A 288,358-nucleotide genomic window follows, 5' to 3' on the forward strand; every position below is an offset into this window, starting at 1 on the left:
GTTTGATTTCTTTTTTACACTGAGATAATGAGCCAATGCATATATGGAATAAGAATGGGCAGGGTTATATAAATTTGCTATAAACAAGAAAGAAAAGCAATTTAAAAGAAATAGTATTTAAAACCCAGAAAATAGGCTTGACCTTCTTCTAGAAATTAGGAAATTTGAATGAAAATATAAATAACATCCAACTTTAATATTTCACTTTTATTAAAAAAAAATAGGAACTTTTAGGATTGTGTTTACTTTCATTTTAACCACCGTCCTCCTCCCAAAAGAATTAACAAAGTTACAAACAGTGAGTTATACTACAAAAGTAACATAAAATCACATATAGAAAAAAAGAACGAGTGAGAATAAGATTTATATTGTGCACAAATTTAAACTATCTACTTCTGAAAAAAGCTCCTCTGCTCTGATTCATTCCTAGATGGAGTTATAGAAACTATGTTCCACTCCCTCGTTTCTTTTAATTAAATAAATGCATATAATATGTAAAAATATATATGTGATATCACATATGTGATAGCTATAATGGTATATGCTTTCATTATACATTGTCATATTTTTAAAGATTCAGAGAACGTATCTTTACAAACCTCCATTGTATGAAAACTTTTCTAAATTATCATCATGCCTATATTCAAGCAAGTTAGGAGAGAAATATTTCAAGAAACGGAACAGTCATTCAATATTGCTCAGGGTTCTTACAAATAGTAGAATCCATCTGGCAACTCAATTCTAAAAAATCATTAAAAAACAGTAGGCTTAACTTCACAGAATCAAAAGCAGCAAACACTTCACAAGAATCATGATAAAACTAACATTAGGGTGCTTTTTCTTTCTCATATGTAAGTAAGTAAAATACAGTATCTCTTAAAGCCTCTTTTATTCATGCTATTCATAGCCAGTTCAAAAGCTCTTGAAAGTCCATTTGATTGGACGAACAGCAGTTATTTGCCTACATTTTAGCTACAAAGAATACTAGGAGAGTAAATTTCCACGATTCTATTTTGGGAAGCCTGGATTTTAAGCAATAACAATGACAGATGTCCACTACAATCTATCCATTGTCTCACCAATATGAGTGACCCCAATGTTGTCCAGCTTGAATTCGGGACCTCCGGGTGATGCCTGTAATCCTCTCATGTAGATATCACATTTATATTCTCTCCCGAAGTTCAAAGTCAAATAGCATATACATGACATAGGTTGATTAACAAAGTTATGAGAATGGAGAACAAGGAAGGAAAAGTAACTCATCCATAAGCAAATGCACATCACATCAAGGAAGAAAGTAAGTTTGGTTATCCTCGTTCTTATTTATGAAGTTACTTACAGGGAATTACCAATGTTAATAACCTAAATCAGGTTCCTTTCTACCCAGCAGGAATCTCAGTTTTTTGTTTGTTGTGTGAATTTTCAGGGTGAACAGGACCTTCAAGCTGAAAGAATCTGTTCCTCAGTGGCCCTAAAAGTAGAATTTACTTTAGCTTTTAATTTTTTCTGCTTTAATCATGGAAATAATCACAATTTTCTCAAATACACTTTTCCTTTGAAGGCTAGCAACTATAGTCCCCCTCATCACTAAAATCAACCGCAAGAGACAATACGTAACTACTTTTTTCGGTTTTTTTTTTTTTTTGGCCTCAACAAGTGGTTTGAGAAAACTTAAATGGTCAGATTATTTCTGAATCAATGACAGTATTGCTGGAATTTCTTTGTTAAGTTCTATGATTTTTCAATAAGCCCTTCCTAGGGATAAGAAGTTGGACAAGACTGAAACATCTTAGCACACACACACACACACACACACACACACACATACACAGGGATAAGGAAGAAAACATTTCCAGCATTTTTTAAGGATTGTAATTGCAGAAGGTGGTATCTATATTTACCTCTTCATGTCTGAGCTCTTTTATATTCTTTATGGACGAAAAGAAACACTTATTTTCATTAGTTCAGGACATATAGCATATCCTATAGTAGATCACAATTGAATTGTCCGTTATTTTATCCCAGCTAGTTCCATATACATGTCTTTGGTAGACTGTCCAATAATTCTACAAGGCTAGAAGCTTCTGAGTGATGGAAAGTGTGGTGAGATCTGTAACATAAAATGTTTCTTATTCAGAAGCAATGTTGTATGCTATAATGCATTCATAAGTATTAAGTATAAAAATGTTGTCATGGAAAATTTATGCTAGGTAGAGAATAAATTCCATATACAGAATAAATGTTTAAATCAGTGTGAATAAATTGAGCAATCTTGATGATTAGCAGGGGTCTAATTTGAGCAATATGCCTCACCTCAGGGGCTTAATATAAAACTGGGAGTTCAGTGCTGACTGCAGCCAGTTTAGCTCCAGGAAGAGGAGGACCTGGAGCTTGAGTCCATGTGTAGTTTATATTCTCTGTCACTGTGGCCACCACTGTTGGGCCATTAAGCAAGCTTTGGGGTGAATGTCATGCACAGGTAACTCTCATGATTATTAGAGTCACCTCCTCATTGGAGTATTTTGACGAGAACTCATTTAGGATATAAGTACTTCAACATTCTAGACTTATTTTAAAGATTTCCTCAACAGTACTCTTTCCCAAACTTCTCTAGCACAAATTATTTTATTGTAAATCTTATCCTATCATATCCTTTCCAAATCCCCAAACAACTGGTGAAGTCATGGGTTACTATACAGCAGGTCATTTTTTCTTTCAAGAAAACTGGCCAGGGAAGTATACTACCTGAAGTTCTGATCAATGAGAGGCCACTCAAGCATCACTGGGCTTTTAGGATGCTCCTGGGCTCAGCTGTAGTACTGTAAATGTCAGGGTGTTGACATGCGGTGTACTGCTTTCTGTAAAACAGACTCATTTCAAACAATTATTAATAAACTTTATAGTTATATGTAACGCTTCACATGGAAATATTAAGATCCACAGGAAGTGTGTTTTAGGGACCACTTCAGTCTAATTCCGTGATAATAAAGTGCTTCTGGATAAAACACCCAGTTTTCATATGGATGTCAGGTCACAACATACATGATGTCCCAAAATGAGAAATTCAGCCTCTAATATGTAGGCAAATTCGTATTGTTTATCAACATAAGGATAGTTATTTGTCAAGTAATTTGTTCTAAAGCTTTATTATCAGGCTGGCATTATCTGTATTATGTTCATCTAAATTGCGAAGTGAAACCCAAACAACACTGGCTTATAGGAGGTTGTAGATGCAGACTTCCCTTTCAGAAATGGTGCACTAGCTTAGAAAAACTTTGAAGTGGGAACAAAAATAAATTTGTTTGGAAGCACAGGAGAGCTCTCATGGACTTGTAGTGGCAAGATGCTAATGATAATTAAAGCCAAAAAATAAGAGTTCAATGTGTGGAATGACTTCAATTGATTTGGAAGCAATAGCTATGAGAATAGAACACTTTGGAGGTTCAAAGTGCTGGAAGGAAAAAAAAAAAGACAAACCTAGTGTAAGGGGCCAGTGCAGAAAGGAGACATTGTAAATACTCCAGGCTTTCCTTTGAAGATTCAAAAGTTCTGGCATAAGAGTAAGAGCAAGCTATAAATAAAGAAGGCTTTAAAATAAATGAAACCAACCTTCAAATACATTCAATATCTGATTGAATTAAGATAACTTCCTTGCAAACTGTTAACCAGAGGCAGAAGTTAATCCTTTTAGATAGAAAATGACATCACCAAAGCTTTGAATTATTTAGAATTTTTCACCTAGGAGGACTGTCATTAAAAAATAAAGTAATACAAAATGACTGTGGGAATACTATAAGTAAGTTGAAATTAGGAAGAAAGACAAGCGATGGAGGATGATACACAGAAGTTCTAGATGTTCTAATTTTCAGGCATGAACTTTAAAATTAATTGATTAATATTTCAAGAAAGAATAAATTGATGAATTTTAGCAGTAAACTGGAAGTCATATTAATACTAAATATAAACTTATATTATTCAATAAGTGCAAAAGACACACACACAAACACATATACAGTTACCAAAGAGAAATATAATAATATCTTAATAGCATTAATTTCAATGTAGAAACAGAGCAAATACTCATCAATAATATAGCTAAATAAGTGATGATGAATTCATAAAATCAATTAGTTATAAATATTAAAAAGACCAAATTATTGCTATATACTACAAATATATACATATTTTTGAGCAACCAGATTCAAAATAACAGTCACTCCATAGTTTCATTTATTAAAGTTCATAATAGCCCAAAACAAAAGGATGACATGCATTCATCTCTCCATGAATGCTGTGGTATATATTACATTAGAGAACAAGACATTTTCATCTTTAGTTTTTCCTTATGCATAAATTCCATTCACAAGATCATCTTCAGAGCCAAAAGTGGTTGCTCCAGGCACAATATCCAAAGTCTAGCCAATATGAAGATAGAAAGTATAGGAGAAAAGACACAGAAACCTCTTCCTTCCTTTGTGGGCCCCTGCTAGAATTTGCACATATTACTCACCATCAACCATTAGCTAAGTTCTGTTATAAGGGAACTTAGTAACGCAGTATTTCTTTTATGTGGGGACATGTTGACTTAAACACTGACACTTTCACTTATATATATATAGAAGACCAAAGACAGAGACAATAAATGAATATTTTAGCATAGTTATCAATTCCTAACACAGTGCATCACTTTGACCACCAAATATCTACACATACCCTTTCCTAGACATATAAAACACCCCTTCTCCAAGGGAATCATTATTAAAGTTCCAGTTATTCACTTTATTCACCTTAAAGTTCAAGAAATGTGTATGGTCATGGGTCCTTTTCATCAGATGTGTGCATAGTCCTGATTAACAAATAGACACGTTGCTTAAAAATGCAACTATAGGGAAAAAAGAGAAAATACACAATAACATAATAAAGATTCTTAAGAGAAAAAGACCTTTGAAATAAAATTAATCTGCAAAAACTATGAGCTCATTTTTTGCAAATAAATTAGAGAATATCCTAGGGAAATTCAATTTTCTAAAACAACACATTAAAGATAAAAAATTTCAACTTGTAAATTTTCCTTGGAGATATTAAGAATGTTATTAAAAAAGTACCTCAGGAAAGACCAAAAGGGCAAGGTGGTATCACAAAAGAATCTACCCAATCTTAAAGGCCAAATTGTCTCAAAGTATCATGAATTATTTCTAAATATAACATTCATACCTAAACCTGAAAAGATTGTGCAAAAGAGGAAAAAATATATTAATATCATTTACAAATACTGTAACAAAAATTATACAGTAACTAAAAGTACATACTGAACAAAAATAAATAGAATCTAGTATCACAGTAAGAAAATGATATATTAAGAGCAAATAAAATTATTCAGGAATTCAGTTGTTTTGGTATTAGTAAATATGTTTATGTAATGTTACTGTATAATGTAATATACTATGTTAATACTTAAGGGAAAAAATTACCTAAATATCTCCATAGATCCTGAAAAACCTTTTGAGGAACTTCAATATTCACTTCTGATTTACAAAAATAAAAGCACAAGAGAATGAGAAATAATTATTTTCTTCTATGATTATATGCAGTATATCTTAATCCTAAATACACTAACTTACTTTTGGGGAGAAACCAGGGGCATTTTCACTAACATCAGAAACAAAGTAAGGTGTCCATTATCTCCAGTACTATTCAGTTAAATAGGAAAGCTAATTAGAATAGCAAATAGATGACATGCAACAAACTGATCTCTATGTGCAGATGGTCCATTCAGGTATCTGGAAAATCTCAGATACACAATGATAAAATTAACTCACATAAGAAAAGGATTCAGTAAACCACAAGAAGAGGCCAAGTGGAAGTCAGTATCTCAAGTGAGTTCCCAACCAAAACACTTCAGTACAGAGGAGGCTTTAACAAGAGGGTATTCATGCATGATGAAGCTGCAAGGCCACCCGAGCTCAGCAGAAACAACAAGTGCAGAGTGCTGCTTCACTCTACATTCTTGCAATTTATGACGCACAATCAAGAAAAAACACATACATTTTTAGAAAACAATCTGAAACAGTCATGTCTACAAATGTTCTTTGCACAGATAGAAAGTGTGTGAAAACTAGATCTTTTTACATGTTAGAGTTAGCTGAAATGCTCAAACAATACTTAAAAAGCTAAAAAATTCAATGAAAAAACTTCAGTTCAAGATTATAATTTTACATATAGGGGTTTTATAAGTTTTCTCCCTCTTAATAGGAAATCAGCATTTTCCATATACATAAATAATAGTAGATACAAGAGAAAAAGTTAGTATCAGAATGGAAGAAAACAAACTAAAAGGGAATTTAACAGAAAATGTGCAAAATTTTTATTGTATGAGTAAACTTTTAAAACACTTTTGAATGACATTAAAATGAAGTATTAGGAATAGCTGATTCATTAGAAAAAACCCTGATGCTGAGAAAGATTGAAGGCAGGAGGAGAAGGGGATGTCAGAGGATGAGATGGTTGGATGGCATCACCGACTCAATGGACATGAGTTTTAGCAAGCTCTAGGAGATGGTGATGGACAGGGAAGCCTGGCGTGCTGCAATCCATGGGGTCCCAAAGAGTCAGACACGACTACGTGACTGATAACAACAACAACAAAAATAGTAGGAAGATATTTCTTACTCTTAGATATGATAATTCAAAAGAGGACTCAGATTCCCTAAATTAATTCATAAATTAAACATTAATATGTATTTTATTGGCACTAGAGTCTGATGTAAACATTCATATGAATATCTAAACATTAAAGAATAACCAAGAAAACACACTACACCACATACACACACACACTTTAAAAAATCAATTCAATTGGCTCCAATATCAGATAATAAAACACACTATGAAGCCTCTATAATTAAAGCAGTGTGGTACTGACACATGAATATATAGCTAGACCTTTGCAACAATATAGAAAGTCCAGAATTTCCAAATAGAGATGGAATTTTACATCGCAATAATAGATTTAGGCAAGATACAACAATGGATGCTAAACTAGTAGGTAGACATTTGAAGAGCAACAAGATACTTTGTCTCTACATATCTCTTCACAATAACTATTAAACAGAAAAGGGTTAAAATAGTAAAACGCTGTGCAAAAAGTCAATAGACACTATCTGAACCAAGGTATTAAAGTTAACAGGAATAGTAACAGGATTAAGGAGTAATAGTAACAGGACTGACATCCGTGTCCAGTTATAAATCACTGAGGACGCAGAATCACTTCTGAGGTATTCCTGCCAAAAGCATATACCTGAATGCAATTACAGGGCAGTATTACACAGATAGAACATGTACTGGCCTGCGCTCCTAGAAAACATAGTCATGAGATATAAACAAGCCCTCGAGCAAATTTGCCAGATTAAAGAGACATGTGATACATGAAACTGAATGTAATGCATGATGTTAGATTTGTTTTGCTATCAAAAATATTGCTGGGTTACTTGATGAAGTTTGATTAAAGTCAGTAGATTATGTAATAGTATCATATTGATACACATTTCCTGATTTTGATAATTTTACTATGTATGATAGTAACAAAGAAATACCTATTGATCTATTTAACTAAAGGGGCATCATCAGCTTTCAGTTAAGGACCATGTATGTGTGTCAACAAACAAACACATATGGTAAGGAGAGAAAGAATCAATAAATGTAATAACATCTTAAGATTTGGGAATCTGGGGGAAGGATGCATGGAAGTTCTTTGTGCTGTTCATGCAACTTGCCTGTAAGGTCTGAAATTATGTCAAAATTAAAACTTAAACAAATCCTGTGATGTAGATGTTATCCATTTTTTAAACCAACACTAATACTAAGACCAGATAGTACAAATTCCCAACAATATACATGGAATCCTGACCCATTATGTAGTAAATAAAGAATGCACTTCAAACAACCAATATTTTTATTAACCCTAAAGCCCTCAGGTTGCCCAGCACTTTCTAATCCATAGTTCTAACTCTAAAATGGAAAGAAATTGAAAGGAATAAACTAGAACAGGTCACTCTTTTCAGAATATGTGACTTAGAAATTTAATAAAAATAATTCTTCCTGAGCTAATACCAGACTAGCTCCTAGGAATGTATGGGGGCAAGGACACACATAGAGTATGTGTTTTTCCATATTTATGGTTGGAAACAGAAACAAATTAACAGGTACCCTATCTTTATTATTTTAAAATATATTTTGTTTTCACGCTATGTCTCTTTAATTTTTGAGGGACCATTGACACAGTTTCAGAAAATAGTCATGTCTACCAGTGTCCTTTGGCCACCAGATGCGAAGAACTGACTCACTGGAAAAGACCCTGATGCTGGGAAAGACTGAAGGCAGGAGGAAAAGGGGATGACAGAGGATGAGATGGTTGGAAGACATAACCAACTTGATGGATATGAGTTTGGGAAGCAAGCTTGGGAACTGGTGATGCACAGGGAAGCCTGACGTGCTGCAGTCCAGGGGTCGCAAAGAGTCAGACATGACTGAGCGACTGAAATGAACTGCACTGAACTGAACAAGTGTCCTTGGGTCAGGTAGAAAGACTATGAAACCCAAATACTTATCTATGTTAAAAGTCAGCTGTATTTCTCCATCTATTAGTGTCCTCTTTGATTTCTTTCATCAGTGTTTTATAGTTTTCTATATATAGGTCTTTAGTTTCTTTGGGTAGATATATTCCTAAGTATTTTATTCTTTTCGTTGCAATGGTGAATGGAATTGTTTCCTTAATTTCTTTTTCTACTTTCTCATTATTAGTGTATAGGCATGCAAGGGATTTCTGTGTGCTGATTTTATATCCTGCAACTTTACTATATTCATTGATGAGCTCTAGTAATTTTCTGGTGGAGTCTTTAGGGTTTTCCATGTAGAGGATCATGTCATCTGCAAACAGTGAGAGTTTTACTTCTTCTTTTCCAATTTGGATTCCTTTTATTTCTTTTTCTGCTCTGATTGCTGTGGCCAAAACTTCCAGAACTATGTTGAATAGTAGTGGTGAAAGTGGACACCCTTGTCTTGTTCCTGACATTAGGGGAAATGCTTTCAATTTTTCACCATTGAGGATAATGTTTGCTGTGGGTTTGTCATATATAGCTTTTATTATGTTGAGGTATGTTCCTTCTATTCCTGCTTTCTGGAGAGTTTTTATCATAAATGGATGTCGAATTTTGTCAAAGGCCTTCTCTGCATCTATTGAGATAATCATATGGTTTTTATTTTTCAATTTGTTAATGTGGTGAATTACATTGATTGATTTGCGGATATTGAAGAATCCTTGCATCCCTGGGATAAAGCCCACTTGGTCATGGTGTATGATCTTTTTATGTGTTGTTGGATTCTGATTGCTAGAATTTTGTTGAGGATTTTTGCATCTATGTTCATCAGTGATATTGGCCTGTAGTTTTCTTTTTTTGTGACATCTTTGTCAGGTTTTGGTATTAGGGTGATGGTGGCCTCATAGAATGAATTTGGAAGTTTACCTTCCTCTGCAATTTTCTGGAAGAGTTTGAGTAGGATAGGTGTTAGCTCTTCTCGAAATTTTTGGTAGAATTCAGCTGTGAAGCCGTCTGGACCTGGGCTTTTGTTTGCTGGAAGATTTCTGATTACAGTTTCAATTTCCGTGCTTGTGATGGGTCTGTTAAGATTTTCTATTTCTTCTTGGTTCAGTTTTGGAAAATTGTACTTTTCTAAGAATATGTCCATTTCTTCCACTTTGTCCATTTTATTGGCATACAACTGCTGATAGTAGTCTCTTATGATCCTTTGTATTTCTGTGTTGTCTGTTGTGATCTCTCCATTTTCATTTCTAATTTTATTGATTTGATTTTTCTCTCTTTGCTTCTTGATGAGTCTGGCTAGTGGTTTGTCAATTTTATTTATCCTTTCAAAGAACCAGCTTTTGGCCTTGTTGATTTTTGCTATGGTCTCTTTTGTTTCTTTAGCATTTATTTCTGCCCTAATTTTTAAGATTTCTTTCCTTCTACTAACTCTGGGGTTCTCCAATTCTTTCTTTTCTAGTTGCTTTAGTTGTAGAGTTAGGTTATTTATTTGACTTTTTTCTTGTTTCTTGAGGTATGCCTGTATTGCTATGAACTTTCCTCTTAGCACTGCTTTTATAGTGTCCCACAGGTTTTGGGTTGTTGTGTTTTCATTTTCATTAGTTTCTATGCATATTTTGATTTCTTTTTTGATTTCTTCTGTGATTTGTTGGTTATTCAGAAGTGTGTTGTTCAACCTCCATATGTTGGAATTTTTAGTAGTTTTTCTCCTGTAATTGAGATCTAATCTTAATGCATTATGGTCAGAAAAGATGCTTGGAATGATTTCGATTTTTTTGAATTTATCAAGTTTAGATTTATGGCCCAGGATGTGATCTATCCTGGAGAAGGTTCCATGAGCACTTGAAAAAAAGGTGAAATTCATTGTTTTGGGGTGAAATGTCCTATAGATATCAATTAGGTCTAATTGATCTAATGTATCATTTAAAGTTTGCATTTCTTTGTTAATTTTCTGTTTAGTTGATCTGTCCATAGGTGTGAGTGGGGTATTAAAGTCTCCCACTATTATTGTGTTATTGTTGACTTCCCCTTTCATACTTGTTAGCATTTGTCTTACATATTGCGGTGCTCCTATATTGGGTGCATATATATTTATAATTGTTATATCTTCTTCTTGGATTGATCCTTTGATCATTATGTAGTGGCCTTCTTTGTCTCTTTTCACAGTCTTTGTTTTAAAGTCTATTTTATCAGATATGAGTATTGCCACTCCTGCTTTATACCATGTTCATGGATCGGAAGAATCAATATAGTGAAAATGAGTATACTACCCAAAGCAATTTACAAATTCAATGCAATCCCTATCAAGCTACCAGCCATATTTTTCACAGAACTAGAACAAATAATTTCAAGATTTGTATGGAAATACAAAAAACCTCGAATTGCCAAAGTAATCTTGAGAAAGAAGAATGGAACTGGAGGAATCAACTTGCCTGACTTCAGGCTCTACTACAAAGCCACAGTCATCAAAACAGTATGGTACTGGCACAAAGACAGAAATATAGATCAATGGAACAAGATAGAAAGCCCAGAGATAAATCCACACACCTATGGACACCTTATCTTTGACAAAGGAGGCAAGAATATACAACGGAGTAAAGACAATCTCTTTAACAAGTGGTGCTGGGAAAACTGGTCAACCACTTATAAAAGAATGAAACTAGATCACTTTCTAACACAGCACACAAAAATAAACTCAAAATGGGTTAAAGATCTAAATGTAATACCAGAAACTATAAAACTCCTAGAGGAGAACATAGGCAAAACACTCTCTGACATACATCACAGCAGGATCCTCTATGATCCACCTCCCAGAATTCTGGAAATAAAAGCAAAAATAAACAAATGGGATCTAATTAAAATTAAAAGCTTCTGCACAACAAAGGAAAATATAAGCAAGGTGAAAAGACAGCCTTCTGAATGGGAGAAAATAATAGCAAATGAAGCAACTGACAAACAACTAATCTCAAAAATATACAAGCAACTTATGCAGCTCAATTCCAGAAAAATAAACGACCCCATGAAAAAAATGGGCCAAAGAACTAAATAGACATTTCTCCAAAGAAGACATACGGATGGCTAACAAACACATGAAAAGATGCTCAACATCACTCATTATTAGAGAAATGCAAATCAAAACCACAATGAGGTACCACTTCACACCAGTCAGAATGGCTGCGATCCAAAAATCTGCAAGCAATAAATGCTGGAGAGGGTGTGGAAAAAAGGGAACCCTCCTACACTGTTGGTGGGAATGCAAACTAGTACAGCCACTATGGAGAACAGTGTGGAGATTCCTTAAAAAATTGCAAATAGAACTACCTTATGACCCAGCAATCCCACTGCTGGGCATACACACCGAGGAAACCAGAATTGAAAGAGACACATGTACCCCAATGTTCATCGCAGCACTGTTTATAATAGCCAGGACATGGAAACAACCTAGATGTCCATCAGCAGATGAATGGATAAGAAAGCAGTGGTACATATACACAATGGAGTACTACTCAGCCGTTAAAAAGAATTCATTTGATTCAGTTCTGATGAGATGGATGAAACTGGAGCCGATTATACAGAGTGAAGTAAGCCAGAAAGAAAAACACCAATACAGTATACTAACACATATATATGGAATTTAGGAAGATGGCAATGGCGACCCTGTATGCAAGACAGGAAAAAAGACACAGCTGTGTATAACGGACTTTTGGACTCATAGGGAGAGGGAGAGGGTGCGATGATTTGGGAGAATGGCATTCTATCATGTATACTATCATGTAAGAATTGAATCGCCAGTCTATGTCTGACGCAGGATACAGCATGCTTGGGGCTGGTGCATGGGGATGACCCACAGAGATGTTATGGGGAGGGAGGTGGGAGGGGGGTTCATGTTTGGGAACACATGTAAGAATTAAAGATTTTAAAATTAAAAAAAAATAAAATTAAATTAAATTAAAAAAAAAAAGTCAGCTGTACAAGCCCAAATAATAATGGAAGAATTAAAAATTCAAAGACAAATTTAAGACATTCAAGCAGTTTATTTTCAAGTTCAAGAGTTTTGTTAACTTTCTCCATAGCTAATAAAAGAAAATAAATCTATGTCATTAACATTTTATTTTCAAGTAATTATATGAGTAAGATTTACCTCCTGTAATGCATTTGTAATGCAGTAAAACATTACTGTAATGCAATTTTTTTAATGTATAAATTAAAACTATAAGCATGACACTGTAGCTATTCTCCATAAAATGCCAGGGAAACAGAAATTATTAAACAGAAACATGATGTGAAGTATAGTCATCAGAATGGCTTGATTTCACTTATAAATGAGTAAGCAACTCGATATAATGTACGTTTCTTTTTTAAAAAATAAGAACAAGAAAACCTATCCAGAATTATTTATATATTGTAATTTTTATAAAGAAGGATATCAAAATAATTCAAAAATCATATTAATTAAAAGAGTAACTAAAATTAGTGGTGGGAAAATATTTTAATCTTATTTCGATAGCTGAGGAATTATGCTCATACATGCACACACAACTTTTTTTTGGTCAATCAAGCAGCAAGAGTACTTGTTATTGACATATCACACACTGAATGATCATCAGCATAAGAATATACAAGTTCAGGGTTTTTTTTTTCTAGAACCTATTAATAGTAATTCCAGTTACCTTTCTGTCATACATACACATATACACACACACATACACAAATCCTTTTTAATGTACATACATACCTATGGTAAAATTTCATTTATAAATTAGGCACAGTATGAGACTAATCATGACTGAGCGACTTCACTTTCACTTTTCACTTTCCTGCATTGGAGAAGGCAATGGCAACCCACTCCACTGTTCTTGCCTGGAGAATCCCAGGGACGGGGGAGCCTGGTAGGCTGCCGTCTATGGGGTCGCACAGAGTCAGACACGACTGAAGCGACAGCAGCAGCATTATAAAAATAGAAAATTTCTAACCATATATGGTAACAAACGTTATGAGAATCTGTTCTCCCTGTCAAAATATTGTACAAATTTAATTCCTTTTCTGCCGTAACTAAGCACTAATCATATGCACGGAGAAGAATCATATGCAACTCACTCCAAAATCCTTGCCTGGAGAATCCCACGGACAGAGGAGCTTGGCAGGCTATACAGTCCATGGGGTCGCAAGAGTCAGACACGACTTAGCGACCAAACCACCAAACCGACCAACCAACCATATGCACTGTGGTCGAAACTTTTGCAGTTTGAAGTGCAGTAGCAAAACTAGCACAAATTCCTTTTTCCTTCTTCACTATTTAAATAACAGAAGGTTTGTTCTTACCTTAGATCTTGGAAACTTCAGCATACAATTTTTGTCCTTTCTTTATTAAATCAAGAACTTTTACATTTTCACATAAAGGAAGGACTTCATGGTTTCGCTGTGGCATATCCGAATTGCCAGTGTCACTCCTCTTGTATTTAGGGGTTACTATTAATTAAATTAAGGGTCATTTGAATGCTCACTGCAGTACCTTGACGGGCATTCCGGTACTCAGCATGGCTGTCTAGTGACCAACAGGTGTGCAGCTCCTACAGCGGGGTTACTCTGGCTTACTCCAGAGTAGGATGGAGTTGATGTCACGAGAGTTCATCATGCTACTTAGGAGGGTGTGCAATTTTAAATTTATGAACTGTTTGTTTCGCAATTATCCATTTAAAATTTTCCAACCATAGTAACCGAACCTGTGGAAAACTAAACTTCAAATAAGGGAGACTACCGTACATTTATATATAATATACATTCATATATGTACTTCTTATTTCTACTTACATATATTCATAGTAATGATAGATTTATAATTTTCAATTAAATAGATACATTTAAATAGATGGATAAAACATTTTAGTTTATGATTCATTTTAATTTACTAAGAAGCATAAAACTTTAGTAGACAGAAAATATTAGATAACTGTATTACCTAACCTAAACAAAATCTGTCTAAACATCTTCAATTAAGTGAATAATGATGATATTATTGGGCTTCCCTGGTGGCTCAGAGGGTAAAGCGTCTGCCTGCAATGCAGGAGACCTGGGTTCGATCCCTGGGTCGGGAAGATCCCCTGGAAAAGGAAATAGCAACCCACTGCAGTATTCTTGCCTGGAGAATCCCATGGACAGAGGAGCCTGGTGGGCTACAGTCTACAGGGTCACAAAGAGTCGGACATGACTGAGCGACTTCACTTGTATTACCTAAGCTAAACAAAATCTGTCTAACCATCTTCAATTAAGTGAATAATGATGATATTATTAAAAATAGAGTTTGAGCAAACACCAGCAGATAGTGAAGGACAGGGAAAGCCTGGCATGCTGCAGTCTTTGGGGTCACAAAGAGTTGGACATGACTAAGTGACTGAACAACAAATTAAGCAGATACAAAAAACACATTCATTTTTTTTAAACAGTAGAAAGTAATGTGTACTAGGATGATAGAATTTACCAATTAAAATAATTATAATGATAGGTATTATGTGAAAATATATTTGTATATTAATTTATCTACATTAAAAATATTTGCCATCACTTATAATAGAGGGTTTTGGCATTTAAAGTCAATATAAATTCTAATAAAATTATATTTCATTTCTAAATATTTTCAATAAAATATATCTTAAATTTTGGAGTTAGAAGTTTCAAATAATTCTATTCAAGTATAATATCACATTGAAGATAATTTCAATTATAGCATATATACAAGAGTTGTTAATAGTGAATCAATCAAGAAAATAAATCAATTTTTGACTCTACCATTTGCTAAATCAGTTATATTAAGTAAGTTATGTGACATTGTTTTTGTTGTTGTTCTTCAGTTTCTTTGGCTATAAAATGGAAATTATAATACATAGTAAAAGTGATTGTTCTAAGGATTAGCTATAACAATAAACTAGAAGCTCCATGCACAAAGTCTTACACAGAGTAAAGTGAAAGTGGCTCAGTTGTGTCCAACTCTTTGCGACCCCATGGACTATACAGTGCATGGAATTCTCCAGGCCAGAATACTGGAGTGGGTAGCCATTCCCTCCTCCAGGGGATCTTACCAGGGAAGCCCAAGAATACTGGAGTGGGTAGCCTGTCCCTGGTCCAGCAGATTTTCCTGACCTAGGCATTGAACCCCAGAGGGTCTCCTACATTGCAGGCAGATTCTTTTCCAGTTGAGCTGCAAGTCCTTAGTATTTGAGAGCTAATATTATTGCTATTAACATAATTATTTTTAAAATGGTATTCCCCAAACCAAACAAATCTAGGTGTAAAAGTGACCAGGGAAGCAATTATTTTAGTTTTGAAATGGGCCAATTTAGTAATCTTGCTACATCACTTTCCTGTAAACATCATTAATGTCATGTCAGTTATTTCTAAAATGTTACCTAAAGATAGAACATCTTTATTTGTTATCATTGGTGATGTTCCCTTTTGATGAAATGGAATTCCCAGCATTATATATTGAAATAAGAGCATCTCAGATTTACATCTATAACATCAAGATAAAATTAACTACACAAGCAAATTTTACTTCATGGATTATCTGAATTGAAGGATTCAGTGTGTTGACTAATTTCAATGACTTGATTATAATCAAAGAAGATATAATCTTCATGGAAGATAACACAAACATCATTTGAACTGCACCCAATAAGGATTATAAAGTGATGCATCTTTTCAGTCTGTAGGCCAGTCTTCTACCTAGAATGTGATGGAAGGGTAAAACCTGACAAGAGAACTCTGCATTCTCATGCGCTGTTGGTCATGAGAAGAGCAACGTATCTTCTCTGTACTATGGGGTGGTACTTTCCAGAAAACGGCTAAAGGAATTTGAAGTGAAAAGCTTTAGAAACCACTGCTTTCTTCTACTCTTTTACTCTCAGGTATTTTCAGGGATCATGCATGCATGCACGCTCAGTCTCTGTCATGTCTGACTCTTTGGAACCCCATGGACTGTAGCCCACCAGGCTCCTCTGTCCTTGGGAATCCCCGGCAAGAATACTGGAGTGCTTTGCCATTTCCTTCTCCAGCGGATCTTCTCCACCCAGGGATCGAGCCTGAATCTCCTGCATTGCAGGCAGGTTCTTTACCACTGTGCCACCTGGGAAGTCCCTTAAGGGATCATATCAGGATCCAATTGGCAAAGAGATGGAGAGAATCTTCATTTTCCAGTGAATCTTCAATTTTCACTGTAAAGTTTTTTTTTTTTTTAAATCTTTCTTCTTTAGCTACAGTGATGAAAAAAAAAATCACACTACAGGGCCTTGGCTGGGAATTAAGTGAATAAATTTACTAGAGTATATCTCATGGTTTTAATTTCTTAAAAACTTGTGTTATGTGACTCTTGCTAGAACTTAAGAATTTTGAGAAATCTGTATGCAGGTCAAGAAGCAACAGTTAGAACTGGACATAGAACAATAGACTGGTTCCAAATTGGGAAAGGAGTGCATCAAGGCTGTATATTGTCACCCTGCTTATTTAACTTATATTCAGAGAACATCATGTGAAATGTTGTGCTGGATGAAGCTTAAGCTGGAATCAAAATTGCCAGGAGAAATATCAATAACCTAAGTATGCAGATGACACCACACTTATGGCAGAAGAACTAAAGAGCCTCTTGATGAAAGCGAAAGAGGAGAGTGAAAAGATGGCTAAAAGCTCAACATTCAGAAAACTAACATCATGGCATCTGGTCCCATCACTTCATGGCAAATAGATGGAAAAATAATGGAAACAGAGACTTTATTTTTGGGGGGCTCCAAAATCACTGCCGATGGTGACTGCAGGTATGAAATTAAAAGACGCTTACTCCTTGGAAGAAAAGTTATGACCAACCTAGATAGCATACTAAAAAACAGAGACATTACTTTGCCAGCAAAAGTCCATCTAGTCAAAGCTATGATTTTTCCAGTAGTCATGTATGGATGAGAGGGTTGGACTATAAAGAAAGCTGAGTGCTGAGGAATTGGTGCTTTTGAATTGTGGTGTTGGAGAAGACTCTTGAGAGTCTCTTGGACAGCAAGGAGATCCAACCAGTCCATCTTAAAGGAAATCAGTCCTGAATGTTCTTTGGAAGGACTGATGCTGAAGCTGAAACTCTAATACTTTGGCCACCTGATGTGAAGAGCTGACTCATTTGAAAAGACCTTGATGCTGGGAAGAATTGAAGGTGGGAGGATAAGGGGATGACAGAGGATGAGATGGTTGGATGGCATCACTGACTCATTGGACATGAGCTTGATCAAGCTCCAGGAATTGGTGATGGACAGGGAAGCTTGGCATACTGCAGTCCACGGGGTCACAAAAGTTGGACACAATTGAGTGACTGAACTGAACTGAAGAATTCTAGGCAGTTAGGGACAGAGATCATAAACTCAGCTCTTCAAGATTAATACAATATATCTATATATGTAATTAAATATACATGATTAAAGCTTTAATCATATGAACTGAATTTTCTCATTAATGATGCCTATTAAAACCTGTATAGTTAACTCAGTTGCAGTTGTAGATAACTGGAATGGCGAGGATGACCAAGTTGACTATGTCTTACTTGCAAATTCTGTGAATGAAGCCTTGGCTTAAGTTCTAAGAGGGAATGGAACAAATTCCACTGGCAAACACCTTCAAAATTATTGCTTTTCCAACTGTGCAATCTTGGTTACATTGTTTCAATGCTATTTGCCTCATTTTTTTTGGAAAATAAAGGCAACAACTTCTACACAATGTCAATGTGAATACTGAATGAGACAAATATTTGCCAAGGGACATACTGGGTTTCTGGTATTTGTATTTCCTATTTCCTGTCCTTTCCTCTCAAAGTAGAAATGGCATACCTCATAAGGAAGAAAAAAAAATTTGACATGGCTATAAATATTTATATTTTTCATTACCCTTTCATTGCAAAATAATTATTGAGCAAATTTCATACAAACACTTGGGGATGAAATGATGAACAAAACTTACTAGGGCTCGTTGTCATGGAGATTACATATGAAACACTCTGAAAACTTTTTAATTTATACTTTTATCTTTGTAATTGATATCATTTGGATCTCTTCTCTTTTACTACAACATCCCTATTCCCAGAAAAGCTATACATCATATAATTAAACTCAAGTGGGGTTTTACACATTTTGATTTTTTAAGCCACTTTTGAATTAATATCATTCATTTTTATCATAGTATCAAATACAGACCTGGAACAAATGAAGATTACAGGACTAAATGCTAAATTTTGATCTCTAATCTGAAAGATCTTTAAACATAAAATAGTGAAGTAAAATATTTTTTAATATATTCTGGAGTTGATTTGAAAGATTAGGTACTGCTTCTGAAGTTAATTACATATTTAACTTGATAATTATTTTCACATAGAACCCTTGATAAACTGGTTACCTGAAGATATTAATGCTGGTCTCAATATTTCAAAGCAAATAAATAACTATAATACTACTTTATATTGCTTTCTTTGTAACTCTATTCAAATGGTAAAATAGTGTGTAATTAAATTTGATATGGTCTACCTGTTTTATATTTATACATATAGATTGAGTCTGTCAGCTACAGAATGCCTGAGATGGAACATGATTTGCCGAGTTAATCAGTCTACCACTCAGCAAACAATGGGTCTCCTAAAATTGTATTGGCATTCACAGTAAGCATTTCTTAATTATATATTTGACAGAGGACAAATAAATTGTTCTCAGAAATGAAATGAAGTATAAATAGGCTACATTTCAGGTTACAGTTTCCATAAGATGATATGAATGTTAATGATGCTAAAACTCTTTAGTAATAAAATGTAATTAATATATGAAGGAAAGGAAAAGAGAAAGGGATTGAAGTGAAAGAAAGTGTTTGTCTATGTATATATAATCAAGAAAGAGAAAGAAAAACATATATTTTCACTCATGTATCTACCGAAACAAGTCTACTTTAATGCTACATTAAAAAAAGAAACAACTATTTTACAGTTACTTAAAATTATATGTAAAATATGGGGCTGGTGCACTGGGATGACCCAGAGGGGTGGTATGGGGAGTTAGGTAGGAAGGGGGTTCAAGAAGGGGAACACGTGTATACCCGTGGCAGATTCATGTGGATGTATGGCAAAATCAATACAATATTGTAAAGTAATTAGCCTTCAATTTAAATAAATTTATTAAAAATTATATATAAAATACATATTTTAATTAAATTTTATAAATCACATCTTAATCTTTGCTAATTCATAAAACATAAGAAATTTATTATATCCTCATTCAGCATTCACTGTATGTTTTAAACTTCCATACTTGACTTCAATAGCTTTCTCATAATCATGGGATGAATATCATCAGTTTAAAGCTGCCTTTACTTTTAATGTTATCATTTGTTTACTATTATTAAGAAAAGTAGGGCTGTGTCTGTTTTATGACCTGCTGGGTCATCATCATTTACAATTCTTGTAACAGATAATTACCTGTTGGGTGACTGAAAACAAGGTAATCAATATAAGTTCTCTTTGTACATTCATGTCTATCTTATTGTCATGAAGTCCAGTGTAGATCTGTGAACTCAACAGCTTGTGAGTGGGTTGAAAATCCATTTATATCTGTGGCTTCCAGAGATTGTGAACCACTTCCTAGTCCATATGTAGTTTTTAGCAAAATACTAAAAACAGTCAGTGAATTCTCCAAACCACTGCATATTCCCAGGATAGGTGTGCCCATGCCCGTATCCCATCGTTCTGGGTTGGCTTGCCACAGCAATTTTGTGCTATCTGGTTGACTTGTGACTTCAACTATGTGATGAGTTCAAAAAAGAGTTGTTTTGTTTTTCAGAAAAAAAAAAAGTTTACCCAGTTTTTCTTTTTCTTAAATTAGGGAAACTCTCACTACTGTTTTCTACATCTGAGGTATAAGAGGAACACGAACAGTCTCAGCTACTTTAAAGCTATTAGTCAACTTTCAATTTATTACATGAGATGTAATTCAAGATTGTATTGGATTGGATTATGACTAAACTAATCTAGTTTAGAGAAAAGAACATATAGAGAAGAGAATAACTTGGTCATCAAACACTTCCTTTTAGTGAGAAGAGTGGAATTGTATTATGTAAGAGGACTTTTTCACTATATTGTTATAAGCACATTATTTTCAAATTTATGAGTGGGAGGATATATTTCAAAACTAAGCAACCCAGATGGTGGGCTGTGGTTTTTGAGGACAATTGGCAGTCAGTCTCTATTTTTCAAACAAATGAAAACTTCTGGAGTTTCTTGTCGTTAAGAGTCTGTGAGTGAATTTTTTCAACTGGAAACACTTAATGGCATTTGGGAAGTACAGGTGACTGGAAATGTTTTCTTATTTTTGGAGACATGGGAGATTAGAAGCTGGCCAGGGTTGCTGTGAAGTGTTGTCAGACTTCTTGGAAATGGAAAAGTGGTTTCAGATATAGTGAAGGTAGAAAAATATTTCTCATCTCTGCTATGAAGATGTAGTTTAAAACTCAGGAACCCATTAATAGCTGTGGCAACCTGACTCTAGGTCATTCAGAAGGTGGTTTTAAAACCCCACAATTCATAATCACCTAACTCAGCAATACGTGAACTGAGAACTTCCAGATGTTCAAGCTGGTTTTAGAAAAGGCAGAGGAACCAGAGATCAAATTGCCAACATCTGTTGGATCATGGAAAAAGCAAGAGAGTTCCAGAAAAACATCTATTTCTGCTTTATTGACTATGCCAAAGCCTTTGACTGTGTGGATCACAATAAACTGTGGAAAATTCTGAAAGAGATGGGAATATCAGACCACCTAACCTGCCTCTTGAGAAATCTGTATGCAGGTCAGGAAGCAACAGTTAGAACTGGACATGGAACAACAGACTGGTTCCAAATAGGAAAAGGAGTACGTCAAAGCTGTATATTGTCACCCTGCTTATTTAACTTCTATGCAGAGTACATCATGAGAAACGCTGGGCTGGAAGAAGCACAAGCTGGACTCAAGATTGCTGGGAGAAATATTAATAACCTCAGATAAGCAGATGACACAACCCATATGGCAGAAAGTGAAGAGGAACTAAAAAGCCTCTTGATGAAGTGAAATAGGAGAGTAAAAAATTTGGCCTAAAGCTCAACATTCAGAAAACGAAGATCATGGCATCTGGTCCCATCACTTCATGGGAAATAGATGGGGAAACAGTGGAAACAGTGTCAGACTTTATTTTTTGGGGCTCCCAAATCACTGCAGATGGTGATTGCAGCCATGAAATTAAAAGATGCTTACTCCTTGGAAGAAAAGTTATGACCAACCTAGACAGCATATTAAAAGCAGAGACATTACTTTGCTTTAGTAAAAGGTCCATCTAGTCAAGGTAACGGTTTTTCCAGTGGTCATGTATGGATGTGAGAGTTGGACTGTGAAGAAAGGTCAGCACTGAAGAACTGATGCTTTTGAACTGTGGTGTTGGAGAAGACTCTTGAGAGTCCCTTGGACTGCAAGGAGATACAACCAGTCCATCCTAAAGGAGATCAGTCCTGGGTGTTCATTGGAAGGACTGATGCTGAAGCTGAAACTCCAGTACTTTGGCCACCTCATGCGAAGAGTTGACTCATTGGAAAAGACCCTGATGCTTGGAGGAGGGATTGGGGGCAGGAGGAGAAGGGGACAACAGAGGATGAGATGGCCTGATGGCGTCATCAACTCAATGGACATGAGTCTGGGTAAACTCCGTGAGTTGGTGATAGACAGGGAGGACTGGTGTGCTGCAATTCATGGGATCGCAAAGAGTCGGACACGACTGAGGGACTGAACTGAGTTGAACTGAACTCCCAGATTAAATGCTTTTCTGCTGGAATATACAGAAAATATTTCTCACTGCTCACAGAATCAGCAATTTAACAACAATGTTCAGGTGACATTATTGTAGTCTCTCATGTATTCTTATCAAACCCTGTCTCTTATGTCTTATTATCTCTCATTACTGTGAGGACTCTAGAATGCATTGAAGAGGTTCAGTTCAGTTCAGTGGCTAGTCGCGTCTGACTCTTTGCCACCTCATGAACTGCAGAACGCCAGGCCTCCCTGTCCATCACCAACTCCTGGAGTCCACCCAAACTCATGTCCATTGAGTGGGTGATGCCATTCAACTATCTCATCCTCTGTCATCCCTTTCTCCTCCTGCCTTCAATCTTTCCCAGCATCAGGGTCTTTCCGAATGAGTCAGTTCTTCACATCAGGTGGCCAAAGTGTTGGAGCTTCAGCTTTAGCATCAGTGCTTCCAATTAACACTCAGAACTGATTTCCTTTAGGATGGACTGGTTGGATCTCCTTGCAGTCTAAGGGACTCTCAAGAAACTTCTCCAACACCACAGTTCAAAAGTTATTTGGCACTCAGCTTTCTTTATGGTCCAACTATCATATTCAAACGTGACTACTGGAAAAACCATAAATTTGACTCTATGGATCTTTGTCAATAAAGTAATGTCTCTGCTTTTAAATATGTTGTCTAAGTTGGTCATAGCTTTTCTTTCAAGGAGTAAGTGATCTTTTAATTTCACGACTTCAGTCAGCAATCAGCAGTGATTTTGGAGCCCAAGAAAATAAAGTATGTCACCGTTTTCATTGTTTCCCCCTCTATTTGCCATGAAGCGATGGGACTGGATGCCATGGTGTTAGTTTTTTGAATGTTTGATTTTTAAGCCAGCTTTTTTACTCTCCTCTTTCACTTTCATCAAGAGGCTCTTTAGTTCCTCTTCTGTTTCTGCCATAAGGGTGGTGTCGTCTGCATATCTGAAGCTATTGTTATTTCTCCCTGCAATCTTGATTCCAGCTTTTGCTTCATCCAGTCTAGCACTTTTACATGATGGACACTGCATACACATTAAATAAGCAAGGTGACTATATACAGCCTTGACATCCATCGACAGATGAATGGATAAAGAAGTTGTGGTATATATATATAGACAATGGAATGATAACTATAAAATGGAATTCATTTGAGCCAGTTCTAATGAGGTGGATGAACCTATAGGCTATTATACAGTGTTATGTAAGTCAAAAAGAGAAAAATACTGTATATTCAAGCATATATATATATATATATATATATGTATATACACAACAGGGCCATTTATTGCCACCCTGTTTGTTTAACCTATATGCTGAGCACATCATGAGAAATGCCAGGCTGGTTGAGTTACAAGAATCAACAAGATAGGCGGGACAAATATCAACAACCTCAGATATGTGAATGGCACCATTCTAATGGCAGAAAGTGAAGAGGAACTAAACAGCCTCTTGAGGAGGGTGAAGGAGGACAGAGAAAGAACCAGCTTAACACCAAATATTAAAAAAAGCTAAGCTCATGGCTTCTAGCTCCATTACTACATTACAAATAGAAGGGGAAAAGCTGGAAGTAGTGACAGATTTCCTCTTTGGGGGCTCCAGAATCACTGAGAATGGTGACTGCAAACATAAACTCAGAAGATGATTGCTTTTTGGCAGGAAAGCTATGACAAACCTAGACAGGGTGTTGAAAAGCAGAGACATTACTCTGCCGACAAAGGTCTGTATAGTCAAGGCTATGGTCTTTCCAGTGGTCACGTATGGTAGTGAGAGCTGGATCACAAGGAAGGCAGAAGGCCAAAGAATCGATGCCTTCAAACTGTGGTGCTGGAGAAGACTGTTGAAAGTCCCCTGGACAGCAAGGAAATCAAACCAGTCAATCTTAAGGGAAATCAACCCTGAATATGCATTGGAAGGACTGATGCTGATGCTGAACCTCTAGGATTTTGGTCATGTGATGCAACTGGAAAAGTCCCTGATGGTGGAAAATATTGAGAGCAGAATTAGAAGAGGGTGTCAGAGATGAGATGGCTGGATGGCATCACCAATGCAAGGACATGAACTTGGATAAACTTCAGGAGATTGTGAGTGACAGGAACACCTGGCATGCTGCAGTCCATGGGGTCGCAAAGAACTGGACATGACTGGGTGACTGAACAACAACAGCAAAGCATATATATGGAATCTAGAGAGATAGTACTAATGAACCTATTTGCAGGACAGCAATGGAGACATAGATATAGATAACAGACTTGCGGACACAGTGGGGGAAGGAGAGAGGGATGAACTGAGAGCGTAGCACTGAAACACGTGAAGTACTATATGTACAATAGACAGCCAGCGGGGGTTTGCCACATGGAATAGGGAGCTCGAATCTAGTGCTCTGTGACAACCTAGAGGGGTGAGATGGGGTGGGAAGTGGGAGGGAGGTTCAAGAGGGAGGGCGGCATATATATACTTATAGGTGATTAATGTTGCACTATGGCATAAAACAACACAATTTTGTAAGGCAATTATCCTTCAGTTAAAAAATAAATAAATATTTTAAAAGGCATGGAGAGGTGCATCAAAGCCTGCAGGGAAATTCACAGCATTTTAACCCACTCCAGCCACTTCTCATCACCAGCACATCACAGTATGATCAGGAGAAAATTCACAACTCGCAGCTTCTTCCTTAGGAGAAGAGAAGGGACTATGTACCTCAGGTTCTTCATTGTGTGGCAGAGCTGCCCCAGAGACAGGTTTTCATATCATCTGACTTGGAGCTCTGACCGGAAGTGTGGTTTGGATGCCAGGCTGAGGAGACTGAGAAAGAAGGTACGGACCACTGCCGCTTACGACACAGGAGTGACTGTAGCACCGCGGGCGAGAAGAAGAGGCTATGAATTTCAGAGAAGAAACAGGCCAACCCTCTTTAACTGGGCAATTATAAATGGAACAGGGATGATAAATCCCAAGTAGATTTGAGAGGTCCCCAGAAACTCTATCTGGACAAACTGGTGAACGGCCCTTATCTGTACAGTCAGTCTATAGAGACAGGAAAGGGTGGCTTTTTAAAATTTATTTTAAAAGCAGTTTCAGTTTTAGAATAGAATTAAGGGAAGGTGAGAAATGCTGGGCTGGATGAAGCACAAGCTGGAATCAAGATTGACAGAAGAAATATCAATAACCTCAGATATGCAGATGACATCACCCTTATGGCAGAAAGTGAAGAAGAACTAAAGAGCCTCCTGATGAAAGTGAAAGAGGAGAGTGAAAAAGTTGGCTTAAATCTCAACATTCAGAAAACTAAGATTATGGCATCTGATCCCATCACTTCATGGGAAATAGATGGGGAAAAGTGGAAACAGTGTCAGACTTTATTTTTTGGCGCTCCAAAATCACTGCCGATGGTGATTGCAGCCATGAAATTGAAAGGAAAGTTATGATCAACCTAGACAGCATATTAAAAAGAAGAGACATTACTTTGCCAACAAAAGTCCATCTAGTCAAAGCTATGGTTTTCCCAGTAGTCATGTATGAATGTGAGAGTTGGACTTAAAGAAATCTGAGAGGTGAAGAACTGTTGCTTTTGAACTGTGGTGTTGGAGAAGATTCTTGAGAGTCTCTTGGACTGCAAGGAGATCCAACCAGCCCATCTTAAAGGAAATGAGTCCTGAATATTCATTGGAAAGACGGATGCTGAAGTTGAAACTCCAATACTCTGGCCACCTGACGTGAAGAACTGACTCATTTGAAAAGACCCTGATGCTGAGAAAGACTGAAGGCGGGAGGAGAAGGAGATGACAGAGGATGAGATGGTTGGATGGCATCACGACTCAAAGGATATGAGTTTGAGTAAACTCTGGGAGTTGGTGATGGACAGGGAGGCCTGGCATGCTGCAGTCCATGGGCTGGCAAAGACTTAGACATGACTGAGTGACTGAACTGAACTGAAGGGAAGATGAGATTCCCAGGAGACTCAGTGGTAAAGAATCTACCTGCCAGTTGAGGAGACAAGGATATACAAGTTCAATCCCTAGATTGGGAAGATCCCTGGAAGGAGGAAATGGCAACACACTCCAGTATTCTTCCCTGGAGAATTCCATGAATAGAAGAGCCTGGAGGGCTAGAGTCTATAGGATGACAAACAGTCAGACATGACTGACCATATACACATAAAGGGGAAACAGATTTCTCATATATCCCATACCCCAACACATGTATAGCCTCCCCATTACTGCCAAGGTTGTACACATTTGTTTTAATGATGAATCTACACTGACACATTATTACCTAGAGTCTATAGTCTACATAAGAATTCATTCCTGATGTTGTATATTCTGTGGGTTTGGGAGATTCATAAAGACATAAGACATAAGACACAAAAGAGTCTGAACTGCAGCACTTGGATGCAATCTCAAAAATAACAGAATGATCTCTGTTTGCAAAGCAAACCATTCAGTATTATAGGACTCAAAGTCTATGCCCTGACAAGTAATACTGAGGAAGCTGAAGTAGAATGGTTTTCAGTTCAGTTCAGTTCAGTTCAGTTCAGTTTAGTCACTCAGTCGTGTCTGACTCTTTGTGACCCATGAATCGCAGCACACCAGGCTTCCCTGTCCATCACCAAATCCCGGGGTTCACTCAAACTCATGTCCATTGAATTGGTGATGCCATCCAGCCATCTCATCCTCTGTCGTCCCCTTCACCTCCAGCCCCCAATCCCTCCCAGCATCAGGGTCTTTTCCAATGAGTCAACTCTGCATGAGGTGGCCAAAGTACTAGAGTTTCAGCCTCAGCATCAGTCCTTCCAATGAACACTCAGGACTGATCTCCTTTAGGATCGACTGGTTGGATCTCCTTGCAGTCCAAGGGACTCTCAAGAGTCTTCTCCAACACCACAGTTCAAAAGCATCAATTCTTCGGTGCTCAGCTTTCTTCACAGTCCAACTCTCACACCCATACATGACCACTGGAAAAGCCATGGCCTTGACTAGACAGACCTTTGTTGACAAAGTAATGTCTCTGCTTTTGAATATGCTATCTAAGTTGGTCATAACTTTCCTTCCAAGGAGCAAGCATCTTTTAATTTCATGGCTGCAATCACCATCTGCAGTGGTTTTGGAGCCCAGAAAAATAAAGTCAGCCACTGTTTGCCCATCTATTTCCCATGAATTGATGGGACCAGATGCCATAATCTTCATTTTCTTAATGTTGAGCTTTAAGCCAACTTTTTCACTCTCCTCTTTTACTTTCATCAAGAGGCTTTTTAGTTCCTCTTCATTTTCTGCCAGAAGGGTGGTATCATCTGCATATCTGAGGTTATTGTGATTTCTCCCGGCAATCTTGATTCCTTCTTGTGCTTCTTTCTGCCCAGCATTTTTCATGATGTAGTCTGCATAGAAGTTAAATAAACAGAGTATCGATATACAGCCTTGACATATTCTTTTTGCTATTTGGAAGGAGTCTGTTGTTTCATGTCCAGTTCTAACTGTTGCTTCCTGACCTGCATATAGGTTTCTCAAGATGCATGTCAGATGGTCTGGTATTCCCATCTCTTTTAGAATTTTCCACAGTTTATTGTGATCCACACAGTCAAAGGCTTTTGCATGTCAATGAAGCAGAAATAGATGTTTTCTGGAACTCTCTTGCTTTTTCAATGATCCAGTGGATGTTGGCAATTTGACCTCTAGTTCCTCTGCCTTTTCAAAAACCACCTTGAACATCTGGAAGTTCATGGTTCACGTACTGCTGAAGCCTGGCTTGGAGAATTTTGAGCATTATTTTACTAGCATGTGAGATGAGTGCAATTGTGCAGTAGTTTGAGCATTCTTTGGCATTGCCATTTTGGGGATTGGAATGAAAACTGACGTTTTCCAGTCCTGTGGCCACTGCTGAGTTTTCCAAATTCATGAAGACCTAAAAGACCTTCTAGAACTAACACTCAAAAGAGATATCCATTTCAATATAGGGGACTAGAATGGAAAAGTAGGAAGTCAAGAGATACCTGGAATAACAGGCAAATTTGGCATTGGAGTACAAAATGAAGTAGGTCAAAGGCTAATAGTTTTGCCAAGAGAACACACTGGTCAAGCAAATACCCTCTTCCAGCAACAGAAGGGAAGACTACACATGGACATCCTCAGATGGTCAATACCAATATCAGATTGATTATATTCTTTGCAGCCAAAGATGGAGAAGCTGTATATAGTCAGCCAAAACAAGACTGGGAGCTGACTGTGGCTCAGATCATGAACTCCTTATTGCCAAATTCAGACTTAAATAGAAGAAAGTAGGGAAAATCACTAGACCATTCAGGTTTGACCTAAACCAAATCCCTTATGATTATACAGTGGAAGTGAGAAATAGATTCAAGGGATTAGATCTCATAGACAGAGTTCCTGAAGAACTATGGATGGATGTTTGTGACACTATACAGCAGGCAGTGTTCAAGACAATCCCCAAGAAAAAGGAATGTAAAAAAGTAAAATGGTTGTCTGAGGAGCTCTTACAAATAGCTGAGAAATGAAGAGAAGTGAAAGGCAAAGGAAAATGGTTGTCTGAGGAGCTCTTACAAATAGCTGAGAAATGAAGAGAAGTGAAAGGCAAAGGAGAAAAGGAAAGATATACCCATTTGAATGCAGAGTTCCAAAGAATAGCAAGGAGAGATAAGAAAGCCTTTCTCAGTGATCAGTGCAGAGAAATAGAGGAAAACAAGAGAATGAGAAAGGCTAGAGATCTCTTTAAGAAAATCAGAGATACCAAGGAAATATTTCATACAAAGATTGGCATGATTAAGGACAGAAATGGTATAGACCTAACAGAAGCAGAAGATATTAAAAAGAGGTGGCAAGAAAACACAGAAGAACTGTACAAAAAAAGATCTTTATGCCCCAGATAACCATGATGGTGTGATCACTCACCTCGAGCCAGACATCCTGTAATGTGAAGTCAAGTTGGCCTTAAGAAGCATCACTATGAACAACACTAGTGGAGGTGATGGAATTCCAGCTGGGCTATTTCAAATACAAAAAGGTGTTGCTGTGAAAGTGTTGTACTCAATATGCCAGCAAGTTTGGAAAACTCAGTGGTGACCACAGAATAACAAAAGGTCAGTATTCATTCCAATCCCCAAGAAAGGCAATGCCAAAGAATGCTCAAACTACCACACAATTGCACTCATCTCACACACTAGCAAAGTAATGCTCACAATATTGTTAATATTAGTTGGATCATTGAAAAAGCAAAAGAGTTCCAGAAAAAATATCTACTTCTGCCTTACTGACTATGTAAAAGCCTTTCAGTGTGGGTAGATAACAACAAACTATGGAAAGTTCTTTAAGAGATGGGAATACTAGACCACCTGATCTGCCTTCTGAGAAATCTATATGCATGTCAGGAAGCAACATTTAGAACTGGATATGGAACACCCAACTGGTTCCAAATCAGGAAGGAGTACATCAAAGTTGCATATTGTCACCCTGCTTATTTAACTTATATGCAGAATACCATATGAGAAATGCCGGGCTGGATGAAGCACAAGCTGGAATCAAGATTGCCAGGAGAAATATCAATAACCTCAAATATGCACTTGACACCAATCTTGTGACAGAAAGTGAAGAAGAACTAAAAAGCCTCTTGATGAAAGTGAAAGAGGAGAGTGAAAAAGTTGGCTTAAAGCTCAACATTCAGAAAACTAAGATCATGGCATCCAGTCCCATCATTCCATGGCAAATAGCTGGGGAAATAATGGAAAGCATGACAGACTATTCTTTTGGGGCTCCAAAATTGCTGCAGATGGTGACTGCAGCCATAAAATTAAAAGATGCTTTCTCCTCACAAGAAAAGCTACGATCAACCTAGATAGCATATTAAAAAGCAGATACTTTGCTTTGCCAACAAAAGTCCATCTAGTCAAAGCTATGGTTTTCCCGGTAGTCATGTATGGATGTGAGAGTTGGACTATAAAGAAAGCTGAGCACAGAAGAGTTGATGCTTTCGAAATGTGATATTAGAGAAGACTCTTGAGAGTCCCTTGGACAGCAAGGAGATCTAACCAGTCCATCCTTAAGGAAATCAGTCCTGAATATTCATTGGAGGGACTGATGCTTAAGCTGAAACTCCAATACTTTGGCCACCTAATGTGAAGAACTGACTCATTTGAAAAGATCCTGGTGTTGGGAAAGATTGAAGGCAGGAGGAGAAGGGGATGACAGAGGATGAGATGGCTGGATGGCATCACCAACTCAATGGACATGAGTTTGAGCAAGCTCCAGGAGTTGATGATGGGACAGAAGCCTGGCGTGCTGCAGTCCATGGGGTCACAAATAGTTGGATATGACTGAGGGACTGAAGTGAACTGGTAAAGGCATATATCCATGGTCATTGTTTCCTACAGAGTATTTGCACTGCTCTAAAAAGCCTTTGTGTTCAGGTACATGGGCTTTTTGCTTCCTGATCACCTTTCCCACCAAATGTCTGGAAACTTCTGTTGTTTTTACTAGCATACACTATGTAGCTTTTTCTTATTGGTTTGTTTTACTTAGTAATATGCATGTAAGTTTTGTCCATGTCTTTTCATGGCTCAAGAGCTTATTTCTTTTTAGTGATGATTAATATGCTGGGAGGGATTGGGGGCAGGAGGGAAAGGGGATGACAGAGGATGAGATGGCTGGATGGCATCACCAATTCGATGGACATGAGTTTGAGTAAACTCCAGGAGTTGGTGATGGACAGGGAGGCCTGGCATGCTGCAATTCATGGGGTCGCAAAGAGTCAAACACGGCTGAGCGACTGAACTGAACTGAACTGACTGAATACTCCATCACATGGATTTACCAGAGTTTGTTTATCCACTTACATACTGAAGGTCATTCCAGGTTTTTTTAATTAATTAATTTATTTTAATTGGAGGCTAATTATTTTACAATATTGTAGTAGCTTTCGCTATACATCGGCACAAATCAGTCACAGGTGTACATTTTGGCAATTATGAATACAGTTGCTATAAACATCTACGTGTGGATTTCTGTGTGGATGTGATTTATCAATTTATTTGGGTACTTATTGTCTATGCCACAAAAAAAAAATAAAAAAAAACAGGCAAAAAAAGCAAAAATACACAAAAGACTTTGTGTCTATGCCACAAAAAAAAAAAAAAAGGCAAAAAAAGCAAAAATACACAAAAGACTACCAAAAAATTCAAAAAATTCCATGCATCAAAGACAAAAACCAACAGAGTGAATAGAAAATCTATACAATAGATAGAGATACTTGCAAATCATATATCTGATAAGGAATTCATATCTAAAATAAAGAACTCATACAACTCAGCAAAGAGAAAGCATATAACCCAAATAAAAATGGGTAAAGGACTTGAATAGACATTTCTCCATAAAGATATATAAAAAGTTAACAAATATACTAAATGAATCTCAAGATCACTAATCATTAAAAAGAATACAAATCAAAACCACAACACTGTCACTTCACACTATTGGCATTAGAGTGGCCACTACTAAAAAACAAACAAACAAACAAAAAAATAGAATGGAGGGAGAAAATGAAAACTAGACAATAGCAATATTGACAAGGACACAGAGAGACTGGAACTCTTGCACACTGTTGGAGAGAATGTAAAATGGTGCAGCTGCTATGGAAAATAGTATGGTGATCTCTCAAAATGTGCAAAACAGAATTACACTGTCATCCAGAAACCTAATGCCTGGGACATGTCTAAAAAAAATAAAAATATAAAAAAAAATTGAAAGCAGCATCTTGAAGAGTTATCAGCACACTACTTTGCCGACTAAGTTCCTTCTAGTCAAGGTTATGGTTTTTCCTGTGGTCATGTATGGATGTGAGAGTTGGACTGTCAATAAGGCTGAGCACTGAAGAATTGATGCTTTTGAACTGTGGTGTTGGAGAAGACTCTTGAGAGTCCCTTGGACTCCAAGGAGATCCAACCAGTCCTTTCTGAAGGAGATCAGCCCTGGGATTTTTTTGGAAGGAATGATGCCAAAGCTGAAACTCCAGTACTTTGGCCACCTCATGTGAAGAGTTGACTCATTGGAAAAGACTCTGATGCTGGGAGGGATTGGGGGCAGGAGGAGAAGGGGACGACCGAGGATGAGATGGCTGGATGGCATCACTGACTCGATGGACGTGAGTCTGAGTGAACTCTGGGAGATGGTGATGGACAGGAAGGCCTGGCGTGCTGCGACTCATGGGGTCGCAAAGAGTTGGACACGACTGAGCGACTGAACTGAACTGAACATGATCACTGAAGCACTATTCACAATAGAGCTGTGAAGCATTTTCCTGAGAGCTGGAAGCAACACAAAATATTCATAGACTGATGAATGGATGTAAGAAAATGTGGTATATACGTACAGTGAAATATTAGTTAGTTATAATAAAGAAGGAAATTCTGTCATATGCTACAATATGGATGTACCTTAAGGAATATTATGTTAAATAAAATATATTAGTGACAGAAAGTCAATACCATATAATTCCATTTATGTGATATATCTAAAATAGTCAAACTCCTAGAAGCAAAAAGTTGAAATGAGGTTGCAAGGGGATTGGGGAAGGGAGAAATGAGAAGTTGTTGTTAATGGGTATAGAGTTCCAATTTAAAAAATAAAGTTCTAGAGAATCATTGTGCAACAATACAAATATACTTTGTACTACTGAACTGAACAGTTAAAAATGGTTAATGTCAATTTTATGTTATGTGTTTTTCTAACCACAATTATTATAAAAAGCAACACATTTGCATGGAGGGATGATATGTGTATAAATTTATCTTTGTGTAGTTGATATCACACCTACAGGAAACTGATTCTTACCCTGAGAAAAGCTGTTTTTGTGAAGAATATTTTCAGGAGACAATAGGAGGACAGCATGTAAATGTGAGACTTGAAGGGCATAGTAGGATTTGTAAGAAATTATCTGGTTGGGATAGACATATTCGTGTCCAGAAAAGGGTCTATTGGGTAAAAAAGCACAGAGAAAGTTTACAGAAAAAGTAATACTTTTGTGACCCTTGTTTTATTGTGAAGGATGGGATTGGTACTTACCATCGTAAAGCCTAGAGGTGACTTATCCTTTACGTCTAGCAATTTTCAGTGAATACATTCACTCATCATTGTTCTAAATTTTGTTTCAAGCCTTTGCCAATACTTTGTCTTACTCCTAAATCGTACACTTCCATTTTTAAGTATTGCTTTTAAATGGTTGTAATTTCTTAAAATTTCATTTCAGAGTGAGTAAACAATTGATAGATTTAATCCTGGTAGAAGAAGAAAAGAATCAATATTTTCCTCCTATTTTTTAAACAAATAGATTAGTTTAGGAATCTGCTACTCAGAATTAAATGCCTGTGTGAAGTCTCTCACCTAGCAAGTGTTGGGGCTGGAATTTATATGCTTTTAGTGTCTATGTTTTTTTTTTTTTCTCCCATTTGTATGCCCAAGGCAAAGACATTTGTTGTTAAAGTGACAATCTTTTTTAAACCAAACAGTCCTGGAAACAAGCACATTTTGATTGTATTGTCACTATTTCCTTTTCTAAATAAAAGAAAATTAATTATAGTTTTCATTGCCATACAGTCTGGCCTTTACTTACAATTTTTTTTTCCTACTTTTTTTTCTTTCTCTAAATAGGCTGTCAGAATACTATGACCAGGAGTTATTCCAAGGCTAGTCTTGTGGAAAACAAACAATCTGCATTCTACCCAGAGCGTAAACTGCAGAAACAAAATTTAACAGCAATTCAGTGCAATAATAAGTCACTTGGGGAAAAATAAGGGGATTCAGTAGAGGACTATTTTAACTGTGATTATTACCAGATACAATCAGGGCTGTATCTGCAGTTAACAGGGGAAAAAAGCTGAACTTTCCTGTATTACGGGAAAATACAAACTTGTGTATCCATACATCTCATTACCTTTCGAATCCTTCTGTGATGATCACTGAGTGACCTGTTTTCCTATTTAAGGATTAGTTCACAGGACCATTCAAAAACTATACAAGCCATGATGATAGCAACGATATATTATGCTTTGTTCAATTTGATTTGAGCTCCTAGCATTCACATGTTTCCATGCAATATGTATGTCTTATCAACTTTATTGAGCTATAACTGACATAAAACCTAGTACATAAACTTACAACCTGATGAGTTTTGTCTTCAATATACACTAAAAATTACTACCACTATCAATATGGTGAACATACTCAGTGCTCTCAAAGTTTTCTCATATCCTTTTTGTAATTCTAAATCCGCAGGCCATCAGTGATCCACTTTCTGTCATTATAGATAAGTTTAAATATTCTAGAGTTTAAACATTTATAAAACATTGCATTATTTACATGTAAATACATAATATATAAACTTGTAATATACATAGTGTATAATTATTTTTTATTTTAAAAAAAGCCCATTGCTTTTTCTAATATTATACTTACTTTGGTCACTTTTTAAAAAATTTATTTATTTTGTTTGGAGGCTAATTACTTTACAATATTGTAGTGGTTTTGCCATACATTGACATGAATCAGCCATGGGTTTACATGTGTTCCTCATTTTTGTTTGACTTCTCTCAATCAACACAATTATTTTGATAGATGATACCAAAGAACCATCCATAAAAAAAGTGATAAAATGAATTTCATCATAATTAAAATTTTCTGTTCTCAAAAAAAATCATTATTGGGAGAAGGCATTAATAAATCATATACCTTATAAAAAAAACTTTCATCCAATATAAAGAATTCTCAAAATTCAATAAGAAAATGAACAACCAAATTTTTAAAATGAGCAAATTATCTGAGCAGAAACTTCAACAAGAAAAATAACATAGCAGCAGACGGATGGAAGTTTATCACCATGAATAAACAGGGAAACACTATTTAACCCCCTTAACCTTACATCGGAGAAGGCAATGGCAACCCACTCCAGTACTCTTGCCTGGAAAATCCCATGGACAGAGGAGCCTGCTAGGCTGCAGTCCATGGGGTCGCTAAGAGTCGCACACGACTGAGCGACTTCACTTTCACTTTTCACTTTCATGCATTGGAGAAGGAAATGGCAACCCACTCCAGTGTTCTTGCCTGGAGAGTCCCAGGGATGGGGGAGCCTGTTGGGCTGCCATCTATGGGGTCGCACAGAGTCGGACACGACAGAAGTGATTTAGCAGCAGCAACCTTACATCACTGCACATATATTAGGATGGCCAACATTCAAAACACTGACAGTAAGAGTCTCAGTAAAAATGAGGAAGAATTGGAATGATCATGCCCTGTTGACAGTATAACATGATAATTTTTTTTTTGAAAAAAAATTGCAGTTTATTTTTAAAAGTTGAACATTTTCTTGCATAGGATCCAGCAATTTCACTCTTTGTTAATTTCAGGAAAATAAAAAAGAAAACATACGAAAGTTTTTGTTCAAAAACTTGAACAAAATTGTACATATCAGCTTAACTTTTAACAGACAAAACACTAGAAATGACTCAAAGTTCCCTCAACAGGTGAATGGATAAAGAAAAATATGGTGAATCCATATAGTGGAATGCTACTTAGCAATGTAAGTAATGGACTATGGATAAACAGAAGTATCAATAGGAATTTCCATAGTCAGAAATATTTTTGGGGGTAAAAAACAGCAAGCATGTTATAAGTGCAGGTGATGTAGAAATATTTTTTTATTAAGATTTTCATATTTGGACCTTCAAAAAAGGGCAGTCTTAATTTCAACATGGATATACACAGTGAAAATACCTATGTAGTGCAACAGTATATACTCTAAAACAATATATTAAGATTTGCAGTTCAAATTCCAAAAAGCTATTTAAATTGATGCTTCATATTAACCATTATATCTCACATAATCCTCTATGTTTATTAGACAATAATTAAAATGATATTTATTTATTTCATTATTCTCCAATTGGGGATGGAGTAGCTTGGCTGTGTCAGCTATGTCATCCTTTTGACATCTCCAAACTGTCCAGTTTGAAATCTCCACTATATACTGAGGCACCAGGTTCAGAGTCTCAGCAGAGGAGAGAGACGGTGAGGATTCAGGCTTCTGACTCTTAAATACCTAATGAGCTTATTCTCTGCTGAACCTCAGACACATCTCTGTGTTCTGTTCCCTTAGCCTAGTCAGACTGAATCCTACATCTCCAGGTCCTCATGTACGAGGACCATAGGAAATCACACTCTACTGCAACCGTCTAGTAAAGTCATGGGCTAGTAAAAACCATCTAGTAAAATGACTGTGACCTCTGGATCTTCACTGCATCCTGATTGGCTCTCAGGTTTCATGGGATCTGAGGTTGTGGCAGCTAAAATTATTTCGTGTGCCTTCTACTTTCTTATAGGGCTTCCCTGGTGGCTCAGTAGTAAAAAAACAAAACAAAACAAAACAAAAAAACCTGCCTGCCAATAGAGGAGACCTGGGTTGGATCCTTGGGTCAGGAAAATCCCATGGAGAAGGAAATGGCAACCCACTCCAGTATTCCTGTTGGGAAATTCCATACATGGAGGAGCCTGGCGGGTTATAGGTCATGGGGTCACAAAGAGTCAGACATGACTGAGCGACTGAGCAACTACTATTTCCTTGTACTCTCTAGGCTGTTACCATGTTACCTGTATTCTAACCTGTATTCTTTATTAACTCATTATTGACTGGGGGATTTTTTTCAGAAGCTAATATCTGTGGCCGGTGATTTGTTAAGTAAGTGAATATTGAAACATATCCGGTCAATAACATTCAGATAACAGAAGACATCCTGATAGGCCTCTGGTCAATAAAGTGTTAAGTATTAATAACATGTTTGCATAGCTTTTTTCCCAAAATTCACTAGGGAATAGGTTATCAAAGAACTTTATATTGAAATAATTTTAGTAAGTCTTTTTCAAAATATAAATTTAGGATAAAATCTAAACATCAATTTTTTTTTAGTGAAACTGAATTTAGTGTCACTTCTCATATCTCCACAGTGTTTTCTGTAACACAGCGTTACCAATACAACTTTCTCACCCAGTAGCATTGAAGAAGCCTTAAATTAAAAATGCCCAGAATCAAATCACACCAAACAGCAAAATATGCTTTTATTAGGAGCTTTCCATAGTTGTTTCTAGCCAATCTTAACAGGATAAACTAATATTCTTAGTTGTTTGAAAACACTCCATGAATTCTGACTCCTCTTTTTTAAATTCTTTGACATGTTTTCCTTCCTTGAAAGAACATATAACGCATATTTTGGGCTTTGTCCTAGTAACTTTTGATTTCTATCATGGAACTCAGTTGGGTCCAACATTTTGTGACCCCAAGGGCTGAAGCCCACTAGGCTCCTCTGTCCGTGGGATTCTCCAGGTAAGAATACTGCAGTGGGTTTCCATTCGTTCTTCAGGGGATCTCCCTGACCCAGGGATTGAATCTGCATCTCCTGTGTCTTCCTCATTGCAGGTGGATTCTTTACAGCTTAATCCACTGGGGAAGCCCTTTCTATGACCACCCACTCACTTTCTTCTAGTCATCTTTCAGATTAGTCATCTTCAAAATATGTAGTTATATTTCTGGTTTCAACTTACTGTTCTCTCAAATTTAGAATCTGTTTTCTTTAGAGAGTTGGCTGTATTATGGTTGTTCAATTATTTTTAAGTTCCTGTAATTGGAGAAGTAGTAAAAAAAACAATCTCTTAGAGATTCTTGCCAGAGAACCTGTGTAACTTCTCAAGTACAGAGACAGCTCACAGCTGCAGAAGTCGAAAGGTGGACTTTGCATTTTAGAGAAATTTCCCTTATGAATATGATGTCACTCATAATTATATTTGCTAGAACATTATTTGGCCTAGGATAGATCTGCACAGAGCAAGTCTATGGGCCAGTTCTTTCTTGCTGTAAACATTAAGTTTCCTGAATGAGTTATATCCATTCACTTAATTATTCCCAACATGGTAGTGATTTTTTTTCATATTAACTGTTTCCTATTAAAGAGATCTTTTTAAGGTTTTAACAAATTTATATTAAAAATTATATACCCCTTAAAACAGATTTCAAATTGAATTAAAATATGCTACAGTTAAAAAAATTTCATATTGAATTGAAATATACCACACTTAAAAAGATATGCATAGATACATTGAAATATCTTAATAACATAAATAGTGTCATCTAGTTTATAGTCTATGGGACCTTGAACAGAACTTATATCCTACTATTGGGTGAAAACTGTATAAATCTTAGTTATGTTGAATTGTTTCATAGTGCTTTTCAGGTCTACTATATCCTACTTCTCTGTATATTCATCCTATTAATTTTTGATTGATATTGAAACTCCATGTAAAAATCTTAATTTACCTACTTAATTGTAATATATAAGTGAACAATATGTAACTCTGTTCTGTATTTTCCAGGTCTCCTGTAAATGTGCTATCATACTTTCATAATTTAAGAAAGAAAATAATTTGTTTGAAGGCAAACATTAATGGCAAATGGGCCTTTATAATATTTACACTGAAGCAAGAGAATGTGTCACCCAAGAAATTGACATAGCTGCTTAAAATTATTCTAAACAGCCCTTATCAAATGTTTTAGGCATCACTGAAAATGCTTGTCACTGGAAATATAAGGCCTGTTCATAGACCGTTTGTCGCCTATTGTCTGAATGTGTGACTCTCCAAATTGACACCAAATTGCTATCTTGTCAACATGTAACAGGATGGATCACTTTATCTCCTGACTGATGAAGTTTCAAATCCACAAAGCACAGGCCGTCAGTCCTTTGAGGTGATTATGATGCCTCAAACCTGACAGCCTGCCCTGACAGCTTTCACATATTCCTGAAACCAAATTGTTTCTGCTTCTATTAGAAGGCAGGTGTATAAAACCTAGAAAAAGAAGACGGTAAATAGGAAAGAAAATTGTCTTCATGTTCTGAGTAATTATAAAAAGTTGTTTCCAGGGAAAAGTGTAGGTATTGATTTTGCCTCTCCTAGTGATGTACACAGAGAGACACAAAGAACCCATATGGGTCCAAGGTTTGCCAGGAAAAGGAATGTCAGGATAAGCAGATGGCAGCCCCATTGCCATATGGCTCCTCAGGAATAAGTCCATGTTATGGAGCAGTGCCACAAGATAAGGCTAGAAATATTTTCATGCTACTATTTTAAAATAGCACAGAGAATGAATACCTGGTTTGCTGACATGAAAAATCATTAGAAAAAATGACAGGAGTCTTTATTACATGCACTTCCACTAACTGGCTCTTTGACTGAAAAGGATCAAACTGATAAGGTTTCCTATATTTTGGATACAAAATTATGTGGATAACACAGCAGATTTTTTTTTAAAAAATCTAACCAAAAATCCTGGTCATAGAAGTTAAAACATTTTTAAAGGCTTATGTTATAACCAAGGCTTTGATCCAGAATTTCTACTGTTTACAATAATAAATAAGCTAAATATTACTGGGAACATTACCAGTTCTCATGTAAACTTGATGTAAAATGACAACTATTAAATTTTCATTTAAAATTCGTTTCTAGTTTTATTGAGTTTTTCGTGTGTGCTAAATCACTTCAGTTGTGTCTGACCCTTTGTGGCCCTATGTCTGCCAGGCTCCTCTGTCTGTAGGATTCTCCAGGCAAGAATACTGGAGTGGGTTGCCATGCCCTCCTCCAGGGGATCTTCCCGACCCAGGGATTGAACCTGAGTCTCTTATGTCTCCTGGATTTGTAGGCAGGTTCTTTACTACTAGCATTACCTGGGAAGCCCCTTTATTGAGCTGTAGTTGATGTATAACATCTTAATTTAAGATGTACAATATGGTGATTTGATATATGTATATACTGCAAAATGATTAACACAACAATAAGCTTAGTTAACTTATCTATCACTTCACATGATTATTGCTGTTCTGTCAGTCATGTCTGATTCTGCCACACCATGGGCTGTGGCACGCCAGGTTTCTCTGTCTTTCAATATCTCCTAGAGTTTGCTCAAACTCATATCGATTGAGTTGATAATGCCATCCAACCATCTCATCCTCTTTCATTCCTTTCTCCTCTTGCCTTCAATCTTTCCCAGCACCAAGGTCTTTTCCAATGAGTCAGCTCTTCACACCAGGTGGCCAAAGTATTGGAGCTTCAGCTTCAGCATCAGTCCATCCAATGAATATTCAGGATTGATTTTCTTTGGGATTGAATGATTTAAGTTTAAGGTTTAGAAACTGAAGACAAAGGTCCATGACCTGGTAAGCCAGGTCCAGGCCAAGACAACACTGAGAAATCAACCCATCCAAGTTTCACTTTCCTTCTCTGGAAAAGGTTTATGTGTGATGTTACTAGGGAAAAGTGTGCTGTGAAGAACGTAGTAACTTGGGGACCCACACAGAACTCTATTCCAGTTTACCTTCTTCCATTGCTAGTTTTGCTATTATTTTTCTTGAAAGCAGTTAAGACATTAAACTCAATTTGCCTATCTGAAGGAGGAGGCTGACAATATAGAAATCACAGGGCTGTGGTGAGAAGTCAAGGAGGTAATTTCCAGGTGACTCTGGGTTATCAGACTAAAGAAAGGAGCAAGATGAATCTAATGACAGCACATGGGTTAGGAGGGAGTGAAGAGAAGTGAGTGGGCCACCTAGCTCACTGGCAGCATTTTTTCTGCCTGAGAATACTTTGCTCCATTCTTGGACTTTCTCTTTTCATACTGTTCATGGGGTTCTCAAGGCAGGAATACTGAAGTGGTTTGCTGTTCCCTTCTTTGCCAAATCACTGCAGATGGTGACTGCAGCCACGAAATAAAAAGATGCTTCCTCCTTAGAAGAAATGTTATGACCAACCTAGACAGCATATTAAAAAGCAGAGACATCACTTTGCCAACAAAGGTCCATCTAGTCAAGGCTATGGCTTTTCCAGTAGTCCATTAGTCCACTAGTCCATACATGTGTGGATGTGAGAGTTGGACTGTGAAGAAAGCTGAGCGCCGAAGAACTGATGCTTTCGAACTGTGGTGTTGGAGAAGACTCTTGAGAGTCCCTTGGACTGCAAGGAGACCCAACCAGTCCATCCTAAAGGAAATCAGTCCTGAATGTTCATGCTGACTCACTTGGAAAGACCCTGATGCTGGGAAAGATTGAAGGCAGGAGGAGAAGGGGACTACAGAGGAAGAGATGGTGGGATGCCATCACTGACTCAATGGGCATGAGTTTGAGTAAACTCTGTGAGCTGGTGATGGACAGGGAGGCCTGGCATGCTGCAGCCCATGGGGTCACAAAGTCAGACATGACTGAGTGACTGAACTGAACTGGACTTCTCTAGCCTAGAGATAGATCCCTGGCTGCAAGGTTCCAATGGAGCCACTTATTTCATGTGGGCTAAAAGCTTCCCTGATCTGACCTTCCTGGAGAAGATGATGTGACCCAAGTTTCACAAGATCCTCACAAGTCTTAACATCTCATTGAAGGAGCAGCTCGCATCCTATTTGGCCTAGAGCTTGAGGCATGACCAAATAAGGCAGACATTCATAGTGCCAGGTTGTTCAAAGAAAGCCTTGTTGGGGATGGACAGAGGTGACCCACTCTCCTCCAATGTGACCCCACAATCCAATCTTCTAATTTGTTGTTGTTTTTCAGTCACTAAGTTGGGTTTGACTCTTTGCGACCCCATGGGCTACAGCATGCCAGGCTTCCCTGTCCTTCACCATCTCTCAGTTTGCTCAAATTCATGTCCTTTGGACTGCAAGGAGATGAAATCAGTCAATCCTAAAGGAAATCAACCTTGAATGTTCACTGGAAGGACTGACACTAAAGCTGAAACTCCAATACTTTGGCCAGCTAATGCAAAGAGCCAACTCATTGGTAAAGATTCTGATTCTGGGAAAGGTTGAAGGCAAAAGAAGAGGGTGGCAGAGGAAGAGATGGTTAGATAGCATTACCAACTCAAATATTCTAATCATGGTATCATTGCTTTTTATTGTTTTCTCTTTCATTTTTAATAATTCTGAAAATTTAAGTAAAACACTTTTCTTTGTGTATCTAAAAGCAATACATCAACATGAGATCATTGCATTCTTTGTAATATCCTTTTCTCCTGTGTTTCTCACTTAATCTGTCTATCAAGCCCGTGAGGGTAGCAGTATCAGCCTCCCTTCCCCCTAAACATATAAACCCAGACACACGATATACAGACAGATACATTTAAGTTTTTACAAGATACGATCAACAACAGCTAATTAGTAAGCAGTAGAACTAGAAGTAGCAAATTATCTAGTAAGAATAGACATGTATTTCCATAATAGTTATAAAGGCTGATATAAGTTAGTTTACTTTTATAGATATTTGCATTAAATTATCAGATGCAGGAAAAATTCCCACATTATTCTCCCAAGTTTTTTTCAAAGGCTACAGATACATAATTACACAGACTATGCTGAAGTATATCTTCTTTTCTATAATATTATTTCCAAATATTCTGTAATCAGATAGGAAATAAAAAACTGATAGAAAATTTCATTAAACAACACTATATGTAAAATTACACTCCTGAGAGAGAAGATAGCTATTAATGGTAACAGGAAGGTCAAGAGTAACTCTTCACAGAAAAATGAAAGAAGGAAATAATGAATGAATAACTGAGATGAAGCTTGGAAAGAATTATACAACTGACTTTTTGAAATTGGGGTCTGTGATATCTGCTGAACTGTGATGGATGCTAAAGAGTACACAGATATAGTATACTCTCTAGAACTTCAAGAATGAATTTTTAAAAAAGAAAGAAAACCTGGCAGTGATGTTGTGGTAGCTTTACAATTTGATGGCACTTTGCTGAGTTTAAAGTACTCCTAACTAAGAATCTGAGGAGGAGAGTCAGCCAGACACCACTGGAGGACCTACAACTCAACAGTTCCCAGGCATTCAGTTATTAGTAGAATGAGATGAATGTAAGCGGCCTCGCCTCTGACTTGGGATTTTATATGCATATCAAATAAAATGTTTTACCTGAAAATATTTCAAAAATGTTAACATTGTTTATTGTGATACATAGATTACTTTTAGTCACCTCCTTCACAGGGGAACATTTCATGCAAAGATGGGCTTGATAAAGGACAGAAATGGTATGGACCTAACAGAAGCAGAAGATATTAAGAAGAGGTGGCAAGAATACACAGAAGAACTATACAAAAAAGATCTTCATGACCTAAATAATCATGATGGTGTGATCACTCACCTAGAGTCAGACATCCTGGAATGTGAAGTCAAGTGGGCCGTAGAAAGCATCACTACGAACAAAGCTAGTGGAGGTGATGGAATTCCAGTTGAGCTATTTCAAATCCTCAAAGATGATGCTGTCAAAGTGCTGCACTCAATATGCCAGCAAATTTAGAAAACTCAGCAGTGGCCACAGGACTGGAAAAGGTCAGTTTTCATTCCAATCCCCAAGAAAGGCAATGCCAAAGAATGCTCAAACTACCGCACAATTGCACTCGTCTCACAAGCTAGTAAAGTCATGCTCAAAATTCTCCAAGTCAGGCTTCAGCAATATGTGAACCATGAACTTCCAGATGTTGAAGCTAGTTTTAGAAAAAGCAGAGGAACCAGAGATCAAAATGCCAACATCCGCTGGATCATGGAAAAAGTAAGAGAGTTCCAGAAAAAACATCTATTTCTGCTTTATTGACTATGCCAAAGCCTTTGACTGTGTGGATCACAATAAACTGTGGAAAATTCTGAAAGAGATGGGAATACCAGACCACCTGACCTGCCTCTTGAGAAACATGTATGCAGGTCAGGAAGCAACAGTTAGAACTGGACATGGAACAACAGACTGATTCCAAATAGGAAAAGGAGTACGTCAAGGCTGTATATTGTCACCCTGCTTATTTAACTTCTATGCAGAGTACATCATGAGAAAAGCTGGGCTGGAAGATGCACAAGCTGGAATCAAGATTGCTGGAGAAATATCAATAACATCAAATATGCAGATGACACCACCCTATGGCAGAAAGTGAAGAACTAAAGAGCCTCTTAATGAAAGTGAAAGAGGAGAATGAAAAAGTTGGGTTAAAGCTCAATATTCAGGAAACTAAGATCATGGCATCCAGTCCCATCACTTCATGAGAAATAGATGAGGAAACAATGGAAACAGTGACAGACTTTATTTTTGGGGAATTCAAAAATCACTGCAGATGGTGACTTCAGCCATGAAATTAAAAGAGGCTTACTCATTGGAAAGAAAGTTATGACCAACCTAGACAGCATATTAAAAAGTAGAGACATTACTTTGTCAACAAAGGTCCATCTAGTCATGGATATGGTTTTTCCAGTGGTTATATATGGATGTGAGAGTTGGACTATAAAAAAAGCTGAGCACTGAAGAATTGATGCTTTTGAACTGTGGTGTTGGAGAAGACTCTTGAGAGTCCCTTGAACTGCAAGGAGACCCATCCAGCCCATTCTAAAGGGGATCAGTTCTGGGTGTTCACTGGAAGGACTGATGTTGAAGCTGAAGCTCCGATACTTTGGCCACCTGATGCAAAGAACTGACTCATTTGAAGACTCTGATGCTAGGAAAGTTGGAGGGCAGGAGGAGAAGGGGACAACAGAGGATGAGATTGTTAGATGGCATCATTGACTCAATGGACATGAGTTTGTGTAAACCCTGGGAGTTGGTAATGGACAGGGAGGCCCGGCGTGCTGTGGTTCATGGGATCGCAGAGCTGGACATGACTGAGCGACTGAACTGAACTCACAATTCACAGGGAAGATGAGAAATGGAAATGAATTAATCAGGGTTATCATTTTCCAAGCAGGAAAAAATAGATGTTCTTCTTTTAGATCCAAAAAGCAGTTATAGGAAAGCTGCCCTGGAGTAAATATATTGATGTAGGCAGCAAGAAGGGCAGGAGCGAAAGTATGATCCCAGGTCAGATCAGCAGAAAAGACAGGTTGTGTGTTTTTTTTTTTTTTTTTAATTTAAATTTATTTATTTTATTTGGAGGCTAATTACTTTACAATATTGTATTGGTTCTGCCACATATCAACGGGGAGGGAGGTGGGAGGGGGGTTCGGGATGGGGAACACTTGTACATCCGTGACGGATTCATGTTGATGTGTGGCAGGTCACGTTCTGTAGTGGAGAAATGTGGATGCACTTTAAGTATAAAGAGGACTGAAACGCATGGAAATAAAATGTTCTTTAGAAGGATGCTAAATGATATTTGGGGGATTATAGACTTTTATTGAGCTTTTCTATCATGTTAAATCTGGGAGTTGATTGAAAACTACTCTTAATTGAGATGATGCTGTTTGTTGAAACAGATAAACCCCCAAAACTCAGTGAATTGGCATAGTAAGTCTTTTTCTCATTCAGGTAAGGTCTTATCCAGTGTGTGTTCACATTTGCGGGTGTCTGCCCGCTCAGCAACTTAAGCTGACAGGGAGTTGCCATTTTCACATTGTTTCCAAGGTGATCCTGGGTGTTAGGGCCACTCAAGTTACCAGGAAAAAATGGATAGATGACTACATGGAAATTTTTTATTATTTTGTGTGCATGCGTGGGAGAAGGCCGTTTACTTAAAAGTGGAACACAGCACGTATTTATACTTCATTTACCAGAATTCAGTCACAAGGACATTAAAAAGAAGAATGAAAAATAGGCTGTAGTTGTGTGTCTGAAAAATAAGGACATGAAAACTTGCACCCACATGCTGTCATACTCTGCCTTTCTGTTCACCAAGCAGATATCTATCTTTTTTTTTTTTTTTTTTTTCGGTCCTAACCTAGATCCCACTCATCCCCTCTCCCAAACTCCATTTAGGCCCTGACTCAGATCTACTTGCTCTTTGAGCTAAGGAGATCTGTAAATTCAAAAGACAATTTGTCTAAAAACAAATATATAATAAAAAATAGTGTGTGAAACCACCAGGACAATGCTATTCCACAAAAGAAACAAACAGGAGGGACACACCTCTCAGTGGCACAGCTTGCAGCCCCACACCTGGGATAATACAAAGCCTTGACTAGAACATGGATCTGATTTCTGCAGCAAACCTCAGAGCAGTGACCTCCTGTCCTGGCTTCACCAGGTGGATGGATTGTACTTATTCATCCACTTCAGAGCTTCCCTGATAGCTCAGTTGGTAATGAATCCACCTGCAATGCAGGAGACCCCGATTTTATTCCTGGGTTGGGAAGATCCTCTGGAGAAGGGATAGGCTACCCACTCCAGTATTCTTGTGGATACTTCCCTGTGGCTTCCCCTGTGGCTCAGCTAATAGAGACTCCACCTGCAATGTGGTAGGCCTGGTTTTGATCGCTGGGTTGGGAAGATCCCCTGGAGAAGGAAAGGCTACCCACTCCAGTATTCTGACCTGGAGAAGTTCATGGACTGTATAGTCTATAGGGTTGCAAAGAATTGGACACAACTGAGTGACTTTCACTTCACTCACAACAAAGGTGAAACTGAGAAGGATGCCTACTTGAAGGCTATCATTTTATAAAATTTATTTTTAATTGGAGGATAATTGCTTTAAAATGTTGTGTTGGCTCTGCCATACATCAACATGAATCAATCATAGGTATACCCAGGCCCCCCTCCACACCCTTGAACCTCCTTCCCACCTCCCATACCATCCCACCTCTCTAGGCGGTCACAGAGCCCCGGGTTTGAGCTCCTTGCCTCATAGAGCAAATTCCCACTGTCTGCTTTGTATATGGTAACACATATGTTTCAATACTACTCTCTTAATTTGTCCCACTTTCTTCTTCCCTCACTGTGTTCACAAGGCTTTTCTCTATGTTTGCCTCTCCATTGCTGCCCTGCAAATAGGTACATTCAGTTCAGTTCATTTCTCTCTTTTTGACTTATTTCACTCTGTTTAATAGGCTCTAGGTTCATCCACCTTTTTAGAACTGACATCATTTTTGAAACTGAAAACAGAAAAACTGAAAAAAAAAAAAAAAGGAGATTGAAAACAAAAGTACACAGGGTAGATTTTGGCTGTCATAGGTCTATAAGCCTTTCATTTAATAAAATGAGAATCTTGCGTGAGGCATATTGGAAGGAAAGGAAAGAGTTTAGTGGTAAAATTGAGAAATGGAGTCTAGACACTTCTAATGCATAGTCATGAAGCCTGGAAAATAAGTTCAACTTGACTATGCAAATATTAGAGGAGGTATTTGGTTTGATTCAGGAAAGTGCTTTGGCCACCTCATGCAAAGAGTCGACTCATTGGAAAAGACTCTGATGCTGGGAGGGATTGGGGGCAGGAGGAAAAGCAGACGACAGAGGATGAGACGGCTGGATGGCATCACTGACTTGATGGACATGAGTTTGAGTGAAGTCTGGGAGTTGGTGATGGGCAGGGAGGCCTGGTGTGGTGCGATTCATGGGGTTGCAAAGAGTCGGACACGACTGAGCGACTGAACTGAACTGAACTGAACTGAAGAGCTTAAAGTCAAAGCGCTCCTTTTGTGAGAAAAAAGAAGTTCAAACAAATTAACCTGGAAGAAGAAAGAAAGGAGTCTGAAAGATTTTTCCATGAAGGAAGTAAAGACAAAAAAATCAATCTTCCTCAAGAACAGTCCCTACAGAGAGAGGATGTATTTAAATGAGGAACATATCAAATGCAAAGAGGCCACAGAAGAAAACCTGGAGAGAAGTTGGCATATTATCTACTCCTTCTTACAAAGTAAATAAAAGGGGGGTCAGGTAAAATATGGAAGTAAGTTCATGTGAAATTGTGAAGATTTGACACTTCTAAGTGGACTGGGATTTATTAAGTCTACTTTCCCTTGACCAGATTTGGGACTTTGCCTGGAGTTATCAGGCAGCAGCATTTCCTTTACCAATCTGTGTATAATAACAGAAGAATTATATCAGCTCTGGGTGATGCACTAAAAGGAATTTAGTGTGAACAATAAAAGGTTCAGGTTATTTTATTTCTAAAGTCATTCAGTCTTTTCTCTGCCTCTACAAAAAACAACAACAGAAATTCGCGACATTCGCAATGGAATTAATGGTTGTCTGAATTAGGCACTCTATACTAAACCCTTGCTAAAATTCTCTCAACACATTCTAGAATGTTATAATTTTTTTAAAATAAGAGAATGATGATCAATTTTGAATTAAAACATGAATTAAAACATGATTAAAACATGATTTTTCAAGACTTTAAAGATGAGTTTGTAAAATTTATTATGTCATGTCTCTGCTCCCACAAACATTCTTGACTATTTTAATTAATTTTATAGCAAATTTTATTCTTCTGATTATTAATAAAGTAATTTCAATCAGAAGACTCTAGGGTAAAAGTTCTTTAAAATTAAAATATTCTATAAATTAATATGTAAAGTCATGTATTTTATCACCTTATTAGAATACTAATAAAACATATTTCCATTACATTGTAGTTCAGGAAACTTTTTTTGTACCATCCTTTGATATTTTCCTTTTTCAATGGGTAATTTTGTAGCATTTTAGAAATATAACCTCTTTAACCTTGAATACAGAAATGTACTTGTGAGAAGGGTTGATAATCACACCAATAAATTATTAGTTTATCATTACTAGCTACACTATTTAATTTTAATAATGTTTATGCTTCTTACAGCAGAGCTGCATCAAATTTCTTGAATGCTTTTAGATACAGGCAATATATAAATCATGCATCTTTAATGAGATGAATTATAGGTATAGAAGTATCTTGTGATTCTTTTTTGAGTCCTTAGTACTGTGCTTAGGGTACAGAGTTATCACAAAGAATCAGTCAGAAAAAGAATACAAAGATCCAAAACAATCATTTATACTTCATCCATTTTCTCTTCCTAATAGATGAAAATTACTTGTTTTGAACTATTGGCCTTAAGCTTCCTCTAATAATCTCAGAACCCAGAATGTCTGTAGAGGGTAGAGAGGTGAACAAGTAAGGTGGAGTGAAAAATAATGTGACATGTTCAGGCAATTTACTTCTTGAGACTGGAGGCAGAAAAGCAAGTACGATGCTTATGTACCACTCTGATTTATTCCACCAAATGGCTGTCACTGTCTACTGTGGTCATGGGATGATTCTTGCTGAAATCTTTGGGAATAGATAAGAAGTTCAAAGGACAATCAAAACTTATTTTCACATTTTATTCTTATACAGATTATCCCAACATAAAGGGCAACAGCTGCTGTTTCTCACTTTCTCTCATTATTCCTAACTTTTCTCTTATATTCAGTATGCTTTAAAAAAAAAAAAAAAATCCTTCCGCTCCTTTGGTCATTACTATTGAGTGGGTGGTTGATTATATGTACTTTTACAAAAGTTAGAACTTTACATATCATTTCATTACAATTCTATACTTCTGTAAACAGCTCAGTGGTGGTTTTATGACTTCTACCTTTTCAATTAATTGATGCTTAATGGTTTTCCCTGGTGGCTCAGACGGTAAAGCGTCTGCCTGCAATGCGGGAGACCCAGGTTCGATTCCTGGGACGGGAAGACTCCCTGGAGAAGGAAATGGCAATCCACTCCAGCACTCTTGTCTCGAAAATCCCATGGACAGAGGAGCCTGATAGGCTACAGTCCATGGGGTCACAAAGAGTCGGACACGACTGAGCGACTTCAATTTCACTTAGTGGTTTTCTGATATTTATCTGCAAATAAATGCATACAGGGAATACATGAAGAATAAAATAACAAGTTCTTTAGGATCAAAGACTCCATTCTGATACTGCAAGTTTAACTAGTAAAATATGAGAGGAGATCCCTGAATTTTAGGGATTCTCTGAGAAAAGAGAATTCTAAGTGAGGAAATATAATGGAAATTTTCCATTTCGATGTCTGGTGAGAACAGCCAAGGCGGTAACATTGTAACTGGATATGAGAGGTGGCCCTTCTTAATCCCCTTCTTTATGATTTTTGTGTTTTTCAAAGACCTGAAGAAGTCTAACATTTACTGATGAACTTAGAAGCCAGTAATAGTTGAAGTGTGCATCATCATCCCCTGAGTCAAAGAACAGCATGTTAGAAAAATGCCTTATAATGTCCCTCCCTCAGAGTAGCTAAAATAAGTGGCCAAACACACCAGGAAAATCAGAGGTTGCACCCAGCAAATTAGAATGAATCACTTGCATTGGGCCACTATGAGTGAAAGTGAAAGTGTTGGTCGCTCAGAAAAGAATACTGGAGTGGGTTCCATTCCCTTCTCCAGGGGATCTTCTTGACCCAGGGATTGAACCTTGGTCTCCAAAGAGATAGAAAATCAGGGGCTGATGCCAGCCCAGAACCACTGTACTCAGAAATACAATGAACCTGTGGTCCCTTCTAATGCCCACCACTGGCATGTGCCCAATTCTGTAAGTCCATTCTTCTGGAGGCTGTTTTGGTAGGTCCATGTTCTTCTGCAGGACACTAATATCAGGGAATTCTTAAAATGAAGTTTCTAAATTGACTATCATTAATTTATATAACTCGAGAAGACTATTTAATTGAAAGCCCAACTGTCTAGATTAAATTCTCTGCCATGAGGCAAAATCAAAGTTAAAAATTAAAGTCAGTTCTAGAAATACAGTTTTAAAATTACATATCTGAATGTGCTTGATCCAAGAAAATTTGCAATATTAAAGTTCCTGCACATCAAATACTATTCCAGTCAAGTTGGCTTCATTAGCAGAACAAATTTTATTTTTTATTTTATTTTTTTTTTACTTTTTTTTTTCGACAAGGAAGAAATTAGAAGACACCATATCATTCAGGAACCGGAAATTAAGTATAGACAGTTCACATTAGGTCTTATTCTTGAGCTGTAAGAACCAAGTCTACGTTATCTCCTGCAGAGTTATGGAGTCGCTCATCACAGCATCTTCTCATGTGTCTGATTCATTTTCCTCTATGAACAGATGAGCACCATCTGATTTCGACTCCAGTTGGTCACGTGTCCTTATGGCTTCTCCAAAAGGCACTCTAACTGACAACTTTAAGAAAATAAACACATACACTCTCTGGCTTCCGATGTGTGATGGATCTAACCTGCCAATGTGCTCATTCCAAATGTTTTCTCACCATGGGTTAGTCATCCACCATGGTCGCCTCAGCTGTAATCAGTTGAGTTAATCCATTAGGCACACAAATGGTCTACACATGTACCCTTTCTGAGGGGCTGTGGATGGGCACAGATTACTTTGGGAGGCATCACAGGGTAGTCACAATTATTATAGAAAGACAAAGTACATGAAAATACTCATTTCATCATTTTAAAAAAACCTTTAAACAATTTTCAATAGTTCTTAAAATCCACTCAATATATACATTCATGATAAATTTTGATTTCAGAATTGACTGCCTTCATGCTAAATTTGCTCTTCTAAAACAAATGAAAAATCACTTTCCTAACTTTCATAGATAAAAGCTCATAATTAAGGGATGCATAGGACTGATTTTTAAACAAAATTTAAAAATGTGGTCATTGGGCTTCCAGAATTTAAGGATGAATCCTTTCCCTAACTCATTAAACTATCCACTAATCTTTATTTCAATACATACTGGAAGCTTTCATTCAGTAATTGTATACCAGAATTTGAAAATTGGTATTCATATCACATGGGAACAGTGTTGAACCTTAAATCACATTCTTTCTTCAGGTGACATCTTATAACATTGAATGATGGTATAATTTTCCTATCAGGGTTTCTTCAGTCTTAGGACTCTTGAGTTTTTTCTCTTGGTTTAAATGACACAATTACAGCAAGGACAAATTTAGTGTTTTGCTCTTTTGGTAACATGTTCTCTAAATAAGAACATCTGTTTTACAGTCACTTCCTGTTTATAGGGTAAGCTATTGTAGTTAAATTTCAAAATGTCAAACTCAATCAAAAATACTGATCTGTTTCAGTGCACAAGCGAAATGGCTAATGTGTGTAAGGAGCCAATAAAATCTTGTGGCAAGAATACTCTGCTGGGAAAAGGGAGGATTGTATTCTATTCCCAGCTCTCTCATGAATTATTGGCCTTGTCTATGAAGGGGATAAAAAGGTATTCCAAGGACAAACAGGCTCATGCATGCAGGCAAGAACCTGCTATATGAACGGCAGGCTCTGATTGCTCTGAAGAAGTGTTTACATGCTCCCTGAAGGTCATACGTGGCTACACTCCTTTAAACACGGCTGCATTTCCTGCTATGTCTTTGAGTGTTCATGACACACAAGACATTAGCTAAACATGAAAAGGGATTGACTCAGTAGAATAGAGCAGGTTCTAGTATATATATATATATATAAGCTTCTTATACACATTAGAAGGCTAAGCACTGAATTGACGCTTTTGAACTGTGGTGCCAGAGAAGACTCTTGAGAGTCCCTTGGACTGAAAGATCAAACCAGTCAATCCTAAAGTCAATCAAACTAGTCAATTTGAATATTCATTGAAAGCACACATGCTTAAGCTGAAGCTCCAATACTTTGGCCTCCTTATAGAAACAGCCAACTCATTGGAAAATACACTGATGTTGGGGAAAATTGAAGGCAAAAGAAGAAGGGGGCAACAGAGGATGAGATGGTTAGATAGCATCATTGACTCAATGAACATGAGTTTGAGAGAGTTCTCAATGAACTCTGGGAGATAGTGGAGGACAGAGGAGCCTGGAGTGATGCAGTCCATGGAGTCACAAAGAGACAGGACTTAGCAACTGAACAACAATGCGTGTGTCTGAGTGTATCCATTCAACTTGAGGGAACCAAGTCCAGGAAGGCTAAGAAACATGCAGGGGGTGTACAAAACCACAAAAACAACAGCAAAATTCTAATACCTATGGATTTTCTCTGAGGATATAAAAAAGCCTCTTTTTCAGCAGTAGGAACCTCCTAAAACTGAGAGGCTATGTATTTCCCCTTTTATTCCTGTTCATAATTAATGATTCCAGAATCTCTCTGACAGCTATTATAGAGAAATTTAATCATCTGTGGTTTAACTACATGATAACATGATTCTAGATGACCAAAAAGTATTAGTTGGCTCATTCTGAACAAATTGCCCTGCCAGATGTGTAATCACAACCTCAATGTGTGTGTGTGTGTGTGTGTGTGTGTGTGTGTGTGTGTTACAGTCAGCAGCAGAGTGTGTGAGCCTGGCTTGACTAACAGCTGTGAATCACAAATGCATATATATCTTGAGTGAAATTTGAGTTAGATGATTACTTAGTAAGGCAAAAATATCTTACTTTGTACGGTTTTAAATAGACACTTAGAGCAGCAAAGTAAAACAGAAACAGGAATAAAAACAGAACAAAAACAAATATGTAAATAAACCCAGAAAAGATGGAGCGTTTTCCTCAAAAGAATTTAGGATATTGACATTGATAAATACTATTGTCCTGTCCATTAGGTTTTCCTCATTCCTAACCAGCTGCTGTTGGGGATAATCAGTATATTTCAAGTTGATATAAAAGCTGATACAGGGAAAATTAAATCTAAATTCCAGGAAGGATCTGATATGGGATCCTTGTTTCTGGTCCAGTCCCAAATCATACAATAACCTCTTATTTTTCAGGTAGCACCCAGACATTCTCCTATATTTACCTCTTCAGATGACTGTCCCTGCTAGAGATAGCTTTCCCCTTTTTTGTCACAGAGATCACTCCAGAAAATGACCTTAAGCTCGCCACGATGATGGCTTCTTCTCATGTAACACCACTTGTGATAAAGTGGACAAAGGAAAGGATTTCACAATCACTAAAGTTAGTGCTTTCTTCTTTCAGAAATTCCTCTGTCTTGGGAGTTAAGGAAAATTGGTTTCCCTTAAAGGGCAAGTCCAGGATAAAGGAAGAACTCCTAATTCGATGAAAGACCCTTTGTGATTACCGGTTATTGCAGTTGGATCTGCTTAGATATGGTGGTGCAGGGTGCACCCTCCCCCCACAACAGGCTCCATCACTGAATTCTGGTGGGACATTGCAGGCCCACATGACAGCCTCTCCCCACCACCCTGTTATTGCCCCTACCATCTCCCATCTTCCTCCTTACAGAAACAACTGTCTCCAATTTGCCCGCAGTAAGACAGAAAATAACCCATGCTACTGACTTCCTTCATGTTCAGTGAATGGTGGTCACAGTAAGATGGGATGATGCTAGCTGAACTTCACCAGCTTTGCAGTTCCTTACGCACAAGATGGAGCTTCCCTTGTGGCTCAGCTGGTAAAGAATCCGCCTGTAATGCAGGAGACCCGAGTTCAATTCCTGGGTTGGAAAGATCCCCTGGAGAAGGGAAAGGCTACCCACTAAAGTATTCTGGCCTGGAGAATTCCCTGGACTGTATAGTCCATGGGGTTGCAAAGAGTCAGACATGGCTGAACAACTTTCACTCCACTTCACTTCATGCACAAGATGAAGAGAGGGAACCAGGCTGCTCCTGTTAGCAGCGTTCAAAGAAGGACGGTGCGTCTCAGATTTTATTGGGCATACAAACTATCTGGATGCCCTTTTTTTTTTCTTTTGAACTTTCTATTTTGTATTGGGCATAGCCAATTAACAATGTTGTGACAGTTTCAGGTGAACAATGAAGGGACTCAGCCATACATATGCATGTATCCATTCTCCCCCAAACTCTCCTCCCATCCAGACTGCTATATACCATTGAGCAGAGTTCCCTGCACTATCCAGTAGGTCCTTGTTGGTTATCCATTTTAAATACATTGATATTTCTGACCAACAATCATGTTTTCCTATATTTATTTTTCTGGGTCTTCCAATAGACAATTATGTCTCATTGTCTTTCTGCTAATTTGAATGAACTAAGTAGTATTTAATCTAACTGAATAACATGGATAATATCTAAAAATAAACATGTATTAAACATTTTCCAAGTAGCATTCTGATAGACTATAACAATGAGAAAAGTGATAATAGAAGTATTATTATTATTCTTATATAATAATATAAGAAATAGGATGCATGCCATCATATAGGGTTTGGGACTTAAAAATATCTTCACTGCATTACCTCTGTCATCTTACTTAACTGAAACTGGTATCCCACACTGTAAATATTACCACCTACCATCCCTGAAAACTTAAGCAACTCTGCTCATTTAAGAAACTAAAATATAAAAATAAAATCAAATTGATCCTTTCTATCTTTGCTACCAGAATTTATTTATATGTAATCACATGTGTTTATAGCATTTATATTTTGTACATGTCCATCCCAAACTCCCTAACTAACCCTTCTTGATAAAATGCGTACTAAAACTCAGGAGATCTGGGTGGAGCCTGAGAGGCCGCTTTTCTAAAAAACAAACAAACAAAAATACCAGGCAACACCAGGACTGTTGATTTTGTTGAAATCAGTTTAGTTCAGTCGCTCAGTCGTGTCCGACTCTTTGCGACTCCATGAATCGCAGCACGTCAGGCCTCCCTGTCCATCACTGACTTCTGGAGTTCACTCAGACTCACGTCCATCGAGTCAGTGATGCCATCCAGCCATCTCACCCTCTGTCGTCCCCTTCTCCTCCTGCCCCCAATCCCTCCCAGCAGCAGAGTCTTTTCCAATGAGTCAACTCTTCGCATGAGGTGGCCAAAGTACCGGAGTTTCAGCTTTAGCACCATTCCTTCCAAAGAAAGCCCAGGGCTGATCACCTTCAGAATGGACCGGTTGCATCTCCTTGCAGTCCAAGGGACTCTCAAGAGTCTTCTGCAACACCACAGTTCAAAAGCATCAATTCTTCAGCGCTCAGCCTTCTTCACAGTCCAACTCTCACATCCATACATGACTACTGGAAAAACCATAGCCTTGACTAGACGGACCTTAGTCAGCAAAGTAATATCTCTGCTTTTGAATATGCTATCTAGGTTGGTCATAACTTTTCTTCCAAAGAGTAAGCATCTTTTAATTTCATGGCTGCAGTCGCCATCTGCAGTGATTTTGGAGCCCTCCAAAATAAAGTCTGACACTGTTTCCACTGTTTCCCCATCTACTTCCCATAAAGTGATGGGACCAGATGCCATGATCTTCGTTTCCTAAATGTTGAGCTTTAAGCCAACTTCTTCACTCTCTTCTTTCACTTTCATCAAGAGGCTTTTTAGTTCCTCTTCACTTTCTGCCATAAGGGTGGTGTCATCTGCATATTTGAGGTTATAGATATTTCTCCCCACAATCTTGATTCCAGCTTGTGTTTTTTCCAGTCCAGCATTTCTCATGATGTACTGACAAGCTTTATTTAGCTTGCTTTTGGGGCCTTAAATAGGGTGTTGATTAATCAAGTCTTTGCGTTATTTTGCAGAGACAGCACTGCTCATGTCTTCAGTTGTTCAGTCGGTCAGTCAAGTCTGACTCTCTGCAACCCAATGGACTGCAGCATGCCAGGCTTCCCTGTCCTTCTCTGTATCCCAGAGTTTGCTCAAACTCATGTTCATTGAGTCAGTGATGCCATCCAACCATCTCATTCTCTGTCGCCTGACCCCTTCTCCTCTTGCCATCAATCTTTACCAGCATCAGGGTCTTTTCGTCAGGGTGACTCACAAAACCAAGAATCTCCAGGCAACAGAACTAAAGAATAGGAACGTTGCCACCTGAGCCCTTCAGAAGCAAGTCCTTCAGTCAGGAAAATCCAGCCTTCAGCAGTGCCAGTGACTTAGAAGGACTGAGTTACAACTAGCCAATCATCTTTCAAGTTAAAATTCCCCCAAACTCTCACATTTGGCTCCAACCCTGAATCAAGGAGATGTATTTGAGAGCCTTGTCTCCTATCCCCTTGACTGTCAAACTCCAGAATGAAACTCTTTTCTCAGAAGTTGCTGCCATAGCATTGGCTTCTATGCACATCTGGCAGTGAGCCCTTGTTCAGTAAAACATTCAGCATGAAAACCTAGGAAAAAATACCTCCATTCTTATTGATGGAGAATTTAGAGAGATACCCTGATAAAATTACTCTTAATTATGACTTAAAATCATAATCAAGAGGTTTATTATATTTTAAATCCAAATATTTAAAGAGTTAAAAAGACAGAGCTGAGCAGAAAAATCCTCTGCATTAGACACTGGATTTCAACTCTGTGAAACTCAATGCCCCATTTTTATCAAAACTATTTTTATATGCCATTTCTTACTATGAAATAAAATTTATAGCAAAAAATGTATACATACACAGTTTTTAAAGAATCAATATAGTCATGATTATAATATAAATGAAAATAAAAGGAATATATCATAGAATTAGGAGGATTTTAATATGTAAATTTATAGGCACAATCAGCTATTAGACATTAATCACAGGTGCTGAGAAATCCACTCCCTCAAAATTTCAGCATTTTGAGAAGGGAAAAAAGTTCATAGAAACTTCATAAAGTCTTTTCTCTGTTGCACTTTGTGAAAATGTAAAATTTTTACATTTGATGTTTTTCTCCATATAAAGGATGAGTTGAAGTGAATTATCAACTTGACATTTTCTGTAATTCAGAAGTAAAATAATACAAGGGTGGTTCTAGAAGAAAACTTTTCCCATTTGCAAGAGACCTTAGAATTATTTCAAAATGAGAATCATCAAAAGGCATTTGGTTTTAAATAATTTTTGAGTATATCTATCTTCAGAGAAAAAGAGAATGTATCATTTTTTCACAAAATCTACGCAGAAATATGGATTATGAATCATTTCATTCCAACTATGTCCTATTAAAGAAAAAAAAAGATCTAATGGGAAGTGACAATTGCCCAATATAGTAGAGAAAACGTGTATCTTGATGAAGGTGAGGGATAAAGTTTTCCATCCACTGGAATGAAGCAAAACACACCAAATTTAAGCTAGAATGGGAAATGATGGTATGAATATTAAATATATTTATTTTTTAAAAAATCAAAGCACCATGTAAAATTATTTGGTACTTCTTTATAATTAGAGATAGATTTTAGGGTAGTTCCTTTCCTTGTAGATGAATTACCCCTATGAGGGTAATAACAATAAGTGAGCTGTGTAATAAGCTTGCATGCATAGCAGCAGAACTGGAAGGATATGCTGGTTGATTGTGAGAATATTTCTAGACCTTTTCTCATATGTCCTCTCTGCAGTGGCCACTGGAGCAAACTAAGTCGGACACGACTGAAGTGACTTAGCAGCAGCAGCAGCCATCTACCAGCCAGGAAGAGGGCCCTCACCAGACACAAATCTGCTGGCATCTCACTCTTGGACTTTCCTGTCTCCAGACCTGTGAGAAATCAATGTCTGTTCATTAAGCCATGTAGTCTATGCTGCTGCTGCTGCTAAGGCGCTTCAGTCATGTCCAACTCTGTGCGACCTCATAGACGGCCTCCTACCAGGCTCCTCTGTCCCTGGGATTCTCCAGGCAAGAACACTGGAGTGGGTTGCCATTTCCTTCTCCAATGCATGGAAGTGAAAAGTGAAAGTGAAGTCGCTCAGTCGTGTGCGACTCTTTGTGACCCCTGGACTGCAGCCCACCAGGCTCCTCCGTCCATGGGATTTTCTCAGCAAGAGTACTGGAGTGGGGTGCCATTGCCTTCTTTGCATGTAGTCTATAGTATTTTGTTAATATTAGGATGACTAAAACACCACAGAACTCTTTATAGTAATGGACTTGTGTTATTGGAGTTAGGGAAATTCATCTTTAAATATGACATTTCAGCACGGTCGTGGTCCTAAGGTTTATACAATTTCATCTGTGTGGCAAAGTGAACTGGTTTTTACTGAGTTTATGCAGGCAGAAGGAAAAGCAATGGTAAAACACTCTGTGTAATGTTTATCTATCCACTTGCTCAGCTTTGTGGACACGATAAATCATTTTTGGTCAGAATTTCCCGTGGGTAATCATAGACTTTCCTGGTGGTAATATCAAAAAATATGGTTTGTTTATATATATAAAGTTAGAATTAATACAATTTTTTCCCAGTATAACTTATTAATTTTGAGATTTGATCCATGATAGCAGATTCACTCTGGTTAACCTAGAAAAAAGATACCTTTCTATTTACTTATATGACCTATTTTTCATAAAACATGTCATTTCTAATATACCTAGTGTTGAGATAGTTTCTACATAACGCTATAGCAGCAGGTATATCCATTCAGAGGGACCAAACATCTGGGCAGGCCAGTGTAATAAATGAATAGAATATATAGCCATTCTAGCCAGAGCTCAATAATAAGTAAGACATATTCCCTTTCCTTTCTTGATGCTGTCATGTATGTGTAGAATATTGGAAGCATTTGTAAAAATTAACGGTGGTTATAATGACAAACCTAGATAGCGTATTAAGAAGCAAAGACATCACTTTGCCAACAAAGGTCTGTATAGTTAAAGCTATGGTTTGAACAGTAAAATAGATGTGAAAGTTGGATCATAAAGAAGGCTAAGAGCCAAATAATTGATCCTTTTAAACTGTGGTGCTGAAGAGGACTCTTGAGGGTCCCAAGGACAGCAAAGAAATCAGACCAGTAAATCCTAAAGGAAATCAACCCTGAATATTCATTGGAAAGAATGATGCTCAACTGAAGCTCCAATACTTTGGTCACCTGATGCAAAGAGCCAACTCATTGGTCAAGACCCTCATGCTAGGAAAGATTGAGAGCAGGAGGAGAAGGGCATGACAGAGGATGCTCTGATATCACTGACTCAATGGACACGAGTTTGAGCAAACTCCAGGAGATAGTGAAGGAAAGGGAAGAATGGCGTGCTGCAGTCCAGGGATTGCAAAGAGTTGGGCACCACTTACCAGCTCAACAACAACAGCAACACAGTTTACAAATGGACCATCCCAGAAGTTAGTGGGAAGCTCCATCTATCCTGTTTTCACTGTTTAAGTGGAACTAATCTGATAAAGAAGTCAACTGGACTTTATCAGTGTGAAAAAAGAGATTTGTTATAAGGCAATATCTATGAAAAGTCATTTCCTGGACTTCCCTGGTGGTCCAGTGGGTAAGAATACACCTGCCAATGCAGGGGATGTGAGTTCAATTCCTGCAGGGAAGATTCCACATGCCATGAAGCAACCAAGCCCTGCCACAACTACTGAGGACTCCTCATGCTGCAACTAGTGAAACCCATGTGCCTGAAGCCTACGCTCTGCAACAAGAGAAGCTACAGCAATGAGAAGCCTGTGAACTACAATGAAGGGTAGCCCCTGTGCACTACGACTAGAGAAAGCCTGTGCACAGCAACAAAAATGCAGTGCAACCTGAAATAAAACAAACAAACAAAAACAACAAAAAAAGTTATTTCTGGTAAAGTTAAATTCTAATGAGAAAAATTAAAATAAAAATTATTATATTTACAAAATATAGATGGTATAACACATGGTTATATCTAATTGAATGCTGGTAGCAAAGATGGAAAGAACTAGTTTCATATTTTTTTATTTTTAATTTATCTTTTAGTTTATCTTTTATCTTTTAGTTTAGCTAATTTAAGATGAGCTTAGTTGCTTAAGTTTTCAGAGATAGTTGAAACTTTTGGTAGGCATATTTACTGGTAGGATACCAGTTTCAGTTAAGTTAAATGTCAGGTAATGTGGTGAAGATATTTTTAAATCCCCCAAATTATTATGATAGTAAATGCCATATTTCTCTATAACTACTATTATTACATTTCCCATTGTTATATTCTATTAAAATGCTACTTGGAGAAATGTTTGATGTATGTTTATTTGTAGATATTATCCACAATAATCAGTTAGATTAAATACTACTTATTTCATTCAAATTAGGAGAAAGACAATCATACATAACTGTCTATTGGAAGACCCAGAAAGATAAATCATATGAAAACATGACTGCTTTGGTCAGACATGCCAATGTCTCCGGCTTTTATGTTCTCAGAGAAGTGAATAAAAACTCAATTTGCAAGAAAGAAATGGTACATGTCCTGGTGCAAATTGTCACAGGCTCATAACTATGCATGGAATCAATATGGAAGTTCAGTGGTGACACCTTATTAAAAAAAAACAAACTCCAAATTTTTCTCACTATTGTATATGGGCGGTTCACCATCTGTAATATGTCTTAAAAGGAACGTGAATATGGAGTATGTGCAAGATTTGAGTGTGTCCTATTTACAAAACAAACTGGCAGATTGCATTTGGCTTGTTCTGGAAAACCAAAATAAATATGTTCTTTTAAATTTTCATTTATTCTGTGTTAATGAACTAAAATAAAACCATATTAAATATCTGAAAGATGAAATTAAACACAAATATCAAATTTGAAAACTTGGAAGGTGAGTTTTCAAAATGAATTTAATTGCATGTTTTATAATTTTTTCTTCAAAATTATATGTCACTCTTGGAAGAAATTCAGATTAAAAGGACTTGTTCTGTGTACATATATACTATCCAGAAAATGTCACTAATGCCAGCAATGTTTTTTGTTCAAGTTTACTTGTTTTCACTGGTATAATTTGACCAGAAAATTAAATGCTTAGAAGCCAACATGGATTTAAACAAATTGTATAAACATGGACTGTTTTCTTAAAAATGTACATCTCAAGAAATCAATTAAATCTTCGTTGCATTCATTATCTCTGCTTCATTTTGCCATGCACTGAATCACCTTCACTTTTTAATAATTGATTAATGTCTATTCTTTAATATAATTCATCCAGAAATTATATTTGTAACAGACATAAAATTTAAATCAATAATTTAATCTTATGAATTACTTGGCAGTTGTATCAAGTGCTGTTTATGAAATAATACTTCTTAACCACTGAAAAGAAAATTCAAATATATCAACTAATAAATATATATATTTAAATTTTCCCAAGTTCCCAATTTATTTGTGCAATTTTGCAATATATATATAGATTATATGTATGTATGCATGTATATATATTTTAATATGTATTTTATTCAAAAATGTTTTGTGTATGTGAAGTTGGATTTGGGAACTGTATTCTAAACTGTGGAGCATTCCTGCAAAGAAAATGTATGTAGAACACTATTCTCTGTCTAGCATATAGTAAACTCATAATAACTATTAGCTATTATTATTTGAAAAATAAAAATTTGATAGAATTTGAGGCTCCTGAAGGCTGTTAGGCAGTGGATACAAAGAGGAAGACACCATGTTCTGAGAAATTTGTGGACATTTGGGACTTGATGGTATTTCCTACAGCTTCTTGAAAGTATAATTGTAATAGAATCAATTGTACTATCTAAAATGTGTAATCTGATATCTATTGAAAAATTGATAAATACCTATTATAATACTACCACCACGATTGAGTAAATCAATATATCCATCACTCCCGAAATTTTCCTCATGTCCTTCTCTTATCTCTTTCCCTACTTCCCCCACTCTCAAGGCACCATTAATATGCTTTCTGTTACTGTTGATTAGTTTGCATTTTCTAGAAATGTATGTGAACAGGATTATACAGTATGTCAGAACATACTGTATGGTTTTTGGTGTGGCTTCTTTTGTTCAATGTAATTGTTTTGAAATTCATTCAGGCTGCTGATTGTATCAAAACTTAGTTCTTTTTTATTGCTATCTAGCATCTTATATACTGATATGCCACAAACTGTTTCTCTCTTCACCTAATGGAGAATTTGTTTTTCCTTTCCAGTTTTTGACTTTTACAATAAAGTTTCTAAGAACAGTAATATGCAAATTGTAGGGTGGTCATGTGTTTTCATTTCTCTTAATTTTTCCTGCCTCTCAACGAATCACTGACAAGCCCTGAACAAATCCTAACAACTGTTTGTTCATATACTTTGTGCTGTTTCTTACTTAAAGCAGAATGGTGAATTTAATTTCAGTTATTCTCTCCTGGCTGAAAGTGGGTCTTTATCCTATATTATTCTAATGACATATTTTCCATCAATTACCAGTTATGGTTTTTCTTTTGGCAAGAGGTTAAGTTTTGTGAAGGAAACAATTTTTCTTTCTGCTTTGTTAACTAATATTTCATGTATTTCTACGATTCATGTATTTCTTGAATTAATAATATATGGAGTAACAAAAACATCAAGTAACAGGGGATAAAAACACATGGAAATTTATTTTTTAACCACAATCCATGAGTCAAAAAGTGATCTGCAGACTCAACAAGAACCTGACTTTTTACATCTTTCTGCTTCACTAGCTTCAATACACTGAACTTTTATCAACAGGCTTATAACCTCATGATTGAAAGAAGGTGCTATAGTTGTACACTTTGGCACTCACTTTATCTCATCTAAAGGGAAAATACGGTGCAGAGAAAAATAAATAGGGAGACCTTAATTATTGGGCATGCATTTTAATTTTTTCATTGTCCTAAATTGTTTACTGGGGTTCCCTAGTGACTCAGTGGTAAAGAATCCACCTGCCAAGGCAGGAGATGTGGACTTGATCCCTGGGTCCAGAAGATCTTCTAGAGAAGGAAAGGGAAACCCTCTCCAGTATTCTTGCTGGGGAAATCCCTTGGACAGAAGAGCCTGGCAGGCTATAGTGTATGGGATCGTCAAGAATCAGATAGGTATGATTTATTGACTCAATAGCAGCAGCAGTAAATTGTTGATTAGGTAAGAATTTTAAAGATTATTTGTGGACATATCTTTAATCTAAGAGAAATACCTTGCTGAAATCCTTCAATATTACTTCTACTTAGTTTTGTCTCATTGGGCAAACATAGTTCCATGCATACACTTAAGAATGTGGTAGCTAGAAAATCCTTACCTTTTTAATCCCAAGAATGATAGTCAATCAATGGAAATGAAATATGGAACCAACTGTTCAACTGTTTCATAGCCACCTATCAGTGTCTGTGATAGCATGTTTGCCTTTTCTGTGTATATTATTTTTTAATAACTTGATAATTCTTATATGTTTATTTTTATGTAAACTAAAATAGGAAAAGGAGTACGTCAAGACTGTATGTTGTCACTCTGCTTATTTAACTTATATGCAGAGTACATCATGAGAAACACTGGACTGGAAGAAACACAAGCTGGAATCAAGATTCCTGGGAGAAATATCAATAACCTCAGATATGCAGATGACACCACCCTTATAGCAGAAAGTGAAGAGGAGCTAAAAAGCCTCTTGATGAAAGTAAAAGAGGAGAGTGAAAAAGCTGGCTTAAAGCTCAACATTAAGAAAATAAGGATCATGGCATCCAGTCCCATCAATTCATGGGAAATAGATAGGGAAACAGTGGAAACAGTGTCAGACTTTATTTTTTTGGGCTCCAAAATCACTGCAGATGGTGACTGCAGCCATGAAATTAAAACACAGTTACTTCTTGGAAGAAAAGTGATGATCAACCTAGATAGTATATTCAAAAGCAGAGACATTACTTTGCCGACTAAGGTCCGTCTAGTCAAGGCTATGGTTTTCCCTGTGGTCATGTATGGATGTGAGAGTTGGACTGTGAAGAAGGCTGAGCGCTGAAGAATTGATGCTTTTGAACTGTGGTGTTGCAGAAGACTCTTGAGAGTCCCTTGGCCTGCCAGGAGATCCAACCAGTCCATTCTGAAGGAGATCAACCCTGGGATTTCTTTGGAAGGAGTGATGCTAAAGCTGAAGCTCCAGTACTTTGGCTGCCTCATGCGAAGAGTTGACTCATTGGAAAAGACTCTGCTGCTGGGAGGGATTGGGGGCAGGAGGAGAAGGGGATGACAGAGGATGAGCTGGCTGGATGGCATCACTGACTCAATGGACGGGAGTCTGAGTGAACTCCGGGAGTCGGTGATGGACAGGGAGGCCTGGCGATCTGTGATTCATGGGGTCGCAAAGAGTCGGACATGACTGAGCAACTGAACTGAACTGAAAAAATCATCTACTTTAAAATTTTAACTTTTATTGAAAATTCACTGAATCTGTGTATTTATACTATAGTGAAAATGAAAGTGTTAGTTGCTCAGTCGTGTCTGACTCTTTGTAACATCATGGGCTATAGCCCACCATCTTTCTGTCCATAGAATTCTCCAGGCAAGAATATTGAGTGGGTAGCCTTTCCCTTCTCCAGGGGATCTTCCTCACACAGGGATCAAACCCAGGTCTCCTGCATTGCAGGCAGATTCTTTACCATTTGAGCTATATATTATACTATTTGAGCTATGAATATTTATACTATATATTTATCAAATTGCACCTACTTTCTTCACCTAATTTGTTCAAACCTTCTTCCATGCCTTTCATCAAGATTTGATTTTATTTTCAAATTTTAGTCTCCAGGTACGTAGTTTTCAAAGAGAACATACAATGATTTATTTTCAGCTTATATAATTTTACCATATTTTAATTCAAAAGAATTTTATTATAACTTTTGGGTTTTATTCTTAAATATAATCAAACCATCAATAAAAAGATATAGTTTAATTTTTCTTTCATGAAGCTTCAATTATTTTAAAGTAATTTTATTGTGTATTTCATTGTCCAGAACCTCAAAAAATTGAATAATAATAGTAGGCAAGCATCAAATTCTTTACATAACTGATAAAATTAGTGTTTCACCATTTAAAATATTGTTTTATCTTGTTATTTGTTTAATAGATTTATCATAGTTAAATACTTAAGTAGTTACTTATTAATCCACTGAGTTCTACTCAATACTGCTTTATCGATCTACTCTATTTAAACTCCTCTGTCCCTTCTATCCTTGTGTACACCTTTTCTGTACCACCAAGTACTAAGCATTACAGTTCTGTCATGTGTTGGATACTCCTTGTGGATTTTTGCATTAATTCTGCAACATCAATAAAACAGCATGTGCCACCCTCAATGATAAACCCTTGGAAACACCCCAAGAAAAATCAATACATCCTTCCTCTGAATTATTTCTTGCTTCCTCTAAATTGTTTATTGCTCATTCTTCTTATATCACTGCTTTTATAATAACACCATTACAGTGTCTCAGTGTTTCAAGAATGACTGGCCTCTCACCATTGCTTAGAGAGAAAATTTAAAGGGCAATGTCAGATATAATTGACTGTATGAGACTCTCCATTCTTTGTCATTTCTTTTCAATTTTTAGCACAACAGACAAGAGGCTTAATATGTCATATTATTCACACACCTAACACATACATAAAGGATTCTCTTAGGAAGTATGCCAGACACATGTAGAATTAACCTGTGCTTATAAAATATGAGAAAACTACTAGCTTAGAAATGTACTAAAAAAGAGAATTTTTTTTTTTTAAGTTTTATGGTGAAAACATACAGTTCAATTCAACAAATATCTGGAAGAAGAATAAAAAGGGATTTGTGACACACCAGATGAAAGAGCAGGTATGGAATAAGACAGGAAAAGGAGGGCTTAAATCTATATCAAGAAAGGTGATCAAAGCAATTTTTCTCAGCAAGTAATATTTGACTATATTTTGAGGCTGACAAGTATACTAGATAGAGGGTAATATTCCTGTGGCTATCTACACAAAGATGTACACAAATGTTGCCAAGTGCAGATATATGTCTCCTGATTAACAGCCACTTACTTTAGCATAAAGGAATATGTTTTATGTAATGAAATCTGCGGAGAAGACAATGGCACCCCACTCCAGTACTCTTGCCTGGAAAATCCCATGGATGGAGGAGCCTGGCAGGCTGCAGTCCATGGGGTCACTAAGAGTCGGACACGACTGAACGACTTCACTTTGACTTTTCACTTTCATGCATTGGAGAAGGAAATGGCACCCCACTCCAGTATTCTTGCCTGGGAAACTCCACGGAGAGAGAAGCCTGGTGGGAGACAGTAAATCGGGACGCAAAGGGTCTGACACAACTGAGCACACACAGACATGTACCATGCTAAACACCTACAAATGGCAATCAGAGTACAGTAGACGTGGTGATGTGTGGCAAGGTTTCCAGAGTTTGAAAGATGACATTGACTATAATGCAAATAATTTGGGGAATGTGTAAAAGGAAAAGAGTTAAGTCGCTCAGCTGTCTGACTCTTTGGGATCCCATGAACTGTAGCCCACCAGGTTCCTCTCTCCATGAAATTCTCCAGGCAAGAATACTGAAGTGGGTTTCCATTTCCTCCCCCAAAGGATCTTCTCAACCCAGGGATCAAACCCCTGTTCCCTGCACTGGCAGACATATTCTTTGCCACCAAACTACCTGGGAAGTGCATCCATGCTGCTGCTGCTAAGTCGTTTCAGTCGTGTCCGACTCTGTGTGACCCTATAGACGGCAGCCCACCAGGCTCCCTGGGATTCTCCAGAGGTGGTGTCAAATTTAGTAAAGGAGAAAAATACATTCAGAATGAATATGGATGAGAAAGCCTCAAATTGTGTTAAATTAATATGAAAAAAAGCAATGGGTTGATAACGTTTGTTGTTATATGCCTAGAAATTGGTATTTAGAAAATTAGCAATTTTGATCATATTTGGTATGGCCATCATTCTGTTGGTGGTGTGGTAGATGGGAGGCAGGAAATACAAGGTACTTTTCCTACTTTCCAAAGTTGGTGAGCTCTTTTTGTCTTTCACAAAAGTTAGCTATTTAGGCTTCTAAACAGCCTTTCTAAGAAAAGGGGGGAAAAAAAAAACCTCTTTCAAATCATAAAATGTGCCTATGGAGACCTGTTTTCAGACACTATTGTGGATTCTTTTTACCAAAGAAAGTAATCTTCATAGCAGAACTCCAAGCTTAAAAGTTATCTTGCTTTTAGGTTCATCTCTGAATGTTGCTATGCTAAAAGAAACTTACAAAACAAGAATAAAGCATTTAAACTTCACACATAGCTACAGGGAAGCCTTCCTCATGCATAGCCACGGGGATACCCAGGGCTTTAATGCTAAGAAAAAACGAGCAAATCCCTCAACCCATCACACCATCTGGAGGACATTTACTACACTCTACACACACATGTGTGCACACACACACACACACACACACATGCTCACACACCTGGATAACAATCGATGATTAAGGTTGGCTGAGGAATAACTTGGAAAAACTTTTTTTTTTTGTCTTGTTGGAAAGTGTAACTCCAATTCTAGCTATGATATACATTTTGGAATGCTTCGGAATCTACCTTATGGTTTTTCAAATTTTAGGAATTTATTCATTGAATCAATGTAATTTTAAAATAATCACAGAAAATTGAAATTTACAGAGAGTCTCTAATTATATAGGCTATTTAAAACCCATAGCCAGCAGCAGTTACTAAGTGAAGCCACTCATTTACCTAGCTGTAAATTAAAATTTAAGCATTTACCAGCTAGTTTGTATATTCACATCTAGGGAAATCAGTGAGTGAAGAACATTTTGTGCAGATAAAAACCACTGATTTTCACAAGAGGATGGGTCATTTGAAGGACTTAAGAAGTTCAATGTGGAAGCACTGCGTTTGAGTGAGAATAGACAAAAATAGAAAAATAAACAGGATCCAAATTAGGAAGGATCTTCAAGTCAGATGACAAGGATTTAAATGCATCCTAAAGTCAGGGGAGCACCTGAAAAGCTTTAATAAGAAGAACCAGTCTGATTGCTTATTAGCTAGCATGACATGAGAAAACCAATCAGACATTTCCTCCTGGAGAAACTTGTGGAGTGAGATATGAAGGGGCATCTAGAAAACTTTTAAAACTCTGTGAGAAGAAGCCCAGAAATAAGCAAAGACAGTCAGAGATATAAGCAGAAGCATTCACCATCACCTCCTTCTTATCTTGAACTCATAAATGGATTTTAAAGAATTAATATACTGCCACCATCACTGTTATTCTGGTACTGCATTCAGGTACATGAGTTCTTAGCGACTACACATCATGACTTTTCAGAGCCTGAGAATACTGGAATCCAGTTCTTACCCTGACCACCCCCAGACCCCACAAGATATGTGACACAGTCTCCCAAAAGAATACCCTTATTTCAGACTCCAGTTGTACTTTGGGGGTACTTAGGCCATTGGCATTTCTGAACAGTTGGCTATAAATCTGGGGTACTTGTGACCATCTTAGCTTTCATAATTCACTAGAATTAGCTACAAAATAAGATTTTCATTATAAAGAAACAACATAAGGAGAGAACATCTGACAATATCAACTATTGGCAGAAATACAGAACAGTTTGGACTTTCAACCACTGATAAGAATGTACACTGAAACAATTAAAATAAAAACAGTATAGCGTCACTACAGAGTTTAAGACTTATATTCCTACAGATGCAATATTTCCAGTTCTAGAAATATCTTCAGGAGTAGTGACTGCTTATGAGCATAAAACTAGAGCAAAAAAAAAAAAAGCCCTCACCACTGTTTTTATTAGCCATAAACAGAGAATTGCTCAGTAACTCAATCCATTCGTTTTTTCCCCTTTCTATTCTACTCTATTCTGGTCCATCCTATTCTGCTCTACGTTTATAATACAAATGAATACTATATAGCAATGGAAAAAAATCTATATTTATGCACTAAAACAAAAATCAATTGAAACATCATGATGGGTGAGAGCAATCACAGAAAATTTCCCAATAGATGGCTTCATGTACATACAGTAAAATAGCAGTAAATCTATTCTCTACAATGTAAGTATATCCAGGAGGTACCATCCTCAAAAAGCAGAATGTGATTGCCGTAAACATCATGATGGTGGTTGCCTAAGGGTTAAAAGAGTGCAGGTAATTGGGAAAAGTTGTTCTAAGTGACTCTGGCAAATTGACAATGTATTATTTCTTGACTATAATGATGGTTTCAAGGATGTTTGTTTTTTTAATTTATTACACTGTTCATTTACAGTAAGTGTATGACACTATATATATCATATTTCACAATTAAAAAATTGAAAGTCACATCATCACATCCATAACGTCAGCGCTTCATATCCATGCATCCTGCCTCAGCAGATTCAACTAACTGCAGGTAAAACATATTCAAAAAAATTGCAGAAGTTCCAAAAACCATACTTGAATTTTCCACACATAGGCAACCATTAACATAACATTTACATTATATTAGATATTATAAATAATCTAGAGATGACTTAAAGTATATAGGAGGATGTACTAAAGTTATATTGCAAATACCAACCCATTTTATAAAAGGAAATTGAGCATCTTGGGATTTTGGCATTTCATGCAGGACTACCAGGAGTTGACTATACTTTGAAACACAAATTTAAATAACTTATTATCTATTTTTAGATAGCAAATTGAACAGGTATAGGAGAATAATTTGAAATGTTTGTCAATGTCCCATGCTTTAGTAAAAGCACCATACATTGTAATTAGCATTTATTGTTACTAAGTAAATATATTGTGGATTCTAATAATGAGAAGTGAAGTGAAGTCATTCAGTCGTGTTTGATTCTTTGTGACTCCATGGACTGTAGCCTACTGGGGTCCTCCATCCATGGGATTTTCCAGGCAAGAATACTGGAGTGGGTTGCCATTTACTTCTCCAGGGGAACTTCCCAACCCAGGGATGGAACCCGGGTCTCCCGCATTGTAGGCAGACACTTGAAGAACAACACAATTTTTATTGGCAATTTTGCTTCATGGATATTTGCAGTATCATTGCTAGCAGCACCCTTTTCTAGGCATTGTTATAGGTAAAACTTTGCTTAAAATGAAACAAACCCACTTTTTTCAAAATGAAATAAACTGGCTTTTATGAAATTTGGAGTTTTACCAATGAACTCTTATTCGAATCTTCTATCTTTCCATGAATTATTTAAGAAGTGAATTTATTTTGATTAGAATGCAAGTTTTTTTTTTTTAATATCAAGCAGCTGTTCATCATTTTCATCCTGGTAAAATTTCCGTTATTGACAGATTTTATTTGTGTGTTTTACTTCAACAAAGCTACAACAAATACTACAGTAAAATGTCAGAAATACTTGGTCTAATTTGAACCAATTAAAAAAGGAAATCAGCTAGAATTGATTTACATTCAATGTAATTTGGAATGATGCTTTTTTTTTTTTTCCCACAAAATAATATTCCTGAAATCATTTTATTCTAGAGGAGAATCACCTGTACCCTGGTTTCATTCTCCCCTATGGAGAGGATTCCATTGGAAGAACACTCTTGGCCCAAGACCCAGCTGTTCTGTTCCTGCCCAGGAGTAGGGCATGCAATGGGCACAGAAGGCATTGGGAAGCAGCTGCAAATATTCAGATCTGAAATAACTGGAGCATCAAAATGAACAAAGATAGTATGATCACCTAAAGAATAAAATAAATTATTTTTACTTAACTCTATATGATATAAATGAATAAGGAAGGAGGGAAGAAAGGAAAAGGTAAATCCAAGTAATTGATGTAGATAATTTCCACCACAACTCTGGAATGTTCTGCACCAGAAGGTGGAGCTCAGTCCCCTTTGTGTGTGTTTATCTGGGATCCTACTGTATATTCCCTCACCCAATCTTACAATCAGCCATTTCTCCAAGGACCCCCGTTCCTTTCACTGGGGACTTGCACTTAGAAACCAAGATGTAGGTAACTGCTCTTTTTATGCAGGTGCTGGCGGGTCCTCCCAGGAGACAGAGCCAGGAACTCTATGTCAGTGTGTTAACTCACGTGTACATACACGTGTCTGTAATTGGTTCAGCTGAACATGAATTCTGCTGATATCTCCGACTCTAAATCAGTTTTACTCAAAATCTAAGCCAAACTAACTCCAAGATTCAGTTCAGTTCAGTTCAGTTCAGTTCAGTCGCTCAGTCGTGTCCGACTCTTTGCGACCCCATGAATCGCAGCACGCCAGGCCTCCCTGTCCATCACCGACTCCCGGAGTTCACTCAGACTCATGTCCATCGAGTCAGTGATGCCATCCAGCCATCTCATCCTCTGTCGTCCCCTTCTCCTCCTGCCCCCAATCCCTCCCAGCAGCAGAGTCTTTTCCAATGAGTCAACTCTTCGCATGAGGTGGCCAAAGTACTGGAGTTTCAGCTTTAGCATCATTTCTTCCAATGAAATCCCAGGGCTGATCTCCTTCAGAATGGACTGGTTGGATCTCCTTGCAGTCCAAGGGACTCTCAAGAGTCTTCTCCAACACAGTTCAAAAGCATCAATTCTTTGGCACTCAGCCTTCTTCACAGTCCAACTCTCACATCCATACATGACCACAGGAAAAACCATAGCCTTGACTAGACGGACCTCAGTCGGCAAAGCAATGTCTGCTTTTGAATATGCTATCTCGGTTGGTCATAACTTTTCTTCCAAGGAGTAAGCATCTGTTAATTTCATGGCCGCAGTCACCATTTGCAGTGATTTTGGAGCCGCAAAATGTAAAGTCTGACACTATCTCCACTGTTTCCCCATCTGTTTCCCATGAAGTGATGGGACCAGATGCCATGATCTTTGTTTTTTGAATGTTGAGCTTTAAGCCAACTTTTTCACTCTCCACTTTCACTTTCATCAAGAGGCTTTTTAGTTCCTCTTCACTTTCTCCCATAAGGGTGGTATCATCTGCATATCTAAGGTTATTGATATTTGATTCCAGCTTGTGCTTCTTCCAGCCCAGCATTTCTCATGATGTACTCTGCATATAATTTTAAAAAGCAGGATGACAATATACAGCCTTGACGTACTCCTTTTCATATCTGGAACTAGTATGTTCCATGATCAGTTCTAACTGTTGCTTACTGAACTGCATATAGATTTCTCAAGAGGCAGGTCAAGTGGTCTGGTATCCCCATCTCTTTCAGAATTTTCCACAGTTTATTGTGATCTACACAGTTAAAGGCTTTGGCATAGTCAATAAAGCAGAAATAGATGTTTTTCTGGAACTCTCTTGCTTTTTCCATGATCCAGGAGATGTTGGCAATTTGATCTCTGGTTCCTCTCTCTTTTCTAAATCTAGCTTGAATATCTGGAAGTTCATGGTTCATGTACAGCTGAAGCCTGGCTTGGAGAATTTTGAGCATTACTTTACTAGCATGTGAGATGAGTGTAACTGTGCGGTAGTTTGAGCACTCTTTAGCATTGCCTTTCTTTGGGATTAGAATGAAAACTGACGTTTTCCAGTTCTGTGGCCACTGCTGAGTTTTCCAAATTTGCTGGAATATTGATTGCAGCACTTTCACAGCATCATCTTTCAGGATTTGAAATAGCTCCATTGGAATTCCATCACCTCCACTAGCTTTGTTCGTAGTTATGCTTTCTAAGGCCCACTTGACTTTACATTCCAAGATATCTGGCTCTAGATTAGTGATCATATCTCTGGGTCATGAAGATCTTCTTTGTACAGTTCTTCTGTGTATTCTTGCCACCTCTTCTTAATATCTTCTGCTTCTGTTAGGTCCATACCATTTCTGTCCTTTATCGAGCCCATTTTGCATGAAATGTTCCGTTGGTATCTCTAATTTTCTTGAAGAGATCTCTAGTCTTTCCCATTCTGTTGTTTGCCTCTATTTCTTTGCATTGATCGCTGAGGAAGGCTTTCTTATCTCTTCTTGCTAGTCTTTGGAACTCTGCATTCAGAAGCTATATCTTTCCTTTTCTCCTTTGCTTTTTGCTTCTCTTCTTTTCACAGCTATTTGTAAGACCTACTCAGACAGCCATTTTGCTTTTTTGCATTTCTTTTCAATGGGGATGTTCTTGATCCCTGTCTCCTGTACAATGTTATTAACCTCATTCCATAGTTCATCAGGCACTCTATCTATCAGATCTAGGCCCGTAAATCTATTTCTTACTTCCACTGTATAATCATAAGGGATTTGATTTAGGTCATACCTGAATGGTCTAGTGGTTTTCCCTACTTTCTTCAATTTAAGTCTGAATTTGGCAATAAGGAGTTCATGATCTGAGCCACAGTCAGCTCCTGGTCTTGTTTTTGTTGACTGTATAGAGCTTCTCCATCTTTGGCTGCAAAGAATATAATCAGTCTGATTTCGGTGTTGACCATCTGGTGATGTCCATGTGTAGAGTCTTGTGTTGTTGGAAGAGGGTGTTTGGTATGACCAGTGCATTTCCTTGGCAAAACTCTATTAGTCTCTGCCCTGCTTCATTCCGCATTCCAAGGCCAAATTTGCCTGTTATTCCAGGTGTTTCTTAACTTCCTACTTTTGCATTCCAGTCCCCTATAATGAAAAGGACATCTTTTTTGGGTGTTAGTTCTAAAATGTCTTGTAGGTCTTCATCGAACCATTCAACTTCAGCTTCTTCAGTGTTACTGTTTGGCGCATAGACTTGGATTACTATGATACTGAATGATTTGGCTTGGAAACGAACAGAGATCATTCTGTCGTTTTTGAGATTGCATCCAAGTTCTGAATTTCGGACTCTTTTGTTCGGACCCAAGATGGGTGGGTCATGGTGGAGAGGTCTGACAGAATGTGGTCCACTGGAGAAGGGAATGGCAAACCACTTCAATATTCTTGCCTTGAGCACCCCATGAACCGTATGAAAAGGCAAAATGATAGGATACTGAAAGAAGAACTCACCAGGTCAGTAGGTGCTCAATATGATACTGGAGATCAGTGGAGAAATAACTCCAGAAAGAATGAAGGGATGGAGCCAAAGCAAAAACAATGCCCAGCTGTGGATGTGACTGGTGATAGAAGCAAGGTCCGGTGCTGTAAAGAGCAATATTGCATAGGAACATGGAATGTCAGGTTCATGAATCAAGGCAAATTGGAAGTGGTCAAACAAGAGATGGCAAGAGTGAATGTCAACATTCTAGGAATCAGTGAACTAAAATGGACTGGATGAATGGGTGAGTTTAACTCAGATGACCATTTTATCTACTACTGCAGGTAGGAATCCCTTAGAAGAAATGGAGTAGCCATCATGGTCAACTCCCAGATTGGTTACATAATTAAAAGTAAATAATATTATCATTAAAAAGCCAGAGTAAAAAACATAGGCCAATAATAACTTGTTGTCAACTGGGGGAAATGTTTTAAGCAGAAGACCCCAAAATTAGGGAAAGAAAAATAAAGGAAAGGAAACACACACTTACAGAAATTCTGAATAACAAAAGTATAAGCCTGTATATTCAGAAGAGTAGGATAATGACTAACTTTCAAAGATGATAAACTCACGTTTAACCTTTTAAATCAAAATAGCCCCTGTGAATAAATCATGTGATAATACTCTAATAAAATAATAAACAAAATTTGTCACAGACTATTCAACATATAACTGGTCAACAGAAAAAATACTTCCATCAAATTATAAAGCAATTTACTGTTATAATAACTCACATTATTGAGAGTAAAGTGAGATATTGTTTTGTGAAGTGAAAGTGAAAATCACTTAGTCATGTCTGACTCTTTGTGATAACCCAGGTCTTCTGCATTGCAGATGAATTCTTTATTAGCTGAGCCATAAGGGAAACACAAGAATACTGGAGTGGGTAGCTCATCCCTCCTTCAGTGGATCTTCCCTAACCAGGAATTGAACTGGGGTCTCCTGCATTGCAGGTAGATTCTTCATCAACTGAGCCATCAAGAGGACTTCTCTAGTGGCTCAGTTGTTAAAGAATCTGCCTGTAATGCAGGAGACTTGGGTTTGATCCCTGGGTTGGGAAGAGCCCCTGGAGAAGGAAATGGCAACCACTCCAGTACTCTTGTCTGGAGGCTTCCATGGACAGAGGAGCTTGGCGGGTTACAGTCCATGGGATTGCAGTGTCTATATGAATCACTTCTGAGTTAGTCACAAAGCTATTTCTTTAATAAATCAAATATGCAAATTGAACATCCTTTTCTGAAGGCAATATGGTCTTTCCAGTGGTCATGCATAGATGTGAGAGTTGGATTGTGAAGAAAGCTGAATGCTGAAGAATTGATGCTTTTGAACTGTGGTGTTGGAGAAGACTCTTGAGGGTCCCTTGGACTGCAAGGAAATCCAACCACTCCATTCTAAAGGAGATCAAGCCTATTATACAGAGTGAAGCAAGCCAGAAAGAAAAACACCAGTATAGTATACTAACACATATATATGGAATTTAGAAAGATGGTAATGATAACCCTGTATGCGAGACAGCAAAAGAGACACAGATGTATAGAACAGTCTTTTGGATTCTGTGAGAGAGGGAGAGGGTGGGATGATTTGGGAGAAGGGCATTGAAACATCTATAATATCATATGTGAAACAAATCGCCAGTCCAGGCTCTATGCATAATACTGGATGCTTGGGGCTGATGCACTGAGATGAACCAGAGGGATGGTACGAAGAGGGAGAAGGGAAGGGGGTTCAGGATGGGGAACACGTGTATACCTGTGGCGGATTCATGTAGATGTATGGCAAAACCAATACAATATTGTAAAGTAATTAACCTCCAATTAAAATAAATAAATTTATATTTTAAAAAAATAAATAAAGGAGATCAGCCCTGGGTGTTCTTTGGAAGGAATGATGCTAAAGCTAAAACTCCAGTACTTCGGCCACCTCATGCGAAGAGCTGACTCATTGGAAAAGACCCGGATGCTGGGAGGGACTGGGGGCAGGAGGAGAAGGGGACCACAGAGAATGAGATGGCTGGATGGCATCACTGACTCGATGAACGGGAGTCTGAGTGAACTCTGGGAGTTGGTGATGGACAGGGAGGCCTGGTGAGCTGCGATTCATGGGGTCGCAAAGAGTCGGACACGACTGAGTGAACTGAACTGAACTGAACTGAAGAAAATATTTTGCAATGTTCACATATTTAAACACTAGAAATATATATTAAGGAAGTAATTAGCTGTGAGGTTACATATTAGATTCAAATATATTGTTGTTTAGTTGCTAAGTAATATTTGACTCTTTTGTGACCCCTATGGGCTGTAGCCTACCAGACCGATGGGCTTTCCTAGGCAAGTATAACTGCAGTGGGTTGCCGTTTCCTTCTCCAGAGGATCTTTCCAACCCAGGGATCAAGCACTTCAGTATGTCTCATTAGTAAGAGGAAAGGTTCTTTTACAACGACAAAATTAACAGCAACAATTACACCAATGTTTAAAGAGACTGAACCCAAACTGGCGAATCAAGTATATACAGATAAATATTATTTAACTTTTGTGCACCCAGATCAAATTGTAAGCGATAGCATATTTTATTTTATTTTATATGTTAATGATCAGATTTTCTTTCTAAAGGAAGAATAAAGAAGTTTAACTAAATGTAGTCTTGAGAAACAAGACTTTGTCCTGGACTTTTCAAAATCCTTTTTGTGCAGGATTTTCCTACCAGAGTTCTGTTCCTTTCCTGTGTCCCACCTCAGTAAAAGACTTGCTGATCGATCCAAACCACTTCTACGCTGGATGGGTCACTTCTGTGTCAGGACTGATTGAAACTAATTGCAGAGAAGCATCTGTCTTTGTCTGCTCTTTTTTTTTTTTTTCTTTAGTTAAGACTTTAAAGAACAGAGAATATCCGTTGAATCGCTTCAGTGTGCATTGCTTCTGTTTTTATTTATTGGCGCATGGATCCCTGTGAATGTAGGAACACGGAGATATGACGTTGTTCTCTAATAGGCAAAATGACTGCTTTGAAAGTCCCTTCTCTCCCTCCGAATTGCTGCACTGGGAGGAGTTTTATCAATTTTTCTGACATTTGAAGGAAAATAAAAAACTTCTGATCAGAGTTCTACAGAAAGTGTCTCTTCAAATCTTGCAATGACCTTTAAACTACAATTACTTCCTTTGTGATTCTTTCAAATGTCTCTTAATAGCAGCAGGGCTGGTTGAAACTGTCCACTTTTGACTCACTAGGTTTTGCTTTTTAACTGAAAATGTGGTACAAAAGCAAAATACAGCAGATTGTGCATTGATTGCAGTTACCGAAAAATGTTTGTTTGGGCCTCTTGTGGCATCTGGCTAGCACTGTGTGATATAACTTACTCAAATGCCAACTAAAATAGATACAAAGTGAAAATAACTAAAAATGTTGAACATTTTTAAATATCTAAATGCTATGACCTTTGGGGAAACGAATAATATTACGAGTAACCTATCTGGGATTTCTGCCAGGTTTCCTTTCATGAAGTAGAGATTTCTAAAGTGGAAAAAAAGAGCAGGATGTTAATTCTTGCATTTCTCAGAATATGTCTGCTGACTCCAAATGGGTTTCATACTTGTTAGAAATGGTTATATCTATATTAAAGAGAAATATACACATAGGGTAAAGAAACCATATATCATATTATTTCATCTTTATGAAATGTTCAGAATAGACAAGTTTATAGAAACAAAATTAGATTAGTAGATTGCTTAGGGCTGGATGAGAGAAGGAAGTAGGTGGGTGATAGCTAAGGGTATGGACTTTTTTGAGATGAAAAGTCCTAAAATTGACTGATGATGGTTCCACATATATGTCAATATACTAAAAACCATTGTTTTCTACACTGTAAATGTGTGAACTGTATAGTATATGAAGTATATCTCAATAAAGCTGTTGAAAGGAAGGAAGGTAGGAAAGGGCAAAGGAGTGAGGGAGAAAGCAGAGGAAGAAAGAAAGAAGGGAAAGCGGGCTCAAAACTCTGATAGAAAGAGCACGGAGCCTCCAGCGCAGTCACTTAGTTCACAGAGAAGACCCAAGGTCAGAGAGCTGAGACTGATCTGCTTTCAAACAATGTTTCAAAATATTAAAAAATGAATTTCAAAGATTCATTCAAAATGACTTTCAAAACATTCATATGTATTTCAAAAAGGCTCACAGCTAGTTGCATCAATGGAATCAGAATTTGATGCTAGGAGGACAGACCCAGGCAGAGCAGTGAGGTGGCGTGTTGAAGTTCTCACACACAGTGAGGGACAGAGAAGCTGCAAGAGCTCAAGCACCCTAAATAAACAAGTAAGCACAGCACCTACTTCTGTGCCTCTCTTCTCTGACCCTCCTAGAAAACTCAGGTCAACTTTCTGGATCTCTGATACATACTAATTGCTCTATTCTCCCTCCAGTGTAGATAGAGTTGCATTCTAAGCCCTGAAAAATGTGAGTTCTTAGTGTCCTTCCACTTGTTGATGCAAAATGATATTTTTACTTATTTTAACATATTTCTTTATACATCCTATCCATGATTAAACTGATACCCATGCATAAAATTCAAAAACTTTAGAGGGGACGTTTTAAATGACATATTCTAATTCATTCCCCATACCTGGAATAATTTCACTAGTGGATGAAGAATATCTATAAAACTGCCATTCCTTTTATGAAGGGCTTTTTTGGGAAATTCTTTCTTAGAGAAGACTAAAAAAATAACTTCCTGGTATTTCATACCTGTGTATTCCAGTTCTGCTTTCCAGAAAAAATAATAAATGCATTATCTTTGGCAACGCGTAGCTGTCAGATATTTGAATAGAACTATTACAAATGTCTGTGTCTTCTAATTGCTGTATTAAATACATGGGCTACTTCAGTGCCCCTTCTGTTACTTTCTTTTCCAGCTCTTTAGTCTTCTGGGAAACCTCTTATGGCCCTACTTCAGATTGTTAGCTTCTTTTTTCATAACATTTAAAAAGTACAAAGTTCAATGTGACTATTACCTTATTTGAGAATGACACTGCATTTGGAATTAACAATGATACAGCATCCTTCATTTAAAACTAATTTGTGATCAAGTTAAATCTCCATATCAAAGTGTATTATATAAATTGCAATTAACCTATTGTTTCCAACATACATTTAAGCAATTGAGATTTTTAAAGAAATACAGATTGTTAATTTGTGGAAGTGATTTATAAGCATCAATGTCTGAAATATGCTTGTGTGAATTATAATGAAATTTCAAAAGATCACTTTAAATTTGGCATCACAGTGACTCTAATTTTAGGTCAATAATGTAGACAAAAAGGACAACATACTTAAGGCTATATTTTTTGGTTTGAATTAGAAAACATTGACATTATCTCGTTGATGGTGCAAAGGGTGAGAAACAAGTTTGTGGGGGAATTGAGTTGAGTTCCGAACACACTGAGCTTGAGTGGCTAGAGAGATTTCCAAGTGAAGAGGTGGAACAAACAGTTGAAGAAAATATCAGACAGAAAATGTAGTAAAGATAAGATGGAAACTCAAGAGTAGATATAAGAGATTAATGAAATCTCAGATTTGGGAGAAATTTCACATATCCGTGCACACAAATTTTAAGTTATCTATACAAAGTGAGTTGCTAATGTACTTTGTCTTATTTAAATGTGTACAGAGTAAATGTGTAAATTCACTAATTTTAGTAGAGTGAATTGTTAATTTAGTAGTACGTACAGTGCTCTCCCTGTCATGGATTACTGCCTCGTCATCCCAAAGGGGCTTGTGTAACTCAGTGGAGCTATGAGCCATGCCATGCAGGGCCACCCAAGATGCACGGGTCATAGCATAGAGTACTGATAAAATGTGATCCCCTGGAGGGAAAGGCAAACCACCCCAGTACACTTGCCATGAGAACCTCATGAACTGTATAAAAGGCCCAAAAGATATGACACTGAAAGATGAGTCCCCCAGGTCTGAAAGTGTTCAATATGCTACTGGGGAAGAGCAGAGAATTACCAATCGTACCAGAATGAATGAAGCAGCTGAACGAAAGTGGGCATGATGCTCAGTTGTTGATGTGTCTAGGGAAGCTTCCCTGGTGGCTCAGATGGTAAAGCATCTGCCTGCAATGCGAGAGACCTGGGTTCAACCCCTGGGTTGGGAAGATCCTCGGGAGAAGGAGATGGCAACCCCCTCCAGTATTCTTGCCTGGAAAATCCCATGGACAGAGGAACCTGGTAGGTTACAGTCTATGAGGTTGCAAAGAGTCAGACACGACTGAGCAACTTCACTTTCTTTCTTTACTTTGCTGATGTGTCTGGTGATGAAAGTAAAATTCAGTGCTGCAGGGAACAGTATTGTATAGGAACCTGAAATGTCAGGTCCATGAATCAAGGAAAATTGGACATGGTCAAACAGGAGACGGTAAAAATAAACATCAACATCCTAGGAATCAGAGAACTAAAATGGACAGGAATGGGTGAATTTAATTCAGATGACCATTATATCTACTACTGTGGACAAGAATCCCATAGAAGAAGTGGAGTAGCCCTCATCATCAACAAAAGAGTCCAAACTACAATACTTGGGTGCAACCTCAAAAATGACAGAATGATCTTGGTTCATTTCCAAGGTAAGCCACTCAATATCACAGTACTCCAAATCCATGCCCCTAATACCAATGCTGAAGAAGCTGAATCTGATTAGTTCTATAAAGACCTAGAAGACTGCCTAGAACTAACATCTAAAAAGTTGTCCTATTAATCATCGGGGGTTGCAATGCGAAGATAAAAAGTCAAGAGATACCTGGAGTAACAGGCAAGTTTATACTTGGAGAACAAAATGAAGCAGGGCAAAGGCAAAGTGAATTCTGCCAAGAAAACTCACTAGACATAGCAAATACTCTTTTTCAATAACACAAGGGACAACTTTACATGGACATTGCCAAATGGTCAATAAATAAATCAAACTGATTACATTCTTTGTAGCCGAAGATGAAAAAGCTATATACAGTCAGCAAAAACAAGACCTGGAGCTGACTGTATCTCAGATCATCAGCTTCTCATGGCAAAATTCAGTCTTATATTAAAGAAAACCAGCAAAACCACTAGACCATCCAGGAAGGACTTAAATAAAATCCTGTATGAATTCATGGTAGAGGTAATAAATAGATGCAAGGGACTAGATCTAAATAACAATGTGCCTGCAGAACTATGGACAGAGGTCTGCAATACTGTACAAGAGGTGGTGAACAAAACCATCCCAAAGAAAAATTACAGCAAGAAGGCAAAGTGGTTTTCTGAGCAGGCTTTATGAATAATGAAAAAATGAAGAGAAGTGGAAAGCAAGGGAGAGAGGGAAATATACATCCAATTAAATGCAGAGTTTCAATAAATGGCTAGAAGAGATAAGAAGGTCTTCTTCAAGGAACAGTGCTCAATAACAGAAGAAAACAACAAAAGGAGAAAGACTAGAGATCTCCTCAGGAAAACTGGAAACATCAAGGGAACACTCTGCCCAAAGATGCACACAATAAAGGATAAAAATGGTAGAGATATAGTAGATGCTGCAGAAATCAAGAAGAGTTGGAAAGAATACATGGAACAACTGTATAAAAATGATTATAATGAACAGGATTACTACGATAGTATGGTTAGTCACCCAGAGCCAAACGTTCTGGAGTGCAAAGTCAAGTGGGCCTTAAGAAGCACTGCTGTTAATAAAGCCAGTGGATGCAATGAAATTCCAGCAGAACTATTCAAATCTGTAGAGGATGATGCCATCAAGGTTTTGCATTCATTATGTCAGCAATTCTGGAAGACCCAGCAGTGGCCACAGGACTTTAAAAGGTCAGTCCTCATCCCAGTTCCCAAGAAGGGCAGTACCAGAGAATGTGGTAACAATTGGACAGTTGCACTCATCTCCCAGGCTAGTAAGGTCATGCTTAAAAACTTTCATGCTAGGCTTGAACATTTTGTGAACCAAGAGCTTCCAAATTTCCAAGCTGGGTTTAGAAAAGGAAGAGGAATGAGAGATCAAATTGCCAACATTCAATTTGGATTATAGGGAAAGCAAAGAAATTTTAGAAAAACATCTATTTCCATTTCATTGACTACGCTTTGACTGTGTAGATGATAACAAACTGTGGAAAGCTCTTAAAGAGACGGGAATACCAAATAATCTTACCTGTTTCCTGAGAAACCTGTATGTGGATCAAGAAGCAACAATTAGAACCCTGTATGGAACAACTGATTGGCTCAAGATCAAGAAGGGAGTACAACAGGGCTGTCTGCTGTCACCCTGCTTGTTTAACCTATATGCTGAGCACATGATGAGAAATGTCAGGCTGGATGAGTTACAAGCTGGAATCAAGATAGGCGGGAGAAACATCAACAACCTCAGATATGCGGATGATACCATTCTAGTGGCAAAAAATGAAGAGGAAATAGAGAGCCTCTTGGTGAAAAAGAAGGAGGAGAGTGAAAGAGCCAGTTTAAAAGTAAATATCAAAAAAAAAAAAGAAAAAAAAAACTAAGATAATGTCATCTGGTCCCATTTCTGCATGGCAAATGGAAGAGGAAAAGGTAGAAATAGTGAAATTTCATCATCTTCTTGGGCTCCAAAATCACTGCAGATGGTGACTGCAGCCGTGAGGTTAGAAGACGATTGCCTCTGGTTAGGAAAGTTAAGACAAACCTAGTCAGCGTGTAGAGACATTACTCTATTGACAAAGGTGCATATATTCAAGGCTATGGTCTTTGAATTGGTCACATATGGTTGTGAGAGCTGGATTGTAAAGAAGTTCAGTTCAGTTCAGTTCAATCAGTCGTGTCCAACTCTTTGTGACCCCATGGACTGCAGCACATCAGGCTTTCCTGTCCATCAACAAATCCAGGAGCTTGATCAAACCCATGTCCATCAAGTCATTGATGCCATCCAACCATCTCATTTTCTATCATCCTCTTCTACTCCTGCCTTCAATGTTTCCCAGCATCAGGGTCTTTTCCAATGAATCAGTTCTCCACATCAGAGGGCAAAGTATTGGAGTTTCAGCTTCAGTATCAGTCCTTCTAATGAATATTCAGGACTGATTTTCTCTAGGATTGAATGATTGGACTCCTTGTAGTCCAAGGGACTCTCAAGAGTCTTCTCCAGCACCACAGTTCAAAAGCATCAATTCTTTGGCACTCAGGTTTCTTTATAGTCCAACACTCACATCCATACATGACTACTGGAAAAACCATCGCTTTGACTAGATGGAAGTTCATCAGCCAAGTATTGTCTCTGCTTTTTAATATTCTGTCTAGGTTAATCATAGCTTTTCTTCCAAGGAGCAAGATTCTTTTAATTTCATGGCTGCAGTCACCATCTACAGTGATTTAGGAGCCCCCCTCCCCCCACCTCTTAAAATAAAGTATTTCAGTGTTTCCATTGTTTTCCCATCTAGTTGCCAGGAAGTGATGGGACTGGATGCCATGATCTTAGTTTTTGAATGTTTAGTTTTAAGCCGAATTTTTCACTCTTCTCTTTCACTTTCATCAAGAAGCTCTTTAGTTCTTTGCTTTCTGCCATAAGGGTGCTGTTATCTGCATATCTGAAGTTATTGATATTTCTCCTGGAAATCTTGATTCCAGCTCATGCTTCATTTAGCCCAGGATTTCATATGATGTACTCTGCACATAAGTTAAATAAGCAGATGATGATATACAGCCTTGATATATTCCTTTCCCAATTTAAAACTAGTCTGTTGTTCCATGTCCAGTTCTAACTGTTGCTTCTTGATCTGCATACAGATTTCTCAGGATGCAGGTCAGGTGGTCTGGTATTCCTATGTCTTTAAGAATATCTCACAGTTTGTTGTGATCCACACAGTCAAAGGCTTTGGCATAGTCAATAAAGCAAAAGTAGATTTTTTTCTGAAATTATCTTGCTTTTTTGATGATCCAGTAATCTCTGGTTCCTCTGCCTTTTCTAAATCCAGCTTGAACATCTGGAAGTTCACAGTTCACCTCCTGTTAAAGCCTGGCTTGGAGAACTTTGAGCACTACTTTGCTAGCATGTGAAACAACTGCAATAGTGTGGTAGTTTGAATATTCTTTGGCATTGCCTTTCTTTGGGATTGGAATGAAAACTGACCTTTTCAAGTCCTGTGGTCACTGCTGAGTTTTCCAAATTTGCTGGCATATTGAGTGCAGTACTTTCACAGCAACATCTTTTAGGATTTGAAATAGCTCACCTGGAATTCTATCACCTCTACTAGCTTTGTTCATAGTGATGCTTCATAATGCCCAGCTGACTTCTCATTCCAAGTTGTTTGACTATGGTAATTGATTATACTCTCATGGTTATCTAGGTCATGAAGATCTTTTTGTATAGTTCTTCTGTGTATTCTTGCCACCTCTTCTTAAAATCTTCTGCTTCTGTTAGGTCCATACGATTTCTGTCCCTTATTGTGCATATCCTTCTATGAAATGTTTCCTTGGTATCTCTTATTTTCTTGAAGAGATCTCTAATCTTTTGAATTCTAATGTTTTCCTCTATTTCTTTGCATTGATCACTGAGGAAATCTTTCTTATCTCTCCTTGCTACTCTTTGGAACACTGCATTCAAATGGGTATATCTTTCCTTTTCTCCTTTGCCTTTAGCTTCTCTTCTTTTCTCAGCTATTTGTAAGACCTCCTCAGACAATCATTTCACCTTTTTTCATTTCTTTTTCTTGGGGATGATCTTGATCAGTGCATCCTGTACAATGTCACGAACCTCTGTCTATAGTTTTTCAGGCACCCTGTCTATGAGATCTAATCCCTTGAATCTATTTCTCACTTTCACTGTATAATCATTAAGGGATTTGATTTAGGTCATATCTGAATGGTCTAGTGGTTTTCCCTACTTCCTTCAATTTAAATTTGAATTTGGCAATAAAGAGTTCATGATCTGAGTCACAGTCAGTTCCCAGTCTTGTTTTTGCTTACTGTATAGAGCTTTTCCATCTTTGGCTGCAAAGAATATAATCAATCTGATTTCCGTATTGTCCATCTGGTGATGTCCATGTGTAGAGTCTTCTGTCTGTTGTTGGAAGAGGGTTTTTGCCATGACCATTGTCTTCTCTTGGCAAAACTGTTAGCCTTTTACTTGTTTCATTTTGTACTCCAAGATGATATTTGCCTATTACTCCAGGTATCTCTTGACTTCCTTCTTTTGCATTCCAGTCCCCTATAATGAAAAGAACATCTTTTGGGGGTGTTAGTTCTAGAAGGTCTTATAGGTCTTCATAGAACCATTCAACTTCAGCTTCTTCAGCATTACTGGTTGGGGCATAGACTTGGATTACTGTAATATTGAATGGTTTGCCTTAGAAAGAAATAGAGATCATTCTGTCATTTTTGAGATTGCACCCAAGTACTGCATTTTGGACTCTTTTGTTAATTGTGAGGGCTATTCCATTTCTTCTAAGGGATTTCTTGCCCACAGTAGTAGATATAATAGTCATCTGAGTTAAATTCACCCGTTTCAATCCATTTGAGTTCACCGATTCTTAAAATGTCAATGTTCACTCTTGCCAACTCCTGTTTCACCACTTCCAATTAACCTTGATTCCTGGACATAACATTCCTTGTTCCTATACAATTGTTCTTTACAGTATCGGACTTTAATTCCATTACCAGTCACATCCACAACTGGATGCTGTTTTTGCTTTGGCTCCATCTCTTCATTCTTTCTGGAGTTATTTTTCCACTCTTCTTCAGTAGCATATTGGGCACCTGCAGACCTGGGGATTTCATCTTTCAGTGTCCTATCTTTTTGCCTTTCCATACTGTTCATGTGGTTCTCAAGGGAAGAATACTGAAGTGGTTTGCTGCTATTCCCTTCTCTAGCGGACCACGTTTTGTCAGAACTCTCTACCATGATCTGTCCATCTTGCATGGCCTTATGTTACATGGCTCATAGTGTCACTGAGTTAGACAATTCTGTGGTTCATTTGGCCAGTTCAATTAGTTGTCTGTGATTGTAATTTTCATCGTAAAGGAGGCAGAGCACCAAAGAAGTGATGTCTTTGCACTGTGGTGCTGGAGAAGACTCCTGAAAGCTCCTTGTACAGCAAGATCAAACCAGTCAATCTTAAGGGAAATCAATCCTGGAAGTACTGATGCTAAATGTCAAGCTCCAGTATTTTGGTTATCAGATGTGGAAATGACTCATTGTAAAATTCCCTGACACTGGGGAATATCAAGGGGAGAAGAGAGCATCAGAGGATGAGATGACTGGACATCATCACTGATACAATGAACATGAACTTGGGTAAACTCCAGGAGATGGTGAGAGACAGGGAGGCCTGGCATGCTGTAGTGCATGGGGTGGCAGAGAGTCAGATATGACTGAATGACTGAACAACAGCAATATATACTACCCTCCAGGCTTCCCTAGTGGCTCAGATGGTAAGGAATCTCTCTGCAATGTGGGAGATCCAGTTTCAATCACTGGGTTGGGAATATCCTGGGAGAAGGGGATCACTATCCACTCCAATATTCTTGCCCAGAGAATTCCATGGACAGGGCAGCCAGGCAGGCTATAGTCTATGTAGTCACAAAGATACGACAGTCAGATATGACTGAATGACTAACACTTTTTGCTTTTACTACTCCCCATTTTTCTGTGTCAGTTCAAAATTATCCAGTGTGTATATTTTTTTAAAATATGTTATCTATATTGGCTAGTTATTTAGAGACATAAATTGGGATGATATTTCTTAGAAAGAGTGCAAAGGGAGAAGAAAAGAGTCTTAGACAATGAGTTAAGGAAAGCTGTTTATGTTTAATTAAAAGAAAATGAGCCAAGGGAGAAGGTGGAGAGTGTGGCGGGGATTAGCAAGATGCTCGACAAGCCTAACTATCTTCCTGGACACTCCGCTAAAGTACCTTTTCCCAACTTCTCTGTAGTTACAGTTTATCATGTTCCTGACTTCTGGGCAATGGGGAGTTTTAGGGAAATGACAGAAGTCAGTATATGGTTCCACATATGATCCTCACACCTCCACTTTTCTCGTTTCTAGCGAAGACGCTGTAGTAGGCCTTGGGATCACTGAATATCCTCCTCGAGGAGGTGCTCAGTAGAGTGGTTTAATCAAGAGCACCTACAAGAATGAGGAATGCACATTCATGTTGTGTTATTATTTCATTAGACCTATGCATGGGAGAAAATTCTTTCTAAAACTCTCATCAGAGTCATTTGGTTTTGTTTCTACTGACTGCATTTTTTTTTCTCAACTTTGGATCATATTTTCCTGTTGATCTGTATGTCTATTGGTTATTGATTGAGTTTTAGTATTCAGTTCAGTTCAGTTCAGTTGCTCAGTCGTGTCCAACTCTTTGCGACCCCATGAATCACAGCACGCCAAGCCTCCCTGTCCAACACCAACTCCTGGAGTTCACTCAGACTCATGTCCATCGAGTCAGTGATGCCATCCAGGCATCTCGTCCTCTGTCATCCCCTTATCCTCCTGCCCCCGATCCCTCCCAGCATCAGAGTATTAGGGATATTATATCATAGAGATTCTGGCTGGAAGCAGACTGCAAAGGCCCGAAGAGCTTTGAGTGGTAGAAATAATACTGTATGGCAAAACCAATACAGTATTGTAAGTAAAAAAATAATAATAATAAAGACAACAAAAAAAAGAAAAAGAAAAAATGCATAATATTCTTAAGAAAACTTTAAAACCTAATGGATTGAGAGAGATATAGCATGCTACCTGCAGACAGCATGATTTTTGAAATATGATTATTAATACTTATTTAATTTAAACAAAGCTTGACTACAGGCAAAAAATCTAGACATAACAGGTACTGAAAGCAGAAGAAAGTGGAGACAATCTATACTTTGGGGAAAGCCAGAAAAACATCTGCCATATGAATGTAAGTAATAAATTTACACTTTGGTTGCCTAGGATCAAAGGCAGAGCTATGTGGTTTGCCCATAAATGACACACTGAAAGTCATCACATTTGAACATGGTTGATATAAAATTATAAACGTGCTCAGTCACTCAGTCGTGTCCAACTCTTTGCAGCCCCATGAACTGTAGCCTGCCAGGTTTCTCTGTCCATGTGATTTTCCACGCAAGAATAGTGGAGTGGGTTGTCATTTCCTTCTTAAGCAAAAATGATAAATATACCTGGCCAGAGTATATGTGTACCATGTGTGTGTGCTTGTGTGTTCACTCATGCAGTTGTATCAGGCTCTTTGTGACCCTATTGACTATAGTCCACCAGGCTCCTCTGTCCATAGAATTTTCTAGGCAAGAATACTAGAGTGGATTGCCATCTGCTACCCCAGGGAATATTCCCAACCCAGGGATCAAAACCATGTCTCTTGGGTCTCCTGCATTGCCCAGTGAATTCTTTACCACTGTGCCACCTAGGAAGTCCATATGTAACATATGATTCCAGTATTATCTATAATGACGTTATAGAGCATTTAAAAATTTTTACTAAAACCGACCTATAGTATCATAGTAGTACCTGAAAGTTGTCAGTCTGGTGTGACTAATGTAGTGACCGTAAATTGATTCATTATTCTTTCTGAATTTATTTCCGGCCTCTCAAACTTAAACAAATATATCCCTTTTATGAAATACTGTCATTGAGATCTAGATATCCATCCATTAGTCTATTTATCTGTCAGTGTGTGCATTTGAACTTCCTGAAATCTGCACATTTAAAATCTGTCAAAAGTCTGTGGTCAACATCTTATTTATTTGCTATTACTAAGTTAAACATGGTATTTGAAAATAAGGAGAAAAATAAGAGAGGCAAAATTTCCAGTTGAGAGGCATACAGAACTGTGGAATTTGTAAGATAGGATAATAATATGTTACTTGTGGAAAACACTTGCTTTAATTAATTGAGGGGGAATATGGGCATTATAGAAAAGAAGAGATAAGAGACACAAATTCCACCTGTTTAAATAGCTGCTGCTATGCAGTCTGATTGCTGTTATACACACTATCATTATTTAAATTTCTACCAGTGTTTTTCAAGCCTCCAGACAGATGATGATGCATGTGAAATCATTATAATAACCTGTATTGAAGAAAAGTATTTAAGGAGAAATATCAGAGTGCCACAAATATGGCTTCAAAAATTCTACTCTCCTTTTCTTCCTTTTAAATTGGATCTGTATTTTTACCTATTTTCCTACCCTCCTGCATAGGGAAAAATAAAGGAAAATACTTTTTTTAAAAAAATAAAATTAGTGGTTTCTCAATTCTGAAACAAGAAATTTCCTAACAGAAATCTATTTTAATTTTTTCAAATGCACAGAAAAACTATAAAGCATTCTAGCAGTGTGCTGCTATCATGCACATGATTGAAAGTTATATTTTTTCCATGTGTAATCCAGGAGCTTCCAAGATGTCCCAGAAACTTGACCAATCAGAGAAGATCCCAAACAGCATTTTATATCAATTATGTACAAAATCCTGCCAATTATCTTCTCTTATAATCCACATCAATAACTGAGAAGCACAAAAGATATAAACTCAAACCATCTGCTCTCACTACAGTAAGCTACTGAGAGCTTAGACAATAACTCACATAGTAACATACTCTGATACATTTATCTGGGATCATGCTGTTTACGTGAGATTTGTGATTAAAAATATTACCACTTTGGCCTCCGCGCATTAGAAAATATGTTTTCCCCTTTTAGAGAAAGCACTGTCATTTCTGTTTTATTACAATGGTAAATTAAGAGCGCCACTGCCAGCTACATATACAGAACAAAAACTGCACTTCTACTTTATGTTTCACCGTAATTCCTTTTCCTGTTGATGCTAACAATACCAAGCTCTTAAAAGAGAAAAGAAAAGAAAAAAAAAAAGCCTCCAGAAATTCATTGCTTTGACACCTGCACAATTTTTGAACCAAGTTAAGTGCCAGAGTGAAGCTATATCAACATACAAAATGTTAACCCACAGTGCCTATATGACCCAAGAGAAGGAAGTAAAGACTACAATCATGTAAGATGGCTGATATTTAATATGTGACTGTTCTAAGTGTTAGTGACACAGAACTGGCACTTGCCAAAAATAGATGTGATTTTAAACAACATTCTAAAGGAAGAAGAGAAGACAGACAATTCCCTCCCATTCCCATCAGAATCCCTATCTTACATTATAGCTTATCAGACCTGTCAAGATATCTATATTTCTCATGTTAACAACAAAAATATGTAAATGAAAATATTAGACTGTCAATTTCCCTAAACAGCCCTGTGTTTCATTTGCAGATTCTCAAATCAATTGGGGGATACATTAACATTTGTAATTCTCATACATTTTAAAGAAACCAGATTCTACTTGTTCCCAGACTTCAATAATATAATTTTGCAATCATAGTTTGGGAATTATCCTGCTTGACACAGTTTTTCAACCGGTGATGCATTACACAGAATCGAGTGGATATTCTCCACCCTGTTTCCAATGACATTTACATTTTAATTATAACCAAAAAATTATGCCCTTGATGATAAATAAAGGAGGGTAAAGAAATGTAACAGCTTATATTCAGAGAAGATGTATATCACACCATTTCAAAATAAGACATTCACAAGTGTTTGAAGAGCAATACAATATTTTTATGTTTTGTGCATTAACATTATCTTATTTGGTTATCAGTATGTATATGTATTCATGATACACAGTTCAGTATTCTTGTTTATACATGTGGAAGTTGGCAAAAAAAAATAAGAAAGAGGGTATCCTTGGATCAGACACACACACTTGAAAAAAATAAGATGGAAAAATTACAAAAATCTTTATGCTGTAAGGTATTATGAACCATGGAGAAATTCTGTCAAAAAATTCAGTATACTCAAACTGAGATTTCTGAAATTTGAGGTTGGAAATAAACGAAGATGAAATTTTTCTGATCACTACTTCTAAAGTGGTGTAGTACTTTTCTTTAATGGTCAGAAAACTTGCCTACACTATTTGGAAAAGCCTAAGGTAACCCACTCCAGTATTCTTGCCTGGAAAATCTCATGGACAGAGAAGCCTGGTAGGCTGCAGTCCATGGGGTTGCGAAAGTCAGACACGACTGAGCAACTTCACTTTCACTTTTCACTTTCATGCATTGGAGAAGGAAATGGCAACCCACTCCAGTGTTCTTGCCTGGAGAATCCCAGGGATGGTGGAGCCTGGTGGGCTGCCGTCTATGGGGTCGCGCAGAGTCGGACATGACTGAAGTGACTTAGCAGCAGCAACAGCAACTGTACAAAAATATCTTGAACAGCAAGGACGATAATGGCTATGTTATGGCAGAGTTGACTTCGCAAAAGGGAGATTATCCTAAGTGGACAGACCTGAAAAGCTCATCCTTAAATCTACCTGGGTTTATTCTTGTGAACTATATACAAGGTCCTGGAAGACTTGTGCTTAGTTGCTCAGTCGTGTCCGACTCTTTGTGAACCCATGGAGTGTAGCCCGCCAGGCTCCTCTGTCCATGGGGATTCCCCAGGCAGGAAAACTGGAGTGGGTTTCCATGCCCTCCTCCAGGGCATCTTCCCAACCCAGAGATCATACTCAAGTCTCCTGCATTGCAGCTGGATTCTTTACCATCTGAGCCACCAGGGAAGCCCCTGGGAGATTTGACACACCCGAAATTCTCCACTGCTGGCTTTAGGCCAAAAAGATAGTAATGGGAGTCAACCAACATCTCTAAAACAAAGGAGTCTGGGGTGGGGTAGGGGAGGAAGAAATGTTGAGGTCTGGCTCTTTATCTAGTCCTGTGACTGGCACTGTGTTTAGTCAAGATAGACATCTTTGAAGTGGATGCCTTTGCTATCAAAGCTTAAGTCAGGCACTTCCACTATTAAAATGGAAAATACAAACAACTATCAGACTCGTATTACAGAGGACCCTATAATCACAAGTATTTTTATAGGAAGGAGGCAGGAGGGCCAGAGACAGGAAAGAAATGTGAGTATGAGTATCAGCAGGGGAAATGTGAAAACAGAAGTAGAGTCAGGAAGAAAGGGAGAGAGAGAGTCAGCGGAGACGGGACACAGCTGGCTCTGAAAAGAGAAGGAGCCATCAGGCAAGGACTGCAGGTGACCTCTGGAAGCTGGAAAAGGCAACAGAACAGGTTCTTCCAAAGAGCCTCCAGAAGGAACATGGGCCTGCCTTCCCACTATAGAATTTTAACACTCTCAACTATAAAATAATATATTGTATGGTTTTGAGCCATCATGGTTATGGTTATTTGCAATAGCAGCAAGAAACTAACACACAGTTTAAAATAAATTGCCATGGTATTTGTGTTGATGGAGGCATGAATGTTTGATAACTAAAAATTCAATTATATATATTATATATATAACTAAAAATTCATTTATATGTGTATAATATATATGTGTATATATATATATATATATATATTATATATGTGTGTATATATATACACACACACACGCAGAATCTGGTTAAATATCTTTACTAGATGTCAACTAAAAACTGGCACTTGCCATGGGCACCTGCCATCTACCTTCCCAAGGATTAAATCACATACTACTGCACCTGCTGATTTTCAATACCTCCTGAAAGGAGCTCAGGTTGGAGAGCAGAAATGAGGCACTCCTTGATGGGGGAAAACTAGCAAGACAGGTCTTCAGATAGTTAGGTATTTTCAGGGGTTGATTTTATGAGTCCAATTCTTGCGTCTCCTCATATCTAGAAAGGTGCCAAAATCCTTTATGATGACGACTGTTCCTTGAGACAAGCAGAACTTCACAAGACTAGTAAAAACCTTCTGGAAAAATACGTGCTTGATTGCATGTATTCCCCCTTCATCAAAATCACATGTATACTAATCTTCCCTCCTCTTTGGAGCTGTTTCTCCGAGCTATCTGAAGTGCTGTCTCCCAGGCTGCAGTCCTCATTTTGCTCAAACAAAATTTAATTCACAACTCTCAGGCTGTGCATTTTTTCAAAGTCAACATAGACTTTTGAAGAGCATTTTACAGAATAGCCTATATAATAAGAAGCCATGCATTTGTATGGAAATTTACAAGATATTATAAAAATACTTGAGAGTACATTCTGTTGTTGTCTTTCAGTCTCCCAGTCATGTCTGACTCTGTGACCCATGGACTGCAGCACGCCAGACCTCTCTGTCCCTCTGCGTCTCCTGAAGTTTGCCCAAGTTCATGTCCATCGAATCAGTGATGCCATCCATTCATCTCATTCTCTGATGCCTTCTTCCCCTTCTGCCCTCAATCTTTCCCAGCATTAGGGTCTTTTCCAATGAGTCAGCTGTTCACATCAGATGACCAAAAAACTGGAGTTTTAGCTCCAGCATCAGTCCTTCCAACAGGTATTCAGGGTTGATTTCCCTTAACATTGACTGGTTACTGTCCTTACTGTCCAAGGGACACTTGAGAGTTCTCCAGCACCACAGTTTGAAGGCATCAATTCTACAGTGCCCCACCTTCTTTATAGTCCAGCTCTCACAACTGTATGTGACCACTGGGAAGACCATAACCTTGACTATACAGACCTTTGTCAGCAGAGTAATGTCTCTGCCTTTCAACACCCTGTCTAGGTTTGTCATAGCTTTCCTGCCAAGAAGCGAATGTCTTCTGATTACATGGCTACAGTCACCATCCACAGTGATTTTGGAGCCCAAGAAGAGGAAATCTGTCACTGCTTCCACCTTTTCCCCTTCTGTTTGCCATGCAGCAATGGGGCAAATGCCCTGATCTTGGATTTTTTAATATTTGGTGTTAAGCTGGCTCTTTTACTCTCCTCCTTCACCCTCATCAAAAGGCTCTTTAGTTCCCCTTCACTTTTTGCCAATAGAATGGTATCATCCATGTATGTGCGGTTGTTGATGTTTCTCCCACCTATCTTGATTCCATCTTGTGACTCATCCAGTCCAACATTTCTCATGATGAGCTCAGCATACAGATTAAACAAACAGGTGGACAGCAGACAGTCCTGTTGTACCAATCAGTTCTCAATCTTGAACCAATCAGTTGCTCCATAAAGGGTTCTAACTGTTGCTTCTTAACCTACATACAGGTTTCTCAGGAGACAGGTAAGATGGTCTGGTATTCCCATCTCTTTAAAAGCTTTCCAAAGTTAATTATGATCCACACAAAGGCTGTAGCATAGTCGATGAAACAGAGTTAGATGTTTTTGTGGAATTCCCTAGCTTTCTCTATGATCCAGCAAATGTTGGCAATTTGATGTTTGGTTCCACTTCCTTTTCTAAGCCCAGCTTAGACATCTGGAAGTTCTTTATTCACATAATACTGAAGCCTAGCATGCAACATTATAGGCATGACCTTTCTAGCTTGGGAGGTGAGTGCAACCGTCTGATGGTTAGCACACTCTTTAGCACTACCCTTCTTGAGGACTGGTATGAGGATTGACCTTTTCCAGTCCTGTGGCCACTGCTGGGTCTTCCTTGTTTGCTGACATATTGAATGCAAAACCTTGATGGCATCATCCTTTAGGATGATTACCTTTATGGCACATTACTTCCATAAAATAGCAATTACTGAGCACCCACAGGTACATCACTACTGTAAGGAATTGTTTTAAATGAGACACAAATCAACTTTTAAGCAACTTATAAGCTACTGACTGTTACAACAGACAGCTGGCAAGGTATGAGCAGAGAAAGGGGGTATAGGCCAGATGGCACAAAACCACACATTCTATAGAAGTAAGGGTCCATGGCAGACCAAAAAAAAAAAAAAAAAGCAGGACCCTTCTGACTGACTGAAAGCCACACATTTTGGGGTGCTATGTGTCCTGGAGGTAAAGAAGGTGGGAAAAGGCAGGAATCTCCTGAGTTCAAATGTAATATGCTGCTCCTTGTACTCCCATCACAATAAGCCTTGTAGATGAAACACTCCCTTATGTACAAATGCCATGACACTTCCAATCAAAGCTGCTGCTGCTGCTGCTGCTGCGAAGTCACTTCAGTCGTGTCTGACTCTTCGCGACCCCATGGACTGCAGCCTACCAGGCTCCCCGGTCCCTGGGATTCTCCAGGCAAGAAAATTGGAGTGGGTTGCCATTTCCTTCTCCAAAGCATGAAAGTGAAAAGTGAAAGGGAAGTCGCTCAGTCGTGTCTGACTCTTCGCGGCCCCATGGACTGCAGCCTACCAGGCTCCTCCGTCCATGGGATTTTCCAGGTAAGAGTCCTGGAGTGGGTTCCCATTGCCTTCTCCTCCAATCAAAGCTAAATAAGAACAAAAATCTTTCCTTCCCTCTGGAGAGTGGTGCTGGGATGAAAATCAGGGAATACAGCCTTTAAACCACTCCCTCCCCATGGGATATTTCACCTCTGCATTTGTTTACGCCACTTAACCTACTTGCCAAAGAAACTCAGGGCAACTATTTACCTGAAACTGCTTGCTCTCATCTATCAAGAGCCTACTATTGCTTAAATAAATCCTCACTTTGCTTTATGAACCTTCCTGTCTTCTCTCTAAATTCTTTCTGCAATAAGACAAGGATATTTCACTAGGAACAACTCTAAACTAAGATCTCCAATTCAGCGAGAGTTGGGAATAAAATAAAATATATAAGTGCTTCAATCCTAATTCCACTGAAAAATAAAATGTGACTCATTATCTTCCAATTTCTTGAACCTCACTGAGCCACTCAAAATACCTTAAGGATCTAAAAACCAAAACACCGTCTAATTAAAAGTTGTCCAGAGATTCATATTTCTCTATAAACTTAGTTTACATTTTCAGGTTTATGTGGAAGATAGCTTATAAGCATATGTCATGTATATTAAGAATGTAATGACATTCCTAAATTAATTTTAATATGATTGGAATTATAAGAATCACCAAAGTATTGAAATAGTAATAGTAATGGTCTATGCATATATATATATATATATATATATATATATATATATACGCATTTTTGTGTAAGGTGGTGTATGAAAAGGGTTTGTGTAATCAATACTTTTAGAGATCAGAAGTTATCAGGGTCTATTTCAATGGGTTCTTGCAGTTGAATAACCAGGGTTGGAACTGTGCGACATGGGATCTGGTTCTTAGCTGGAAACCTAGGATTCCTGTGATGAGGAGTCCCTCTAGTATTACATATGCGGCATAATTCTTAAACAATGGCACTGTGTGTATTCCATTTCATTATTATTTAAATAAGCTCATAAAAATTTTATGAAGAATTCAAGAATGGAAGCTTTGCATCTGGACACTCTGACAGTATGGCTTCCATCTGATTTGTTTTTCTATCAGATGTAGTTATCATATTATCATAAAATATGGTAATAGCAGAACATTACCCTGGAAAAAATGCTGAGGCTAATAATATAAAGTATAAAACATACCATCTCAACATATTTCCAAATCTTTGTATGCAGTTTTATAATAAATCCATGGAAGAAGAAAAAGGGCAAAAAAATTCAAGCACAGGGTGACTATAACTGTACATTGAAGTTTTCTAATATTGATAGTAAGATGTTATTAATTTAAGATATATTAATGCAAAACTAGATAAATTAAGGTTCTCCTAGGTAGGCTGCAGTCCATGGGGTTGCTAAGAGTCAGACATGACCGAGCAACTTCACTTTCACTTTTCAGTTTCATGCATTGGAGAAGGAAATGGCAACCCACTCCAGTGTTCTTGCCTGGAGAATCCCAGGGACGGGGGAGCCTGGTGGGCTGCTGTCTATGGGGTCGCACAGAGTTGGACACGACTGAAGCGACTTAGCAGCAGCAGAGGGATGTCAACTTATCCTCATTTAATATACATTACATGTGTTATTTTAAATTACCAGTTAGGTTTCTAAATACATATTTTATTGTGCAGGCTCTATAATGTTGATAATATAATGCTACCATGAGAACTGTAACTTTTCTGTAATGACATATATGTTTAGATTTGTAACCTTGTTGTTACATTAGCATTGAATTGTTTTTCCTATATATTTCTTATGGTTTTGAAAGAGAAAATGTAGAAAAAGTAATTTTAAAAAGCACCTTCAATTGTGGAAATACACATACTAAATATATACTGTAATATTGCTGAATTATAAAAAAAATCTATAATCAATATCATTCTAGTGGAGAACAGTGGTATTTTGTGAAAATAAAATAATATGTCACTCAATATAAGTATTTTATTATCTTTATCTTTTTAATGCATATACATAGAAATCAATATTTTGAGTCTATGCAGTTTTTCCCATTTATGTTTTAATTACTTAACTTTTAATTTCTCTCAACATATCTGTAAACTATTGTTTACCATCTGTGAGATTTTCAAAATTAAGATTTGAAACTCTAGATTTCCTCATTGTACATTAACATTAACTGCTTTCCTTGAACAATTATTTTAAATAAATATGATGTAGCAATACTGATTAAAACATTTCATAAACGATTGCTTCAATATACACACATTTTAAATATATAGAAGGAAATGAGATGTTAGACTTCAATATGTTCTGATTTCTTTAAAAATTAGGATAACATCAACATTAAATACATTTATGATTAATTTATTTCTTTTGAGGGCTGATAATGAAAAAAATTTGGATTTTTGATCCTTTATGAGTTAAAAATCTCAACTGTGCACTTCTGTGTAAAATATTATTTTGTGTACATTTACAACATATGAGAAGTCATTTTATTTGCATATTTAAAAATTATAATACCTCAGTTACATTCTCCTAAGCAAAATTATCTATTCTCTAGTTGTGCTAAATCTTAAAACAATGAATATCAAACAAATAGATATTAAACAAGAGAACTGTGGCTCATTGCAACTTTGTTTCACAAGATTTGACACAGCCATTGAAATTATATGTAACATTGTGTGTGTGTGTGTGTGTGTGTGTGTGTGTGTGTGTGTGTGTGTTGAGAGGGGCAAACTATCACAGTCGATCACCAAACACTTGATTTGTGTTTATCTAAAAAATACATCACATTATTAAAACAATAGTCATCTTTGCTAGTGCCGCACCATATGGCAAGTTACAATGAATGACAGAAAAGCCTTCTGAGGACTTGTGTTGGTTAGACCTAGTTGAATCTGACTGGAAACAATAGACACCAAGTCTCTCTGAGAATCGTGTCTATGAGCATTTCTGGAAAATTCAATATGAAGTCTCTATGTCTCAAAAGATTCAAAGAACAGTATTCTTGAGGACTGGCATATCACCTATGTGAGCTCTCAATGAAGGTCATACTCCAGTGAGAATTTTTAGCTAAAACACTGGAGTGTAATATATAAGCTATAAATAGGATGGGTAGTTTTAATTCAGAAAATTACATAAAGTTGACATTAGACGAAATAATAGATTGCAGGAGAGAGTAAAATCCACTATCTTCATTCTATGCATAATATTCATTGCTGCAAAATCACTTCAGTCGTGTCCGACTCTGTGCGACCCCATAGACGGCAGCCCACCAGGCTCCCCCGTCCCTGGGATTCTCCAGGCAAGAACACTGGAGTGGGTTGGCATTTCCTTCTCCAATGCAGGAAAGTGAAAAGTGAAAGTGAAGTCACTCAGTCATGTCCGACCCTTAGCGACCCCATGGACTGCAGCCCACCAGGCCCCTCTGTCCATGGGATTTTCCAGGCAAGAGTACTGGAGTGGGGTGCCATTGCCTTCTCCATATGTAAGTATTATCACCCCTCTCTTTTAATCAATCAAGTGTGGGAGACATACCTGTCCACAGGTCTATGACAATGCGACAAGAGTGCATGAATGCTCAGTTCCTCAGTTGTGTCTGTTTTTTTGCAACCACATAGACTTTGGCCCACCAGGCTCTTCTGACCATGGAATTTTCCAGACAAGAATACTGGAGTGGATTGCCATTTCCTTCTCCAGGGAATTTTCCCAACTCAGGAATTGAACCTGAATCTTCTGCGTCTCCTGCATTGCAGATAGATTCTTTACCCACTGAGCCATCTGGGAGTCCCAGAGACAGCACATCTGGGACAAGTCCAGCAATAAACAAAATTTGAATAAATTTTACTATAATTATTACTTCTGCTATTACATTTTTCTACTTTATTATTTATCATTGAAGTGTATTACTGATAGTTATGGAATAATGGAAGAAGATTACTGAGGAGGTTGGTAGAATTCATTCAGAAATTAAAATTTTTTTCTCAATTATATTAATTTCCTTAAGTGAATATTTGGTTATGCAATGTGGTATGCAATAGGAGATAGGCTAGAATTGGAGGAATACAAGAAAAAGACAATGAATTTGTTCTTATTCGAAAAGTACATGGGTTTTACTTGTTTTTGGACTGAACAAATTGAAGAGTATAAAAAAAGATTAGAGGACAAACGTAGGATAATAAAGAAATAGAGTGAGCCAAAGAAATTGATAACTAATATTTCAGGGGATGGTATCTTCTATACAATTATATTTACTGCCTGCTGTAGAATTTGAAATGGGATAACACTATTAAAGTAAACTTGCTAATAAACTGGTTGTATTCAGGCATACCATTCCCTTCTCCAGGGGATCTTGCCAACCTAGGAAAGGGACCCAGAATGGCAGGTAGATTCTTTACTGCATGAGCCACCAGGGAAGCTGCATTAAATACATATGCTACTCAAAATATTACTAGTTAATGCTATATTTCATTTGTATAGCTTTATCTATTCCTAATATTTCATACATATTTCTTTATTTTTCATCTAAAAGAAGTACATTTTTTTTCCAAGGAAATTTGCATTTTTAAGGCTAATATATAACACCTTCTTCTGTGTCTGTACGCAGTCGCTCAGTAGTGTCTGACTCTGTGACTCCTTGGACTGTAGCCGCCAGGCTCCTCTGTCCATGAGGATTCTCCAGGGAAGAAAACTGGAGTGGGGTTCCATGTCCTCCTCCAGGGGAGCTTCCCAACCCTGGGATAGAACCCAGGTCTCCTGCATTGCAGGCAGATTTTTTACCATCTGAACTACGAGGGAAAGCTTTGCTAAATTCTTAGCCTTATAATTACCATTATTCAAGAAAGATAGAATTGCATCTAGGTAGAAGTTAGATTTTTGGAGAAGGCAATGGCTCCCCACTCCAGTACTCTTGCCTGGAAAATCCCATGGACGGAGGAGACTGGTAGGCTGTAGTCCATGGGGTCGCTAAGAGTCGAACTCGACTGGGCGACTTCACTTTCACTTTTCACTTTCATGCATTGGAGTAGGAAATAGCAACCCACTCCAGTGTTCTTGCCTGGAGAATCCCAGGGACGGGGGAGCCTGATGGGAGGCCGTCTATGGGGTCGCAAAGAGTCGGACATGATTGAAGCAACTTAGCAGCAGAAGTTAGATTTTACAGGAAACCTAACGCAGTAGGTGAAATTCGCTTACACTAAAAATTAAAAAAAAAAATGAAGAAGCACTTGAATCACCCATTAAGTTCAGCCTACTTATATATACTTGCATATATATGTATGTATATATACTTGCAAATATAACCCTGTAATGAAACATATACATAAATGTACACATATGAGAAGCAGTGATATGAAAATGGATACTACATGATACATATATATTTTTTACCTAGCTTGACAAAATTAATTTAAAAAATCTTTTTTCAGAGTGCAGAATTTGTGCTTTCACAATATAAAGAGAATATGACCCAATTTCTAACAGTAGTGTTTAATTTAAACATTGGCTTCTCTGTTTCTAATATCTAAGCTTACAAGAGAAGTATTTTTTGATAAATACTAATTAAGTAAACAAGTATTACAAAATAGCAAGTTTAAGAACAAAATAAATTACATAGTTTTCTCTATTGTTCCAAAATAATTATGCATTTGTAGTGATCTAACCTACAATTGAAACAGTAATGCATAGTTTGATTCTGAATATTGATAGAACTAAAGAATAAATGCAGGCTACCATCCATATTTAAATAGATTCAGTAGAGTGGAAGTGACAATCAGTTAATTCATTCACTTATTTAATGAAGATATTTACTGTTGCTTGTGCATGCATGTTAAGTTGCTTCAGTCATGTCTGACTTTTTTCGACTCTATGAACTATACCCTGCCAGGCTCCTCTGTCCATGGGGATTCTCAGGAAAGAATACTGGAGTGGGTTGCCATGCCCTGCTCCAAAGCATCTTCCTGACTCAGGAAATGAACCCATTTCTCTTATGTCTCTTGTGTTGGCAGGTGAATTCTTTACCCCCAGCACCACCTAGGAAGCTCTTACTGTTGCCTACTCTATGCCAAACTTGGGGATGTAATAGAAAATGAGAGAAAAATTCTGTGTTCAGAGAGCTTGCATTCTAGTGACTGAATTAGCAATGAATAAGCAAGAATATGATACATTTTCAACTAGTAAAGATTATTGTAAATAATATAGCAAAAATATATTGTACTTGATAGTGAGAATCACTGTGGGACAGGCAATATATTAGAGAAGGTAAAGTTAGGACAGAAAGAATTGGTAAATCTATAAAGGTTTGGGGATGGTTAGAAACAATTGTTTTGTGTCAACAAAGGACTCCAATGAGTCACACAATCATTAACACAGTCTTATTTCCTAGATAAGTAAGTAAGCTGGAACAACAGAAGAATTCATGGGGAATAGGATGTTTGAAATTGAAATATTGGGGGTAGTAAAATAATGGACAGTGTCGAGTTCTAGAATATCATTATATGTTCAGGTGTGGGGTTCTAGAGGAAAATATTTTGAAGTGCAGATATGAAATAACTGAGAGGCAAGTATGGTATGTGGATCACCTGCATGGTGTTCAACCTGTTGCTAAGGACGACTCTGGGAAAGATAACTGAAAATTTCTGACTGGGTAGAGCTGACCTGAAGATTCCTAGATGACCACAGCAAAGAGGTTTTGAACAAAGAGTGATAACCTGGAAATAGCTGTTAAGAGCAAATAGGACAATACCCACTAACAATTCTGTGTTATTTAGGGTACAGTTGGGTAAAAATAATAAAAAAAAATCCAATCAAATAAAAACCTTTTCTTGGAAGGGCAACAAAATAAGTAATGAAAGCTATAGAAAACCAGATACTATTAAATGAAAACAGCAAAGGGTCTCTTCAAAGCAAAATATGATGGTGATTTTCTGATGTTAGACCATGGATGGTCTATTTTAGAGCAGATGGCAGAAAATTTGGGGAAACTGGAGAGGGTGGGATGGTGGATGGGATGAAGGGAGACATAAAATCACATGGGATAAAATCCTAGAAGACAACACACAACCTCAGATCTCCGGTATTTTTTTCCCCTTACTCCACATATTTCCTATTATAAAATCCATGGAATATTTATCCACACACATTTATTTTTCTTTTGTGCATGTGAATGTTTCCCTAGTCTCATTTTAGGTAATCCCTTGGTATGATCAATTCCATCACTTTCTATTTCATGAAAGTTTATTATTCCCATTCTCTGATTTGTATTCACCCTTTATTTCAGTATTGGATCTTTCCAGCAAGATTTTATATATGTTTATAGTTCTCCCATCTTAAACAAAATCCTTCCTTGAGAGTCTATATTTAGAGCTCAACTTTAGTCCAGTTTATGACCTTCTTTCTCAGGAGAGGTGTTCTTTTAGCTTCCTGAACCAAATTTCATCATGCGGAGGGGAGGTTCTCACCCACCAAAAGGCAATCCTTAGACACCAGCTGGGTGTCCTACAATCCCACTCCTTTCTGACCCTGTCTAGTGTGTGCAAGTTCAGTTGTGTCCGACTCTCTGCAGCCCCGTGGACTGTAGCCCCCTAGGATCCTCTGTCCATGAGATTTCCCAGGCAAGACTACTGGAGCAGGTTGCCATTTCCTCCTCCAGGGGATCTTCCCCTCTCAAGCATGGAATCCATGACTCCTGCTTCTCCTGGTTTGGCAGGTAGATTCTTTACCACTGGGCCACCTGCGAAGTCCACCTGACTGTATTTACCTAGAGATAATGTCCAATCGCACAGGCTAAGGATGCAAGATCGCTCCCCCTTCACCCCACTGCAGACATCAATTACAAGCCTGGGTTCTGACTGTCTATAAATCAAACATTTCCATGATCCACTTCTTGGGTTCAACTAGGTTGCTGTAATGACTCACAGAACTCAAGAAAGCTTTTCACTCAGGAGATCACTGATCTATTACCAAAAATTTTAAAGGACAGGAATCAACAGCCAGATGATGAAATACAGAGGGCCAAGTCCTGTCCAAAGGCACTTCTGTCCTTGCGGAGCCTGGGGTTTGACATGATTGTACATGGGTGGGGGTTCCCCAACCTGGAAGCCCTTATAATTCTGTTCTGGGGTTTTATGGAGGCCTCATTAGATTGATTAAATCATTGACTGCAACCTGCAGTCTTACTGGTTGTCTCTTAACATAACAAAAGACACCTTTGTTGCTCTCAACACTTAGGAAATACAAGGATTTTAGTAAATGTGGACAAAGACCTAATACATATTCCTTACTACAATTCACAATATCACAGGTATGGATACTTTTTTTTTTACATTAATTAACTTCCAACAGACAGGAAACTTTTCTAAGCATTTTAAAGTTATTTTTCTATAAGAATCAAAATGTATATATGTTTGTGCTTGTATCTACAAAGAAAACGTTTTGCATAGAAAACATGTATTTATTTTACATTATTTTAAATAGATAAACAGAAAGTGCTGTCACCACACTTATAGCTCTCTTTGGTCCTAACATCAAACTATACTCTAAATTATATGCTTTCCATACCTTAAAATAATTCTTAGACAAAAACTAAGAAAAATGCACTGCGAGACCACTGGAGTGACAAGGTAAGAGTAACAGTAGAGTCTAAGTGCCTTATTATGCTAAATGCAGGCACTTTTCCTAAAAGATTTTCTTGTGGATAAATACTTTTAAACCCACATAGTAGACTCATCATTAAATATATACTGAAAGACTTTCATGAAGGTCTTACTGTAAAATTTTAATGTCAACTTCAAGTATGTGCTACCTATAAATATGCTGAAAATATTACTTGCATTCTTTAATCCATTATGACTAACTCTTTTAACCTCTGCTGTTTATAAAGCACTCAAATTACTGATAAAATTATAAGAGGCTGCAGAAAAGAAAGTGAAGTTTAGCTCTCACTTCACATTAAGTAGAATACTGTCTGAACCACAATAACCAATATAACAATTTTCAGGAGCTTTTGGGAGATAAAAGACAGAGATGATCATCCGAAGATGTATTTGATGTCACAAATTATTATTCAACACTTCACTTTTAAGACAAAAGCATCCCCTTTCAAAGTGCTTTATGAATAGGTATATATGAAGGAAATATTTCTATCTAATAATTGGTAACAGGCCAAACCTTTTTTTTTTTTTTTTTTTTAAGTTCTGAATTACTGCTCTACAGAATGGAGAAGTCACTGAATGGTGGTGGGAATCAGGCTGACTGGTAAAGAAGGTCCCTTTTTTCTTTTCTATAGCAAAATCCTATATAGAATTTGAAAGAAACTGAAAAAAGTAATCTAAAACCAGGCTTGCCTGTAACACAGGAAAAAGGAGAAATGTATTACTGGCTTCTTATTTTGTTATGTAGATGAAAAGAGAATGATAAAATTTAGCATTAGTGCTTTCAGAAAAATCAAAAATATATATATTGCTCCATGAAATTATATTTCCCATATGTAAATTATACTATGCATATGGATATACACAGGCTTCCCAGGTGGCACGGCAGGAAAGAATCTGCCTGCCAATGCAGGAGATGCAAGAGACGCAGGTTCAATCCCTGAGTCAGAAAGATCCCCTGGAGTAGGAAATGGAAACCTACTCCTGTGTTCTTGCCTGGAAAATCCCATGGACAGAGGACCCTGGTGGCCTACAGTCCATGGGGTCACAAAGACACAACTGAGCAACTGAGCACACATATATGATTCTCTTTGTAAAAATCCCCTTGCAGAGTCCAAAGTATAAGGACTATCTTTCTCCATACGTTGTTTCTCATTTGCTTAATGCTGAATTTTTCTGACAGTTATTTACCTGTTCCCATTCCTTCTCTCCTTCACACACATCTTTTTGTTCAACACATTATGAGAATTCAAGGAAAAAACGTACGTGCCAACTTCTTTGCCTCTTATATTCCTCTGATTCAAAACGCATCAATAGTTGCCTTAGAAAATGCCTACGGCCTATAGGAATATAAATGAGTTTCAAACTTGTTTGTAGAATGATCTAGATAAGAGCAAGGTGATAACACTTCAATTGATTTCCTTTTCCATAAAATGAGTATTCTATTAGAAAGACATTTCATGTAAGACAGAATGAATGTTGTCCTCTAACACTTGGACAAAGACTTAGATTGAAAATATCAACTCGATGCATACCAAAGTCAGAAATCCCTTCTCTCCTCCCTAAAATGTCTCCCTTTCTTAGGATTTTTAGAAGATGCCTTCGGATGTTCTGTGGCCTGTTGATGTCAGTAGCATGACAATCCCACATGTAACAGGAAAGGAACTGGTCAACCATAAGAAACGATTTCCATTAGATATCCAGACTAGGGTATCACTAGTCTGTAGTATTTCATAAGCATAAATTAGTTTATTTGGGCAAAGGACACATTGTTTTTTCCATTTCTAGACTATGATTTAAATAAAGACAGGAGTTAGAATTGAAAGTTATCTAACAGGAATGTGATTTTTGTCTACACAAAGGGCAATCTTGAGAGAACTTTAGGGAGTCTGATGAATAATATCATCAGGCATATATGTGAATCACTGAAATTTCCATTATTTGCTGCTTATTATTTTAATAAATATGCTGAAGTTATATACTAGCATCACAACCTTTTCAAGATGTCTTAGTTTTGCTACTGACCCTGTTTGGTCCATTTATTCACAAAATCACCACTGGAACTGAGCTTGATTTGCCTGTCATGAATACTCCAAAAAAAGGAAGTATTGGATATGATTACTTCTGTTTTACAATCCCAGGAGTAGGAAAACACAAGTGATAAAATTGAGGTACCTTTGAAGAGAAGACAGAACAGAATGACACCACTGTTGATTCAAAGGGGGATCAAAAAACAGCAGCTTAGTATTAAAGCAGATGTTGCTGTTTAATTTCTAAGTCATATCTCACTCTTTGCGACCCCATGGACTGCAGTAGGCCAGTCTCTTGTGTCCACGGGATTTCCCAGACAATAATACTGGAGTGGGTTGCCATTTCCTTTTCCATGGGATCTTCCTGACCCAGGGAATGAACTTGCATTTTAAGCTTGTCAGGTGGATTCTTTATCTCTGAACCACCTGGTAAGCCCCAGTAGAGCAGATACATTTGCATTAAAGCACTGTCACTGGCCATTACCACCATTCCCTACTCCCCCAACAAAAGAAACCAGTCTGTCCTTAAATGAAGACCTACTGGGACTAAGGCTGTGATGATGTTGACAATGACATTGATAACAGTTACCTTTATTCATTTAGCATGAGTTGTGCCGGTTAATATCTAAATTTTGAACATACACTAAGACAGTTCTAGTGAAGCAGATGCAACTATTTCAACAGATAAATATGAAGCATAAAGAAGGCTAAGAAAAAATCCAAAGTCACAAGTCACAGGAGTTTAGGAAAGCCTGGGACATGTCACTTGTGATTAAACCTGATTTAATCATTAACTTTGAAGCAACTCTTCCAAAACACTGCTAAAGTCTGAAGGTTTTGAGAAACTCCACGAAAGATTTCAACTTACTTTGTATTATTTCATAAAACCAGAAAATGTCTGGAAAGATAACTTTTATATCAGATATCTTGCCAGAAGCCTAATACACACTGATGAGCCAGACAGAGCCCTGGGCTTTTGGAACATCATGTCTAGTAGGTTAACTCAGTATTTCTCAGGTCCCAGTCACATGCTGTTGCTTTATTTTTCAATGTATCCCCATATCCTAGTTGAGTTCATGTACTCCAATTATTCAAGTTGGAGGACTTATACTACCTGATTTTAAAAACCATTATTAAGCTAGAGTAAACAAAGCAGTGTGATTTAGGCATAATGTGACAGGTTTATAAATAAATTGAATATAATAGTGAATCTGGGAATAGACCTACACAGTTAAGGTCTATTTTTTTTAAACAAAGGAGCCAAAGTAATTCAATGGAGATTGATGACCTTAAAAATATAGGACTTGAATATTTAAATATTCATACAAAAAAACTCTAGATCTAAATGCAAAAACATAAAACTATAGAGGAAAATAGAATACATTCATGACCTCAGATTAGGCAAAAATTCTTAGAGCAAAAAAGTGTAAATTATAAAACAGAATTAATAAATAAGTTATAACCTATCAAAATTTAAAATATATGCTGTTCAAAGAAACTGAAAAGATAAGCCACTGATTAAGAATAAATGTGGGCAAAATATATATCTGACTAAAGGCTTCTATTGAGAACATATATAACTGCTAAAACACAATAAGAAGACAAACTAATTTAAAGATGGGCAAATTATTTGAAGACATTTCCCAAAAGAGTATATATTGGAGGCATATAAATTTGTGAAATGATATTCAAAATCATTACTCATTAGCAAAATGCAAATAAAAGACATAAGGAGATGTTGCTTTATACTTATTACAGTGAGAAGGAGAAGGAGGAAGAAAAAGAAGAAAGGAGGATAAACAGAAGAAGCAAAAAGGAGAAGGAGAAGAAGGGAAATAAGAATTTCAGAAATGCTGGTGATGAAAATGATGAGTAACGAGAATGTGTATGCACTGTGAGTGAGAATGCAAAATGGTTGTCGTTGGTTAGTCACTCACCGGTGTCCAACTCTTTGTGACCCCATGGACTGTAGCCCACTAGGCTCCTCTGTCCATGGGATTCTCCAGGCAAGAATACTCGACTGGGTTGCCATTTACAGTTCCTGTGTAAAACAGGATGGCAGGTTTCTTACAATGTTAAGTATAGACAAATGGAATTTGTTAACTCAATAAATATCCTTTACTTATGGAGTGAAAAACTCAAGATTTCTTCTGGCACATACAATTTTGGAGTCTGTTCCTACAGATCTCAGCTACAGAAGACACGTTGGAACGACAATAATTTCACCTTGGTTGGACGTGGAGAAACCTTCCATGGTCTTCTTCATATAAACTCTTCTGTGCTTGCTAGTGAAAGTGAAAGTGGCTCAGTTGTGTCCAACTGTTTGCGACCCCATGGAGTGCTTTACAGTCCATGGAATTCTCCAGGACAGAATACTGGAGTGGATAGCCATTCCCTTCCTGCATTGCAGGCGGATTCTTTACCAGGTGAGCCACCAGGGAAGAATGTTCACGCTACTGTACAATTGCACTCGTCTCACATGCTAGCAAGACAATGCTCCAAGCCAGACTTCAAAAGTACATGAACCATGAATGCCCAGATGGTCAAGCTGGATTTTAAAAAGGCAGAGGAACCAGAGGTCAAATCACCAACATCTGCTGGATCAAAGAAAAAGCAAGAGAGTTCCAGAAAAATATCTACTTCTGCTTTGTTGACTACATCAAAGCTTTTGATGGTGTGGATCACAAAAAATTTTGGATAATTCTTACAGAGATGGGAATATCAGATCACCTTACCTGCCTCCTATGAAATTTGTATGCAGGTCAAGAAGCAACAGTTAGAATGGCACATGTAACAACAGACTGGTTCTAAACTGGGAAAGGAGTATGGCAAGACTGTTTTGTCACCCTGCTTATTTAAATTATGTGCAGATTACATCATGCAAAATGCAGGTTGGATGAAGCTAGAATCAAGATTGACAGGAGAAATATCAATAACCTCAGATATGCAGATGACATCGCCCTTATGGCAGAAAGCAAAGAAGAACTAAAGAGACTCTTGATAAAACTGAAAGAGGAGAGGGAAAAGGTTGGGTTAAAATTCAACATTCAGAAAACTAAGATCATGGCATCCGGTCCCATCACTTCATGGCAAATAGATGGGGAAACAGTGGAAACAGTGACAGACTTTATTTGGGGGGGCTCCAAAATCACTGTAGATGGTGACTGCAGCCATGAAATTAAAAGATGCTTGCTCCTTGGAAGAAAAGCTATGATCAATGTAGAGAGCATATTAAAAAGCAGAGACATTACTTTGCCAGCAAAGGTCCATCTAGTCAAAGCTATGTTTCTTCCAGTAGTCATGTACAGATGCGAGAGTTGGACTATAAAGAAAGCTGATCGCCGAAGAATTGATGCTTTTGAACTATGGTGTTGGAGAAGACTCTTGAGAGTCCCCTGGACTTCATGGAGATCAAACCAGTCAATTCTAAAGGAAATCAGTCCTGAATTTTCATTGGAAGTACTGATGCTGAAGCTGAAACTCCAATACCTTGGCTACCTGATGTGAAGAGCTGACTCATTGGAAAAGATCCTGAGCTGGGAAAGATTGAAGTTGGGAGAAAAAGGTGATGATAGAGGATAAGATGGTCAGATGGCATCACTGACTTGATGAACATGAGATTGAGCAAGCTCCAGGAGTTGATGATGGACAGGGAAGCCTGGCATGCTGCAGTCCGTGGGTTGCAAAGAGCCAGACACCACTGAATGGCTGAACTGACTAACTGCTTGCTAGTGCTAAGTAGCTTCAGTCTTCTGCCAGGCTCCTCTGTCTAAGAGATTCTCTAGGCAAGACTACTGGAATGGGTTGCCATTTCTTCCTCAAGGGGATCTACCTGGCCCGGTGATCAAACCCATGTCTCTTGCATTGCAGGCAGATTCTTTACTGTCTGAGACATCAGGGAAGCCTGCTTCTAATATTTCAGTCACATATAAAAAGGGGTGTATCTTTTTCTAATGCTAACAGATGTTGGCAGTCGATTATAAATGATACATGATTTTGTTATTGTGGGAATATTCTGAAGACTATCCAAAACTATCTTTAGTATTCATTTCCAAAGTACCCCAACTTAAAATCAAATACCAGAAGAACTGGAATATCTCTGCCATAGTAGGAAATTTGTATTCCTGTCTAAACTCTCCTAATCATAATTCTTCACTCTCTTTCTCCCTTCAGCTAGCTGTATATGGCATATTATATATCAGCCTCTTGAATCTCCAGCACCATTCTCTTCTTTCTGACAAAGTAGCATTTGGAAGCACTAAGGTATTAGCATTCTAGTCAAGGGAACATCTGTACCATTTCTGGGGCTCTTTCATTCTCATTTTGCTCTCTCAGCATGCACTGGAGGAAGGCGAGTGTGCAGGCTGTCATTGTATTATTTAATGAATAATGAAAACATAAATCTGATGAATATTGAATATGTATTCCTCACTAAAATTAATACAAATGAATATTTGAAATTATAGGAGCAAGGTGATTCTAACAGTACTTGTGATATCATAGATTGGCATTTGGATTGAAATATACAAGGTACTGTCATATATTCTGACTATAATAACAAGCCTCTAAAATAATCTTGCTTGAATGTGTTATTTGCAGTTTGTGTTTTGTGTAAGCCTTTCTGTGGTCCTTTTCTCACTTTCGTTAAAGGCAGCAAGTAGACATCACTTTTGAACCAACATGCCAATATATGTAAATACAATTCAGTTTTTGTGGGAAAACTTGCATTTTTTGTTGACTTCCTAGAAAACTTTCAGTTATCCAAAGGTTCCTCTTACGAGGTAATCAAAGGTATAGGCATGCTATCTTTTATTTCCTGGATAAAGAGAACGGTCACTTAGACATTTCCGTAAAACCTCCTTCTTTTTCTAGGGGTTCTACCTTCACATGCTTCCTCAGAGTTTTCAGAAAACCTGAAGGAGACTATCTTGGGGTGAACACCACTCACTAGTGAAAAAGAAATCTGCAGTTAGTAGATTCTGAGAAAATGAAACACAAAACTTTAAGACTGAAGCTAAGTACTAGAAGTATGGAAATCACCGAATTGAGTCTCGCATAGCTAGAAGGGAGGAGGGCATATCTACAGTGAGATATTTTAGCAGGGCCTGGTATTCTGCGAATCACAACTAAAACATGAGTCTGTTGGGTCAGCAAGGGCAGGGCAACTGAATGGAACATCAGAGGAAATCTCTCAAGTGGAAAGGCACTGGGGCAATTTCTGAAAATGTACTGATGGGAAACGAGCTGAGAAGACAGAGTGCCTTACTCTCCTGCCTAACTCTGCTACCCAGTAGGTGTTTGAGAGGATTCACATGTTTTAGCTGCAGAGGCTATTGTCATTGATATTAATCATAGAGGGGCTTGTAATTCAAATAAAATTATAATCCTCCACTTCCCTTGTTCTCTGCTAGGAATCTGACATCTCCTCAAAACAGAACACCCTTGAATGGAAATGCTTTTGCCTGAAGATTTTTCAGTTGTTTGTTGTGCGTATTTAACACAATTCACTGATTTAGAAAACCTTATTTTCAAATGCCTCTTATGGGAACTCAGAATCCTCACTGACACATAAAATGTCAGTGAGGATATTTGGATAATTAATGCTGAGTATACTGATAGTGTTTAAATCCTAGGATAAGAAAAGATGAGGAGAAACCTCATGGATAAAAATGCAGCAGAAACCTCTCCTGGTGCCCCTGCTGTTACTGCAGAGAAAGTGGGAAACACTGTAACACACCCACACCCACCCACACACACACACACACACACACACACACACACATATACACACTGCAATACTGGAGCCTATAAATTCTTTATGAAGTTCTCCTTCTTGGAGCCAGGATATAAACTGAGCGTGGCATGGAGAATTCGGAATGATTTTGATCCATGAAATATCCTGTTTTGTTCAGTCATGAAGTCTCTCTCTTGAATCCAAGAAGCCATGGTTACTACTTTTTAAAAATGGCCATGGATAAAGTTGTTGGTGTATATTAGCACAAAACTAACAACAATTTACTCTTAGCACTGGATTAGAGTGAATCAATGTGCGTGTTCTCAGTCACTTCAGTCCCGTCTGACTCTTTGCAACCCAATGAACTGTAGCCTGGCAGACTCCTCTGTCTGTAGGAATCTCTAGGCAAGATACTGGAGTGGTTTGCCATTGCCTCCTCCATGGGATCTTCCCAACCCGGGGATCAAACCAACATCTCCTGGGTCTCCCGGATTGCTGGCAGATTTTTTTACGGCTGAGCCACCAGCAAAGCCCAGAGTGGATAACTTGATCCACTAAAAGAAGACTGCTCAATTTCAACCTGTAAGGCACTAGTTCTGTTATCTAGAAACTGTGTTTGAATACAGAGTAAGACAGATTCTGTTTTTCCTTAACTGTGAAGGTCACGTACTAGTCTATGAGCAGCAATGAGGCACCGGAGGAAATTAGCTGTGAGGAGATCCCTCATTTACTTATATATTGCTACTTTATTGAACAGTATAGAAAAAAATTTTCTGCTAGAATTACATAGATAACTGTATTATATTGAGGATAAATCAGAATTTCTTGTCGTCTTATATTTTCAGAGCATGCTTATATGACATAACTTCTAGATAATAAATCTTTCCCACAATCTTTCCATAATAAATATTTTTATATTGGACTTGCCTGGTGGCTCAGATGGTAAAGAATCTGCCTGCAATGCAGGAGACCCAGGTCTGACTCCTGAGTTGAGAAGATCCCCTGGAGAAGGGAATAGCAACCCACTCCAATATTCCATATTTCTCTTTCCCTGTGTATAGACAGGTTTTGGTGGAGAAGGCAATAGCAACCCACTCCAATATTCTATATTTCTCTTTCCCTATGTATAGACAGGTTTTGGTGGAGAATGCAGTAGCAACCCACTCTGGTACTCTTGCCTAGAAAATCCCATGGATGGAGGAGCCTGGTAGGCTGCAGTCCATGCGGTCGCGAAGAATCGGACATGACTGAGCGACTTCACTTTCACTTTCACTTTTCACTTTCATACATTGGAGAAGGAAATGGCAACCCACTCCAATGTTCTTGCCTGGAGAATCACAGGGACGGCAGTGCCTGGTGGGCTGCCGTTTATGGGGTCGCATAGAGTCGGACACGACTGAAGCGACTTAGCAGAAGCAGCAGCAGCAGACAGGTTTTGGGGAGTGGGTGGAGGCAGAAAGATAAAGTCTGACAAAGATCCCTGAAAGTATTTACAATGATTTTTAGATACACTGAAATAAACATCAAGTATGCTTTTAGAGAGAAAAATCTCCAAGTTATTTTGGTGATTAGGTACCTTGGACTTCTGGATGAAGACCCATTTGAGCCGTTTACTAGAATTTTTTCCTGCGGAGCCATCCTTCCCAGCATCCCCTGGATCGACGCAGTGCCTTTTGGGAGAGCTCTTCCTGCTCGGCGCTGCACGTGCAAGGCGCTTTCCCCGCCTCACTACTATCCCTGCCCTCGGGCGGGGTCCGGAGGACACCTCGCCTAATCTTCTTTCCTGCAGATAATTTTTTGCCCTTTGAAAAAGAGAACTTCCATCCCACAAATAATGTTTATTTTACATAATGACTACACATTAAAACACAGGCTGAAAGTAACCATTTCGTTGAGTTAAAAGACCTAACTATATAATGTGATTTATTTAAAATTGTATCCCTATATAAGATAAATTATTAATCCAGTAAAAGTTAGACTTCTGTTCTGTTTTGTTTTTATTTTTCAGGAGCAGTCTATGCAGTAACAGGCTTCCCCTTCCCACTGCCTTTCTCACATGCCATCTTGGTCCCACAGAGCTGAATGAAAAACTGAATTGAAACAGAATTTTCTCAAATGTGCAGGTGTGAGCATACATGTGTGCTCGTGGTGGGGACAGAATTTTAAAGTGTGTGATCAATGACAACAGAATGAAGTTGTATTAGTTGGAGTTAGTTCCATTTTGTTAAGACAGTTTCATAGGACCCAATCTTCTCTACTAGGGCTCTTGGAAAAGCAAGGGGTGACTCACATATCTGAATCAAGATTCAGCGGAGATACTAATTTTATCTACTAAAACATAGAGCTACAAATGTTAGTTTATCTCCAAAGCCACCTCTTTCTTAATGAGAAAGATGAACGTATAAGGCACATTATTCTGTCCTAGAGCATAAACAATGAAATAGAGGTGGGCAGGCTTGATTCCATTATCTTTTACATATGGTTCATGTGCTCATCAACTATTGTTTTTCCCTTTTTAGTTCCTGGGGCTTCCCAGGTGGCTCAGTGGTAAAGAATCCAACTGCCAATGCAGGAGACACAGGAGATGCAGGTTTAATCCCTGCTTTGGAAAGATCCCTTGGAGTAGGAAATGGCAACCTGCTCCAGTATTTCTTGCCTGGGAAATTCCATGGACAGAGGAGCCTGGTGGGCCGCTACAGTTCTTGAGGTCACAAAAAGTCAGACATGACTGAGCGACTGAGCATGCACATGCATGTAAGAGCACACAGTTCACTTGAATCATGAACATGGACTAGGGACAACTGTAGCGAGTACAGGTTATTAAAAGCAGCTCGGAAGAACCTACATACAGTGGCCACTTACGCAGGTTAAGACTGTATAAACTGTGTCTGAATACATCTGTCAATCACTTTCCTGAATTTAACTGAAAACATTTTTTAACTGCTATTTATTCTCAAGCAGATAATGGTAAATTCGCTTAAATTTGTTCCAGATAAAATACATACAAAAGGCATTCCTTTATGTCTTTAATTTTCCTCTGAAAAGTGGACTTATTAGTTTTTTTCTTTTTAATTACCTGGCTGGAAGCCATTGAGTATCTCTCCCAGAATCCTGCTTCTACTTATGGTCCCAGAATTTCAGAGTAATTTTGCTGGTGAAAAAAATGTTTTCCTTTAACCAGTCCAAATACTGCTGCTGCTGCTGCTAAGTCGCTTCAGTCGTGTCCAACTCCATTGGACCCCATAGACGGCAGCCCACCAGGCTCTGCTGTCCCTGGGATTCTCCAGGCAAGAACACTGGAATAGGTTGCCATTTCCTTCTCCAATGCAGGAAAGTGAAAAGTGAGAGTGAAGTCGCTCAATTGTGTCTGACTCTTCCGACCCCATGGACCGCAGCCTACCAGGCTCCTCTGTCCATGGGATTTTCCAAGCAAGAGTACTGGAGTGGGTTGCCATTTCCTTCTTCAATGCATGAAAATGAAAAGTGAAAGTAAAGTCGCTCAGTCGTGTCCAACTCTTCGCGACCCCATGGACTGTAGCCCGCCAGGCTCCTCCAACCAAAGGCTTTTTCAGGCAAGAGTACTGGAGTGGGGTGCCATCGCCTTCTCCAAGTCCAAATACTAGAGTTACATAATTAGTCTACCCGTGATGACATATGACCAGAATGTTCCATTTTGCATATATTTTAACTCAGCTCCTCAGAGGTGTCATCTGAATAGGCAGATGCATGGGTGTGTGGAATGTTACTTATTTTCTCTTTTATGTTTCCAATTGTTTTACTGCAAAAAACCTTTTAATTTTTTTATTGCATGTGTTTATTTTCCATTTTTAAAATAATTAGTGACCAGTTTATTCTTTTTCTAATTATCTCTGGGTGAGGAAAATGAGCCTCTCCAAATCAACTTTATATAATAATTTTATCTCTGATAGTGTGAAATACAAAGCACGACGGTTCTCAATGCTGTTTTCCCATTTGTTTTTCTTAATAAATATTAAAACGCTCTCAAATCTGCTTTCAGATATGTTATATTATACATTGTTTATAATGATATTCCCTGTCTTCAAAATCTGTATTTGAATGTCATTGCAAATGTATACATTTCAAGTGTGTGTTGGATCCTTATCTTCAAATATGTACATGAATCCTTTTCCAAATGAATTATGAGCCTTTTTTCTACTTATGCTTCCTTTCCCTGCATATCACTATCTACCCCAAAACAAGTGCTCATGTGGTGTCTGTGAGGAGTCTTTGATTATATTTATGCATTTTTTAAATTCTGTAAAATCAATGCATAGGTGTGGCCTATGATGGTTCACACTCATTCTTCTCTGTACACAGATCTTTAGAAAAATATAAATCCATGTTAAAAATAACTGGATTATTGTACAATTTGCACACTTAAAATTCTAAGTTTGCTAAAAGCATTCAAAGTAAACTTGTATATGCTAGAATTTCTCACAAAGGAATATATTATTGAAGAGACAGTATTAAGTTCTTATTTCTTTACACACATGATAAAATAATATTTTTGTAAGACAACATTAGTAAAGATATTTACATAAGATGCAACTGTTATAATAAGCTTTTAAAATCAAATGGTTTTTTTCCTTCAAAACTATATATTTGTATGCAAATATGTCACAAATGTAGTCTTTGTCTTGCAGGAAGTCTTACATTATTATAAACAATATAATACAGCTTGATACAGGCAAGCCTAAACAAATATTTATGCAGCAATTCTCAGGAGAAAAGAAAACCAAAATTCTGAACAAAAATAAGCATTAAGATATTTACATTTTGCATCTTATCTGTTATGTTACATATATATGTTGATCAAAAAGTTATGTATATGTTTGTTGAAATACAATGATCTAAAAGTTAAAAACATGATTCTTAAATAAATATAAAATGTATGCATTCAGGCTTAGCTCTGTTTGACTCTTTGCAACCCCATGGACTGTAGCCTGCCAGACTCCTCTGTCCGTGGAATTTCTAAGGCAAGAATACTGGAGTGGTTGCCATTTTCTTCTCCAGGAGATCTTCCTGACCCAGGGATTGAACACATGGCTCCTGCCCTGCAGATGGATTCTTCACCACTGAGCCACCCGGGAAGCCCATAAAATGTACAGGTATTGACAATTTCATTTGACACACTGATTAAAAAGGACACCAAAGAGATGGTAAGGCTTGATCAAAGAACATTTGAGGAAGTGAGTAGTTATGAAAACTTAATAAATGAATTCAGGATAACTTTTCTGTTAAATATAACACTGATTAATATCCTTTGGGGGCAAATAACTATAACCCTTGGACCTAACTTTTCTACAGGGAGTTATTCTGTAACTCCACTAAATCTAAGATTGTATCAGTAGGAAACAGGAAGGAGAATGAAGAACATTTCCTTACAAAATCTGTGGGCAGACCTGTTAAGGGCTTGGTGGCTCAGATGGTAAAGAATCCACCTGTAATGCAGAAGACCTGGGTTTGATCCCTGGGTTATGAAAATTCCCTGGAGGAGGGCATGGCAACCCACTCCAATATTCTTGCCTGGAGAATCTCCATGGAAAGAGGAGCCTGGTGGGCTACAGTCCATAAGGTCACAAAGAGTCTAACAGCTAAGCACGAATGCACAACTGAGTAAGCACAGGCCTGTTAAACAATGTTTTCATATGATATGAAACAATATGCTGCTAAACATGCCTTATTTTAAGTTCATATTAAAAGTTAATCAAGAGGACGGTATCCATTGGCATTTAAAATGCACTTCAGTTCAGTTCAGTTCAGTCGTGTCCAACTCTTTGCGACCCCATGAATCACAGCATGCCGAGCCTCCCTGTTCATCATCAACTCCCGGAGTTCACTCAGACTCACGGACCATTGAGTCAATGATGCCATCCGGATATCTCAACCTATGTCATCCCCTTCTCCTACCTCCAATCCCTCTCAGCATCAGAGTCTTTTCCAATGAGTCAACTCTTCGCATGAGGTGGCCAAAGTACTGGAGTTTCAGCTTCAGCATCATTCCTTCCAAAGAAATCCCAGGGCTGATCTTCAGAATGGACTGGTTGGATCTCCTTGCAGTCCAAGGGACTCTCAAGAGTCTTCTCCAACACCACAGTTCAAAAGCATCAATTCTTCAGCGCTAGGCTTTCTTCACAGTCCAACTCTCACATCCATACATGACCACAGGAAAAAGCATAGCCTTGACTAGATGGACCTTTGTTGGCAAAGTAATGTCTCTGCTTTTGAATATGCTATCTAGGTTAGTCATAACTTTTCTTCCAATGAGCAAGTGTCTTTTAATTTCATGGCTGCAGTCATCATCTGCAGTGATTTTGGAGCCCAAAAAATAAAGTCCGACACTGTTCCCACTGTTTTGCCATCTATTTGCCATGAAGTGATGGGACCAGATGCCATGATCTTCATTTTCTGAATGTTGAGCTTTAAGCCAACTTTTTCACTCTCTTCTTTCACTTTCATCATCCTCTTCACTTTCTGCCATAAGGGTGGTGTCATCTGCATATCTGAGGTTATTGATATTTCTCCCAGCAATCTTGATTCCAGCTTGTGCTTCTTCCAGCCCAACGTTTCTCATGATGTACTCTGCATAGAAGTTAAATAAGCAGGGTGACAATATACAGCCTTGATGTACTCCTTTTCCTATTTGGGACCAGTGTGTTGTTCCATGTCCTGTTCTAACTGTTGCTTCCTGACCTGCATATAGGTTTCTCAAGAGGCAGGTCAGGTGCTCTCGTATTCCCTTATCTTTCAGAATTTTCCACAGTTTATTGTGATCCACACAGTCAAAGGCTTTGGCATAGTCAATAAAGCAGAAATAGATGTTTTTCTGCAACTCTCTTGCTTTTTCCATGATCCAGTGGATGTTGGCCATTTGATCTCTGGTTCCTCTGCCTTTTCTAAAACCAGCTTGAACATCAGGGAGTTCATGGTTCACGTATTGCTGAAGCCTGGCTTGGAGAATTTTGAGCATTACTTTACTAGCATGTGAGATGAATGCAATTGTGTGGTAGTTTGAGCATTCTTTGGCATTGGCTTTCTTTGAGATTGGAATAAAAACTGATCTTTTCCAGTGCTGTGGCCACTGCTGTGTTTTCCAAATTTGCTGGCATATTGAGTGCAGCACTTTCACAGCATCATCTTTCAGAATTTGAAATAGCTTCACTGGAATTCCATCACCTCCACTAGCTTTGTTCCTAGTGATGTTTCCTAACGCCCACTTGACTTCGCATTCCAGGATGTCTGGCTCTAGGTGAATGATTACACTATCATGATTATCTTGGTCATGAAGATCTTTTTTGTACAGTTCTTCTGTGTATTCTTGCCACCTCTTCTTAACAGCTTCTGCTTCTCTTAGGTCCATACTATTTCTGTCCTTTATCGAGCCCATCTTTGCATGAAATGTTCCCTTGGTATCTCTAATTTTCTTGAAGAAATCTCTAGTCTTTCCCATTCTGTTGTTTTCCTCTATTTTTTTTCATTGATCTCTGAGGAAGGCTTTCTTATCTCTTCTTGCTATTCTTTTGAACTCTGCATTCAGATGCTTATATCTGCCCTTTTCTCCTTTGCTTTTCGCTTCTCTTCTTTTCACAGCTATTTCTACGGCCTCCTCAGACAGCCATTTTGCTTTTTTTCATTTCTTTTCTACTAAATAATATTTAATGAACTTACAATATATAGGTTTAGATGCACTTGAAACTTGGATAATTTATAAAATATGAAATATCAACAAATCACAATTTTGGAATGTTCATGCTATAAAAGACTCTGAATTATCTCTGCCTTGTTTAAATCCTAATTCTTTATGTTTCCCTTGGTTCCTATGAGACTCCTGAAGAATTTTCATTGAATGAACTTGATTTGGCATTATTCTTCTTGCTTGTGTTTGAACTCATCAAGCCTGTTGCTCTATCACAGTTTTGCATTAGCAATGTCCTCTGCCTGTCATTCTCTTCCTCTAACTCTAATTGCTTTCTCTTTCTCTTCATTTTGGTCTTAGTTACAACATCATCTGCTTAGAGAGGACTTTCCTTACCATGCCCCACCTGTAGTTGCTCTTGTCCTGTGCTGTGCTCAGTGGTGTCTGACTCCTGGCGCCCCCATGGATTATAGCCCCCCATGCTCCTCTTGTCCATGGGTATACTAGAGTGGTGTGACATTTCCTTCTCCAGGGGATCTTCCCAGCTCAGGGATGAACCCACATCAGTCGTGTCACCTGCATAGACTGATGGATTCTTCACTGCTGCACCATCTGGGGAGCCTTATCTTACTATATTTTCTTCATATCCTTTTCTTACCATCTAAAATTATGTGTACTTATTTGTTTGATATTAAATTTCTTTGCCTCCCCTCAAATATAAATTCTGTGAAGACTGAGACTTGTCCTCGTTAGTTCATTTCTATATTTATGGCATGAAGAATAGATAATGCAATTTAGTAGGAGGTCAATAACGTTTGTTGATTAAATAAAAGTGTTGTTTGTTGTACAGATATTCTACTCTAAAGAATCAAAAGCACCAGCGATAAATCCATGCCTAGACAGTCTTACATATTCAATTTCATGTCTATTGGAAGAAAGTAGAAGCGAAGCATATTAATTTTTTTAAAAAAATAGTAGCACCCTAAAATCTGGGTAATGTGCATGACTATACCCATTCATGAAAAGACAGGATAACCTGAAAGGAGTAATTCATTTCTCTTTCTTTATGTACCAATGACTGCCTAATACACAGGTACTATTTTGGACCCTTGTGGCTCAGACAGAAAAGAAACTGCCTGCAATGCAGGAGACCTGTGTTTGATCCCTGCATCAGGACAATCCCTGGAGAAGGGAGTGGCTACCCACTCCAGTATTCTTGCCTGGAGAATTCAATGGATGAAGGAGCATGGCAGGCTATAGTCCATGGGGCTGCAAAGAGTTGGACATGACTGACAACTAACAATTCACTTCACTTTCAATATATATCCTCTTGCAATTTTTCTCAGCATTAACATAAGGTTATTTTCTACTGACTTCTTTGTTTTTTACCCTTATATCAATATTGACATACCTCATACCATTATATTGAAAAAAGCTGATAATTTAATGACTTTATATTGTACATCTGAATATTGTATTGAAATTCAAAGCCACTTATTTATAATTTAAATCAAGTATTTTGATTAATAAAAGTGTGCTGATCAATAAATATCAAAGGACTATAATAAATCCATGGACCATTATGTTTCTTATCACTTTTGTCCACTAAGCTGCTGTTGACTCTTGCATATTCAGTAAAACTGTCTTTTTAAATTTTTATTAACAAGTAATAATACAAGAAAGTATGAGTACAGCAGTATTTTTTGGCACCAGAAGATGCTCTAGGATCGTCCTAAATTTTTCTTTCCTCAGGTTGAGAATCAACTAGATCTGAAGGAATCCTGCTTCCTCTTATTGAATAATGGTATTCAGAAACCCAGCACCTAGGGGCTGGATCCATTCACTGCCACAGGGCTGGCACTGCTTCTGGCTCCTCTCACTTTACAGATAGAAGAACTTAGATACAAATATGTATGTACTGCAGTAATGCACATATACATCTACCTATATATCTGTCTATCCATCTCTGGTCTATCATGAGTTTATATCGGCATGTTTAATTCAAAAGCAGTACAACCGTGTTCTCTTGGTTATCTCTCCATTTTTGCTGGATCTTTACCCATACACAACCTTCAAATGCAAATAAAGTAATTTCAGAACTACTAACCCATGTCTTTGTACTTTGTTATCAGCAGTTTAAATATCATACATAGTGTTAAAATTTTTCTTTTTGCATTCTGTGTAATTTTCAAAAAAGCATTTTGATATCTGACAATATTATTTTTTAAAATTCTCTCATTATTTCTTCAACTATATCTTTGCCCTTCTGTCTATGGGATTCCAATTATACATATATTGTAAGTTTTATATTGGCCTACAGACCTTGAAACTTTTATTTTAAAAGTTATTTTTCTCTGCGTTTTCACTGATCTAATTTCCACTGGGAATTCCCAGATGGTGCTGGTGGTATAGAACTCACCTGACAATACAGGAGATATAAGAGATGCAAGTTCAATCCCTGGGGGTCAGGGAGATCCCCTGGAGGAGGGCATGGCAACCCACTCCAGTAATTGTGCTTAGAGGATCCCATGGACAGAGGAGCCTGGCAAGCCACAGTCCATAGGATGGCAAAGAGTAGGAAATGACCTAAACGACTTAGCACACACACACAGTTTCCACAGACCTATTTTTAGTCTGCTGATCCTTTCTTTGGCTGGTTCGCCTCTACTGTTACACAGGAAAAAGGAATTCTGTTTCGTGTCTCGATTACTGTTACGTTTCATGGTTTTCATATGAAAATGGCATATGTCATGTAGAACTGTAGAGACGGAGATAAATAGTGTTTATATCAGGAATGATCACACCTTTTTATTTTTCCTGATAGACCTTCAGTGTGGGGGGTTGAGCTAACCTCTGTAGATTTGGGCCGGAACTGAGATGTGATCGCTGTCTTTACACATTTGCAATTCAGGCTTAAATTTTTATAGAGAGAACCTAGAAATCTGTGTGAGAGTTGATTTCACAGAGAAGGCACTTCTACACAGTTTTGACTGAGATTTTTGTGCTCTGCATCAGAGAGGATATCTATGTGCCCTCTTTCTCCTTTCCTACTCTTCCCAAGGAATTGTCTGAAGGCTTAGTATTTAATTCTTTAGCTTGTTAATGATGAAGTTGAATGGTTCTATGAAGCTGAGGTTGAATGCTTCTATGAAGACCTACCCACTCCAGTATACTGGCCTGGAGAATTCCATAGACTGTATAGTGCATGACATTCCAAAGAGTTGGACACAAATGAGCAAATTTTACATACTACTCACGCACTCATGAAGACCCACAAAACCTTCTAGAACTAACACCAAAAAAAAAAAAAAAAATGTCCTTTTCATCATACAGGACTGTAATGCAAAAGTAGGAAATCAAGAAATACCTAGAATAAAAGGCAAGTTTGGCACTTGAGAAGCAGGGCAAAAGCTAACAGAGTTTTGCCAAGAGAATGCACTGGTTATACCAAAAACCCATTTTCAACAATGCAAGAGACAACTCTATACATAAACATCACCAGATGGTCAATACTGAAATCAAGTTAATTATATTCTTTGCAGCCAAAGATGGAGAAGCTGTATACAGTCAGCAAAAACAAGACCAGGAGCTAACTGTGGCTCAGATTAAGAACTTATTATTGCAAAATTCAGACTTAAATTGAAAAAACAGGGAAACTACTAGGCTATTCAGGTATGATCTAAATCAAATCTTTTATGACTATACAGTGGATGTCACAAATAGATTCTAGTGATTAGATCTGATAGAATGTCTGAAGAGCTATGGATGTAGGTTCATAACACTGTACAGGAGGCAGTGATAGATAAGAAAGCCTTCCTCAGTGATCAATGCAAAGAAAAAAGGAAAACAATAGAACACAAAAGACTAGAGATCTCTTCAAGAAAATTAGAGATACCAAGGAAACATTTCATGCAAAAATGGGGACAAAAAAGCACAGAAATGGTATGGACCTAACCAAAGCAAAAGATAGTATGAAGTGGTGGCGAGAATACACATAAGAACTATCAAAATAAAAAGATCTTAATGACCCAGATAACCATAAGGATGTGATCACTTACCTACAGCCAGACATCCTGCAATGTGAAGTCAAGTGGGCCTTAGTAAGCATCACTATGAAAAAAACTAATGGAGGTGATGAAATTCCAGCAGAGGTATTTCAAATCCTAAAAGATGATGCTGTGAAAGTGCTGCATGCAATATGCCAGCAAATTTGGAAACTCAGCAGTGGCCACAGGCCTGGAAAAGTAAGTTTTCATCCCAATCCCAAAGAAAGGCAATGTCAAAGAAATTTCAAATGATCGCACAGTTGCACTCATTTCACATGCTAGCAAAGTAATGCTCAAAATTATTCAAACTAGGCTTCAACCGTATGTGAACCAAGATTTTCCAGATGTTCAAGCTGGACTTAGAAAAGGCAGAGGAACCAGAGATCAAAATGCCAGCATCCAGTGGTTCATAGAAAAAGCAAGAGAATTTCAGAAAAGAATCTAAATCTGCCTCATTGACTACACTGAAGCATTTGACTGTGTTGATCTCAACAAGCTGTGGAAAATTGTTAAAGAGCTGGGAATACCAGACCACCTTACCTGATTCCTGCAAAACCTGTTTCCAAGTCAAGAATCAACAGTTAGAACCAGACATGGATCAATGGACTGGTTCAAAATTGGGAAAGGAGCATGTGAAGACTGTATAATGCCCCCCTGCTTACTGAAATTCTATACAGAGTACATCATGCAAAATGTCAGGCTGGATGATTGCTGGGAGAAATATCAATAACCTCAAATATGCAGATAATACCACCCTTATGACAGAAAGGGAAGAGGAACTAATGAGCCTCTTGGTGAAAGTGAAAGAGGAGAGTGAAAAAGCTAGCTTAAAACTCAACATTCTAAAAATTAATATCATGTTATGCAGTCCCATATGTTCATGGCAAATAGATGGGGAAACAATGGAAACAGTGACAACTTTACTTTCTTGGGCTCCAAAATCACTGCAGATGTTGACTGCAACCATGAAAATAAAAAAAATGCTTGCTCCTTGAAAGAAAAGCTATGACCAACCTAGACAGCATATTAAAAAGCAGAGACATCACTTTACCAACAAAGGTCCATCTAATCAAAGCTATGGTTTTTCCAGTAGTCATATAGGACTGTGAGAGTTGGACCATAAAGAAGGTTGAGTGCTAATGAATTGATGCTTTTGAACTGTGGTGTTGGTGAAGACTCTTGAGAGTCTCTTGGACTGCAAGAATATCAAACTAGTGAATCATAAAGGAAATAAACTCTGAATATTTATTGGAAGGTCTGATGCTGAAGCTGAAGCTCCAATTCTTTGGCCATCTGATGTGAACAGCTGACTCACTGGAAAAGACACTGATGCTGGGAGAGATTGAAGGCAAAGGAGAGTGGATAATAGAGGAGAGACAGTTGGATGGCATCACTGATTCAATGGAAATGAGTTTGAGCAAGCTCTGGGAGATGGTGATGAACAGGGAAGCCTGGTTAGATGCAGTCTATGGGGTCACAAAGAGTTGGACACAACTGGGCGACTGAACAATGACAACAGCTTATTAATGAGGGACCGAGGGGAGTCTGTGTCTCTGTTCTGAATAACCACCTTTGCCTCAGACAGATTGGTGTCCCCAGGTCATGTGGGTCTGGCCTTCTTGGGATTCCTGCCACCCTCCCTGCTCCATGTAGCTGTGGGATCAGAGAATTTTTTACTTCCCTGCTTTCTCACTGTAGCTGCCTTACATTATTACCAGTGCAATAAAAACAACAGTGTGCATTCCCTTTCTTTCACAGGTTAAAGGGTCTTCCTCATTTTAGAAAAAGGAGGGATGGACGTAGGCTCTTCTTTCTGGTGGCATTCAGGTGGGCACCTCTTAGTACCTTTTCTATTATTTTCTGGGATTGCCCAGTGGGATTCCCTCAACCCGGCAGTTCCCATGGTTTTCACATTATCCTGCCAGCGTGCCCTCCATATTATTTATTTTTCATTATCTCAAGATGAACTCTTTTTAATCTGTATTTAGTTGCATTAATTTTGAATGACTATATATTCCCCTGACCTCTCTAATTGAAGGCACCATGTGCTTTGAATTTAGGCACATGTTGCTTTACAATGTAAACATTTGGTTTCTCTGTATTTGGGTAAATACATGAATTAGAAGTTTGTTGCGTGTTTGTTGTTGTTGTTGATGATGTCAGAGTGGGAATGATGTTCCTTTGAGCTCTCCACACCCTGGAAGCTGGACTCTCTCTAACTTTCAGTACACAATTGTTTACCTGACCACAGTAAGATGGTAGGCACTGAGAGGGCATCAAAGGGCAGACAGACTGAAACCGCAATCATAGAAAACTAACCAATCTCATCACATGAACCACAGCAGTGTCTAACTCAATGCCATGTGGGGCCACCAAAGATGGACGGGACATAGTGGAAAGTTCTGACAAAATGTGGTCCACTGGAGAAGGGAATGGCAAATCACTTCAGTATTCTTGCCTTGAGAACCATATGGACAGTATGAAAAGGCAAAAAGACCTGACATTGAAAGGTGAATTCTCCAGGTCGGTAGGTGCCCAATATGCTACTGGATATCAGTGGAGAAATAACTCCAGAAAGGATGAAGAGATGGAACCAAAACACAAACAACACTCAGTTGTGGGTGTGACTGGTGATAGAAACAAGGTCTGAGGCTGTAAAGAGTGATATTGCATAGGAACCTGGAATGTTAGATTGATGAGTCAAGGCGAATTGGCAATGGGCAAACAGGAGATGGTAAGAGTGAATGTTGACATTCTAGGAATTAGCTAACTAAACTAAATTGGAATGGGTGAATTTAACCCAGATGACCATTATACCTACTACTGTGGGCAAGAATCCCTTAGAAGAAATGGAGTAGCCATCATAGTCAACAAAACAGTCTGAAATGCAGTACTTGGATGCAATCTCAAAAAGGACAGAATGATCTATGTTTGTTTCCAAGGCAAACTATTCAGTATCACAGTAATCCAAGGCTATGCTCTGAGCAGTAATGCTAAAGAAGCTGAAATTGAATGGTTCTATGAAGACCTACAAGATCTTTTAGAATGAACAACCCCAAAAGATGTCCTTTTCATTACAGGGGGCTGGAATGCTAAAGTAGGAAGTCAAGAAACACCTGGAGTAACAGGAAAATTTGGCCTTGCAGTACAGAATGAAGCAGGGAAAAGGCTAATAGAGTTTTGCCAAGAGAACACACTGGTCATAGCAAACACGTTTTTCCAACAACACAAGAGAAGACTCTACACATGGACATCACCAGATGGTCAACCCTGATTGATTGACTGATTGATGGTCAACACAGATTGATTATATTCTTTGCAGTCAAAGATAGAGAAGTTCTATACAGTCAGCAAAAACAAGACCGGGAGCTGACTGTGGCCCATATCATGAATTCCTTATTGCCAAATTCAGACTTAAATTGAAGAAAATAGGGGAAACCACTAGACCATTCTGGTATGACCTAAATCAAATACCTTACAATTATACAGTAGAAGTGAGAAATATATTCAGGGACTAGATCAGATAAACACAGTGCCTGATGAACTATGAACAGAGGTTAATGACATTTTACAGGAGACAGGGATCAAGACCATCCCCAAGGGAAAAAAAAAAATGCATAAAAGCAAAATGGCTGCCTGAGGAGGCCTTACAAATAACTGTGAAAAGAGAAGTGAAAAGGAAAGATATATCTATTTGAATTCAGACTTCCAAATAATAGCAAGGAGAGATAAGAAAGCCTTCCTCAGTGATCAGTACAAAGAAACAGAGGGAAACAATAGAATGGGAAAGATTAGAGCTCTCTTCAAGAAAATTAGAGATACCAAGGGAATATTTCATGCAAAGATGGGTTCAATAAAGGGCAGAAATGATATCAACCTAAAAGAAGCAGAAGATATTAAGAAGAGTTGGCAGGAATACAGAGAACTGTACAAAAAAGATCTTCATGACCCAGATAATCACAATGGTGTGACCACTCACCTAGAGTCAGACATCCTGCAATGTGAAGTCAAGTGGGCCTTAGAAAGCATCACTATGAACAAAGCTAGTGGAGGTGATGGCATTCCAGTGGAGCTATTTCAAATCCTGGAAGATGATGCTGTGAAAGTGCTGCATGCAATATGTCAGCAAATTTGGAAACTCAGCAGTGGCCACGGGACTGGAAAACATCAGTTTTCATTCCAATCCCAAAGAAAAGCTATATCAAAGCATGCTCAAACTACCACACAATTGCACTCATCTCACATGCTACTAAGTAATGCTCAAAATTCTTCAAGCCAGGTTTCAACAATATGTGAACTGTGAAATTCCAGATGTTCAAGCTGGTTTTAGAAAAGGCAGAGGAACCAGAGATCAAATTGCCAACATCCACTGGATCAAAAAAACAAGATAGTTTCAGAAAAGTATCTATTTCTGCTTTATTGACTATGCCAAAGCCTTTGGCTGTGTGGATCACAATAAACCGTGGAAAATTTTCAAGAGATGGGAATACCAGACCACCTGACCTGCCTCTTGAGAAATCTGTATGCAGGTCAGGAAGCAACAGTTAGAACTGGACATGGAACAATAGACTAGTTCCAAATATGAAAAGGAGTACATCAAGGTTGTATATTGTCACCCTGCTTATTTAACTTATATGCAGAGTATGTCATGAGAAATGCTGGGCTGGAAGAAGCACAAGCTGGAATCAACTTTGCCAGAAGAAATATCAACAGCCTCATATATGGAGATGACACCACTCTTATGGCAGAAAGCGAAGAAGACCTAAAGAGCCTCTTGATGAAAGTGAAAAAGGAGAGTGAAAAAGTTGCGTTTAAAGCTCAACATTCAGAAAACTAAGATCATGGCATCCAGTCCCATCACTTCATGGCAAATAAATGAGGAAACAATGCAAACAGTGACAAACTTTATTTTGGGGGAATTCCAAAATCAGTGCAGATGGTGATTGCAGCCATGAAATTAAAAGACACTTACTCCTTGACAGAAAAGTTATAACCAACCTAGACAGCATATTAAAAAGCAGAGACATTACTTTGTCAACAAAGGTCAATCTAGTCAAGACTATGGTTTTTCCTGTAGTCATGTATGGATGTGAGAGTTGGACTATAAAGGAAGCTGAGTGCCGAAGACTTGATGCTTTTTAACTGTGGTGTTGGATAATATTCTTGAGAGTCCCTTGGACTGCAAGGAGATCCAACCAGTCCATCCTAAAGGATATCAGTCCTGAGTGTTCATTTGAAGGACTGATGTTGAAGTTGAAACTCCAATACTTTGGCCACCTGATGTGAAGAACTGACTCATTGGAAAAGACCCTGATGCTGGGGAAAATTGAAGGCAGGAGGAGAAGTGGATGACAGAGGATGAGATGATTAGATGGCATCACCAATTAAATGGACATGAGTTTGGGTAAACTCTTGGAGCTGGTGATGGACAGGGAGGCCTGGAGTGCAGCAGTCCATTGGGTCGCAAAGAGTTGCACATGACTGAGTGTTTGAACTGAACTAAACTGAGTGTTTTTTTGTTGTTGTTCTTGTCAGAGTGGAAATGATGTTCCTTTGACCTCTCTACATCCTGGAAGCTGGAATCTCTCTAACTTTCAGTTCACAATTGTTTACCTGCCTATTTCTCTGGCTATTTCTCTTTGGCATATTCAGTTTTATTGGCTAATGTGAGAATTTCTAAGGTATTTCCCTAAGCCCTTTTTCATTCCACACTATGCATTTTCATTGAGTAATTTTATTTTCTTTCTGTGTCATCAGGTGGTTGTTATATGCAAAAACCCAGATTAAATCTTTCTCTCTGGATAGAAGCATATCTAACTGCTTATTGAAAAGTCTCCCCAGATATCTCCTGGCATCCAAACTGAACATACACAAATTTAGCTTCTAACTCTCTTTACATTCCTGAATCTACTCCTCCTTCATCAACAGCATTGCCACCATACAACTTTCTGTCTGTGCCTGCAATGTGGGAGTCATCCACAGTCTCTTCCATAACCCTCATCTGGAATCTGGTGTTATGTTCCTTGTATTTTATAACATTGATAACTTTGTAATTCTTCCTTCCCAAAGGCTTCATTCTGCAGCCTACAGCTACTTGGTTTATGTCTCCGGAGCAGACATTATCTTCATCAAGGCCAGACTGGTCTTTCTAAACCAGGGATTAGCAAACCACAGCCCACAAGTCAAATCCAACACCACTGTTTTGTAAATTACATGCCCTCACATATCATATATTGTCCACAGCTCCATTGAACTACAATGTTAGAACATAGTAGTTTCAAGGAAATAGTATTTCAAGCAAATACTTTTTCTTAAATTTTTTTTTTTTTTTACTATTTGGACCTTTAAATGCTGAAATTCCAGTACTTTGGCCACCTCATGCGAAGAACTGACTCACTGGAAAAGACTCTGATGCTGGGAGGAATTGGGGGCAGGAGGAAAAGGGGACGACAGAGGATGAGATGGCTGGATGGCATCACGGAGTCGATGGACGTGAGTCTGAGTGAACTCCGGGAGATGGTGATGGACAGGGAGGCCTGGCGTGCTGCAATTCATGGGGTCGCAAAGAGTCGGACACGACTGAGCGACTGAACTGAACTGAACTGGACCTTTAAAAAAAAAAAATGACCAACCTCTATCTAAACTCTGAATACCCATCCTCTTGCTTAAAATGCTTCTATGGAGTCCGGTTTCTCTCAGCAAAAGAGAAGGTGCGTCAGCGTAGTTCACACCGTCGTGATTTGACCTGCGCCTCCCTTTCCGTTCTCTCTCATGTTGCTTTCTCCGGGTTACAGGGGAATGCGCTAGAATGCCTGCAGGTCCCTGCAGCGCCACCTTCCCACGCTCCTCCTGGCCTCTGTTCATGTGCTTCTCCTCTTCCTGCAAACTTCGTCCTGAGACCCACGCTTTAAATCCTCAACATGATTTCAGTCCTTCGGCATTGTTGCTCATTTTCTCAGATCTCTGGCTTACAATAACACTCAGGAATTATTGTTACAACAGTTATGACGTTTTTAATGTAATTTAATGGCTTTGAACTTCCATTTCCTTCACTTATCTCGAAGTTGCTTATGGCTAGTTCCTTGTTACTTGGTCGATACAACTGGGAGGAACCATGTTTCGCACAGAAGATGCATCAGAAACCTGGAATATATTTCAACCTAGGAAAATCAATAATTCAGTGATTTTTTTTTTTGTAGTCTTCAATTGAATGCATCCTGATTCTTGTTTTGTGATAAAAAACAAATCAAATTTGATTTTTCCAACCATATGGAACTCTTACCCAAGACAAATCTTTACTTTGTTTAAGGAGATAATTATGTAATTTATTTACTAAAAAAGAAAAAATATATAAAATGCTCTTTGCATTCAATAGTAATTCATCCCGATAGCATTCAAATATTACTTAATTTTTGTTATTTATAAATATATTAGAATAGACTCTTCGGTTCTGCAAATTTTAGATGGAAAACATGTAAATTAATTAGATCTGCAGATATTTTTACATCTGTAATTTTAAAATGATTGTGTGATACATTTCCTTCAACATAATTATTATTTCCTGACTAATAAAATATCCTCTGAATAATTTTCACACAACAGAGATTAAAGCAGAAAATTTTATATATCTGTTAGAGATTCCTCTTGTTGGGAATGATAGTAGTATAACATACAAATACATTTTAATCTGTCTTTCTGTGTATCCAGTTTATAGGATTTCTTCTTTCTTAATAATAATAATAATAATAATAATGGATTTGAAAGATAATGATACCAGTACACTGTATCTTCCAATATTATAAATAATAATAATATCCAGAAGCAATGTTTACTAACACTTAGTAACTTTTTATTTAGGAATGTGAAGAAGCATTTATTTTATGTATATCCAGTAAAAGGAATCACGAAGGTTTACTTGAGACAATATTAAATTGTATTGTAACATGTGTCACTTCTGAGACATTTATTTATAGGTGTCAGTATGATTTCTGTTATATATTTAAAGTAAGAAGAAATTAATACAGTAACACAGCAAGGAGGAAAAACCCTCCTCTATCTGAGTTCATCTATACTATCTTAGTACTACTATTTTCAATTGGTTATTAAGTGATAACATACCCCAGCAGGGGAACATGAGATCATATTAGAGCAATCTCATTAGCAGAACCCTCCTGAGAAAAGGACACTGTTCTAGCTGATTCTTAAACTTTTTTCAATTAACCTGCCTTAGGTCTTATTTTTGTGTTCCATACATTCTTTTTTTAATGTAACACCCAATATACTTAATTTAAAATGTCCTTTTTTTATCTTAATAGTTACAATTTCAGATGGTATACACAAACAGGACTTTCTACCTTTATGAAAATGCAATGAGATACAAATAAATAGTGTTAAAATTTACATATATCTACATATAAAATCTTGATGAGAGGGAAAATTAAGCATAGCAAAGGAACTAGGCAGTAGATCGTGAGAATTACTTCACATATGCATCCAGAAACAAGACTGATAATCTCCCTGACTACATCACTATGATTTTTGTTCTATATTTAAAATCAAGAATTACATTTACAAATTACACAGAGCAGTCAAAAGTAAAATAGATTATTAAAACAATCAAGAAATAGCATAGTCTCAGATTTTATCTCTGAAATATATAGATGACTAAGCAAAAACGTATGTGTTTCATTTTATTGTCAAAAATACCCAGGTGATTTTTATTTTATTTTATTTTTTGCAGTTTATTTATTTATTTATTTAAATTGGAGGCAAATTACTTTACAATGTTGTAGTGGTTTTGCCATACATTGACTGCCCTTGTTATTCTGTATCTCCATTTCCTCTGCATTGAACAGGGCTGGCTGTTAACTGCCCATTCTGAAGCACCATGAATGGCAGCCTTGCTCACCCATTTCAAAGTGGGAATTGTTTTCTACGATTAATTAGCAATTTGGAATAATTCTAACTTTATTTTCTATCATTACTTTGAGGTATTCATAAACACACTAGGAGATAAAATGTGTGTTCGCTCAGTTGCTCAACCGTGTCGGACTCTTTTGCAGCCCCATGGACTGTAGCCTGCCAGGCTCCTCTGTCCATGGGATTGCCCAGGCAAGAATACTGGAGTGCGTTGCCATTCCCTTCTCCAGGGCATCTTCCTCACCCAGGGATTGAACTCATCTCTTGCGTCTCCTGCATTGGTTGGTGGGTTCTTCACACTTGTCTACCTTGAGATCACAGGAGATAAAATACATATTATTATTTATAGCTGTATTTCTGTTATCTAAAAAATTATTATTTGTTCTTTATTTGAGGAAGGAATTACTTAAAAAATACAATTGGCCTCTTTGGCTGACACTAGATATTTAATAGAATTCTTTCATCTTTTATTGCAAATGAGTATTTCCTAAGGCAAAGTATATAAGATAAAATATTATCCAAATTTCTGAGATTCCCTCTAAGAAATACTGATATTTATTTATTATTATTTATTATGTATCTATGAATAAGCACTATCTCTTTTATCCAATTTATACATATGGAAAACTGTTTTCCTACCTATATAAAGTTCTTGGCTCAAAGCTAAAATTCTTATGAACAAAGTGATATTGTATTGAAACCAAGTTTATCTACCTCTAGTTCAGGATTCTTTACATGAAACATGTATATAAATAATTTATATGTTATTTCTATGATATGGTTCACCATGTAAGTGATATATAAATGACACCAATGATTCTAATTCTGCTGACTAAAATTAATGTGCTACATTTCAAAAGGCTTTTCATTTTATATGTTGATTTGGAATATCAATAAAAGGTGGAGCAAGGGAATTTTGCCATGTTATTTATTTGCTTGCTTGTATTTAATTATAATAAAATACAGTGGAAAAGATGAGACTTGTAAAAGTTACTGAAATCAATAACTACTACAATTCCACTTCATCATTATAAAATATTTCATTTTTACTCAGAAAATATATGGAAGTACAAGTGCATATAACTATAATATTATTAACAAGAAATTTAAAAGTTAAGGAATTATAAAGCTGATTTTCTTTAATTATTTTTACTATGTCATATTATTCATATCATATACTATTTATTAACTATCCTACAATATTATTATTTTTAGAAACTGTGTAATATTCTACTATATGAAATTTTACTTTTTTTTAAACACCAGAGATGTAGTAAGGCCACTGGTGTCTGATCTTGCAAAAGTCTCCCAATCAATAATGTGTTAACCACTTTTTTTGATGAATCTAAATGTAGCTTCTGCTTTTCACATTATGGTGATACAAAAACCACATAACAGAGAAATGTTTTTCAACTTGTAACAGTTTCCATATAATAAATCTTGTGAAGTGGTACTCAAGACTCAATAGTTATGAATATTTTAAGGTGTATTTTTTCTAATATTACAAAGAAAATTTCACAGTTCTTATTAGAATTTCTAAAAGTTCCATTTAGTAATCTAGTCAAATTTGCACTGAAGTTGAAAGTATACAGAGCATAAAAATGTATGTGTGTGGACATGTGTGCACATGGATTTGCTTGCACTTTGTATGTGTTGGAAAATGAAACTGTTTGAAAAGTTTGAGATACCTATGATGCACATACATATAATATAAAATTTTTAATCTCAAATATCTCCAAAATGTGATCATTTTTGGAAGAAAATGAACATAAATATATTTTACTAGAAACACTATTGATAATGCCAGGAGCTTTACATTGTCTTTTTTAAAACAGTCATTTCAGCCATGTAAACATCAGTGTAAAGAATGAAAATGTATATTATGCTATGCCTTTATGGAAAAGAATTTTAGGCTTACAAAAAAGGAAAGAATCAATAACTCTACATTTCCACATTCTAGAGGACCACATGGAAATTACAGTTTCCTCCTCAGAGGTATAAGATCAACAACAAAAAATACCCACAGAAAGGTGTGTAAAAATGACATAAAAGAGAAAAGATGATTATCAGGCAGAAACCTAAGTGAATACACTAACATACAAAAAAATGAAACATCAATCAGATGTAATCCCAATCTACTTTTTATCTATATTTTCTTCATTTTGATTTCAATCTTAGTATAGCTATTCACTCAGGCCAGAACTTGTCTAAGAACCATTTTAGACACATTCTTTCCTTTCAGCTCCTGTGCTAGTCAACATGGAGTTCAAAATTACCTTCAAACACTTCTCACTTTTTTTGGCCTACTCTATTTAGTTGTTACTTCATATCAATGACCTAGCCTCCTCACCAATGCTGAAACTATATTATTCAGATTAGCGTAAGGTCATGCTTTTTCCTGGGTTGAATCATGTCGGTGTTTGCCCTTTCTCCCTGTCCATGTTCATAATCGCTATAAAGCTGCAAAATGTCATTCATGATGGGGTCTCCTGACTAGTAAGTCTCTACTCAGCCTCTCGTCCCTTTGTTTTGATACTTTATGGTCAAGCACGGTTTATTTTTGCAGGAAAACAGCTTAATGATTCATTTAGCCAGCAGTGCTGCTGGGGCCATCCTTCCTTCCCCCAGAGGATCTGATTGGCTAACTCTTGCCAAGTCTCTATTTTATAGGTATGTCTGTCTGATGTAATAGGAAAAAAAAAAAAACACTTTTTAAAAATGTCATGAATGATTTTCCTTGTTGCATTATTATTTTTTTAAATTGTTTGTTTGTTAATTTTGGCCACACCCAAAGGCATATGGGGCCTTTGATCCCCAACCAGGGATTGAACCCAATTCCCCTGCACTTGAAGGAGGAGTCTTAACCTGTGAACCACCTGGGAAGTTCCTGTTGCATTACTGAACTGTATATTAGTTTAAGTGTTTATCTCTTTTCCCCCTAATATACACTAGTATTTTAGAGAGTAGAAACTCTGTTTAATTTGTGGTTAAATTCCCAGCATCTACCCCCAGGAGTGTCATGTGACCCACCCTGAATAAAAATATACTGATTGAAAGATAAGATATATTCTTCTTCATTATTTCATCAAAGCTTCCAAAATAGGTACCCTGGCATTTAAATTTTTAAACTCTTTCAAAATCCCATAAGTGACATAGTATATAATAAGATTAAGGAAATCAGATAAGGAAGGTTTTACAGGAATTTAATCTGTATAACAATTAAAATTTGCATGTAGATAATGGAAATAATTTTAGGTATTTCAAGCATTAACTGATTACATTTCAGAATTCCAGGGGTCACAAAACTGGTGAGGAGGTTGTAGATGCAAGCACTAGTTTTGGCTGGATAAATGCCTTCCTGGTTACCACCATACAGCCTGCCATCAAGAGAGCGGCTACTCCTACTACACAGAGGTCACCACTTACACACCACGGACAGTCCAAGACCCCCAGAGGATGCCTGAAACCATGGAAAGTACCACAGTCTGCACATACTGCTTTTCTTATACATGCTGCTGCTGCTGCTAAGTCGCTTCAGTCGTGTCCAACTCTGTGCGACCCCATAGATGGCAGCCCACCAGGCCCCCTCATCCCTGGGATTCTCCAGGCAAGAACACTGGAGTGGGTTGCCATTTCCTTCTCCAATGCATGAAAGTGAAAAGTGAAAGTGAAGCTGCTCAGTCATGTTCAACTCTTAGCGACCCCATGGACTGCAGCCCACCAGGCTCCTCGGCCCATGCGATTCTCCAGGCAAGAGTACCGGAGTGGGGTGCCACTGCCTTCTCCGTTCTTATACATAAATACCTACTAAAAATTTCATTTAACAACAACTAATAAAAAGGAACAATGGAAACACTGGTTTAACTCCTGGGTCAGGAAGATCCCCTGGGGGAAGAAATGGCGGCCCACTGCAGTATTGTTGCCTGGAGAATCCCATGGACTGAGGAGCCTGGCAAGCTGTGGTCCAAATGGTCAAGAAGAGTCTGACATGACTGGATAACTGAACAATTAAAAACAAACAAACAAACAAAAAGCCCAAAAAATCTAATAATAAAATAGAACAATTACAGCAATATATTATAGTGAAACTTATGTGAATGTGGTCTTTCTCTATCCTATTGTATAAATCATGCCTTTTCCATCTTAACCTAGCACTTTTCACACGCTGACCACAAGTTTTGCATTTTGAAGTGAAATGTTGTTTGCATGGGTTTCTTTTTTCTTCACAATTTCACATATATAAGATTTTTTCTTACCATAGATCTTAGCAAATTCAGTATAAAACTTTTTTTTTTTCCTTTCCTTATAAAGTGGAGAACTTTTATCTTTTTACTTAAAAACAGCACTTTAAGGCTTCTCTTTGGAATATCTGAATGGTCAGCATCACTACTCTTGTTTTCTGGGGAGAGCAGTAAAGTGAGGGTCGTTGGAGCACAGTCGTGCTATGCTTCTATAGTCTGCCTATAATGAGACGGTTCTAAAGTGACTGATGAGTGGGATACACTAGGCAAGGGGACAATTCACTTTTCAGGCAGGACTAAGTGGGATGGCACCAGATTTCACCATGCTACTCAGGATGGTGCGTAATTTAAAACTTATGAGGTGTTCAATCTTGCATTTTTTTTCATTTAATATTTTCAGACTGCAGTTGCTCACAAGTAACTGAAATGTCAGATAAGGAGGGGCTACTGTGTTCAGAAAGCCATTGTGTCAGCAGCTGGATACAAGACTACACTGTATCCACACTCTGGGGGTAAAAAGTAGCTTTTAAAAATCGTGCCTCCTAAGTTGCTTCAGTCTGGTCCAACTCTTTGCAACCCTATGGACTGTAGCCTGCCAGGCTCCTGGGTCCATGGGATTCTCCAGGCAAGAATGCTGTGAGTGGGTTGCCATGCCCTCCTCCAGGAGATCTTCCCAACCCAGGGATTGAACCCACTTCTCTTATATCTCCTGAATTGGCAAACAGGTTCTTTACCATTAGTGCCACCTGGGAAGCAGCAACATAATAACTTAGCTTTGATGTGGGAAATAGGAAGAGCGCTCCAGATCACTTGTGTCCACAGCCACACTGACACACTGGAACTATGACTCAGCCAGTACATCAGGACTCCTAGCTGCAAGGTGGTCTAGGAAATGTTGTTCATATCTTCCCTGCAGTTGAGATAATAAACTGGAATGAGACTGCATCAGTTGGTTCATCTAACATTTCTACCACAATTTGTCTATGAAGTAAGAACAGTAAATGTCATATAATAATGATATTGTATGTAATGATACTGTTAATAATACTCTTAACAATAAATAATAAATACTGATACTGATAACAGTATCAATAATGATACTGTTAGTAATAAAGGTTAGCCATACTGATCTTTATTATTAAAGGTCACATAAATTATTTTTATCTATATCAGAATATGTGGAATTATTGATAAATGTCATAGTTAATATCAAGCAATACTTACTGAACATCTTTCCCCATATAAGACACTATTCCATATGGAAATAAAATATCTACACATCAAAACTTCTAGCCCAAAAATAAATTGAATAAAACCAAGTAAATGTAAACTTCATTCAATCTGTTTTATAATACACACAATCAAAATTTACATTCATAATAATTCACATTTACTAATACCACCTTTCCCATTGTGAATACTTTGCATTTCTAAGATTAATTGCTTGCTACAGAAATATTTTTATTCTGTGGAATATATATGTATACACACATATATATCTTTTTTCCTCATATCATTTATAAATATACACACATATATGTACACACTTATTTATTATATAAATCCTGTAATTGAGTTCAGTGGGGCTTTCCATGGCATTTATTTTTGTGCTGAGTGCATTTACCTCACAGGAAATGCAATATAAATAAAATTTGTTTTTTAATAATTACATTAAAATTATGATTTTTATATCTTAATCTGTACTCTTTCCTGAAATTGTTCTCCCTCAAATGCAAACTCTTCCCCTTAATATTTAAATTATATCCCTTATTTTAACTTGTATGGTGGCTTGAACACAGAGTCTTAGGCAATTCTTGCCTTGGAAAAAAGTAACTAATGACTTTTGCATCTCTACCTAAGAAATGTATTTACAAGGCTATTTGCAATCATTCAGCACAGATGGAAAAAAATCTGTGACATGGGCTGGTTACCTTAAGCACAGCTGACCTAATCAAAGTTAACATCCTCTTTAGAAAAATTTATCATCCATTCATAAAATTCAGTGGCATAACATAAATGTCATCCCATCCAAAGTCCTTCATCTGTAATTGATTTGTTTATGATATAAATGAATTTTCAGTATTCTGCCTCTTTCCCAACAATAACAAATGAACAGGGAAGGTTATTATTTACTAGCCACAGCTCAATGCACCATGCAATCAAATCCTTTGTCAGAGCATCCTACCACATAATCAGATCATGTGAATTGTCACAAGCAATTTTATAAATATGTATTCATGTAAAGCCTCAGTAAGCTTGCTACAGTGTAGGATAAGTACATTTTTCTTCTTTTTTCCCCTGTTGATTCTGTATTCTGAATTCTTATGTATGGAGTAATTACACTTCTTAAAATATAGTTCAACTCTAGAAAAATAATACATTCTCGATTCACCTATCAGAAATATTACCCTTCTAAGCCCCAAACATTAAATTGTTATGGTTTGATTTGTATATAATTTTCTCCCAGGATAACTGCTTTACAAGATATTTTAAATAAATATTTTCGAAATTTTGATGAATATTTTTGCTGAGCCATGTTAGAGCTAAATAAGAATTCAGTACACACTCCAAAGTTTATCAAAATGTATTTGAATATATACACGCAGACACCAATACCCACATGTACAATCACACTTCTTTACAAAGAACATGTTTCTGTGTAATTTGCAACTTTGATTTAGTTTCGTTTGTCCCTGATAGACTGTTGAACATCCTTTGCGCTTTCTTTGCTCTTGGTAACAGTGAGAAGCTTTTTCATAAGGTTCATGGTATTGATTGAAATAAACTGAAAATTGATCTTCACCTTTCTCCAGAGGCCACGTGATTCACCACTAATAATAAAAAATGTATTACATGGCTATGTTTACAGGGCTTTCCTGGTGGCTCAGAGGTTAAAGTGTCTGCCTGCAATGTGGGAGACCTGGGTTTGATCCCTGGGTCAGGAAGATCCCCTGGAGAAGGAAATGGCAACTCATTCCAGTATTCTTACCTGGAGAATTCCGTGGATGGAGGAGCCTGGTGGGCTACAGTCCATGGGGTTGCAAAGAGTCGGACACAACTGAGCAACTTCACTTCACTAACAATTATATAATTTCTAAGGAATAGCAGTGGAAAAGTAGGCCTTTACTCTCTTAAAATTACCCATATGCTCCAGAATATTTACTAGGAGGTATTTCTTAATTTAACATTAACTTAAAAAACACTGAATATCCACTGTTGTACTTGGCACAAGTAGGTAGAACAGAAGACACAGAAGATTCAGTCTATAGCTTCAGGGAGTGCATTGGCTGGGCAAAAAGTCCATTCAGGTTTTCCATACACTCTTATGGTAAAACCCGAACAAAATTTTGGCCAACCTAATATAGTTATGAAATGTAGCCAAAGAATCCAGCATGCACACAAGGAAAGAGAATAAAAGAGAGTTTGAGAGGGAATGAATACTAGTGGGTGTGAAGTAATCACAAGAGTTGTTGTTGTTGTTCAGTCAAAAGGTGTGACCGACTCTTTCGGACCCCAAGGACTATGGCCTGCCAGGCTCCACAGTCCCTGGGATTTCCCAGGCAAGAATACTGGAGTGGATTGCCATTTCCATCTCCAGGAAATCTTTCTGACTTAGAGATCGAACCTGTGTCTCCTCCAATTTCAGGCCAATTCTTTATCACTGAACCACCAGAGAAGCCCAATCACAAGGATATTTTGTCTTAAAAGCTTTTGAAGAAGATATTGGTTGATATGATTTGAAAGAGAAATTTCAGTTGAACTTTTTAGACAAAAGCTGTTGGATATGGGATTAAATGCAGTAGGATTAGCAGAAAAAGAATGTTCTTGGTTGGGAGCATCTTTTCAACTAGTTATATGTTGCCTTATGTACAAGCATAATTTACGGTACTTATGATAATTTATTACACATATAATTATGTTAGACTATAATAATAATTATAGGGAGGTGCCCTAGTGCAATCATTTTATCTCTTGCCTCAGCCTCTTAATCCCCCTCTTGGTAAAGGCAGTGACGTACGTGTCTGGTGAGTTTGACGGAAGCATCCAGGACAGTTGACTATGCTCCATCCTCTTGCTTTAAGATCGTCTATTTAAGACTGCACGCTCCTCTCTGCAGTAGGTACACCTGGGAAGGCGCCACAGAGGAGGGCTACAGCTATTCATTATCTTTTCACTGTGCTGTAACCGTGAAGGGTGGATAAGCCAAACTCAAAGTACCATGAGAGGGCTTCCCTCTGGCCCAGTGTTTAAGAATCCACTTGCCAATGCAGGGGGCATTAAACCTATTCCTGGTCCATGAAGATTCCACCCAATGCAGGGCAGCTCAGCCCATGTGCCACAGTTTCTGAACCAGCACTCTTGAGCCCACGTGCTGCAACTAATGAGCCCGAAAACCTAGAGCCCATACTGCAGGATCCAGAGAAGCCACTGCAATGAGCAGCTTCTGCCTCGCAAGAAAGAGTAGCCCCCACTTGCCGCAACTAGGTGAAGTCTGTGTGTAGTGATGGAGTTCCAGCACAGTAAAAAATAAAGAGAAATATATAAATAAATAAACAAACCTTTTTCAACAAGTACCATGATAAAGTGAGTGTAGAAGGCTAGACTGTAGCCAGCCTCAAAACAACTATGAATTTACATCTGTCTGACTCCTGGGTCATCTCTCAACCCAGCCTCCACCTGAGCAGAGAATATAATTATTTATTGGTTCCCTCTAATGCCACTTTCGATCATTATGATTTAACTAACTTTAAATACAAATGCCTGTTCCAATCTAACATATTATAGAAAAATAGTATAAAATAATTATGTACACACTTTTTACATACACAACAGAATACAAAATAACATGTTACTTAAAAGAATCTGATTCAAAATTCCCTTTTATAAAAGATATTCACCTACACACTTTTGATGACAATACATTGATAGTGTTAGATAGTTTAACAAGCTCTAATCTTATATGTGGGAACCTGGGTTTGATCCCTTAGTTGGGAAGATCCCCTGGAGAAGAGAAAGTCTACCCACTCCAGTATTCTGGCCTGGAGAATTCCATGGACCATACAGTCCATGGGGTCGCAAAGAGTCAGACATGACTGAGCAACTTTCACTTCACTTTAATCTTATCACAAGAAATGGTGGCATTTCAATTTTGTTCAGTGGTTAGTCCAACACCATAAATATATCTACTATTAAAAATACTTATTTGCATTCAAATAAAACTAGGACATTTCCAACTAGGAAAATGGATATTATCCCTTAAAATAATTTTGTGCTTTTCTTTCTTTTAAAAACTCATTTAATACAAGCTGTTAATCAGTCATCAGCCTTTGTGTTTTGGTAAAAGCCCTCAGTTCAGTTCAGTTCAGTCTCTCAGTCATGTCCGACTCTTTGCAACCCCGTGAACTGCAGCAGGCCAGGCCTTCCTGTCCATCACCAACTCCCAGAGTTCACTCAAATCCATGTCAATCGAGTCAGTGATGCCATCCAGCCATCTCATCCTCTGTCTTCCCCTTATCCTCCTGCCCTCAATCTTTCCCAGCATCAGAGTCTTTTCAAATGAGTTAGCTCTTAGCATCAGGTGTCCAAAGTATTGGAGTTTCAGCTTCAACATCAGTCCTTCCAATGAACACCCAGGACTGACCTCCTTTAGGATGGACTGGTTGGATCTCCTTGAAGTCCAAAGGACTAACAAGAGTCTTCTCCAACACCACAGTCCAAAAGCATCAATTCTTCAGTGCTCAGCTTTCTTTATAGTCCAACTCTCACATCCATACATGACCCCTGGAAAAACTATAGCCTTGACTAGAAAGAACTTTGTTGACAAAGTAATGTTTCTGCTTTGTAATATGCCATCTATATTGGTCATAACTTTCCTTCCAAGAAGTAAAAATCTTTTAATTTCATGGCTGCAGTCACCATCTGCAGTGATTTTGGAGCCCCCGCCTCCAAAAGAAGTCTTAAACTGTTTACACTCTTTCCCAAACTATTTGCCATGAAGTGATGGGACCAGATGCCATGATCTTCGTTTTCTGAATGTTGAGCTTTAAGCCAACTTTTTCACTCTCCTCTTTCACTTTCAGTAAGAAGCTCTTAGGCTCTTCTTCACTTTCTGCCATAAAGGTGGTGTCATCTGCATATCTGAGGTTATTGATATTTCTCCCAGCAATCATGATTCCAACTTGTGCTTCTTCCAGCCCAGCGTTTCTCATGATGTACTCTGCATAGAAGTTAAATAAGTAGGGAGACAATATACAGCCTTGACATACTCCTTTTCATATTTGGAACCAGTCTGTTGTTCCATGTCCTGTTCTAACTGTTGCTTCCTGACCTGCATATAGGTTTCTCAAGAGGCAGGTCAGGTGGTCTGGTATTCTCAATTTCTTGAAGAATTTTCCACAGTTTATTGTGATCCACACAGTCAAAGGCGTTGGCATAGTCAACAAAGCAGAAATAGATGTTTTTCTGCAACTCTCTTGCTTTTTCCATGGTCCAGCGGATGTTGGCAATTTGATCTCTTGTTCCTCTGCCTTTCCTAAAACCAGCTTAAACATCTTGAAGTTCACGTTTCATATATTGCTGAAGCCTGGCTTGGAGAATTTTGAGCATTACTTTACTAGCGTGTGAGATGAGTGTAATTGTGTGTGCAGTAGTTTGAGCATTCTTTGGCATTGCCTTTCTTTGGGTCTGGAATGAAAACTGATGTTTTCCAGTCCTGTGGCCACTGCGGAGTTTTCCAAATTTGCTGGCATATTGAGTGCAGCACTTTCACAGCATCACCTTTCAGGATTTGAAATAGCTCAGCTGGTATTCCATCACCTCTACTAGCTTTGTTCATAGTGAAGCTTTCTAAGGCCCACTTGACTTCACATTGCAGGATGTCTGGCTCTGGCTGAGGGATCACACCATTGTGTATAAACCTTAGTGGAAACATTAAAAGCACTTGAATTTGGAGACCTACATTATCTTCCATTTTAGGGAGAATGTTCCTAACCATGATGATCCTGGGGGAGAGACAGAATTTTTATACTTTTATTGTACTAAAATGTAAATTTTACCTACAGAAGGAGTCAGGAGTAATTCTATGAGGTTTGAAAATTTAGATGCACATGGGAAATAGATCGGGAAACAGTGGAAACAGTGTCAGACTTTATTTTTTGCGCTCTAATATCACGGCAGATGGTGATTGCAGCCATGAAATTAAAAGACACTTACTTCTTGGAAGGAAAGTTATGAGCAACCTAGATAGCACATTCAAAAGCAGAGACATTACTTTGCCAACAAAGGTCCGTCTAGTCAAGGCTATAGTTTTTCCAGTGGTCATGTATGGATGTGAGAGTTGGACTGTGAAGAAAGCTGAGCACTGAAGAGTTGATGCTTTTGAACTGTGGTGTTGGAGAAGACTCTTGAGAGTCCCTTGGACTGCAAGGAGATCCAACCAGTCCATCCTAAAGGAGGTCAGTCTTGCCCTGGGTGTTCATTTGAAGGACTGATGCTAAAGCTGAAACTCCAATACTTCGACCACCTCATGCCAAGAGTTGAGTCATTGGAAAAGACCCTGATGCTGGGAGGGATTGGAGGTAGGAGGAGAAGGGGATGACAGAGGATGAGATGGCTGAATGGTATTACTGACTCAATAGACATGAGTTTGAGGGAACTCCAGGAGTTGGTGATGGACAGGGAGGCCCGGTGTGCTGTGATTCATGGGGTCACAAAGAGTCGGAAACAACTGAGCAACTGAACTGAACTGAACTGAAGTAGTACTGCCAATAATTAGCATAAGTAATAAAGAAGCATCATGAATAAAACAAAATGTTGCTTCAGCAAAGAAGATGAGATATAAAAGGACCATTTTGAAATCTTTGTTTATTGTTAATGAAATGATCCAGAATGACCCTCCAGCTCAAAGCAAGCAAAAAATCTGGACAAGCAAAAAATCCATCTGCATGAAAGAGCTAGAAGATGGAAAGAACTATAACATAGAAATTGCTAAATAAAATAGAATGATGACCTTGGATACAAGCTTAGTTTAGGGGCAGGCTTCTACTTAGGGCGGTTGGCTGGTTCTGGAGGAGATGGCTGAAGGATGGAACAGAGCGGTGACCAATCTTAAATGTGAGGCACTTGGACAAGTGTGGGGTGGCTAGAAGATGGCCACTCTTGTTAGTTTTTTAGGCTCTCAATACAGCGTTGGTTGCTTTTCTCAATGAGAAAAATAATACTGTGGGGCCAAATAATGGGCTAACTTCTCTGGTTTCCTCTTCTCTTCTGGTCTTGGCCCAGCACATCCTAGTTGTCTTGGTGATTTTAGGACCTAATTAAACTTAAAAGCTTTTGGACAGCAAAGGAAACTATTGCCAAAATGAAAAGACAGCCTACTGAATGGGGGAAAATATTTGCAAATAATATGAGTCACAAGGGATTAAAATCCAACATATAAAAACAGATCATACAACTCAACATCAAAAAGAAAAAACAAAAAGACAGACAACCCAATTAAAAAATGAGCAGAAAAACTGAATAGACATTTTTCCAGAGAGAAAACATATGAAAAGATGTTCAACATTGCTAATTATCAGGTGAATGCAAATCAGAATCACAATGAGATAGCACCTCACACCTGTCATCACCAAGAACACAGAAAACAAATATTGGTGCAGATGTGGCAAAACAGGGAACCCTCATTCAATATTGGGGGGAATGTAAATTGCTGTAGCCATCTTGAAAAACAGTATGGAGATTTCTCAGAAAACTAAAAATAGAACTACGATATGACCCAGCAATTGTACTTCTGTGTATATACCCCCCAAAACTCCAAAATATTAATCCAAAAAGATATTTGCACCCTGATGTCCATAGCAGCATTGTTTAATTTGCAGCAACATGGATGCACTTGGACAGCATTATACTAAGTGAAACAAGCCAGAGAGATAAGGACAGATACGTATGATATTAATTATATGTGAAGTCTAACAAATGCAACAAACTAGCCTGGAAAATCTCATGGGCAGAGGAGCCTGGTAGGCTGAAGTCCATGGGGTCACTAAGAGTCAGACACAACTGAGTGACTTCACTGTCACTTTTCACTTTCATGCATTGGAGAAGGAAATGGCAACCCATTCCAGTGTTCTTGCCTGGAGAATCCCAGGGATGAGGGAGCTTGTTGGACTGCCGTCTATGAGGTCTCACAGAGTCGGACACGACTGAAGCCACTTAGCAGCAGTGCGTCTAACAAAAAAGAAGCAGGCCCGTAGATACAAGAGATCCAACTAGATGGTAAGAAGTGGGGAGATGGGGGAGGGGACATATAGGATACAGGGTGAGGGGTACAAACTTTTGGATGTAAGGTGGGCTCTAGGATGTATTTATTGTACAACATGAGGAATATAGCCGATATTTTGTTATAATGGTAAATGGAAAGTAGCCTTTAAAAACACTATACTTTTTTTTAACTTAAAAATAAATAAAATCTAATCTATCTGAAAAAAAGAAAACAATCCAATACACAACAGCATCAAAAACAGCAAGGTAGGAATAAATAAAGCTAAAATAAAATAAATTAGGATATTCTTTGGAGTGTGTGGATGAAAAATACTTTGGTGCAGAAGTTCCTGAAGAACTCCCTCCAAGATGGGTAGATAGATGGCTAAATAGATGAAAGTGTAGAATCAGAGACACAGATATAAAAATAGATGAAAAAAACCCCTGAGATACAGAAAGCAAAGTATTATTCTATAACAATGATATTAAGAGAATGAAAAACCATTAACTGATGAGTTTATCCTCTTTCCCTGTTCTTTTTTTAAGGCTAACAAGTAGTCTTTTTCCTCATATTTTTTGTTTTATACTGCTCTTTTACTAGAAGGAAGACTCTGAATCTGAAGTGACCTTTGTTTCTTGGCAGTCTTTTTTGAGCAGGATGAGAAACAATGATGGAAGAAGCAGTCACTAGTTACAAAATCTTGAAAATGAGATGGGACTTTGGGAAAAGGTAACAATAGATAAAGATTTCTGAAGTTTTCATTTAATGAGGTCAAACATTCTCCTCTCTCTCTCTCCAACCAAGCATTTAAATATTCAATAAAAAGCAAATGAGAATACCTATATTCAGTTTATTTGATTCCTACTCCATACAGGTAATCAACCATGAAGGTCTGACATGCATCAGGTTTAACTGAAAACAGACTAGAAGGGAAAGGACTACATAAAAGCTATGTATAGTCACCCTGCGTATTTAACTTATATGCAGAGTACATCATGAGAAAAGCTGGGCTGGAGGAAGCACAAGCTGGAATCAAGATTGCTGGGAGAAATATCAATAACCTCAGATATGCAGATGACACCACCCTTATGGCAGAAAGTGAAGAACTTTAGTTCTTCTCTTTAAAGCCTCTTGATGAAAGTGAAAGAGGAGAGTGAAAAAGTTGGCTTAAAGCTCAACATTCAGAAAACTAAGATCATGGCATCTGGTCCCATCACTTCATGGCAAATAGATTGGGAAACAGTGGAAACAGTGGCTGACTTTATTTTTTGGGGGCTCCAAAGTCACTGCGGATGGTGATTGCAGCCATGAGATTAAAATACACTTGCTCTTTGGAAGGAAAGTTATGGCCAACTTAGACAGCATGTTAAAAAGCAGAGACATTACTTGGTTGACAAAGGTTGGTATAGTCAAAGTTATTAAAAAAAAAAAAAACCCTTAAATATCAGTGATTTAAGCCAAAATAAAATTTTATCAGAAGGTTTAATGTTTCAAAAGTTTAACAGCAGAATCAGATATTGCTGTGCATGTTAATAATTTATTTTCTGAAATTTAATACACATGATTGTAAATACATAACTAAGGAAATGATAGAAAAATGCTTAGGGTTAAAAATTATATTTAGTTAAAAATAGATTTCCTTTTTTAATTAACTGATGTACATTTGTATTTTACTCCACCCTCCAAGAGTTTGGGCACTGCTGTTTTACACCTGCTGAAATTAATTTTAAAAATATTAATATATATGCACACATAGTATAGAACACATACACTCATACTGGGGGACAGAGGAGAGACAGGGCGTTCAGGAAATCAAGAGAGATGGAGACAGAGAGACGATATACTATATATCTGGCACTCACAGTCTCATCTCTCCCTTTTCAACAACTCTGTGAAGCCCTGAGACGCCACCCTACTTGCCCTTTTAAAAATAAAGAAACAGTCTCAGTGTGGTGAAATAAGCCACTTACTTCACTAACATTCTATTTCAATTTCACAAAACCCACACTTTCCAGTGGTCTGAGTTCACCTTAACAGCATCCTTCTCACAGAAACATTGCTTATTTATCCAATTTCAACATGCTGCTGCTGCTGCTGCTAAGTCGCTTCAGTTGTGTCCGACTCTGTGCGACGCCAGAGATGGCAGCCCAACAGGCTCCCCTGCCCCTGGGATTCTCCAGGCAAGAACACTGGAGTGGGTTGCCATTTCCTTCGCCAATGCATGAAAGTGAAAAGTGAAAGTGAAGTCGCTCAGTCGCGTCCGACTCCTAGCGACCCCATGGACTACAGCCCACCAGGCTCCTCCGTCCATGGGATTTTCCAGGCAAGAGGACTAGAGTGGGGTGCCATTTTGTGTAAATAAAAACCAGAATCTCCCAGTCTTCTATGTCCTACTCCATGTTAAGCAAAAGAGTATCAGTTTATCTGATTTACCTATCAGACGCTTCGGATACTTTTTATAGCAACTGTAATTTCTCTAGGTGGGATGGAAAGTCCTGGAGACAAATTAATTAGTATTAATTTAATGTGTGACAGCATTGGTTTTCAAGTTTTACCTAGCATTTTGCTAAAAATATAAACACTTGACTTCTATACACAGAGATTATGATTCAAATTTGTGATAGAGTCTGCAACTGTAGTAAATTCCCCACATGATTTTGATGCAAATGCCCCCAGTGCTGTGCTCTGGAGCACACTGTCTAAGGAGAGATTTAGAGTTTAAATAATGCCATACATTTTAGCAGCTTCTGGTGGAGAAGGCGGAGAACATAAAGACAATAAACTTATGACATATAATATAAATATACTATTGCATACAAGGTTTTTATTTGCCATGAAATATTAGAGCCAAGATAATTGCAAAATTCCATATATTGGACAATTTAACCTAATCTGGGTAGCTATACCTGCCATGTCCACAAGTGTAATTTAATTAAAAAGGAAAATATGATATTTGGGTAATATGTTTTTTACCATTCTCTCTAATTGCCCACTATAAGTGCACTGACCTCATGTTGCTACTAAACAACTGAAAATAATACAAAATATATTTCCCTAAATGTTCCTTCAGTTCAGTTCAGTTGCTCAGTTGTGTCCGACTCTTTGCAACCCCATGAATCCCAGCACACCAGGCCTCCCTGTCCATCACCAACTCCTGGAGTTCACTCAAACTCACATCCATCGTGTCGGTGATGCCATCCAGCCATCTCATCCTCTGTCGTCCCCTTCTCCTCCTGCCCCCAATCCCTCCCAGCATCAGAGTCTTTTCCACTGAGTCAACTCTTCACATGAGGTGGCCAAAGTACTGGAGTTTCAGCTTTAGCATCATTTTTTACAAAGAACACCCAGGACTGACCTCCTTTAGAATGGTCTGGTTGGATTTCCTTGCAGTCCAAGGGTCTCTCAAGAGTCTTCTCCAACACCACAGTTCAAAAACATCAATTCTTCGGTGCTCACCTTTCTTTACAGTCCAACTCTCACATCCATATATGACCCCTGGAAAAACCATAGCCTTGACTAGATGGACCTTAGTTGACAAAGTAATGTCTCTGATTTTCAATATGCTATCTAGGTTGATCATAACTTTTCTTCTAAGGAGTAAGGGTCTTAATTTAATGGCTGCATTCACTATCTGCAGTGATTTGGGAGCCCCCCAAAATAAAGTCTGACACTGTTTCCCCATCTATTTCCCATGAAGTGATGAGACCAGATGCCATGATCTTATTTTTCTGAATGTTGAGCTTTAAGCCAACTTTTTCACTTTCCTCTTTCACTTTCATCGAGAGGCTTTTTAGTTCCTCTTCACTTTCTGCCATAAGGGTGGTGTCATCTGCATATCTGACATTATTGATATTTCTCCCAGCAATCTTGATTCCAGCTTGTGCTTCCTCCAGCCCAGCGTTTCTCATGTGTACTCTGCATATAATTTAAATAAGCAGGGTGACAATATGCAGCCTTGATGCACTCCTTTTCCTATCTGGAACCAGTCGGTTGTCCCGTGTCCAGTTCTAACTGTTTGCTTACTGACCTGCATGCATATAGGTTTCTCAAGAGGCAGGTCAGGTGGTCTGGTATTCCCATCTCTTTCAGAATTTTCCACAGTTTATTGTGATCCACATAGTCAAAGGCTTTGGCATAGTCAATAAAGCAGAAATAGATGTTTTTCTGGAGCTCTCTTGCTCTTTCTGTGATCCATCAGATGTTGGAAATTTGATCTCTGGTTCTTCTGCCTTTTCTAAAACCAGATTGAACATCAGGAAATTCACTGTTCAGGTATTGCTGAAGCCAGGCTTGGAGAATTTTAAGCATTACTTTACCACAGTGTGAGATGAGTGCAATTGTGTAGTAGTTTGAGCATTCTTTGGCATTGCCTTTCTTTGGGATTGGAATGAATACTGACCTTTTCCAGTCCTTTGGCCACTGCTGAGTTTTCCGAATTTGCTGGCATATTGAGTGCAGGACTTTCATAGCATCATCTTTCAAGACTTGAAATAGCTCAACTGGAATTCCATCACCTACACTAGCTTTGTTCATAGTGATGCTTTCTAAGGCCCACTTTCCTTCACATTCCAGGATGTCTGGCTCTAGGTGAGTGATCACACCATCGTGATCATGTTGGTCCTTCAACATTCAGTTCATTTCAGTTGTTCAGTTATGTCTGACTCTTTGCGACCCCAGTACTGCAGTCCATCACCAACTCCCGGAGTTTACTCAAACTCATGCCCATTGAATTGGTGATGCCATCCAACAATCTCGTCCACTCTTGTTCCCTTCTCCTCCCTCCTTCAATCTTTCCCAGCGTCAGACTTTAGAACCTTAGAAAAATTAAGTTTCTGGAGCAAGAGCTTATCAAAGTATTATTTCAGAACAGCCTTCCTATCTTTCAAAAATTGTTTCAGGGAAACTGGTATTTCAAAATAAAAATGAACCACATGAAAATAAATTATAAATTGAAAACTGGAAAATTTTTATTGGCTCTAAGTGATTCTCTTTACAGTAATATAGTACAAGTGGTAAAGAGCCCACCTGCCAATGCAGGAAATGTAAAAGATGTGGGTCCAAGCCTTTGGTCAGGAAGATGGAGGTATAGGGCATGGCAGCCCACCCCAGTGTTCTTGCCTGGAGAATCCCATGGACAGAGGAGCCTGGTGGGCTACAGTCCATGGGTCACAAAGAGTTGCATAGGACTGAATCAACTGAGAGAAGGCAATTGACACTTTAAACGAAAAGCAATCTGCTTGGAAGTGGTTAACCTGTCCATTATATATGGCCACACATGTACTCTCAATTTAGTGTTAGTCTTCACTCGAGAAATTCATGCAATGCCTTCCAAGAATCCACTCTCAGGTTACAAGCACTGGGGAATTCTGAAGAAGACATGAGTTACGTATATGCCAACTTTATGTGAACCAACTAGTGAAGATATTTGAATGAGATGATTTTATGGCAAGAGGTGATGCCATTCATTTGGAAAGTGTTGACCTGATCTAGGTGTGACAACTCTGCTGATCAACCAAGATACCTCCTGGAAGTCAGTATCTTCTATTCCCATTTCTTTGTCTGGAAAAGATAAACTCTAAATGAAATATTAGGACTAAATGTACAGTGTGTATGTTGAAGTGTTTTCTGTACTATGTAATACACATATAATACTAAATAATAAAAATAATGCTTCAGTTATTGTTGTTTATATCAACATAAGCTAACTTATGCATTTGTGCCACATGTGAAGTGCTTCAGTAGTGCCCAGCTCTTTGAGACACTATGGACTGTAGCTCTCCAGGCTTCTCTGTCCATGGGATTCTCCAGGCAAGAATACTGGAGTGGGTTGCCATGCCCTCCTCCAAGGGGTATTCCTGACTCAGGAATCCATCTCTTACATCCATCTCTTATATCTCCTGCATTGGCAGGCAGGTTCTTTACCACTAGCATCACCTTTCCTCTAATAATATCAGAAACTGACAGATTATTTTCTAACAGAATATTAAAATATTTAATGTCCTCGTGAAGAAATAAATGCATTCTATACTTTTTTTTTTAAATCTACCAAGCCTAGAAAGTAAATCTATTATAATAGGAATCTATCAGTTTATAAAACTTTCAGAAGGGAGAGGAATATTCTTTTGGGGGAGTGGTGGTGTTATGGTTGTTGAGATGTAAAATTATGTAAAATAATTCAGCTTTATCTTTGACCAACGTGAGCTATTTTCTCTCTATTTTCTCATCCTTCCTCTTTCCTTCTTACTTTGCTCCTACCTTTTTTCTCTCTGTATCCTATTTCCATTCCCTTCACAGTTCCTTGAAAAACATATTCTTTCTTGTATCTATGTTCTATATTTTTCTATATTTGCTTTCTTATAATTTGTTCTATTAATCATAAGTTCAAGCATAGGTTAGGTGTAAATTCTACACTCAATTTCTCAAAGGAGAAACTGTGTTCTTTCCTGAATATCAACACCTATGAACATAACCAGGGCTTCCCAGGTGGTTGTAGTGGTAAAGAACCTGCCTGCCAATGCTGGAGACTTAAGAGACATGAGTTCGATCTGTGGGTCAGGAAGATCCCCTGGAGGAGGGCATGGCAACCCACTCCAGTATTCTTGCCTGGAGAATCCCATGTAGTCTGGTGGGCTATAGTCCATAGGGTCACACAGAGTCAGACACGACTAAACCAAGTTAACATGCTCGCATGTATTTACCTATCCATATCCACTTGTTGTTGTTGTTTAGCCACTAAATCATGTGCAGCTCTTTTGTGACCCCATGCACTATAGCCTGCCAGGCCCCATACTGGGGTGGGTTGCCATTTCCTTCTCCAGGAGCTTCCCGACCCAGGGATCAAACTTGCATCTCCTGCTTTGGCAGGCAAATACTTTACCACTGAGTCACCAGGGAATCCCTACTATATCTATATCTATGTCAAGAATTGAGCTTAATGACAAAAACACAGGACATAAAAAGACAGGTTCAGTTCAGTTCAGTTCAGTTCAGTCACTCAGTCGTGTCTGACTCCTTGCGACCCCATGAACCTCAACACAGCAGGCCTCCTTGTCCATAACTAACTCCTGGAGTCCATCCAAACCCATGTCCATTGGGTCGGTGATGCCATCCAGCCATCTCATCCTCTGTCGTTCCCGTCTCCTCCTGTCCTCAATCTTTCCCAGCATCTGCATCTTTTCCAATGAGTCAATTCTTAGCATCAGGCGGCCAAAGTATTGGAGTTTCTGCTTCAACATCAGTCCTTCCAATGAACAACCAGGGCAGGACTGACCTCCTTTAGGATGGACTGGTTGGACCTCCTTGCAGTCCAAGGGTCTCTCAAGAGTCTTCTCCAACACCACAGTTCAAAAGCATCAATTCTTCAGTGCTCAGCTTTCTTTATAGTCCAACTCTCACATTCATACATGACCACTGGAAAAATCATAGCCTTGACTGGACGGACCTTTGTTGGCAAAGTAATGTCTCTGCTTTTGAATATGTTGTCTAGTTTGGTCATAACTTTCCTTCCAAGGAGTAAGTGTCTTTTAATTTCATGGCTTCAGTCACCATATACAGTGATTTTGGAGCCCAGAAAAATAAACTCAGCCACTATTTCCACTGTTTCCCCATCTATTTGCCATGATGTGATGGGACCAGATGCCATGATCTTCATTTTCTGAATGTTGAGCTTTAAGCCAACTTTTTCACTTTCCTCTTTCACTTTCATCAAGAGGCTCTTTAGTTCTTCTTCACTTTCTGTCATAGGGTGGTGTTATCTGCATATCTGAGGTTATTGATTTTTCTTCCGGCAATCTTGATTCCAGCTTGTGCTTCTTCCAGCCCAGCATTTCTCATGATGTACTCTGTGTAGAAGTTAAATAAGCAGGATGACAATATACATCCTTGACGTCCTCCTTTTCCTATTTGGAACCATTCTGTTGTTCCATGTCCAGTTCTAACTGTTGCTTCCTGACCTGCATACAGATTTCTCAAGAGGCAGGTCAGGTGGTTTGGTATTCCCATCTCTTTAAGAATAGATAGGTATTTGTCATCAAAGGAAACTAACACAAAATTATATAGACTGGAAAGGCCAGTGGTTACCAGAGGTTAAGGGAGGAAGGCTGAAGATTTTTCAAAGTGAAAGTGAAAGTTGCTCAGTTTTGTTCAATTCTTTGTGACCCCTTGGACTGTAGTCTGCCAGGCTCTTCTGTCCATGGAATCTCCAAGCCAGAATACTGGAGTGGTTAGACATTTCCTTCTCTAGGGGATCTTCCCCACCCAGGGGTCAAACCCAGGCTTCCTGCATTGTAAGCAAATTCTTTATTCTTTACCATCTGAGACCACTAGAGAAGCCTAAGAATACTGGAGTGGGTAGTCTATCCCTTTTCCAGAGGATCTTCCCAACACAGGAATCAAACTGTGGTGTTCTGTATTGCAGGCAGATTCTTTACTAACTGAGCTACCAGGGATACAGAAGATTTGCAGAGCAGTGAGTAACGGTGGACACATGTCATTATGCATTTGTCTAAACTGATAGAATGTACAACACTAAGAGAGAACCCTAATGTAATCTTTGGACTCTGAGTGATAATAATGTGAAGAAAAACATTTAGAGAATTACAGTATAAACGATATATTATGGCACATGGGTGTACTAAAGAGTCCAGTAATACAAGAGAAGGAGTCTCTCCATCTTCCTAGAGTAAGGGAGTAAAAATAGGAGCAGAGAATAGAAGAAGACATTTGAGTAAAAATCGCAGTAGTACTTCCTCAGGAAGACTCTCAGTGTAGAGTATAAGAAGCAAGGAGATGGGGTGTGCAGTTAGCAGGTCCTGAAAGACCACTTGAGGTCAGAGGCTAAGAACACTCCCGTGATGCAAGAGCTTGAACTGCTAAAGGAGAAGTTATCAAGAAATAAGGCTGGGAATGTAAGCAAGGCTGCAAGAAATAAGCAGTATGAATTTTGTTTTAAAATAAATGAGGAGTCCTGGGAAAATGAGAAAAGTAATAGTTGATTTGTTAAAGATAACTCATTGACATTTATTTGAAACCTTAATAGATTGAAAGAGTGAGGCCAATTAGCAACTGAAGCTGGGGGAATCATAAATAGATTACAATGGAGCCATTTACACACTACAGTATGATTCTACATTCATAAGCTAAGGCATAAATAGCATACAGTCAATATTTTCCAGAAAATTTAGTTAGAAATATGACATACTCGAAACTAAAATATCAACTTTCTGTAAATACAAAATTAAAGCTTTTCTTAGTTGGGATTGTGCCTGTGTTGTTCACTACCACATTTCTAGAGCCCATAGTGATACCTGGCACTCTCACAGACTTTGTAAACTTTGGTTTAATAGTTAATTAACAGTAGCTAGGTTTTCTCTTCTTGACTCTTCTCAGTGTGACAGAAGTATGTGGCAACAATTCAGTTCAGGCCATGGTGCTAATGTTCCAGAGACCGGGGTGAAGACAACCCATGTCAGGTCCAGGAGGCAGAAACAGGCAGGGAATGAGGGGATGCCCTCAGACAGGCATCCATCCCTCCCCATTTTCTGAGACATCTGCTCTCCCTGAGAGTCTAAGGTGAACCCTCGGACCAGAGGAAGCAAATGAGATGGCTACAAAAGGGAGAGATTAGCAATGGTCTCAGGGGCCTGGGAAGTTGTTTTGTGGGCTCCTTCCCATTTTTTTCTTCAGCACATCCTTATCTGTAAGCTTAACCTAAATGGTAGCCATTTTAATACTATTTATGTGGTTCTCAAGGCAAGAATACTAAAGTGGGTTCCCATCCAATACTCCAGTGGACCACATTTTGTCCACTTTTGGATGCTTTCAAACTGTGGTGTTGGAGAAGACTCTTGAAAGTCCCTTGAACAGCAAAGAGATCAAACCCGTCAACCCTAAATATACTTTGGAAGGACTGATGCTGAAGGTGAAACTCCAATACTTTGGCCACCTGATCCGAAGAGCTGACTCATTGAAAAGGACCCTAATGCTGGGCAAGATTGAAGGCGGGAGGAGAAGGGGACGACAGAGGATGAGATGGTTGGATGGCATCACTGACTCAATGGATGAGTTTGAGCAAACTCTGGGAGATGGTGAAGGACAGGGAAGCCTGGGGTGCTGCAGTCCTTGGGGTCACAAAGAGTTGGACATGACTTAGGACTGAAAAACAACACCAAGTGGTAGCCCTGGGTTCAAGTCTTTCCCAGATGATTCCTTACAAAAAAGAGGTGCTGTACCTTGGAGGGGAAGAGCTCATGAACTCTAACCAGACTCTTGCTTAATACGTACAGCCCCTCAAAGATAGCAAACAAATTGGAACAAGGTACCACTTGACGTGCCTCCTGAGAAATCAGTATGCAGGCCAAGAAGCAATAGTTAGGACTGGACATGGAACAACAGACTGATTCCAAATTGGGAAAGGAGTACATCAAGGCTTGTATATCGTCACCCTGCCTATTTACCTTATATGCAGACTTCATTTTTGGGGGGCTCTGAAATCACTGCAGATGGTGAGTGTAGCCATGAAGTCAAAAGATGCTTGCTCCTTAGCATATAAGCTATGACCAACCCAGAAAACATATTAAAAATCAGAGACATTACTTTGCCACAAAGGTCTGTCTAGTCAGCTATGGTTTTTCCAGTAGTCATGTATGGATGTGAGAGTTGGATTATAAAGAAAGCTGAGCACCAAAGAATTGATGCTTTTGAACTGTGGTGTTGGAGAAGACTCTTGAGAGTCCTTTGGACTGCAAGGAGATCCAACCAGTCCATCCTAAAGGAGATCAGTCCTGATGTGATGCAAAGAACTGACTCATTGGAAAAGATCCTGACACTGGGAAAGATTGAAGACAGGAAGAGAAGGGGATGACAGAGGATGAGATTGTTGGCTGGCATCACCGATTCTATGGACATGAGTTTGAGTAGGCTCCAGGAGTTGGTGATGGACAGGGAAGCCTGGTGTGCTGCAGTTCATGGGGTTGCAGAGTCGGCCATGACTGAATGACTCAACTGAACTGAACTGAACACCACTGAAAGCAGAATTAGCGAATGATGTACACCAATAATTTAAAATAAGCTGAATAATTATACCTAGAAAATAAGGAGGGGTACTAGCAACATAAATATAATACTAGAAAACTTCTAAAAAGACTTAGAGAAATATTAACAAGAAAATTTAATTGTTGAAAAAAAGGACAAAATAGTTGAGAAACACATTGGAATAAATTCTGCAGAAAAGAAATTAGTAACCAGGAAGATGTGAGAGAGGAACACTTTTGTAGGCAGCTCCAGAAGATAAAGATAACATAGGATAAGTGCAACCAGAGAGTAGGACTTCCGTAAACAAAATACTACAAATGTAGATGAAGAGGTACTTGAAGAAACATGGTGATAAATTTTCCAGAATTAAACAAAGATTAAATTTCCATTAAAAAAAAAAAGTGCCAAAGAAGAGGTCAGGAAAATAACACAAGTAAACAAATTTCAGTTAAATTTAAGAATATAAACACATTTATTAAGCTGCCAGATAAAAATAACAATCACCTAAATAACTACTTGATTTCAATCAGTGTCAGAATACTCCATAGCAGCAGCAGACACAAGAACTCAATTGTGACTCCATGGAATGTAGGCTGCTAGGCTCCTCTGTCTATGGGATTTCCAGGCAAGAAGACTGGAGTGGGTTGCCATTTCCTTCTCCAGGGGATCTTCCTGACCCAGGGGTCAACCCATGTCTCCTGTGCCGCAGGCAGATTCTTTACCAACTAAGCTACCAGGGAATCCACTAAGAAATCCAAATCCAAATCAAACCAAACATGCTAAAAAACTATTTCTTTTCAGAATCAAGGAAAAAAAAATCCAGAAGTAAAAGATCATCATATAGTCCAGTTGTTTTTAAACAAGGCTGCTCATTAGAAACATATCTGGAGCTTTGAAGAAAAAAGCACTATTTCACATTTATCTAGTTTCACTTTATTTCATATTCAGTGCTCCCATTTCATTTAGTTTATGTTTTCCAATTTCTCCATCTCTTCTTTTTTTTTTTGATGTTCTCTCTCAAGCCTTTACCAAGCGTAGTAGAAAAGCTTTTGTATACATGTATATGAATAGTATGCATAATATATATATTTTAGAAAAAAAGAAAATATACAGAAAGTTGATAAAGAATATGAACAGTCACATCACACTAATGGCCTTTAACACAATTTCACACATAGTAATAAAAATGTGAAATAAAAGTAGTACACAAAGATCAAAATTGTTCTCCTAGTAGATTATAGAAATGTTTAGGGATTCACAGCAAACTAAGGAGGTGAAGAGCTGGGGAATGAGGTTAGCCCATGCACTGCTTGCAGAAATGCAACATGGACTCCCCCTAGAGAGGAAAATTTGGTACAGCCTGTGGAGCTTCTTATGCATTCACACTTGGCCCCAGATATCTTACTATCAGGTGTAAGTCCAAGGGTATTACTAAAATTAAAAAAAAAAAAAAATTGTAGCAGAGTTTTTAATGGTAATATATTGGAAATCACCTGGAGACCCATGCATAGAAGATGTGGTTCACATCCACACAATGAGGTTCCATGCAGCAGGAGAAAGAATAAGAAAGATTTACATCAGCATAATCAGGTGAGGTGGAGTTTAAAACAGCAAGGTGTAGAATAGTAAAAGCAGTTAAATATGGTTAAAGGTATTTGTTTGCTTTTGTAAAAAGATATACAAGAGACACAGAAAACATTTATAAATCCAAAACTAATAAAAATGCTTATTAAGAGGGTGGGTAAAATTGGATAGAAGATAATTTTGTCCTAACAAATTAATGATGTCCATGTTCAAAAGACACATTTTCTGAAATGTAAGATAAATTTAGAATAAGGGTTAGAAACTTTATAATGAAACTTTAAAACAGCAAAAAAAAAAAAAAAAGAAAACATATATCAAATTCATAATATAACCACACATACAAAGAACGAATTCAGTTAACTTTAAAACACAGCGCTATGACTGTTTACTCTCAATGGGATATTTCTTATTACTACAAAATAACTACAAAAGAATCTTTACATTTACTTAATATATTTCTTGTGAGTAGTTGTATCGGTATAGAATTTAAACCACTTTCATTTTTGTAGTGTAGATCACATGAGTAAATGCATTGACATTGCTGGAAACCATGATTACGACCGTAGGAATTTGTTAGCATAGGAATAAAGTATGAGTCCACACTTAGAGCTATTTGTATTTAGTAAATGATGAAGATCTAGTTTAAATTAATGATAAAAGACATGAATTATTCAGTAAATGGTAATGGGAAAGTTTTGGATCACTAATTTAATCTTTACAACAAAATGAATTCTGTAAGGATTAGCTCATAAATATAAGTACTAAGAAAACAATTTGAGTTTATTTTTTAATCATCAAACTGAAAAGACATTTCAAAAAAAGTAAGAAAACCAATAAGCAATAAATAATGCACTAAAGTTATGACTAATTAAAATTAAAAAATTAAAATGTAGTATAGCAAAAACATCATGAAAATATACCTGGATTAAGAAAATTTATAATACGTTTGAAGGATATTAGTCTAAGTTCTTTAGTTTGCCAGAAACTCATAAATTAATTTTAAAAATATGAAACATGCAAAAGGAAAAAATGGGCAATTGAAGCAAATATGTTAGAATCAAAAGTAAATATGGCTGTCTTTTCACCTTGCTTATAGTTTCCTTTGTTGTGCAGAAGCTTTTAATTTTAATTAGATCCCATTTGTTTATTTTTGCTTTTATTTCCAGTATTCTGGGAGGTGGATCATAGAGGATCCTGCTGTGATTTATGTCGGAGAGTGTTTTGCCTATGTTCTCCTCTAGGAGTTTTATAGTTTCTGGTCTTACATTTAGATCTTTAATCCATTTTGAGTTTATTTTTGTGTGAGGTGTTAGAAAGTAATCTATTTTCATTCTTTTACAAGTGATTGACCAGTTTTCCCAGCACCACTTGTTAAAGAGGTTGTCTTTATTCCACTGTATATTCTTGCCTCCTTTGTCGAAGATAAGGTGTTCATATGTGTGTGGATTTATCTCTGGGCTTTCTATTTTGTTCCATTGATCTATATTTCTGTCTTTGTGCCAGTACCATACTGTCTTGATGACTGTGGCTTTGTAGTAGAGCCTGAAGTCATGCAAGTTGATTCCTCCAGTTCCATTCTTTTTTCTCCAGATTGCTTTGGCTATTTAAGGTTTTTTGTATTTCCATACAAACCTTGAAATTATTTGTTCTAGCTCTGTGAAAAATACCGCTGGTAGCTGCAATCCCACTGCTGGGCATACACACCGAGGAAACCAGAATTGAAAGACACATGTACCACAATGTTCATTGCAGCACTGTTTATAATAGCCAGGACATGGAAACAACCTAGATGTCCATCAGCAGATGAATGGATAAGAAAGCTGTGGTACATATACACAACGGAATATTACTCAGCCATTAGAAAGAATATATTTGAATCAGTTCTGATGAGATGGATGAAACGGGAGCCAATTATACAGAGTGAGGTAAGCCAGAAAGAAAAACACCAATACAGTATACTAACACATATATATGGAATTTAGAAAGATGGTAATGATAACCCTGTACGCGAGACAGTAAAAGAGACACAAATGTATAGAATGGACTTTTGGACTCTGAGGGAGAGGGAGAGGGTGGGATGATTTGGGAGAATGGCACTGAAACACGTATAATATCATGTAAGAAACGAATCGCCAGTCTATGTTCGATACAGGATACAGGATGCTTGGGGCTGGTGCACAGGGATGATCCAGAGAGATGATATGGGGTGGGAGGTGGGAGGGGGGGTTCAGGATTGGGAACTCATGTACACCCGTGGCGGATTCATGTCAATGTATGGCAAAATCAATACAGTATTGTAAAGTAAAATAAAGTAAAAATAAAAATTAAAAAAAATTAAATATGGAGTGAAATTTAAAGTATTCTCATACCTGTTCATAATTAAAGACATACAAATCAAATAATGATGATATTGAATTGGCAACCAATCAAAGTTAGATACTATCCCATCTTGACAAGTGAATGGGGAATTTGTCATTTTCATGTACTGTTTGTGCAGGGCTGATACTCAAGTAGCAGGCACCAGTGTGACCATATGTTCTAATTGTTACCAGCATCTGTTCTAATTGGTCAGCATTCGTCTTCCAGTGATTGTAAAATATATTTAATATCTCCCTTGTGTGAACAGGAGTATAAATCGGCACACCCTTTCTACAGCACAATTGGCATTATGAATGTGCGCACTTTGGTCCAACCATTCCACTGATAGGACTATATCACCTTCTGTTACATGCAAACACATTTAACACCCGAAAACATATAGCAATTATTTTGTGGTGTGAAAATTTTGTTAAACAATTTGAACATCTCTTCCTGGAGGATATCTCTTTCCTAATATGTCCTTCCACATAGAGGAAGCTTCAAGCTGAGACTCTGGAAGTCTATCAGTCTGCTCATGTATCCCCTTTCATCCAATTGGTGGCTTCAGGATGAAGAAGTTGGCAAAATTTGTCAACTTATTTATCTACCACTCTCCTTTAAGATCACCACTAAGAAAGACAAAATAGAACAATTTTAACCACTCTCTAACTGGTACCAGGTTAGCCATTAAGGCTCTGCTTATACTCGACTTGTATCTAATCAGCTGAATCTTACTTTTATACCAAGTATTTAAAATACAAAAGTATCCAAATTCTAAGCCAAATTGTCAAATATCTCCTTGAACGATATTAGTTATAGTCTTATTTTTCATCTACTTACTCTTTTACTGTCAGTTTTTAAATGGGAAAGAGAAGAGTTATACTTATTCTACTTCCAGCAAATTCTACCCCATGCAATAAGATGCTGTAACTTTATTTCCTCAGCTATAGACGTAGATTGCAATAGTAAGTGATTCACAGTGTCAAACCCAGTTTACACCTGTCTCCTTGCTGTAATTATTACATTTAATGCAGTTAATATGAACTCCTTTCCATTTCAGAATTGCCTGCACTTACAAGGTTGATTACACAGTTCCCCATCTACCACTGTTGGCTAGTTTAGATTCCCTAATGGGATGAGGGCTGGCTTTGGCTTTGACTCTTTTGTGCCCACTTTGGTTATAAGCCAGGCAGTACCAACACCTGGTTCTGGTTCAGAACACAGAATCCCTAAATTTCCCCAGAATCTATGCAGAAGGACATTATAACTCAATAAAGAAGAGAGGGAAAGTAATGCATGATGAGGTGAACTTTGTTAGTGAATGAAAGGAGACAAGGAGAACTGGAAAGTTAAATCCGTATACTTCTTCCCACTAACAGCTGATTATAATCTGTGGTAACCATAAAACCCCTCTATGTATCCAAATAACTAGTAATATTTTGATAGTCTGTGAGCAGTTTAGTAAGGCACTTCCTTGAATTTACTTTCCCTGACACAGACTTTTTTTCTCTCCTGTTTTGTTGACCTGGGATTATATTCAGACATCAAACAGATTTTTCTCCTGCTCTGTTTTTTAGGGAACTCAGAGCAAGACAATACCAGGGATGGTCCTGAAAATGAAACACTCATAATGAGTGTTTGGGTTGGAAATCTCACCTGTCTGGAGGCAACAAGACAGTTGCTCTAAGTGGGGCAGTTATGGTCCACAAAATAACCCATTACTAAAGCTTTCAATTTTTTGAGCTGGTACAGGGCATAGATAGACATCAAGGCATTAGAAGATCAAGCAACTCCTGCACTAGTTGATTTAAGGGTTATGACACTTATGAAAGATTTGATGTGGGTGACTGCTTTCTATTACTTTGCAGGTCTTGCAAAAACAAAAAGGAAAAGGGTCTCCTGCATTGTAGGTGGATTCTTTACCAGCTGAGAAGAAGCCTGAAGAATTTAGTGAAAGTTGCTCAGTGGTGTCTGACTCTTTGTGACCCCATGGACTATACAGTCCATGGAATTATACAGGCCAGTATCCTGGAGTGGGTAGCCTTTCCCTTCTCCAGGGGATCTTCCCAACCTAGGGATCAAACTCGGGTCTCCCACATTGCAGGTGGATTCTTTACCAGCTGAGCCACCAGGAAGCCTGCCGTGTTTGGGGCATTTTATTTCCAATATAAGACAAGTTCTAAAAGTTAGAAAGCTTTAAGGCAGCTTCAAAGGAGACTATCATTTTGCACAACCACAGGTAATTTGTGCTGAAATCGAGGTTCAATGTGGCAGAGCAATTCTGATAAAGAGGAAAACCCTTTGCCAAATTAAGAACTGCAGTAGAAAGAGTGGGAGCTGACAGCTGGATTTTAGTGGAGCGGCTTGTGAATCTTTAACAACCAAAATTCCATGAAACCCCCTGGTTGCAGAAGGATCCTAATCTCACTGGAACAAGCAGAATAGTCTTCTCATCTGAAGACCCTGTGATGATCACAAATGGAGCATTTGCTGAAGGTGATGCTTTCGCACCTCAATATCCACACTCACTACCCCCGTTTGCCTTCAGCAAAAAAGAAAAAAAAAAAAAGATCAGTTCTCAGCACAGCCAGAACCTGGAAGTAAGAACTCACCTCCAGAAAGAAATGGTTCAAAGACCAAAATAAATGAAGGTAAGTGGGGAAATATTTGGGAGAGTGTTAAGTGGTGTTGTTCATGGCAGAAAATGAAGAAGACCTTAACAGCCTCTTGATGAGGGTGAAAGATGACAGTGAAAACCCTGGCTCGAAACTCAACATTTAGAAAACTAAGATCATGGCATCTGATCCCATTTCTTCATGGCAAATAGAAGGTGAAAAAGTGGAATCAGTGACAGATTTCATTTTCTTGGGCTTTAGAATAACTGCAGACAGTGACTGCAGCCATGAAATTAAAAGACGCCTGTTCCTTGGCAGAAAAGCTATGGCAAACCTAAACAGCATATTAAAAAGGTGAGACATCACTTTTCCCACAAAGGTTCTTATAGTTAAAGCTATGATTTTTCCAGCAGTCATGTATGGATGTTAGAGTTGGACCCTGAAGAAGCCTGCACACTGAAGAACTGATGCTTTCAAACTGTGGTGTTAGAAAAGACTCTTTAAAGTCCCTTGGACTGCAAGGAGATCAAACCAGTCAAACCTAAAGGAAATTAACCCTGAATATTCATTGGAAGGACTGATGCTGAAGCTGAATCTCTAATACTTCTGGCCGTGTGAGGCGAAGAGCCGACAACTTGGAAAGGACTTGGACTCGGAAAGATTGAAGGCAAAGGGAGGAAGGGGCAGCAGAGGTTAGAGAGCATCACCTACTCAATGGATATGAATTTGAGCAAACTCCAGGAGACAGCAGAGCACAGAGGAGCCTGGAGTGTTGCAGTTCATGGGATTGTATCCAGTCTGGCATGACTTAGTGACTGACAATAGCAGTAATAGGTGGTGGGAACAAAAACATTATGGAATAAGGGAAAATGGCACTGGGGCAGTAACTTAAGACATGGGATTTTATGTTTGGGCAGGGAACCATGGAAATGGGCTGCTGGTCATAATATTTTGCTTCTGTGGTTTCTTAAGACCAGAGACAAATTGAAACAGTCTGCATTAAATGTGGTGTGGATACTCCAGGTTTGGTAAACAATCCACCAGGTTGAGATAGGGATTTGAAGGCTCAGAGAGGGAACAACCCCAGAATGGAGCGCTGAGAAGTCAGCACCAACACATATTCCCCAGGAGTGTTCACTGGACAGTCTCTTCACTAAAGCTCCATGGACTGTTCTAAAGGAAGGGCACTGTTAGTAGATAATAACTCTGTATGGGAAAATAATCTTTAAAAAATGAGTGGATATATATACATATATAAGTGATTCACTTTGCTATATGCCTGAGGCTAATACAAAATTGTAAATCAACTATACACCAATAAAAATTTAAAAAAAAATAAATCCTAAAATAGTGTTGTACAGAGGTGTTATTGGCATACGGAAATAGAAGGAAAAAACTGTAAATTTCTAGCAAGCTTTATTGAATATAATACCTTGTTTGTGATACAGTCAGTTCAGTCGCTCAGTGGTGTCCGACTCTTTGCGATCCCATGAATCACAGCACGCCAGGCCTCCCTGTCCATCATCAACTCCCAGAGTTCACTCAAACTCATGTCCATCGAGTTGGTGATACGATCCAGCCATTTCACCCTGTGTCATTCCCTTCTCCTCCTGCCCCCAGTCCCTCCCAGCATCAAGGTCTTTTCCAATGAGTCAACTCTTGGCATGAGGTGGCCAAAGTATTGGAGTTTCAGCTTTAGCATCAGTCCTTCCAAGAACACCCAGGACTGATCTCCTTTAGGATGGACTAGTTGGATCTCCTTGATACATTAGATACTACAAATTGAGTAAAAAGACTGTTTTTAGTGTCATTCTTATAAATATAAAAATATTAATGTACCAAATCACATGCTACAAATGACTCTAGATGGATCAGGAAGTTGAAGAAAGTAGAAAGGAACTCTTTCAATTTATATATTCAGATTTTGCTTTTAAGAAAAACATTTTAATATTTCTTGTACATATTTTGCACTAGTGGCCTTTATTCACAGAACTTTGAAGGCCATTATTTTCTTCTTTATTTCCTACATACTTTTAATGGTCTCCTTTTTTTGCACAGCCATTTTCTTATATTCATCCTTGAAATATGTGAGAATTTCACTAGCTATTATTTCTCAATTAGCCAGTGTGTCTATAGATTTTGTTCTCCTTACTGTCTTATTACATTCTAAAACTTTTCAGTCAGAGTGATAGTTAAAATGCAAATAATAGCCACAAGCAAACATTTACCAAATTTATGTTTCTCAAAAGCAAGTTCATGAAGATAGATAGACACATAGATAGATATATGTTCATTAAGGTGGTTTGAGAATATTTTATATGATTATAACTTTCCATCTTTAAAATTTTCAACTCTTTCTAAAAGTTCATATAAGACTACAGTCCTCATAGTACATTGGTTCCAATTTCTTCCTATCCCTTAATTGCTGCTGCTGCCGCTAAGTCGCTTAAGTCGTGTCCGACTCTGTGCGACCCAATAGACGGCTGCCCACCAGGCTCCCCTGTCCCTGAGATTCTCCTGGCAAGAACACTGGAGTGGGTTGCCATTTCCTTCTCCAATGCAGGAAAGTGAAAATTGAAAGTGAAGTTGCTCAGGCACGTCTGACTCTTAGCGACCCCATGGACTACAGCCCACCAGGCTCCTCTGTCCATGGGATTTTCCAGGCAAGAGTACTGGAGTGAGGTGCCATTGCCTTCTCCCCCTTAATTGCTATTGAATTTATATCAGAGAATCCGTGTCAGTCTAAATATTATTTTAGACATTTTCTAAACATCTTGATTATATGTGAAATGATTAAGGGAAAAGTGAGAAAGCACACTGAAAGGTATTAACATTCTCACTGAAGGAATCTTAAAGTATTAAATTCTATTCATCAGAGATATAAATCATTTCTTTATATTATTTTGGGAAGGTTATCTAATTTCAAACTTAATGCTAACAATAAAATATTTGAATTTCCAAAAATATTTCCAGTTAAACAGTCATTTTGGAAGCTAATAATAATAAATTATGTAAAGTGAAAGTAAAGTTGCTCAGTTGTGTCCGACTCTCTGTGGCCCCATGGAGCCTGCAAAGCTCTTCTGTCCAGGCGATTTTCCAGACAAGAATATTGGAGTGGGTTGTCATTTCCTTCTCCAATAAATTCTGTAAAATTAACTATTAAAAGTATTAATCTTTGCTAAATGTTTGGATAATAAGTTAGATTCAGTAGCACTTTTCAAATTGTGTAGAATAATCACTGCGATTTTAAAGTGGTGTTTGAGGAAGATGAAGAAGGAAAATTAGTTGTGTTTTTTTTTTTAATTGAAGATATTTAATAGAAGTATGTATTAGAATGATCTAACTCATTTTAGAGCATGAAATCATCTTTGAAAAAGTCTTATAGGTTAGAAAAATAAGTATTTTTACTCCTTCTCCCTCAACATAAAATTGATCTCTATTATTAATGAATAAAACATGTGCTATTAAACATAAAGCACATAGGTGAATTATACTCAATATCATGACATGAATTTGGATAGAATAGGACTTTTAATAGAATTGTTCTTGTCATGATATTATATGAAAGATACAAGGACATTCATATTGGACTACTAGGCACACAGAGTTTATGTACATTTGCCAATAGTAATCTCTCAGAAAATTTGCCTACATGCTTTGCTAAAAATGACATTTTAAATATTAATCTTCCTTGTCTATTTCCTTTTATAAGCTATAAGTAATTTTTTTTTCACAAAAGAGAATTATTAGGAGCTGTAAAAAGTTTTTCCTTGGCAGAATTAATTTTAAAAGCAACATTTACAGCAGTAAGGAAATTGTATTTGAGGAAATATATGCCAGTTAACATCACTATTTCCAAAAAAAGTTAATATTAATCTATAATCACAAAACTTATATGCAGAATTTCAGTAGTATAAGTTATGGTTAACAGCACACACAGTGGAGTCAGTTCAACTAACAGTCACCAGGAATTCCTTGCACTGAAGCAAATATACTTTTCCTTATATTAAAGAAAATGTTTTTAATTTTTCATCATGGAATATGATGTCAGGTATGGACTTTTCATATATAGTCTTTATTATATTGATGTAATTTTCTTTCATAATTAGTCTATTAAGAGCAATTATCAAGAAAGTTTGTTGATTTTTTTAATGCTTTTTGTGCATTTATTGGGATGATCATGTGGAATTTTTCTTTTTTATTAAAAGACTTTCACATTTACATTAAGATTGAGTGAAAGGTATACAGATTTTCCACAAGCTGACAAATGCACACACAAACATATACTCCTTCATTATTAACATCCCCCTCCAGAGTCATACATTTTCTAAACTGATATACTAGAAGAATCAATATTGTTAAAATGGCCATACTAAGGTAATCTATAGATTCAATGCAATTCCTGTGAAGTTACCAATGGTATTTTTTAAAGAACTAGGACAATATTTTTAAAAAGTCGTATGGAAACACAAGACCCTGAATAGCCAAATCGGTCTTGAGAAAGTACAGAGCATGAGGAATCAGACTCCTGACTTCAGACTACAGTACCAACCTGCAGTACTCAAAATAATATGTTAATGGGAAAAATCAGATATACAGATCAACAGAACAGGAGAGAAAGCCCAGAAATAAACCCATGTACTTATGGTTGATGCAGAAAAGACAGTCTCTTTCATGAGCTGGGAAAACTGGACAGCTACATTTAAAAATGAAATTAGAATATTCAATAACACCACATACAAAAATAAACTCAAAATGGATTAAAGACCTAAATGTAAGACTGGGTACTTAAAACTCCCAGAGGAAACCATAGACAGAACACTCTCTTTACTTAAATTGCAGCAATATTCTTTGAATCTGTCTCCTAGAGTAATGGAAATAAAAACAAAAATAAACAAATGGGATCTAATTAAACTTAACCAGAAACAAGATGAAAAGACAATCTATGGACTGGGAGAAAACATTTGCAAATGATGTTATTGGCAAGGGATTAATTTCCAAAATATAAACAGTTTATATAGCTTAATATTAAACACATACACACACACAAAACTACAAATAATCCAATCAAAAACTGAGCAAAAGATCTGAACAGATATTTCCCCAAAGAAGACATACAGATGGCCAATAAGCACATAAAAAGATATTTAATATCTCTTGTTACTATAGAAATGCAAATCAAAACTACAATGAAATATCACCTCACACCAGTCAGAATATCTGTCATTAAAAAGTCTCCAAATAACAAATGCTGGAGAGGGTATGGAGAAAAGAGAACCTCCTATACTGCTGTGGGAGTGCAAATTGGTGTAGCCACTTTGGATAATATTATGGAGGCTCCTTAAAAAACAAAAATAAAGCTACCATATGACCAAACAACCCCACTTCTGGGCATATATCCAGAAATACACACACAAAAAAACCTCTAATTTAAAAGATACATGCATCCCAATATTCATAGTAAAACTTATTACAATTGCCAAAATATAGAAGCAACCTAAATGTCCATCCACAGATGAATGGATAAAGAAATGTGGTACATATATACAATGTAACATTACACAGCCATAAAGAAGAATGAAATAATCTCATGTGCGCAATGTGGATGGACCTACAGATTATCATAGTAAGTGAAGCAGGTCAAGGGAGAAAGATAAATATCATATGATATCACTTTTATGTGGAATATAAAAAATGATACAAATGAACTTGTTTAGAGAAAGGCTCCTATACATAGAAAACACACTTATTGTTACCAAGGGAATTAGTGGGTAAGGGAGATGAAGGGGAAAGTAAGACTTTTGGATTAATATATAAATGATACTATATATATAATAGGTAAATAACTAGTATGTTCTACATAGTACTGGGAACTATACTCAATATCTTGTAATAACCTGTAATATAAAAGAATCTGAATCACTTTCTCTTTGCTTGAAACTAGTACAACACTTCAACTATATTTCCATAAAAATGTAAAAGAAAATTGATATAACATTTTTTCACTCAAAGTTCATAGTTGACATGAGGATTCACTCCTGGTGTTACATATCCTAATATTTTAGAGTAGTATATAATGACATGTACCCATCATTAGAGTATCATACAGATTAATTTCATTGTTCTAAAAATCTTCTGTATTCCACCTATTCATCCCTCCCTCTCTCCTGACACCTGTCAATCACAGATATTATTTTCTCCATGACTTCTTTCCCACAATGTCCTATACTTAGAAGTATAGAATATGCAAACTTTTTCTGACTGACTTAACTTAGTGTTATACATTTAAGTGCCCCTCATGTATTTTCATGGCTTGAAAGCTAATTTTTTTTCTTGACACTAATTAATAAACTACTCTCTGAATAAACCAGTATTTTTCTCATTTTTACTGGCTAACACTGTGATGTTTTCAAGTTTTGGTAATTATTAATAAAACCACAAGAGGCATCTGCGTACAAATTTTTGTGTGTATATATGTTTTGGTAAATATAAAAAAATCATGATTGTTACATTCTATTGTAAGAGCATATTTAATTTTGTAAGAACCTACAAAACTGTCTTTCAATGTGGCTGTATCATTTTGCCTTCCTGTCAGCAATGAATGAGAGTTCCTGTTCTTTACACCTGTGCCAACATTTGGTGTTGTCAGTGTTCTAGATTTTTCATTTTAACATGTTATGTAGTGATATCTCACAGTTATTTTAATTTACATTTCCCTGCCTTCAAGAAAATTAGGGATATCAAGGGAATATTTCACGCAAAGATGGGCTCGATAAAGGACAGAAATGGAATGAACCTAACAGAAGCAGAAGATATTAAGAAGAGGTGGCAAGAATACACAGAAAAACTGTACAGAAAAGACCTTCATGACCAAGATAATCACAATGGTGTGATCACTCACCTAGAGCCAGACATCCTGGAATGTGAAGTCAAATGGGCCTTAGAAAGCATCACTGCGAACAAAGTTAGTGGAGGTGATGGAATTCCAGCTGAGCTATTGCAAATCCCCAAAGATGACGCTGTGAAAGTGCTGCACTCAATATGCCAGCAAATTTGGAAAACTCAGCAGTGGCCATGGGACTGGAAAAGGTCAGTTTTCATTCCAATCCCAAAGAAAGGCAATGCCAAAGAATGCTCAAACTATCACACAATTGCACTCATCTCACACGCTAACATCATGCTCAAAATTCTCCAAGCCAGGCTTCAGCAATATGTGAACCATGAACTTCCAGATGTTCAAGCTGGTTTTAGAAAAGGCAGAAGAACCAGAAATCAAATTGCCAACATCTGCTGGATCATCAGAAAAGCAAGAGAGTTCCAGAAAAACATCTATTTCTGCTTTATTGACTATGCCAAAGCCTTTGACTGTGTGGATCACAATAAACTGTGGAAAATTCTGAAAGAGATGGGAATACCAGACCACCTGACCTGCCTCTTGAGAAACCTGTATGCAGGTCCGGAAGCAACAGTCAGAACTGGACATGGAACAACAGACTGGTTCCAAATAGGAAAAAGAGTATGTCAAGGCTGTATATTGTCACCCTGCTTATTTAACTTCTATGCAGAGTACATCATGAGAAACTCTGGGCTGGAAGAAGCACAAGCTAGAATCAAGACTGCCAGAAGAAATATCACTAACCTCAGATATGCAGATGACACCACCCTTATGGCAGAAAGTGAAGAGGAACTAAAAAGCCTCTTGATGAAAGTAAAAGAGGAGAGTGAAAAAGTTGGCTTGAAGCTCAACATTTAGAAAACGAAGATCATGGCATCCAGTCCCATCACTTGATGGGAAATAGATGGGGAAACAGTGGAAACAGTGTCAGACTTTATTTTTGGGGGCTCCAAAATCACTGCAGATGGTGACTTCAGCCATGAAATTAAAAGATGCTTACTCCTTGGAAGGAAAGTTATGACCAACCTAGATAGCATATTCAAAAGCAGAGACATTACTTTGCCAACAAAGATCCATTTAGTCAAGGCTATGGTTTTTCCAGTGGTCATGTATGGATGTGAAAATTGGACTATAAAGAAAGCTGAGTGGCAAAGAATTGGTGCTTTTAAACTGTGGTGTTGGAGAAGACTTTTGAGAGTCCCTTGGACTGCAGGGAGATCCAACCAATCCATTCTAAAGGAGATCAGTCCTGGGTGTTCTTTAGAAGGACTGATGCTAAAGCTGAAACTCCAATACTTTGGCGACCTCATGTGAAGAGTTGACTCATTGAAAAAGACCCTGATTCTAGGAGAGATTGGGGACAGGAGGAGAAGGGGATAACAGAGGATGAAATGGATGGATGGCATCACCGACTCAATGGACATGAGTTTGAGTGAACTCCAGGAGTTGGTGATAGACAGGGAGGTCTGGCGTTCTGGGATTCATGTGGTCGCAGAGAGTCGGACATGACTAAGTGACTGAATTGAACTAAACTAATGACATATGATGTGGAGCATCTTTTCAAAGCTTATTTTCCATTCATATACCTTCTTTGATAAGATGTCTTTAAAGGTATGTGGCTCATTTCTTAATTGGATTTTTAATTCTCTAATTGTTATTTTAAGAGTTCTAGTTGCTTTTAGATCACAGTCTGCTATTACATGTGTCTTTTGCAGATATTTTCTTCCAATGTATGGCTTGCTTTATAATCTTGACATTGTCTTTTGCATAGTCATTTAGTTGATCAATTCTTTTTTCATGGATCATGGCTTAGAGGTTATATTTTAAAAGGTTTCTCCATACCCATGGTCTAGATTTTACTATTAATTGAATTAATGTGTACTAAAGTGATAAAATTAATAAAGAAATAATCAATGCAAAACCAAAGTGTTTGTTAGGATATTAACTGAAAGCAATATAATAATCTCAATATGTATTTAATCTTAAAACAGTGAAAATAAAACAGGTGGCTTGATTACCAAACAAAATGTGAGGTGCTAGATATACATAGAAAGATATTGATAATGTTTAATTGTAAACAAATAAACTAAATATTTCATTTCAAAGACTGTCACATGAGGAAAAATAAGTAATTCTTCAAAAAGTCATGACAAGTGCAATAATATTGAAAATTTTAATATAAAAATACTCATTAAGTGTTCATAAACAAATGCTAACCAAAATAAGGATGGTATAAGCTATGCCACTGCTAAAGTAAACTTTAGACAAAATTAATTAAACAAATAATGAACATTTCAAACAATAATTGAGACAATTCTATACAAAGCTATGCCATTACTAAATGTATAAGGTACCAGCATGTTACATCAATACACCATAAACGAACACCACAAGGACTAAAAGAAGAAATAGAAAAATCCACTATAGAGTTGAAGATTTAATCATTCCTTTCTCAAGTTTATTTACTAGTAACACACTCTCCCAAAACAACTTTTTTTTAAAACCTTTTTTTAAATGGCAAAATGCTACATAAATAAAAGAAACCACATAAAACAAACATACAGATTAATGGACCATAATTAGGCAAACTCCTGTATAACCACCACACCTGTCTGAAGGCAAAATTTTGCCCCCTACCCCAGAACTCTCCACACGCCCCCTTCCCTAACTATCCCTTCCCATCTCCACGCCCAGCAGCCTTTCACTTTGCCTGTTTTTTATTTATTTTAATGTGTCATTAAATTTTTTAAATCCTTGGTTCTCTTTCCATCTTTTTTTCTTCTGCTTGTGATTCATTTGCTAATGAAACCAGATTATTTGTCTTATAGAGTTTCCCACAATTATTGCTAATTGCATCTCCATGGTGGAGGTAGCACATTCCTCTTCTTGGAATTTCCTATTAATTGGTCATTGGATCCAGAGACTAATCAGGTTTGCATTTCTTTTTCTGACAGGGCTGCTTTTGCAGGTGATGTATGTTCATCCTCAGGGACTCATGACTCTGTTTCTCTCATCGTATACACTTCCCACCCTAGATCTGAAATCAGCCCCGATATCTTAGGTAAATATTAACAGCTAGGATTTTCTAAGAAGCTGTTACACAGCTTTCTGAGGTGGTGAACTTATTTACACTCTCATCCAAAACAACTTTAGATAGCTTTTGATATAATTAAATGAGAAAAAAATGTCATTAAATCAGTGATATTATAGCTTGTGACAGCACAGATTTTTCAGTAGTAGACTTTAGGGATTATAAAGAAGCTTAAATAATAACAGGGTACAGAAGTATAGTACTTATCACGACCTAATATCATCCCTAAAGAGATTATCTGTGCCAGATGCAGCCATGCGCCTTCAAGCGCCCAGATGTGCTATTATCTGGTAATTATACCTTCTGCTTTCCACACAGTATAAACATTCTGCGTTTAAGTACAGTCACTATACAAAGTCTTGATGAAAGTGAAGGAGGAGAGTGAACAAGTTGGCTTAAAGCTCAACATTCAGAAAACGAAGACCATGGCATCTGGCCCAATCACTTCATGGCAAATACATGGGGAAACAGTAGAAACAGTGACAGACTTTATTTTGGTGGGGAGGAGGGGTCGAAAACCACTACAGATGGTGACTGCAGCCATGAAATTAAAAGAGGCTTAGTCCTTGGAAGGAAAGTTATGACCAAGAATATTAGACAGAATATTAAAAAGCAGAGACATTACTTTGCCAACAAAGGTCCATCCAGTGAAGGCTATGGTTTTTCCAGTGGTTATGTATGGATGTGGGATTTGGACTATAAAGAAAGTTGAATGCTGAAGAATTGCGTTTGAACTGTGGTGTTGGAGAAGACTCTTGAGAGTCCCTTGGACTGCAAGGAGATCCAACCAGTCCATCCTAAAGGAAATCAGTCCTGGATATTCACTGGAAGGACTGATGTTGCAGCTGAATCTCCAATACTTTGGCCACATGATGGGAAGAACTGACTCATTTGAAAAGACCCTGATGCTGGGAAAGACTGAAGTTGAGAGGAGAAGGGGACGACAGAGGATGAGATGGTTCGATGGCATCACTGACTCAATAGACATGCATTTGAGTAAGCTCTGGGATTGGTGATGGACAGGAAGGCCTGGTGTGCTGCAGTCCATGGGGTCATAAAGAGTTGGACACGACTGAGCGACTGAACTGAACTGAAGTGAACTCTACAAAATTTAAGGATATTGCTCTGACCAGAAGAAAATACTGACTAATGTAAGCTTAATTTATTAATTCAAAATACAATTATATTGCATAACTCATTATAAGTAAAAAGTGTCTTACTCTGTAGTTTAAAACATATTTCTTTAAAAAGGAAAAAAAAATATTAATGAAACAGAAGAATAGGGCCATATTCATAACTATCATAAAAAGTGGTTGTTTATGAAAATCAGTCATTTTAATCGTTGATCTTCATTCTCCCATTTTTTATGTAAAAAAGAAAGCATGGTGACCATGTCCTTAAATAACTTTGGAGTTTTGTTTCAACTTTACTCTTTGAAAGCATAGTTATCAGATAACAGAATGAAAAAGAAAATGAATAATGTTTCATACTAAAAATTTGTGGCTTATGTTTCACTAATTGGATAACATTTTAAAGATACAAAAGATTTTAAGGATATTATGAATGTATAACACAGAAAATTGGTATCATTTATTATGAAATAAATAATTTAATACTCATAATTATTATGAAGTTTTAAGAGGAAACAGTCACATAAATAAATTCAATATTATTATTATCATCTGGGCAGCCTTTCACAGATGATACTTGACTATAAGAAAAAGATGTTTTTCTTTATTCCTCCCAAATATCAAAAAGTTTCAATGCCTTTTAGCATTTCAGCTTACTAAGATTTAAATTGCCAAAATAGCATGCACATTTAAACATAGGCAGTCATTGATACAACTGATAAAGAATATATTCACCCTGTTCTTTGTCTGATGTGCTTTCATTGGGAATTGCTTTTCCTTGCTTCCATTAGGAGAAAATAAGCAGACAGCAAATAAAAATATTGACACTCTAATCAAAGGCCTTTCATAAAGAAAAATTTTGTTTTAGTGGTCAATTTTACATCAACCAATCATTAAACCACTTCAATATCAACAACACCCTTACTGTTCCATACTTTATTGTTGACTAAAGATTTGTTCTGTTTATTCTCAGTTGCAACTTCAGTTTACAATAAAACTAATGATATGCTTATCAATAAGTTGAAACACGATGGAAACAAAATTTTCAATCTAATTTCTAAGATTCAAAGCTACCAGCTTACTGTATTGAAGTCAGCCATAAACTAGAAATAGAACAGATCATCATAGCCTGCCAGATCGCAAAAAAATTAGATACAGGGAAAAATAGGAGCAAGAGATTGATCTGAGGAGAGATGGGGAAAACACACATGTACACACACAAATGCAAGACCTTCTAATAGCTAGAAGATTTAATACATTTTTCAGAGAGGGAACAATAGTTTTTTGGCAAAGTAAACATATAACCATAACACAAAATATATTAAAAATAATATAAAAAAGGTACAAGAGCAAAAATTTGCAAAGCATGCCCTTACTAGAAAGTTTAAATGCTAGAACATTAAAGTAAATAAGAAAGGCAACAAAAAGGTGTCAAAAGATGGAGACTATCTCCCAACAACATTATATATATTAATCTACTAATAAGTATTCCCTGGTGGCTCAGTGGTAAAGAATCCACCTGCCAAAATGCAGGAGACACAGGTTTGATCCCTGGGTCCGAATGATCAGACCACCGAAAAGGCAACCCACTCCAGAATTAATGCCTGGGAAATCCCATGGACAGAGAACCCTGGCAGGCTACTGTCTGTGGGGTCTCAAAGAGTCAGACATGACTTAGTGAATAAAAAACAACAAACGAATAATTAACTGATAAGAAAACATTGAAACCACTTACTTATGACATTTGGTAGTGCCTAAATCGTGGGGTAAATTTTCATTGAATTATCAAAATCTTTATGTTCTCTGAACCAGGATATTTGGTCAAGGGGACTCTGGTTTTATGTTAACCTCGTAGTCCAATCTGGAGTGAGTTGATACAGAATTTTGTCCTTTTACATACTAGGTTAAAAATGTTTGAGTCCCTTAGGACTAGATCATGTATAATGTATGAGTAAAAAGCTTTGAAAAGTCGCAATCTAGTTCTCTGTGGTCTTTCAAAGTTTGTAGTGAGCCCAACTATTTAAAAAAGCGAAAGATAAACACAGGTAGATAGTTTGCACTACTAGTTTTCAATATTAATTGAACATTTAAACAACAGTTTATTTCCTTTCATTTTCCAGAAAGAGTTGAAGTCACAGAACCTGAACCTCTTTTAACTATTGATAATTACTATTTACATTCAACATTTATCTCACAAATTGATATTGAGTGTTGCCCTCACTGTGTGTTTGTGTGTGCCCCAACACATACAACTCGGACATAATTTAATAATGTGGTCTAAAGCATTAATAATAGTTTAACTGGAGAGCACCAGCTCTGCCAAAGTGCCCCGATGACCTTGTCCGTATTTACAACAGGCCACATAGGAAGCTTAATGACAGTTAATGTAAGGTGGGACTTAATGCCCTGTGATTGTCCTGGACTGCAAGAACATGGTTTTATAAGGAGGTGCTACTAGGGTGCTTCTCATTCACCTCCCTATTTATCATGGAGGCTGAGCATGAGACAAGGTTCATATTGCCTCTGGGTTCTGATGAGCTTACAGACTTTCGCCTTTCCCCCCTTAAGGTACATGAAAAGTGCAGGTTTTCAAACTGTCGAGATGCAGCATGAGGTCAGCTCTCAGCACAGGGCGGCCCAACATCCTAGTCTCAGTCTTACAGACTCTTCTGCTTCAGTATCATCCTGGGGGACAACAGACTTTGGGAGCTGACACTGTGCCGTTCTTGCTTTCACCGTCCACACAAGCAATAAACTGTCTGAATTTAAAATGAGTTGGTTCCTTCTTTACCAGCCAACTGGGTCAGTATTACTTGGCACTGCCTTTCCAAGAAGCATCACATTCGAGGTTCTATTCACACAAAAATTCTCAATAAACTGGGTTTTTCTTCACCTAAGTGCTGATTAGCAGAACATAGAGCCTAGATATTTTCACCAATACACAAAGAGAAAAAAACTATACTGGAGAACTTAAGGTTAAAAGCTGAAAATGGGATCATGTGGTTTCTTCAATCACCATAATTTTCCAAGATTTATTAGGGAATCTCTATCACTTTGGTTTTCTTAAGTTGAAAAAAAAAATCTCTCTGGTAGTTTAAAACACCTATGAAAGAAGAGACAAATTTTGTAGAGTTTCTACAGAAAATACAAAGAGACTATGTTATATACCATATAATACTTCCAGAATGCTGAGCAGACTGAATAACAAATTATGCTTCTCAGAATATTTCAGGACCATTTTAATTAAAATTAGAAGGTGTAGCAAGAAAATCATTACTATTCATCTTCCTTGCCATGTATAGATGACATAATGATTTAAAAAATAAGGGAGAATAAGGTAAAGCAAAAAAGAACTTGAAAACTATTTATTATGGAGTCTCATTTAGGACTTCATTGCATCAGTATTAGCTGAGAGTTCATTGCTAGAATGAGAAATACATAAACATGAAAAAATTAAGTGTTTGCCACTAATTACTGAAAAAAAAATAAAAATTTTGGCAATGCATACATTTTCAGAGTTATACCTAAAGATTTGTTCCTATTTCCAAATGTGGATTGAGTATTCATAATGCCAAGCCATGCCCGTGGGACAACCCAAGACGGACGGGTCATGGTGGAGAGGTCTGACAGAATGTGGTCCGCTGGAGAAGGGAATGGCAAACTACTTCAGTATTCTTGCCTTGAGAACCCCATGAACAGTATGAAAAGGAAAACTGATAGGATACTGAAAGAGGAACTCCCCAGGTCAGTAGGTGCCCAATATGCTTCTGGAGATCAGTGGAGAAATAACTCCAGAAAGTATGAAGGGATGGAGCCAAAGCAAAAACAATACCCAGCTGTGGATGTGACTGGTGATAGAGGCAAGATCCGATGCTATAAAGACCAATATTGCATAGGAACCTGGAATGTCAGGTCCATGAATCAAGGCAAATTGGAAGTGGTCAAACAAGAGATGGCAAGAGTGAATGTCAACATTCTAGGAATCAGCGAACTAAAATAGACTGGAATGGGTGAATTTAACTCAGATGGCCATCATATCTACTACTGCGGGCAAGAATCCCTCAGAAGAAATGGAGTAGCCATCATGGTCAACAAAAGAGTCCGAAATGCAGTACTTGGATGCAATCTCAAAAATAACAGAATGATCTCTGTTCGTTTCCAAGGCAAACCGTTCAATATCACAGTTATCCAAGTCTATAACCCAACCAGCAACACTGAAAAAGCTGAAGTTGAACGGTTCTATGAAGACCTACAAGACCTTTTAGAACCAACACCCCAAAAAGATGTCCTTTTCATTATAGGGGACTGGAATGAAAAGTAGGAAGTCAAGAAACACCTGGAATAACAGGCAAATTTTGGCCTTGGAATGTGGAATGAAGCAGGGCAAAGACTAATAGAGTTTTGCCAAGAAAATGCACTGGTCATAGCAAATACCCTCTTCCAACAACACAAGAGAAGACTCTACACATGGACATCACCAGATGGTCAACACCAAAATCAGATTGATTATATTCTTTGCAGCCAAAGATGTAGGAGCTCTATACAGTCAACAAAAACAAGACCAGGAACTGACTGTGGCTCAGATCATGAACTCCTTATTACCAAATTCAGACTGAAATTGAAGAAAGTAGGGAAAACCACTAGACCATTCAGGTATGACCTAAATCAAATCCCTTATGATTATACAGTGGAAGTGAGAAATAGATTTAAGGGCCTAGATCTGATAGATAGAGTGCCTGATGAACTATGGAATGAGGTTCAGGACATTGTACAGGAGACAAGGATCAATACCATCACCATGAAAAAGAAATGCAAAAAAGAAAAATGGCTGTCTGGGGAGGCCTTACAAATAGCTGTGAAAAGAAGAGAGGCGAAAAGCAAAGGAGAAAGGAAAGATATAAGAATCTGAATGCAGAGTTCCAGAGAATAGCAAGAAGAGATAAGAAAGCCTTTTTCAGCAATCAATGCAAAGAAATAGAGGAAAAGAACAGAATGGGAAAGATTAGAGATGTCTTCAAGAAAATTAGAGATACCAAGGGAACATTTCATGCAAAGATGGGCTCGATAAAGGACAGAAATGGTATGGGCCTAACAGAAGCAGAAGATATTAAGAAGAGGTGGCAAGAATACACGGAAGAACTATACAAAAAAGATCTTCACCACCAAGATAATCATGATGGTGTGATCACTAATCTAGAGCCAGACATCCTGAAATGTGAAGTCAAGTGGGCCGTAGAAAGCATCACTATGAACAAAGCTAGTGGAGGTGATGGAATTCCAGTTGAGCTGTTTCAAATCCTGAAAGATGATGCTGTGAAAGTGCTGCACTTAATATGCCAGCAAATTTGGAAAACTCAGCAGTGGCCACAGGACTGGAAAAGGTCAGTTTTCATGCCAATTACAAAGAAAGGCAATGCCAAGGAATGCTCAGACTACCGCACAATTGCACTCATCTCACATGCTAGTAAAGTAATGCTCAAAATTCTCCAAGCCAGGCTTCAGCAAAACGTGAACCGTGAACTTCCAGATGTTCAAGCTGGTTTTAGAAAAAGCAGAGGAACCAGAGATCAAATTGCCAACATCCGCTGGATCAAGGAAAAAGCAAGAGAGTTCCAGAAAAACATCTATTTCTGCTTTATTGACTATGCCAAAGCCTTTGACTGCATGGATCAGAATAAACTGTGGAAAATTCTAAAAGAGATGGGAATACCAGACCACCTGACCTGCCTCTTGAGAAACCTGTATGCAGGTCCAGAAGCAACAGTTAGAACTGGACATGGAACAACAGACTGGTTCCAAACAGGAAAAGGAGTACATCAAGGCTGTATATTGTCACCCTGCTTATTTAACTTCTATGCAGAGTACATCATGAGAATCGCTGGACTGGAAGAAACACAAGCTGGAATCAAGATTGCTGGGGGAAATATCAATAACCTCAGATATGCAGATGACACCACCCTTATGGCAGAAAGTGAAGAGGAACTAAAAAGCCTCTTGATGAAAGTGAAAGAGGAGAGTGAAAAAGTTGGCTTAAAGCTCAACATTTAGAAAACGAAGATCATGGCATCTGGTCCCATCACTTTATGGGAAGTAGATGGGGAAACAGTGGAAACAGTGTCAGGCTTTATTTTTCTGGACTCCAAAATCACTGCAGATGTTAACTTCAGCCATGAAATTAAAAGACACTTACTCCTTGGAAGAAAAGTTATGACCAACCTAGACAGCATATTCAAAAGCAGAGACATTACTTTGACAACTAAGGTCCATCTAGTCAAGGCTATGATTTTTCCTGTGGTCATGTATGGATGTGAGAGTTGGACTGTCAAGAAGGCTGAGCGCCAAAGAATTGATGCCTTTCAACTTTGGAGTTGGAGAAAACTCTTGAGAGTCCCTTGGAATGCAAGGTGATCCAACCAGTCCATTCTGAAGGAGATCAGCCCTGGGATTTCTTTGGAAAGAATGATGCTAAAGCTGAAACTCCAGTACTTTGGCCACCTCATGCGAAGAGTTGACTCATTGGAAAAACTCTGATGCTGGGAGGGATTGGGGGCAGGAGGAGAAGGGGACGACCGAGGATGAGATGGTTGGATGGCATCACTGACTCAATGGACGTGAGTCTGAGTGAACTCCGGTAATTGGTGATGGACAGGGAGACCTGGCGTGCTGCAATTCATGGGGTCTCAAAGAGTCGGACACAACTGAGCCACTGAACTGAACTGAATGCTTCTCATGGACTTCCCTGGTGGCTCAGACGGTAAACAGTCTGCCTACAATGCAGGAGACCTGGGTTCAATCCCTGGGTCGGGAAGATCTCCTGTAGTAGGAAATGGCAAACCATGCCAGTATAGTTGCCTGGAAAACCCCATGGACGGAGAAACCTGGCAGGTTACAGTGCATGGGGTTGCAAAGAGTTTGACATGACTGAGCGACTTCACTTTCACTTTCACTTCTTAATGCTTGTTATGAATAGTTATCAATACCTTAAAAACCTCTCATATTGGACTATATTCTACATCTAAAAAAATTATTCTCAGCTAAGTTCATTCCCTTTGCAAGTTACCATGCTGACATTTCTTCAAGACAGAATTTAAAGAATTAAAATTCAATGTATTGATATCAACTGGAATAAATAACATGGAGATCTGCAGTTCATTCTTGCATAAAGAGTTGAATTATATAGCTACAAATCACTGGTTAAATGATACATGTGTGAGAAATAACTGATTAAAATTTTCTCTAAATATATTTCTTGTTCTGATAGATCTGGTGAAGTATGTTTTAAACATGCATTTAATTTTTTCTGCATGTCTGTTATCAATATTTGTAATCTAAAATAGTAATATTTGGACTTGTATCAAAAATGCTGCAAACTATTGAATTAGTTGCTGTCCAAGATGTTTTAATGAGCACATTGAACAATTTTTCATCTACCCAAGCTCTTTACAAGTGATATTTAGTAAATGTTCATAGAGAAATAACTTGCTCACTCAGAGGAAGTGAACAGTTCCTTAATGATATGAATGACATGCTGATCATGTTGAATTATTCTCTTTAAAAACATTTTTCTTCAAAATTGGCTCAGAACATGAGTCTTTTCACAATATGTTCACACTTATATATGAGAACTATTTAAACCTCTGGACAAAGAATAAGTTCCACAATTCCTCTAATCTGATATGTTTCAGTTTTAGTACCTTCCAATGTATCAACCTGGAGAAGGCAATGGCACCCAACTCCAGTACTCTCCTTTGGAAAATCCCATGGATGGAGGAGCCTGGTGGGCTGCGGTCCATGGGGTCGCTAAGAGTCAGACACAACTGAGCGACTTCTCTTTCACTTTTCACTTTCATGCATTGGAGAAGGAAATGCAACCCACTTCAGCGTTCTTGCCTGGAGAATCCCAGGGATGGGGGAGCCTGGTGGGCTGCCGTCTATGAGGTCGCAAAGAGTCGGACACGACAGAAACCACTTAGCAGCAATGTTTTAACCTAAGTGTAGGATTACAATCCTAATGAACATGTACAATAATGATGGCATTGTCTTGTCATTATCATTACATATTTTCACATTTCAAAATGAAAAGAGTAATTTTACAATAAACACTGAACATCTCACACTGTGCAAAAATAATGCTAAACTTATGAAATAATTTTTCATCATGTTCCTCCAAATATGTGTGTGCTTGTGTGCTATTTTAATCAGAAAAAGAAGTTATTGTACTTTATATAATATAAGTAGCTTGGTTCTTCACTTTATGGATTAGTCCTAGAAAATTGTCTTGAAACCCAAAGAAAATATGGGGACTACATAAAACAACACTATATAAAAGCAGTAAAACATGCATAAAATAGATAACAAATGTATAATACAGAAATAACATTTTTAAAGAAAAAATACATCTTGAACTTTTTGTTTAAGTTTGTGTAAACTTTAAATCCTATTGACAGGCTAATAATCATAATAATGAGCTGAACTGTCTCAATGTCAAAAGAATTGCAAAGGAAACTTTGTATAATACAAAAATGCAATTGTCTCATTTTACCTTCTAGAATACTTTACTTATAAAGGACTATAGTCAACTCTCATAAAAATAATATAAACACAATAAAGAAATTATTAGAAAAAACACAACAGTATATTAAAATGCAGTTCATCAGGAGTAAGATGTTTTGGTTATAGAATTACAATGAGGAAATATTTAATATGGATGCATATTCTGGTTAAATCAGACTCATAGAATGAGAACTAATGGGCACATCCTTACCAGGAATACACAAAAAGGCACATCATATACCACACACACACACACACACACACACACACACACACACATACACACACAGACACCTCTTTACCTCTAAGATGTGTTTAGGGTTAATGTAAACAGAAAGGGGATTTACTTTGAAAGCTAATCATAGTCTACATATCAGTAGGAAGAATATCCATGCCTGCAAGATTAGAATGATAAAGGAGGTGACGTTTGAGCTGAACAGTGGCGAAAACAATATTTTCATGGAACTTTTCCACTGAAAGGGACTGTGGCATACTTTGAGAGCTAAACCAACCAAAAATGTTATTTAAATAATTAGGACATTTGAGTAATTGAGTAACATTTAATTCATTTTAACATTTCATATTGTGTACAAAGATGTAAATTATACAGTTTCATTTACCTAAAAGTAAACTGTTGCCAAGATGTCTTTTCAACCTTATGAAGTTTGACCAGTCAGCTTATAGAAGCAATTTGGAAATCATACCTCTGATTAACTAAGCTTCCAGGAAATTTCAAAATATGTTAAAAGTCAGCTGACTTGTCAGTTCCACATGGTTATTTTCAGAATGAGATCATAGAGTTATTCTGTTGCAATGAGATCAGTGTGTAGTTTGCAACTGTGTTTGAATTGTATCAATTATTCCACATTATACTCTTATTTATATTGATATAAGTTTGAAAATGTTTATTCTATATTCATTTTTCATTTATTTCATGCATATTGTAAATATTGATACTATATATTTTAATACATGCCAATATGGTCAATAAAGTTATCATGAGGATTTACAAAATATATTTCCACTTTGTCTATCTTAAACATAAAAGAGTCATGGGGTTAAGGACACCTAAAAGTCCCCTCCCAATTATTCCTTCTCCTCCAGTCATGTGCGGATCCTATGACAAGACTGCAAAAACACAAAAAGAAAATATTTGGTATAGTAGTTCTGGAACAAAATGGCCAATATTGTGTTTTACTGGACATCAATATGTAGAATGATAACAATTATTCCTAGAAAGAAGATCTCTGGGGCCAAATAATATGCAATTAAATTTGCATATTATTAAAACTTGACAATTAACAATGTATATTTGCCTGTTAAATGTTCTGAGGATTCTTGATCTAAAACCTTTGTTTAAAGTGTGTTTTATCTTCATATCCCAAGCTTCCATTAGCAAAAATTTTTGCTTCATTGTACTGCATATTCTATCCACAATTTATCCAATCAGTAATGTTTTCTTGAACAGCTTGAATAAGACTTATTTAACCCACCTCCATGGTGACAACACATTTTAACTTTTGTTACTGATTTTTGATTTAATTCCACTGTGTAGAGGTAATAAATTCTTAATGATTTCACCTGTGAAAAAAATTTAAAATTATTCATTTTTACTTGGAGGATAACTGTTTCACTATATTATATTGCTTTCTGTCATATATCATCATGAATCACCCATAGGTATATGCATATTCCCTCTCTCTGGAATCTCCTTTCTACCTCCCACTCCATCCACCCCTCTAGGTTGTCACAGAGCATCCAATTTGAGCTCCCTGGGTCATACAGCAAATTTCTACTAGCTATCTGATTTTACATATGGTAATGTGTATGTTTCAAGTTACTCTCAATTCTTCCCACCCTCTCCTTTCCCTGCTGTGTCTACATGTCTGTTCTCTATGATTGCATCTCCATAGCTGCTCTATAGATAGGTTCATCAGTACCAGCTTTCTAGATTCCATATATATGCATTAATATACAGTATTTGTCTTTCTCTTTGTGAATCACTTCCCTCTGCATAATAGGCTCAAGCTTCATCCACATCATTAGAACTGACTCAAATGCATTTCTTTTTATGGCTGAATAATATTCTATTGTATATATGTACCATTACTTCTTTGTCCATTCATCTGTCAATGAACATCGAGGTTGATTCCATGCCCTAACTATTGTAAATAGTGCTACAATGAGCATTGGGGTACATGTATGTTTTTCAGTTATGGTTTCCACAGGGTATAGGCTCAGTAGTGGCATTTACTGAAGTTTTTTTTTTTTTTTTTATGGTCCAAAACATGATCAATTTTGCTATCTCATATATACTTGAAATGAACATAAATTGTATTCTTAGAGTAGGAGAGGAATATCCCTGACACATATCTGAAATTCAGATATATCTGAATTTCATTTATACCTCAAGACTTTTCTAAACATTCCAGTTACATCTGTCAGTCCCCTTGCCACTTTTTGTTTTGTTTTGTTTCAGTTAACTTGAAGTTTGTCACTTATCAGGATAGTAATGAAAAATGTAACAGGGAAATACTGTTAAGTAAATTTGTGCTAAACATAAGCTATTTAATTCCATGACTTCCCATTATTAAGTTCTCATTTTTTTGAAGAACATAGATGCTATAGACATACTCACACATATATGCTTATATATGAATGCATCCACTTCCCCCCCCCGCCCCACCCCCCCCACCCCCCCCACCCCCCCACCCCCCCCACCCCCCCCCACCCCCCCACCCCCGCCCACTGGAATGCTGTCTTAGCGTTTTGTTTTCAGGACATTCACGTTGTAAATGTCCTAACCGAATGACAACTGATGGATTTTTATTCTTTATTTTTAACTGGAGGATAACTGCTTTACAATGTTGTGTTAGTTTTTGCTGTACAACAGTGTGAATCAGCTATAAGTGTACATATATCCCCTCCCTCCTGAGCCTCCTTCACACTGCCCCTCTTCCCAACTCACCTTTCCAGGTCATCACAGAGCACAGGCTGAGTTCCCTGTGTTATACAGCAGCTTCCTACTAGCTATCCAATTCACACATTGTAATGTATATATTTCAATGCTACTCAAATCATCCTACTCTCTCCTTCCCCCGTTGTGATCACAAGTCCATTCTCTACATCTGTGTTTTGATTCTTGCCCTGCAAATAGGATCATCAGTACCATTTTCTAGATTTCAGATATATGCATTACTATGCAATACTTGTTTTTCTCTTTCTGGCTCTAGGCTCATCCACCTTAGTTCAACTGACTATAGAATTACCTCTTCAGTATTCAGTAGAGAATAGTTTATTATCTGCTCAAATTTCATTTTGCAGTTATCTACCAGACTCACTTATCTTCTACCTTGTAGATAATCCATTTTTACATTAATAAGTCTTCAGGAATACTTCTTTATCTCTTAAACTCAAAAATTTCCAAATTTACCTGTCACACTATAGATAAGTGGCTGCATGTATTACTGCATCTACTTATTGGTCTAATTTAATTTATCAGTTATACAAATGGTAAGACACAGGAAAAGTATAATTGAGGAAATGGGCTGAGTTAAGAGAGAAAGAATCTCACTAAATCTTGCCTGTATATTTACCTAAAAGTTTGATAATTTTAAGTAATTACTAATAGGTGATTTTAATTAGATATAAGGGCAAGTCTGGTTATGAATATCCATAAAATTACATTGTCATAATAATAAATATTTGACAAAAGTTTTTTTTTTAATTTTTACTCCAAAATACTTTTATTAAGCATGTACCACTGAGCATATGACTCAAAACATTCAATATTTTTATTCATGATACATCTTAAGAAGTCAGTACTCTTTATGGCATCAGCATCTTCTAAAATACTTTGAAAGCAGTCGATTTATATATCCCCTGCTCATTATTATTTGCAATTTGCCTCAGTACATGGAATGATATATTTTATCTCCGTGTACATGCTAGATTAGAGATCAAGCCAGTAGTTACAGGAATTTATCCACTTAATTTCAAAAGTTAAACAATGAATATCATAGTCAGGGGCAGACTCTGCATAGAAAATAAAAGGACAGAGTTCCTAATCTGATGGATCTTAGAGTTTGGTGAAAATTAAAAACAATTTCAAAGCAAATAAACTTATAATTTCAAATATGATGAGATACATAAGGAAATAACAGAATGCTGTTTGAAAGATGAATAGTGTACCCGATCTGATTTATATAGTGTGCCTTTTCTGAAAAAGGAAGAACAACAAGAATCAAGGAGGGAAAGGATTAATTTTTGCTGTGAGCTGAGACAAGGAAAAACTTCTTGTATTTTCATACACCAATGAGAAACAGAGTGTCCGAACCTTACTTTGGGTCCAGATCAGAGGACAATGTGGCAGTGTCAGCATGGAAATCTATTTTTCAGGCATTTATGGAACATATGCCTGAGCCCATGTCCATAAACATAGAATCTGAAGGGAAGATTAAAATGTTGATAGTTTATTTGTGAGTTGCATTGTCAGTGGGAGGCTGAAGAATAAACAGAAGTGAACAGAAAAAGTGCAAGGTATGATATGCAATAATTTACACTATTGGCCCATTTGTCATAAAGAGTTGAGAAGATAACACAGCTGAACTCTCAGGAAAATTGAGACTTCCTCCAGAAGATTTTTAAAAGGAAACTAACTTGGGATAGTTCTGTGAAAAGAAAAAAGCGCTGGGGTGGGGGATTAATCTGTATAAATCTCTTTCATTTCTTATTTTCCATTAGCCAAAGATCTCACTCACATCCCTCCACTTTCAGGTTTTGTCATCATGCCCTGAAATCCCCATAGTTCACAGTTTCCTCAAACAGAGAAGTGAAGGGATGATATTAAAATAGTTGAAAATGAGCAACAGAAGAGAGGAACAGAGAGAGAAGGAGAAGGAAGCATGACTGAAGGGATCTTAGAAGGCATACAAGGTTGCATCTAATAATACAGCATGATAAAAATTTGGGATTTATGATTAACATAATGGTATTGCTATTAGCCAGTCCTAAAGGAAATCAAACCTGAATAGTCATTGGAAGGACTGATGCTGAAGCTGAAGCTCCAATACTGTGGCCAGCTTTTACAAAGAGCCAACTCATTGGAAAAGACCCTGATGCTGGGATAGATTGAGGGCAGGAGGAGAAGGGAATGACAGAGGATGAGATGGTTGGATGGCATCACTGATGCAATGGACATGAATTTGAGCAAGCTCTGGGAGACAGTGGACAGGGAAGCTGGCATGACACAGTCCATGGGGTCACTGAGATGGAACCAACTTAGCAACTGAATGGTAGTAACAACAATGGTAATATATTGAATAGTATTTAAAGGGTTGTCGTATGATCAGGTTTGTATTTTCAATTGCTACTTTGGCAGAAATGCAGAGAGGCAGATGTGTATTCACTAAGAAGAATGGTTAAAAAGTTTTCTAAATTGCCCCTTGAACATTAATAAGGTAGGGAAAAGGGAAGAGCTTTAAGATGTATTTTGAAGGCAGAATCAGTGAAATAAATTGATGGTTGTAAAAAATGCAAAATGAAGAAAAGTCAAGACCGATTCTCAGTTTTCTAGGACAAAAACTAGGAAAATCTGACATCTCTTGATGAAGTGAAGGGGAAAAATTTGGAAGTCAGATTTAAATAGAGATGATTAGTATAATTTTTTCAAATTAAAAACTCCTTAATTGTTTTTTTTTTGTTTTTATTTATTTATTTATTTATTTTTATTTTACTTTACAATACTGTATTGGTTTTGCCATACATTGACATGAATCCACCACGGGTGTACATGAGTTCCCAATCCTGAACCCCCCTCCCAACTCTCTCCCCCTCTCATCTCTCTGGGTCATTCCAGTGCACCAGCCCCAAGCATCCTGTATCCTGTATCAAACTTAGGTTGGCGATAATTCTCTTGATGAAATCGGGCTGGATAAGGCACAAGCTGGAATCAAGATTGCAGGCAGAAATATCAATAACCTCAGATATGCAGATGACACCACCCTTATGGCAAAAAGCAAAGTGGAACTAAAGAGCCTCTTTATGAAAGTGAAAGAGGAGAGTGAAAAAGCTGGTTTAAAACTCAATATTCAAAAAAAATGAAGATCATGGCATCTGGTCCCAACACTTCATGGGAAATAGATAGGGAAATTATAGAAACAGTGACAGACTGAATTTTCTTCGGGCTCCAAAATCACTGCAGATGGTGACTCTAGCCATGAAACTAAAAGACACTTGTCCCTTGGAAGAAAAACTATGACCAACCCAGACAGCATATTAATAAGCAGATACATTACTTTACCAACAGAGGTCCATCTAGTCAAAAAGTTATGGTTTTTCCTAGTTGTCATGTATGGTGTGAGAATTGCACCACCAAGAAAGCTTAGCACTGAATAATTCATGGTTTTGAACTGTGATGTTGGAAAAGACTCTTGAGAGTCCCTTGGACTGCAAGGAGATCCAACCAGTCCATCCTAAAGGAGATCAGTCCTGGGTGTTCATTGGAAGGACTGATGTTGAAGCTGAAATTCCAACACTTTGGCCACCTGATGTAAACAACTGACTCATTGGAAAAGACCCTGATGCTGGGAAAGATTGAAGGCAGGAGGAGAAGGAAATGATAGAAGATGAGACGGCTGGATGGCATGACCAACTAGATGGACAAGTTTGAGCAAGCTCCGGGAGTTGGTGATGGAGAGGGAAGCCTGGCGTGCTGCAGTTCATGGGGATGCAAAGGGTCAAACATGACCGAGCAACTAAACTGACTGAACTGAATTCACTTGAAATGGCCCGAAATCTCAAGCCTCTGTGTGTGTGTGTGTGTGTGTGTGTGTGTGTGTGTGTGTGTGTGTGTGCGCGCGCGTGCGCGCTCAGTTATCGCTAACTCTCTTCAACCCCATGGATTGCAGCCTGCCATGCTCCTCTGTCCATGGGATTTCCAAGCAAGATTACTGGAGTGGGTTGCATTTCCTAATCCAGAGGGTTTTCCTGACCCAGAGATCAAGCCCGCATCTCTTACATCTCTCACATTGGCAGGCAGATTCTTTACAACTGCACAATCTGGGAATCCTGAAATCTAAAACCTGATTTCAAATTTCCAGGCATTATGTAAATCTTTGAAAAATGCTAAGTCATCACAATGTTGGTGTTTCCTCTTTCAGTCATCTACTACTAGAACAGGAATTTTGGTTGTAGAAATGCATACATTGAATCTACATGGTTTTAATAAATGAGACTTGAAAATTTAATGTATGTTAAACTTAATAATGGTGAAGCAAATGGCAGCTCAATCCAGTATTCTTGCCTGGAGAATCCCATGGATAGAGGAGCCTGGCAGGCTACAATACATGGGGTCACAAGAGTCGGACATGACTTAGCGATTAAATCACCAAACTTAATAATATGGAGGCAGGCTGAGTGCTAAGCATTCTACCTATATTATCTCATTTAATCTTCACAGCAATTTGAGATAGGCATTGCTATTATCCACATGTTATAGAAACTGATATAAAAGATTATTAAGTAACTTCCCGAGGATACTTATTATGTGGTGATGCCACAGTATAAATTAAAGTATTCTGAGATCAGAATTAGAATTCTTTATCACTATATTGTATTGTTTCATTTATCATTCCAAAGTTACACCATGGCTTTGGAGCTTAAAAGACTTGGATGGAAATTTAGTCCCATCACTCGACAGATGTAATGTCTCAAAGAATGACTCGAATGACTCATACGGTCTTTCAATTTTCTCGTCTGCAAAAAAGAAATAATTACACCTATTTCATACACTGCTTTGAGATTCAAATGGGGAAGATGCTGATAAAAGTAAGTATTCATCAAATGATACTCTTTTCCCTTTCTCTAGTGTCCAGGCTGAAGATGTCAATGCAGATTTCTTAAGGTATTTTTAAAGATATTTTGTTCATGGTGAATTCAATAGGCAAACTGGAAGAGTTAAAGAAAGTATAAGTCTCCTATGAAAATAATTTTATACATATAACATATTAAGTACCATAAGCAAAACAAAAAGAATTTGGCATGTTTACAGTTCAGATAGGGAATGAGTTTCAGCATAAAACACATTATGAAACCTAGGTAATTTTATACTGATTATCATAACTTAGTGAGAAGAATGTTTGATTTATTATACCTGTCTCCATAAGTAAGATAAAATGTTTAAACAAAAAGTAATTTTAATTCTCAAGCCTAAGACTGGGTTTAAGGGGGAAGAAACAGTCAATTAGTGAAAAGTCTCTAATGATGTAACAAGCTGAAAGGTAAAGGACCAGTTATAGAACTGTTCATATTATGATAGTGATGTACTGATGTATTTGCAAAAGTCGGGTAGAGAGAGCTTCTGTAAAAGGTCTTAGCTTTCACCATGGACTATGTGAGCATCCAACCTTTCCAAATTGAGATTAATCACTGCTTCTTCATGTCTTCTTGGGGAATGACAAGGGATTTGTCTCTATGACATAACAGACTGACTTCCACAGCACACATAGTCAAATCCATCCTCCAGGAAAGAATACCTTGTGTATAAAATCTATTATTCAGAAACCATGGGTGAAAGAAAAATATTGGTAGGTAGTTGGCACCACTGCCTTCTGTTTCCATTTTAAACTATATGAGATTCCACTGTCCTATGTTTAAATCTCTGCTGGAAATACTTTACTTGATACATGGTATTGGCCTGATGAAAATGATTGATATGATGGAAGCTTGTCCAGAAAACAAGGACAGAAATTTTCAGAGTCTAAAGATCCATTTTGTTCTTTTTCAAGATTTATTGAGCTATAATTTATAAACAAAATTATTTTTATGTATAGTGTACAAGATCTTTTGATAAATGAATATGTTATAAACAACTACCACAATCAATTTAACTACTAAATCCGCCTGCAATGAAGGAGACTCCCAGTTTGATTTCTGGGTTGGGAAGATCTGCTGGAGAGGGATAGGCTACCTACTCCAGTACTCTTGGTCTTCCCTTGTGGTTCAGCCGGTAAAGTATCTGCCTGCAATGTCGAGACCTGGGTTCAGTCGCTGGGTTGGGAAGATCCTCTGGAAAAGGGAATGGCTACCCACTCCAGTATTCTGGCCTGGAAAATTCCATGGACTCTATATTCCATGGGGTCACAAAGAGTTGGACAAGACTGAATGACATTTACTTTCAACCACTTCATATAGTTTTTTTTTTTTTTTTTAATGTGTGGTGAGAAAATTTAAGATGGATACTCCTAGCAAATTTCAAGTTTATAACACAGTACTATTCATCACTGGAGAAGGAAACCCACTGCAGTATTCTTGCCTGGAAAATTCCATGGACAGAGGAGCCTGATGGGTTACAGTCCATGGGATCACAAAGAGTCGGACATGACTGAACACATATGCATATTATTCACTGAAATCAACATTCTGTACCGTAGATCTCCCAGAAATAATTCATCCTACATAACAGAAATTGAAACTTTACATAACTGAAACTTAATATACTCTAACATCTCTTCATTTCCCCCACCTAACCTCAGAGACCATGGCAATCATTATTCTACTCTGTGATTCTACGAATTCAACATTTTAGTATTCCACATATATGTGAGATCATGCAGTATTTACTTTTTCCTTGTTCTAACTTATGTCACATGGTATAATTTCTCCAGAGTCATCCATGTTGTCAAAAATGGCAGAAATTCCTTCATTATTAAGGCTACTAAACATTCCATTGTGTGTGTGTGTGTGTATATTCAGTTCAGTTGCTCAGTTGTTTCTGAATCTTTGTGACCCAATGAACTGCAGCATGCCAGGCTTCCCTGTCCATCACAAACTACCGAAGTTTACCCAAACACATGTCCATTGAGTCGGTAATGCCATTCAACCATCTCCCCCTCTTTCATCCACTTCTCCTCCTGCCCTCAATCTTTCCCAGCATCAGGGCCTTTTCAAACGAATCAGCTCTTCGCATCAAGTGGCCAAATTATTGGAGTTTCAGCTTGCACATCACTCCTTCCAATGAACACCCAGGACTGGTCTCCCTTAGGATGGACTGGTGGGATCTCCTTGCAGTCCAAGGGACTCTTAAGAGTCTTCTCCAACACCACAGTTCAAAAGCATCAGTTCTACAGCACTCAGCTTTCTTTATAGTCCAACTCTCACATCCATACATGACCACTGGAAAAACCATAGCCTTGACTAAATGGACCTTTGTTGACAAAGTAATTTCTCTGGTTTTTAATATACTGTCTAGGTTGGTCATAAATTTCCTTTCAAGGAGTATGACTCTTTTAATTCCATGGCTGTAATCACCATCTGCAGTGATTTTGGAGCCCCAAAAATAAAGTCAGCCACTGTTTGCACTGTTTCCCATCTATTTGCCATGAGGTAATGGGACAACATCACTGCAGATGGTGACTGCAGCCATGAAATTAAAAGACACTTACTCCTTGGAAGAAAAGTTATGACCAACATAGATAGCATATTCAAAAGCAGAGACGTTACTTTGCCGACTAAGGTCCATAAGGTCATGGCTATGGTTTTTCTAGTGGTCATGTATGGATGTGAGAGTTGGACTGTGAAGAAGGCTGAGCGCCGAAGAATTGATGCTTTTGAACTGTGGTGTTGGAGTAGACTCTTGAGAGTCCCTTGGACTGCAAGGAGACCCAACCAGTCCATTCTGAAGGAGATCAGCCCTGGGATTTCTTTGGAAGGAATGATACTAAAGCTGAAACTCCAGTACTTTGGCCACCTCATGCGAAGAGTTGACCCATTGGAGAAGACTCTGATGCTGGGAGGGATTGGGGGCAGGAGGAGAAGGGGACAACAGAGGATGAGACGGCTGGATGGTATCACTGACTCGATGGACGTGGGTCTGAGTGAACTCTGGGGGTTGGTGATGGACAGGGAGGCGTGGCGTGCTGCGATTCATGGGGTTGCAAAGAGTCAGACACAACTAAGTGACTAAACTGAATTGAATGGGACCAGATGCCATGATCTTCGTTTTCTGAATGTTGAGCTTTAAGACAACTTTTTCACTCTCCTCTTTCACTTTCAGCAAGAGGCTCTTCATTTCTTCTTCAATTTCAGCCATAAGGGTGGTGTCACCTATATACCTGAGGTTATTGATATTTCTCCCGGCAATCTTGATTCCAGCTTGTGGTTCATTTAGCCCAGCATTTCTCATGATGTACTCTGCATATAAGTTAAAAAGTATAGCCTTGATGTACTCCTTTCCCTATTCGGAACCACTCTGTTGTTCCATGTCCAGTTCTAACTGCTGCTTCCTGACCTGCATACAGGTTTCTCAAGTCAGGTGGTCTGGTATTCCCATCTCTTTTAGAATTTTTCACAGTTTGTTGTGATCCACACAAAGGTTTTGCATAGTTAATAAAGCAGAAATATATGTTTTTCTGGAACTGTCTTGCTTTTTTGATGATCCAGCAGATGTTGGCAATTTGATCTCTGCTTCCCCTGCCTTGTCTAAAACCAGCTTGAATATCTGGAAGTTCACAGTTCACATATTGCTGAAGCCTGGCTCGGAGAATTTTGAACATTACTTTACTAGCATGTGAGATGAATGCAATTGTGCAGTAGTTTGAACATTCTTTGGCATTGCCTTTCTTTGGAATTGGAATGAAAACTGACCTTTTCCAGTCCTGTGGCCACTGCTGAGTTTTCCAAATTTTCTGACATATTGAGTGCAGCACTTTCACAGCATCATCTTTGGGGATTTGAAGTAGCTCAACTGGAAATCCATCATCTCCACTAGCTTTGTTCATAGTGATGCTTCCTAAGGCACACTTAACTTCACATTCCAAGATGTCTGGCTCTAGTTGAGTGATCATACCATCGTGATTTTCTGGGTTGTGAAGATATTTTTTACAGTTCTGTGTATTCTTGCCACCTCTTCTTAATATCTTCGGCTTCTATTAGGTCTACACCATTTCTGTCCTTTATTGAGCTCATCTTTGCATGAAATATTCCCTTGGAATCACTAATTTTCTTGAAGAGATCTCTAGTCTTCCCCATTCTATTGTTTTCTTCTATTTCTTTGCACTGATTGCTAAGGAACGCTTTCTTATCCCTCCTTGCTATTCTTTGGAAATCTGCATTCAAATGGGTATATCTTTCCTTTTTTCCTTTCCTTTTCACTTCTCTTCTTTTCACAGCTATTTGTAAGGCCTCCTCAGAAGGCCATTTTGATTTTTGCATTACTTTTTCTTGGGGATGGTCTTGATCCCTGTCTCCTGTACAATGTCATGAACCTCCATCCATAGTTCATCAGGCACTCTGTCTATTAGATCTAGTCCCTTAAATATATTTCTAACTTCCAATGTATAATCATAAGGAATTTTATTTAGGTCATACCTGAATCGTCTAGAGGCTTCCCCATTTTCTTCAATTTAAATCTGATTTTGCCAATAAAGAGTACATGATCTGAGTCACAGTCAGCTCCCTGTTTTGTTTTTGCTGACTGTATATAGCTTCTCCATCTTTGGCTGCAAAGAATATAATCAGTCTGATTTTGGTGTTGACCATCTGGTGATGTCTACACAGAGTCTTCTCTTCTGTTGTTGGAAGAGTGTGTTTGTCCAGCATGTTCTCTTGGCAGAAGCCTTTGCCCTGCTTCATTCTGTACTCAAGGCCAATTTGCTTGTTATTCCAGGTGTTTCTTGACTTCCTACTTTTGCATTCCAGTCTTCTATAATGAAATGAACACCTTTTTTGCGTGTTAGTTCCAAAAATTCTTTTAGATCTTCATAGAACTGTTCAACCTCTGCTTCTTCACCGTTACTTTTCGGGGCAGAGACTTAGGTTACCATGATATTGAATGGTTTCCCTTTGAAATAAACAGAGATCATTATGTTATTTTTATGATTTCATCCAAGTACTGCATTTCAGACTCTTTTGTTGACTATGGTGCCTATTCCATTTCTTTTGAGGGATTTTTGCCCACAGTAGTAGATATAATGGCCATATGAGTTAAATTCACCCATTTCAATTTATTTTAAGTAGTTGATTCCTAGAATGTCAACATTCACTCTTGCTATCTCCTGTTTGACCACTTCCAAATTGCCTTGATTCATGGACCGAACATTCCAAGTTCCTATACAATATTGCTCATTACAGCACTGGACCTTGCTTCCATCACCAGTCACATCCACAACTGGGCGTTGTTTTTGCTTTGGCTCCATCCCTCCATTTTTTCTGGAGTTATTTCTCCACTGATCTCCAGTAGCATATTGGGCACCTACCAACCTGGGGAGTTCATCTTTCAGTGTCCTATCTTTTTGCCTTTTCATACTGTTCATGGGGTTCTCAAGGCAAAAATATTGAAGTGGTTTGTCTTTCCCTTCCCCAGTGGACCATATTTTGTCAGAACTCTCCACCATGACCTGTCTGTCTTGGGTGGCCCTACACGGCATGGCTTAGTTTCATTGAGTTAGACAAGGCTCTGGTCTGTGTGATCAGATTGGCTAGTTGTCTGTTGTTGTTTCAGTCTGTCTGCTGTTATATATATACATTCCATGTTTTCCTTATGCATTCATCCTTAAATAGGCACTTAGGTTGATTCTATACTTTGGCTATTGTGAAAGGTGCCGTAATGAACATGGCCACGCAGGTACTTCTTCAAGATAATGCTTTCATTTTCTTGGATATATACCCAGAAGTGATTTTGTTGGATCATGTGGTAGTGCTATTTTTAGCTTTTTAAGGGATCTGATACTGTTTCCCTGATATACCTTTTTACATGTTTTATGTTTCCACTGACAGTATAGAAAATCCACATCTTTACCAATAGTTGTGATTTTTTTTTTTTTTTCTTGGCAGGAGGTGGGGTCCTTCTCATAAAAACCATCCTAACAGGTATGAGGCAATACCACATTGTGGTTTTCTTTGATTTGCATTCCTTAATGATTAATAATATTAAGCATCTTTTCAGATGCCTGTTGGCCATTTGTGGGCCTACATTTAAAAAATGTCTATTCAAGCCTTTTGCCAATTTTTAATCTTATTTTTGCTTTATATCTGGTGAATTGTTTGAGTTCCTTATAGTTTTTCGATATCCCTTATCAGATGGATGGTTTGTAAATATTTTCTCCCTTTCTGGAGGTCACATCCTCACTATTTTGTTTCCTTTGCTTTTCCAAAGCTTTTAGACTGATGCAATCCCATTGGTGAGTGTTTACTTTTGTTCCCTGTGCTGTTGGGATCATATCCAAAAAATAAAAATTAAAAAAAAAATCACTGCATATGTCAAGAAGCTTTCCTTTTATATTTTCTTTTAGTAGTTTTAAAGTTTCTGATCTTATATTTAAAAATTTTAATCTATTTGAGTTGATTTTTGTATATGTGTGAGATAAGGGTCTAGTTTCATTTTTCTGCATGTGAATATCCAGTTTTCTCAATACAATTTATTGAAGAAATTGTCTTTTCTCCACAGTGTGTTCATGGTACCTCTGTCAAACATTAATTTGTAGTAAATGCATATATTTATTTCTGGGTATGTGTTTATTTCTAGGGTCTGTTTTGCTCCATTCATCTATATGTCTGCTTTTATGCCACTTCTAAGCTGATTTGATTACTATAGTTTTGTAGTATATTTTGAAATTAGGTAGAGAGTTGTCCTCAGGTGCAATCTTTTTGCTCATGATTGTGTTGGTATTTGGGATCTTTTGTGGTTACATATGAATTTTAGATTTTTTTTCTATTTGTGTAAAAATGCAATTAGAATTTTGATAGAGATTATTTTAAATCTGTAGATTGCTTTGGGCAGTATGGACATTTTAACATTAATTCTTTCTATCTTTGAACATAGAATATTTTTCCACTATTTGTGTCTTCTTCAAATTTTCATTAATGCTTTATAGTTTTCAGTGTGTATATCTTTCACCTCTTTGTTTAAATTTAAACTTGGGTTTTTTTTTTGGTAGGACTTTTGATAATATACAAATGAGATTATTTCCATACTTTATTTTTTCAGATAGTTTACTTAATGTATAGGAACACTACTTTTTTTTGTATGTTAATTTTGGATCCTGAAATTTTACTGAATTTATTAGTTCTAATACTTTTTGATAAGAGTATTTATGTTTTTCTATATAAAATATTATGTCATCTGCAAACAAAAACAGAGACAATTTTAATTCTTCCTTTCTGATTTGGATGTCTTTTTTTTTTGTTTCTGTATAATTGCTTTGGTGAATATATTCCATATTCTCTTGAATACAAGCAGTGAGAGTGGGCACCCATGCATTTTTTCTGATCTTAGAGGTAAAGCTTTTAGATTTTCATCATTTATCAAGATATTCACTGTTGACTTGGCATGCATGTCCTTTATTATGTTGAGCTACATCCTTTCTATATCTAATTTATTGAGGATTTTTATAACAAAAGTGTGTTGAATTCTGTCACATGCTTTTTATGCATCTATAGAGATGAAAATATGATTTTTATGGTGTAGTACATTCATTTATTTGTGGATACCAAACCATTTGTGTCCATAGAAGTAATTCTATTTGATCATGTTGTTTGGTCTTTTTAATATGCAGTTGAATTAAATTACTTAATATTTTGTTGAAGAATTTTGCACCTATGTTCACTGGGGACTTTTGTTGTTCTTTTTTCAGTTACTAAGTCATGTCTGAATCTTTGCGACTCCATGGACTACAGTATGCCAGGCTCCCTGCCCTTTACCATCTCCCAGATTTTGCTCAAGCTCATGTCCATTGAGTTGGTGATGCTATTTTCTTCTGGTGCCCTGTTATGTTTTGTTTGAGGTTAGTGCTTTCACCATAAAGTGAGTTTGGAAGTGCTTCCTTTTCTTCTACTTTTAGGAAGAATTTGAGTGAAGTTAATTCTTTAAATGAGTGGCACAATTCACCAGTGAAGGCATCTGGTCCCAGGCTTTCTTTTGAAAAATCGTTTGACTACGGATTCAATGCTCTTCTTTGTTACGGATCTGTTTAGATTTCTTATTTCTTCAGGATTTAATGTTGGCAGGTTGTTTGTAGGAATGCATTCATTTCTTCTAACACATGAAATTATTGGCATATAAATAAATTAGGAGTTTCTTACAAACCTCTGTTTCTGTTACATCAGCTGTAATCTCTCTTTTTATGTTCTGATTTTGTTTGAAATTTTTTCTCTTTTTTCCAAGTCTGGCTAATGATTTGTAGATTTTATTTTATTGGAATTTAGCTGCTCTACAATGTTGTATTAGTTTCTATTGTACAGCAAAGTGAATTAGCCATATGTATATATATATATAGTTCCTCATTTTTGGATTTCCTTCACATTTAGGTCACCACAGAGCATTGAGTATAGCACCCTTTGCTATACAGGAGGTCCTTATTAGTATCTATTTTATGCATAGTAGTATATTATGTCAATATCTCTAATTTTGTATCTAGGATTGTATCAAGCATAAGCCTCATCTGAAATCAACTTTAACAGCAACAAAAGATTAAACACAGTTAAACTATTAGGTTGATTGAAGTTTGTTAGGTATATTTCAAAGACCACTTTAGTATAAGAGCACAAAACACACAGCCAATACTGAAATTTTAAAAAAAGAAAGTAGAAATTCAGTAGAGCAAATTTCCTTAATATAAAATGCAAGTAAGACATTTCGTAACTAACTCTTCCTGTGTGTTCTAGCTTATACAGATGTCAGTCATCTAATCACTGCTTTATTAGGTGGCAGAGATTAGATGCCCTCTAATGTCAACTGTACATTTTGTGCTTCACTGGCATGCTAGGACTCATCACTGTGGTCTGGATAAGAAAACTCTTTACTTTGTGTTTCAATGATAGAAGGAAATTGAATACTAAATGTTTAACAGAATAACTCTCTTTGAGTTTAACATCAAAGCTACAAGTGGTTAGTGAAGTGTGAGGCTGAAGCTCTTATTTACTGAACTCATCTTCATGCCAGAAAAGGGAAAAAAAGCCAAGATAACAAGCCTGCATGGATTTTCCAGTGATATGAATCAATTAAAATTCAGGAGGAGAGAAAACAAAAGTCCAATGCAATTTATTAATTTGTTTACAGCTGTTTGAATATGTAATATGAAAGAAGAGTTTGGGGAATCGCTGTAGATTGGGGGATATATTGATTTTGACGATAGTGCTCAAAGAGATAGACAAGCGGTTTTGATGTATAAACTGCTACAGTGTAACTTGTTTAGTCTATTGATTCATGTGCTTTGATGGAGTTGTATATGCCTGCTGTTCTGGGACTCACTGAAAAATGAGATGCCATTTCAATGTGTGGAATAAGGAGTATATTTAGATGTGAAAAGCTGCTGGTTCCTTCTGTTATTTTACTGTTGTTTATTGCTCATTCAGCAAAAGATTTTGCAGTAGCAACCACTACATCTGCTTTTTTAAAAGAGTGAAAATAATACATCAATGACAATAATAATTAAAATATGCTCAATTAAAATTAAAGAAACAATGCTGCTAGACTTCATAAAGGAAGTAGGAATTTTTGTATATAATGTCAGAATCTTAAGATAAAGCAACAGTTCAGTGATCACAAAGGGAAAACAACTGAGATATTATTGAGGGTAAATTCAATGTTAAAATTTTTATGCTGCAAATAAAAGATGTAAGACATCATTGAACAATGGGTTGAAAATTTCTTTTACTCAGGCTTCCTAGATGAGAAATTACTTACTCTTGATTTTATATCTTATATGAGACACTACCTAGAAATAGGTAACAGTTTCTTCCTAGATATTTTTTTAGAGAGTAAATTTTGATATATATATATATATATGTATATATATATATATAAAGTATACTTCAAGTAATTATATATATTTTTTTTACTCAGTGCTTCAAAACTAAATCATGGTAAATTAGTTGTAATAACTGAGGTTTGGAAGATGCGACAGATTTGGTGGAAGTTACCACTAACTTAGGGCTTCCCAGGTGGTGCAATGGTAAAAATAAATCCTCCGCCAATGCAGGAAACACAAGAGACACAGGTTTAAAATACGTGGGTTCTATCCCTGGGTCGAGAAGATCCTCTAGAATAGGAAACAGCAACTCACTTGAGTGTTCTTGCCTGGAGAAACCCATGGACAGAGGAGCCTCTTGGGCTACACAGTCCATGGAGTTGCAGAAAGTCAGACGTGACTGAGCAAGTGCATGCCTATCACAAACGTACACTGTTCTCCATATCATGAGGGCTGCAACATTTGATATCAAGTTATAAAGTATGTAGCTAGAGAGAGTTTGATTTATAATACCTCATATATGCACTCAATTATTAAGATGTTCAAAGAAATAACATGTCTGTTCAGTAGCTATAAGTTTACCTGTATTTTATCAAAGATAAGACACTTCCTCCACTTTGTTTTACTTATATGTACATATTCGAATATTCTGATTTTGATTCAAAAACAGAATTATTAAAACGAAAACATCAATACTGGAAGTCAAATCCTCCATAGATTTACGGTGTTTTTCTGTGGTCTCTGCCTCTGAGATGCTCCCCAGGGGCATTTGTTGTTTTCCAGTCACTAAATTGTGTCTGAATCTTTGTTACTTTATGGACTACAGGCTTTGCTGTCCTTGACTATCTCCCAGAGTTTGCTCAAACTCATGTCTATTTAGTTGGAGAGGCTGTTAAACCATCTCATCTTCTGTAGCCCCCTTCTCCTCCCACCCTCAGTCTTTCCCAGCATCAGGGTCTTTTCCAATGGGTTGGTTTGGTGCATCAGGTGGCCAAAGTTTTGGATCTTCAGTTTCAGCATCAGTCCTTCCAATGAATATTAAGTGTTGATTCCCTGTTGTTAAAGCTCAATTTCTGTCTTTCCACTCTTCAGAGACATTTACTTATATTCCATAGTAATAACTCTAAGATATCTTCCCTTTTTTCCCTTGGAAGAGATTTCCTAATACATAAGGCTACTGTATGGAGATTCCCTCATGGCTCAGTCAGTAAAGAATCTGCTTGCAATGCAGGAGACCTGGCTTTGATTCCTGGGTCAGAAATATCCCCTGGAGAAGGAAATGGCAACCCACTCCTGTATTTGGGCCTGGGAAATCCCATGGACAGAGGGGTCTGGTGGGCTACATTCCATGGGGTCACAGGAGTTGGACATGACTTAGTGACTAAACTACCACCACCAAGAGTACTGTGTAGTCTAACTCCCTGGAAGGAAAAGCAAGATGCTATGCTACCAGGCCTGAAACAGTGCAGCATCTCATAATCTGGGGGTTCTTCTACTATGGCACACTTCACTCTGTGCACAGGTAACATCCAAGCATCATTAGAACAAGATGTTGCTCTGGTTGCTATTTCTGCTGTGAATAATAAAAGACTAATTGCTTTGCTTTAAGAATTTTGTGTCTTGGAAGGGTGGTCCTAAGATGGCAGAGGAATAGGACAGGGATACCACTTTCTCCCCCACAAATTCATCAAAAGAACATTTCAATCAGTAAATTCTACAAAAAAAAAAAAACTTCTGAATGCTGGCAAAGGACATCAGGCACCCAGAAAAGCAGATCATTGTCTTCAAAAACAGGTAGGAAAAAATATAAAAGACGAAAAAAGAGACAACGGAGGTAGGTAGGGAGCTCCATCCCAGGAAGGGAGTCCCGTCCTGCAAAGGGAGTCTTAAACAGAGAGGAGTTTCCAAACACCAGGAAACACTCTCACTGCCGAGTCTGTGGCGAACCTTGGAAGCACAGAGGGCAACATAACAGGGAAGAAAAATAAATAAATAATTAAAACCAACAGATTACGAGCCCAATGGTAACTCCCCCAGCAGAGAAGCAGTGCAGATGCCTGCATCCACCACTAGCAAGTGGGAGCTAGGCAGGGAGGTGCAGGCTGCAGTGCTTTTTAGGAATCAGGCCAGAATGCCCTGAATGTAACCAGAGTGAACTAACTTGGGCTAGCATACCAGACTGTGGGATAGCTACCACGTGAAAAGCTCTAACATAAGACACCACCAGGACCATACACAGAATGAAGGATGGAACAGAAATAGCTGGCTGCAGACCATCCTCCACTGGTGACAGGCAGCCAGAACCATAAGGGCTGGAAGGGGGCAATCGCAGTCCCAGAAAGACTTTTACCTACCAAACTGCAAGGAGGCTTCTTTGCTAACTAAGACTCCTGGGGATTCTGGACAGTCACCATCTGTCTGACAAGGGGCGCTAGCGGTATACCCAGAAAACAGAGCAGCAGGGAAAGGTGATAAGTCGCAGTGACCGCGCTTGCCAAACACCTGAGCTACTTGGTCCTGGGAAGGGCACAAAATGCAGGCCCAACCGAATCTGCACCTCTGAGGGATATCTGAGAGCCGAGCCTGAGCGGCTCAGACTGGGGAGGTGCATGCAGCTTATGGCCAGCCTCAGACGGTTCCTGGCAGAGCAACTTAGAGCCTGAGCAGCGTGCGCTGTGTTCAGGGGCATCCCCAGCGTGGCTGAGACACTGTGAGCACACGCCAGTTATTTTTTTGCAGCATCCCTCCCTCCCCACAGCGCGACAGAACAAATGAGCCTAAAAAAAAAAAAAAAAAAAAGTCCACCACCGTGCCCCTTGTGTCAGGGTGGAAATCAGACACTGAAGAGACCAGCAAACAGAAGAAGCTAAACAGAGGGAACAGCCTTGGAAGTGACCCCACACTGCCCACAACACCAGAGAAAGTCCCAGAAATATCTTTACTATTTTTACGACCATTCTCTTTTTTTGTTGTTGATGTTGTTGATTGTTTTTCTTCTTTTCTTTTTCTTCTCCTTTTTTAACACTTTTTAAAAATTTTAAGTCCTCTATTTCTCCTTTAATTTTAATTTTTATAACCTTCTATCACTTTTCAAAAAAAAAAAGACCCTATTTTTAAAGCAGGATTCCTATTTAAAGACCCTATTTTAAATGCCATATATATATATATATATATATATATATGGTTGTTGTTGCTTTGTTAAAAATAATTCTTGTGACTTTGGTTTTTTTTCTTCTTGTTCTTCTTTTCTTTAATATTGTATTTTTGAAAATCCAACCTCTACTCTAGATTTTTAATCTTTGCTTTTTGGTATTTGTTGTCAATTTTGTACATTTAAGAACCCAATTTTCAGTACCCAGTTTTACCTGAGAATGAGATTACTGGCTTGACCACTCTCTCCTTTGGACTCTCCTTTTTCTCCACCAGGTTGTCTCTGCCTCCTCCGTCCCTCTTCTCTTCTCTACCCAACTCTGTGAATCTCTGTGTGTTCCAGATGATGGAGAACACTTAGGGAACTGGTTACTGGCTGGATCTGTCTCTCTCCTTTTCATTTCCCTCTTTTATCCTCCTGGCCACCTCTGTCTACTTCTTCCCTCTCTTCTTCCCTGTATAACTCCATTAACATCTCTGAGCAGTCCAGACTGTGGAGGGCACATAAGGAAGTGACTACTCACTAGCTTGCTTTCTCCTCTTTTGATCCCACCTCATCTCATTCCAGTCACCTCTAACTATCCCCTCCCTCTTCTCTATGTAACTCAGTGAGCCTCTCTGGGTGTCCCTCAATGTGGAGAAACTTTTAATCTTTAACTTAGATGTTTTATCATCAGTGCTGAATAGATGGAGAACTCTTGAGGCTATTGTAAAAATAAAACTGAAAACCAGAAGCAGGAGGCTTAAGTCCAAATCCTGAGAACATCAGAAAACTCCTGAATCCAGGGAACATCGTTCAATAGGAGCTCATCAAATGCCTCCATACCTACACTGAAACCAAGCACCACTCAAGGGCCAACAAGTTCCAGAGAAAGACATACCACTCAAATTCTCCAGCAACACAGGCACACACCCCTGAGCTTCAATATACAGGCAGCTCAAGTTACTCCAAAACCATAGATGTCTCGTAACTCATTACTGGACACTTCATTGCACTCCAGACAGAAGAAATCCAGCTCTACCCACCAGAACTCCGACACAAGCTTCCCTAACCAAGAAACCTTGACAAGCCACTGATACAACCCCACCCACAGCAAGGAAATTCCATAATAAAGATAACTCCACAAATTCCCAGAATACAGAAAGGCCACCCCAATGCAGCAATAAAAACAAGATGAAGAGACAGGGGAATACCCAGCAGGTAAAGGAACAGGAGAAATGCCCACCATACCAAACGAAAGAGGAAGAGATAGGGAATCTACCTGAGAAAAAATTCCAAATAATGATAGTGAAAATGATCCAAAATCTTGAAATCAAAATGGAATCACAGATAAATAGCCTGGAGACAAGGATTGAGAAGATGCAAGAAAGGTTTAACAAGGACCTAGAAGAAATAAAAAAGAGTCAATATATAATGAATAATGCAATAAATGAGATCAGAAACACTCTGGAGGCAACAAATAGTAGAATAACGGAGGCAGAAGATAAGATTAGTGAAATAGAAGATAGAATGGTAGAAATAAATGAATCAGAGAGGAAAAAAGAAAAACGAATTAAAAGAAATGAGGACAATCTCAGAGACCTCCAGGACAAAATGAAACGCTCCAACATTCGAATTATAGGAGTCCCAGAAGAAGAAGACAAAAAGAAAGACCATGAGAAAATACTTGAGGAGATAATAGTTGAAAACTTCCCTAAAACGGGGAAGGAAATAATCACCCAAGTCCAAGAAACACAGAGAGTTCCAAACAGAATAAACCCAAGGCAATACACACCAAGATACATATTAATCAAATTAACAAAGATCAAACACAAAGAACAAATATTAAAAGCAGCAAGGGAAAAACAACAAATAACACACAAGGGGATTCCCATAAGGATAACTGCAGATCTTTCAATAGAAATGCTTCAGGCCAGGAGAGAATGGCAAGACATACTTAAAGTGATGAAAGAAAATAACTTACAGCCCAGACTACTGTACCCAGCAAAGATCTCATTCAAATATGAAGGAGAAATCAAAAGCTTTCCAGACAAGCAAAAGCTGAGAGAATTCAGCACCACCAAACCAGCTCTCCAACAAATGATAAAGGATATTCTCTAGACAAGAAACACAAAAAGGGCATATAAACCCGACCCCAAAACAATGAAGTAAATGGCAGCGGGATCATACTTATCAATAATTACCTTAAAGGTAAGTTGGATGAATGCCCAAACCAAAAGGCAAAGACTGGCTGAATGGAAACAAAAACAAGACCCCTATATATGCTGCCTACAAAAGACCCACCTCAAAACAAGGGACACATACAGACTGAAAGTGAAGGGATGGAAAAAGATACTCCACACAAATAGAGACCAAAAGAAAGCAGGAGTAGTAATACTCATATCTGATAAAATAGATTTTAAAACAAAGGCTGTGAAAACAGACAAAGAAGGCCACTACATAATGATCAAAGGATCAATCATAGAAGAAGACATAACAATTATAAATATATATGCACCCAACATAGGAGCACCGCAATATGAAAGATAAATGCTAACAAGTATGAAAGGGGAAATTAACAATAACACAATAATAGTGGGAGACTTTAATACCCCACTCACACCTATGGACAGATCAACTAAACAGAAAATTAACAAAGAAACACAAACTTTAAATGATACAATAGACCAGTTAGACCTAATTGATATCTATAGGACATTTCACCCCAAAACTATGAATTTAACCTTTTTCTCAAGTGCTCATGGAACCTTCTCCAGGATAGATCACATCCTGGGCCATAAATCTAACCCTGATAAATTAAAAAACATTGAAATCATTCCCAGCATCTTTTCTGACTATAATGCAGTAAGATTAGATCTCAATTACAGGAGAAAAACTATTAAAAATTCCAACATATGGAGGCTGAATAACACGCTTCTGAATAACCAACAAATCACAGAAGAAATCAAAAAAGAAATAAAAATATGCATAAAATGAATGAAAATGAAAACACAAAAACCCAAACCCTGTGGGACACTATAAAAGCAGTGCTAAGAGGAAAGTTCGTAACAATACAGGCATACCTCAAGAAACAGGAAAAAAGTCAAATAAATAACCTAACTCTACAAATAAAGAGACTAGAAAAGGAAGAAATGGAGAACCCCAGAGTTAGTAGAAGGAAAGAAATCTTAAAAATCTTAAAAATCAGAAATAAATGCAAAAGAAACAAAAGAGACCATAGCAAAAATCAACAAAGCCAAAAGCTGGTTCTTTGAAAGGATAAATAAAATTGACAAACCATTAGCCAAACTCATCAAGAAACAAAGGAAGAAAAATCAAATCAATAAAATTAGAAATGAAAATGGAGCGATCACAACAGACAACACAGAAATAAAAAGGATCATAAGAGACTACTATCAGCAATTACATACCAATAAAATGGACAACGTGGAAGAAATGGGCAAATTCTTAGAAAAGTACAACTTTCCAAAACTGAACCAGGAAGAAATAGAAAATCTTAACGGACTCATCACAAGCATGGAAATTGAAGCTGTAATCAGAAATCTTCCAGCAAACAAAAGCCCACGTCCAGACAGCTTCACAGCTGAATTCTACCAAAAATTCTGAGAAGAGCTAACACCTATCCTACTCAAACTCTTCCAGAAAATTGCAGAGGAAGGTAAACTTCCAAACTCATTCTATGAGGCCACCATCACTCTAATACCAAAACATGACAAAGATGCTACAAAAAAAGAAAACCACAGGCCAATATCACTGATGAACATAGATGCGAAAATCCTTAACAAAATTCTAGCAATCAGAATCTAACAACACATTAAAAAGATCATATACCATGACCAAGTGGGCTTTATCCCAGGGATGCAAGGATTCTTCAATATCTGCAAATCAATCAATGTAATTCACCACATTAACAAATTAAAAAATAAAAGCCATATGATTATCTCAATAAATGCAGAGAAGGCCTTCGACAAAATTCGACATCCATTTATGTTAAAAATCTCTCCAGAAAGCAGGAATAGAAGGAACATACCTCAACATAATAAAAGCTATATATGACAAACCCACAGCAAACATTATCCTCAATGGTGAAAAATTGAAAGCATTTCCCCTAAAATCAGGAACAAGACAAGGTGCCCACTTTCATTGCTACTATTCAATATAGTTCTGGAAGTTTTGGCCATAGCAATCAGAGCAGAAAAAGAAATAACAGGAGTCCAAATTGGAAAAGAAGAAGTAAACCTCTCACTGTTTGCAGATGACATGAACCTCTATATAGAAAACCCTAAAGACTCCACCAGAAAATTACTAGAGCTAATCAATGAATATTGTAAAGTTGCAGGATATAAAATCAACACACAGAAATCCCTTGCATTCCTATACACTAATAATGAGAAAGTAGAAAAAGAAATTAAGGAAACAATTCCATTCACCATAGCAATGAAAATAATAAAATACTTAGGAATATACCAACCTAAAGAAACTGAAGACCTATATATAGAAAATTATAAAACACTGATGAAAAAAATCAAAGAGGACACTAATAGATGGAGAAATATACCATGTTCATGGACTGGAAGGATCAATATAGTGAACATGAGTATACTACCCAAAGCAATCTACAGATTCAATGCAACCCCTATCAAGCTACTAGTGGTAATTTTCACAGAGCTAGAACAAATAATTTCACAGTTTGTATGGAAATACAAAAAACCTTGAATAGCCAAAGCAATCTGGAGAAAAAAGAATGGAACTGGAGGAATCAACTTGCATGACTTCAGGCTCTACTACAAAGCCACAGTCATCAAGACAGTATGGTACTGGCACAAAGACAGAAATATAGATCAATGGAACAAAATAGAAAGCCCAGAGATAAATCCACCCACCTATGGACACCTTATCTTTAACAAAGGAGGCAAGAATATACAATGGAGTAAAGACAATCTCTTCACCAAGTGTTGCTGGGAAAACTGATCAACCACTTGTAAAAGAATGAAACTCGAACACTTTCTAACACCACACACACAAAAAAACTCAAAATGGATTAAAGAGCTAAATGTAAGACCAGAAACTATAAAACTCCTAGAGGAGAACATAGGCAAAACACTCTCCGACATAAATCACAGCAGGATCCTCTATGACCCACCTCCCAGAATACTGGAAATAAAAGCAAAAATGAACAAATGGGATCTAATTAAAATTAAAAGCTTCTGCACAACAAAGGAAAGTATAAGCTAGGTGAAAAGACAGCCTTCAGAATGAGAGAAAATAATAGCAAATGAAGCAACTGACAAACAACTAATCTCAAAAATATACAAGCAACTTATGCAGCTCAAGTCCAGAAAAGTAAATGACCCAATCAAAAAATGGCCCAAAGAACTAAACAGACATTTCTCCAAAGAAGACATATGGATGGTTAACAAACACATGAAATGATGCTCAACATCACTCATTATCAGAGAAATGCAAATCAAAACCACAATAAGGTACCATTTCACACCAGTCAGAACGGCTGTGATCCAAAAGTCTACAAGCAATAAATGCTGGAGAGGATGTGGAGAAAAGAGAACCCTCTTACACTGTTGGTGGGAATGCAAAGTAGTATGGTCACTATGGAGAACAGTGTGGAGATTCCTTAAAAAATTGCAAATAGAACTGCCTTATGACCCAGCAATCCCACTGCTGGGCATACACATCGAGGAAACAAGAATTGAAAGAGACACATGTACCCCAATGTTCATCACAGCACTATTTACAATAGCCAGGACATGAAAACAACCTAGATGTCCATCAGCAGATGAATGGATAAGAAAGCAGTGGTACATATACACAATGGAGTATTACTCAGCCATTAAAAAGAATACATTTGGATCAGTTCTAATGAGGTGGATGAAACTGGAGCCTATTATATAGAGTGAAGTAAGGCAGAAAGAAAAACACCAATACAGTATACTATCACATATATATGGAATTTAGACAGATGGTAATGATAACCCTCTATGTGAGACAGCAAAAGAGACACAGATGTATAGAACGGACTTTTAGACTCTGTGGGAGAGGGAGAGGGTGGGATCATTTGGGAAAATGGCATTGAAACATGTATACTATCAGGTAAGAAATGAATCGCCAGTCTATATTTGATACAGGATACAGGATGCTTGGGGCTGGTGCACGGGGATGATCCAGAGAGATGATATGGGGTGGGAGGTGGGAGGGGGGTTCAGGATTGGGAACTCATGTACACCCGTGGCTGATTCATGTCAATGTATGGCAAAACCAATATAGTATTGTAGAGCAAAATAAAGTAAAAATTATAAATAAATAAATAAATAAAAATCTTCCTTCAGTGGAAAAAAAAAAAGAATTTTGTGTCTTTGCATAACACACACACACATACTTGCAGTATATCTTGTTACCTTGCAAGTAGTAATATCTTCAGTTTCTAAGTTAACAATAAGACTCAAATCTACATTTGTAGAAAAAACAACATGTTTTCAAATTGACAGTGCAGTTGAACTCCCTCAGAGTTTATGGCTATATACTGTAAGTTCTGTTAAGAGTTAAGTTTTCTTGTGCTCAGTCACTCAGTTGTGTCTGACTCTTTCAGGACCCCATAGACTGTAGCCCAGGATTTCCTGGCAGCTCAGCTGGTGGGGAATCCACCTGCAATGCAGGAGACCCTGGTTCTTTCTATTCCAGGGTTAGGAAGATCCCCTGGAGAGGAGAATGGCTACCCACTCCAGTATTCTGGACTGGAGAATTGCATGGACAGAGGAACCTGGCAGGCTACAGTCCATGGGGTCACAGAGTCGGCCACAACTGAGCTACTAAGCACAGCAGATGGTGGCCTACCAGACTCCCCTGTCCATGGGATTTTCCAGTCAAGAATGTTGGCGTGGGTTGCCATTTCCTTCTCCAGGAGATCTTCCTGACCCAGGGATCAAACCCATGTCTCCTGCACTGGAAGGCAGATTCTTTACTGCTGAGCCACTTGGGAAGCCACAAAGTTTTCTTCCACAATAAAATAAAAGAAGAACTTAAAAAATAAAAACAAAACCAAAGCACAGAGATTCCAGTTTACAACAACATTTGATGTGTGGAGGTTGAAAGATGACTCCATGCTCCCAGAAAAGTTTATTCTCTAATTTACAAAACCTGTTAGTATGCTACATTACTGGGAAAAAATGAATTTGTAGGTGTGATTAAAATAGAGATGGTGAGATGGAGAGACTTCCTGGCTTGTCTCATGAATCTTTAAAGGCAAAGAATCTTTCCTGGATAAAGTCAGAGAGAGAGAAGACAGAGCAAAATGCAGAACATCCACAAGGCGTGAGGCAATTTCAACTCTTTGTTGTTGGCTTGGAAGATGAAGAAAGCCGGGTCTGTAGTCAAGAAATGATGGTGACTTCTAGAAGTTGGGAATCGCCCTAAGCCGAGAGCCAGCAAGCAAACGAGGAACACAGTCTTAACAGCATCAAGAAACTGAATTCTGCCAACCACTGAATGAGCAAGGAAAAAATTCCCCATTCCCAAGGCTTTCAGGAAGGAAGGCAGCCCAACAACACCTTGACTTTAGCTCAGCAAGAACTATTTAAGTCTTCTGAGCCACAGAACTGTGGTATAATGAAATTGTGTTGATGTTAAGTCACAAAGTTTGTGGTGGTTTGTAATGCCTGCAATAGAAAATAAATATACTATGTTACCTTTATCAAACTGACTTTGTTCACAATATTCATCACTTCCTTCTTCCAAGAATAGCTTTCTGATTTTCACTGGAAAGATCATAGCTCCCCCATCCAACCTGTGAGGTTGGGGTAAATTGATAATATCCTTCCCTGGTGACTCAGAGGGTAAAGCATCTGCCTGCAATGTGGGAGACCCGTATTTAATCCCTGGGTCAGGAAGATCCCCTTGAGAAGGAAATGGCAACCCACTCCAGTATTCTTGCCTGGAGAATCCATGGACAGAGAAGCTTGGTAGGCTACAGTTCACGGGTTTGCAAAGAGTCAGACATGACTGAGTGACTTCACTTCATTTCACTTTATTTCTGAACAAAAAATATTTGCTCAAAGAATCAAATATATTGAAAGGCCAAATGAGGTAAAGTGAAGTCGCTCAGTCCTGTCCGACTCTTTGCAACCCCATGTATTGTAGCCTACCAGGCTCCTCTGTCCATGGAATTTTCCAAGCAAAAGTACTGGAGTGGGTTGCCATTTCCTTCTCTAGGGGATCTTCCTGACCCAGGGATTGAACCCAGGCCTCCCACATTGCAGGCAGATGCTTTACCATCTGAGCCACCAGGAAAGTCATTTTAAAGTCAGAAATAAACACATGGCCTAATAAAGAAATACTGGACCCCTCTGCTGGAGTTTCTGCTAATTTGTATTTTTCTCTCTTTCTTTTGTTTGGTGGGGTGAGATTAATTCTAAGGCTGTAGCCACGTTATGGCCATAAGTAGAGAGCCTGAAGCGAAGGGAGACCACAAAGAGGCTGAAAAGATATTGGCCCCACAGAGATTCTTTTAATCCTCTTCCCTTAAGCCCAAAATATCCTTTTCCCTGTTCCTATGGGTTTGAGTTTCTCTCCTTGCAATAAAACAGTCTAACATATATATTACAGATTTTTTTTCTTCCTGCATTTTGCACTTAAAATTCTGAACATGAAGATAAATATCAAATTTAAAAACTTTCTATCACAGTATTTTAGGGCAAACAATTGAATAGGAGATTCATTTATGACATTTATTATAAGTGAAGATTCACCATATTCTTTGTAAATAAGAATCTTTATGTGTAGAAACAAATAATCTGCGTTTTTATAAAATTCTGAGGTTATTCATGAAACTCACTAGGATTTGAGAATAACTTCTCTAATAATAACAAATTAAAATAGAAGACAATTGTAAATTTGAACAAATTCCAGGAGTTAGTGGAAGACAGAGGAGCCTGGTATGCTACAGGCCATGGGGTCACAAAGATTTGGACACGACTTAATGTCTGAATGACAACTTCTTTTGTTTTCCTCTTCTTCATGTGTAAGAACATGCTAGAATGTATTGGTTCCTGTATAAAATTACAAAAATATAATTATAAAGATTATACATCTAATAATGACTACCTGCAACGGAGAAGGCAATGGCACCCCACTCCAGTACTCTTGCCTGGAAAATCCCATGGACAGAGGACCCTGGAAGGCTGCAGACCATGGGATCGCTGAGGATCGGGCACCACTGAGCGACTTCACTTTCACTTTTCACTTTCATGCATTGGAGAAGGAAATGGCAACCCACTCCGGTGTTCTTGCCTAGAGAATCCCAGGGATGGGGGAGCCTGGTGGGCTGCCGTCTATGGGGTCACACAGAGTCGGACATGACTGAAGTGACTTAGCAGCAGCAGCAATAGTAGACCAGGATTCCTTTTGTTCTCAATCTTTGGTCACAACTAGTCACACTTATTTTGGTTAACTAGCAACTTAATCTTCTTCTGGAAGAAACAATTCTTTCTCTGGACTCGTTATGTATATGGATAATTATCCCAAATCTCACTACAGAATGGATCTTCGATGTCCTTAAGGGACTCTGTACATTCCATTTTCTTAGCTCTGCTAGCCTCAACCAAGCAGGGCCAGTGAGCCAAGAGCAGATATGACTATAGTCAGTGGTAAAATAAAATAAATACTCTACTCTCTTCCATGCCATGGCTAAAAACTCCTCTTTTGGACCGATAGAGGAATGCCTGGAGCTGCTGGTGTTGGCTGAGTAAGAAAAGGCTCTTCTCATCACCTGAGAATGAAGCCTGCAGAGCCAAGGTGTAGAAAAATAAATAACTATGACCTTGATGACATTGTCTGAGTCATGAGATTTAGTCTTGACTGAAGCCAGCACTATCCTAGGATTTTTCATTACTTGAATCAATAAAGTCAGTTTTTGCTAAGGCCAGTTTGAGTTGGATTTTATATTACTTATCACATCTTGCCCTAACTTTCAGTATTTCATAAATGCTATGTGATCATCTATAAGATAACATCAATATTTGTTTATCATAAAGTATTTATATAACCATGAGATTCATATGGCTGAAATAAACATTTTGAATAGAAATTTTCTTATTATATGTGTAATTCATGGATTAAAGTGTTTGTAGTTCTTAAAATGTGACCTCTACAGCAACATCCTCATCAGCACCTGGGACTTTATAAGAAGCAAATTTGAAAACTACTGATTTAATAGAACAGAAAAATTACTATTATCTAGCTCATCAGTAGTTTCAATTTGGTACCTCACAATACAAAATAAATGTGACATTGTGTAGCACTAAACATTGGTGAGCCTTTAGGGGAAATAGAGATTTATTGTTTATAGTAACATAATTTAAAATGAAAGAAATGGGCATTGATTTTTCAAGATGGGTTATTGATAAAATGAAGATGGTTACCTCAATACTTGCACCATTTTTTAATCATTGTAGGGTGAACAGTGGTAGCTAATTTTTCCTCTGCATATAAATTTTCCCAACTTCTTTGTTCTACAGAAAACCAACAGCAATGAACATTTGGCCTAGCCGATCCATGTATCAAATCTATCTTCCTGTGAAGTCAAAGTCACCCAGTCATGTCCAACTCTTTGTGACCCCATGGACTATACAATTCATGAAATTCTCCAGGCCAAAATACTAGAGTGTGTAGCTGTTCTCTTCTCCAGGGGATCTTTCCAACCCAGAGATCAAACCCAGGTTTCCCACATTGTAGGCGGATTCTTTACCAGCTGAGACACCAGGGAAGCCCAAGAATATTGGAGTGGGTAGCCTATTCTTTCTCCAGGAGATCTTCCTGACCCAGGAATTGAAGTGGGTCTTCTGTACTCCAGGCGAATTCTTTACTAGCTGAGCTACCAAGAAAGCCCTAATCTATCTTCCTGAGGGATGGACAAATGATCAAGTATTAATAGAAGCAATTAAAAAAAATGCTAAACTGCTATGCAAACATTGGAAAAATTTGTTTCTTTCTGCTGATATAAAACTACACTTCAAATCATTTAGAAAGAATTAGTTGGCAAAATAAAGCAAAACACCCAACAGATAAAACCTGAGTTATTTCTTTGATTCTGTGAATTATGTGAGTACTCAGGACTTACTTAACATAAAATTTATTTTTGCTGAAGCTATTTGAGCTAGCTTCTGTCACTTGCCAGTAAAATAATCTTTGAAAATTTTCATAAAACAGTGACTATTAAATCTGCATATATATCACAGGGTGGAATGCAGACCGGTATATTAACATTCACCAACTTCCTCAATGAATTTTCTCAAATGCTAAACACTTTCCCATAATCAATATTCTTATTAAATTTTGCCAATTTTTTACCTGATGTCAATACCACAATGATGTGGATGGTCTCAAAGTTCCATTTTTTTCTTGTTAGTCATTAAGGAATTATATAATTTAAATAAATATGAATTATCAAATTAATAGGCTTAAAACAAGTGTATGCCAATACTCATTTAAAGTTATTATAATTCTGAAATATTATTCTTAATAAATAAAAATATAGTCTTAAAATATGGGCTGCATTTAATAGTGAGCCATCATAGCTTCCATTTTTAACAATCAAAGCAATTCTTTTATGCATAGTCCCTTTACCATTGGGATTACTTAAATCAGTGGTTCTCAGTGCTGGCTAATTTAAGAATCATTTGGAGAATTTAAGAATAAAAACTTCTAAAAACTAAAATTAAAAATAAATGCCAGAAATTCTTATTTCATAGAACTGGCACGGTTATTTGGTGTTGAAATTTCCACAGGCAATTTACTGTTTAGCTTATTGATTTAAATCATTATATCAAATATAAGAATCATCTAACTGTATACAATAGGGTACTGTATAGAATATCTTGTCTTAAATCATAATGGGGAAGAATATACAACAAAGGAATGTCTATATGTGTATAACTGAGTCACTTTGCTATATAGTCAAGATTAACACAACATTATAAATCAACTATACTTCAATTAAAACAAACTAAATTAAGCAAGAATAATCTAAGTTTGATGTTATATTAGGATTATATATGTATTTTAAGAAAAAGTACATATATCTTGATATATTCTTTTAAATTTGGAGACACATAATTTATATCTATATATCTCTCATATAACAAGATATTATTAATACTATAAATTGAATGTACTTAAGCGAAAAACATAGTCTAAACTTATCAACTCTATCAAAACTGCTCCGACTCTTATGTTTCAAACCTCAATTTGGGGAACAATTATAAACCTTGTCAGTAAATAAACAACTTAAGCCAATCTCCACCTCATTGTTGTTACTTGGTAAGAACTTTATCACCAGTCTTCTCAATTCTATCAGAAAGCAGTTCAAACAGATGGACAGCATAGGTAGCAAGAAACATGCGCCATGTTAGGGGTATATCAATCCTTATTTCACAAACTCTGGTCATCTTTATTATCTCCATTGGAAAATTCTCACTGTTTAGTTGTTTTTTACTTATTAAATCTTTCTAAATTCTGACTTACATGCACTCTTGAGATATACTTCTGGATTCTGGGCTTCATTTAACTTCTTAGATTCATGACTTGATGCTTTTAGTTTCATGTCTGTATAGAGGTCTAGAGAATACGGCCAGCAAAAATCCGTGTAGTCAAAGCTATGGTTTTCTCATTAGTCATGTATGGATGTAAGATTTGATCATAAAGAAGGCTGAGTGCTGAAGAATTGATACTCTTCAGCTGTGGTGCTAGGGAAGACTCTTGAGAGACCCTTAAACAGCAAGGAGATCAAACCAGTCAATACTAAAGGAAATCAATTCTGAATATTCATTGGAAGGACTGACGCTGAAGCTGAAGCTCCAACACTTTGGCCACCTGATGTGAAGAACTGACTAACTGGAAAGGACCTGATGCTGGGAAAGACTGAGGGCAGAAGGAGAAGGGGGCAACAGAGGATGAGATGGTTGGACGGTATCACCGATTCAATGGACATGAGTTTGAGCAAACTCTGGGAGATAGTGAAGGACAGAAATGCCTGGTGTGCTGCAGTTCATGGGGTTGCAAAGAGTTGTACATGACTGAGTGACTGAACAACAACAATATCGAATATGTTACTCATGTTTCAATTTCTTTGAGAACATGGGTATTAATATGACAAGTAAGCTTAGTCAAAATATCTGAGGTTAAAGGTAAGATCGAACTATAAATTATGAGACTGACTTTATTATGTTGTTTCTCAATAGTTTTGAGATTATTTCCTAAAGAAAAATTTCAGAAATACTGTGCATAATGAAATTTCCTTAATAAGAAACTGCTAGTTTCTTCAGTATTTGAAACTACAAGAAAATTCTAAAGCCCATCAAGACATCATTATGTAATGAGCTAGAAAACTGAGGGGTTATTTTACTTAACTATTTGTTTCTGTTGTTGTTTAATCACTAAATCCTATCCAACTCTTTGCAATCTCATGGACTGTAGCCCACCAGGCTCGTCTGTCCCTGAGATTTCCCAGTCAAGAACACCGGAAAGTGAAAATTGCTCATTCGTATCCGACTTTTTGCAACCCCATGGTCTATAGAGTCCATTGAATTCTCCAGGCCAGAATACTGGAGTGGGTAGCCTTTCCCTTCTCCAGGGGATCTTCCCAACCCAGGGATCAAAACCAGGTCTCCCACATTGCAGGTGGATTCTTTACAAGCTGAGCCAGGAGGGAAGCCCTTGAGAAGGGAGGAAGGAATCCTGGAGTGGCTTGCCATTTCCTTCTCTGGGGATCTTCCTGACTCAGGAAAGGAACCTGAGTCCCCTGAATTGGTAGGTGGATTCTTTACCACTGAATCACCAGAGAAGCCCATGTTTAACTATTTATATTATGATAAAACAATTTTGTAGGAATATAACTGTACTGGAGAACTACAGTTCATGGGGTCGCAAAGAATTGGACGTGATTGAGCACACATGCATGCACGCATGCACACAACTATAGTTAAAGATCTGAATGAACTAAGAAAACTGTGTTTACACCGAAGCTATTTCATGGACTCTTGTGGCCAAAAAAAAAAAAAAAAAAAAAAAAAGAGAGAGAGAGAGAGCTAAAAGACAGTGGATTACAAACCTTTGTGGGATCAGTGGATAGCTTCCCAAAGTGGACTATTTGAGTAAGTGTCTGTATTTAAAAATTTACGATTCTGCAACTGCATTTCATAAATCCACCACCTGGGGAAGTATTAAGAGCAGAATTACTAGCGGTAAAATGTTACTAAGCTCTTGCTGCCTGGTTGACATTAAAAGATTTTAGAATAATAGCAATGAAAATTCAATTTATAAAGGGCATAAGCTACCTGAAATTTAGAAGTCATACAAGATTCTGAATTGTGGGGTCATGGGTGATAACTTTAGTTTATTTTTATAAACTAAATTCTTAAGTTCTTTGAATCTTAAAAATAACTTTAAATATTTTGTTTTTGAAAAATTAGTCCATAGTTCTATTTTCAGCAAGCTTCAGGTCTATCTAATACAAAGAATAATTTTTGTTAGATCAATAGATTACAAAGGCATATTCAACATGTTTTATTGGTTTTTCTAATTGACCTTGTCATTTTTGAAGTGTAATTAAGAGTTATAGTGCCATTAGGAATTTTGCAATTTTCTTAAAAAAAAAAATTTGAAAAGATAATGTTATATAGTTTTGCAATGCAATTAAATGTTTGTAAGAAAACTATGGAAACTATTAAAATAATGATAATAACCTAAACTGTAATAGAAAATTGAAATGCTGGTCACTCAGTCTTATCTGACTCTTTGTGACCCTATGGACTATAGCCCACCAGGCTCCTCTGTCAATGGGGTTTCCCAGGCAAGAATACTGGAGTGGTAGCCATTCCTTTCTCCAGGGGATCTCCTGAACCAGGGATTGAACTCTGGTCTCCTGCATTGTCAGGCAGATTCTTTACCACTGCGTCACCTGGGAAACCCCCAAAGCAATAGATTATTAGGGAATTAATGATATGAATACTTTAAAGGTCTAAAAATTTGACTGTCAACAACTTATCTTTACACAAAATTACTTGAAGTCTTTTAAAAAAGAGTTAATGCACTTCAAATATTTAAGATAAATTAGAATAGATTTATATCGCTTCAAAATTTTAAGTGAAATACATTAGAGATATACTTCAAGAAAATGACTAGCACTTAAACAATCAAATTGTGACATATTAGTCATTTTCTGTCATATCAATTTGGAGTAGGCAGAGCCATGAATTCTCAATTCAAGTTGTGTAGAACTAATTAAAAAGCAAAATAAAAGAAATCATGGTGATATAATTAAAAACAAAATAATGTTTTACCCATTTTTATGCACAGTGTACTCTTCTTTCAGGTTTGTGTTTAGTTTGGTTTACATTATTTTCAAGTGTTGTTATTAAAGTAATGTAAAAAAAAAAAAAAAGCCACTAGCATAGATTGTCCATAGATGATATATTTAACTGAAATTACCTAAGACTATGGACTGTGGACTGTGTTAGTTGCTCAGTCGTGTTCAACTCTTTGACTTCACTAACTGTAGCCCACCAGGCTTCTCTGTCCATGGAAATCTCCAGGTAAGAGTACTGGAGTGGATTGTCATTCCCTTCTCCACAGGAACTTCCCAACCCAGGTATCGAACCCTGTTCTCCTGGCTTGAAGGCAGATTCTTTACCATTTGAGCTACAGGGAAGTCGTTACTTAAGACCATGACACTCAAATTGTAGCACTCTCACTAGCTTCCTAGAAATGGAAAGTCTCATGCACCATGTCATTCTTAATGAATAAGAATGTGCATTTAACAACATCCCTGATATTAACATTTGAGAAGTACTGTTTAAGGTGTATTATTCCAGGCAAAGGCTACCTGATATATCCAGTGCCTAAAAATGTGCAAATTATTATTTCCTTCTTTTTCATTATTGATAAAAACATCTTAAAAATCAGTGCTTCTGTATTATCCTCAGTGATATGTAATGCCTTCATTGAAGGAATTATTTTTTAAATGAGTCAATAAATAGATGAATATAGTAATATGAATTATTTATTGAATATAAGTGGAGGAAAAGTTTTAAGAGAAAGAAGGATGACTGAAGTTAAATGTACACACCAAACTCAGAGGAAAGAAAAAACTTGAGAGGCTGGAAGAAAGATGTTTCTTGAAAGTATAAGGGCTCACAAGAAGCTGTATCAGTTAGTAACTTATATGTATCAACCCCTCATTCTCTATTGTTTGAAAGTATTGTACTTTCAGCTTGTAGTTGGGGAGTTGGAATAAAAGAATCACCAAAATGGCACATGATTAATATGCGCTTTGGCATGGCAGGGTTAAGTTCCCAAAGTTGAAGTAATGAAAGTATTTTCTGCCACAAAATGACAGCAAGTGAAGGGGACTAGGGCTGGAAAACCAAGGTGTAACAAATGTGGGATATTCAATCTGGTAAATCCATATCAGCCATAAGCATGTAGTTGGATAGTATGATGGAAGCAGCCAGCATGCATGTTTTCGAACAGATAAGTGGCAACAGCAGCAGGAATAAAGACTTAATATTTTAGATTATGGACTTCCTAGATGACACACTGGTAAAAATTTCACCTGCCAATGCAGGAGCCACAGGAGATGCAGGCTCAATTCCTGTCAGGAAGATCCCCTGGAGGATGAAATGTCAACCCACTCCAGTATTCTTGCCTGGGAAATCCCATAGACAGAGGAGCCTGGTGGGCTATAGTCCACAGGGTATCAAAGAGCACGCATTCATTTCATTTTAGATTACTTAGTAGTGGAGTGCATCACTTAGATGAGATTCTATAGCCATAGGAGAGTTTACAAATTTATAGATTACTCTTGTGAAATATTTCTTATTTTGTTTTAACACTTTCAATCTTAAAGACAATCTCAAGTCAAAGGTTTTTTAAGTCACTGTGGATCAAAGTTCACTTTAACCTGAGCATCACAGAAATGGGAAACTGAAGTACAGGTACTGTAAACAGATTAGCATTTAGTTTTTAAACATGGATGCTCACAATTTAGGAATTAATATTTTTGAGATTACTATAATTCCATGGATTTGAAATTATTCTTGCCTCACATAAATTTTATTGCTCTTGATATTCTAGCATTTAGATTAAGTTCCTTACTAAAATATTAATACTCTCTATATGTATATATATATTCAGTTCAGTTCGGTTGCTCAGTCATGTCCGACTCTTTGTGACTCCATGAATCACAGCACGCCAGGTCTCCCTGTCCATCACCAACTCCTGGAGTTTACTCAAACTCATGTCCATTGAGTCAGTGATGCCATCCAGTCATCTCATCCTCTGTTGTCCCGTTCTCCTCCTGCCCCCAATCCCTCCCAGCATCAGAATCTTTTGCAATGAGTCAACTTTTCGCATAGATTTTGAAGTGGCCAAAGTATTGGAGTTTCAGCCTCAGCATCGGTCCTTCCAATGAACACCCAGGGCTGATCTCCTTTATGATGGACTGGTTGGATCTCCTTGCAGTCCAAGGGACTCTCAAGAGTCTTCTCCAACACCACAGTTCAAAAGCATCAGTTCTTCAGCAGTCAGCTTTCTTCACAGTCCAACTCTCACATCCATACAAAACCACTGGAAAAAACATAGCCTTGACTAGATGGACCTTTGTTGGCAAAGTAATGTCTCTGCTTTTCAATATACTATCTAGGTTGGTCATAACTTTCCTTCCAAGGAGTAAGCATCTTTTAATTTCATGGCTGCAGTCACCATCTACAGTGATTTTGGAGTCCCCCAAAATAAAGTCTGGCACTGTTTCCACTGTTTCCCCATCTATTTCCCGGAAGTGATGGGACTGGATGCCATGATGTTAGTTTTCTGAATGCTTAGCTTTAAGCCAACTTTTTCACTCTCCTCTTTCACTTTCATCAAGAGGCTTTTTAGTTCCTCTTCACTTTCTGCCATAAGGGTGGTGTCATCTGCATATATTACAACCACTAACAAGTCTATTAAAAGAGACACTCAAAAATACTATAGACTAAAAAAATGGAATTCTAAAAAAATTTCAAGTAATCCATACGAAACAAAAAGAAAAAAAAAAAAAAAAGCTGAAACAATACAGAGAGAAAATGGACCAGGAAAAAAGGTCAAACTTAAATTTTAATATATGAGTAACTGCATGTGAAGTAAAAGATCCTTATATATCAACTAAAGAGGGACATTAGTGGAGCATGGGAGAGTGGCATTGAAACATGTATAATATCATATAAGAAACTAATCGACAGTACAGGTTCAATGCAGAATACAGGATGCTTGGGGCTGGTGCACTGGGATGACCCAGAGGCATGGTACAGGGAGGGAGGTGGGAGGGGGGTTCAGGATGGGGAACATGTGTACACCCATGACAGATTCATGTTGATGTATGGCAAAACCAATACAATATTGTAAAGTAATTATCCTCCAATTAAAATAAATAAATTTAAATTAAAAAAATAAAAATAAAAAGCAATAGAAAAGACCCATTAAAAATTAAAAAATATATATATATAAAATAAATAAAAGAGAAGCTGAATACAAGAAATTCACTTTAAATATAGTAACATATGTAGTAGGAAAATAAAAGAATGGAACACACACACACACACAATTACCATGGAAATGTTGTCAAAAGAAAGCAAGAGTAGTTATATTAATATTCTGTAAATTAGACTTCATAGTGAAGAAAATTACTAGGGACAAAGAGATTCAACCAATCAAGAAGTCACAGCAATTATAAATGTTATGTATCTAAAATAACAAAATAGCTTCAAATTATGGGAAACAAAAAAAAAAAAATTACAGAGCTGCAAGAATACATACAAAATCTAAAAACTTCTATTTGTTGCAGACTTCAACAGTCCTCATTCACCAAACAGCTGAAAGAACAGCTAGACAGAAAATCAGCAAAGGCATCAAGCCCACCATCAACAGACAGCACCCCAACCAAGATTTGCAGAACACTCTATCCAACAACAGAATAGGCATTCTTTTCAAGCCACCACAGAAATTATACCAAGATTGGCCAAAAGCTGGACTATAAACCAAACCTCAACAAAATTGAAAGAATTAAAATCCTACTGACTATGTCTCCTGACCACAATAAATTAAACTAGAAATTAATACCAGAAAGAGGACAGGAAACTTTTCAAATAATTGGACATGAAATTACACACTTCTAAATAATCCCCTGCTTCAAGAGAAAGCATTGAGAGAAGATTTTAAAATAATTAAATGGAATGAAAATGAAAATTTCAATATATCAAACTATGTGGAACATCACTAAAGCAGTATTGAGCTGGAAATGTATGGCTTTATATGCTTGTATCAGCAAAGAGAGGAGATCTAAACTCAATTAAATTCTTATCAGAAGAAAAACAGAAGTCAAAGGGAATCAGAAAGAAAAAATAATAGCAAAAAGAACAGAGACTGCACTGGAACTTATAAATAAAATTGATGAAAACTAAGAGAACAAAAAGATTAAAATGTTAATAAAATTTTCAAAATTCTAGCAAGACATGTAAGGAGGGAAAAATAAGAAGACATACTAGTAATATCAGGAATGAAACAAGAAACAGACTCTGCCGACATCATAAGGATAATAGGGTAACTTCAACAAGCATTAAATATACAATTAATAATATGAATAACCTTATAGCTACTAAAGTAATGGAACTCATACTTTGACATCCCTGGAAAAAGAAACTGTCTTTTTGCTATCACTGGAGAATTCTATGATGTGTTTAAAGGAGAATTAGTATCAATTCTATAGATTCTCTTCAAGGGGAAAAAAAAAAAAGAAAAGAAAAGTGGAGGGAAAACCACCCAACCCATTCTTTGAAGCCAGCACTACAGCAACATTAAAGTCAGACTAAAGAAGTACAGAAAAGGAAAATAAATGAATAGAGAGAAGAAAGAGAGGAAAGGAAAGAAAGAGAGAGACAGAGAGAGAGGGAGGGATAGACAAAGGAAGCAAGGAGGGGAGAAAGAAAACTATAGACCAATATCCTTCATTATAGTATAAACATATTCAAGCAAAATATTAGCAAATTGAACTTAAAATATCTGAAAATAATTATATATCATGATCAAGAGCATGCAAGACTGATTCAATATTCAAAAATTAGTCACCACAATCCACCATAATAACAGCATAAGAAGAAAAATATGTGACCATATTAATTTAGGCAGAAATGCATATTCAACAAAATCAACAAAATCCCATATCAATTCATAAGAAAACCTTTCAGAAACTTGGAGAGGGGAATTTCCTCAACTTATAAAGAACATTTAGAAAAACCAGTATTACCACTAGGTGAAAGACTGAATGTTTTCCTTATGAAATCAGAAACAAGACAGAATTTACTACTCTCATCTCTGCTACTCAACATAATTCTCAAAGTCTAGTCAGTGCAATAAAGGAAAAAAGTGATATGAAAGACAAGTACAGTAGGGAGGAAGAAACAAACTATTGTATTTTCATATAACAGAATTTTCTGCATTAAAAGACCCTAGGAATCTCTAAGAAACTCTCTCAGACTTAATAAGTGAATTCAGCAAGTTCATAGGATATAAGGTTAATACATAAAATATAAGTATATTTCTATATAATAGCAATGACCATGTGGAAACTGAAATGAAAAATACAATTTTATCCATAATTTCTTAAAAAATAAAAATACTTAGGTATAAATTTCACAAAACATATATAAGATTTATATGCTGGATACAACAAAACACTGCTGAACAAAAGATATTTTACTTAATGAGCTAGCTGGATAGCAAATAAACACATGAAAAGTTGTTAAATATCATTAGTATTAGGAAAATGCTAATTGAGACTACTATGAGTATCATTATACATCTATGAGAAGAGCTGAAAAATAAATAGTAACACCATGAAATGCTGGTGAAGATGCAGAGAAAATAGATCACCCATACACTGCTGATTAAAACACATTTTAAAACTTGCTTCCAGGTTTGATGAATGAGACAGGGTTCTCAGGGCTGGTGCACTGGGATGACCCTGAGGGATGGGATGGGGAGGGAGGTGGGAGGGGGGTTCAGGATGGGGAACACATGTACACCCATGGCTGATTCATGTCAATGTACGGCAAAAACCACCACAATACTGTAAAGTAATTAGCCTCCAATTAAAATAAATTAATTAATTTTTTTAACTTGCATTCATATGATTATGAATAATTATATTTTTCATGCTATTTGGTCATTTCAGACATGAATTCCTTACTAATTTGAAATGTTGTGGTTACCTATTCACATTTTAAATATGTGAAAACTTAAAATAGTCACATTTTCTAATGTGTACTCAATGGATAAATATGTGTATGACCCGAGCATGTAACTCGGGTCATAAATGAATGAATTAAATTAATGAATTATGGATCACACTAATAACATATGAAACAGAGAGACTGTTCATTCAAGAAGAAATTCAGTGGCAAAGATAAGCAAGAGAACAAATAAGTATACCTGATTCTCTGCAGAAATCTTGAGGATAGATGTGGAATTCAATATGGAATGGGATCTGAAGATTTGAAACAATCCTCCTTAAAGGACAATGGATTCACCAGATAGTATGCAGTTGAGACAATTTTGAAAAATACAGTATATTACTATTTTCAAATTAGAGCTATGTTTGTGAAATAAACAGAATTAGTTTCTTCAATATTGAAAAAAGAATGTAAAGCAAAGATTAAAAGAGAATTAGTGCATTTTAAACTTTCAATTATAATAGATTTCCTTGTGGCCCACAGTCTAATCTTATATAGGCAGCTCTTTCCCTAACACTGATATACTTGTACAGTTTAATACATTTTAAAACAATATGTATTTGAAAAATTAATGGCCATCAATAGTGCTTACAGCTGAAATTACTATTTTAGTTGGCTTAAATCATGGGAATGTAATTTCATTGATTTTGGACTTGTAATTCTATTAGGTACAATTTCTAGTTTTCTAATTATTAAAAAGAAAAATGAAAGAATTCTATGAACAATTTGGAAGTTGTTTAATAACCTTTATTTTCTTTGCATGCATGCAAAGGGTCAATCCTGTCTGACTCTTTCAATCTTATGAAGTGTAGCCTGCCAGGCTCCTCTACTGTGGGATTTTTCAAGCAAGAATACTGAAGTGGGTTGCCATTTCCTTCTCTAGGGAGTCTTCTCGACCCAGGGACTCAACTTGCTTCTCCCTCATTGGCAGGTAGATTCTTTAACACTGAGTCACCAGGGAAGCTTTATTTCCATTACTTGTCATTAATTAGATCATTCTTTCATGCTCAAGTTCTGGAACCTTTTTTTAGATATTTTTGTTATCATAAAAATCCTACCACAAGTCTTAAGAAATTCTCAGTAGAAAAATATAGAATCTTACTTGCAATTAGGATTGCAAATATAGTATCCTATTTTAGGCATCAATTCATGCTACTTCTGAAAATTGGCTTTTTAACAGAGATATCTATATCCTACTTATTTCTCTTTGGGCTAGTCTCTGTTTTATACAGAAAGTAGATTTTACTTTAAACAATGTTCGGTAAATAAAGATCTATAAGATAACTTCAGTTTATTTAAAATGCATATTAACAAAGCATAATGTAAATTCTTGTTCATCAGTTGACAAAGTATGACACTGTATCCATCATACGAGATAACTGGGGATACAGAGGGAAAAAAATAAGCTCCTTTTCTACTTTTTAATTCCTTAATGTTTGAAGACCTTGAAAAATAATCAATATTATGAATCAATATTTGGGAGGAATGTGTTACTATATTGGTCTGCATTTTAACTTTAATTGTCTTGATATATAGCTTGACGAAAGAATGCAGAAAAGAACAGATAATGAGAAGGACAATAATAGAAGTTCAGTTCAGTTCAGTTCAATTGCTCTGTCGTGTCCGACTCTTTGCGACCCCATGAACCACAGCACGCCAGACCTCCATGTCCATCACCAACTCCCAGAGTTCACTCAGACTCATGTCCATTGAGTCAGTGGTGCCATCCAACCATCTCATCCTCTGTCGTCCCCTTCTCCTCCTGCCCCAAATCCCTCCCAGCATCAGAGTCTTTTCCAATGAGTCAACTCTTCGCATGAGGTGGACAAAGTATTGGAGTTTCAGCTTCAGCATCACTCCTTCCAAAGAAATCCCAGGGCTGATCTCCTTTAGAATGGAATAGTTGGATCTCCTTGCAGTCCGAGGGACTCTCAAGAGTCTTCTCTAACACCACAGTTCAAAAGCATCAATTCTTTGGCACTCAGCCTTCTTCACAGTCCAACTTTCACATCCATAGAAGTAGATAACTGAAATTTAATGAAATAGTGTAAGCTGTGTCTATATAAAATGTATTTATTTTTAAAACATTTGTTTAGTAATTGTCCTTAAAAGCTTAAAAGCTATAAAATGGTTAAAATACATTATGAAAACTTGGGTCCCAGTTCTGCTACTGTCACACACAAGCTTTAAGCCACTCATCAAATTTCATCAAATCTTAGTGAATCATTTGTTTCATTACTATACTGAGAATTTGGAACCTATAAAGAGAATCATTAGGAACATGTTAATATTTAAGATTATATAACTGACAATAAAACTCTACTTAGAACAGCTTAATGTTTATTAGATCATGTAATTTGCAATTAATTGGAGTTTATTGTGTGTCAAGTAATGTTGGTAAAGCTACTTTCCCTTACTTCCTTCCTCAATCACTCATGTATTCTTTATGCAATTATTCAATGCTCTATCTAAGCTCTAGAAACACAATGGTGACCAAAACAATGGCAGTTGTTTAGAGAAGTATTCACCAACCTTCAGGCTGTGACTCTTTAAAGGTTTCAAGAAGATGTAGAAAGAGTTCTTTTATTAAAGGAAAAATAACCTAGATTTCCAATTTCTATTTCTTTCGCAGTATGATAACTTGCAGATTTTCTTTTAAAACTGAACCATTTAAGAACCTTCTGAGTGTGTACTGAGTAATCCCATGTAAAGATTAGCTAGGATCAGATAGACTTGCTCATGATTCAGTTAGTTGTTATATCTGGCTCTTTTAGGCTACTGATGTTTGCTTCTATATAAAAAGATCACCTATTTCTATGCATTTTGTAAACAATCACTTATTGAATTTAAGGTGATGTGGGAAACACATTTTTCTTAATTTTATCACATAGATTTAATTATTAAATTATTGTAATTAGCTTTGATTATTTGTAGTATTTTATATAATTAAGTCCAAAATTTACCATATAATGTATAAAAATAAACTGAAGTACAGTTTAATGAGGAAACCCACTATGGCAATTATTCCACAGAGTGTTTTAAGATTCAGGGGTATATAAGTCTCATTTGCTGGGTCAATATATTTATGTAGCACATTAAATGCTTCAAAACCTTGCAAATCAATAAAAGGGAGAGAAACTATAGTGACTAACATATTCAATAAGGCTATTCATTGCAAGTAAGTTCTCCACATCATCAAATTCTATTTCTGAAGAAGACGTTGCAAATAGGAAATCATATATCCCTTCTTCTACTGGATTATTTACAACCAAAACAGAAACCATACAAACAACCTGACTGATGAATTTATAGAGTAGAAAATAAAAACAAAACAAAACAAAAAACTATCCAAACATCAGATCAGAAAGAGACTCTTAGAATTGGAGAGCGAACTTAAGCTCGCAAGGGGGTGGGATGTAGGAGAGAATGGGGGAGGGGAGAGGTAGGGGGTTTAAGATGTGCATGTACCCACTGCTATGTTTAAAATGGCTCAGCAACAAGTACCTACTATATAGCACATAGAACACTGCTCAATGTTATGTAGCAGCCTGGATTGGAGGGGAGTTTGGGGGAGAATGGATACATGTATATATATGTTGGAGTCTCTTCACTATTCACTTGAAACTGTCACAACATGGTATGTTAATTGGCTATACCCCAATACATATTAAAAAGTTAAGAAAAAACAAATATCAAATCATACAAGAAGTTTGTTCTATGTCTGATGCTGAAACATAGTGTTACATTTCTGTTCAAACTTTAAAATAGTTCTAGTTCGCAGGGTAAATATAATATGGTATTTTAAACATATATAAATTTTAAAAAGCTTTGAGCTTACATAAATTATAACATATATAACATATACAAGTTTTAGCTATACAGATTACACATGGTAATGATTTTTTCCAAAGAAGCTAAATGTTGTCTCTATTAAAAAATGTATGGCTCCCCCTACCACCTGACAGTTCAGTTCCCCATCATAATTTATATAATCATTCATCTTTTCTTTTAGAATTCTGACTTTGATCTATGCATCTTTTTTGTTGTCGTTGTTGACTTGTTCAATTGTGTGCAACTCTTTTGCAACCCCATGGACTGTAGAACACCAGGCTCTTCTGCCCATGGAATTTTCCAAGCAAGAATACTGGAGCAGGTTGCCATCTGCACCTCCAGAGAATCTTCCCTACCCAGGGACTGAACCCACATCTTCTGCAAGTCTCCTGCATTTCAAGCGGATTCTTTACTGCTGAAGATTCTTTACTACAGAAGAAGCCCATTCATCTTTATATTGTCCTTTAATATCTGATAGAGATATCCTACCTCTGCCTTTCCACTATAGACTGTTTATAAGAAAGCTCTTAGCTGATCATGTTGATTTAATTTTTCATGTGGCCTTTAAAGCCAGACTCATTGTTTCATCTCCTGTCCACAAAATACTATTTTTATTTTTATTTCATTGTATTTACAGATGAACATACAGAGAAATGGCATTCTTATTATTTTGAGTATTACTATGCAGAATGTGATATACATTATATTTTTTATGCCATCTTTGGATCTTGGAATAATATTTTAAATATTTCTTCACATAGATCACACTCATTTTGTGTTATGTTTGTATTTAACAAAGCTATTTAAGAACAGACTTTAACACAGTTCTGGTCATTGTAAGTGGAACTTTCTTGACATATTTTCTACCTGATGTGTGGCTTTTAAAGTAAAAGGCCATTGATCTCTGTAGGTTAATTTAGGACTTTGAATGCTATTGAAAAATAAATTGCTTCCTTAATTTTTTTAAATTTGCTTTAAAAGTAGTCAAACTAAGGGTTTTCCTGGAGTCATGTACAGATAAGAGAGCTCGACCATAAAGAAGGCTGAGCTCCCAAAAATTGTTGCTTTTAAACTCTAGTGCTGGAGAAGAGTCTTGAGAGTCCCTTGAGGAGAAGGAGATCAAACCAGTCAATGCTAAAGGAAATCAACCCTGAATATTCATTGGAAGAAGTGATGCTGAAGCTGAAGCTCCAATACTTTGGCAACTTGATGTGAATTGCTGACTCACTGGAAAAGACCTCGATGCTGGGAAAGTTTAAAAGCAGGAGGAGAAGGGAATGACAGGGACAAGATGGTTGGATGGCATCACCAACTCAATGGACATGAGTTTGAGCAAACTCTGGGAGACGGTGAAGGACAGGGAAGTCTGGGGTGCTGCAGCCCATGGGGTCATAAAAAAGTAGGACATGACTTAGTGACTGAGCAACAAGTATAAGTTGAATATATTTTGTAGATTTATTTCTACTCTGTTCTACCTACTTATCTTTTCTTTTGCCATGTTATATTATCTCAATTAATGTGACCTATGGTAAGGCTTGAAATCAAATAATGTAAGTCCACCAATATGCCTCTCCTTCTTCAGAACTCTGTTGTATATTCTAGGTTTCTACACTTTCCATACAAAATCTAGAATCGGTTAATGATATTCACAAGATAGCTTGCTGAGATATTGATATGTATTATGTTGATCCTAAAATTGGGAAGAATTAACATCTTAATGGCATCAAGTCTCCCAATTCATATGCATGACATTTCTTTATTTAGATCATTCCTAACATTTTCATCAATGTTTTATAGTTTTCATATACATTCTTTATTCATATGTTTTTAGTATCATTTCTACACATACAAGTCCTATGTTATTAATACTCTTTTTTTTGTAACCATAATTAATTTGGTATTACTTTTATTATTTTGTAATACAGTCAGTGGACACTGGTCACCTCCAGGATTTGGCAAAATCACTTCACTAATTTCTTCCTTGCTTGATATCAGTATTTAATACTGTCTCAAAGGGGCTCCAAAATCAATGCAGATGATGACTGCAGCCATAAAATTAAAAGACACTAGCTCCTTGGAAGAAAAACTATGACAAACCTAGACAGCAAATAAAAAAAAAATAGAACTTTGAATGCTATTGAAAAGGAAATTGATTCTCCCCCACTTTGTGTGTGTGTGTGGAAATTTGCTTCTTTATAGAAAAAGCTATGGTTTTTCTAGTAGTCACATATGGAAGTGGAGGGAGGCATGGCAACCGATTCCAGTATTCTTGCCTGGAGAATCCCCACGGACAAAGGAACCTGGTGGCTACAGTCCATGGGGTCACAAAGAATCAGACATGACTGAGTGACTAAGAACAGCACAGCACATATATGGATGTGAAAGTTGGACCATAAAGAAGGCAGAATGCTGAAGAATTGATGCTTCCAACTGTGGTGCTGGAAAAGATGCTTGAGAGTCCCTTGGACCTCAAGGAGATCAAACCAGTCAATTCATTGGAGTATTCATTCGAAGGACTGATGCTGAAGCTGGAGCTCCAATACTTGGCCACCTGATTTGAAGACATGACTCATTAGAAAAGACCCTGATGCTGGAAAAGATTGAAGACAGGAGGAGTAGGGAACAACAGAGGATGAGATGGTTGGATGGTATCACCAACTCAATGGACATGAGTTTGAGCAGGCTCTGGGAGATGGTGAAGGACAGCAAAGTCTGGCATGCTGCAGTCCATGAGGTTGCAAAGAGTCAGACATGACTGAGTGACTGAACAACAAAGAAAGGTTTATGGGAACAATTCTTACATGATCAAATGAGTGTTCAGTTACCATTTTTTGAATAACCGTTTTTTTTTTTTTTTAAGCTACAAAATTTCTTACAGAAACACTTAAATGTGCCATTATTTTCTGCCATCAGATGGAGCAAGGGTTAAGTAGGATATAAATTTTCCATTAGAGATTATTAAAACTTTAGTTTATATTAGAGAATTTGAATAGCTTAATCAGCTGTCTCTCTGTGTTTTCTGTGTGTGTGTGTTTTGTTTTTTTTTACTGTATGTCAAATCTCCTTTATCTTCTTGAAAAACATGTGTCTGTTTTCTTCTAATGTGTATGTGTAAAAATTATTTTTAATTTCAGGAATATTTTGTGTATTCAATAATCTCTCTTTTCTAAATCTATTCTTTTAATACTTTCCTCAAAGGCACCAATTAGGCAGAAGTTAGACTCCTTTCCCTGCCTTCCATTTCAATTATTTCACTCAGAATTTATTTAAATTTGTTAATTTTCATTTCATTCCTTTCAGTATTCTCAATCATGCCTTTTATGTTTCTTAATTTATCATATTAACAGTGTTATGTCCTTTTGTACTGCTTTCATCTTCACATAAATTATATAATGATTTTTAATTTTCATTTCTTTTCTGAGATCTACCACTTTATTTTTCACTTCCGATTTTCTAATAACATTTCCTTAAATTCTTAGAGTTCCTCATTATGCTCTTATTCATAACAGTCCTTACATAATTACTTACCAAAAAAAAAAAAAAGTGTACAGAATATCTTTCCTGTGCTTGGCTTCAGGAAGGCTGGTGAAGTTAACACACTGGATTGACTTTTACCAGCTATGTTCCAGTCCCAGCCCCTTTCTATGCTTTCTCTCCATCAAAATGTTTAAAAACTTAAGGACAATATTCTGTAAACTCATCTATAGCCAGTCTCTGAGTCAGAGTTTACCAACAACAAACTTACTTGAGATTTGTAAACCAAAATAGACGCAGAAGCTGTTACTGCTTCGTCAGTGATGGAAATCTTGTGGTCTCCCATCCAAGTACAATCAAGACTGACCTTAAAGTCTCAGTTTTGCTAGAAAATTAGTTCTAGAGATCTGTTGTGAAATATGGTGCCTACAGTTAACAACAGTTACTGTGCATGTCAAAATTTGTTAAGAGGGCAAATTTCATGTTAAGCATTATTACCAACCAACCAACAAAAAACTCACAGAGAGACACCAGGAAACTTTGGGATGTGTACGAAATTTCTATTACCTTGTTTGTGGCTGTGGTATTGTACCTATGTGTGCATGTTCAAATTTGTCAAATGATAGACATTAAATAAATACAGTTATTTATGTATCAATTATGCCTTAGTAAAGCTGTTAAGGAGTAAACCTATGACCTTGGCATATAACCAACGATATATTTTTCCAGAAGCATATGGATCTTCTTTAGGAAATGGGTCACTTCATTGCATCAGGGAGCTGAAATTAGCATGAGTTTCCTACGATCCCTACATTTCCACTGGCAGCTTTCTTGGCATTCATTTTCCACTCAAACATCTTGGTAAGTCTCCAATCCTCTGTATTTATAGTATTCTGATTAAAATATCTAGACTAGTCCTATCCTCTGATCAAAACCTATCAAGAAATTCAGTAATTTTTTTAGCTTACTTGAGGCTAGGTGATAATTACATCATAATCTCAATAAATTAAACATTTACATATTTAAACAGAATCTAATGATATACTTTGTGACAAGTGCTGTGGGAGTGGTAATAATTTATAAAGGAAGATGAGGTAACAGTTTCAGTAGTAGCATCTAGTACCCAACAACTGTGGAGTTTTGGTAGAAACTGCAGTGAATCTTTGCCATGAGAGGAGTAATGTTGGACTAATTCTGTGTTACTATTTTGAGTACTATCTCTGACTATGTAATCAAACTTCTATTTCTCTAATAATCTTAAGCTTCCATTGATCTTAACACCCTTTTCTAATAATTTTGTTTTTCTTCTTGAATTGTGCAGTTTGTTTTGTTTTTGTCTTCACACTCAACAACAAAACCTAAATGAAAGAGCGACTGGTGCATAATGGATAATATACAAAAAGTGGACTATCTGGGTGAATCTGGGAGAGGGCATCTGGACTGATGGGATTAAAAGTGGTAAAGATCCTGTTAAGGATAAGGGATGATTTTATGGCAGTTGAAGGAGTGCAATGATAAAACAGTTCATCAAATGATCCCCTTTCATCACATGAAAAAAATAAGGTCATGTAGGAAAGGTCAGAAAATTTAAAGTGGCAACCCGTGTTCTTTGACACTACTCTCTAACCCCCTATAAACTAATTTTTTCCTTCGCATAGCATTCATCGTCATTGGATATACCATGTATGCCCTCACTTTGTTTTGCATGTGTCTCATTTTATTAAACTGTTAGTTCCATAGGATAGAGATATTGTCTGTTTGTTCATTGCTGTGTCCCATTAGCTTAGAACAGTGATTAAAATAGAATAGCTTCTCACCAATCATTTTGTATTGGATGGATAAGTAAGTCAAAGATCATGGGGAAAAGTTGCCACAGTATAAAATTAAGTATTTATACCTTATTAATACAAATAATATAGAAAAAGGATGATTCTTTCAAATTCTTGGCTTAAATTAAAAAAAAAAAATAGAGGCCTCACATTTCTAAGTTCTCTGTTTGGGCTAAATTCCAGAATTCCATAATTATGCTAAAGCATGTTTTTATCTTTTTCAGCCACACAGCAAAAAAGAAAAAAAAAAATGATGGGAAAATCAAATTTCAAATCCTCTATATTCCAGTTTCAGTAACACTTGAATTCATAACCTCTTAGATTTTCTATGTAACATTTGGGAATTGACTGAAAAAGGGAAGGAGGTCACATCTGAAGGTTTGAATTCATTCATTCATTCAACAAATCTCTTTTGAGAGTTTATTATGTGCTACATCCTGCTCTAGATGCTGGGAAAAGAAAACAAACAAACACTCTGTCATGCACATTATCTTATAATGAAGAATCTTCCTTGGCTGGTAGGATCATTTCTTCTTCTTCTTTCTGAAGATCCATTAGCAATCTCTACTGAAAGAATAATCTGGCAAGAAGAAGGACATATATGCAAGTCTCCCCCTTTTCTCCAGATTGCACCAGATTAGATCATTCTCTGTGGATCAAGTTCCAAGTCAAACCTGGGAGCAGAAAACTTACATGTAAGGACTTAGTGACTCTAAAGTTGTTGTAAATGTCATTATTTAGAATAAAATCAGGAGAAGTCGACCTTTGAGATTTCTGTAGGCTGCACAAAATTTAAGTTGAACATAATTTTAGTTTGGCTTGAATTTATGAATATGAGTGCACTTGCCAGATATTCTGCACTCAGTGTGCTAGGTCAAGCAGATGGGAGTGTTTATAATCTCTCTTCTTGATTAGATGGCATATTTGGATTCAGTTGTGGGCCATGAAAACTAAATTTGAGATGCCAGAAATTCCTGATTAAAATGTAGTGAACAGAGTTTATGAGCATAGAAGGATACAATATTTGAGCATATTCATCGAGTGAGAAATACCCACTGCCCCCATACAATGCCATCAGAATGAAGACAGAAGTCAATTTATTCACCAAACCAGTATGAAATCCACTCCATAGAGCCTATAGTGGCCTTTAAAAAGTGGTTGTAGATTCATTGTTCTCTGTAGGGAGATATTAATACTTCAGTTAAATGGGCTTTCTGATTTCATTTGGAACCTCAGGATTCCCAGGACAGCAAAGTCTGAGAAAGTACTTCATAAAACATCACAGATAGTTTCATAAATCTTGTTCCTAGAATTCCTCAAATTCAATCTCTGCTTTTTTTTTTTTTTAACAGAGTAAATACGTACTAGGAAACTAAGAAAAAGTTGAAATTAACACATCAGAAAATATTCAATACTGGCTCAATTCTTCATAGATTCTGGGCAAACTGAACAACTCTAGGGTCCATTACTGAGAGTGGAGCTTACTTTTCAAGTGATTAATACTTTTCTTAGTGAGTCTTTTAATCCTACCTAAAATAATTTCCTTTTTTCTACTAATATTTAATTAATTTATTTTTATTGAAGGATAGTTGCTTTACAGAATTTTGTTGTTTTCTGTCAAACCTCAATTTTTCCTTGTCTTTAAACATATATTTATAATAGCATTCAGGACAATTTTCAGTTCAGTTCAGTTCAATCACTCAATTGTGTCCGACTCTTTGCAACCGCATGAATCTCAGCATGCCAGGCCTCCCTGTCCAACTCCCAGAGTTCACTCAAACTCATGTCCATAGAGTTGGTGATGCCATCCAGCCATCTCATCCTCTGTCATCCCCTTCTCCTCCTGCCCTCAATCTTTCCCAGCATCAGGGTCTTCTCAAATGAGTCAGGTCTTAGCATCAGGTGGCTGAAGTATTGGAGTTTCAGCTTCAACATCAGTTCCATCAATGAACACCCAGGACTGATCTACTTTAGAATGGAGTGGTTGGATCTCCTTGCAGTCCAAGGGACTCTCAAGAGTCTTCTCCAAAACCACAGTTCAAAAGCATCAATTCTTCGGTGCTCAGCTTTCTTCACAGTCCAACTCTCACATCCATACATGATCGCTGGAAAAACCATAGCCTTGACTAGACAGAACTTTGTTGGTAAAGGAATGTCTCTGCTTTTCAATATGCTGTCTAGGTTGGTTATAACTTTCATTCCAAGGAGTAAGATTAAGAGTCTTTTAATATCATGGCTGCAATCACCATCTGCAGTGATTTTGGAGCCCAGAAAAATAAAGTCAGCCATTGTTTCCACTGTCCACCCCCCTACCGGCCCCCCATCCATTTCCATGAAGTGATGCAACCGGATGACATGATCTTAGTTTTCTGAATGTTGAACTTTCAGCCAACTTTTTCACTCTCCTCTTTCACTTTCATCAAGAGGCTTTTTAGCTCTTCTTCACTTTCTGCAGGGTGGTGTCATCTGCATATCTGAGGTTATTGATATTTCCCCCAGCAATCTTGATTCCAGCTTGTGCTTCCTCCAGCCCTGCGTTTCTCATGATGTACTCTGCAGAGAAGTTAAATAAGTAGGGTGACAATATACAACCTTGATGTATTCCTTTTCCTATTTGGAACCAGTGTGTTGTTCCATGTCCAGTTCCAACTGTTGCTTCCTGAAGACAAGGATTGCTTCCTGACCTGCATACAGGTTTCTCAAGAGGCAGGTCAGGTGGTCTGGTATTCCCATCTCTTTCAGAATTTTCCACAGTTTATTGTGATCCACACAGTCAAAGGCTTTGGCATAGTCAATAAAGCAGAAATAGATGTTTCTCTGGAACTCTTTTGCTTTTTCCATGATCAAGTGGATTTTGGCAATTTGATCTCTGGTTCCTCTGCCTTTTCTAAAACCAGCTTGAACACCTGGAAGTTTTATCAATGGTGTGATATAGAAGAAGAAGTTTTGAGACTACTGTAAAAATAAGACTGAAAACTATAAGCTGGAGGCTTAAGTCCAAATCCTGAGAAAATCAGTTAACTTCTGACTCCAGGGAACATTAATCGATAGCTCATCAAATGCCTCCATACCTACACTGAAACCAAGCACCACCCCAGGGTTAGTAGAAGGAAAGAAATCTTTTAAAATTAGGGCAGAAATAAATGCAAAAGAAACAAAAGAGACCATAGCAAAAATCAACAAAGCCAAAAGCTGGTTCTTTGAAAGGATAAATAAAATTGACAAACCATTAGCCAGACTCATCAAGAAATAAACGGAGAAAAACCAAATCAATAAAATTGGAAATGAAAATGGAGAAATACAACAGACAACACAGAAATACAAAGGATCATAAGAGACTACTATCAGCAATTACATACCAATAAAATGGACAACGTGGAAGAAATGGGCAAATTCTTAGAAAAGTACAACTTTCCAAAACTGAACCAGGAAGAAATAGAAAATCTTAACGGACACATCACAAGCACGGAAATTGAAAGTGTAATCAGAAATCTTCCAGCAAACAAAAGCCCAGGTCCAGACGGCTTCACAGCTGAATTCTACCAAAAATTTTGAGAAGAGCTAACACCTATCCTACTCAAACTCTTCCAGAAAATTGCAGAGGAAGGTAAACTTCCAAATTCATTCTATGAGGCCACCATCACCCTAATACCAAAACCTGACAAAGATGCCACAAAAAAAGAAAACTACAGGCCAATATCACTAATGAACATAGATGCAAAAATCCTTAACAAAATTCTAGCAATCAGAATCCAACAACACATTAAAAAGATCATATACCATGACCAAGTGGGCTTTATCCCAGGGATGCAAGGATTCTTCAATATCCACAAATAAATCAATGTAATTCACCACATTAACAAATTGAAAAATAAAAGCCATATGATTATCTCAATAGATGCAGAGAAGGCCTTTGACAAAATTCGACATCCATTTATGTTAAAAATCTCTCCAGAAAGCAGGAATAGAGGGCACATACCTCAACATAATAAAACCTACATATGACAAACCCACAGCAAACATTATCCTCAATGGTGAAAAATTGAAAGCATTTCCCCTAAAGTCAGGAAAAAGACAAGGGGGCCCACTTTCACTGCTACTATTCAACATAGTCTGGAAGTTTTGGCCATAGCAATCAGAGCAGGAAAAGAAATAAAAGGAATCCAAATTGGAAAAGAAGAAGTAAACCTCTCACTGTTTGCAGATGACATGAACCTCTATTTAGAAAACCCTAAAGATTCCACCAGAAAATTACTAGAGCTAATCAATGAATATAGTAAAGTTGCAGGATATAAAATCAACACACAGAAATCCCTTGCATTCCTATACACTAATAATGAGAAAGTAGAAAAAGAAATTAAGGAAACAATTCCATTCACCATAGCAACAAAAAGAATAAAATTCTTAGGAATATATCTACCTAAAGAAACTAAAGACCTATACATAGAAAACTATAAAGCACTGATGAAACAAATCAAAGAGGACACTAATAGATGGAGAAATATACCATGTTCATGTTCTGGAGGGATCAATATAGTGAACATGAGTACACTACCCAAAGCAATCTACAGATTCAATGCAATCCCTGTCAAGCTACCAGCGATATTTTTCATAGAACTAGAACAAATAATTTCAAGATTTGTATGGAAATACAAAAAACCTCAAATATCCAAAGCAATCTTGAGAAAGAAGAATGAAACTGGAGGAATCAACCTGCCTGACTTCAGGCTCTACTACAAAGCCACAGTCATCAAGACAGTATGGTACTGGCACAAAGACAGAAATATAGACCAATGAAACAAAATAGAAAGCCCAGAGATAAATCCACCCACCTATAGACACCTTATCTTCGACAAAGGAGGCAAGAATATATAATGGATTAAAGACAATCTCTTTAACAAGTGGTGCTGGGAAAACTGGTCAACCACTTGTAAAAGAATGAAACTCGAACACTTTCTAACACTATACACAAAAATAAACTCAAAATGGATTAAAGAGCTAAATGTAAGACCAGAAACTATAAAACTCCTAGAGGAGAAGATAGGCAAAACACTCTCTGACATAAATCACAGCAGGATCCTCTATGACCCACCTCCCAGAATACTGGAAATAAAAGCAAAAATGAACAAATGGGATCTAATTAAAATTAAAAGCTTCTGCACAACAAAGGAAAGTATAAGCAAGGTGAAAAGACAGCCTTCAGAATGGGAGAAAATAATAGCAAATGAAGCAACTGACAAACAACTAATCTCAAAAATATATAAGCAACTTATGCAGCTCAAGTCCAGAAAAGTAAATGACCCAATCAAAAAATGGGCCAAAGAACTAAATAGACATTTCTGCAAAGAACATACAGATGGCTAAGAAACACATGAAAAGATGCTCAACATCACTCATTATCAGAGAAATGCAAATCAAAACCACAATGAGGTACCATTTCACACCAGTCAGAATGGCTGCGATCCAAAAGTCTACAAGCAATAAATGCTGGAGAGGATGTGGAGAAAAGGGAACTCTCTTACACAGTTGGTGGGAATGCAAACTAGTACAGACACTATGGAGAATAGTGTGGAGATTCCTTAAAAAACTGGGAACAGAACTACCATACGACCCAGCAATCCCACTGCTGGGCAAACACACCGAGGAAACCAAAATAGAAAGAGACACATATCCCCCAATGTTCATCACAGCACTGTTTATAATAGCCAGGACATGGAAGCAACCTAGATGTCCATCAGCAGATGAATGGATAAGAAAGCTGTGGTACATATACACAATGGAGTATTACTCAGCCATTAAAAAGAATATGTTTGAATCAGTTCTAATGAGGTGGATGAAACTGGAGCCTATTATACAGAGTGAAGTAAGCCAGAAAGGAAAACACCGATACAGTATACTAAAGACGCTTACTCCTTGGAAGAAAAGTTATGACTAACCTAGATAGCATATTGAAAAGCAGAAACATTACTTTGCTGACTAAGGTCCCTCTAGTCAAGGCTATGGTTTTTCCAGTAATCATGTATGGATGTGAGATTGGACTGTGAAGAAGGCTGAGCACCCAAGAATTGATGCTTTTGAACTGTGGTGTTGGAGAAGACTCTTGAGAGTCCCTTGGACTGCAAGGAGATCCAACCAGTCCATTCTGAAGGAGATCAACCCTGGGATTTCTTTGGAAGGAATGATGCTGAAGGTGAAACTCCAGTACTCTGGCCACCTAATGCAAAGAGTTGACTCGTTGGAAAAGACATTGATGCTGGGAGGGATTGGGGGCAGGAAAAGAAGGGGAGAACAGAGTTTGAGATGGCTGGATGGCATCACTGACTCGACGGACGTGAATCTGGGTGAATTCCAGGAGTTGGTGATGGAGAGGGAGGCCTGGCATGCTGTGATTCATGGGGTTGGAAAGAGTTGGACACGACTGAGCAACTGAACTGAAATGAACTGAACACATACATATGGAATTTAGAAAGATGGTAACGATAACCCTGTATGCGAGACAGCAAAAGAGACACAGATGTATAGAGCAGTCTTTTGGACTCTGTGGGAGAGGGAGAGGGTGGGAAGATTTGGAAGAATGGCATTGAAACATGTATAATACCATATAAGAAACAAATCTCCAGTCTAGGTTCGATGCAGAATACAGGATGCGTGGGGCTGGTGCATTGGGATGATCCAGAGAGATGGTATGGGGAGGGAGGTGGGACGGGGGTTCAGGATTGGGGACACGTGTACACCCCCGGCGGATTCATGTTGATGTATGGCAAAAGCAATACTGTATTGTAAAGTAAAATAAAGTAAAAAAATTTTTTTTTTCTGTTGATCTAGTGTTCTGTGTGTGTTCCAGCCTATGTGTGTTATTCGCTCAGTAGTGTCTGGCTTTTTGCAACGCCAAGAACTGTAGCTTTCCAGCCTCCTCTGTTCATTAAATTCTCCAGGCAAGAATACTCGAGTGGGTTGCCATTTCCTTCTCCAGGGGATCTTTCAGACACAGAAATTGAACCCAGGTCTCCTGCACTGTAGGAGACTTTTCACTATCTGAATCACCAGAGGAGTCCATGTAAGAATGTAGACTGTTAAAAAATGAAAAACAAAGTAAATAAATAAATAAATAAATAAATAAACAAGAGATGGAGAAAGCAATCATATCTTTCACTATTACACCTGACAATTCACTGAAAAACAAAAACAAAACCTTTGTTACTCCTCCCCCTCCGCACCCCATACACCACCTGGCCTACTGGGATTATCTGACTTAGAATTTTTGCTTCCTAGTGAGAAATATTTCATTGATATACACATTTGATTGCTTCAACAGAAATATAAAGGTTTTATTGAAGTAGCCGGTAACAGCAAGATTTACCTTGTTGAGTAGGGAGTTTAATCTTAACTATTAATGGTAACAGGGATATTGATAGCTTAGGTCCAGAGGAAAAGAGAATTTTCCAGGGTATCCTTTTACAATCCTTTTGAGGAAAATAGTAAAACTCCAAGGGCTCAGAACACCCAGGAGTCAAATTACAGGTTATACCCCTGGATAATAAGCTGATGCATTACTTCAGATATATTTTGAAGTATTTTTTTTTAATTCCTGAAGCAAAGTGGATGTCTATAATTCACTCCTGTGAATCAAATTACTCTTCTCATAATAATAATGAGGGCAATGATGATGATAGAAAATATTTATGTATTTCTTAATATGTCTCTGACACTAAGTACCTTTTATAGATAACTAATTTAGTCCTACATTCTAAGGTAGATGTTATTGTTAATATATGTTTATTAGGTTGAGTAAATCTGAAAGAAGACTTTTATAGCCTTCTTAAAAATGTCTGTTGCTGCTAGATGATGGGATACGCCCTACCACAAAAGTGAAATAGAGCTAAATTTAAAGACAAGAGAGAATAGAAAATGAAGTTAGAAGAGCTGAAATTCTACTGGACATTCTTATACACTTTGCCAAAGCCAACCACATGGGAATCTTGTGCATCATGTTGAAGGTGATTGCCCCACCTCTGACTTTTTTCTCCTTATTTTCCAGACGTGTATCAATTTTACATTATAATGAGAGGAATCAAGAAAGCTACTGATTGCTAAGAAAACATAAATATCATTATTATTTTTACTCATTAAGTTGACTGAAAATCTTGATTGATTATCTTAAGATCCTCAGTATAATTTAATCAATTCCTGAAACTAAAAATGAATATTAAATTATTTGCTAAACTTTCAGAGGTACAAGAGAAAAAGGCTAGCTTTTTGAAAATATAACACTAGTCTCTGGTGATTTGTGCGCATCTATGAGCATTGATTTTTAAATTGGTCAAGACTTTTTTGAGTGATGGGAGGGAATACGAGGCAGGCTTCATATTAGCAAACACATAACAACTTCCAGCAGATGTTGTAAGCGGCTTCACTGATTTGTCCTGCAATCAGCTGGGCAATTGTTTCATTTTGATTCTTGATGAAAGCTAATGTATCCATTCTAGTTTGACAGATATGAATTATTCCTCTGATGAATTTTCTGTATGGTTCTAAATGAAACCTGATAGCATTTTGAACAATGCTTTAAAAAAAATACTGGTAATAACGTCTATCTTTCTAAAAAAATTTAAGTATCAGTGTCTAGTGAACATTTAGCAAGATTCAAAGGGTTTATGGTCTCACATAAATTTGGAATCATGGGGAAAAAATATATATACTATACATATAAATCACCTTACATCATTTCATTTTAAAAAGTCTTGTCCATATAACCATAATGTTTAGCAAGAGACAAGTAAAAAATGTGATTTCCTTGAAATTTTCTAATATCCTAAATATAAGAAATGATATATGTAAATAAGAAATGCATTGCATAAATAAGCCAATATTATGAGCCTCAACATTTTGAATTCATTTAAAATGAATGATTTTTCTCTTTTTTATTTAATATAAAGAAGTTTATTTATTTATTTATTTTGTTCAGACTTGTCAGTACTTAATAAACCATGTTTCCTTAGAGTACTAAACACATGCAAACAAAAACAAGCAGAAGTTAACTTTTAACATATATATTTAAATAAATAGTATTTTGGAATAGTCATCAAACTGTACAATATACTTAATTCAAAATCATTTTTATGAATATAACCAGTTTTCCCACATCTGCTTTAAATTTACATTTAAACATTCTTGGAAGTTTTTTAGTATCCTGTGATGACTAATCATTATCACTGGAAGAAGGGTAGGGTTATTTTTTTTAATAAAAAGAGTAATACAGATGAATTATACCAATTTTGTCAAAAGCAAGATGTAATGTAAACTAATACGATTGATTATCTTATGAGTGACAAGAAATGTTGATTTTCAAAGTGAAGGTGACCCATTTGGCAAAAATATGTTGACTTTTTTAAAAAATATTTATTTATTTTGGCTTTGTTGGGTCTTTATTGCTGTACAGATTTACTTTTTTAAGAGATCCATGATTTAAAGAGGCCAGTCACATAAATATACACATTTTGGTATATTTATAAATCAACTGTATTAATATAAACTCAAATTTCTCAATGATACTAAGCTACATGAGAATGATTATTAGCAGAATACTTATCTCCAAACCCCAGCTATGTTTCATTGAGAACATTTATTGAAAATCCAGTTTGCTAAACAGAAACAGACTTTGAGAATGAACTTATGGTTGCCAGAAGGAAGGATGGGGGGAAGAGACATCTAGGAAATTTGGGATGGACATGGACACACTGTTATATTTTAAATGAATAACCAACAATGACCTACTGTATAGCACCTGGGACTCTGCTCAGTATTATGTGGCAGCCTGGGTGGGAAGGGGGTTTGGGGGAGAATGGACACATGTACATGTATGGCTGAGTCCCTTAACTGTTCACCTGAAACTATCACAACATTGTTTATCAGCTATACCCCAATACAAAATAAAAAGTTAAAATAAAATCCAGTTTGCTATTCACATCCAGAAAACCAACATATTTTATTTAGAATATCTAGAAGAAAGGATTGTTCACTTTGTTTGTGAATGTCTTCACTTAATCTCAATAATCCGTTTTAAAGACACTATCTCCAAATATGAGGACATCCCTGGTGATTCAGTGGTAAAGAGTCCACTGCCAATGTAGGAACTGCAGGAGAGGCAGGCTTAATATCTGTTTCAGGAAGATCCCCTGGAGTAGGAAATGTCAACCCACATCACTATGCTTGCCAGAAAAATCCCATATGGGACAAGGAGACTGGTGGGCTACTGTCCATGGTGTCACACAGATTAGGACACGACTGAGGAGCTGAGCACATTTCCAAGTACAGTCAGATTCTAAGCAAGTAGTTTTAGGACCCTGACATGAATTCTGGGGAGATATGATTCAGCCCAAACCAGGGAGCCATTGATAGAAGCTATTGAAAGCTTAACCTGTGGAGAAAACTCCCCAACAGGAGTTTTTGTGTAGGGTACAGCTATTATCAATTACATTTCTACCCTTCTCAAGCCCTTTTATTTTCTAACTGAAATCAAACAGAAGAAGAGATGAGTCTGTTCAAATCAATCCATTATCAAGCTCGTGAGGTGGAAAAGGGTAGAGAATAGATGTGAAAGGACAACTCCATTTAACATGGCAACCACTTCTTCACACATCAACTGTCTGACTGAAAAACTCTTATCCCAGCTCAGGGAAACCACAAATTTTGTATCAGACACTGTGTCATTAAGGATGATTTTAATTCAGTTATATTCCTACCTGAGATTAAGGCAAGCTTCAAATAAATTATATTGGGGGGGGGTGAATCGTAAAAAAGAACATTTAATTCACATGAAACACAGCTGCTAGAGTAATCCTTCTTAAATTATCATGAGACTTAAGATGTTAACCATAACTTCTTTCTTATAGCATCCATTTCATTTCCCTCCCACTATATTTGACAGTATATTGGTGAAATAGAGTTACTTCTGGCGCAGTCATGAAAGCTTTCATTTCCTCAAGTTTTGAATCCGTGATGCTCTGTCCCTAATGTTTTCTCTCTATTTTTTTTAAATAAATAAGATAAAAATTTAATCAGTTATACCCCAGTACAAAATGTTTTTGGTGTTAAAAAATAAAAATAAAATTAAAAAGAAATAAGATAAACTTTATTGGGGGTAATTTTAGCTTTACTGACAGGATTTAAAGACGGTACAGTGTTCCCTCATGTATGTGTTATTCATTTTCCCCTAATGCTGACATCTTGCATAACATGTCACATCTGTCAAGACTAAAAATTAACGTTGGTACATTAATTTATAAAAATTTATAAAATTTAATTTATAAAAATTTATAAAACTTGAGGTTTTCATAAGGATTTCGCTAGCTATTCTGTTAATGTCTTTCCTTCTGTTCCAGAATTCAGTCACCGATCGCCACACTGCTTTAGTTATCAGGTGTCCTAAGTCTCTACTCTTCAGTTACAGTTCTTCAGACTTTCCTTGTTTTCGGTTTCTTCATTTTCCCATGACTTTGATAGTTTTGAATAGTTGTAGAAAGTCACTCAGCTGGTGTGTGGCTATTTCCTTTGTCTGACTGTTACAGCGGGTTATGGATTTTGAGGACAAATTAATAGGGGTGAAGTGCTTGTTTCTACATTGTGTCAGGCATCAAAAGGTGGACATCATAATGACATATTGCTGGTGAAGTTAATCGTGATCACTTGATTAAAGTTGGTTAGGGGACTGTTTGCTGAATTTCTCTATCGTATGTTGCTATTTTCTCATTTCCATATTTTTTTTTTTGGAAGCAATTATTAATTCCAGCCCACTTTTAGGGAGGGATAAATAAGCTCCATTTCAAGAAAAGGAAGATCATACATCATCTGGGAGTACTCTATAAAGACGCTTTCTAACCTGAACTCTAACCCTCCCCATGTCCCCATCGGTAGCCATTAACTTGTCTATATTTGTGAGTTTGCTTCTTTTCTGTTATACTAATTTGTTATATTTGTAATATTTCACATGTAAGTATTACCACATAGTATTTCCTTTGTCTGACTTATAATGCCCTCCAAGTCCATTCACGTTGCTGCAAATGGCAAAATCCCATTCTTTTTTATGGCTGAGTAATATTCCATTGTATATATGTCTATATGTGTATACAGACACACATACCACACCTTCTTTATCTATTCATGTACAGATAAGACACTTAGGTTCTTCCATATATTGGCATGTGTAAATACTGCTGCTATGAACTTTGGGGTATATACATCTTTTGAAATTAGTGCTTTTGCTGTTTTTAGAAATATTCCCAACAGTGGAATTGCTGAATCATGTGGTAATTCTAATTTTACTTTTTTTGAGAAAACTCCATACTGTTTTCCACAGTGCCTGCACCAATTTACATTCCCATCAACAATGTATGAGAGATCCCTTTTCTTGACATGCTCACCAACATTTTTTGTTTGTGTTCTTTTTGATTTTAGCCATTTTAACAGGTGTGAGGTGATATCTCATTGTGGTTTTCATTTGCCTGATGATTACTGATGTTGAGAATCTTGTCATGTGCCGTTGGCCATCTGTATTTTCTTTTGGGGAAAATTTTGTTAAAATGACCATCCTACTTAAGGCAGTCAACAGACTCAATTCAATCCCAATCAAAATACCAATGGCCCTTTTCACAGAAAAAAATACTTTTAAAATTTTGAACATATGTGTGTGTGTGTGCATGTAAGAATTAAAGATTTTAAAAGTAAAAAAATAAAAAACTTAATACAAAAAAAAATTTTGAACATAAACACAAAAAAATCCAAATAATCAAAATAATCATGAGAAAGAAGAACAGAGCTGGAGGAATCATGCTGTCTGACCTCATATTATAAAATAAAATGCTACAGTAATCAAACAGTTTGGTAATAGCAAAGCAAACAAAAAAGACATATAGATCAATAAAACAGCTCAGAAAGCCCCCAAATAAACCCAAGCACTTATGGCCAATTAATTTCTGGCAAAGGAGACAAGAATATGCAATGGGAAAAAGACAGTCTCTTCAAGATGTGTTGCTGGGAAAACAGAAAGCTACATGTAAAAGAATAAAATTAGAAATTCTCTACACCGTATACAAAAATAATTTCAAAATGGATTAAAATCCTAAACACAAGACTGGATATAAAATTCCTTGAGGAAAACATAGACAGAACACTCTTTGCCAAAAATTACAGCAATCCTTTTTGAATCTGTCTCCTAAAGCAAGGGAAAGTAAAGCAAAAATAAACAAATTGGACCTAATTAAGCTTAAAAGCTCTTGCACAGAAAAACAATTCATCAACAAAATGAAGAGACAACCTATTAATGGGGAAAAGTATTTGCAATTGATATTACCAATGCGACCTTAATGCCCAGCAAATATAAAAAATCTCATACAACTCAACATTGAAAACAAAGAACCTGATTAAAAAATGGACCGAAGAACTTAATACAGCTTTTGGTTTTATTATAATTTTTAATCATTAGCCTTAGGATTCCTGGTCAAAACACTGTTTTCTAAAGTTATTTAAGTTAGCTTCTTTACTTAAAACTGTGTTGAGTGAAGTGAAAGTCGCTCAGTCGTGTCCGACTCTCTGCGACCCTGTAGACTATACAGTCCATGGAATTCTCCAGGCCAGAATACTGGAGTGGGTAGCCTTTCCCTTCTCCAGGGGATCTTCCCAACCCAGGGATCGAACCCAGGTCTCCCGCATTGCAGACGGATTCTTTACCAGCTGAGCTATCAGGGAGTGACATTTATTTTTAGCATTGTATCAACAGCATTAAAAAAAAAAAATTCATTGACTTTGCTTCTGTTACCTTATCTAACATTGTTCCCCTCGCTTGTTGGCAATCCTTTGAAATGTTTAACTGCATGATCCCTTTTTAGATGACAGATGTAGAGGAGTGATTTTGGTTTCATAGAACACATGCCTTGTTTCATACTTACTTGTTTTTTATTAAGTTATATATGTTTTTCATTAGGTTATACATGCTTGGAAAATCCCATGGATGGAGAAGCCTGGTAGGCTGCAGTCCATGGGGTCGCTAAGAGTCGGACACGACTGAGCGACTTCATTTTCACTTTTCACTTTCATGCATTGGAGAAGGAAATGGCAACCCACTCCAGTGTTCTTGCCTAGAGAGTCCCAGGGACAGGGGAGCCTGGTGGGCTGCCGTCTATGGGGTCGTACAGAGTCGGACATGACTGAAGTGACTTAGCAGAAGCTTAGCAGCAGCAAACATGTATTAATTATACTAACATCTAAAGGTAAAAAACTAGCAACACACACATGATTAAATATAACATTAAAAATTAAATGGGAAAATGTCCATGTCATTAATTAATAATCTATAAATAGAATAATCAATGACCAAAATTTTTCCTACAGCTAATGTTTGCACCTATATTCTGAGTCTCAACGTAGAATCTTAGATAATGATTCTATTATCCCTATAAATTACCTTAATTTTCTGTGAAATTATACAGTTTAACAAGATGACTTCCAAATCAGGAAAGGAGTATGTCGAGGCTGTATATTGTCACCCTGCATATTTATATTATATGCAGAGTACATCATGAGAAACGCTGGGCTGGATGAAGCACAAGCTGGAATCAAGATTTCCAGGAGAAATATCAATAACTTCAGATATGCAGATGACACCACCCTTATGACAGAAAGTGAAGAAGAATTAAAAAACCTCTTGATGAAAATGAAACAGACTGAAAAAGTTGATTTAAAACTCACTATTCAGAAAACTAAGATCATGGCATCCAGTTCCATCACTTCATGGCAAATAGATGAGGAAACAGTAGCTGACTTTATTTTTCTGGGCTCCAAAATCACTGCAGATGGTGATTGCAGCCATGAAATTAAAACACACTTCCTCCTTGGAAGGAAAGTTATTAGCAACCTAGACAACATATTAAAAAGCAGAAACACTGCTTTATCAACAAAGGTCCATCTTGTCAAGGCTATGGTTTTTCCAGTGGTCATGTATGCATGTGAGTGTTGGACTATAAAGAAGGCTGAGCACCAAACAATTGATGCTTTTGAAGTATAATGTTGGAGAAGACTCTTGCGAGTCCCTTCGACTGCAAGGAGATCCAACCAGTCCATCCTAAAGGAGATCAGTCCTGGGTGTTCACTGGAAGGACTGATGCTGAAGCTGAAACTCCAGTGCTTTGGCCACCTGATGGGAAGAGCTGACTCATTTGAAAAGACCCTGATGCTGGGAAAGATTGAAGGCAGGAGGAGAAGGGGACAACAGAGGATGAGATAGCTGGATGGCATCACCAACTCAATGGACATGAGTTTGGGTAAACTCCAGGAGTTGGTGATGGACAGGGAGGCCTGGAGTGCTGTGGTTCATGGGGTCACAAACAGTTGGATAAAACTGAGTGACTGAACTGAACTGAACTAAATACTGTTGAAGGAGATCACCAGAAAGACTTGACCACCAGTTGACCCAGAGGTTGGATCAGATGATTGGAGGCTAACTTGTTCTTGGAATATACGTTCTGCTTACTGTTCCCATATTAACAGCCATTTCAGGGATGCAGCTTTGACAGAGTAACGTGCTGTTGAGACAATCTGGCCTGAATAAGTGACTGAAGGCTGTATTAGTCCTCTGAACAAACTTTTACGATTTTGGCAGGAAGGTGCAGAGGTCTACTCCTTTTGCCCAAGAGAAGCCTCATACACAAGTGCCTTTGCTTACTAAAACTGCCACTTACCAATCTGTAGAGGTCAGCATCTTCCCTTGGTCTCTCCCTTCTCTCTGTGTATAGAGCCAGTTTTGAATTTCACCTGGAGAATTCCCAAGACTGAGGATCAACAAATATGTGCCTGGAATAGTTGACATTAAATTAATTAGTAATAATAAATTCTGGGCCTAGAAAAATGCTTTTGATACATCACACAATGTTCTTTTCAACTGAAATCTGTGAATTATTTTGTATTAGTTAAACCCAATTAATTTTATTTAATTATTGGAATCATCAAGAATGTCAGCATCTTAAGACAAAGACTGTAATAAACTCATTATATAATATATACATAATTATATAATAATCAAAGGGTCAGTCCAAAAAGAGGATATAACATTTGTACACATGAATGGATAGAGAAGTTGTAATACATAATCCACAGAATATATATATGTATATCAATATTATTCAGCAAAAAGAAGGATATTCACAGATATATGCCATATAATCAAATTGGGAAATAGAGTATTCATTGTTCTCAATAAATTAAAAGCTCTTACCAATGACATTTACTGATAAAAATTTTATAGCTTTATTCAAAAAAATAAAAATTAAAAAATTAAAAAAAATTTTTATGGTTTTATTCAGATTAAAATAAATCTTTATGACATTTGTCCATTGTTATATTCCTAGGACTCATCTTTGTACCTTCATTCATTTGTATAATACAATAAAAATGATTTTCAAAAAATTGCACAGAAATTTAAAACTTTACTATGTTGTTCATAAAACAAGGTACTTTTTAAATTATGTGTCTCATAGAAAAGTGAATTAGTGGTTATTTTAAAAACTGACACAATGTTTTATTTAAAGTATGGGCTGAAATGCAAGGATCCAAGGAATTCAGCTCTATGCTATAGATCCTCTTTCACGTGCTGAATCAAGTGCATCTTGTAACATTAAATATTTCACAAACTGAAATGAACATTATAAACCAAGAAACTTCATAAAGAGGTAAACAATACAAAGAATATATACCATGAAATCTAATAGGATCTACAATCCAGTATTTTAATATTAGTTGAAACATATATCTCTGTTATTTGAATCCATTACATTTCTTATATATATACTCGAAACTAGAGACAATTTATGATCATAATGCAAAATCAAACTGCTTTCATAACATCTGTATGAACTTCAGTGTTTCTACATAATTTTAAAAAGGATGTGTTGTAAGTATCATACATCACATTCTTTTTAAAAATTGCATAGAAAATCTTGATGGGTTTCCCTGGTGGTTCAGTGGTAAAGAATCCACCTGTCTACACATTTATATAGGTATGCACACTACCCGATTCTTATGTATTGATACATTATAGTAAGAATTTCTCAGTAAATTTTGAAAGTAATTATTTTGTTACATAGAAAAATGTAATAAATTCTGAGAGAAAATTCAAGTTTTCAGAACAAGAGCCACTTCATTCAGTTGTGGAACTTTATTTTATCAGATTTGAGTTTTTCCAAGGTAACACATGTTAATAGAATGATACATAATACACAAAAGTATATTTAACTATGTTTTACTATTGAGGTTTGACAGAAAACAACAAAATTCTGTAAAGCAATTATCCTTCAATTAAAAAAAAAAAATTAAAAAAAATACTGGGGTAGTTTGCCTTTCCCTTCTCCAGGGGAATCTTCCTGACCCAGGGATCCAACCCAGGTCGCCTGCATTTCAGGCAGATTCTTTACAATCTGAGCCATCGGGGAAACCCTTTAAATGTACATATCAACATTAAATCTATATCATTCATTTATAATTTCGAATTACAGTTAAGTAAAGGAAAAATACATAATTAATATAATAGTTTTATGATAAATATGCAAAATATAAACTTCAATATTTACATGAAATAATATTTTATTCATTTACTTTGTATAAAATATCTAAAGGAATGAATAATTTCCTGCTTAACCACATAATAAGAATGGCTTTGTAAATTTAAACATCATCTAAAAATATAATTCTAAAGATAATAATAATAGAAAAATCAGGCCATTTTTGTATTTTCTAATTTTATAATTGCATATATTTTATCTGCCTGACTAGAAGTGAAATGAAAAGATAACCAGTTTTACTAATTAAAAATTGTTTTACAGCATGGCATTCTAGTATTTGAGTGAATGCACTTCAATATGGGTTTTGGTGCAAGTTAGTCATTAACTGCATAATGTGGCACCTCCAAATTTGGTGGCTAGTTATTTATTTAGCTTATGATTCTAAGTATTACTATTTCAGCTGGGTTCAGTTTAGTATGATTTTCAGGGTGAAGCTGGATTCTCTCATCCACCTGGTGTCAGATGCATGTAAGCTGTGTGTTAGCTTTTCTGATTTGGACTCATTTTTCTCACATGTATAGAGCTTGGGCAGCATCATTTGAGATGACATGTTTCTGGTGTGCATAATCTCTCATTCTATAGCAGACTAACCTATGCATCCCATGGGAGCCATAAATCCAAACATGCAGAGTGGAAGTAAGCAAGACTTGGAACTAGAACGCCATCATTCTGACACATCCTATTAGACAAATAATATCAAATTCAGAGGGAAAGAACTAGGTTTCATGTCTCAATGGGAGTAATTGCAAAGTCATGAGGTACAGTCTGTACATAAGAAGAAAGTACAACAGATGTCCATTTTTGCTACTTACTACTGCTGGAAGCGGAACTTTCTATCAACATTATATATAAAAAAGGGGAATCGTTCTGATGAACAGAACACATGGGAGAAAAAGCAGGGAAGGATTAGTCTATATTGATGAAATAACAATAATTTTAAATAGAAAACAATGAGTTTGTGCTTAGATTTATTTGCAGCTATGTAAGCGCAGGCTGCTGCGGCCAGCGCACTAAGCGCAGGCAAGAGGAGCTACCCCACGTCGAAGGTCAGGGGCAGCGGCCTAGAGTGCCAGGCTGTGACGGCGCAGGAACGGCCGAGAGGAGCTATCCTGCGTCCGAGGTCAGGGGCGGCGGCCTAGAGGAGCTACTCCACGTCCAAGGAGCGTTAGCTGCGTGGGCCAGGAGGGCCTAGAGGAGCCATCCCACATTGAAGATCAGGAAGGGCGGTGGTAGGAGATACCTGTCATCCAAGGTAAGGAGCAGGAGCTGTGCCTTGCTGGAGCAACCATGAAGAGATACCCCACGCCCAAGGTAAGAGAAACCCAAGTAAGATGGTAGGTGTTGCAAGAGGGCATCAGACGGCAGACACACTGAAACCATACTCACAGAAAACTAGTCAATCTAATCACACTAGGACCACAGCCTTGTCTAACTCAGTGAAACTAAGCCATGCCTGTGGGGCAACCCAAGATGGGCAGGTCATGGTGGAGAGGTCTGACAGAATATGGTCCACTGGAGAAGGGAAAGGCAAACCATTTCAGTATTCTTGCCTTGAGAACCCCATGAACAGTATGAAAAGGCAAAATGATAGGATACTGAAAGAGGAACTCCTCAGGTCAGTAGGTGGCCAATATGCTACTGGAGATCAGTGGAGAAATAACTCCAGAAAGAATGAAGGGATGTAGCCAAAGCAAAAACAATACCCAGCTGTGGATGTGACTGGTGATAGAAGCAAGGTCTGATGCTGTAAAGAGCAATATTGCAAAGGAACCTGGAATGTCAGGTCTGTGAATCAAGGCAAATTGGAAGTGGTCAAACAGGAGATGGCAAGAGTGAACATCGACATTCTAGGAATCAGCGAACTAAAATGGACTGGAATGGTGACTTTAACTCAGATGACCATTATATCTACTACTGCAGGCAGGAATCCCTCAGAAGAAATGGAGTAGCCATCATGGTCAACAAAAGAGTCTGAAATACAGTACTTAGATGCAATCTCAAAAATGACAGAATGATCTCTGTTCATCTTCAAGTCAAATGATTCAATATCATGGTAATGCAAGTCTATGCCCCAACCAGTAACTATGAAGAAGCTGAAGTTGAATGGTTCATTGAAGACCTACAAGACCTTTTAGAACTAACACCCCCAAAAGATGTCCTTTTCATTATAAGGGAATGGAATGCAAAAGTAGGAAGTCAAGAAACACCTGGAGTAATAGGCATATTTGGCCTTGGAATGTGGAATGAAGCAGGGCAAAGACTAATAGAGGTTTGCCAAGAAAATGCACTGGTCATAGCAAACACCCTTTTCCAACAACACAAGAGAAGACTCTACACATGGACATCACCAGATGGTCAACACCGAAATCAGATTGATTTTATTCTTTGCAGCCAAAGATGGAGAAGCTCTATACAGTCAACAAAAACAAGACCAGGAGCTGACTGTGGCTCAGATCATGAACTCCTTATTGCCAAATTCAGACTTAAATTGAAGAAAGTAGGGAAAACTGCTACCACTCAGGTATGACCTAAATCAAATCCCTTATGATTATACAGTGGAAGCGAGAAATAGATTTAAGGGTCTAGATCTGACAGACAGAGTGCCTGAAGAACTATGGACAGAGGTTCGTGACATTGTGCAGGAGACAGGGATCAAGACCATCCCCATGGAAAAGAAATGCAAAACAGCTAAATGGCTGTCTGGGGAGGCCTTACAAATACCTGTGAAAAGAAGAGAAGTGAAAAGCAAAGAAGAAAAGGAAAGATTTAAGCATCTGAATGCAGAATTCCAAAGAATAGCAAGAAGAGATAAGAAAGCCTTCTTCAGTGATCAATCCAAAGAAATAGAGGAAAGAAACAGAATGGGAAAGACTAGAGATCTCTTCAAGAAAATTAGAGATATCAAAGGAATATTTCATGCAAAGATGGGCTCGATAAAGGACAGAAATGGTCTGGACCTAACAGAAGCAGAAGATATTAAGAAGAGGTGGCAAGAATACACAGACGAACTGTACAAAACTGATCTTCATGACCCAGATAATCACGATGGTGTGATCATTCATCTAGAGCCAGACATCCTGGAATGTGAAGTTAAATGGACCTTAGAAAGCATCACTACAAACAAAGTTAGTGGAGGTGATGGAATTCCAGTTGAGCTATTTCAAATCCTGAAAGATGATGCTGTGAAAGTGCTGCACTCAATATACCAGCAAATTTGGAAAACTCAGCAGCAGCCACAGGACTGGAAAAGATCAGTTTTCATTCCAATCCCAAAGAAAGGCAATGCCAAAGAATGCTCAAACTATCACACAATTGCACTCATCTCACACACTAGTAAAGTAATGCTCAAAATTCTCCAAGCCAGGATTCAGCAATACATGAATCGAGAACTTCCAGATGTTCAAGCTGGTTTTAGAAAAGCAGAGGAATCAGAGATCAAATTGGCAACATCCACTGGATCATCAAAAAAGCAAGAGAGTTCCAGAAAAACATCTATTTCTGCTTTATTGACTATGCCAAAGCCTTTGACTGTGTGGATCACAATAAACTGTGGAAAATTCTGAAAGAGATGGGAATACCAGACCACCTGACCTGCCTCTTGAGAAATCTGTATGCAGGTCAGGAAGCAACAGTTAGAACTGGACATGGAACAACACACTGGTCCCAAATAGGAAAAGGAGTATGTCAAGGCTGTATACTGTCACCCTACTTATTTAACTTATATACAGAGTACATCATGAGAAACGCTGGACTGGAAGAAACACAACCTGGAGTCAAGTTTGCTGGGAAAAATAATAATAACCTCAGATATGCAGATGACACCACCCTTATGGCAGAAAGTGAAGAGGAACTAAAGAGCCTCTTGATGAAAGTGAAAGACAAGAGTGAAAAAGTTGGCTTAAAGCTCAACATTCACAAAAGGAAGATCATTTCATCCAGTCCCATCACTTCATGGGAAATAGATGGGGAAACAGTGGAAACAGTGTCAGACTTTATTTTTTTGGACTCCAAAATCACTGCAGATGGTGACTCTAGCCATAAAATTAAAGAAGCTTACTCCTTGGAAGAAAAGTAATGAACAACCTAGATAGCAGATTCAATAGCAGAGGCATTACTTTGCCAACTAAGATCCATCTAGTCAAGGCTATGGTTTTTCCTGTGGTCATGTATGGATGTGAGAGTTGGACTGTGAAGAAAGCTCAGCGCCATAGAATTGATGCTTTTGAACTGTGGTGTTGGAGAAGACTCTTCAGAGTCCCTTGGACTGCAAGGAGATCCAACCAGTCCATTCTGAAAGAGATCAGCCCTGAGATTTCTTTGGAAGGAATGATGCTAAAGCTGAAACTCCAGTACTTTGGCCACCTCATGCGAAGAGTTGACTCATTGGAAAAGACTCTGATGCTGGGAGGGATTGGGGGCAGGAGGAGAAGGGGAATATAGAGTTTGAGATGGCTGGATGGCATCACTGACTCGATGGACGTGAGTCTGAGTGAACTCGGGGAGATGGTGATGGACAGGGAGGCCTGGCGTGCTGCGATTCATGGGATCACAAAGAGTCAGACATGACTGAGCGACTGAATGAGCTGAACTGAACTGTGTTTAAATCTGTTCTAATCTTCAACATTGTAACATGCACATGCGCACACATACACAATCACACTCCTCATTGGGAATGCTGCTTTAGAATGCCAGTTGTTGTTCACTTCATATTTTATCAACTCAGCTTGAAGTTGGATGTTTTTAACTGAGATTTCCCTTCCGTTCAGTTCATTTTGGTCACTCAGTCGTGTCCGACTCTTTGCGACCCCATGAATCACAGCACGCCAGGCCTCCTTCTCCATCACCATCTCCCGGAGTTCACTCAAACTCATGTCCATCGAGTTGGTGATGCCATCCAGCCATCTCATCCTCTGTCGTCCCCGTTTCCTGCTACCCCCAATCCCTCCAGCATCAGAGTCTTTTCCAATGAGTTAACTCTTCGCATGAGGTGGCCAAAGTACTGGAGTTTCAGCTTTAGCATCACTCCTTCCAAAGAACACCCAGGACTGATCTCCTTTAGAATGGACTTATTGGATCTCCTTGCCATCCAAGGGACCCTCAAGAGTCTTCTCCAACACCACAGTTTAAAAGCATCAATTCTATGGCGCTGAGCTTTCTTCACAGTCCAACTCTCACATCCATACATGACCACTGGAAAAACCATAGCTTTGACTAGACGGAACTTCATTGGCAAAATAATGTCTTTGCTTTTGAATATGCTATCTAGGTTGGTCATAAGTTTCCTTCCAAGGAGTAAGTGTCTTTTAATTTCATAGCTGCAATCACCATCTGCAGTGATTTGGGAGCACCCAAAAATAAAGTCTGACACTTTTCCTACTGTTTCCCCATCTATTTCCCATGAAGTGATGGGACTGGATGAAATGATCTTCCTTTTGTGAATGTTGAACTTTAAGCCAACTTTTTCACTCTCCTCTTTCACTTTCATCAAGAGGCTTTTTAGTTCCTCTTCACTTTCTGCCATAAGGGTGGTGTCATCTGCATATCTGAGGTTATTGATATTTCTTCCAGCAATCTTGATTCCAGCTTGTGCTTCTTCCAGCCCAGCGTTTCTCATGATATACTCTGCATATAATTTAAATAAGCAGGGTGACAGTATACAGCCTTGACGTACTCCTTTTCCTATTTGTGCTTTCCCTCAGGTCCTACCTTATCTTTTCATTTTCAAAATCTGCTTAATGCCTAGTATAGTTTATTTTTCCTGAACTTTTTTCTTTGAAATTGGAAATTTGCTACTAAAGTGAATCTTACCTAGATATATAGTTTTTATCTATCAATTACTCTTGAATGAATAGCATAATATCATGGAAAAACAATAAAAATACATTAAAACTGTAGTTTAACCTCCAAATTTACTTACTGTTATTATGCTGCTATAACCTCCCCAAATACGTTTATTTCTTATTGACCTGACAGATTCTTAATGATATACAGCAGCGGAAAATTTTTTTCTTATTTGTATCAACATGAAATTCTGGGAGATTTAGAGATTCTGTGTTAACTTCTATATATAGAGGCTTTGAATATATTAGAAAAAAAGAAATTGAAAAAATGGCAACAGCAAAGGAGAGGTATTTTAGATGTTTATATATAGCAAATAAACATCTTTAAAAAATAATAGCACATATATGTATTACTCTAGATATGGTATTAGGATGTGTAGAATTATAAATCCATGTCACACGTAGTCAGTGTGATATTTACATTTAAGTGGAAAGTTGTAACCTTAAAAGCTAGTTTTCATTCTATGTTTACCTATGTGAATGGAAATATAGGATAATGGAGATGTTTAACTCTAAGCTCCTTATACATGTTCGTCTTGGCCCTTCTTTGATAAATGCTATATCCATCCATTTATGATTTTATCATTTATCTAGAAATAGATAAGTGATAAAAATGGGCATTTATTTGAAGGCCATATATAATTTCTATAAGCAACGTGTTAGGGGAATATTTTCAGGGTCAGCCAATTCATTTTATTAAGGCAAATTTTTGCATGCATGCTCAGTCATGTCTGAATCTTTGTAACCTCAATGAATGTAGCCCACCAGGCTCCTCGTCCCTGGAAATTTCCAAGCAATAATATTGGAGTGGGTTGCCATTTCCTCCTCCAGGGGATCTTCTCGACCTAGGGACTGAACCTAAATCTCTTGAGTTTCCTGTGTTAGCAGGTGGATTCTTTACCACTGAACCACCTGGGAAGCCCAGGAAAATTACTAGATGAGGAAAATAAAACCTTCAAGAAATTTCAACAGGAAGTTAGGGATAATGGTCAAAAATAATAATTGATGGTAAAAATGAAGAATTTTACATTTACTTGCCATAGAGGATTTTTTCTTCTAGTTGTTGACCTACATTGCCAAAAAATATAATTGACCTTCTATCATTTTGATGTGGAGAAGGCCTCTATTAAGGGAGTCTCTCTTTCTTTCTTTCTTTCTTTTTTTTTTTGGAGGGGGTAAGTGGCCTGGTCATGTATCATCTGTCTCTAAAATCTCCACAATCTCTAGACTTGGAATAGCATCATAGGTACTATTGTTCCAAAAGAGAAAAACACTTCAGCTTCAGGAATGATTGTAAAAAGACAGTGATAATACATGTCTTCCTAGTTTCCAGTGATTCACTGTAAATATTACTGTTACTTATAGGTTTAAATATTGTCAGAATAAATATTTTAAAAATAACTTAGGCATAAATCTTGTCAGGCTAGCAAGAGTAGATCTAGCTTTTAAATCTATCTGTAACTAAAATATATAGGCAATTATGCCTATAGTTTGCTCATCTGTAAAGGTTTACAGAAATGGTTTCAAAAGATTGGATATTATATTCTTAATATGATGAAGGAGTTGTCATCTGGTAAATTTCTTTTTACTGAGTGAGGAACAAGATTACCAACTTACAATTTGAATAGAGGAAGGCACATGGGAAACACATGGGAAACAAATCATAGAATAAGATAGTAAAGTTTAGCTGATGGGGTAGGGAAGCAAATTTGATACAGAAACACAGTTGGTTTGGGAGGGGGCTCATAATGGAGGCTTAATTTTAAACTTGAAATAATTCATTTCGAGAGAACTTGGTCAATTAATTTTTATAATTATTTCCACATATGTTCACTTCCTTAAAGGCTTCTGTTTGTTACTATGTGAAACAGCACCATCTTTAATGCTTAAAAGGACCTTGGCGAATTGTCCCTCACTCACCAATTCTGACTTATAATCACCATACTGTTATTTGTAAGTAGAAATGGTTTCCCATCTTTAAAAAAGGTAGCCAGTTGCACTCTCTACAGAAGAAAATCATGTAAATATTCGTCAACATGTGCGTGTTGTGCCAAGGTGCTTCAGTAGTGTCCTACTCTGTGAGATCCTATGGGCTGCAGCCTGCCAGATTCCTCTGTCTGTAGGATTCTCCAGCAAGAATACTAGAGTGGATTGTCATGTCTTCCTCCAGGGGATCTTTACCCAGGGGTTGAACCTGTGTCTCTTACATCTCCTGCATTGACAAGCAGGTCCCCCACTACAGTGCCATCTGAGAACCCACTACAGTGCACTGGAAGGATATCAGGATATCAGAGGCTTCTCAGATGCTTCTCACGGTATTGTGCTTTAAAAAATATAAACACATTTCAAAAAGATTAGCATGCAAATTAGACCATATGTACTTTCCTAGAGACAGTAGCTGATCTGCCTATAAATTTTCAATGGAAGTGCAGTGGTTTCAACTGTTCTACAAAGTAACAAAAAGTATAGAAGTAGATATAAAATATAACAATAATGTTACATTATATGATAAAACTTCAGATTTTTGATTCTTTACCAAAGGCATTCTTATGTGAAACAGGAATGTTTAAATTCTGTAAATGAGTGATGGTAAAAAATTAAAATCTTGTGCCCTGTCTTGATTTGTGCTGAGGTCCATTAGTGCTTCGCATGACTGGTTTTTTTGCATGATTCGCACAAATCTTGACACAGTGAAACATCATAGTTTTGACCTCAAGATGCACTGGAAGGAACTCAGGGTTTCTTCAGGGGTCACAGACCACACCTTAAGAAGATCTGGATTAGAATAATTTTCATGTTTGCTTTGTTTCTACTGCTCTACTTCAAACCCCAAGTCCACCTAGGAAGTCTCAAGTTATGGGTGTTGTTTAGTCGCTAAGTCACGTTTGATTCTTTTGTGACTCCATGGACATGTACCTGCCAGGCTCCTCTGTTGATAGAATTCTCCAGGCAAGAATACTGGAGTGGGTTGCCATTTCCTTTTGCAGGGGATCTTCCTGACCCAGGGATTGAATATATGTCTTCTGCATTGGCAGGTGGATTCATTACCACTGAACCATCAAGGAAGCCCATAAGAAATCTCATACATATTTTCGAATATAAACTTATAAAATATCTTGTTATGAGAAATCTTCTCTGACATATATGGTAATCATCATCATAGTATTAAAACCATGGACTTTCCTTGAGATTTTCATAATAGCTAATATTTCCCATTAATTTATTTCTTATTTGAAATTTTATCTTTTAAGAAATCACAGATCATAACATCAAATAACTGAAGCCCCAGGGAATCATGCAGGATATCCCTAAACTGAATGGTTTAATGGACACAGCAGTAGACAGAATATAAGTGAGAAATGTGCACAAAACTATATCAAACAACATTCAGACCCTTCCCCCTGAGGGACAGGGAGACCTTTTGAAAATCAATCAAAATGTACCTTGGGGACACATTTTCAAGCTAGGACTCCAGGGTTGCAGTCTACAATCATTATAAGGGCACAGACATGATATGCATTCTAGTTTTGCACTCTTTTGCATCTTTCCCTCAATAGTGCCCAAATTACATCTCTACATCTGGGAAACTGAGAACAGAAATTTCCAAAATACCATTAGGATGCTGTGTGACTAATTAATGCCAAAGCCACTTAGCACTGTTATGCCACAAGAAGTTGCTTATCTTCATTGGATTTGTTTAGGCTACCTGAGAAAGAAACTCAATGAGGATTAACAAAAATATCCAGGGTCCATGTGGGACTGCATCACTCTCCAGAGGTTCACTACTTCTATCAGGAAGCTTTCCCAATATGGCCCCTTCAGGCTTAGGAATGCTGATGGCTCCCACTGTTACCAGCTATCTCTAGGATCCTGCACCTTTCCTTGTCGATTTCCCTGGAATTTGCCCACATCACAATAAACATCCCCTTTATTAAACTTGTGCTTCTTAGATGAAGCACAGTACAGCTTGGATGAAACCCAAGCTCGAATCAGTATTGCTGGGAGAAATATCAGTAACCTCAGATATGCAAATGACACCACCCTTATGGCAGAAAACGAAAAGGAACCAAAGAGCCTCTTGATGAAACTGAAAGAGGAGAGTGAAAAAGCTGGCTTAAAACTCAACATTCAGAAAACTAAGATCATGGCATCTGGTCCCATCACTTCATGGCAGAAAGATGGAGAAACAATGGAAACAGTGGCAGATTTTATTTTCCTGGGCTCCAAAATCACTGCAGATGGTGAATGCAGGCATAAAATTAAAAGACATTTGCTAATTGGAAGAAAAGCAAAGAAAAACCTAAACAGCATATTCACAAGCAGAGACTTTTTTTTTCTTTTTTTTTTTTGCTGACAAAGGTCCCGTCCAGTCAAAGCTATGGTTTTTCCAGTAGTCATGTATAGATTTGAGAGCTGGACCAGAAAGTAAGGTGAGTGACAGAGTATAGATGGTTTCAAACTGTGGTGTTGGAGAAAACTGTCAAGTCCAAGGAGATCAAACCAGTCAATCCTAAAAGAAATCAGTCCTAAATATTCACTGGAAGGACTGATACTGAAGCTCCAATAATTTGGCCACCTGATGTGAAAGACTCATTGGAAAAGACCCTGATGCTGGAAAAGGTTGAAGGCAGGAGAAGCGGATGACAGAGGGTGAGATGGTTGAATGGCATGATCGACTCGATAGACATCAGTTTGAGCAAGCTCTGGGAGTTGATGATGGGCACAGCAGCCTGGTGTACTGCAGTTCCTGGGGTCACAAAGAGTCAGACATGACTGAGTGACTGAAATGAACTCAACAGATATTTCTTTCACTCTACAATCTCTTTGCCACTGAGAAACACTTGTATATCTACCTTGGACTCACTTATGACACAAAGTAAACAAACAAACAAACAAACAAAAAGTTTCCAGGAGTGGCTTTTAACCACATTTTCCTTGCATATATATAGTAGGTGCTCAATACATATTTGATATATTAAATTATAAAAACATATCATCCATAGCAAAACTGACTTCCATCTCTTCCAACTATATGTAAGTAGATAATTTCCCCCGAATTTCAAGTTTGGGTTAGGATATTCAGACTTTAAGAAATGAATATCTCATTAGGTTGACAAGTCATCCATTTCTTATTAGACTTATCATTCTCAAACCTGGCTTTATAACAGAAAAGTATTACACTCCGAGTACTTTTATAATCATTCCATGACCCATCCCCCCAAATCTTGATTTAATTAGTCTGGATTCTATCCCAGACACCAGCAATTTTTTAAAGCTTCCCAGGTGGTTGGTTCTAAAGGGCATCTGGGATTGCAAATCTCCACTCTCGGCACTCTCCACATTTCCTTCACAGGGGTAATAAATCTTTGCTTTAGCCACAGTAAGGTTGCAAATGTGAATAAAAAAATATGTGGACCATTGGGGAAAAGATACCTAGGGAAGTATTTCAAAATATTTTCCCTCTTAAACATAAACCTGTTGAATACATAAAGTGAACTGAATGTGCTTTAAAAAAAAAATGTTATCCCAGCACCTAGCACTGTATGCTTAACATGCTGCTTTCAAAGATAAGTTTAAAGAATGAAAAAACACAATTTTAGTCATATGGGAAATTGTTAGGATATGGAATATGGAAAATTTGGTGTTTAAGAGAGTGCAATCATGAACCCAGGATGTTGAGTAGATTAGTAACTGAAAATTACAATTGCCTTTTGGGCTATATGAGATATAAATGACAGCTGTGTGGTAGAAAGGTAAACTGTGATATTGATAAGACTCTGTGTCTGTAAGACTATGGGAGCTTGTAATAAATCAGAATGACTAATGATAGCTGTATATTTTCACTGTACTTTCCCTTCCTTCCAGAATACATAAACTCAATCCCAAGCACAACACACTCTGTGATGATTACATTAATAAAAAACAAAAAACTTAGGGGTTGACAAGGGAAATGAAACAAACAGTAATCTAGATAAGAAAATTTAGACCATTGCATTCATACCTATATTCTCAAACTCATATTCCTCAACCAGTGGAGCTGAGGTTTACAAGTATTACTAGGGGTTATTATTTGAAAGTCCAGTTAAGTTTTAGGCTACCACCACCAAGAAAGGTCAGCAATCATAAACATGAGTCACATGTTCTTAATAGAGAATGCTAATTTTTTGAAAACAGGATACAAAAGATAAAAATATGCTTAATTATGAGATAATAAAAGCCAACAGTGAAAGATGAAATGGATGTAGACTATACTGGTCTATTCATTTTCTAATATCATAGATAGAAGAAAAAAGAAATTTTCCTCTATTTGTATACCTCTGACCTCCAATTTCTGAATCTCTCACTTTACATCCAAACACAATCTTGCGGTTTCACATTTTTTAAAACAATGAAAATCATTCTGTTCTACATGGTACATAGAGTATCACTGAAAGTCACCTATTCAAACACAAATAGTGGTGGATAACATAACCAAAAATAGTTCAATTCAGTTCAGTCACTCAATCGTGTCCTATTTTTGCTACCCCATGGACCGAAACACATCAGGCTTCCCTGTCCATCACTAACTCTTGGAGCTTGGTCAAACTCGTGTCCATCCGGTCGATGATATCATCCAACCATCTCATCTTCTGCCATCCACTTCTCCTGCCTTCAATCTTTACCAGCATCAGGATATTTTCCAGTGACTCAGTTCTTCACATCAGGTGGCCTAAGTATTGGAGTTTCAGATTCAGCATCAGTTCTTTGAATGAATATTCAGGACTGATTTCCTTTAGGATGGAGTGGTTGATTCTTTGCTTTCAAAGGACTCTCAAGAGTCTTCTCCAACAGCACAGTTCAAAAGCATCAATTCTTTGGCGCTCAGCTTTCTTTATAGTCAAACCCTCACATCCATACATGACTACTGGAAACACTGCAGACTTGGCTATATGGAGCTTTGTTGACAAAGTAATGTCTCTGCTTTTCAATATGCTGTCTAGGTTGGCCATAACTTTCCTTCCAAGGAGTAACTGTCTTTTAATATCATGGATACAGACACCATCTGCAGTGATTTTGGAGCCCCCCAAAATTAAAGTCAGCCACTATTTCCACAGTTTCCCCTTCTATTTGCTATGAAGTGATGGGACCAGATGCCATGATCTTGGTTTTCTGAATGTTGAGATTTAAGCCGACTTGTTCACTCTCCTCTTTCACTTTCATCAAGAGGCTCTTTAGTTTTTCTCCACTTTCTGCCATAAGGGTGGTGTCATCTGCATATCTGAGGTTATTGATATTTCTCTCAGCAATCTTGATTCCAACTTGTGCTTCTTCCAGCCCAGTGTTTCTCATGATGTACTCTGCATATAAGTTAAATAAGCAGGGTGACAATATACAGCCTTGACATACTCTTCCTATTTGGAACCAGTCAGTTGTTCCATGTCCAGTTCTAACTGTTGCTTCCTGACCTGCATACAGGTTTCTCAAGAGGCAGATCAGGTGGTATAGCATTCCCAACTCTTTCAGAATTCTCCAGAGTTTACTGTGATCCACATAGTTAAAGGCTTTGGCATAGTCAATAAAGCAGAAATATAGATGTTTTTCTGGAACTCTCTTGCTTTTTCAATGATCTAGCAGATGTTGGCAATTTGCTGTCTGGTTCCTCTGCCTTTTCTAAAACCAGCTTGAACATCTGGAAGTTCACGGTTCACATATTGCTGAAACCTGGCTTGGAGAATTTTGAACATTACTTTACTAGCGTGTAAGATGAGTGCATTGTGTGGTAGTTTGAACATTCTTTGGTACTGCCTTTCTTTGGGATTGGAATGAAAACTGACCTTTTCCAGTCCTGTGGCCATTGCTCAGTTTTCCAAATTTGCTCGCATATTAAATGCAATATTTTCACCACATCATCTCTTATGATTTGAAAGAGCTGAACTGGAAATCCATCACCTCCACTAGCTTTGTTCATAGTGATGCTTCCTAAGGCCCACTTGACTTCACAATCCAGGATGTCTGGTTGTAAGTGAGTGATCACACCATTGTGATTTCTGAGTCATGAAGATCTTTTTTGTACAGTTCTGTGTATTCTTGCCACCTCTTCTTAATATCTTCTGCTTCTCTTAGGTCCAACCCATTTCTGTCATTTATTGAGCCCATCTTTGCATGAAATTTTCCCTTGGTATCTCTAATTTTCTTGAAGGGATCTTTAGTCTTTCCCATTCTATTGTTTTCCTCTATTTCTTTAGTTATCACTGAGGAAGGCTTTCTTGTTTCCCCTTGCTATTCTTCAGAACTCTGCATTCAAATGGGTATATCTTTCCTTTTCTCCTTTGCGTTTTGTTTCTCTTTATTCACAGCTATTTGTACAGCCTCCTTAGACAGCCATTTTGCTTTTTTCATTTCTTTTTCTTGGTGATGGTCTTGCTCCCTATCTCCTGTACCATGACACAGACTTCTGTCCATAGTTCATCAAGCACTCTGTCACATCTAGTCTCTTAAATCTATTTCTCCCTTCCACTGTATAATCATAAGGGATTTGATTTAGGTTATACATGAATGGACTAGTGGTTTCCCCTACTTTCTTCAATTTAAGTTTGAATTCAGCAATATGTGTTTCTGATCAAGCCACAGTCAGCTTCAAGTTTTGTTTTTTGCTGACTATATAGAGCTTTTCCATCTGTGGCTGCAAAGAACATAATAATCTGATTCCATGTTGACCATCTGGTGTTGTCCATGTATAGAGTTTTCTCTTGTGTTGTTGGAAGAGGGTGCTTGCTATGACCAGTGCATTCCCTTGACAAAACTCTGTTAGCCTTTGCCCTGTTTCTTTCTGTACTCCAAGGCCATATTTGCCTGTTACTCCAGGTTTTTTTGATTTCTTACTTTTGCATTCTAATCCCCTATAATGACAAGGACATCCTTTTTGGGTGTTAGTTCTAAAAGGTCTTGTAGGTCTTCATAGAACCATTCAACTTCAGCTTCTTTGTCATTACTGGTTGGGGCATAGACTTGGATTACTGTGATATTGAATGGTTTGCCTTGGAAATGAACAGAGATCATTCTGTTGTTTTTGAGATTGCATCCAAATACTGCATTTTGGACTATTTTGTTGACTGTGATGGCTACTCCATTTCTTCTAAGAGATTCTTGCCCACAGTAGTAGATACAATGGTCATCTGAGTTAATTCGCCCATTCCAGTCCATTTTAGTTTGCTGATTCCCAAAATATCAATGTTCACTCTTGCCATCTCCTGTTTGACCACTTCCAGTTTGCCTTGATTCATGGACTTAACATTCCAGGTTCCTAGGCAATATTGTTTTTTACAGCATCGGACCTTGCTTCCATCACTAGTCACATCCACAAGTGGGTGTTGTTTTTGCTTCGCCTCTGTCTTTTCATTCTTTCTGGAATTATTTCTCTACTCTTCTCCAGTAGCACATTGGGAATCTACCAACCCGTGGAGTTCATCTTTCAGTGTCCTAACTTTTTGCCTTTTCATATTGTTCATGGGTTATCAAGGCAGGAATGCTGAAGTGGTTTGCCATTCCCTTCTCCAGTGGATGACATTCTGTGAGACCTCTCCACCATCACTCATCGATCTTGGGTGGCTCTACAGGGCATGGCCCATAGTTTCACTGAGTTAGACAAGGCTGTTGTCCATGTGTTTGGAATAGGTTTGAATTAGTACAAATTTATATATGAAAATGGTCATCTGTATAGAATGTTAAAGTGATAACAAATTATAGAGTTAAATACATCATTTAAAAATGTATATTTTTTAAGAAGAGTTCTTAAGAAAACAATTAATATCCAAAAAGCATCTTTATGAAATTTACAACCAAATTTAACAGGTCCATTTAAACATGATGTAAGGAATACATGGTGGAGAAGGCAATGGCACCCCACTCCAGTACTCTTGCCTGGAAAATCCCATGGACAGAGGAGCCTGGTCCATGGGGTCGTGAAGAGTCGGACACTACAGAGTGACTTCACTTTCACTTTCATGCATTGGAGAAGGAAATGGCAACCCACTTCAGTGTTCTTGCCTGGAGAATCCCAGGGACCGGGGAGCCTGATGGGCTGCCGTCTATGGGGTCGCACAGAGTCGGACATGACTGAAGTGACTTATCAGCAGCAGCAAGGAGTACATGGAAAATACCTACAAGCATGATTGTGTCAGGTATGGATCCATTAGGTTCAAGAAATTGTATTTTATTTATTTATTTATTTTTTACTTTACAATATTGTATTGGTTTTGCCATACATCAACATGAATCCGCCACGGGTGTACATGTGTTAGTTCTGCACATAAACATTATCAGGGATTTATCAAATATTCTGAGCCATTGTGATATTCAGAGATGAAAATCAGTTCAATATTTGCACATAACAGATTGCAACTTGTTGGGGCATATTATGTCATTCATAGAAACAGAGTAGTTGCTAACATTTCACATTGCTCACTTTTGATTTTTTTTTCCCCTCAAAACAAGAATTTGTTGGAAGCTCTATAGTGGAAATCTCTGAGAATGTAACAACCTGTAAGCCTGAGGGAGGAGGTAAATTCTTCCTCTGATTTTGTCAAGCAGAACCTCCAAGGAATTGATAGAAAAAATACTGTGCCTGTGCCTTCATGCCTTAGAAAGAAGTAAAGGAAAAATCATATTCACCTCACTTCACCTAAAGAAAACACAGAGTGTTAGTGTATGACTTTCTTCTGAAAAAGGATGGATGCTTTTCTTCAAAGGAAGAGGCAGCGATTTTAAGTTAAAGGGAACCAGGAAGCATTAGAAGAAAATGTATGTTGCACAGACAAATAATTAAGGTATATGGTTCTATATAATTTCTTATTTAATAATTTCTTAAAGTGCTTATAATAATAATTTCTTCAATTGCTTCCTGCCATAAGGGTCACTGGACTCAGAAAGTAATAAATAAAAGAAAATATAAAAGTACTGAGTTATACAGCACTTTTGTCAAAACTTCAGAGGTATTTAAAAAAAAATTCATTTGTAACCTATTTGAATCTTTTATGGGGCTTCCCTGGTAGCTCAGATGGTAAGGAATCTGCTTGAAATACAGGAGACCTGTGTTTGATCCCTGAGTTGGGAAGATGCCCTGGAGAAAGGAATGACTGCCCACGCCAGTATTCTTGTCTTTGAATTCCATGGACAGAGGATAGATAATCCGTGGGGTTGCAAAGAGTTGGACACAACTGGGTGACTTTCACTTTCTGAATCTTCGTCTGTCCTCCAAAATATGTCACATCAAAAAGCAAACATGTCTGCTAGTCAGCCTTATTTAATACTTGTTGGGGTCAGAGACAAAAGCACTAATATGATTTTATAGCATCTCCATATAGATAGCAGAGTTAAGCTCTGGGAATAAGGGTATGAAGTTTGAACACTGATTCTTAAAAAGTTCACATTTTCCTCACCCCTTTCATTCATTGCCTCTGTATAATAAGGAACAATATGTGCTAACTAAATAAACTTAAAATCCTTTTTCTTTATTAGAGGGGGGATTCAGGATTGTGAACTCATGTACACTCGTGGCTGATTCATGTCAATGTATGGCTTAACCAATACAGTATTGTAAAGCAAAATAAAGTAAAAATAAAAATTAAAAAAAGAAAATTAAAAAAACAGAGATATTAAAATATAAGCTACCATATATAAATTGAATACTTTTACCAAACCTAACACTAGTCAGCTTATGGTTAGTCAGCTTAAGCTTGCTGATCAAGTTATTCAATGTAAAGTTTAACTTGAATTTTAAATTTCAGTTCAGTTCAGTTCAGTTACTCAATTGTGTTCGACTCTTTGTGACTGTAGCACACCAGGATTCCATGTCCATCACCAACGACTTGAGCTGACCAAACTCATGTCCATCGAGTCAGTGATAATATCCAACCATCACATCCTCTTTTGTACTATTCTCCTCCTGCCTTCAATCTTTCCCAGCATCAGTGTCTTTTCCAAAAAATCAGCTCCTTGCATCAGGTAGCCAAAGTATTGGAGCTTAAGCTACAGCATCAGTCCTTTCAATGAATATTCAGGACTGATTTCCTTTATGACTGACTGGATTGATCTCCTTGCAGTCCAAGGGACTCTCAAGAGTCTTCTCCAACACCACAGTTCAAAAGCATCGGTTCTTTGGTGCTCAACTTTGTTTATGGTCCAACTCTCACATCCATACATAACTACTAGAAAAACTGCAGCTTTGACTAGATAGACCTTTGTAGGCGATATAATGTTTCTGCTTTTTAATATGCTATCTAGATGGTCAAAACTTTTCTTCCAAGGAGCAAGCGCCTTTTAGTTTCATGGTTGTAGTCACAATGTGGAGTGATTTTGGAGCCTAAGAACATAAAGTCTGTCACTGTCTCCACTGTTTCCCCATCTATTTGCCATGTTGAGATGGGACCAGATGCAGTGATCTTAGTTTTCTGAATGTTGAGTTTGAACCCAACTTTTACACTCTCCTCATTCACTTTCATTAAGACGTTTTCTAGTTCCTCTTCATTTTCTGCCATAAGAGTGGTGTCATCTGTATGTCAAAGGTTATTGATATTTTTCCCAGCAATCTTGATTCTAGCTTCTGCTTCATCCAGCCTGACATTTCACAAGATGTACACTGAATATAAACTAAATAACCAGGGTGACAATATACAGCACACGTGTACTCCTTTCACAATTTGGAAACAGTTCATCGTTCTATGTCCAGTTCTAACTGTTGATTCCTGATCTGCATATAGATTTCTCAGGAGGCAGGTCAGGTGGTCTGGTATTCCCATCTCTTTAAGAATTTTCCACAGTTTATTATGATCCACACAATCAAAGGTTTAGAATAGTCAATAAAGCAGAAGTAGATGTTTTTCTAGAACTCTCTTGCTTTTGTAAGGTCCAATGGATGTTGGCAATATGATCTCTGTTTCTTCTGCCTTTACTAAATCCAGCTTGAGCATCTGGAAGGTCATGGTTCACATACTGTTGAAGTCTGGCTTGTAGAATTTTGAGTATTACTTTACTAGAGTGTAAGATGATGCATTCCAGTCCCCTATAATGAAAATGACATCTTTTTTGGGTGTTAGTTCTAAAAGCTCTTGTAGGTCTTCATAAAACCGTTCAATTTCAGTTTCTTCAGCATTACTGGTTGGGGCACAGACTTGGATTACCGTGATATTGAATGGTTTGCCTCGGAAACGAACAGAGATCATTCTGTCGTTTTTGAGATTGCATCCAAGTACTGCATTTTGGACTCTTTTGTTGACCATGATGGCTATTCCATTTCTTCTGAGGGATTCCTGCCCGCAGTAGTAGATATAATGGTCATCTGAATTACATTCACCCATTCCAGTCCATTTTAGTTAGCTGATACCTAGAATGTTGACCTTCACCCTTGCCATCTCTTGTTTGACCACTTCCAATTTGCCTTGATTCATGGACCTGACATTCCAGGTTCCTATGCAATATTGCTCTTTACAGCATCGGATCTTGCTTCTATCACCAGTCACATCCACAACTGGGTGTTGTTTTTGCTTTGGTTCCACGCCTTCATTCTTTCTGGAGTTATTTCTCCACTGATCTCCAGTAGCATATTGGGCACGTAATGACCTGGGGAGTTCCTCTTTCGGTATCCTATCATTTTGCCTTTTCATACTGTTAACGGGGTTCTCAAGGGAAGAATACTGAAGTGGCTTGCCATTTCCTTTTCCAGTGGATCACATTCTGTCAGAATGTGGTCAAAGACTGACATGCCAAGAAAATGCACTGGTCATAGCAAACACCCTCTTCCAACAACACAAGAAAAGACTCGGCACATGGACATCACCAGATGGTTAACACCGAAATCAGATTGATTATATTCTTTGCAGCCAAAGACGTAGAAGCTCTATACAGTTAACAAAAACAAGATCAGGAGCTGATTGTGGCTCAGATCATGAACTCCTTATTGCCAAATTCAGACTTAAATTGAAGAAAGTAGGGAAAACCACTAGACAATTCAGGTATGACCTAAATAAATCCCTTATGATTATACAGTGGAAGTGAGAAATAGATTTAAGGGCCTAGATCTGATAGATAGAGTGCCTGATGAACTATGGATGGAGGTTCATGACATTGTACAGGAGACAGGGATCAATACCATCCCCATGGAAAAGAAATGCAAAAAATCAAAATGGCTGTCTGGGAAGGCCTTACAAAGAGGTGTGAAAAGAAGAGAGGTGAAAAGCAAAGGAGAAAAGGAAAGATAAAAGCATCTGAATGCAGAGTTCCAAAAAATAGCAAGAAGAGATAAGAAAGCCTTCTTCAGCGATCAATGCAAAGATAAAGGAAAACAACAGAATGGGAAAGACTAGAGATGTCTTCAAGAAAATAGAGATACCAAGGGAACATTTCGTGCAAAGATGGGCTCGATAAAGGACAGAAATGGTATGGACCTAACAGAAGCAGAAGATATTAAGAAGAGGTGGCAAGAATACATGGAAGAACTGTACAAAAAGAATCTTCACGACCCAGATAATCATGATGATGTGATCACTTATCTAGAGCCAGACATCTTGGAATGTGAAGTCAAGTGGGCCATAGAAAGCATCACTACGAACAAAGCTAGTGGAGGTGATGGAATTCCAGTTGAGCTGTTTCAAATCCCGGAGGATGATGCTGTGAAAGTGCTGCACTCAATAAGCCAGCAAATATGGAAAACTCAGCAGTGGCCACAGGACTGGAAAAGGTCCGTTTTCATCCAATTCCAAAGAAAGGCAATGCCAAAGAATGCTCAAATTACCAAACAATTGCACTCATCTCACACACTAGTAAACTAATGCTCAAAATTTTTTTGAGCATTAGTTTTCCCTGTGGTAATGTATGGATGTGAGAGTTGCACTGTGAAGAAGGCTGAGCGCCGAAGAATTGATGCTTTTGAACTGTGGTGTTGGAGAAGACACTTGAGAGTCCCTTGGACTGCAAGGAGATCCAACCAGTCCATTCTTAAGGAGATCAACCCTGGGATTTGTTTGGAAGGAATGATGCTAAAGCTGAAGCTCCAGTACTTTGGCCACCTCATGCGAAGAGTTGACTCATTGGAAAAGACTCTGATGCTGGGAGGGATTTGAGGTAGAAGGAGAAAGGGACGACAGAGGATGAGATGGCTGGATGGCATCACAGACTCTATGGACGTGAGTCTGAGTGAACTCCAGGAGATGGTGATGGACAGGGAGGCCTGGCGTGCTGTGATTCATGGGGTTCCAAAGAGTTGGACACGACTGAGTGACTGAACTGAACTGAACTGAACTGAAGATGATGCAATTGTGTGGTAGTTTGAACATTCTTTAGTGTTGCCTTTCTTTGGGATTGGAATGAAAACTGACCTCTAGTTCTGTGGCCACTGCTGCATTTTCCAAATTTTCTGGCATATTGAGTGCAGCAATTAACAGCATCATCTTTTAGGATTTGAAATAGCTTAATTAGAATTTCATCACCTCCAGAGGTTTGTTTGCAGTGATGCTTCCTAAGGCCCAATTGACTTTGAAACCCAGGATGTCCGACTCTAGGTGAGTGATCACACCATCGTGGTTATCTGGGTCATCAAAATATTTTCTGTATATTTCTTTGGAATATTCTTACTATTTCAAATCCTAAAAGATGGCGCTGTGAAAGTGCTGCACTCAATATGCCAGCAAATTTGGAAAACTCAGCAGTGGCCACAGGACTGGAAAAGGTCAGTTTTCATTCCAATCCCAAAGAAAGGCAATGCCAAGGAATGTTCAAACTACTGCACAATTGCACTCATCTCACATGCTAGTAAAGTAATGCTCAAAATTCTCCAAGCCAGGCTTCAGCAATATGTGAACCGTGAACGTCCAGATGTTCAAGCTGGTTTTAGAAAAGGCAGAGGAACCAGAGATCAAATTGCCAACATCTGCTGGATCATTGAAAAAGCAAGAGAGTTCCAGAAAAACATCTATTTCTGTTTTACTGACTATGCCAAAGCCTTTGACTGTGTGGACCACAATAAACTCTGGAAAATTCTGAGAGAGATGAGAAGACCAGACCATCTGATCTGCCTCTTGAGAAATCTGTATGCAGGTCAGGAAGCAACAGTTAGAACTGCACATGGAACAGATTGGTTCCACATAGGAAATGGAGTACGTCAAAGCTGTATATTGTCACCCTGCTTATTTAACTTCTATGCAGAGTACATCACGAGAAACGCTGGACTGGAAGAAACACAAGCTGGAATCAAGATTGCTGGGAGAAATATCAATAACCTCAGATATGCAGATGACACCACCCTCATGGCAGAAAGTGAAGAGGAGCTAAAAAGCCTCTCGATAAAAGTCAAAGAGGAGAGTGAAAAAGTTGGCTTCAAGCTCAACCTTCAGAAAACGAAGATCATGGCATCCGGTCCCATCACATCATGGGAAATAGATGGGGAAACAGTGGAAACTGTCAGACTTTATTTTTTGGACTCCAAAATCACTGCAGATGGTGACTGCAGCCATGAAATTAAAAGACGCTTACTCCTTGGAAGGAAAGCTCTGATCAACCTAGATAGCATATTCAAAAGCAGAGACATTACTTTGCTGAATAAGGTCCGTCTAGTCAAGGCTTTGGTTTTTCCAGTGGTCATGTATGGATGTGAGAGTTGGACTGTGAAGAAGGCTGAGCGCCGAAGAATTGATGGTTTTAAACTGTGGTGTCGGAGAAGACTCTTGAGAGTCCCTTGGACTGCAAGGAGATCCAACCAGTCCATTCTGAAGGAAATCAACCCTGGAATTTCTTTGGAAGTAATGATGCTAAAGCTGAAACTCCAGTACTTTGGCCACCTCATGCGAAGTGTTGACTCATTGAAAAAGACTCTGGTGTTGGGAGGGATTGGGGACGGGAGGAGAAGGAAACGACAGAGGATGAGATGGCTGGATGGCATCACTGATTTGATGGATGTGAATCTGAGTTAACTCCGGGAGCTGGTGATGAACAAGGAGGCCTGGCGTGCTGCGATTCATGGGGTCGCAAAGAGTTGGACACGACTGAGTGACTGAACTGAAATGAACTACCACCTCTTATCAATATCTTTTGTTTTTGTTAGGTCCATACCATTTCTGTCCTTTATTGTGCCCATCTTTGCATGAAATATTCCCTTGGTATCTCTAATTATCTTGAGGAGATCTCTAGTCTTTCCCATTCTGTTGTTTTCCTCTTTCCTCTTTATTTCTTTGCATTTTTCATGGAGGAAGGCTTTCTTTTCTCTCTTTGCTATTCTTTGGAACTCTGCATTCAAATGGGTACATCTTTCTTTTTCTCCTTTGACTTTAGTTTCTCTTATTTTCTCAGCTAAGGCTTCCACAGACAACCATTTTTCCTTTTTGCATTTCTTTATCTTGGGCCTTATTACTGTCTCCTGTAAAATGTTACAAACCTCCATCCATAGTTCTTCAAACACTCTGTCTATCATATCTAATCCCTTGAATCTATTTGCAGTTACACTGTATAATCATAAGGGATTTTATTTAGGTCATACCTGAGTTATCTGTGGTTTTCCCCTGCTATTCGCAATTTCATAAGAAAGTATGATTTTTAATCTACATTCTTCTTACATAGCAGAAAGTAGGGAACACCACTAGCAGAATTTTAAATTTAAACAAAAGTATTTGAATAGTCTAATATCTACCTAACTGAAAAAAAGTGATATTTTCAAAACATCAGTCACTAACCATACAGTGCCTAGGAACACTTGTTCTTTTTGTTATTGTTTAGTCACTAAATTATGCCCAACTCTTTGTGACCCTGTCGACTCTAGCCCACCAAGTTCCATAGTCCATGGGATTTCCCAGGCAAGAATACCCGAGTGGATGATCAAATGCATGTCTCCTACATTGGCAAGTGGGTTCTTTTCCACTGAAACACAAGAGAAACCCACCTAAGAACACTAGCAGCTTTATAAATAAGAGGAGGGGAAGGAGAACACAACTGCAAATGCTTTCACTCTGCATCTGTTCCCAGGCTTTCTCAGTTATGTATCAAGACAATATATTGGCTAAATAATCAGTCTTCTAGCTCTATAAGCAATGCTAGAAATAAATGAGACATAACTATATCAAAAGTATACTATGTCAGGATAAACGTGCAGATTTAAAAGGGAGCATCAAAATCACAAAATGTCAGGAAGAGGTGTAAAATATGTATATTTTTTGGAATTATCTGTCTAAAGCAATTAGATATAGGAAACTGAAGTTAATATTAGTAGGCTGTGATGATAAATATATATATATATCACAATTATTTACATATTTTCTTATTTTTCAACTCTGCTGCAACTATTTTCTTTCTTTTTCCTGTTTCTATGAATTAGAATTGGAAAGGCAAAAAGTATTGACAATGGGAAGTAGGTAGACATGATATATAAGTATCACTTACTTCATAAGTGCTTAGAGATGATGTTGCTGAATTTTTTTTAAGTTTTTTAAATTAGAAATCCAGGTGTCTTGGGTTAGGAATGCAATGAAATGCATCATAATTACATTTCATATTTTTAAAATTAAACAACTCACGTGTCAATCACCACACTGAATATTAGAGAACTGAAATAGCTAGACCCTGCCTCTTTGAATAAACCTTGGAGATAAGATCCTTTATTCTGAATATTTATTTTATATATTAGCTTTGAAACTCTCTAAATGTGTCACCAAGCCTCATATTTATATTGCTGCTTACATAATTTGTGTGCATATTTGTCACTGTCACTGGGCAGTGAGTCCCAGTGACTAAGTTCTGTTTAATACATGTTGTGAGAGGGCATCAGAGGGCAGACACACTGAAACCATAATCACAGAAAACTAGTTGATCTAATCACATGGACCACAGCCTTGTCTAACTCAGTGAAACTAAGCCATGCCCTGTGGGGCCACATAAGACAGGCGGGTCATGGTGGAGAGGTCTGACAGAATGTGGTCCACTAGAAAATGGAAAGGCAAACCACTTCAGTATTCTTGCCTTGAGAACCCCATGAACAGTATGAAAAGGCAAAATGATAGGATACTGAAAGAGGAATTCCCCAGGTCAGTAGGTGCCCAATATGATACTGGAGGTCAGTGGAAAAATAACTCCAGAAAGAATGAAGGGATGGAGCCAAAGCAAAAACAGTACCCAGCTGTGGACGTGACTGGTGATAGAAGCAAGGTCTGAAGCTGTAAAGAGCAATACTACATAGGAACCTGGAATGTTAGGTCCATGAATCAGGCAAATTGGAAGTGGTCAAACAGGAGATGGCAAGAGTGAACGTCGACATTTTAGGAATCAGCGAACAAAAATGGACTGGAATGGGTGAATTAACTCAGATGACCGTTATATCTACTACTGTGGGCAGGAATCCCTTAGAAGAAATGGAGTAGCCATCATGGTCAACAAAAGAGTCCAAAATGCAGTACTTGGATGAAATCTCAAAAACAACAGAATGATCTCTATTCAATTCCAAGGCAAACCATTCAGTATCACACTAATCCAAGTCAGTAATCCAAGTCTATGCTCTGACCAGTAATGCTGAAGAGGCTGAAGTTGAACAGTTCTATGAAGACCTACAAGACCTTTTAGAACTAACACCCACAAAAGATGTTCCTTTCATTATAGAGGACTGTTGATTATAGAGGAATGCAAAAGTAGGAAGTCAAGAAACACCTGGAGTAACAGGCAAATTTGGCCTTGGAATACGGAATGAAGCAGAGCAAAGGCTAATAGAGTTTGCCAAGAGAACGCACTGGTCACAGCAAACACCCTCTTCCAACAACACAAGAGAAGACTCTACTCATGGACATCACCAGATGGTCAACACTGAAATCAGATTGATTATATTCTTTGCAGCCAAAGATGGAGAAGCTCTATACAGTCAGCAAAAGCAAGACCAGGAGCTGATTCTGGCTCAGATCATGAAATCCTTAATGGCTGCAATCCAAAAGTCTGCAAGCAATAAATGCTGGAGAGGATGTGGAGAAAAGGGAACCCTCTTACACTGTTGGTGGGAATGCAAACTAGTACAGCCGCTATGGAGAACAGTGTGGAGATTCCTTAAAAAATTGCAAATAGAACTGCCTTATGACACAACAATCCCGCTGCTGGGCATACACACCAAGGAAACCAGAATTGAAAGAGACACATGTACCCCAATGTTCATCGCAGCACTGTTTATAATAGCCAGGACATGGAAACAACCTAGATGTCCATCAGCAGATGAATGGATAAGAAAGCAGTGGTACATATACACAATGGAGTATTACTCAGCCATTAAAAAGAATACATTTGAATTAGTTCTAATGAGATGGATGAAACTGGAACCGATTATACAGAATGAAGTAAGGCAGAAAGAAAAACACCAATACAGTATACTAACACATATATATGGAATTTAGAAAGATGGTAAGGATAACCCTCTATGCGAGACAGCAAAAGAGACACAGATGTATAGAATGGACTTTTAGACTCTGAGGGAGAGGGAGAGGGTGGGATGATTTGGGAGAATGACATTGAAACCTGTATACTCTCATGTAAGAAATGAATTGCCAGTCTATGTTCGATACAGGATACAGGATGCTTGAAGCTGGTGCACGGAGATGATCCAGAGAGATGATATGCGGTGGGAGGTGGGAGCGGGGTTCAGGATTGGGAACTCATGTACACCCATGACGAATTCATGTCAATGTATGGCAAAACCAGTACAGTACTGTAAAGTAAAATAAAGTAAAAATAAAAATTAAAAAAATGTATATCTAACTTAAAAAAAAAAATTCAGACTTAAATTGAAGAAAGTAGGGAAAACCGCTAGACCATTCAGGTATGACCTAAATATACCAGCAATTGGAAAACTCAGTAGTGACTACAGGACTGGAAAAGGTCAGTTTTCATTCCAATCCCAAAGAAAGGCAATGCCAAAGAATGTTCAAACTACTGCACAAATGCACTCATCTCACATGCTAGTAAAGTAATGCTCAAAATTCTCCAAGCCGGGCTTCAGCTGTACATGAACAATGAACTTCCAGATATTCAAGATGGCTTTAGAAAAGGCAGAGGAATCAGAGATCAAATTGCCAACATCCACTGGATCATTGAAAAAGCAAGAGAGTCCACCTCATGTGAAGAGTTGACTCATTGGAAAAGACTCTGATGCTGGCAGGGATTGGGGGCTGGAGGAGAACGGGAGGACAGAGAATGAGATGGCTGGATGGCATCACCGACTCGATGGACATAAGTTTGAGTGAACTCTGGGAGTTGGTGATGGACAGGGAGGCTTGGCGTGCTGCAATTCATGTGGTCGCAAGGAGTCTGACACGACTGAGTGACTGAACTGAACTGAACTGAGTGTATTCACATTGTATAGTCTCTGGCAATTAGTCAACGTTCAGTATATGCCTGATGGCTATAATGGTGTCCCTGCTCTCAAATACAAAACATTCTTTCTTTGCTGAAGTCCCTAAGCAAAAATCCTGGATCCACACACACTAAGAAGTCTGATATTGCATCTTATTAAGTAGTACAATACAGTGGCATTGAGCAATTTACAAGTGAGAAAGTGGATGGATGGATGGCTTTTCTGGTAAGACCATGTTATTTACTATTCTGTGACTTTAAGTCACCTTTTCTTTCTTTCTTTCTTTCTTTTTTTATTAATTTTTTTTTGGTAGATTATGTTATATTATCAGCAGTGTTTGTAATATCACTAATTGTCTCCTGGAAATCTTTCAGAATACTCAATACAATGTAATGGTATATTTTAAAACAAGGAAAAAGACCCTAAACAATTATTCAAGTCCCCGAATTTATCATTCCTCCAAGAAGAAGGAGGCTTTAAGTGACCTGGTTGCATAGTTCACTCTACTTTACAAAGGAGACAATAAAATACTACCTAGGGCTCAGTCTGTTAAAGAAATATAGATTATCAACTGTTTATAAAACTAAGCATGTGTACTTCAACCAGATTAAGAAATGTTACCATTTGTAAAAATTATGGGGAAATCAACAATTTATATTATAAACCTTAGTGGTTTGGAAGCCAAAGGTGGAGATCATCTATTGATGTTTAGACAATATGTATAGTAGTATACAAATGTTTTTAACATTCTGTGGTGGATGAGAAAGGCAATAGAGTACAGAATTTGGGGGTGTTTTATCCTTCATGGTTGTATTTAAAGGAAAAAAAATTCTAGGTTAAACAACTTAGAGTTGTTTACAATGCAATTCTCATTGTTGAGAAAGAACAGCTTCTGTTTGGGGAGGGGTAGGGACAAAAATCTAACATTCTAGGAAGAGAATTTAAAACTTTAATTCTGAATTATATTTATTTCATTTATTGTGACAGGCAAGAGGCAAAAATTGGAATTATAAAAATATGAATTATGCAGAGAAATTAAAAATTGTATATTTTTAAGCCTTTTCTTTCACAGTGGTAGCCCTTACCCTTGCAAAATAAGCTTTTAAGTGATTGTATCGCCATAGTTACATATACAAATTCACATTAATTTTACAAAAATTACTAAAACTAGCGTAAGCTAATAACTGTATAAAGCATTTTATAACTGTTAACTTTTTTTTCTTGTCAAAATTGTCAATAATAATAGCACCTAACTGAAGTGATTCTTCACTATTCAGTTAGTTGAGACCAAATGCCAACATTCACTGGATCATGGAAAAAGCAAGAGAGTTCCAGAAAAACATCTATTTCTGCTTTATTGACTATGCCAAAGCCATTGACTGTGTGGATTACAATACTGTGGAAAATTCTGAAAGAGATGGGAATACCAGACCACCTGACCTGCCTCTTGAGAAAACTATATGCAGGTCAGGAAGCAACAGTTAGAACTGGACACGAAACAACAGACTGCTTCAAATAGGAAAAGGAGTACGTCAAGGCTGTATATTGTCACCCTGCTTATTTAACTTATATGCAGAGTACATCATGAAAAACGCTGGGCTGGAAGAAGCACAAGTTGGAATCAAGATTGCCGGGAGAAATATCAATAACCTCAGATTTGCAGATAACACCACCCTTATGGCAGAAAGTGAAGAGGAACTAAAAAGCCTCTTGATGAAATTGAAAGAGGAGAGTGAAAAAGTTGGCTTCAAGCTCAACATTCAGAGAACAAAGATCATGGCATCTGGTCCCATCGCTTCATGGAAAATAGATGGGGAAACAGTGGGAACAGTTTCAGACTTTATTTTGGGGGGCTTCCAAATCACTGCAGATGGTGATTGCAGCCATGAAATTAAAAGACACTTACTCCTTGGAAGGAGAGTTATGACCAACCTAGATAGCATATTCAAAAGCAGAGACATTACTTTGCCAACAAATGTCTGTCTACTCAAGGCTATGGTTTTCCAGTGGTCATGTATGGATGTGAGAGTTGGACTGTGAAGAAAGCTGAGTGCTGACGGATTGATGCTTCTGAACTGTGTTGTCGGAGAAGACTCTTGAGAGTCCCTTGGACTTCAAGGAGATCCAACCAGTCCATTCTAATGGAGATCAGTCCTGGTGTTCATTGGAAGGACTGATGCTGAAGCTGAAACTCCAGTACTTTGGCCACCTCATGTGAAGAGTTGACTCATTGGAAAAGACTCTCATGCTGGGAGGGATTGGAGGCAGGGGCAGAAGGGGACGACAGAGGATAAGATGGCTGTATGGCATCACCGACTCGATGGACGTGAGTTTGAGTGAACTCCGGGAGTAGGTGATGGACAGGGAGACCTGGCATGCTGTGATTCATGGGGTCGCCGAGTAGGACACGACTTAGCGACTGAATTGAACTGAACTGAATATTTGTACAAATGCTGAACATACTACTCATAAACAGTAACACCTAATTAACAATATATATTTTTATGGTTGACCCAGGAACCAATATTCTATCTAGTAAAATATATTTAATAGTACATGCAAGTGAAAAGTAATGTGGATGAATTCTGATTATATTTTATAATAATTGCTCATGAAATAACAAAGAAATCAAAGTGTTGAATCTGGTTCCATATTTTGAAAGAGGCATCCGATTGAGCATTCATCTCAGTAGATCAGTCGTGTCCGACTCTTTGTGACCCCATGAATCGCAGCTCGCCAGTCCTCCCTGTTCATCACCAACTCCCAGGGTTCACCCAAGCTCATGTCCATTGAGGTGGTGATGTCATCAAACCATCTCATCCTCTGTTGTCCCCTTCTCCTCCTGCCCTGAATCCCTCCCAACATCAGGGCCATTTCCAGTGAGTCAACTCTTCACATGAGGTGGCCAAAGTATTGGAGTTTCAGCTTCAGCATCAGTCCTTCCAATGAACACCCAGGACTGATCTCCTTTAGAATGGACTGGTTGGATCTCCTTGCAGTCCAAGGGACTCTCAAGAGTCTTCTCCAACATCACAGTTCAAAAGCATCAATTCTTCAGCACTCAGCCTTCTTCACAGTCCAACTCTCACATCCATACATGACCACAGAAAAAACCATAGCCTTGACTAGATGGATCTTTGTTGGCAAAGTAATATCTCTGCTTTTGAATATGCTATCTGGGTTGGTCATAACTTTCCTTCCAAGGAGTAAGCATCTTTTAATTTCATGGCTGCAGTCACCATCTGCAGTGATTTTGGAGTCCAAAAAATAAAGTCTGACACTGTTTCCACTGTTTCCCCATCTATTTCCCATGAAGCGATGGGATCAGATGTCATGATCTTCTTTTTCTGATGTTGACCTTTAAGCCAACTTGTTCAGTCTCCTCTTTCACATTCATGAAGAGGCTTTTTAGTTTCTCTTCATTTTCTGCCATAAGGGTGGTGTCATCTGGAAATCTGAGGTTATTGATATTTCTCCCAGCAATCTTGATTCCAACTTGTGCATCTGCCAGCCCAGCACTTCTCATGATGTACTCTGCAGAGAGGTTAAATAAGCAGGGTGACAATATACAGCCTTGACGTATTCCTTTTCCAATTTGGAACCAGTCTGTTGTTTCATGTCCAGTTCTAACTGTTGCTTCCTGACCTGCATATAGGTTTCTCAAGAGGCAGGTCAGGTGGTCTGGTATTCCCATCTCTTTCAGAATTTTCCACTGAGCATTAGGCAGTAACTAAAAATAACGACATAAAAAGCACCCATACCAAAAAATTCAAATTTATACTCTTAATTCTTAATTAAGAGCAACAGATAGGAAATAATACATTTTATACATACACATACTTTCAAGTACACAGATGCACACACATACACACTTTATAATTGGGACTTTCAAATTTAAGTGATTTTATTAGTCATCTGAGTTTTCCAAATTTTCTATAGTGCTTTTTCATTGATTTTTTAATAGAAAAACACTTTCTATAATTATAAAAATAAAATGTTCACATTTTAATAAAATAGTCTCAGGAAGAGATACACACACACAGAGGAATATTACTCAGCCATAAAAGAGTGAAATTTGTAGCATCTGCAGCAATGTGGACAGATCTAGAGAATATTTTGCTTAGTTAAATAAGTCAGAAAAAGACAAATACTACATGATATTACATATGTGACTGATCAATTTTCCAAATGTAGGGAAACAAAAATCAACATTGATTCCAAATTTTATGTGAACATCTAGAATACAGATTTTCTGCTCTTTTAATGGGGAAATCCTGGGAAAGGATAGAATCAAAAAGTTTTGAGATGCTGGAAAGTTGAGCATTAAGAGGGAGAGTAAGTAGAAAAGAATTATAGACAGAATTATTTCACAAATGGGCTTCTCTGATATTTCAGTTGGTAAAGAATACACCTGCAATGCAGGAGACCCTATTTTGACTCCTGGATGGGCAAGATCCTCTGGAGAAGGGATAGGATACCCACTCCAGTATTTTGGGGCTTCCCTTGTGGCTCAGCTGGTAAAGAATCCCCCTTCAATGCAGGAGACCTGGCTTCAATCGCTGGGTTGGGAAGATGCTCTGAAGAAGGGGAAGGCTACACACTCCAGTATTCTCACCTGGAGAATTCCATGGACTGTATAGTCATGGGGTCACAGAGTCAGACATGACTTTCACTCTCACTTTTATTGCATACGTGATTTATCACACCATACTGAGGAATTTTATTGAATCCCAAAGATTTTAAATTAATGCTATACACAGCATTAATGTTTGCTATACACAGAATAGTGTTTTAGAATTGAATTACATCATCACATGAATGCCATGCTGGCAGAGGAAAACAACACAAGAAGACAGAGAGTAAGAAGCAAGAGCACATTAGGATTTTTGCTATGATGAAGGAAGGCGATAATGTGAAGAGTAAAGATTCATTGATTTAATTTTTCCAAGCAATCGTTGTACCCAATGTTGTGTGCTCTGTACTGTAAGTACCCGTTATCCTGACATGACCACAGCAGGTTTTCGTTTCTTCAATCCAATATTTTGCAACAGGTAAGGTGGTTTATCATAGGTTAGCATTATTTTTGCAAAGCAAAATTTATCTATTATTTTACACAATGGACAATGTATAATATTAAGCTATATGCATACATATATATGAACCTGTAAGTCTGCTTCAGTAAAAAATCATTCAGAATTAATATATTACATAAATGAGGAATATATTTGAAGAATCTCATTAAAATATAACTAAATAATTATCTGATCTTAAAAAAAGGGTCTATAAATTTACAGATGAGTTGGAGTTAAAAATATCAGGAGACAACATTTTCTGACACTGGCTGAGAAGGCAATACAAAGGTTTCTGTGGGAGTCATTGGCAGATAAAAGGAAGTATGTAATATTCACTGCAGGGTTTTCTTAACATTAATTTTAGAGTGTTTTCAGGCCAGATGCATAATGAATATTTTACATTTTTTTATGATTATAAGATTTAAATATGTTACATTTTCTTATGATATATAAGAGTATATATATTACATTTTGTTATGATTATAAGCAAATATTTGCTACATGTTTGCTACAACTTTCTATAATATATTTGATAATTAACATATCTAAAAGTCATAACCCCCCTTAACAAACATAATAGTTTAAAATGAGTTTAGGCTGACTTTATATAAACAAAGTTAAATGAACCTCAAAGCAGAATGGTGTCAAAAGTGAGTTTGGCCAAAAATAATATGTAAAAGAAGAGCTGATGTACTATATATATGTAGTTGTGTTAGTTTCATGTAACTCTGATGCCCACTCTATGAAATAAGTGCAATTATAACCCATTTTGCAGAAAAAAGATCCTCGTAGCCTGAGTTGCTATGAGATGCCATAGTTAAAATAATTAATAAAGAATTGTTTTGATCCCATCGTTCAGCCTCCAGTGTAATCTCTCAATAAGCTTTTCAATAATATGAGGAGAATACATATAATACCACAGATGTTGACTCATCTTCTATGAATAAAGGTCACAGAATATATAACTCCAGCATTAATTTGTAATGATTCAATTATTTCACAATATACTTATAAATAGTAACACACTCCCACAGAAGAGCCAGTCAAAGAGGGAGAGAATAACAAAAAACTTTTATCAGTTCACCTCAGTTCAGTCGCTCAGTCGCGTCCGACTCTTTGTGACCCCATGAATTGCAGCACGCCAGGCCTCCCTGTACACTACCAACTCCCAGAGTTCCCTCAAACTCACATCCATTGAGTTGGTGATGCCATCCAGCAATCTTATCCTCTGTCGTCCCCTTCTCCCCCTGCCCCCAATCCCTCCCAGCATTAGAGTCTTTTCCAATGAGTCAACTCTTCACATGAGGTTGCCAAAGTACTGGAGTTTCAGCTTTAGCATCATTCTTTACAAAGAACACCCAGAGCTGATCTCCTTCAGAATGGACTGGTTGGATCTCCTTGCAGTCCAAGGGACCCTCAAGAATCTTCTCCAACACCACAGCTCAAAAGCATCAATTCTTCGGCGCTCAGCTTTCTCCACAGTCCAACTCTCACATCCATACATGACCACTGGAAAAACCATAGACAGACCTTTGTTGCCGAACTAATGTCTCTGCTTTTGAATATACCATCTAGATTGGTCATAATGTTCCTTCCAAGGAGTAAGTGTCCTTTAATTTCATGGATGCAATCACCATCTGCAGTGATTTGAGAGCCCCCCAAAATAAAGTCTGACACTGTTTCCACTGTTTCCCCATGTATTTCCCATGAAGTGATGGGACCAGATGTCATGATCTTTGTTTTCTGAATGTTGAGCGTTAAGCCAACTTTTTCACTCTCCTCTTTCACTTTCATCAAGAGGCTTTTTATTTCCTCTTCACTTTCTGCCATAAGGGTGGTCTCATCTGCATATCTGAGGTTATTGATATTTCTCCCAGCAATCTTGATTCCAGATTGTGCTTCTGCCAGCCCAGCATTTCTCATGATGTACTCTGCATAGAAGTTAAATAAGCAGAGTGACAATAGACAGCTTTGAAGTACTCCTTTTCTTATTTGGAACCAGTCTGTTGTTCCATGTCCAGTTCTAACTGTTGCTTCCTGACCTGCATATAGGTTTCTCAAGAGGCAGGTCAGGTGGTCTGGTATTCCCATCTCTTTCAGAATTTTCCACAATTTATTGTGATCCACACAGTCAAAGGCTTTGGCATAGTCAATAAAGCAGAAATAGATGTTTTTCTGGAATTCTCCTGCTTTTTTGATGATCCAGTGGATGTTGGCAATTTGCTGTCTGGTTCCTCTGCCTTTTCTAAAACCAGCTTGAACATCAGGGAGCTCATGGTTCACATATTGCTGAAGCCTGACTTGGAGAATTTTAAGCATTACTTTACTACCTTGTGAGAACTTTCTTAAGTTCACAGCCCTTGAGAGATTTCATGATATTTCATTTAAATTATAATTTGTATTTGATAAAGCATTAAAGTTGGCTTCCTTGGTGGCTGAGTGGTTAAGAATATGCCTGCTAAACAGGAGACTTGGGTTCAATACTTGTGTTGGGAATATCTTCTGGGGGAGGAAATGGCAACCCCTTCCAGTATTCTTCCCCAATAGCCGCGTTGCTAAAGTGTCCACTGTAATGGAGGAGACCCTGGTTCAACTCCTGGGTTGGGAAGAACCACTGGAGAAGGGATAGGCTACCCACTACAATATTCTTGGGTTTTCCTCATGGTTCAGCCGGTAAAGAAACCACTTACAATTTCAGAGACCTAGGTTCAATCTAGGAGTTGGGAAGCCCCCCTGGAGAAGAGAACGGCTACTCACTCCAGTGTTCTGGCCTGCAGAAATCCATGGACTGCACAGTAGATGAAATGTTCCCTTGATATCTCTAATTTTCTTGAAGAGATCTCTAGTCTTTCCTATTCTAATTTTTTCTCTATTTCTTTACAGTGATCACTGAGGAAGGCTTTCTTATCTCTCCTTGCTATTCTTTGAAAATCTGTATTCAAATGGGTATATCTTTCCTTTTATCCTTTGCCTTAGGCTTCTCTTCTTTTCTCAGCTATTTGTAAGGCCTCCTCAAAAACCATTTTGCCTTTTTGTGTTTCGTTTTCCTGGGGATGGTCTTGATCATCGCCTCCTGTACAATGTCACAAACTTCCGTCCATAGTTCTTCAGGCACTCTGTCTATTGGATATAATCCCTTGAATATATTTGCCCTTCTACTGTATAGTCAGAAGGGATTTAATTTAGATCACAGCTGAACGGTCTAGTGGTTTTCCCTACTTTCTTCAATTTAAGCCTGAATTTAGCAATAAGCAGTTCATGATCTGAGCCACAGTCAGCTTCTGGTCTTCTTTGGTTGACTGTATAGAGCTTCTCCCTTCCACTGTATAATCATAAGGGATTTGATTTAGGTCATACCTGAATGGTCTAGTGGTTTTCCTTACTTTCTTCAATTTAAGTCTGAATTTGGCAATAAGA

Source organism: Budorcas taxicolor, chromosome 24 (assembly GCF_023091745.1).
Source record: "Budorcas taxicolor isolate Tak-1 chromosome 24, Takin1.1, whole genome shotgun sequence".
In the NCBI taxonomy this organism is placed as follows: Eukaryota; Metazoa; Chordata; class Mammalia; order Artiodactyla; family Bovidae; genus Budorcas; species Budorcas taxicolor.